Source organism: Danio aesculapii, chromosome 19, assembly GCF_903798145.1.
Source record: "Danio aesculapii chromosome 19, fDanAes4.1, whole genome shotgun sequence".
Taxonomy (NCBI): domain Eukaryota; kingdom Metazoa; phylum Chordata; class Actinopteri; order Cypriniformes; family Danionidae; genus Danio; species Danio aesculapii.
Genome location: NC_079453.1, coordinates 12903848 through 13180250, shown reverse-complemented (window position 1 = coordinate 13180250; position 276403 = coordinate 12903848). Strand labels below are relative to the sequence as shown.

Here is a 276403-nt window from a genome sequence, read left to right as displayed (position 1 = left end):
TTTGAGCTTTCTATAAAAGCGCATGACATTATTTAGATTTTATTTCTATAACCCTAAAGACACATATTTCTATAACCCTACATGTTTTTAAAAATGTTTTATATTATATTTTAACTGTTTATATTAAAAAAGTCAAATTAATCTTGTGCATGTCAGTGTACAAATTCAAAGCTATTTAGTCCTCCCTTTGATGTGTATGGATTAGTTCTGTTTTGTTGGTACTGACTACATCATCCTTTGACTAAGTGATTATTTTTTCTTCAGTAGAACATTAGAGAAAACTAAAAGCTAAAACTGTGGTCTTCAGTCAATAGTTACCATGTTACCATTTGAGTAAATAAAAAAAAGGACAATTAAACATGCTCAGGACTTTTTATAATTATGTAGGGTTTCTGGCACATGCTGAACATTTTGCATCAATTTTGTTATATTATCTGGAAAAGCAAGTAGTATTATTAATTTTTGCAGGGTTTTTTCTCTTAAAAAATTTACATTTTTGAATATAAACTTGCTAAACACCATTTACTTCCATTATATGGTTGGACATACGCAGTATTTCTGTCATGACAACTCTTTTGATTCAGTATGGTAATAAATATGTATATGGCAATGTTGATGTGTTTGGTCTTAATGGAATAGATCTGCTACGATGCTGCTGCTTTAAATATTATGGCAGAGCAAGTACTGAGACCTGCTACTGCCAGCATATTCACACACATACTGCTTGAGAATAATACACACTGCTGCTGCGAACATAATAAATATGTAACCCCCATAGCAGATCTAAACACAGGGGGAGCTGGGGTGGAGGAGGGTCTCTGCTGCACATGCTAGCGTAAAACAACACTGAGCATTAAAAATGTTGAAGAGCAAGTTCATTGGCTGCTGAAGCAACAATAACCACCAATCCCCTGTGCCATGTACAATAGTTAATGACATATGAGCAGATAAGGTGACCTATCAACCTGTGCGCACATAACGTTTTATGACGGAACTTTGTATTTAAATATATTTACTTTTATTTTTGTGATCTGAAATAGAAGGAAGGGTTCACCAGAGTGAACAAATGACAACTCCATGTTCATTTTTGAGTCAACTAAACCTGTAACACAGTATCTTAACCAAATAGCCTAATTGAATTTGAAGTGCATTGAAAATGACAGAGCTTGGTGGAGGAAAACACGACGTCATGTTGCAGAGGAAGTGAAAAGTCAAACAGAAAGAAAGAAAGGGCGACAAGTGGAAATGGAAACGTCATTCTGAGTGTATGGGAGTGGGAGGCTGAAGGCTTTTCAGGTTTCAAAGAACAAAGTGTTTATAGTGCACTGTCTGTGTGTGTGTGTTGGACAGTTCTCAGGTCAGTTTGCAGATGATATGCTGAAGGCCTATTCTGAGTTCTGCAGTCGCCATATGAAGGCTGTCAAACTCTACAAAGAGCTGCTGGCCAGAGACAAGAGACTTCAGCTCTTTATACGGGTAAGAACAAGACGGTGTCCTGCGTGTGTTTGTTTGTTTGCGTAAGCGGATCAGGTGTCGTCTGTGTGTTTCAAGTGGGAGGACAGAGTGGCATCGGGTGAGAAATGATGGTGGGTGGTGCATTAATGGAATAAATGCCTGCGAACCCTTATAAATGGGTGAATCATCAGATGTACAGGTATCATCATGACTGTGCTCGGCTCTCATTTTCATTTTAGTTCATAATAGCTGAAGCATAATAGCATTTAGGGCTGACAAAAACCAGTGAAATGTCACGAATAAAGAACAGTACTAATATGCTATTGAATGCACTTCTTGAAATGTTCAGTATTGATCAGTGAGGGTGAGGATCATATTTTGATCAGGATCAAGGTTTGTTTCACAATTTACTAGTCAAATTGCAGTGACATTTTAAAGATTAACATGTTTATTATGCATGCAATGGAAGTAAACTTCTGTCCAGTACTGTAAATGGCAGTTTTTAAGATCATGGCAAGTTCCATGTATTTCAAAATAAAAACCTTTTCACTCCATTATAATAAATGTTATGATGGGTGTTGGATATCTAGTATTTTATCAGATATGTAGCATGAATGTATTATCTTCATGTTTTTAAAATTTGGCCTCAATTTAGCATTTATTTGGCTTTTATTTTATTTTATTTTATGTTATTTTTTATTTTATTTTATTTTATTTTATTTTATTTTATTTTATTTTATTTTATTTTATTTTATTTTATTTATTTTATTTTATTTTATTTTATTTTATTTTATTTTATTTTATTTTATTTTATTTTATTTTATTTTATTTTATTTTATTACAATCAGAGGCTATTAAGACAAGTAAAACAAATAATGGCCAAAATTATCAATTATATTATTGTGCGTATTATCTAGTAAAGTCCAAACAGGTGCCATATAAAACATATGCTGAATAAGTTGGCGGTCCATTCCACTGTGGCGACCCCTGAAATAAAGGGACTAAGCTGAAAAGAAAATGAATGAATTAATGATCTAGTAAAATATTTCATAATACATTTTTATTTTTTACTACAGTGCTGAGCATAATTGAGTACACCCCATTTTGAAAATGAATATTTTTATCAATTTCTCAGTGAATTTAGACAATGTATTTTGGTATTTAAACAAAACAGATTTATTAAACAGATATATTTATTAAAGTAATATTTTAGTCACCGAGCATATTTAGAAATTGAAAGATTTAATACAATTTAATTCAAGCAAAATATTTTTAAAAATTGCAACCTACAGAATTTCAACTATAGTTTTCCATTTTTTTTTCTTTTAATTTTTCCCCCTTTTTTACATTATTCAATATTTTTCTATAACATAAATTTAGGTGTACTAGTTTTTGGACCGTTATTGTGAGTTATTTTGTTAGACAAGTTCCAGATTTGGCTTCTGTACTGACTAATCTAATTTATATGCACAAATATGATATTGTATAGCTTCCTATTAAAAATATTAATTTAAAAGATAGATTTGTGAGGGTTGTATTCATATATGCTTAGCACTGTATTTTTAAGACAGGTTAAAAAAATAATGGCCAAAATTATCATTATTGTCATTATTATGTTATTGTACATATTATATAGTAAAATTGTTCATAATAAGTTTTTTAATACCAGTACTATAATAAATTGTAAAATAAATAAATAAATAAATTATATCTATTCCTAGAGCTGGCCGGCCATCTAAGCTGAGTGATCGGGGAAGAAGGGTCTTAGTCAGGGAGGTAATTAATAACCCGATGGTCACTTTGTCTGAGCTCCAGCGTTCTGTGGAGAGGAGAACCTTACAGAAGGATAACCATCTGTGCAGCAATCCACTATACCATCAAGCCTGTATGGTAGAGTGGCCAGATGGAAGTCACTCCCTGCCTGGAATTTGCCAAAAGGCATCTGAAGGACTCTCAGACCATAAGAAGCAAAATTCTCTGATCTGATGAGACTAAAACTGAACTCTTTCTAGTGAATGCCAGGCTTTACGTTTGGAGAAAACCAGGCACCACTCATTACCAGGCTAATACCGTCCCTACAGTGAAGCATGGTGGTGGCAGCATCATGCTGTGGGGATGTTTTTCAGCAGCAGGAACTGGAAGACTAGTCAGGATAGAGGGAAAGATGAATACAGCAATGTACAGAGACATCATTTATCACCAAAATATTCATGGAATGGCTTCACAACAACTCAGTGAATGTCCTTGAGTGGCTCAGCCAGAGCCCAGAACTAAATCCTATTGAGCATTTCTGAAGAGATCTGAAAATGGGTGTACAGGTCGCTTCCTATCCAACCTGATAGAGCTTGAGAGGTACTGCAAAAAGGAATGGGCAAAAATTCCCAAAGACAGGTGTACCAAGCTTGTGGAATCATATTCAAAAAGACTTGAGGCTGTAATTGCTGCCAAAAGTGCATCAAGTACTGAGCAAAAGCTGTAACATAAAAAAAAATGTGGAAAAAGTGAAGCGCTTCGAATACTTTCCGGATGCACTGTATTATCTAGTAAAATTGTTCATAATATTTTTTTTTTATACCAGTACTATATTAAAATGTGTATCTATGTACTTAATTTATTTATGTTTTTTTTAGCTTACATTCAGATGCTATTTTTATGACACTTAAAAAAAGTATAATTACCAAAATGATCAATTATAATATTGTACATATTATGTAGTAAAATTGTTTTTAATAAATTTTTTAATACCGGTACAAAATTAAAATGTGTATATATGTATATATGTATTTATATATATGTGTGTGTGTGTGTGTCTGTGTGTTTTTTATTTTGTAACTCAGTTTTTGCAATCAGAGGCTTTTTTATGGAAAGATCAAACCCTTTCTCGTTGTCTCCATCTCTGTTTAGAGGGTGAGTCGGGGGCCCTTACTGCGCCGTCATGGCTTTCAGGAGTGTATACTACTGGTCACTCAGCGCATCACAAAATACCCTGTCCTGCTGCAGCGAATCCATGACAACACCAAAGGTGAGACTCAGATGTTTAATTGACGCCAGTGTCAATATTAGCTGTATTTAAACAGCTGCTCATGTCTGCCCTTCTCCTCTGTTTATGCAGTTCTGTGACATTCAAATCCTTAAACAAAATTTATGAAGGATGTAGTGTGTATACAGTTAAAGGCAAAATTATTATCCTTTTTTCAACAATTTTTTTAACATATTTTAAATATAATAATTTTAAAATGTACTAGTTTCTTTTGTTTTTGCCATGATAACAGTACATAATAGTTGTCTAGTTATTTTGCAATTTATTAGTATTCAGCTTAAAGTGCAATTTAAAGGCTTAACCTGTTTAATTAGGTGAACTAGGCTAAGTTAGAGTAATTAGACAAGTCGTTTTGTATGTAAAACTATTAAAAATTATCACTAAAACTATTTAAACTAATTAGACAGTTCATATATTTACTATATTACAGGGTTCATAAGGTCCTGGAAAATCTGGAAGAGTCATGGAACTTTGTCAAGGCATTTTCCAGGCCTGGAAAAGTTTTAGAAATAAACAAATAAACCCAAAATGTTTTGGAGAAGTCATGGAAATATGTTTAGCAAATATCTGTGTAATTACATATTTGAGATGATAATGTTGGGTAACTTTTGAATTTTATTTTAAATTTGACCAGTTCGTCTCTTCACATTGCGTTCTCTGTATGCAGTAAAAAGCAACTTGCAGTTTTAACTTCACCTGTCTTTCACTCGCATTCATCATAATTCAAGCTCCATTTTGAGTGTTGTTTCCAAAAATAATCTCTAACTATAGGGGTACGATACTGAAGGTGCTAAAAGCTAATTTGTACTATTTTATCTTATGAAGTCTTAAAAAACATGTCAACATTTCTAAAAAAAAAATTTTTAATTTACACCAACAGCAAGACACTTTTTAAATCTATTTTACAGATATATAAACATAAATTATATAAATTGTCACGTATTTTTTATATGCTGTAATAAATTTGAATGTGTATTTTTTTTTTTTTACCACATGTACGTGTACATTACATGAAACATTAAGTCATCAATATGTTCCTGAAAGCTTTGGAAAAGTCCTGGAATTTTAGTAGTTAATACAGGGTGTCCGCGGGGTCTTAAAAAATATTAAAAGTTGATAAATCAGTTCTAAGAAAATTAAGGCTCTTAAAAGGTATTAAAAAGTCTTAATCGCGTTTTTACAAGGTCTTACATTTTGTTCTAGCGTTATCCAAAGTGTTTGACTACAAAAAAGCATAAATATATTTATTTTCCTCCTAATATTAGCAACGGCATGCTCAATCCAATCAATTGGTTCGGGCCGGGGTGCATCCAACCAAGCTCCTCCGTCCGGGTGATGTCACGTAATTTGTGACAAACACAGGAAGGTGATGTGACGCTCTCCACATCATAAATCATCTCCAAATCATAAAGTGAAACAGACTGCAAAATGGGAAAATGTAAGTTTGCGTACTCCTAGATGGCGAAAGACGAGTTTAAACAGTGGCTTAAGCCTGTGGCTGCAAACAACCGCTTAATTTAGTCTTTCAAGCTTTGTTTCTTCCGTGCTTATCTGAGTTCTGCTGCATGGTGGTGCTCTATTGCTTTATTTAACTAGTTTATTAACAACTGTTTATTAGGTTAAAGGTTTGATGCTGATTAGAACTTGAAGTGGAGATGAGGTATTTAAATATTTTGAGAAGGTCTTTAAAAAGTCTTAAAAAGGTATTGAAATTACCTTTAGGATTCTTGCATATACCCAGGGCTTAATTAACATGCCAGATCTGGAACCTCTGAAATCTGATCCAGCACCTCATTTTACCAGTCCCCCTCCTCCACCATCCGCTGTTCACTTTTATCTGCGACAACACCAACACCAACATCAACTCCCCCCACCAACAATTTTTAACAGTTATTTATGTAAAACTATTAAAAATCTAAAAAACTATTAAAGCTATAAAAATGATTGCAACCAAACAAAAAAAAGACTTTCACCAGAAGAAAAAATATAATAGGAAATACTGTGAAATTGTTCTTGCTGTATTATGTCATTAGGGAATAGTTGAAATAATTCAAATTTCACAGGAAGGCTAATAATTTTGCCTAAAACTCAATTTTTTAAATATTAAATATTTGTTTGTTTGTTTAAAATTATTTAGAATTTTTTTATATAATTATTGAATTGGAATAGCCCCTTAAGATGAACCATCTTATTATTTACTGAATATGTTTTATTTAGGTTAAAGAAGTACATTTAAAAAAAAATAATTGTCCAGTATAATAAATGAACAAATCAAACGACAAACAAACTTATAAATGCCCCTTTCCAGCACATAATAGTGACATCACGTTTTAGATTTTAATCATAAAATTGCCTGCTAATGGATTGTAATTTTTTTCTGTGCTTGATTATTGATTGTAATGATGCAGACAATCTGGAGGAAGCTGCAGGCCTGTCTCAGGCTCTGGCTTGTCTCCGGGAGCTGCTGTGTTCGGTGGATCAGCAGGTTTTGGAGCTGGAGAGGACGCAGCGGCTGCAGGAAATCCGCTCTCGAGTGGATCCGCGTGCAGAGGCCAAACTTCGCTCGGGAGCTCTGTTTCGACCGGCTGAACTGCTCCGCAGGCAGCTCATACATGAAGGCACTCTGCTCTGGAAAACACCCAGCTCTCGACTCAAAGGTACTGAAGATAGCTGTACTGTAAATAGGGACGTATGATGCGATAAGTGTCTGTGTTAAGGCTGAGACACACCAGGCCAAAGGTAGCATCAGATCGTCAGTGAGTGTCTGCCTGGCTACACTGTAAAAAGCAATTAGTTGACTTTACTTAAAAAAAGAGAGTAAACTCGTTGCCTTATAACTATTAAGTAACCAAAGTATGTGCATAATTATAAAAGTTAAGTCAATGGGTTTACTCAACTTAAAATCAACTTGATGCTTTTAAGGCAACGGGTTTACTCACTTTTTAAAGTAATGTAACTGATCACTTTTTAAAGTGTAGTTTGGTTAGGCTCATGTTAGAGGGAGTTTGTACAACCTGCATAGGCCATCAGTGTTCTGATTGGCTGTTCAGCTACGAACCAGAGTGTGGGAACAAAAACTAAAGTGATAAAATTAAGCAGCTGACGCAATTTAAGAGGTAACACAAAGAAGCTTTTCTTAAAAGTGCTGTATGTGCATTTTTGATTCTTCTAAAGCATAAAAATAGCAGAATATGTTTGCAGATGCTGCATTTAAGAAACATGCTAAGTGAACATACTTGTTTATCTAAAAAACAATGATAGTCAGTTATTCTCCTTTAAAAAATGTGCATTCTGGTTGGAATGTCTGTCTTGGTTTTGGTCTGTGTAACTCTGCCCACTGCCAGTTTATCCAATTATATTTCAGCATCTTGGGTTGCCAGGGTGGAAACAAACAGTGTATTTCATTTCAGCCATAAAGGATGCCTCAATGTATTCGGGCACAGCCAAGTGAAGTTTCAAATAATCACTAATTTCGAGAGGAGCACATGATATGATCGACTACAGCTGATCCTTATCGCTAATCATCAGCTAACCTATCAGATAATTCCAAAATTACTATAAATATCCTGTCTAAACTTCATTCCCAATTTTCGTTTTTGGAAAACCCCCCTTCTATCCTTCCCGTCTCCCTCCTCCTCAATTCTATGATCAGGCGACATGGCGGCTCAGTGGCTGACACTGCTGCCTCGCAGCGGGAGGGCCAATGGTTCAAATTCTAATTGAGCCAGTCGGTACACTCTGCGTGGAGTTTGCATTTTCTCCCCATGTTTGCGTGGGTTTTCCCCGGGTACTCCAGTTTCCTCCCACAGTCTAAAAGCATGTACATAAGCGAATTGTAAGTCACAAGCACTTACTGCATTCATACTGAATCAATTAGAACCACCATATTTACCAAAGTATAGTTTCACAAACTAACTCGGGGCTCTCGAGAAATACCTGATCTCATATCCCTCTCAATGCTCATTGACCAGGCAGGAACCTTGGGCTCTATCTCCGAGCTCAGGGTTCTGTCCCGGGAGAGCATGCCAAACCTAATCATAGTTGAGCATTATCTAAGTGTGAACTCTTGAAAAATGCTTAATTCGCATCACCCAGTGAAAATGTACCTATGTTCTCGCATTTACATTGACGTTGCTTGTATGTAATCTGCTCACGTGAATGTCTTCACTTTTGGCTTGATCCTGTTGTTGTCATCAATCTGGCAATCTGAGTGCGCGTCAATTTTAGGAAAAAAAAACATTCGATGTTTTAAATCCTTTAAATATTTGCAATCTATCTAGATTTTCAGATAAATTTGCACGAGCGAATCCCTTTGTAGTGAGGGCAAAGAAACGTGAAAATGGTACATAAATGCTGCTTTGTTTATGGGTTGTTTGTGTGCTGCACTAGTTCTGGTTCTAGCTCTAGTTCTCGAATGACAACTCACACACTGCCACCTGCAGGTATGGAAAGATGCACTCTTTCACGCAGACACAGATCATATATTTTCCTCGGTTTTTATCACTGCTAGTTCTTGACCTTGTTTTGGGGTGTTCCGAGCTTTAAAGGGAGAAACAAGGTGTGTCCCAAATCGCATACTTATGCACATTCTGTGCCATGTAGTATAAATAGTGTAAGTAGTGCGTTCACACTTAAAACTCTAAAAAGAATTCGTGCACTTTAAATACACAGATGATGCACTTGTTCAACCGGTAAAATGAAGTATGGAATGATGGACACTTCACGTGGAATGGTGTGGAGCTATCAGGCACTCATGTTGGATAACTTTATTTATTTTTAATTATGAAAGCAAAATTCTCCAATGTGAGTGATTATAGCACCTCCCGATGATGAATGCGGATATACTTGTAGCATGTATTATTTGGTAGTTTGGTCATTTATTTTGCTAATTTGGCAACCGTCAAACATCATCTGGGAAACGGTTTGAATTTCCGCTCAGTAAAAAAAAATTTTTAGTTTTAGTTTTAGTTTTTAGTTTAGTTGTAGTCTATTTGGGACTACACTACATACATATACTATGCTGTTGTGTGTGTAAGTGCATTGTGCATTAGTGTATAGTGTGCCATTTGGGACTCAGCTTACTGAATAACTGTTGTATTAACTGCCATGTCATTATGTTTTTGGGTAATGTAATGCACTACATTTCCCCGTCTGTTTCTGTTGTAGATGTTCAAGTTCTGTTGATGACTGATATTCTAGTATTCTTGCAAGAGAAAGATCAGCGGTTCATCTTTGCCAGTTTGGTAAGTTATTATATAGTAAACTCCACATTAGTGTTTAGGGTTTTCATTGTATGACACCTTGAACTGTGTAGATTTATAAAGAAGTATGTTCTGTTAAATTTTTTTTGTAAATGACGTGTCAAGCGAAGAAACTTTTATTTCTGTAGCACTCTATACAATACAAATAGTATCAATGCAGCTTTACCAACAAAACAGGCAATAATGGAAAATCACAACTTTTTTTTATGCACGTAGTCTACTTATTCTAAGTGAATGTTTTTCATTAGGCATGTAGTTACAGTTGAAGTCAGAATTATTAGCCAACCCCATCCCCCACCACCCCACCCCCTGTTTTTTTTCTTTTTTAAATATTTCACAAATGATGTTTTAACAGAGCAAGGAAATTTTCACAGTATGTCTGATACTATTTTTTCTTCTGGCGAAAGCCTTATTTGTTTTATTTTGGCTAGAATAAAAGCGTTTTTTAAATTTTTTTAAGTTAACCTAACTTCAACCTAGTTAACCTAATTAACCTAGTTAAGCCTTTAAATGTCACTTTAAGTTGTATAGAAGTGTCTTGAAAAATATCTAGTCAAATATTATTAACTGTCATCATGGCAAAGATAAAATAAATCAGTTATTAGAAATGAATTATTATAATTATTATGTTAAGAAATGTGTTCCTCTCTCCATTAAACAGAAATTGAGGAAAAAAATAAACAGGGGGGCTAATAATTCAGGGGGCTAATAATTCTGACTTCAACTGTAGCTTGAATATATACCATGTAGCCTAAATTAATCAGCCTAAATTAAAGTTTACTAAAAGCTAAAAGTGTTTTCACAGGCAAATTTATCCACAACAAAATTTTTTACATAATTAAATTCATTTGTTTAGCCCAGACCTGGTCAATTTACAGCCCGCGGGCCACATGAGGCTTGCTGGACTTCTTTGATCGGCCCGCGTGAAGTTTTTGTTTAATTTAAATTCAACCGCAAACAGGGCCTTGCAATGCGCAGGTCTGATATTGTGAGTCAACAAAAAGGGACTTTCACATATAGCGTCTTTTGTGCGCTCAGTTTCATTATTTCAAATGGAGACCCGCCTGTTTAGCCAGCAAATAGGAAGGGATGCACATTCGTAATGTCGTGCTCACGTTTTCCTGGCACTGTAAAAATTTAAAACATTTCAGAGTGCCACGAGCTAACCACGAGTCTTGTGATAGGAACCAACCAGGCAGCTTTACACTTTGTATGCAGTTACACAGTAATAAAGGTATACTTTATTAACCATTTAACAAATCCAGATACAGATCCTCTCTCAGGCCCTGTTTACACTAATACGTTTCAGTTTTAATACGCATAAGTTTTGCTACGGTTGCGCCATCCCCAGAGCGTTTTGGAAACGCTGAAGAGGCCGTTTTCATTCTAAATCGCTGCTGCTCCATCTTAGTGTGAATGGGGAAAACGGAGACATCTGAAAATGGAGGCAGGGCTGCAGACGTTCACCTATCTAATTGGGGCTTTTACTCAATATTAGTAGCCTACACACAGTTAAGTCCTGCATCCTCTCCTTGTAAGGTCAGAGTTCAAGTTTGATATGGAAAACAAGCTCCCGAGTGTGTACTTTATAAAGTCATTCACATCACCCTGGCTATGCTGTTTCAGTATCTTAACAATAAAATGAAAACATGATGTGAGGATCTGCCTATTTTCATTTTGATATTAGCAACTTAACAGACATCAAAAATGTTGAGGCGTAGTGAAGCTGCATAATATGACCGTCATCTTCATGCATATTTATAACAAAATGGAGCCTATAACATTACTGCCTCCTTTCATTTTCAGTGAAAATACAAAACACACCCTCTCTTTCATTGAATATCAGTTTTAATAATAAACAATGACCATTATAAAAGTATAACACACAATAAGTGTATACAATAGAGAAAATAAATGCAAGCAATCAGTCAGATGTGCAGAATCGGTGTCTGAGGTTATATTAATTAGGATATTAGCCTAACTTATCTTTGCGCTCAGCCAAAACACGTTGCCTGAGAACAAGTAATAGATTCAAAAGACCAAAGTCAGGTAAAATGTCGTTAGATAGAGACAGCAAGATGAATTAAATATCACGTTTAACTAATATAGTGAGATTAGATCCTTGATGTACAGTCCGACGTGCACATTTCTCATATGGGTATGTGCTCAAAGCTCGCTGCAGTGCATGCCAGAGTGTGTGTGTGTGGCCATGTGATGTGCGTTTTCACCGTTTTAATGTAGACAAAGGGTTGTTCAGAAACGAACGTGGTACGTTTTTATTCCAAAACGCAGTTTTTACTAAAACGTACTAGTGTAAACGGGGCCTTAGTGATGATCATTACATCACATATCCACCTCACATTCAATATGACTGCAGTGCACTTGTTCAGCCCAACACAGGCTAGAATTCTCTCACTGAACATAAAAAATATAAATGAATGAATGAATGCATGAATGAATAAATACAGTTTACTTAAGGTGAAGCAATCAAACAAACAACCCTGCGGCATTTATATGAAGTTAATATTGTGATGCTGGTCTTTAAATTACTTTTTGTGTAAAATTGATTATTTTTTAAACTTTAGAGTTTTTATCAATGTTTATTGAAAAGTTTCACAGAATTTTTTTTTTTTGACTGATTAATTAATTAAACTGGGGTGGTTTAAATTAAAACCGCCTCAGAGTCTAATGTGGCCCCTTGGAAAAATGAATTGCCCACCCCTGGTTTAGCCACTCCAATGGCAAACTTCTTCCTCACACTGTTTCTTCAGGACAGTAAGTCCCCCATATTGTTAGAAATACTGGTATAATCATATGGAATAATAGTATGATAATAAAAATATAAATCCAGCTTTAGAGGAGCAGGTCAATCATCTGGCCTGGATACGCACCAGATCCAAATAACTATGAGCGTAAATATGCTACTCTTCGCTGGTGATGACCCCTGACATGACCTGCGCTGAATTTTGGAATTTCTGGATTTGAATTGTGGAATATTGAATTTGATGTTGATCTTGAAGACTTTATTTTTACAAACTGGATATCTGCAGTCTATGAATTCAGAACAAAAAAGTTTGCAAATACGTCTATAGAAATTTGACTTTAAAACTTCAATTGTCCTAAATATTAGATTCAAAGTCAAATCAAGAAATTCAAATAAAAAAAATTAAAGGCATATAATATTCAGTTTCCAGTGGGGCTCCGGCCTTTGTAGAGCCTTGGCCTCTTCAACCACTCCCCTCCAGCCTTCCCGATCCAATGTTCGATTTCTCCAAACACGCACTTCTAGGAAAATAAAAAAGGAAATGTAGATCTTCTTCGATGTCCTCTAACCACCTCTTCCATGACCTTCCAGGACGTCTCCTTCCTTTCTGCTTAAGCTTGTACACTTTCTTAACAGCTCTGTGCTTGAGTAATCTCTCCAAGTGGCCCAGCAATCTTAACCGGTTCTCCTCTTTATTTCTGCACCCAAGCTTGGCTCACCATACAGTACTGCCACTTCTGCATTACTCTTTATCCATTCATTTTGGTCACAAACTGGTCCATAGATCCTCCTCAAGATCTTTCTCTCCATTGAGAAGCAGTTCATCCCAAGCTGTTAATACCTATGTTCTGCTGGCATACATCACCACTGGTTACAATACTGTATGGTATAGCCTCTTTTTGCCTACTCGGCTCAGCAAACAGGATTTAATGAGGTGCTGCATGCTGAAATATGCTTTGTTTCCCACCTTCAACCTCTCTTTTATTTCTTTACTGGTCTTGTTGCTGTCTGTCAGCAACGATCCTAGATATTTGAAGTTGGTGACATGCTCTAAAGAGTACGGTCCTACCTGCAGGGGTTCCGTCGATGTGCTCTGAGATCTAGACATAAGCATATACTTTGTCTTGCCAGTATTCACATGCAGGCCTGCCCGGTGTGATTCCCTTTCTAGCTGTAGGAAGCATTCCTTCAGCTCTCTTTCTCTCTTTCTGAGTATGTCATCCGCATAAGCCAAGTACTGCACTGTCCTTTTGTACAATGTACCTCCTGGGTTCACATCTACATGTCTAACCATTCCCTCTTGAGTACTAGTATAAACAGGGTACAGGAAAGTCCGTCACCTTGCCTTAGACCCCTTTTGATTTCAAAGCCCTGCGATGGTATCTTAAAAAATTTGAGATCTGAACAAGTACCAGCAGTCTACATTATTGTCAGCTTTTTAAGCTTCATAAATTTGGCATATTTTAAGCGCCATAAACTTTGGGATATGGAAGAGACAGTCAGAATAGCATAAGCATAGATATTATTATTCTTACAGTGTTGTTTCCGGACATGTCCTCAGTTTTAGTTTCCCCAAGTATTGCATCTTAACAATCCCTAAAGGGGTTTGAAGTTTCTGAATGCATTTGTGTGTTATCAGTTTGCTAATGCACACAGATGGTGAATTTGTTCTGTTTGTGTCTGCTCATCGTGTGTGTAGGATAAGTCTGCTGTGGTGTCACTGCAGAGTCTCTTGGTTCGAGATATAGCCAATCAGGAGCGAGGACTGTTTCTAATCAGCAGTGAGTCCAGCCCACCTGAGATGTACGAGCTCTACGCGGCGAGCAAAGACGACAGAAACACCTGGCTTCGCCTCATACAGCAGACCATCAGCAGGTACAAACACATCTTTGTCTTTGCAGTGGAATTTCGAAAATGCATTTTATTTTTATTATTAGGATATTAAGCAGAAATATTTTGAAGGGATTTGTCATTCTGCTGGATTCATGACTTGCCAAGTAGCCTGTGTTTATTTTAAAACTCACCTAAAACTAATCTGGAGTTTATTCCTTTTTGGTCTTCAAATAGGACGATCCTCAATACAATGAGCCCTCTTAAATATACAGGAATCAAAATATAAAAGATCCATTTAACTCAGCATGAAATTATATTTATTCTTCATATTTCAGTATTATTAATTATAATTAATAATTTATTTAATTATTTGTTATTTTAAGTATTTATTTTGTTAATAATAATAATAATAATAATGATATAGCGTATAATAATTAATAATAATGTTATTATTATCATTATTCATACTGCTACTACATACTGTATTTAATTGTTAGTAATAAAAATATATTTATATATTTTTTAAATTAGTATTATAAGTATTATTAAAAAAAAATACTATTATCTATTTATTATAAAAGTTATATTTAATCTGCATGAAAAAATACAATTTATTCTTCATCATTATCATTATTATTATTAATACTGAATAATTTATTTACTTAGTTATTTTATGCATTTATTTAATACTAATATATATTGTTAAATATAAACATAATAATAATGTATTTTTAATATTATTATCTATTTATTCATTCATTCATTTTATTTTCAGCTTAGTCCCTTTATTAATCTGGGGTCGCCACAGCGGAATGAACCGCCAATTTATCCAGCATATGTTTTACGCAGCGGATTCCCTTCCAGCTGCAACCCATCACTGGGAAATTATCTTTATTTATTATAAAGATATAATATATCTTTTTTATTACATAACTTTTTGCCATACAAATAACTAGAATTAGCATAATTTTTTCTGTTATTGTACCAAAAAAAGTCATTTAAATAATTTAATGTTAAAAGTGTGGACTCTATCATATAGATGAATTCAGATATAGAGGCATTGACTAAACAGCACCTGGATCAAATTGTCATTTCTGATGGTCATTCTCCTTTATCCCCATTGTTTTGTATCACAGCTGTCCGTCAAGAGAAGAATTCCCTCTTATAGAAACAGAAGACAAGGCTCTTCTGCGAAGACTCAAAGGTTTGCTTTAAACACTAACACACACACACATTCACACTTATGACAAACCTTTTTTATTCCGATTGTTTTTCTTTTCTCAGATGATGAGTCACTTCAGTGGGTTAACCATTGACAGATTGAAAGAAGCAGAAAATTGTTTTAAAATGCTCAAAGGAGCTCTTTCACACATTTATCACTAGACATTTTCTCAACAATCGAACAAGATTTCTTGCTGGAATTAATATTAATACATATAAAAACACTTTTTGGTCAAGGAAATACTTTCGTATATAGTGCTTTTACATCTGCAGCAAACCATCGAAACAGCAAAGCCCCTTGATAATTCAAAAACATCCCTTTAGAATTAGTATTTGAATTATTTCCTTGCATGTAGTGTTTTGTAATGTCTTAGGAACGGTTCACACACAAAACGTTTTTCCAATGTGCTACTTTTTTATTGTTTTTCCATGTAAACACGTGCTTGAAGGTTGTGTGTGAACATATAGTTAGAGTGAAATCGAAAAAATTGCCGAAATGATGGAGTTTTAAACCAAATCTGCCTACAGCAAAGTTCTTTTTGAGTTCGTTTCAGCAGGCTCACCGAAGCGAACTTTTTGGGGGAGTTCGTAATAATACATTTTAGTCACTATGGATAAAAGAAAGTGATGAATTAATGCCACACAGGTATTAGAGGCACTAAATGACATGATGGTGGGTTGATATCATGAGTAAGGGGTGTGTTATGGGTCAACATAAAGATGATAACTACAAATAATCATTCATTGCTTCTAAACACATTACATTGTGGTGTATTACAGTGAAATAATGTGTTTTGGTCACATCAAAGTCATAGGCATGGGCAAAATTGACCCACTGGTGGTTTGGACTACAAATAATCTCTAAATTATTCTAAACACATTACATTGTGGTATATTACTTTGAAATAATATGTTTTTTGGTCATATCGAGGTTATATGCATGGGTAAATTTGACCCACAGATGATTTTGACTACAAATGATCATTCAATGACTCTAACTGGTGGTTTGGACTACAAATAATCTCTAAATTATTCTAAACACATTACATTGTGGTATATTACTTTGAAATAATATGTTTTTTGGTCATATCGAGGTTATATGCATGGGTAAATTTGACCCACAGATGATTTTGACTACAAATGATCATTCAATGACTCTAACTGGTGGTTTGGACTACAAATAATCTCTAAATTATTCTAAACACATTACATTGTGGTATATTACAGTGAAATAATGTGTTTTGGGGCATATCAAAGTCATATGCATGGATAAATTTGACCCACTGAATATATATTAGTTGTCAAAATCTCCAATGACTCTAAATACTTTACATCGTAGTATTGAAATAATATGTTTTTTGGTCATATCGAGGTTATATGCATGGGTAAATTTGACCCAATGGTGGTTTTGACTACAAATAATAATTTAATAGTTCTAAACACATTACATTGTGGTATATTACAGTGAAATAATATGTTTTGGGTCAAATCGAGGTCATAGGCATGGGTAAATTTGGCCCACTGGAAGTTTTGATTACTAATAATTATTCAATCATTCTAAAAACATTACATTGTGGTATATCACAGTGAAATAATATGTTTTGGTCATATCGAGGTCATATGCATGGGTAAATTTGATTAAGTGATGGTTTTGACTACTAATAATCATTCAGTGGTTCTAAACACATTACATTTGGTATATTGCATTAAAATAAAGTTGTTTTTTTGGTCATAGCGAGGTAATATGCATGGGTAAATTTGAGCCACTGGTGGTTTTGACTCAAAATAATCATTCAATGACTATAAACACGTTACATCGTAGTATTTTACAGTGAAATAATGTTTTATCATATCAAGGTCAAATGCATAGGTAAATTTGACCCACTGGTGGTTTTAACAACAAATGATCATTCAATGACTCTAAACATATTAAATTGTGGTATATTAGAGTAAAATAATATGTTTTTGGTCATATCGAGGTCATAGGCATTCATAAATTTGACCCACTGGTGGTTTTAGGTACAGAATGACCCATGGTTGATGCTGTGTTTCAGCTGATATCCAGCAGAAGGACAGTGAGGTGCTGGAGCTGCTGCAGGAGCGGGTCACTCTATTCTCAGACCTGGCGGAGGTCATGGGGGGCTATGAGGTCATGCTGCCAGCCTGCTCCAGAAACCTGTTCAGAGCCGAGTCTCCTCAGGCTCCGCGAGGAGAACAGCTGCTCACACATGCCATAACAGAGGGTGAGACACAATGATGTTACTTTAGTGGCTTTTGATTGACAAAAACAAAGAAGGTTCTATTTACAGTTTCAGTTTTTGTCATGTGGGGTGATTTTGAAGATTTTTTATAGATTTTGTTGGTGTCAGTAAAAAGTTTAGACATCCAAATTGAAGCATTGACGTTTCCAATCTATCAATCAACTAATCAATCAATTAATCTCTAAATAATAAACACATCTGAGCATTTAATAAATCCAAAATGCAAAAATGTAAGACTTATTGTGATTTAAGTAAAAAAATACATAAATTTACGAATTATTTGTTATATTTTATAACTGTATTTTATGTTTATGTAAAGTAAAATTTGTTTCGAAATATTACAGTTTTTTGTCATAAAAAGATTCAGATTTTAAATAAAAGCTATGTGATTTTAACATCTTAGCAATTAATACATTTGTGCAGCATCTGATTAAATGACATTACATTACATTAGTGGAAAACAGAAATACTTAAAAATATATTGTAGACAGCATTTTGGCTACATTTTGTATTTTTAGCCTATTTAGCTCACATAGAGTTATAAATTTGTGAAGCATATTTTGAAAATATGTTTTTTAAAGGCGGTTCATTCTTGTAATGTGAGGGATGCTGACAATGAAGTAGATGATCCAAATGCAGGTTTATTATGAACTGGTCAGGCAGGCAATAGTCAACAGGGTCAAACAGCTACATGCAGGCAAATCCAGAAGAGTGGTCAAATAACAGGCGAATGGTCAGTACAGGCGGCAAGCAGCGTAAACAAACAGAACAAAGCAAGGGTCAAACACGGCAAGGCCAGGCAAAGGAAATGCATTGTAATGTTCATACTACAGTATAACAAGACTTAGCAATAGGTGTGTGTCTGTACTGCTTTTAAAGTCCATGTAATCAGTTCTGAACAGCTTCAGCTGTGTGTGGATGTGGAACAGGTGTGAGTGTGTAGTGCATGACAGAATTGTAGTCTATATTGAAAGATTATGTGCATTTTAGTTCAGTTGCATTTACATTTGAATAAACTCTGATGTGATATGATGGGGTGATCTGAGCCTCAGCCCCCACAAACTGATAGGTGTGAATTAAATGACTCTTTTACGATAGGTGTGACCCTTTCACAATCTCAATAGGTATAAGCAAAACAACAACTGAAACATCCGATAAGAGGGTCCTGCTAAGCCTCGTAAACACAGAATGGTTTGTTTGATGCTAGTATAAAGTACAGTCTCACAGACAGTATTTTGGGTTTAGTTACTTGAAGACAGATGAGTTAACATCACTGCTGAGGAACTGCACTATTCATTGTCTTCAATAAAGTCTTCTCCCCATAAGAACTTTGGTCAGCTTACTTATTTATGTATTAGAGTCATCTAATACATTAGCAAGCCACCCAAGAATGGTTGAGCCAAATACAGCAAAATCTTACAATAAGTTGACAGATTTGTAGTCCTGAGTGAAAGTGAACGATTCCTAGCGATCTACAAGCCTGGATCGCTGGTGGTTGTGACAAATCTGCTGTGGCGACCACTGACAAATAATGGATTAAGCCGTAGGAAAATTAATGAATGAATGAAAGTTTTATAAAATAATACTTCATAAAGAAATCTTCTTAGTTTAATAAAAGTTAGTTTATTAATCCGTTAAAATTTTTTATATCCCAATAAGCTTCTGGGCGACATGGTGGCTCAGTGGTTAGCACTGTCGCCTCACAGCAAGAAGGTCACTGGTTTGAGTCCTGGCTGGGTCAGTTGGCATTTCTGTGTGGAGTTTGCATGTTCTCACTGTGCTGGTGTAGGTTTCCTCCGGGTGCTCTGGTTTCCCCCACAGTCCAAAGACATGCGCTATTGGTGAATTGAATAAGCTAAATTGGTCGTAGTGTATGAGTGTAAATGAGTGTGTATGGATGTTTCCCAGTGCTGGGTTGCAGCTGGAAGGGCATCTGCTGTGTAAAACATATGCTGGATAAGTTGTCGATTCATTCCGCTGTGGCGACCCCTGATGAATAAAGGGACTAAGCTGAATGAATGAATTCAGATATCCAAATAAGCATCTGAATAAATGATATAGCAAATCTTAAAATCTTAAAAATATATCCTCAAATAATAAAAATTGGCAAAATGTAGCAGTTATGTAGTTTTTTTTTTATTCTTAGAGATTACAAATGTTACAATATTCTATTTAAAAACTACTTGCTGCAAAAAGCAACTATTTTGTACTATTTTTTTGTATTTTAGAAAGTTCAAGATCATTTTTGGCTAAATCTTCTGAGCTGGTGTTCAGATCTTTAATAATGTCTTGTAAAATGTCATGATGTACTTTTCTGTGTGTGTGTCTGCAGTGGACAGATTGACTGAGCTGTTATTAGGATCCGGTTTAGAGGTTCCTCTGCCCTGCAATTCCAACGGCCATCACAACCCCCCCGGATCGCTAGTAATCAGTCTGTATCAAGATCACAAGACACTATATGCAAATTAATGTGCCTTTAGTGTGTCTGATTGGCTAAATAATACCTATTAATCTAACCGTTGTGCTTTTCTCAATCTTCCAGATGGACAAGAAGTATTGGTTAATGGATCTCAGGAGAACCAAGCTGCTCAGGTACACAAAACCATCTAGAAAACACATGCTAACTATTTTAATCAATGCTAGTTATCACGCTTCTCTGACATCCATATCCGCCCCCGTCAAATACACTTCATAAAATGTAATAATTATGCACATAGTAAGATGGTTTGATGCTATTACTGAGTTTATGTAATCCTGAAAAAAAAAACATTAGTCATTTTTCGAGCTCATCTGAAACTCACAGGTTTCCATAGCAACCTGAATCTACCAAAAACTCTCCATCACGACTAGCCACTGGTGTTTCAATGCTGCACTTATTTTGCTTTTCCATCAACACATAGCTAGAGAGTGCTTTTCAATGTGCGCTGACAAGGGAAAGCTATTTGAATGATTTTTGCTGGTTTAGAATTAGAAATATTTGAATAATCTCCAAAAAACTGTTTATCTACAGGACGGGAATGGGAATCAAATGGAGGACAAGACGCCAAGTGAGGTACTGACAAAGCAGGAATGTGCTGATTAAATCTCAGGGCTGATAACGATGACACACTATTTTACAGCTTGCACAAGTGTCATTTAAAGGAACTCTCCTCTTTTTTGGAAATAAGCTCATTTTACAAGTCCCCTAGAGGTAAACAGTTGACTCTTTGTTTAATCCATTCAGTCGATCTCCAGGACTAACAGGAGCACTTTTAGCTTATTAATCTGATTAAATAATTTATGCTAAGCTAAGATAAACATTCTCCCGCCAGACCCTGTGATCGGCTGAATGGATTAATAAATGGTAAAACTCAACTGTTTAAAGGAACACTCAACTTAAAAAAATAGGCTCATTTTGCAACTCCACTAGTTAAACGGTTTAGTTTTACCATTTTTGAATCCATTCAGTCGATCTCCAGGACTAACAGGAGCACTTTTAGCTTAGCTTAGCTTAGCGTAAATGATTGAATCAGATTAGACCATTAGCATCTCACTCCAAATTTTCAAAACTATGTTTAGATAATTTTTACTATTTAATGCTTGACTTTTCTCTAGGTACATTGTGTACTAAAACAGATGGAAAAAAAATCTGATGTATGAAACACTGCGTACGCAGAATCCCACGCATATTCTCTTTGTACATCCGAATTAACGTGAAACTGAGCGCACGTGCACGAGCGCAAAACCTCTACATGCCTCTTCCTCCTAATAAATATGGTAATGACTCTACTTTGGCAAAACCAAACAAAAAAGGAATGGCTAAAGCAAGCAAGCAAGAAGAGAAACTTCAAAGAATGTGAATTGGAGGTGCTTCTATCGGAGGTAGACCAAAGAAAAGTAATAACAAAAGAAAAAAAAATTGAGTGGGAGAGTTTAGCTGACGCGGTTAACGCAGTGGGGTCTGAACATCGCACTGTGAGTGAATTGAGAGAAATGGTCCGATGTAAGAGGAGGTTAAGAGGAGAACAGCGGCGCACCGTCAAAGTTTGGACCGAACAGGTGGGGGAACAGGGGATGCTGAACTAACACCCTTTGAGGAGAGAGTTGCCTCAATTGTGGGCGACACTTTACTGTCTGGAGTAGTATCCGTGTCTGTGGGAGACACAGATGTATTAGTGGAACACTCTGTTAGGGCGGTATAGCAGCACTCCTCTGCTCTTATCAGGGCAGCGCCACCGGCATTTCAGCTGCCCAATCGCCCGCTGACCGAGTGTGAGAGTGGGCATCATTGTATCTGCGCTCTTGGTCAGTTTGTGGGTTGTTGAGGGGGGTTAACAGCCACGTCTTTAATGGATAACCACGGTCTCCTGATATGCAGTTGAATAATTACGCTCAATAAAATAAAATAAAAAAACTTAGCTGGAATAATCAACAACAATATGTATTTATAAAGCACATTTAAAAACAACCAAGGTTGACCAAAGTGCTGTACATAGGAGTGCTAAAGACAGAGAAGCAGAATATAAAAAAACATTTAACAAATAAGAGAAATAAAACAGTTATCAAGGAGTATTAAAAGCAAGAGAAGATAGATAGGTCTTTAAAATAGACTTAAACACAGAAATGGAGGGGGAAAGTCTAATAATATCTTTAAATACAACACTCACCAAGAAGCCACCCATCGTGCACCCTGCCACCTTGGAGCCTCGAATGTCCTCTAATAAACCCAACACTGCCATTGCCATAGACTAAGGGTGGTGTGCATTTTCGAATGCTTTTATATGTTCTAAATCACATAATTTGTAAAAAAAAATTAAATACAAAAATTCACCCATTTTATCAATTATAAATTAATGTTTTTCACGTGTTGGTGCCATACTTTGTAGTGTGCAATTTAACATAATTGCCTCTAGGAGTCGTCAATGGAAATAAAACAAACACACACAAGAAATACAAGTACGCCAGACATGAAGTTGGCATGGACCAACGCACATTCTCACATTCATTTCATTGTGACTAAATCAAAACGTGAGCGTGAAATCTGGCGTACGCAAAGTTTTTGTGCGTACGCAGCGTTGATACATGAGGCCCCAGGTGATCAGCTGAATGGATTAATAAATGGTAAAACTCAGCTGTTTAAAGGAACACTCAACTTTTAAAAAGGACTCCTTTTGCAACTCCCCTAGTTAAATAGTCCTGTCTGGCGGGAGCACTTTTAGCTTAGCTTAGCATAGATCATTGAATTGGATTAGACCATTAGCATCTACCTCAAAAATGGCCAAAGATTTTCAATAATTGTCCTGTTTAAAGTTTCACTCCTCTGTAGTTACATTGTGTACGTAATAATGTAACTTAAAGTGTTGGTGCAAGTGTAGAACGTAGTGCTGGGGACTATTTTGACTCTTTGTAGTTACATCGTGTACTTATAATGTAACTTAAAGTGTTGGTGCAAGTGTAGAACATGGTGCTGGGGACTAATTTGACTCTTTGTAGTTACATTGTGTACGTAATAATGTAACTTAAAGTGTTGGTGCAAGTGTAGAACATGGTGCTGGGGACTATTTTGACTCTTTGTAGTTACATTGTGTACGTAATAATGTAACTTAAAGTGTTGGTGCAAGTGTAGAACATGGTGCTGGGGACTATTTTGACTCTTTGTAGTTACATTGTGTATGTAATAATGTAACTTAAAGTGTTGGTGCAAGTGTAGAACATGGTGCTGGGGACTATTTTGACTCTTTGTAGTTACATTGTGTACGTATAATGTAACTTAAAGTGTTGGTGCAAGTGTAGAACATGGTGCTGGGGACTATTTTGGCTCTTTGTAGTTACATTGTGTATACTTATAATGTAACTTAAAGTGTCGGTGCAAGTGTAGAACATGGTGCTGGGGACTATTTTTTGTGTTGCGTAATATCATTGCACCTGCGAAAGCCATAGAGTAACAAAGCTCCTTGAATATTAAGCCAGGATGATAGTTACTAGCCATATTATGCAAAAACATAGCAACATTTCATTTTCTTCCACAATATTAAAAAGTCGAGTTTAACCATTATTGAATAATCAATAATCATAATAATAAAGTACCATGGCTGCAGCAAGCACAATGATGTTATGCAGCACTGTTACCTAGCTGAGGACTTTTTCAGGCACTGTTTAATAAAATTCTGCATTTGCAAATATTAGTTTTCCAAATAATGCATAACAACGCTTCTTTCATCGTCATACCGAATGTTTCATCATCATTACACACCTATCCTAAATATGTTAAGTTGCAGTCATGTGATTGGCTGATTAGACATTCACCTAAACAAACAGTGGCCAGTGAGATTATGTATGCACTGCTTTGTGATGCGTCTGAATGTCTTGTGTTTCAGGAGGTGTCTCAGAGGCTGGTGAATCTCAGTGCTCAGTTACACGCACTTCAGGTATGAAAAATACACGTCAAATCAAAACACGCTGCAAAATCAACTGTGAAAATCACTAAAATGGCTAAAACAAAACCCACTTTTCTAGGGTGTGGTGATACGACAGGACACCATCTTAGAGCTCTGTCTACGAGAGAGCCCCGTCTCCCAGGCCCCCTCAGGGGTTCGTACTGTACGCTCTCTGTCCCGGGATGGAGCCAGTGACATGGGCTCAGTAGGTGAACTGGCCCTGCTTCAGCGGCAGCACAGCCTCCTGCAGGAGGAGCTGGTGCGCCTCAGAGGAGCCGACGGCAAACTCAGGGACAGCGAGAGAGCCAGAGCTCATCTGGAGAAACAGCTCAGGGACATGAAGACCAATAGCGCCGCTCTAGGGGATCGAGCTGGTACTGCAGGCTCACAGGTCAGTTTTAGACCCTTTTTTTCATTGTGTATTTTGGTTATATCATTCTTTCATGCATGCAAATCTACATTTTTGTCATGGAGTGTACAGAAGGGTGACTTTTTTTCAAGTGATAGGCAAGCACTATCACATATTTTTTTATTATAACGTGGAAACAATTTGAAATACTTCAGCAATTTAGTCATACAGACATGAGTAAGAGGCCATTCACACAGAATGCATCCTTGCGCCTACAAGATGCAGCACTCAAAAAGTGCCTTAACTACCATCTTGAAATCAAATAAAATACCAACTTGCTACCAACAATTGCCTCGCCTCTGAGTTCTTTTGATTGGTTAATTCTTTGAAACTGACACTGATGAGTAACAATAAGTATAAATGTTTACATGGTATGTTAAAAGTGCGGCGTTCATGTGCATGGCAACATAAAAAACGCAAGATGTGAACGTAACGGTCATATTCATGCATTAAACGTGTGTTTACATAGAAAAACAATGAAAATGTAACACATTGGAATGATAAAAAACGTTCTGAGTGAAAATTCAATTAATTGCTCAGCCCTGTGGTTTATTAAACTATTTCATAAACACTTATCTGTGCATGATTGCATGATGAGCAAAATTATGTTTGCTGGTTGTTCAAAATGTACTTTAAAACGAGCCTAAACAACACAATTCTCTAGATTTGGGGGCATCATTGTTTTATGTTCAATTCACTTAAATTTGTTACATTAACTCAATTGATTTGTGTTGGGACTACATGAATAAATTGTGCAGAACTTGGCATTTTTACAGTCACTTTGTCCACATTTTTATGTTACAGCCTTATTCCAAAATGGATTAAATTCATTTATTTCCTCAAAATTCTTCACACATATACTCCATAATGACCATGTGAAAAAAGAGTTTTTGAAATTGTTGCAAATGTATTAAAAATAAAAACCTGAAAAATCACATGTACAGTATTCACAGCCTTTGCTCAATACTTTGTTGATGCAGCAATTACAGCCTCAAGTCTTTTAGAATATGATTTTACCTTATTTCTGGATTAAATTTTTTCTTTTCTCAACAATGCAATATTAACCATGGTGCAAATTGTAGTCAGGTGTAGCTTATTCTGAAGAATCTGAAAATAAAAATAGCTTCTCCTCCCTGTTGCACCAACATCACTTCTCTGAAAACATGTTGACTGGAACAAGGGAAAGATCAACCTATCCAACCCAGGCTCATTCTGAAAACGTACCTTTACAGATGTTTCTGGAAACCGTAGATTACGTCCCGGCGGCATGTTTTTCTTCAGTTCTTGTTTTCGTGAATCCACAAAGGCCGCTGTGTACGCTTTTTGAGATCTCAAATTTCCCTGGCGAGTGGCATTCGCGCCTGCTGTTCTTACGTAAACCCACCAGAGGCCACTGTTGACTGACTTTTTGACAGACTTTTTGACTGACTGAGCGAACGATCGACTGACCCACTTTTCCTAAACCCAACCAATTTTATCAATTGACTCGCCCACTCACTTCGCTAAACTCAAACAACACGTTTTAAAAGCAATCCAAAACAATTAAATCTCCCACCTGATTTTTACCACGTTTTCAGATTTTACCACATTCTCAATCTGTTATTTACTTGTTTATTTTTTGGATTCTATTTTTGTCTCACCTGCTTTCTGGAACCGCTCTTTACCAGACTCGAACCCTGTCGTCATGGTTAACTCTTCTCTGCATCCCAAGCCCACCGACATACATGGTGCGCTAACGGGACAAACTGGTTGCAGCCGGAATGCCGTCCATATGGAGATTCCAAGTCATTCTGACGTTCTGTGCTACCTCCTCAGAAATTGCTACGGGTAGCTCAAACAGGAGTAGCACATATTGTCAGCTTCAAATGTCTATCGGAATGAACTACTACTCTGTCACTTTTGCACTTAGAAAGGACTTTTTGATAAATTTGCAATCAGCATCTAATCAATGCCCTTTACAGATGCCATGTGGTGTTCAGAGTGCAGGAGCTCCCTATTTTAATTCACTTCTTATTTCATTTGCTCTCCTCAAGGCTCCGTCAAATCGCAGAGAAAGCGATACCGACCCCAACACTGACACGCCACTGGCCAGCCAGGAATCCATGGACCAATCGGATGGCCTGCAGGAGTGCAGTGATGTGGAAGTGGATGTAATTTCTGATGATGATGATGATGATGACGAAGTGGATTCAAGGGTTTCTCCCCGTTCAGAAAGTCCCAGAGGTCGGTGTTTTAAGAGACAGAAATACATGAGACGGACCATTTTTTGGTATCTGTATCAAATAATTAAATTTAAAAGTAATTTATATACATAGAAAGTGGATTTTAAAATAGGCATCCACCTAAAATAATCATTAAAATAATGTAAACATTTTTATTTGAGTAAGTATTGTTTAAGTAGTCTTTTAGTAGGTAATGTTCCATCATCATTCAGTGTAATATACACTCACCGGCCCTTTTATTAGATACACCTTACTAGTACCGGGTTGGACCCTCTTTTGCTTTCAGAATTGCCTTAATTCATTGTGGCATAAATTCAACAAGGTACTGGAAATGTTCCTCAGAGATTTTGGTCCATATTGTCATGATGGTATCACGTAGAAAGGTGGTTTAAGTGACTTTGAACATGATTTGCTGATTTACTGGCATTTTCACACACAACCATCTCTAGGGTTTACAGAGAAAGGTCAGAAAAAGAGAAAATACCCTGTGAGCGGCAGTTCTGTTGGCGCAAATGCCTTGTTAATGCCAGAGGTCAGAGGAGAATGGCCAGACAGTAACTCAAATAACTACTCGTTACAACTGAGGTATGCAGAAGAGCAACGTGTCAACGTCACAGCCTACTTGAGTATTGTTGCTGACCATGTACATCCCTTTATGGCCACAGTGTACCCATCGTCTGATGGCTACTTCCAGCAGTATAACGCGCCATGTCATAAAGCACGAATAATCTCAGACTGGTTTTTTAAACATGGTGATAAGTTCACTGTCCTCAAATGGCCTCCAAAGTCACCAGATGTCAATCCAATAGAGCATCTTTATGATGTGGTTGAACCAGAGATTCGCATCATGGATGTGCAGCCGACAAACAACTGCATGATGCTGTCATGTCAATACGGACCAAAATCTCGGAGAAATATTTCCAGTACCTTGTTGAATCAATGCCATAAAGGATTAAGGCAATTCTGAAGGCCAGTACTAGTAAGGTGTACCTAATAAAGTGGCCGGTGATGGTATTACGTAAATAAAATACCATTATTTAATTTTATTTTATCACAAAAAAAAAAATATCTGTGCAATGATATATAAAAATAGATATATTTGTGAAAACTCCATATGCATGAGAGAGTCTTCACCCAGAACACTGTAAACTTTGGCCCTGGTGTAACACTAATATCAGCCTACACACATGCGATTATGCAACCAATGTGCACAGCACAGATACGCGATGAATTTAGCACATTACACCTTCCACACACACCCACACACGAAGCTACACAAACTTACTGTACAGACACACACTAAATGCTGTCAGACAGGAGAATTTCCTTGGAGTTGATGTAAATAAGTACATTTATGTGTATTATATTTGTGTAGGCATGTGGATAATAGCTGGATAAAGTCAGTCAATTGAGGGTGCCATTTACATTGAACATTGTGTGCCTTGTGTGCATACATCTATACACACAGAAGGCGTGACTTTTACAGCACCTTTAGATGATATAATGGGCGTCTTTAGGTGTGTTCAAAATAGTATATCATCATACTGCATGTCAAAGTGTTTAGCTTTGTGTGTTCAGTATTTTCAAAGTACAATTGAAATCAGAATTATTAAACCCCCTTTGAATTTTTTTCTATTTAAAATATTTCCCAAATGATGTTTAACAGAGCAAGGACATTTTCACAGTATGTCTGATAATATTTTTTCTTCTGGAGAAAGTCTTATTTGTTTTATTTTGTCTAGAATAAAAGCAGTTTTTAATTTTTTAAAAGCCATTTTAAGGTCAAAATTATTAGCCCCTTTAAGCTCTATATTTTTCTCGATAGTCGACAGAACAAACAATCGTTATACAATAACTTGCCTAATTACCCTAACCTGTCTAGTTAACCTAATTAACCTAGTTAAGCCTTTAAATGTCACTTTAAGCTGTATAGAAGTGTCTTGAAAAATATCTAGTCAAATATTATTTACTGTCATCATGGCAAAGATAAAATAAATCAGTTATTAGAAATGAGTTATTAAAAATATTATGTTTTGAAATGTGTTGAAAAAATCTTCTCTCCGTTAAACAGAAATTGAGCAAAAAATAAACGGGGGCTAATAATTCTGACTTTCACTTTAAATGAATACATTAATTCAACAAAATATTGGCTACACAAATTCCAGTACACAAGAATGAGTTTGGTGTGTACATGTGAAGATTTTGTATATTTTGTGGTACAATAGAGGCATTTACACATAAAAAAATCAGATAATGATTTAAACTATATAGAGAGATCAATTATTTTCACATTACTGTAATATTAAAGGCTACAGTTAATGGCAGATCTCAGACTTGTTTAATTTAATTCTAATTGTTTTTAGATATTATAGTAAAAATAACAACATTAGAAGTTTTCACATTATTGTTCGACAAGATCCTGGTATCATCTTAGGATTTAAGAATCAATATGAAAATTGAAAATAATAATTTTATGAAATTTATTAAATACATTTTTTTAAATCAAGTTCCACACATGCAGTGGTTAAAATGACCCTCTATGTGTTCAATAAGTTTATTTAAAAGTTAAGTTCTGGTTATCAATCTGTATTCAAATCAAAATGATGTATTATGTTCAGGGCTTGACATTAACACCTGCCAACCCGCCAAATGCTGGTAGATTTCAACTGTGGCAGGTTGGACAGCCACCTCCACTAGCCACTTTGGCCGGTTAAAAATAATTTTTAAATAGCCAGTGCTGGCTCATCACTAAAGATTAGAACTTTAGTTTAAGACCGTTTGTCAATAAGCGTGCAAATGCGATCAGCACGACTGATAACTGTTTGTGCGAGCAAAGAAAGCAGGTGAATAACGAAAGAGAGGATGATCAGGTGATCGTTGAGACAGGCTCTCCTCACTCACTGACAAAGGCTTCAGTGTCTCGCGCACAGCTGATGCGATGTGCACGAGTGCTTAAAAGCTCCCGCGTCCTTTGTATGAAGCAACCGTGCCTGGAAACACAACTGATGCGATCGTTTCTCTTTAAAATAGACTGAAAAAAATCGGTACCCACAGTCCTGCTGCTTTCAAGAGCTTCAGAATTTTTTTAAGCAAAAGCATTTGCCGCTTTCGCTTTAACTATTCTTTGAACAGATTATTAATGGGCCTAACGTTAACTCTGTGCGCATGACCATGCTTTCTTTAATACCGCACACAGTGTTTTTCACCTGCTTTCTTTTACTTATAGTTATTTTTGTTAATATGTTTTAATTATCATCCTTTACAATAACATTGCTGTAATAGGAGATGAAATCCTCATTTATGCTTAGTTAAGTGATGATCTGGAACCTTTAGACTGGACAAATTATTAGATACATGACAATAATTGTTTTAAATGTCTATTGTTTTTTTAAGAACATTTTTGTTGAATAAAAATTGGTATGTTTACAGCTATATTTAGCTTTTTTGACATATTATTTAAGTTTTGTGCCAAGGAAATAATTAGTTTGGTGTGGCTAGAGAAAAAAAAAACATTGGTAAATCCTTAGTATTGAGCTCTGAAAAGTCATGTGAAATAAAAACTAATTGCAACATGACACTATAAAGCCACAACCCATTTGCTCATGTTCATTGAGCTAGCTCATACACAACACACACACAAAAAATGAAATGAATGAGAAGGCATGTGAACATAACACAACGTGATTCAAGCAATGGATTTGCAACAGAGAAACTAGGGGTTTTGGGAAACACTCACCACTACATCGTTCTTTTACCAAATGATGCATCGTACTATGATAGTTCAGCCGCGAGTTACGTCGTTGTTTAGGAAACGCACCCCAGAGTAGCTGTAGCCATATTAGTTTGTGCCTGAATCAGACAGAAAATGAAGAGCACACAGCTGAACCTCACTCCTGCTTTCTGACAAGTGTCTTTCATATAAATTCACCCCTTTAAAGTGATATATTGTCTGGGTTTGTGTTGTATATTACGCAAAACAAATCTTGTAATAAACTGCCAGTACATTTTTCTAACATTTTACAGACTTCTCTATATATTATTTCTTTTACAATATATTATTTCAAACTACTAAAATGTCAATAAAAGTCACTTTGTTAAACTCTAGAGTTGAATTTTCAACATCAAAAGTCGACGGAGCAGAGATCAACATCCCATAATGCAATTCACAACTGTAAATAAACAGAAAACACCTGTGAATCACAAAATATGGAAACTATTAATAACTAATAATTTTACAATGTAAATATAAATGACCTAATCAAGAATTAATGGTCGAATTCATTTCCAAACATGATTTTTACATTCTTTCTTTTTTTTTGACAGATCTGCAGGACATTCCTGAAGAGAGTGAAACGGCTACAGACCCCCGAGACCGTGACGCCTCACACTGCTAATATTTTCATTTTATTTAATAATTTTTGTTGTTGTTTTTATCAACCCAAGACTGGCCTGGAACAGACTATATAGACTCATGAGCAGGTCTTCCTCCCGAACAGGGAAGAGTCTTATTATTTTATGAATATTCATTTCATTATACAGTATTTAGTCATATCCAGTCATTTTGCTTAGAGCTTCTGTGTGGCCATTTAAGACCTTCATCTCCTTGGAATCCAGTCATCCTCCAGTATGGATTAATGCGAATGTGCCAAAGCATGGAGACGGAGTCAAGCAAATAATGGGACTTGATAGCAGCATGAAGCGGTTGTCTTAAAATGACCTAAATCAACCAAAAATACGGCATCCAGCTCAAAGGTACCGGCAGAAATTATTCCCATTTTATTTGTACTGTATGTTAGATACTCAGTAGGGTTTAGTGTACCGATTTGACACATGCTGGAGCACGCAAGAGCAGAATAGAGCTTTTTTGTCATTGTTATTGTGTTATTTTAAAAGTGAAATGTTTGTGAGAGGTCATTTTAAAAAGTCTTTTTAATTTATTTATTTTCCTTTATTTTGACATTCAGGCATGTTAGAGTTAGAAAGAAGCCATAATTACAGAATATACCAACGTTTGGGACCAAAACTACTGGCTCTTTAACTACTATATGACTATTTTTGAAGGATTTATATTGCACCTCATAGCAATATATAGAAATATATTTACATCCAGAGCAAATAACTTAATAAACCCAGGAAGGTTATTATGATAATGAGTATTATAATAATATTCTGAATGGTTCCTCAGCCCACAGTGTGTGTGTGTGTTAACGTGGACCTATTATTATTATTTTGTAAATATAGGATTTATTGACTGAAATAAATCACGTCACCAAAATCTGCCAGTAACGCCAAACGACATTGGACGTGTCTTACTACACTTTTGCTTGTTTTTGACTTTCTTTAAGAATGTTTTACTTGACTTTGTGCCAAACTCTGCTTGGCTGAATATCGCTGAGATATAAATATTATGCTTTCATTTTCGTTAGTTCAACATTTCAGGAAGCTTATAGGAGTTATTTGTAGGATGAGATTCTACACATTTTGAAGTAACTACAAGGTAACGCAGGATTTACCGAAGTCGCGAGAAATGTTTATATGGAAAAGGACTGAAACACTGGGGAAATGTTCATGCTGTGTTTCAGATATATTGCAGTGGATATAGAATACTGTGGAAGAATTAAATCTGCTGATATACAACATCATCTGTTTCTTTCATTTTTATTTTGTACTTGAAATTCATTCGTATTTATGTTTTTGATGTCGTGGGAAAACATACAGTGGAGATTTCGGAAATAATCTAATCTCCATTGTTCAAAATCTGAAGGGATTTTTTTAGTTAAAATGAAAATGTATTCATTCGATATTTCTTCAACATGTTTATCAAAAAGCTAAAGTTCTGGTTATCAGACTATCAAATTTTATGTTACATTACCCAATACAGCACTGTTTTAATAACAATATCAATAACAGTCAGCACACTAGTATGATTTCTGAAAGACTAATGCTGTACATTTGGCTTTGTCATTGCTGGAATAAATGACACAAAAAAAAACTTAATTGGACATTTCACTGCTTTAAGTTCTTAATTGGATATTGTATTATTTAAATACAGCATACACTTTTTTCTGAATTCTGTTTTACAATATAGACAGTACTCAACCTTAAAGAAGACATACAGTCTTATGCAAAAATGTGAGCACCCCTCTGTGGCTGCATAACAATGTGCTCTTCTTTATAAGAGAATATCGCAGTGAAATGCTATTCAGTTTTTAGAGAAAGCTAGATAATGTCATGTTTTTTTTTTGTCAGAAATATGCAGTGTAGCAGTATTGAGATGTGTGAAATTAAATTGAAACTGAAAAATAGGCAATGCAATTTTGTGTGGATTTCAAACCCTGAAGTCACTTAATACTGATTGAGTACAACACAAAATTGATTTGAGTGATATTTAAGATAGCTGATTGAAAGTTGTGCTTTTCCTTATTGTAAACCTAAAAGTAGCAGCATGGAAAATAATTAACAAGAAAGTAGCAACCTCAAAAGAACTTCCTAATGACCTAAAAACTAGGATCATTCATCAACATGACTTAGAAGAAGGATGCAAAAAGCTAGCATAAAGGCTTAAAGTCTCTATCTCCACAATCAGAAATATAGTAAGAAAATGGAAGGCAACAGGAACAGTTCTTGTGAAGGCAAGATGTGCTAGACCAAGAAAAATGACTCAAAAGCAAAGCAAAGAATGTTTGGAATGGTCACAGACAAACCACAGACCACCTCCAAAGAGCTCCAGGAACATCTTGCTGCTAATATTGTCATTGTAGATCGTGTCACAATCCAGCGCACTCTTCACAAAGAACAGCTCAATGGAAGGTGACGCAGAAAGCCTTTTCTGCATTCTGCCAAGGAGAAGAGTTCTGCCAACGTTTGAGGTATGCAAAAGAAAAAAATACTGTGGGCAGATGCCACAAACATAGAAGCTTTTCATGATGGAAAAAGAACACAGCAATCCAGGAGAAGAACCTGCTCCCTACTGTAAAATATGGTTGAGGGTCTATCATGCTGTGCGGATGTGTGGCAAGCACAGGTACTAGAAACCTTGTCAGAGTTAAAGGTTGCATGGTTCCACCAAGAATCAGCAGATTCTGAAGAACATTGTTCAGGAATCAGTCAAGAGCTACTCCAGGGTTGGATGTTTCAGCAGGACAGATAGTTCCAGATCTACCAAGGAATTCATGCTCAGACACGATACAATCTAGAATGGCCATCCCAGCTCCCAGACTTAAACTTCATTGAAAATCTATGGGTTGATTTAAAAAAAAAGGCTGTTCATGCTCACCACCCATCAGACCTGACTGAACTGGAGACGTTGTGCAAGGAAGAATGGCCCAAAATGCCTTCAGCAAGAATTCAGGGACTTATCCTTGGCTATAAGAAGCGTCTACAGACTGTTACTTCAGCAAAAGGTGGCTGAACAAAAGATTGATATCATTATTCTCCTGGGGTGCCCAAACCTTTGCACATGTCTGTTTTTGTTAAGACTTAAATTGAATTGCATTTGTTAATTAAATACATGTTTTGTCAGAACTGAAATGTTGCTTTTTCCCCAGGGTATAAAATATAACCAAATGAATCTGCTGATTTGGACAGCCAGCAGCCTTTTGCACAAGACTATATTTAGCAAAAATCACTTTTATAAGGGGTTTAAACACAGTTGTGTGACAATAGTGTGTGAATTCAGCCAGCCTGTAATGAATTGTCATAAATCATGTCAATCTAATCTCCATCGTTTAAAATTTTAAAAGATTTTAGTTGTGGCTATGTGGTTCTAGAAGAACAGGATTTAAATTTAGGGTTTCTTTTTTTAAATCATGTTTTTAGATTGTACTATTTCACAACCATTGCTATGTTCAGGTTATTTTTCAGCTTCAATTTGTTCCTCATCAACTGATGTCAAATGCAGTCACCAGACTGTGTGCTAATACATCAGGATAATATGAAATATTGGCTTTAAAATGAGCTCCTCAATGACTGGCTGTTAAAAAGTAGTGGACAGAAAAGCTAAACTAATATTAAGCTATCAAATATGAGGTAGAGAACATTTCACAGCCAGTAAATGCCTCGGATCTTTTTTCAAAATCAGTAAATTATCCATTGTTGTTCCCATTGTGGCTATTCAAGCTGAAACCATTTTAATATTATGTTCTTATTTGAATATATGATCACACTTTATTTTGATGGTCTTTTTGATGAATTTAAGTTACATTGCATCTACAGTTGAAGTCAGAATTATTAGCCCCCTGACTTATTATCCACCCTTGTTTATTTTTTTCCCCAATTTCTGTTTAATGGAGAGAATTCAGAGAGAATCAGACATACTGTGAAAATTTCCTTTCTCTGTTAAACAACATTTGGGAAATATAAAAAAATAAAATAAATTCAAAGGGGGCTAATAATTCTGGCTTCAACTGTACATGCCAACTAACTCCCATTATTTCTAAATAGACTGTTAGGTTGGGGTTAGGGTTAGTGTAAGTTGACATGTACTTGCAAAGTTTCTTATAGTCAGTTAAATATCTGTTGAAGGAGCAGTATGAGCAGATTTTAAGCAGACAGTCTACTAATACTCAAATGGACCATCAAAATAAAGTGTTACAGAATATATTGGTTTCATATTATATTAATATATAAGCACAACAACACCCTTTTTATCCATACATTCGAGTCCATGTAAGTTCATTTGAGTCAGTAAAAATCTGAACATTTTAGTCAATCAAATTTGATATTTTGCTTCAAGTGGCAACCATGGAAAACTGTTCTTTTACTTCTGTTTGGACAACTTTGAACTTTGAAATTCATATTTTAAGTTTTAGTAAATCGCCATGTATTTCATATATCACAATGTTACACAATACATAATAAAACTTCCACCACTAAACCTAACTTAACTGTTTTAAAACTATACAAATTCTACATAGACAAAATGTAAAATATTAGCCCCACTAATATTTTGTAAAAACAAAATGTAAAAACATAGCCCCACTATGCCTATATTATACTTGGACTAAAAAAAAGAAGAAATAAATCAGTACAAGCCAATGAACTTTGCTCAAACGAAAGTTGAAACTGATAATATCAATTAAAACTAATAATATCAGTGATAATAATAACGAAACTTCAATGCATAAGTGCATTTGCATATCAAGATCCATCTGCATCCAGATCTTGGTCCCTGTCTAGCAGATAATCCATAAAACAATGTCAGCCAAGAGACGAGTATTAATATCCTGATGGCACAAGCAGCACAGCTGGCATTCAAATACACACACACACACACACGCACGCACACACACACGCACACACACACACACACACACACACACACACACACACACACACACACACACGCGCACGCGCGCGCGCGCACACACACACACACACAGAGACACACACATGCTGCTTCATGTCACTCATGTCCTATGTCCAAAACCAAAAGAGTGTGTTGGAAGATATTAGACAAAAGTAAAAAATGATAAATTGTCTATCTCTGAATTGCACTGCAATAGCTGTTTTCATTTTTACATGAATAATTATGCAATACATTTTAAATTCTAAATGTATCTTAAGCATTTATGTATGTGCATAATACAAAATAAAGATTCTTCTTTTCTGAATTGCATTGAATGACAAGCTGGTCTATGCGCAGGCGGGTTGCGAGGTTTACATTTGTTCTTAAACAATGATTTTTAACCTTACCGCAGCCCCAGACTCAAAATAGTCTGTCACTAGAACCCGACACCAGCATTGTCTCTTTACCTCAGCAGGCACTCTCAGTGGAGCTCACAGTTTCAGACACACACCAATGACTGCTAATTATTATTAGTCCAATTTGCTTTCATAATGACATTATGTATTCCATATTTCATGTTTTTTCATACTGATCCACGACTGCATTTTATATTAATAGGAAGGTTCGGGATTAAATAAAAGAATATAAAGGTGTAAAGATAAATAATATGTCAATACTGTTTGATATTATATTGTTTTCATTGTTATACTGTACTTTCATTGATATACAGTGCATCCGGAAAGTATTCATAGCGCTTCACTTTTTCCACATTTCTTTATGTTACAGCCTTATTCCAAAATGCATTAACTTAATTTATTTCCTCAGAATTCTACACACAATACCCCATAATGACCATGTGAAAAAAAGATTTTTTGAAATTGTTGCAAATTTATTACAAATAAAAAACCTGAAAAATCACATGTACATAAGTATTCACAGCCTTTGCCGTGAAGCTCTAAATTGAGCTCAGCTACATTCTGTTTCCACTGATCACTCTTGAGATGTTTCAGCAGCTTAATTGGAGTTCACCTGTGTTAATTCAGTTGATTGGACATAATTTGAAAAGGCATACACCTGTCTATATTAGACCCCAGGGTTGACATTGCATGTTAAAGCACAAACCAAGCATGAAGACAAAGGAATTGTCTGTACACCTCCGAGACAGGATTGTCTCGAGGCACAAGGCTGAGGAAGGTTACAGATAAATTTCTGCTGCTCTGAAAGTTCCAATGAGCACAGTGGCCTCCATCATCTGTAAGTGGAAGATGTTTGGAACCACCAGGACTCTTCCTAGAGCTGGCTGGCCATCTAAGCTGAGTGATCGGGGGAGATGGGCCTTAGTCAGGGAGGTGATCAATAACCCGATGGTCACACTGTCTGAGCTCCAGCGTACTTCTGTTGAGAGAGGAGAACCTTACAGAAGGACAACCATCTGTGCAGCAATCCACCAATCAGGCCTGTATGGTAGAGTGGCCAGACGGAAACCACTCCCCGCCTGGAATTTGCCAAAAGGCATCCAAAGGACTTTCAGACCATAAGAAGCAAAATTCTCTGATCTGATGAGACTAAAATTTAACTCTTTGGAGTGAATGCCAGGCGTTACGTTTGGAGAAAACCAGGCACTGCTCATCATCAGACTAATACCAAACCAAGCACACCACCAAAATATCAATGGAGTGGCTTCACAACAACTCCTGAATGTCCTTGTGTGGCCCAGCCAGAGCCCAGACCAAACTCCTATTGAACATCTCTGGAGAGATCTGAAAATGGCTGTACACCGTCGCTTCCCATCCAACCTGATAGAGCTTGAGAGGTACTGCAAAGAGGAATGGGTAAAAAATTCCCAAAGACAGGTGTGCCAAGCTTGTGGCATCATATTCAAAAAGACTTGAGGCTGTAATTGCTGCCAAAGGTGCATCAACAAAGCATTGAGCAAAGGCTGTGAATACTTCTGTACATGTGATATTTCAGGTTTTTTATTTTTAATAAATTTGCAATAATTTCAAAAACTCTTTTTTCACATTGTCATTATGGGGTATTGTGAGTAGAATTTTGAATAAATAAATGAATTTAATCCATTTTAAAATAAGGCTGTAACATAAAAAAATGTGGAAAAAGTAAAACGCTATGAATACTTTCCCGGAAAATGATGCCACAAGCTTGGTACACCTGTCTTTAGGAATTTTTGCCCATTCCTCTTCAGATCTTTCCAGAGATGTTCAATAGGATTTAGATCTGGGCTCTGGCTGGGTCACCTAGTTGTTGTGAAGCCACTCCATTAATATTTTGGTGGTGTGCTTTTTGTGTCATTGTCCTGCTGGAAGATGAACCGTCACCCCAGTCTGGGGTCAAGAGCACTCTGAAGCAGGTTTTCATTCAGGATGTTCAACAATTTAAAAAAAAATTCTTTTACATTGTCATTATGGGGTATTTTGTGTAGAATTTTGGGAAAATAAATGAATTTTATCCATTTTTGGAATAAGGCTGTAACATAAAAATGTGGAAAAAGTGAATCGACATGAATACTTTCCGGATGCACTGTAGCATTAATCAAAACAACAATTCCCATAAAATGTTCATTCATCCAATTAAAAAAAAAATAGAGTAATGGTTTCACATCTAAATTTGATCACTTGAGCCAATGAAAAATAAATCATTTGCCTTAAACAATATTTTTAGGTCCATGAAAGTACAAAGCATACTGAGTTTCTGTTAAATACACATGCACTGGCCTGTGTAAGTAACCTTAAAATTCTACATTGGTCAAAACAAGTATTTCTTTGTTGAGCTCTTAATCAAAAACATTTATATTTAACTATGTTTTGAACTTTTGTATTCAAGAAATATTTATTACTTGAAAAATAAAACAATATTTATCTGAAATAAAAGATACATTTTTAATTAGATGAAGTACTTCTTAGATTTTTTTCAGTGTACTCTATGTACATTGACACTGGCCAGTTTTATATATATTTTTTGTTTGTTAGTTTTTTGTTTGTTTTGTTTTACCACTTTAACATAATTTACTTATTTCTTAAGTTTTTTTATTATTTACATTTTATTTAAACAAATGTTATAGATTATGCTAATTCTAAATTTTGCATAATCATAATACAAAAAGATCCTTTTGTGACTACTCTAAAAAGACAGTAAAGAGTGAAACCACAGTAAAAATGCGTAAACAAACAATTAAAAAAACAAACATAATATAGAATAAAAGAATAAAATAGAATTAAACAGAGTTAAGTAAGTTCTAAGATCAACATTTAAACCATTTGCATATCCTTTTAGTCTGAGCTACTTAAAAAATTAGGAATTTATCAACTGATTCCGCAAAAAAGGGCAAATAAAGTTTCAGACATTATTTATAATATTACTATAATATTATCATAATATTATATTTATAATTCATTATATCATTCATTTTCTTTTTGGCTTATTCCCTCTACTAATCAGGGGTCGCCACAGTGGAAATATATGATAAATGTAGGATGCCATTATGTGCTCACAATAGATATGAGTTTTGTTTCATGTATTCATGGATGTGGTTGGAAAATCATTAAATGTGAAGATATTGGTGATTTTGTGCCTCTATGTGAATACATTTTATTACTGAAAACTCTTACAAGTACAATAAGCCATTTGTTCTGTGAATAAAAATAGATACTGGGAGATAAATCATCTAGATGGCAGTGTTTTTGTGAATGTGCTGCATATACAGAAGCCCTGGTGGCAATACGGCCACATAAAGTGCCTTGTTAAGCGCGGTCAGGCAAGATAATGATAGAACTGTGTCTCACATTAGGAAAAAAAGGCTGTAAAGTGATCATTGTGGCGACTGACGAGCCATAAAGGGAGCAGTGCAGCTGAGGATGCTAGAAATGTAACACACACAACCACATACACACACACACACACACACACACACCTGTGCCTGTCACAAATACAGTGGCTTTGTCTTATTATAGCCAAACCTCCGCTATGTCCATTGGTGTCCATTCTTTCAGCCTTTGTTATGTCATGGTCTAGTAATAGAAAAGAAGCAAAAAAATCAAGACATGTGAATGAATATAAACTTTAGAGCAGTTTGGAGTGAACTTTTAAGCATATTAAATGCTGTTGCTACAGTTAAATTGAAAGTCCTAAAGCTAAACACTGAATCCGTCATACCTCAAAAATATTGATGCAGTTGTGTTTGTAGTTTGTGGAAGCCATTTCTGCCTTATACGAGCAAAACATTAGCACAAAACAGTCGAAATTGTAACCTAAGACTTAAAATTTCTAATAAATTACGACTTACTAGTCTTAACTTTAAAGTTAAATCATGACACAAAAGACAAAATTAAAAGGAAATTAAAATTGACTTTAAAAGTCATGTATTATTATCACGAGATAAAAAAGTGATGACAAAGATTTACAATTACGCTGTTATTAGCGGTCATCAAATATAAAAGTAATTGAGATGTCAATCAATTCAAACTGGGCGGAGCTACACTGTTCACAGATACCAAACTGAATTCCAGCACGATGCTTTCTTTCGACGGTCAAAGAGTGTGAGGTAAGAAGTAAATAACTAACTATTTTAAAAACTGACACCTTTTTAACGATATAAATGTAAAACTCATGTACTAATATGATGATGTACTTTTTTGTCATATTTCACCCTTTGAGCTGAAAATTGAATCATTTACGTACGTGCTTTAGGTAATCCATATCTCAATGCAATAAACACATAATGCGTATTTGACTTTTATGAGTATACAACTGTTACATTCTTGATTTTACTACAAAAACATTAAAAATTCACCTTCCAAAAATAGGTTCTCCCAAATTTCAGTAGGCTGCATGATTACAGCTTTGCCACAACGTCACCAAACCAAACAGGACTTGTGACTGTATTAGGTGAGTTATAATGGGAAAGTGGGTGTGGCTTATTCGATAATGGGCAGGGCGTGATGCCCCCAGATATAAATGACCTCTCACTATCCCTTACTGGGTCTGGTCTCTCTTCACTTTACTCCCTCTCCCTGCACATTCCCCTCTTGACCAGCTCCTGTTCCTAGACCACGAGTCCTCACCTACTGCACTGACACTTTCTGCTTCTCGGACCGTGAGCCCTACTCACCAACGCCAAGATGGAGGCCGTCAAGAAGAAGATGATGATGCTGAAGCTGGATAAGGAGAATGCTCTGGACCAGGCTGAGCAGGCAGAGACTGACAGAAAAGCAGCAGAGGAGAGAAGCAAACAGGTGAGGGCGAGGTGGGAAGGTCAATGGTTGTTATAACAAAAATTAAAACTCTTGAATATATTGTTATGCGATTTGGTTATATATAACTCATGACATATAATTTAGTGTGTTTAGCTTTTTGTGTGTGTGTGTAAAATTAATTATAATATTAGTAATTCCTATAATAAAGGGATAGTTCACAGTTCACTCAAAAATGAAAATGTACTCAACCTCAAGGGGTTCTAAACCTTTATGAGGTTAACGCAAAAGAAGATATTTTGAAGAAAGTTGAAAACCTGTAAAGATCAGCTTCCATATGAACAACAGATATTATGGAAGTCAATGGTTACAGGATTCCAATTCCAACATTTTTCAAAATATCTTCTTTTGTGTTCACGAAAAGAAAGAAACTCGTAAAAGTATGAAACAATAAAAGTAAATGATGACCGGATTTTCATTTGGGGTTGAACTGTCCTTTTATTTCCACTTCAAAATATGCAAATTTGTAATTATTAAGTGTGTTCTTCTGACTTTTTGTCGCATTATTTCTTTTGTACAAAATGTAATTGTCTTAAAATGGAGAAAATGTGAAAATGGAAAAGTAAAAAATAAGCAAGAAAGAAATGACAAAATTATTTTTTAATGGATGAATTCATTACATCAATATTAATAAAGTTAACAATTGATAATAAATCAATAAAATTAACAAACTCAAGTTTGTGAAGTGAAGATAGAAAGGTCAGTAGTCAAACTGATGTAAATTGAGTATTTTTTATTGCAATGCAAAGGTCTAAAGAATGTTTTTTGATTGGGGCAAATATTTAAAGGTATAGTTCACCCAGAACCAAAACTTTGGCATAATTTACTCACCTTTCACTTATCACAAAACAAGTTTCTTCTTTCCGTTGATAAAAAAAACATATTTTGAAAAATGTTGGAAACCAGTAACTACTGACTTCCGTAGTATTTTCGTAAATGCTTCAGGGTTCATACGGTCATGGAAAACCTGGAAAAGTCATGGAATTTTGACATGGCATTTTCCAGGCCTGGAAAAGTAAAAAAAAAACTGAAAAACCCACAATGTTTTGGAGAAGTCAGAGATATTACATTTACATTTAGCTGACATTTTTGTTAGCTTAAGCTGCGATCACACTAGAGCTTGTGCTTACAAAGTTCTGTCATACAGCGCAGCGAAAAGCGGAGGGGTTAAAAAATATGATTAGACATTAATAAAAGTGAGCGATTGCTCCATATTTTAAATTTCTCATTTTAAATTATCTTCTATTGGTCTCACACAATCACCTGATGTGATTTCGCAGATGAATATCAAACTGGAACCTTCGAATGCAGTGTAATGCAAAACACGTGCTTGCGTTTCTGGTCTGCCGCATTCGCATGCCTATGAATGGAAGTCTATGGAGTGAAAAGTGCAGTGTGATCGCGTCTTTATAATAGAAGTAGTTTTATCTACTATTACTAGTTTAACAAACTATTAAGATTATCTAAATTAGTCTGGCAAATATATGTATATTTTAATGGAGGTTCGTTGTTTTTACTTCTTTTCTTTCCTTGGCCAAAAACATGCTCTCACATTAGTGCTGTATAAGCATCATTTATTTTACATAGATATAAAAATAAATTGAAACTTTTGCAAGTTTTATGATATGCTGTAATAAATTCAAACGTTTCTTATGATTTACAACACATATGTAGACATTTCATGAAACATTTGGTCATGAAAATTGACTTGAAAGTTTTTGTAGTAAAAATGTGTATGAACCCTGATGCTAATTGGTTGCTAACATTCTTCAAAATATCTTCTTTTGTGTTCAACAGAAGAAAAAAAAACCTTATAAAGATTTGAAACCACTTGAGGGAGAGTAAATAGTGAGCAAATGTAAATTTTTTAGGTCAACTTACCCTTTAATTATTTGAGATTATTTTACTAAAAACCCATATTGTTTAATCTATAATATACATTTTCTGGGGTGGATATGCCCATTGAAACAAACAGACAGTCACTTTAAGCATCATAAGCCAACAAAGTTTAATTCTGGACCGAAATAGATCTTAATATAAGGTAAAGTTGAGCAAAATCCACAAACTGAGACATTATAAATCTATATATTTAATATAATCTACATTATATAATCTATACATTTATATACTGTATACATTATATAAATCAATTCAGAAAATAATGCACCTAACTAATAGCAACAACTGCCTAAAGACCCCTACTGGAAAAACAACACCAACTGCCAAGCGGTGTGAAATCTTAGATACTTATCCAAACATTAAGTAGCAGTTGCAAGGCTGTGATCTGCCACTTGAAGAATGCAGGGCAGATAAACAGAGTCTTAGCAAGAGATGGAGAAGGGGCTTGTGGGTAATTCTGAGGATGTGTGAAAGGTTTGAGGTGCCTCTGAAGGTTTTCACATTTGGACATTTCTCATCTCAATTCATCACAAGGAAAAAAGGTGGGCAGAAATACACTGGAAAGTGTCTCTTTGTGTCAATTTGAGCTAGAGGTGATGGGTGTGTGTGCATTTGTGAAAATGTATTGTAGTGGGTGATTTTATACCCATAATACTTCACTCCCCCTCTCTTTCAATCACAACCACTGTCATATATCCTCTCTTTCCTCTCCCAGCATGAGGACGAGCTGATTCAGATGCAGAAGAAGCTAAAGGGAACTGAAGATGAGTTGGATAAATACTCAGAGGCCCTGAAGGACGCCCAGGAGAAACTGGAGATATCTGAGAAGAAGGCTGCGGATGTGAGTGATTGACGATCTCAAAGCACAAATCACACACACACAAATACAACTCTTTAAACTTTATCCCAGGATTCTTGTTGGCTCCGCCCCTTCATTCCTCTCATTCTCTCCATTCACTCCTTCACAGCTGACACTGCCGTTATACCCCCCCACTTTTGACTGCGATGACAGCAAGCCAAACTAACTAACCTTTAAATATGCTCATGTTGTCGTCTAAAAGGCCTCAATGCATTTCAATCTTTAGCAGCATAAGTGTAGTCCAATTATTAGCATAAATAGATGCCTATATATAACTACTATGTAAAAAATGCTCTTCCACACAATTCAAACACAAATTGATTTCAAATTTAAGTAGACTGAACATAAAACAATTAAGTTGTTCCCCAAAAACTGAAGGATTGTGTTGATTCAGCTCTTTAAATAAGTAGTTTGAACAAGCAGCAAAAATTGTTTTCTTGAGTGTAACAAACATATGTTATTGCACATATAAGCATATATTTTCAATCATATATATTTTATAAATACATTTTTTTAGAATACTACTGACCAAACACATAATATGTGTCTTTAATTACACAATGTCATACGAACAACCAGTCACTAGCAATTCAACCCAGGTAGCAAAGAATTCTGGCCCAGATTTGGCATAAATCTGGCATAGCAGGTATTCATCCTGCACTGGCATACAGCATGTGAGCCAAACATGGCCCTGGTTTGGCAGAGGTGGCAAAGTCTTTAAGGCCAGATGTAAATTGTAGCATTTGGCCCAGAGGTTAATTATTAATATGTGGGCCATGTAAGTTTGGCTTATCTTGACCCACATTTAAAATACATTTTTATTAATTAAAAAATAATAATAATTCAACCAATCAGGTCACTTCGAGAAAAATCACGCCCATAGCATGCCTAAAGCGCAATGATTCATGGGTTTATCAATTTCATTGCAGTCGTGACACACCAACATATCTGGCCCAGTTCAGGCTCATTTATGGGTTATTAACTTGGCTGAGACCTGGCCCAGTAATTGTCTATGTTTGGCCCTTGTCTGGAAGCCAGACTTGGTCCAGTCATGTACCATATTTTACTGCAAAGTAGGGGCCAAGCAAAAGCTGATTGTGTGGGCCATAGCTGGGCCAGAGATATTTTGCTATGTGGGAATGATCACAGTGGTTTGTGTTTGACAATTCAAGAATCAACACATTACAATAATTCGTTCTGGAACCATAACTATATGCTACACTGGTTGTACAATATGTTAAGCAATCAGCCAGTCAGTAACAATTTAAGTCAGTGTAAGTTTAGTTGTGTATGTTTGATTCACTAAAATGGAGTCGTTCATTCAGAATCCTACTACACTGCATGTTATCAGTTGCATAAAATGTGCCGAATAAAAATAACTATTATTTCAGGAATTGAAATATACTTGTTGTATGTTTTTGCTTTGTACAGTAGATTCAGTCACAATGTTTTAGCACTACTAAATTATAATTTTTAATTTAAATATTTTGAATGCAAACACTGAAATCTGAGGCTGCATCTGAAATTGCCTACTACTCGAGTAGGAACTACATTTGAATTTACTGCATGACTGTTAGAAAAGTACGTTCTATATAGTAGGACTGGAACTCACCATTAGTCATCATCACATAACCTACCCACATCAGTTGCGTCACTTCATTATGGGATAGCGTAGCGTCCATCAGATGCGGACTTCAGAATCTCGCCGAAAGTAGTAGGTCATCCAGGTACTTTTCATATACTGTTTTTCGAATACTATGACTTCGGACATACTATTCGGCTCGCATTCTGTTTTACCATACCATATAGGCTCGAACCAGAGATCTTCTTGCTGTGAGGTCACCATGTCGCACCCAATTTAAATTGTTATTTAAATTTTTATTGAATTTATGTTATCTGGCCTCACTTTTCAAGACAAGTGCTCAATTGATTGTCAGAGTAATTCTTTCACAAACAGACTACCCTGAAAGTGCTGCGTGTTGTTGATTTGCCCAAAAAATATGCGACTTATACATATGACTTGGACTATACACTTACTGCATTTTGTTGATTTACCCAAAAAATTCAACAACAAAAAAAAAATCCTTGTGAGTAATTTACAGTGAGAATTCAATTTCACCACTCAAACATTTTTGGATTGCGCTGTACATTAATGCGTATTGATTAAATATAGTTTGAAAGGCTGTAACTCACAAGAGGTTGCAAAAAGCGTGGGCGATTTTGTGCGCGTGCACATGCTTGCAGGACTCTGTGAGAAAATTGCTACCTTGAGACTGCTGATGTAGAAGCAGGGCTGTAAATCAGTATTTGTGAGAGGAACGCAGCGGTCGCAAGAAAAGAACATTCCAGACATGAACAGACACTTGCTTGAAGTTTAAACCTTTACATGAGTCTTGAATTTCTTAGATAGTCACGTTTGGGGTGTTTTAAAAAAAACAATAGCCTTTAACTTTTTCCGTTTTTTCCTCATGGATTCATTTCAAATCACTTCATTGTTAAATGCCATTGTGTAACTGGACTCTCTCTTTGACATGCTAAATTAAGACTGTGCATCACAGTCACCCCGTTACAAAAAGTATTTCTATCCATTGCATGTCATTGTCCTTTTGTTCTGGGTCTGGATATAGTAGGCACACCTGTTGTCATAAAGTTCGTCCTTCGTGTCGTTCATGGAGTGAATACCACAGGCTTTAAAGGGTGTGTGTGTGTTCTACATTGTCTAGAACGAAATTAGAACATAGTACATAAAACATAAATGACTTAAACTGGCCAGGCTGGGTTTAGAGAGGTTCTAGACAGCTTTCAGATAGAAAACCCAATTTGCTGACCATCTACAGTTGAAGTCAGAATTATTAGCCCCCCTGAATTATTAGCCCCCCTGTTTATTTTTTTACCAATTTCTGTTTAACGGAGAGGAGATTTCTTCAACACATTTCTAAAAATAATAGTTTTAATAACTCATTTCTAACAACTGATTTATTTTATCTTTGCCATGATGATATTTTTAAAGACACTTCTATACAGCTTAAGGAGACACTTAAAGGCTTAACTAGGTTAATTAGGTTTACTAGGCAGGTTAGGGTAATTAGGCAAGTTATTGTGTATTAATGGTTTGTTCTGTAGACTATCGAAAAAAAATTGCTTAAAAGGCCTAATAATTTTGACCTTAAAATTCATTAAAAAAAATTTAAAACTGCTTTTATTCTAGCTGAAATAAAATAAATAAGACTTTCTCCAGAAGAAATAATGTTATCAGACTTACTGTGAAAATTTCCTTGTTCTGTTAACGTCATTTGGGAAATATTTTAAAAAGAAAAAAAATTCAAAGGGGGTTTAATAATTCTGACTTCAACTGTAAATCAGTTGATTTGGTAGACCATGAAACCATCTGCTTGGCCTTAAAAGGATAGTTCACATAAAACTGAAAATTACCTCATCGTTTATTCTCCTTTATACTGTTTTACATGAGTTATAAGTTTATTTCTTCTGTTGATCACAAATAAAGATATATTAAAAAAACTGGCACACATAAACTTCCATAGATAAAATTGCTATGGAAGTCAATGGCACCTGGCATTCTTCAAAAAAATCTTCTATCATGTTCAACAGAAGAAAGAAACTCAAATATAAGAGTAAATTATAGCAGAATTTAAATTATTTTTTGGTGAACTAATCCTATTAAAAGGTTTTTTTTATGTTAGTACCTTTTGAGACACTCTATAAAGTTGTAATGTGAGCAGGATTTATTGTTTTGAATCTGGCAACCCCTATTCAAACAAGCAACATGAGAACAGTAGCTCTAAACAGAGGGTGAGTGTGGGTTGCCTTCATCACAGCTGTCGCTTCGTAATCTATTTTCACCCCAACCTTGAGTCAAAACTTCACCAGTAACATAATACTCATAACAGTAACAAAAAAGCAGTAAACCCAACTGGATTTAGTGCTAATTTGGGCTCCAATTAGTCATTCATCGTCATGCAGTGTGAGCTTGACAGACAGGCCGACCAGACACAGTGATCCGGTTTAAATCTGAGGGTGGATCCTTTAAATAGAGCTCTGAGCAGAGCAGACTGACAGTGTTGAGAACAGTAATGGTGAAAACGTGAAAGGTCAGTGAAAAGCTTTCTGTGAAAAATATAACTGAAAAAGGAAGAATGCTGTCATAGTTCTTGGGGTCTTTTAAAACTTAATTAAGTCCTTCTTCAGCTGCTGTGGGAGGGTCAGAGGGTCTTATCATGTTGGTTTAAGTCAGCAAGTGTTTATGTGAGTGTGTCTTGGAGGTCAGAGTGTAAAACCATGCGTCTTGTCACCTATAGCCTGTAATGTCAACGGATCACTCAAGATATAACCTGCAGTTTCCGAACAGCCAATATGAACAGATGCTTATGGACATCTCTGCACTCGCTGTCACATGTAACTCGTTAAATGCACCAAATTCAAATTAATAAGTAAATGAAACTACACTTGTTTTTAACATGTCATTTTATTTATTTATTTTTATTTTTTTATTTATTCATTTATTTTCATGTCCATGTTCAATTACCCTAACCTGCCTAATTAATAGAAAATAGATCAGTTATTAGAAATGAGTTATTAAGACTATTATGTTTAAAAATGTGTTGAAACAAATCTTCTCTCCCTTAAACAGAAATTGGGGGGAAAAAATAAACAGGGGGGCTAATAATTCAGGGGGGCTAATAATTCTGCCTTCAGCTGTATATATATATATATATATATATATATATATATATATATATATATATATATATATATATATATATATATTAGACAAATATTAACATATTAACATTAACTTTGCCTAACTGAGAATTTTCAAGTTTCATAATTTGTCTATATATGTGTATATTTATTGCAATTTAAATAATAATAACAAAGTTTAATGTCAGGTAAAAATAAATATATTAAAAATTAATTATGGCTGGCACATCGTCACCAGCAGATTTGGCAAAATGTGGCTTTGTACTTTTGTTATTTTTATTAACATTATTTTACATTTGTAACAAAAATGATAAATACAAACATTTAGAAATATTTTCCTCAAAATATTAAGCAGAAAAGGGGGATATAATAAGTGGCATATTAGAATGCCTTTAAAAAGATCTTGTGACACTGAAGACACTTGAAAATTCATCTTTACCCTCACAAGAACAGGTTTTTTGTTATTGAGTTATTGTAAATATCACAACATTACTGTTCTCTAATACTGTACTGTTAAATATCAAACATAAGAGATGTGCTAAAAACAAAAAAGAAAAAGCGTAAAAAAGAGACTTATTTTAAAAGGTGAAATCTCCTGAAAGGGTATATATGAGAAGGGCTTCACCACAACTACAGTCATGACAGTAAAGTTTCTCTAGATCTTCTGGCGCCCTCGTCTGGTGAGATGGTGACAGTAGGTGATAACGGGCCTCGCCAAAGTTATCTATGAAGTTTGCAACATGTTCCAGACCAGTGAAGGGAGGCAGGAAGGGTGAGACAGGAAATGATGATGCAACATGATTTTCACAGTGCTCGACTGTAGCCAGATGATTCAGGATCAGTCAGCATTCCTTTACCTTTAACATTGATTTTAATGCTAAACCACTGAGCTCTGTCAATAGTAAAAACCTTACAAAATCAGCATGTGAAAAGCATACCCTTAGGCCAACTGTGTACAGATACCATGAAGACGGCACATTCTACAGCACAGATAGCGTAACAGAAGTCTTGTTCGGGCCTGTGAGTTCAGCTTGTGCTCTGGATTCTTTTTTTATGACGTCGATGTAAAATCTATAATGAAGTTTCTCAAAAGTCTTCAGTCACAATGTTAGAATTATCGTTTAAAATAAAATTAACTTGAAACTAAAAATAATTCTATTAGTTATTACCTCAGGATAACATTTTTATTATATATGTACAGTTGAAGTCAGAATTATTAGCCCCCCTGAATATTTTCCCCAATTTTTGTTTAACAGGGAGAAGATTTTTTTCAACACATTTCTAAGCATAATGTTTTTAATAACTAATTTCTAATAACTGATTTCTTTCATTTTTGCTTTGTTGACAGTACATAATATTTTACTAGATATTTTCAGTTATTAGATTAAAGTGACATTTAAAGGCTTAACTAGGTTAATAAGGTAAGTTAGGGTAATTAGGCAAGTCAGTGCCTAATATAACACAATCAGAATCGGATGGACAATCGGAAACAAAATATTGCTTAAAGGAGCTAATAATATTGATCTAAAAAATTTAAACTGCATGTATTCTAGCCAAAATAAAACAAATAAGACTTTCTCCAAAAGAAAAATCTAGTATAGGAAATACTGTAAAAAAAAAAAAAAAAGAAAGAAGAAAAGCCTATATATTTGAAAAGAAATAATTCACAGGAGGGCAAATAATTTTGACATCAAATGTATGTGTCCAAAAAAAAAAGAGAATTTCAAACTTTATTTTTTACATATATAAGGGATAGTTCGCCCCAAAACTATAAACTTAATCAACATGTAATCCTCATGTCTTTCCAAACCTTTCTGAGTTTCTTATTCATGTAAATATAAATTTAACATTACATTCAATTATTTTATATGCATAGATTTTATTTAAATAAAGCCAAAGTGTCTACTACTGAAAACAGTGTGCTTATTCTTACGTATAATGATACTAAATTTTATATTGATACTAAATATTAATATTAAATGTTATATTTTAAATTACCAAAAATGTAAAAACCGTTTTTTAAAAAGTTAAAAATTAAAAAAGACTTTCTTCAAAAGAAAAAAAAATTATAGGAAATACTGTAAAAAAAATTTTTTTTAAAAGCTTGCTCTGGAAACTTTTTGAAAAAAATCATTCACAGGAGGGCAAATTATTTTGACATCAACTGTATGTGTCCAGTAAAATATATGGAGAATTTTAAATTTTATTTTTTACATATAAAAGGATTGTTCACCCCAAAACTATAAACTTACTCACTGTTTACTCATCCTCCAGTCTTTCCAAACCTTACTGAATTTCCTATTCATGTTGAACACAAAAGAAGATATTTTAAAGAATGTTAAAGACTGCTACCCATTGACAACCATAGAAAGAAAAACCACTTTGTAATAGAATGTCTACACTGTAAAAAAAAAATCCTGGTTGCCTTAAATTTTTTAAGAGTCCACTGAACTTATATTATGTTAAACTGACTTGAAACAGCTAGCGTAGCTTATAAAATTAAGTCAGAACATGATTAACCTTGTTTAGTAAGTTACAATGACCTAAAAACATATACGCTGTCAGAACTAAATGATCATAGAATTTTTTTACAGTGTACCAGCATTTTTATAAAATACTCTCCTTCTTGAGTTTTCTTGAGTTCAACAGAAAAAAGAAACAGGTTTGTGACAAGTGAGGTGTGAGTAATCATGACAGAATTTTCAGTTTTGAGTGAACTATCCCTTTAAGTAAAGAAAAATCATTAGATCATAATTGCATTCATAACATTTTGTGATGTGTAAACTGTAAACATTTAGGTGCAATAATAATACATTGTTTAATCAAAGTATCGATTACCTCTAATTTTGGAGTCCACCTCAAAATAAAGTTACATTTAATTATTTTATATGCAGTACATAGAAATGTTAATTATTTGTTTTAAATAAAGCTAAAGTGTCTACTACTGAAAACAGCGTGCTTATTCTTACCTACTAAATATTATATTGACACTAAATACTAATACTAGTGTCACGGTGGCGCAGTGGGTAGCACAATCGCCTCACAGCAAGAAGGTCACTGGTTCGAGCCTCGGCTGGGTCAGTTATCATTTCTGTGTGGAGTTTGCATGTTCTCCCCATGTTTGCGTGGGTTTTCTCCGGATGCTCCAGTTTCCCCCACAGTCCAAAGATAAGCGCTATAAGTGAATTGGGTGAGCTAAATTGTCTGTAGTGTATGTGTGTGAATGAATGTGTATGGGTGTTTCCCAGTGATGGGTTGCAGCTGGAAGGGCAACCGCTGCGTAAAACATATGCTGGATAAATTGGTGATTCATTCCGCTGTGGCGACCGCAGATTAATAAAGGGACTAACTGAAAAGAAAATGAATGAATGAATATTAATACTAAATGTAATATTTTAAATGAGTAAAAATGTATTGCTAACAAACAGATAAAATCAAGTGCTTTTAAGATTTATGGCAAAGTTCAAAGATTTAAATTGACAGCTTAGTAGCATTTTGGGGCAATCTTTGGAGTTTTTTTTAAATATCTAAGAATGCCTGACGAGATTTAATTTATATAGTATAAAGTTTTAATATATAAGCTATTGTTACTAAATGACAATTTAGATATTGTCTTCCATAAATCATGATTTGAAATGTTTGTCATATTTTTTTGCTCAGAAATATGAAATTAAACAGGTCTAAATATATTTGTAGAAAGTTTAAAATATATATTACACATTCAAAATAAAACAAAAAGTGCTCAGGGGTAGCTTAAATAATGTGTCGCTGCTCTTTGGGTAAGGGATTCATCAGAATAAACAGCAAAAATCAGTCCAAGGCACTTGAAAAATTAAAAAGCCTTTATTCGCATGGCTAATCCTTAAAAACCTACATGTTTGCCTAAATGTGTAGGTTTTAAAGTATTAGCATGTAAATAAAGGCTTTTTAATATTTTTTCCACATTTTTCGAGTACCTTGGACTGATTTTTCTATATATTACACTTTGTTTGGATGCTTAAAACCACCTATATAGCTTTTAAAAATGTTTTGTATAAAAAAAATAAATAAATAATAGTATTAAATAATAGAAATTGACGGTTCATTCTGCTGTGGCGAGTATTACTAATAGTAAGTTCATTCATTTTCGGCTTAGTCCCTTTAATAATCTGGGGTCGCCTCAGCGGAATAAACCACAAATTTATCCAGCATATGTTTTACACAGCGCATGCCCTTCCAGCTGCAACCCATCACTGGGATACAACCATACACTCTTGTTCACACACATACACTACGGACAATTTAGCTTACCCAGTTCACCTATAGCACATGTCTTTGGAATTGTGGGGGAAACCAGAGCACTCAGAGGAAATCCACGCAAACACGGAGAGAACATGCAAACTCCATACAGAAATGCCAACTGACCCAGCCGAGGCTCAAACTAGCGACCTTCTTGCTGTGAGGCAATTGTGCGACCTATTTCGCCACCGCGACGCCCTAATAGTAAGTTATTAATACTATATTAGAATCCTAAATACGAATGTGCAAGCTAACAATTTATGAATCAATGTCAATCACTCATGTAGTCACCTCAGTGCTTCTGTCAGACACACTGACAAGTGAACATACATAGACTGTGGTTTTGCCATTAATCAGACTGCACAATAACAAGAATCAGCATTTGTTTACACAAGAGCACCAACACTGTGATGTCTTTCAATGGAATTACATGTAATGACAAGTAAAGGATTTCCAACACTCCTTATTCTCAATTACAGCCAGTCAGGATTTTATTCAGAGATTCTCAGCAGTTCTGAACAATTGCAAATGACTCGTTTCGACAAAATGTAATAATGAATTTGGTAACAATGAATCATCTTACTGAGTTAACTTTCATTGATAAAGCAGTTTGCTTTTTATTCATTTAAAGTGATAAAACACTTTTAGTATCTGAGTTGAATTAAAACCTGAATATAATAATTGTTTAAAAAATTATTTAAGTTGCACCCTAAAGGGCCCGGTCCCATCTGACAAGACAGATGACATCAGCATTATCACAAATTCACATTGATGTTGCACTGTACACAAAGATAAAAACACAAACACGCACTTTGAACCCCATTTTCAAAGGTTTTCTTCTTTGCAGATCACCAAAATGTTTTGTAATGGCCAAAATGCTTGAGTTTTGTCATTTTTAGTTGGAAACAGTATCATTTGAACGTATTCTTTTTATTTCATTTTAATTTAATAAGAACAAAACAGTCATGACAAATGTTCAAATCTGTCAAATTAAGTTATTTCGAGATCTATGTGATATGTGGGACCAAAAAAACAGTGTTATTTTGGGTATATTTTTGACAGTAGCCAAAATACATTGTATATTAAAATGATTGTATATTGTAAAGATTTTTTCTTTTATGACAAACAATCATCCGAATATTAAGTGATGTAGTAACATTTTGTAAATTTCCTACTGTAAGTAAATTAAAGCTTAATTTTTGTTTAGTAAAATAAATTACTAATTACTTAATTTGGACAACTTTAAAGGTTTTAAACTTTTTAACCTGATTTTTTTAACCCTCAGTTTTTACATTTTCAGTATTGTCATATGCTAACAAACAATACATCAATGGAAAGCTTTTTTTATTAAGCTTTCAGGTGGTGCATCACCTGCATCTCATTCATTTATTCATTCATTTTCAGCTTAGTCCCTTTATTAATCTAGGGTCGCCACAGCGGAATGAACCGCCAACTTATCCAGCATATGTTTTTACGCAGCGGATGCACTTCCAGCTGGAACCCAACACTAGGAAACATCCATACACACTCATTCACTACTGGCAATTTTAGCTTACCCAAATCACCTATAGCGCATGTCTTTGAACTTGTGGGAAAAACCGGAGCACCCGGAGGAAACCCACATGAAGATGGGGAGAACATGCAAACTTCACACAAAACGCTAACTGACCCAGCCGGGGCTCGAACCAGTGACCTCTTGTTGTGTTGCGATTGTGCTACCGACTGCACCACCGTGCTGTCCCATGCATCAATCTAATGTTTTTTTTATTATTATTAGTTGTATTGATCACTGGCTTTGTGGTCCAGGTTCAAATAAAAAATAAACAGAAGATAAAAGCATTTGTTAAATTTATCAGTATTCATTTTGTATCTTCCAAATAGGGGAGCGGGGCACAAAGTAACGCGGGGTAAAATGTAGATTAGATTAGATTAGATTAGATTAGATTAGATTAGATTAGATTCAACTTTATTGTCATTACACATGTACAAGTACAAGGCAACGAAATGCAGTTTCGGTCTAACCAGCAGTGCAATAGCAGCAAGTGCAGGATATAGGTATAAGTTATAAAGTGCAGTTATAGAAAAACTATGGTAATATTTACAGATGGATGTACTATGAACATTATATACAGGTTGTATTAGCTATGAACAGAGATTAACAATAAATGAATATATGTACAGGATGCTGTTAATAATCAGAAGTGTGCAGATAGATAAACATAATTACAAATGTTTATGTACAGTGGGTGTGTACATAATTACAAATGTCCATGTGCAGTGGGTATGTACAGTTCAAATAAATGAATCAGTGCAATGAATATGTGCAAACTTTAAATGTGCAAATGTAACACAGAGTTTTAAGGTATTTACTCAGGGTTAACCATGGCATGCTTCCAAGGTTTTCAACATAGTGTTGGCAGACGTCTTCCTGCCAATTATTGAAAAAATTGGATGAGAAACTGGAGAAACCATTTTTGCAGCATAAAGCATTTTTATTATACTCTATTTTATTTTATTTTTTTGGGAAAGTACGCAAGTAAAATCTTATATTGCCGTGATTACCGTCTTTTAGGCTAAAAGATGGAACCATTTTGAAAGATGTAAAAAACACACATTGACTAGCCAGTTTTGAGGAAAACACCGCACAGCGGGGTTAGTTGTAACAGGGTGTTACAAATAAGCCACAAACTGTTGGACACCAATTAAAGTAACACAATATATATTTTTTTATTTTAAGTATATCGTTGAGAATAGAGTTTATTTTATAATATATTTATAATATATATTATATTTTAATAGAAAAAAATATATTTTATTGCTAATAATGCAAACAAATCCAAATGTGTTTATCCAATAGATTAATAAATAAACATGATGCTGTAGGGCATCACGGTGGGTAGTGATGGTGGGTAAGTGGGTAGCATGATCACCTCACAGCAAGAAGGTCCCTGGTTTGAGCCTCGACTGGGTGCTTTGGCATTTCTGTGTGGCGTTCGCATGTACTCCCTGTGTTTCCTCCAGGTGCTCCGGTTTCCCTCACAATCCAAAAACATGCGGTATAAGTGAATTGGGTAAGCTAAATTGTCAGTAGTGTATGTGTGTAAATGAGTGTGTATGGATGTTTTCTAGTGAAGGTTGCAGCTGGAAGGGCATCCGCTGCGTAAAACATATGCTGGAAAAATTGGCGGTTCATTCCGCTGTGTCGACCCCAGATTAATAAAGGGACTAAGCTGAAAGAAAATGAATGGATGCACTATGTAGAATAAAAATTATTTAGTTAAGTACTGAGGAAATATACTATTTAAAGTAAACTGGATTTAAATTAAATTTGTGAAATCTGACTGTTTAAGCACGTTACAACTAACCCTCTGTCTGTTACAACTGGCCCTGCAGGTGGGGTAAATAGTAACATTTTTACTCCTGGCACTTTTAGCAATACTGCACAGAAACCATAGGTCCGGCAATCATACAACCAGTGCTCATTTGTAGGAGAGGCTTGTGTGTTGTTGGTAAAAATATTGGTTTGTCTAACCCCATTACTTTGTTCATTATTTGGCCAAAACCAAAACATGTTACTTTATGCCCCGCTCTCCCCTGTAGACAGCATTACAGTTAGAATCAGCCAGAGTAGAAAGTAAACTGAATGACAAAGGGCCCTATAAAAAGCATAATCTACCAAACGCATTTTTGTCTTGACTCTTGGAAGCCCCAGAAAGCTCAAACTCAATTCCCCCATTGGCTCAAAAGCCTCAACATCTTTCAAAATTCCTCACATCCTAATAATCACAATAGCCTGAACCGTTCCCATTGATCTACAAGCACATTCCTGGATCAGGGAGTGGCCTGGAATGCCAATGATTTATTTGCTCAGTGACGTCATCTACCTGGCCCAGGACACGTGTAAAACAAGGGGTGGCTATACAGGTGCAAAAACTGCTGACCGGAGATCATCCGTGAACCCGCACAGCTGGGACTTGACTGCGCGCCGCCGCTGATCCGGGATCAGTTACGCCTCATTGTCAGCCTTTAAACCGTTGGGGACAGGGTGGGGTAATCCGGAAGTGGGGCGAAAAAAAAAAGAGTTTAGGCAACTGAACAAATTGGGTGAAGAGAAAGCAAGGGGAGGGGAAGAAAGAAAGACTTCATGACATTAAAACTCATTCATTAATTCAAACGAGAAACCGAACGACGGCTACAACATCAAAACCCTCGCCGCGTATTAACTCGAGCAGAATTCAACTTTAAAATATATATACAGCTGGAGATAATACGTTTATTTTGTGTTATTTTTATTTAGAAAACACTATTATTTGTACTCTAAAGAAAACTGCAAAACGCATCGCAGTAGTGGTGAAAAAGCCGTGCGCGTGAAACATCTGATCCTCACGTTACTTCCACTCGCTCTGCGTTTGACTTGTTGGCGGGGCGTTGGTGCCTTGGACTTTTTTTTCCTCCTTCTCTTCTCTTCTTCGCGGCTCGGTCCACTACGCTGCTCGAGCGGAATCTGCTTTATTCGACCACACTACCCCTAAAGTAACACATTAAAATGGCCGGATCAAACAGCATCGATGCCGTTAAGAGAAAAATCAAAGTTTTACAACAGCAAGCAGATGAGGCAGAAGAAAGAGCCGAGATTTTGCAGAGACAGGTCGAGGAGGAGAAGCGTGCCAGGGAGCAGGTAAGTGTATTATTGTAGCGATAGCTTTTACGATATGTTAAATTGTCTCGTTTCTCAGTCGAATCGCTACTTTGTATCGCATATGCGTTTGTGCGGAGGTCGTGCGCTTTTACATTCACACCCAAACTCAACGCCCTATAGGATGAATTGTGTGTCTGTCTGTAAAGCTTCTTTCAATACCTAAAATAACACCGAGTATGCAATTAACTGTATGTGTGAAAAGGATATTCTCGTTTTAACCGCGAAGATGGGCCGGATAGGTGGTTATTGCAAAACCTACAAGCTAACGCGCACATTGGCTCATCTTCACTGAAGATTTTCAGCTGTACTCGCGTTTATAGTCCATAAGGCGAATGCAGAACCTCAAACGAGATGTGTTGGCGGATATACATACAAAAGACACGCGATGACATGACACTTTGAGCGCTTAGATGTGCTAACCTCAGATGGGTTTTAGCTCATCCTCTTAGTCTCACATTGTTTGCTGGATTTTTGCGGGTGAGGCCTAAAGGAAGTAGCTAAATAGTTTCCGCTGAATCACTCATATTTTGTTATTTCATACAAGTATCGTTAATTTGTGTACATCTACGTTTAAATGGTGCTTTTCGCGTCATTTGTGCCTTCTCATTCGCGCACATTAACATCTGGGTCATCAGGTGTTCGTCTCGGCACTTTGAGTTGTTCGCGAATGCCACTTGGGCTTTTAGCAGCCTATTTTAGCCTTTGGCAACTTTTGTGAGTTTTAATTGAATTAGACACAAGTCTTGGTATGATATTCTTTTCTTTAGGTCTCTTATCACTTAACCATGCCCTCCATCTCTTTGGTATTACGTGAGATGAACTCACCCCGCAGACTTTAGATTCCTCAGTCCTTATTAGGAGTGAAACTCCAGTGTTTGTTAGCGGTGTCGTCATATCCGGAAGCCGTGCATGAGCGCTGTTTCTCAGCTGAGCTGACGAGGCGAGGGACGCACCGCAGTTAACTTGCTGTTTCACTTCGGGAACACTTTGAAAAAAATGTTCAGGTCTCCGACAGATGATGTTACTCTTTAAACAATGTACATTACCAAAAAATCTTTACATTTGTAAAATATTAATAATAGGCTATGACTTTCCATCTGACTAAAATGCCCCTCCTTATTCAGCAATGTAATGAATGAAAGACAGGATCTCCAAGTAGCCTACCTCAGGAAAGTTATAGTAGCCTAGTTATTTCAGATATTGCACCTTATCAAATGAATGAAACTGATCAAATTGTGATTGCTCTTATCTTTTTTACAAATTGTGAAACATTCTAAAACTGAACTGTTTGAAGAAACTTGGCTACTTATTAACTAGATCTGGCTCAGAGACCCAAAGGGCCTGAGTACACTGGAATTGAAGAGCCTGTTCCCATGATATTTATGATTGTTGCTTTGTTGCTAGGGTGTTGCGAAAACTGCTTATCTGAAACAAAATAGTCTACAACCGAGGGCATGTTTACACAACACCATTTTTAGCTAGAGATTGAGAGCTCTTTGTGTGTTTTGAGTAGTCATTTGCACAACAGTGGCATTTGGGTGAGTGGGGGGTGAAAACTAACTTTTAAACTGATTTCATAGTACTTTTTTTTTTTTTTAAACCATTACCGTTATCTTTGTGTACATGTAAAAATGCAAATTACAACCAAAACTCAAATCACTGGCTACTACAGGACTGCAGAGTAGAATGTTTATGAGTGCAGGTGTGTAGTGGTTCTCATTTTTTTAAATTACACCATAAACTACTGATATATGAAGTAGGGCTGCAATTTATATTTTTTGAGCATCGATATCACAATATATGTATCCGCAATAGTCACATTGCAGGATTATTTTATTTATTATAGACTATAGAAAAACATATTATTTTTATTATTAATATTATTTTAAAATAATATATACATTGATGACCATGTTATTTTATGTTTGATTGTTAAATTTTTGTACTTTAATACATTGAGGTAAAGTTGGTTTTATATTCGCACATTCTGGCTTTTTCCTTAATATCACTTCAGAAATATATTATTTGCAAATTCTAAACAGTGAAATCATATTAGCAGCCAATGACTATCAAAGTACAGCATTGTTTACAGTCAATAAATTGTGCTAAAGTTGTTTTGAAGTCATACTTGCATGAGATTTCAGGCTTAATATTCAAAGAACCATGGTAAACGATATAAGAAGCGTGTCATAAGTTGTCCCTGAACGAATGTGCGAATATAAAACCAACTTTACCTTTACTGTCTCTAGAAAACCATAAAGCACTGTTTATTTAACTTTGCTGTGTTGTTTATATATGCTTGTAATTGTTTATTATTTATGCAAACACGGTGCATAAAAAAAGACTTGATTATTCAGATTTATCTACATTAATAAAATCTTTCCAAATAGAGCTATTCAATTAATCTGGTGAAATTATATTCACATTCAAATAAATATTGCAGAAAAACATATCGCAATCTTTTTCCAATATCATACAGCCTTAATATTAAGCAAAAAACTGTTTTTATTTATATTTTTAAAACAAAATGAATTGGAAAAATTGTTTCTATACAAAACCTCAGAAACGTGAAAGAACATTTTAGTTTCTAAAAAAAGTCAAGGTTTTAAAACCGCTTACATTTTCTGTTATACTGTTCCTAAGATACAGTGCTCAGCATAATTAAGTACACCCCATTTTGAAAATTAATATTTTTAGCCATTTCTTAGTGGGCAATGTATTTTGGTGCATTTAAACGAAACAGATTTATTAAATAGACTCATTTATTAAAATATTATTTTAGTCAGTAAACATATGTAGAAATTCAAAGAAAACAATTACATTCAAGCTAAATTTCAACAAAATTTGTAAATTTTTTTTGCTGCTTGATTTTTTTTATTTTTTTTTTATTAAATTTTTTTTAAATTTGTGTTTAAAATTTTTCTATAACATACATTTGGGTGTACTAGTTTTTGGACCGTTATCCTGAGTTATTTTGTTAGATAAGCTCCAGATTTGGCTTCAGTACTGACTAATCAAATGTATATGCACAAATAATATTGTATAGCATCTTATGAAAAATATGATTTTAAAAAGATAGATTTGTGAGGGGTGTACTTTATATATGCTGAGCACTGTAAAGGTAAGTTTTTTTTTTTTTTTGTTTTTTTTTAAATGTCTTTTAAAGAAATCTGTGTCTCTGAAACGCATGAAGACAGCAGAAGTCAATGATTTATTTGAACTATTTATCCTGAGATGTTTACTGTTCCAAAATATTATACATGTTTTATAAAAATAAAATATAGTGTGTTCAATGGAGGAAATTTTTTTTTGTTTTTGACCGACAATTAAAAACAACTAAATGTAGAGCAGTAATCACAATACCATGATACAGTGAAACCATGATATTTTTATCCAAGGTTATCATACCATCATATTCTTAAATCAGCCCATGCCTAGTAGTGTAAATGTACACCTAAAACAGATAATATTTAGATCCAGAGATTTCAGTTCCCTTTATCTCTGTGTTTCCAAGCTGAAGTCATGGCATACCATTTTTATGCCATATTAAGTTATAATTCATGTCTGTAGCTTAAAAAGGTGTGACAGTTTATCCAGTAATGTAGTCTGAAAGAAGGATTTGAGAAATCATTACCCTTAGTCAGAGCAATTTTAATAGTGCTGCCTTGCCAAAACGGTTTTAGTCATTGTGTACACTTACTCATCACATAATTATCTTTTGCAAACATGGTGGTGCCACTTTGAGCAGAAGCTCTCAAATGATTCCTCCACATGAGGGTTTTCCATTCTCTCATTGGTTCCAGTTTCAACACCAAGCCATCTTAGTTCCAGATGATCCCATTCTTTTTTTTTTTCTCATTCGCCTGTTTCTTATCTAAAATCACTTCACGCTGCCTGAGTGGCTCTTGAAGTTCATTGGAAAGGTCTATCTGTTCTGATCTCATGTTGTTTTTGTCATGTTTGTCTTGTAGGCTGAGGCTGAGGTGGCTTCTCTGAACAGGCGTATCCAGCTGGTTGAGGAAGAGTTGGATCGTGCTCAGGAGAGACTGGCCACAGCCCTGCAAAAGCTGGAGGAAGCTGAGAAGGCCGCAGATGAGAGTGAGAGGTATGCGACTCCGCATTCAGAGTGATGTTATTTCTACATTCACCCCCAGCCTAACTTGCCCTACTTCCTTTTAATTTGCGCTCTCTGTGGAATAGAGGGATGAAGGTGATTGAGAACAGGGCTCTGAAGGATGAGGAGAAGATGGAGCTGCAGGAGATCCAGCTTAAGGAGGCCAAGCACATTGCTGAGGAAGCTGACCGCAAATATGAGGAGGTAAGTTATCCAGTGGCATTTCAAAACTAAATAATGGAATACAAGCAGCGAATTAGCTTTTTTCATATGTAAGCATATATATATATATATATATATATATATATATATATATATATATATATATATATATATATATATATATATATATATATATATATATATATATATATATATATATATATATATATATATAATTTATTTATTTATTTAAATGAGTTATTTTAATTATATGGATAAATTATTAACTGATTTTAATGCTGATATTTATCACTTGTTCGTTTATTTGGGATTATATCTTCCATTACATGTTTTAAATGAATGTTAAAAATGAGTGCAGTATGGTACTAGCTAATTTATCGATGCTTTAAATTAGGGCTTCACAATATATAGTTTCAGCATCGATATGCAGTAGTCACATTGCAGCATATATGCAATGTTGAGTTTTTATTTATAATTTGCATGTGTTTTTGATGCCTGTGATAGTATAATGATTTTAAAAACATTCGGGAATACGAATTTTTACAATTTTTCTTAACTAAGACTTATTTTATTGAATTATTTTTATCATTCAGTTACTGTACTTAAATACTGTTAAACTCAGGAAACGATAAAATGCATGGAAATATTCACAACACACGCACATACAGAAATGTACTGCAAATAGCACAGACTATTGTATAAAATGTGTCGCGGGACCCCAAAATGTTTATAGATTGTTTATTAGATTTTATGAAGATGCAAATAGTTAACATTAATTCATCAATCTCTGACTAAACAATGCATGGAAATACAGAAATGCACTACAAATTGCACAGACAACAATGAAAATGTGTTGGGGGACCCCAGAAATTTTATAGGTTGTTTATTAGATTTTTGAAGAAGCACTCCCACTGCAGAATCATCCCAATCAATCTAACATTATAAATTCTTTCCAAATAGAGATATTAAGTCCTCTGGTGGAATTGTATTCTTAGCGCAAAATAAAAAAATATTGCAAACATATCGCAAAATAAAAAAAAGTTGCAACATATCGCAAAATAAAAAAAATATCGCAATGTATATTGCAAAATAAAAAAATATTGCAACATATATTTAAAAAAAAAAAAATATTGCAACATATATCGCAAATTAAAAATATTTAAAAATAAAAAATATCTTGACATCGCAAATGAAGAAAAAAAATCGCAAAATAAACATATTGCAACGTATATCGCGAAATAAAATAAATTTCTTGTATGCTTTTTCACCACGTATGTTGTATTATACAGTCAAAAAGTTTGCATTATAGCTAGTTAACTATTAAATTATTAGTTTGTTATATTGTTTGTTATAATGAGCATTCAGTTTAACTAAAACCCTGAAAAGACAATCCCATAAGTAGTCAATATTGATGTGTGTTACAGGTGGCGCGTAAGCTGGTGATCGTTGAGGGAGAGTTGGAGCGTACAGAGGAGAGAGCAGAGCTTGCAGAGAGGTTAATCCCAGATTCACTATCAAAATATACATGCACATAATCCTCAAACACTAGTACAGACCACACATACTGTCCTTTAGCTCATATTTGTTCTTAGCGTGTCCATTTAAAGCTCAAATTCATTGTTCTCCCTGCGTGAGAAAAATGCCCCATTTTGCATGACAATAGGAATGCTCTATCATAACCATAATCCCTCTTTGTGTGTGTGTGAGAGAGTGTATGTTTGTGTAAATGTGTGAGTGAGTGGTTCATTGGCTTGAATCCATCTTAAATTCATATGTCCCCTCCCTTCTCATTTGTGTTTGGGCATGTTTGACCTTTGACCTGACATACCTTCCCCTCCCCACTCAAACTAACAGCCATGTCAAGCAGATGGAAGAGGAGCTGAGAGCTCTTGACCAGACACTGAAGACTCTCCAGGCCTCAGAGGAGAAGGTATACTTGCTAGTTGCAAAATTCCATGTTTATATGTGGGATGTTTTATATGTGGCCGCTTGTATGTTTGTTGGAGACATCTGGGAGAATGTTGCTTTCTAGCTAGCTTGTGTACTTGAATGGAAGTGTGCAAGTGAAGATAGTCACAGAATACTGAAAGAAAAGAGCAGAAAAACAGGACTCCTCCCCTCCGGCACTGGTCATATTTAATCTGTGCTTCTACTTTTTTACCTGGTTCATCTCCTTTTCACCCAATCCTTTCATCTTTCCGCATTCCTTCCACTCCTCTAATCATCCACTTGCAGGTGTCGGTAAACCGCATGAGTAGCATTTACTTAAGTGGCATGATGTGCATGTTCATAACAAGCTTTGGTCGCTGTGCATTTTTTTGTGTCTCATCTACCCAAAGCCGAAGCGTATGTGTTCATCTTTCCACAACAAACTGCTTTCACTTTTAGAGTCACATTAGTTTGGCTTTCTTGACACACATTTCACAGAGTACAGCTCTTAGATATTCCCCATTTGTGAAAGCCAGTAAGCTACCAATCTCTTTGCAATGACACAATAACACACACAACAGTACATTTTAAAGGGATTGTCTATCCAAAAATGAAAATGTCATTTCAAACTCTTAGGTTTTTCTTTATTTCCTGTTAAACTCGTAACTTCTAAAGCAGACTTTCCAGTTTGTCATACTATATACAGTTGAAGTCAGAATTATTAGCCCCTTAGTTTTTTTCCCCAATTTCTGTTTAACAGATTTTTTTTTAGCATATTTCTAAACATAATAGTTTTAATAACTCATTTCTAATAACTGATTTATTTTATCTTTGCCAAGATGACAGTAAATTATATTTGACTAGATATTTTTCAAGACACATCTATACAGCTTAAAGTGACATTTAAAGGCTTAACTAGGTTAATTAGGTTAACTAGGCAAGTTATTGTATAATGATGGTTTGTTCTGTAGACTAGCTTAAAGGGGCTAATAATTTTGACCTTAAAATGGTTCATAAAAATTAAAAACTGCTTTTATTGTAGCTGAAAAAGAAAAAAAAATTCAAAAGGGGGCTAATAATTCTGACTTCAACTGTATGTGTACACTATATACTTTGTGAGGAACAGCATTTTAAGCAATGGTCCCAAACTCAATTCCTGGAGGACCACAGCTCTGCATAGTTTAGCTCCAACCACCTGACTCATCCTGAAAAATACCAACAAAATATATGTAAAAACACAGACATGCCTTCAATGTTTTAATTGGTTTATTATATCAAGGTACAAGAAACGATTTGTGCACACAAAACAAAATCATCCACTTAATTCAACATTTTCTTTGCCCCCGTGTCAGTATAGGGTGCTCAAAACATTTGAGCAATGAGCAGTGATGTATAACTTCTGGATGCTTGCGCTCAACTCCCTCTGTTTGAAACTAAGCACAGGCGCATCCAAAGTAATTTGCCAGAGGTTTGACACATGAATGTGACGTACTGTAATTAATTTTTTTAGGTGAACTACCCCTTTAAATGTTTTTTGTTATAAATAAGCATTACAATAAATACTATGCACACAAATAGTCATAATAACATATACTTGTGTTCAAAGGTTTGAAACGCATCATTTAAAAGCCTATTTTGTCTTTATTCCAATAAAAAAGTTTATAGTTAAAATGAAAACACTATCACTGGTTCCCTACAATGGAGCCTTTTCACATTTCCGGGTTTCTCAGTAGCGGAAGTCGTCATAGTGAAATTAAAGTAAATGAATTAGGTAAATGTAAAGTGCAGTAAATGGTAGAGTACAACAATTTTTATTTATCTTTTTTTTTTTTTACAATCCTATTTGCTGAAATAATAAAAGGAAAACTCCATGATAGTGTTATCAAGACTTTCAAAAAAAGGAAAAAAAATCGTGTGGGACTGATAACGGCAGACAGAAGAGACAACAATGACACTGTAGACGCTGTATTACAAATGCCTCGTAAAACTTTTTTTGTAGTTTAATGCAATGTAATAATACATGTATGAATAACTATAAATTGACATGGTTTTTAGTTCAAAATATTTTATACTTTCAATGATTTAAGATTAGGATGACTGTTAAACATGTCATAACAGTTTTGTGAAAAGGGCCTATAATGCACTTATGTTATATACTGTTCTGTTTAAAATAAAATCTTTCGTTAATCTAATAGGGATAAAGGGATGCAACGATTAACTGATTTCAAAATTAACCGTGCTTTTAATTCGTCATGGTTAATTAATCGTAAAGGCTTCTCAACACCGCTAGTTTGATGTTCTGAGCTTGTACGCCGAGGCGAATACCCATGCACAGTGGATTAACTATGGCTGAGGCTATTAACTAAAGGCAGTTCACATATTGCGTCTTTTATGCGCGCAAGTTTGTTATTTCCAATGGAGGCTTGCGCATGCTTTCCAGGCGCACCTTGTTGAAAGAACGCCACGAGCGCATCGCGAGTCATGTGACAAGAACTATATTCATAATTTATGGAATATACACATTTCTTCTCCAAAGAGAAAAAAAATGGAAAATGGACTCTTTGTCGCTAGCCTGTTATGAAGTGTTTAACGGTCTTCAGATGCTTAAATCCTTGACCGTTTTTAATATTTAGATTTAAAAAAAAAAAAAAAAAAAACATTTGAACATTTATATGCATTTATGTATGTAGTATATCATCATTGCTTCAAAAAAAAAAAAAAAAGATTACTCCCTTGTGAGCGGTGTTTCCAATGCAGTGTGTATGGGACAGGACGGTAAATATGAGGTTATTATCTCCTCTGGCTGCCGTCATCAGTCTCACACAATTTTTTTTTTTTCCTTTTTCGGAAAATCTTTATAACATTATCGTGGAGTTTTTCTTTTTTATTTAAGCAAATAAGATTGTAAAAAAAAAATTATTTGTTGTACTCTCTAATTTACTGTGCTTTAAGTTTTCCCAAATATGACGACTTCTGCTACTGAGAAACATGGAAAAGGGTATATGATAAATACCAAACAATTTTGTATTATAGTTGATCAAAAGTGCGCTTCAGACAGAGGTTCAGCAGCCTTTGACTGCATTTATTCTCTTCAAAACAGAAATACTTAGCAAATATGTAGCTTAGATTTATATTAGACACTTTGCACTTTAAAATATAATATAAAATTTTAAATATAAAATTTTTCTAAACTAGTAGTGTTTTGAAATGAATAAATGCATAATAAACGTGATGACTGTGAAACCATGATTACTTTTCAGACTATAATCGCACAATCACAATCTATAATCGTTGTATCCCTAATTGTGAATCATCGTTGGCATCTACAAATTTATTTTAACTAATAGTTTTTATTTATTTATTTAGATTTCTTAATTTTTAGACTTCTAATTATCTTCATCTCCTCATTTATATGTTTGAAATGACATGTGACTTCATAAACTACACTTTGAGTCCATTATCTCACACACTACGATCATTTAAGGCCTCTTATGTACTGTGCACATGTTTAACATCACCTCTATTACTCTGCCACTGCTGGCTTGTCTTCATGTCTTCCCTTTGCCCTGTGCCCCTTTCTTTTCTGCTTCCTTCAAATTCAAACCGGCTGCTCTGTATATAGCAAATGCGCTGAGCTGGAGGAGGAGCTGAAAAATGTCACCAACAATCTTAAGAGTTTGGAGGCCCAGGCTGAGAAGGTAGGGAAGTGTGTGTGTGTGCGCATTTCATTCTGCACGATCTATGACTGGTTGCAGTGTTTGAGTTTATTTTTTAACCCTCCAAGGAACTCTGATTTAATCCTCACAATTGTGCCTTGCAAATTGAATCCAATATAGGCTTCCTAATTGCCGAAGCAATGATCTAACTGGTCATGTGAGCATAACATGAGCGGCCTCATTTACAAGTGGCCTTTTGCCTGTTGTACAGCTATATATCATCATCCGTAACAAAAGGCCACGCATGTCGGACCACATTACACTGGTAGAATATTACGTCAAGAAAAAAAGCCACAGGGATGAAGTGAAGACCCCCTCTCATTGTCCATATCCATCTCAGCTTTAGATGTGCCTGAAGGTATGTTGCGTAATGAGTCAAGCATCGCCATTTTGGTCGCTTATAGAATCAAGCACAACCGGTCTTGGATGTCTTGACTAATGAAGCAGAAGAGATGCTAATGAAAGCTGTGTTGCATGACATCAACATATGAAAGAGAAACGCCCTTTATTTGCATGTCATTTGGCAGCATGCTTTTGTTTTTAGTGCTGTGGAATTTTAGGTGGAATCCCTTTATTGGATTCCATTTGTTTGCCTAATGAAATCTGTTGCTTATGGTTTGCATATCGTGAAGGGGGTTTAACTGTCTCAACACAGTGTGCAGGAAATAGTCTACAAAGTTTTGTTTTGATGCAGTAAATGTTAGTAGATTTATTGTAATATAAAAAAATAAGTAATTATATCATTAATTGAAGTTTTAAATTGGAATAATATTGAATGTTTTAAATGTATTTATTTCATGTATTACACTTTATTGTAATTTATTCTATATTATTAGTGTTATAATATATATATTATAATATATTTATTTTTATATACAGATTAAAAATATATTTAGAATATCGGTAGCATATTTTAACATATTTATATTCAATAAATACAATAGACCCTTTTCACATTTTCGTGTTTCTCAGTAGCAGAAGTCATCATAGTTGGGAACTTAAAGCACAGTGAATGGGAGAGTACAACAAATAATTTTTTACTATCTTATTTGCTCAAATAATGAAAGAAACTCCACAATGATGTTTTAAAGACTTTCAGAATAAAGAAAAAAATGTGAGACCTCATATAACCTCATATTTACTTTCAGCCCCATAGACGATGCATTAGAAATGCCTCGCACAAGTGGTTTTTGTAATTTGTATCAAAGATGATATAATAAATGCATATAAATGTTCATACGTTCAAAAAAATGTTAATACTAAACTTTCAAGGATTTAAGACTCTGACCGTAAAATGCGTCAAAACAGGCTTGTGAAAAGGGTCCATAATATGTATGTATGTATGTATGTATGTATGTATGTATGTATGTATGTATGTATATATGTAGCATATAATGTAAATTTTTTTCAATCTAAAGAAGTTTATTGTAGTTGTATTTTTACAAAATGGATATGCAATGCCTAACATGGATGAGTATAGCCCTTACAGATCTCTTATTAAAATTAATATTTTGTTAATTGATGCTATGCGTCATGATGTGTATATTAAGGCAAAAATGTAATCTCTAATTATTTTCCATATTGAACGATAACAATATATATTTCGATATAAGTTGTTAGTGCTTCCAGCTGTAAGAGTATCCCAACACTGCCTGAAGCCACAAAAATTAGAGGGTTCATTAAATGTCATAACATATATATTTTCGGCCGATAAATTTTCGGTGGCTGAAAATTTGCTTCTCTAATATCAACACATTTTTAGATTCCTATTGTTGCACATTTCTGCTGTGTGATTGGTTCTTAGATCAATATAGAGTAAAAAAAATCTTAGAACTTATCATTATTATTGTTGAATAAAATTTGAATAGAGGAAAAATCAAGAGAGAAATAAAAATATTGAATTTAGTTGATTTGGTTTTAACCTTGTAGTCTTATTATTATTATTATTGTTATTGCAATGGCTTATTTGAATGTAGTTTTGTTCCTTTCCTAAAGATGATAGTGGACCACATGTTTTACTGGAAAATAGATAAAATCATAAGTACACCGTTTGTATGTGTTTATACATGCAGTGTATCCGCAGGGTCTTAAAGTCTTTGTCTTAAATAAAAAACAAAATTTTAGGCCTTATAAAGTCTTAAATTGACTGAAATATTGTCTTGTAGGTCTTAAATTGTTTTAAACTGGTCTTAACTTTCCTTTATGTAAAGCTGCCCAATTGATCCAACACACATCTAATCACCAACAATGCATCTCTAAAACATTTAGCAAAACTATATTTTTAACTAATTTTTATAAAAGTCTATTGTGCATACAATTGTTTTTATTTTTTTTTTTAGTCTTATGTTGAAAAAAATTTATGTATGCAACCAGGGTCTGCTTGTTTTTACGTGTTGTTTAAAATATGTGGCTAATGACTAGAATGAATTTGAATTAGTTTTTTGATGGGGCAAGTAATTTTTTTTTTTTCTGATGGGCGATTAAAAAAAATTCTTAGTGTTTAGCCCTATACAAGTCTGAAATTTCATTGTTCATGGTCTTAAAGTCTTAAATTTGACTTTGTGAAACCTGCAGAAACCCTGATATATATACATATATATGTCAAAGTAGGGCTGTTTTTCCCTTTCTGTCATACCTGGTGTGTTTTGTTGATGTTGCTGCTGCATTCCTGCGCACATGTCCTGATCTGTTTAAAGCTTTGGCAGCTCACAGCACCGATGTCAGCCATCATGTCACAATCCTTGCTCAACAGCAGCAGGCTAGGACTCAACCAACCTGCATAGAAACTAGGAAAAGGGGGGGAAACATGCCACATGATGCCGAAGCAGAGACTTTTCGCCTTAAGAGCTGTTGTAGAAACATGTCGTGAAATTGCTAGTCTGTTTGAAGTGTTCCAAACTTACAGGGTGTGTGTATGTGTGCATGCTGAGTTGCGGGATTTCTCACAAGACCCCACCCCGATTCATATTGCTCCATTTGTTTTCCCTATAGTATTCCCAGAAGGAGGACAAGTATGAGGAAGAAATCAAGATCCTCACTGATAAGCTGAAGGAGGTGAGAGATATTAAATGGAGCATTACGCTCCATGTCAGGTGCTAGTCAGGATTTGAATCCTTTGCAAGAATTCTAGTACAGCTTTCCGTGCCTAATCCACACTACAAATAAATAGAATAGTTGTACTTTATTTTTGAGCACTAAATAACCTGTCCACCATCATTCAAAGAATTGGTAGTCTTGCCCTGAACTCTTGTCATTGCTTGTTACATTAGCTTTGTTGTCATCCACCTAGTTTAATGCGCATTTTGGAGTATAACATTAAAATTGCTTAATGGAAACACCAAGATGATCATAAACTTTGAAAATCTTTGAAGTTTTAATGTCTTAAAAAAAAAAAAACATTTTAGGTCTTAAATTCGCTGAAATAATAACTTGTAGGCCTTAAATACTTTTTAAAACGGGTTTAAATTTTTCTTAGTCCAAGTAAAGCTGCCCTATCAGGTTAACATCCATCGACTACTCGACATCTTTTATAGCAATTTCTCCAAATTAAATTCCCTGATCAGGGAACGAAAACTGAAAACAATGACACAATTCCTCATGATAATAACAGAGCAACAAATCACTTCACATGATGCATAATACTATTGGTCAATTTAGACCGAAAGCCAACAGATGTATATTTTTGATTATTTTTGTCATTGTCTCCATAATAAATATACTTTTAACAATGTTAAACTTATCATTAAGATAAAAATGTAAACAACTAGAGTTTTACTTGTTTTGACACATTAAAATTTGTCGTTAAGAAATGATTACTATTTATTTTTTTAAAATTTGTGGCAACTGACCGGGCCATTAGAAATAATCATTAGTGTTTGGCCTCGTATAAGTCTAAAATTTTATTCATAATGATCTTAAAAGGCTCTTTAAAAGTCTTAAATTTGACTTATGTAAACGTTTTGTCTGATAAGTAAATATGTGCGTAAACTAAAATGGAAGAAAATTAATTCCAGCATGCGCATCCAATAAATCATGTAATTTTGTATTAAGCCATCATGTCATAACAAAAATAGGCACAATTGGGAGGCGTTCATGGACAAACCAACAGACTGACCACATCTGAAATGTTGTTTTGGTCATTTTTAAAATCCCAATGTTTGTTGTTGTTGTTATTATTATTACCTCCAGAACTGTCTTGAGAATGTGCTCAAAGAGCATCTCACGTCTCTAAAAGCCACCGCATATTGATTGCATTTTGTCTTCTAAGGCGCAAATGATTCATTTATTTAAGGAAAAAATCCCTCCGTGGATTCCCCTACTGTAGCAATTTCCATTTTCTTTTCGATAAATAGTGCTAATTTATCACAAAATGTCTATTATTTTCTATTTAACTCACTGGATGGAACTGTTGCCTATTCACTAATATTTTAAGCAAATTTTAAGATTTGCGCATATATGTAATTTTCATATTTGGATTGAAATGTAGCTGCTAATTTGAATCGCACTGAAGGATGTTTTCAAGCCTAATTTTAAAATATTGAGATTACTTGATCATTAAAAGTTAATTTTAGCTTTTTTTTAATTTAACATCTGTATTATTTTTAGAAGAAATGAGAGATAGATGGACAGAATTAACAATAATATCTCCATTCCCTTCCAGGCTGAGACCCGTGCTGAGTTTGCTGAGAGGTCTGTGGCCAAACTGGAGAAAACCATTGATGATTTGGAAGGTATGATTATTTCCTCATTTTTAACTTAATTCCTTCTGTTAGCTGTAAAATGACCAGTCATGCTCTTTTCTTAGCTTTTGTTCCTCATGTCTACTATGGCATTCATAATCTGCATTTCCTTTTTTATACATTTACTTAATCTTTCCTTCATGCTCTTCCTCTTCTGACATTTTCTATCCTCCTGATTTCTCTCTGTGTGTGAACAGATGAGCTTTATGCTCAGAAACTCAAGTATAAGGCCATTAGTGAGGAGTTGGATCATGCTCTCAACGACATGACCTCTATGTAAATATAGGCCTGTGTGTGTGTGCATGCGTGTGTAAAACTCTGATTCTTATGGTTTGCTTTGCGACTGAGGTTTGCTGCAATGACAGATTTGGAGTCTCGTGACTGAAATTGGTTTGCTAACCTTGAGCTTCATAACCTCTGATCGTATACTTTTACCATATAGTATAAAGCTAAGCGGCAGGGAGTTAATCATTGACTGTAGATGTTTCAAACGGCCACTTTATTCCAGTGATGTCTTAACTTGGATGAATGAGATGCTAACTGGTATATGATTTTGAAGTAACTAATATGCTAACACTCATATTGCATTTCATCTTAATCGACAGATAAAGGGGATTTACCTTTTTATTTGAAGCTTGAACTGTGAAAAACTGGCTGAAGTTGTTTTTATTTGCATAAGTAATAGCAACAGTGGTAATATTGAACAGTAGTGTTATTCAAATGTGGGCAGGTATATGCTAATAGTTCTAAGAAGTGGAACAAGATACAGAAAATTCTGTTGTTTTATAGTACCAATGTTGGTAAAAATTTAGCCGTAATAGAAAAGTTATGAATGCATTAATCCTTACACATGAGTTTTAAATACTCCAGCTGACCCTCCTGCATGAGTGTTTTTTGTGACCGTTAATTGGAAATCATTGCATTCTAGTTCCAATGGCGACACGTCCAAGTTTATCATGTAACCCCCACTCCCAATATTTCATTAGCTAGATGGGATACAGCTGAACATACTCATGGCAATAGAGCATAGTTTTTGTGACCTTGTAAAACCAATAATATTTTTACATTACCCTGAGGGTTGGGTTTAGAGTTAAGGTAGTTGCTAATAAAATACAATTAATGCCTAATTTAATAAATAATATACTTCTCGTTAACTTCCGATCACAGCTGTATCCCTTCTAGCAACAACCGCAGGAGAGAAACGAAATGCTTTACGTCATGTTTATTCATAGTTTTCTTCCGAAATACATAAAGGAAATTATTCTGTTTGAAAGCACGGTTAAATTGTGATTCATAACAAGCGCTGCACACCTCTTTAGGTCAGATTTGAATTTTAGCAGTTGATGACGTGCGCTCTGAATGTTCTAATCACACTGGTGTGATTGTACGCTTCAGGGACCAGCCAAGGCTGATTAAACCGCTGTGATCTACGCGTTAGCTATGTATAAGTAATGATATATTTAGCATTTCTTTTAAAAATATGAAATGAGAAATTTTTAATAAAAGGACAAAACAAAAACATAAATAGATCCATTTTTTTCTGTTGCAATAGTATCATGTTATATCAAAATCCCATTTTCAGTCATACCTTTTAAAGAGTTTGTCACTCCTGAACACTATGCTTCTATAGTTGGCGGCTTGAAAAATACCACTTTTTATGTTTCTTTTTAAATTCAAAATATTAGTAATGTATATGAAAAAACAGTAAACAAGCAAGTAGCACCATAGTATCACACGAAGTAAAAACTTAACTTGACTTGGTGAGTGTCTTTGGTGTGTTCAACACATTCTGGCTTAAACACTTCTGGTTGTCTATTACGTTCACGTTCACAAACAAGCACAACCAGTACCACAAAATGGCTGGTGCCAGGACTTAAATAAGTCCTTAAATAGGACTTAAATAACTATTTATTCATTTATGTAAAAAGTACTGATTTGGTACCAAAGTAGATTTTTAAACCCTAGTTCTAACTTTGACCATGCCAAATTATAAATGTAAATGTTGTAAATTAGTTATTTATGTATAAAATATGCACTTGTTGGAATAAGAAAGAATGTCCTGTTGTAGATTTGAACATCTCTGTTTTAAATATGTCCCCTTTAAGCCTTACATTTGCATACTAAGGATTTAACCCATGAACTGGTCTTTTGAGTTTGTTTGAGAGCTGTGGCCTTCGTTTGATGCAAGTATTAACATTTGTTCTTAACAGCTACGCATGCTTGCCAAAAGTGCGACTTTCTTGTCATGAGGTGTTTACACTTGGTGTCTGTTGCAGATAAAGAGTTTCTGGACTGTTCTGTGGCTGACTGTGACTTCAAGAAATGCTTCCTCGTCTTCTCTGACTGTCCATATTTGTTGCTTATTTCTTCTCCGATCTTCTTTGTACACTTCCTGTTTTGTGTGTTTTTCCGTGTACTCATGTCTGTAGTGCCAGTTTCTTTATTCTGTTTCTGCTTCTGTTCTTTAGATATTCATTATCTGCCCCAACATCTTCCTCTTATCAGGATCTGTTATTCTTTTGTCCCTGCTTTTGCTCTTCAGTGACCTTTTGCTGTATTTTTCATGCCTTGCGTCCATGTTTATTGAAGGGAGGAGAAAGAAAAATGGCTCTGCTCTCTTTTGAATGTCTGCTTGTCTCTCTTTATTGCAATGGACTGGTGTTGGGCAACCAAGCATTTACCCATCTTCAATTGCACATGTATTATATCTCATGGTTGAAAGATAAAAGCCTTGAATAAATTCTCCGTCACTAATTGTTATTAATCATGAGTTGAGCTATGGCTAAGATTATTTCTGGTCCATAAGGCTACAGGCTTGAAGGTCTCAAATTAACCCCTTAACTGTTGTCCCCACTTTCAGAACATAGATGTGAAACTGACATGTTCAACAAAAATGATTGCCAATTTTCAATGGGTTTTGTGCATAGATTTAATATTGGCCATATTTTAAAGCAGACACTTAACAGATTCTACTAAAAAAGTAAAAAAAAAAAAAAAAAAGTTAAATTAATAATTAAGTAATACACATTAATAAATAAAGAATTATGTAAGGTAATATTTATTTTTGTTATTTATATATGCATCAATTTTTTTAAACCAAAATTAGCTTCGTTTTGGCCAGAAATGTAAAGCCTAATATTTGAACCTACATAAATTTAACATGTCCATATTATAAATAAATTAGCTTCCAGTAAGATTTAGTTTTGGCACAGAACCAAACATCACCATCAGATGCTATCTAGTTTCCATTGGTGACCATATAAGGGCACCTTTGTGTATGGTTATATTTCGGATGCAGCTAGATCGGATATGGTTGCGGCCGGAAGTTAACGAGATTTATATTATTAATAAAATTTCCAATTTATTGTATTTTATTAACATCTACCCCAACCCTAAACTCAACCAACACAGTAACGTAAAAACGGTAGTTATATAGAGTATTATTTATGCTATCTGTTAAATTACCCAATAAATTTTATTTTTTTTAACACCTACCCCAACCCTAAACCCAACTGTCACAATGCTGTAAAAATATTAATTATTGTTATATAAATATTGTTATATTGGTGGTATTTGATTTGAATTTAGGTTCTGGAAAAAATAATGGGGTATTGCATTGAGATACCAGGATGTGTGTTATAGTAACAAAAAACACTCTAACACAAGTTGAGACTATTTCTATTTTTTATATTTATTACAAGTTCAGACCATTGTTTTCTAAAAATATGTAACGTATTTTATCTAGCTATCTAATTCAAAGTATTAGTAATGTATAGAAAATGACGTTGAACCACAGTATCACAAGAAGGGAAAACTGGCTTTGGTTTATTCATCACATTTTGACTTCCAACACTTCTGGTTGTCTATTGCATTCACATTCACAAATGAGCACAACCAGTACCACAAAATGGCTGGTACCAGTTTTTAAATGTATTTATTTTTTATTATTTATCTATCAAACAGTCTTTTTGTGATGATTGCTGTAGCAAAGTAATGCTTTTCAACTCTGAGTATCTCTTTTGGTCCGTTGTAGCTGTTGCTATAAAAATCATGAGATGGTCATAAAATATGAAAATTAGAAGCTTTCAAGTGATGTATAGATTGTCATGATTGCTTTTAAACTATAATATTATGGTTTAAAATGCAAGTGCAAATGAACCTACAGGTTGCAGGGTGACCGTTAATGGCATTAGATACATTACTCTTCCTACATAACAAAAAACAGTGGTAAAATATGAATTCAGAATGGATTCAAAGTCTTAGACCCGTCCAGATAGATAGATGGATGGATAGATGTTTTGTTTTTCATGATTTGATTCATTTGCTATATTGCTATCAAGTACTGAACATAAGCACCATATTGGTGAGATATTGACAGTTGAGTGGTTAATGAGGAAAAAAGGCCTCAATCAGTTTTTTTTGTCATCATTTTGAAGCAAAGAGGATGAACGAATCTGGAATGCAGCTCAGGAAAAACGAGTAATCTCAAGAAGCAATTTGTTTAGTCATGCAATACACAACATCCTGTACTTGAATTAGTTCACCTGTTTTCAAGTGTTTTTTTTTTTTGTCGTTCATTCATCACGTGACAGCCCCATATTAAACTTATCAAATGCAGTCCTAGCAGAACAAGACCATTGCTGATTAGTTAATCTCTCGAGTCATTAGATACATTTGATCTTTTGTCACGTGACATACAAGCATTGTAAAGCTGCTGTCACACTGGACTTTTCTCCCCATAGACTTCCATTCATATGCACACAAATGCGTCAGACTGGAAACGCAAGCTCACACACCAGATTTATAAGCTTGAACGCTACGTTGCAAAGTTCAAGCTTGGTGAACTTTTGGCATCACGTGACCTCTCTGTACAGATATTTAAAATATGGACCAATCGCTTGTTTTTTTAAATGTCAAATCATCTTGTTTAATCTCGCCCCTTTTCACTGTGTCGTACAACAGAATTTCACATGCGCAAACTCTAGTGTGACCGTGGCATAATGGGTGCATAGTTATTATTCATATCATTTACCTTTACAGTTACGTGATGCAGTTTGAGTTTCAAATCGTCTTATTGTTTCTTATAGTTTACAAATGTATGTAGATTAAAACGTGATAGCTGAGCTAATCATACACAAAAGACCCTTGTTCTTTTCGCTTTCTTATAGCACTATTGTTCTCACTTGTTTTTAGTTTGATCAATATTCATGTTAGTTGTGGATGTGTTTTGGAAGCAACTCGTAACATTTTAATTCTGTTTTTGCAAATTGAACAGAATTACTCCAGTTTGTTTTTCATTGAACTAGAATCAAAGGTCAGAGACCGTAAAATGATCCCAACTTCCCATAATTAGTGCATTTTTGATGCTTGAATGTTTTATAAGAGATTGAAATCCATTTAAACTTCATTCAAAGCTACAGAATATAAGCAGTTAGTTGATTTGTTGAGATTTAATTTAGGTTTTTATTGACGTAGAACTCTTGATCGTTTGGGCAAAAGCTCAAAAATTTATGTATGAACAAACCTTGATTTTTCTGCCACAAAGAATGAACCTGTGTTTGTTTTGTGCATCAAACAAGCATGCTTGAGATTGTATGGCTACTAGGGTATCCGTGGTGTCTTAATGTCTTAAATTTCAAAATAAAAAAATTAGGCCTAAAGTCTTAAGTTCACTGAAATACTGTGTTGTAGGTCTTAAATTATTTTAAACAGATCTTAATTTTCCAATGTTCATGTAAAGCTACCCAATCAGACCAACACTCATCCATTCCATCTCAATAAAAATGTTGACAAGTTTATTAACTCCTATTTATTAACTCTATTTACCAACTCTATTTATATTTTTAAATATATGGTTTAAATATATTCCTTAAAATAACATTAGTTTTTAATAGTTTTAACTGGGCCATTAGGAAAAAAAAATCCTTAGCGTTTAGCCTTGTGTAAGTCTGAAATTTCATTCATAATGTTCTTAAATCTAGCCAGGGTTTCTACAGGTTTCATCAAGTCAAATGTAAGTGCTGAATGTTTTTGTGAATTGAAGTCTTCATCAAATCTGCTACTTGTATAAAGCAATCCACGCAGACTCAAAAAGATCTACCCTTAACCACTCAATTCATAGACATGCTTTTTTGTTTTTGGTCTCGTACCATGTAGACTTACGAGTCAGAGTTATGCGTGAACAGGCTTGAGTCTCAGATATATTTAAAAATCATATACATAAGTCATATGTCTTACTATAGAGAATTTTACTATGACATTCAATGATTGTCTTACTATGAATCCATTTGGAAATAAGTCAGATTTTAGGGCTGCACAATATATCGTTTCAGCATCAATATCACAATGTGCGATTCTGCAATAATCACATCTCCGCATTTGTAAAGTCATGTTGGGCATAACATGACCCAATCTAACGGGTTCTAACGGTGTGAAAGACTTTTATTTGAGTGTGTTTTTAAGGCCTGTGACTAAGATTTTAAGCTTATATAAACCATTTGGGCACAAGAAATTTTAACAAAGATGTAATGTTTAATTATTTATACAATGAAGACTATACAGAGTTTTTTTACGGTTGATATTTGCATTTTGAACCTCAATGCCGTTAGACTTCACAGAAAACCATGAAGCACTGTTGATTTCTTTATCTTCGTTCTAATGCTTTCATCTGTGAATTGTTACCATGTATATTTTTGTACAATTTTGTGTATCTTATGCAGATGCACTCGGAATCCTTTCCAAATAGAGTTACCCAAGCCATTTTGTGAAATTGTGTTCATATCGCAATATACATCACAGGAAAACAAAATATCGCAATGTCAGCTTTTACAAAATCCTGCAGCCCAGATACATGCACTTAATGGTGTTATTCATGTGAATGACCCAATTATCATAAATTCGCTTTCCTATCAATGGCTGCCCCAATTTTCTTTTTAATCAAAGTTGATCACAACAGTTGTGCCTGGATCAGGGGTTTATTATGGATTAAAGATGGTAGGGGGCCAGACAGATGAGTCTTCTTTAGGCTAAAAACATTGATTCTTGCTTTCCATACAAACATCGATCCTTTCTGTCTGTTTAGTTCAGTTTCACTTTTCCAAAACCAACACTTCCCATTTTAAAATGGCTTAACGTATGTATTCTTGCCAGTGTATAAAAAGCAACTGAACAGTGGTTTTGTTTTCGAAGGATGAATAAATGTTTAAGTTCTTTTTAAAGCTAAAAACTGCCCAATGGTCCTGTTGAAAGTTAGTTGTGGAAGAACAAGTAATTGTCTTTTTGTAAAGGTTTAATACATGGCCGCATGCCATTGAGTGAAATAAAAAGGCTCTCATTCAGCTGCAAGTTCTCCGAAAATTAGTTTACCGTCAAGTTATTTTTACCCCAGTGCTGCAGCAGAAGCAGAGCATCGACACAGCACTGTTGCGCAATGCTAACACTGCAGGATAAACCCCGGCATACTTCAGATGAATGTTATCTACAGAATCTTCCAGCATAAATCTGAGCACTTTCACAATTGCTTTTTAATAAACCTGAACTGGCAAGCAAATCTAATGATATATTAGATATATTAAATCTTATATATATATATATATATATATATATATATATATATATATATATATATATATATATATATATATATATATATATATATATATATATATATATATATATATATATATATAGAGGGAGAGAGAATTTGCAGAGACATTTTAACATGCTATGAGAATGTATTTACCATATGGTTTCAAAATGGTCTGTAATTAAAGTTCGCTTTTTAAGAAGACCATAGTAGTAGTTGTTAAATTGAGAACTTTTCTCTTAATCAGTCATTTTAATTGGTAATATTTCACAAAATAGTACTTTATTTGCTGTTGCTTGATGAACTTTAAGACTTCTCAAATAAACAAAACAAATTATAGTTATTTTAAACTATTTAACATCAGATCTGAAGCATTGTTTCCTGTATAATGATGTTGTCCTGTACAATTCAGTATAATGTGTTGATTTTAGAGTTTCTTTTTTTGTTTGAAAATCTCTTATTCACAGTCATTTTAATTTTTAATAATTTACTATATTACTGCTTTTGCTGTCACATGATGAACTTTTTGAAACTTTTCCCAAAACAAAATAAGTTATTTTAAACTTTTTAACATCAAGATCTGAAGCATTATGGAGTTTCCTGGTGTTATCCTGTACAATTCAGTATCACAGTTTGATTTTTATTTTTGGAAGTCTCTTCAGTCATTTTAATTGGTAATATATCACAATATTACTGTATTTGCTGTCATATGATGAACTTTTGAGACTTCACAAAAACATGGTCATTTCAAACTTTTTATTATCAGATATGAAGCATTGTCAAGTTTCCTGTATAATGATGTTATCCTGTACAATTCAGTATTACATGTTGATCACAAAAATGAAACAAAAAAAGTTATTTTAAACTTAAACATCAGATCTGAAGTATTATCGAGTTCCCTGATGTTATCTTGTACAGTTTAGTATTACAGCTTGATTTTAGAGCTTTTTAAAAAATATATAGATTTTTGGAAGTCTCTTTACAGTCATTTTAATTGGTAAGCAATATTGCTGCATTTGCTGTCGCATAATAAACTGAGTTCTCACAAAAACAAAACAAAAAATGTTAGTTATTTCAAACTTTTTAACATCAAGATCTGAAGCATTATTGAGTTTCCTCTGTAATGGTGTTATCCTGTACAACTTAGTATTACAATTTGATTTTTGGAAGTGTCTTCAGTCATTTTAATTGGTGATGTATCTAGGCCTATCACCAATATCTATATTTTGTTGTATGATGTATTGCATTAAAATATATCAGCTAAAATGTTGCTAAAATTGGTTTTTATATGCATGGGCGATATACTGTATGTTGCCTCACCAAAAAGGATTGAGATCATATCCATGTGTTGTGCGATACGTTGATTTATTGATTATTGTGACCGTCCTTAATATATCACAATATTACTGTATTTGCTGTCGCTTGATGAACTTCTCAGACTTCTTACAAAAACAAAACCAACAAAATGATTGTCGTTATTTCAAACTTTTTAACAAAAGATCAGATTGAGTTTTGTGTATAATGATGTTATCCTGTACAATTCAGTATCACGGATTAATTTTAGAGTTAAATTATTTTCCTCTCTCTCTTATTGCAGAGAAACTGAGAGATGCTAAAGAGGAGAACATCAAGATCCATGCCACTTTGGACCAGACCCTGAGCGAGCTCAATAGTTTCTAAAGAAGACCTGGAGCAGAAAAAAAGGCCTTTTCTTCCCTTCTTGAATCCCTCATCTCATTTGGTTTCTTTGTTTCTGCACATCTGATTCTCCCTTTTTTTTCTTCTCTTCCTCTGCTGGAGGATAAGCTCACCAAGCCAACCAGCAAAAATGTGGTGCCTCAATTTTTCCAAACTACTATCCCAAGTGATTTGAGAAATTATCTACTACGGTACTCCTCAAGAGTCAAATGTTGACCTCGGGGAGCCTTTTTTTGGTATTGCTCCATGATCAGAGCTTTACGATTTAGTGTTTTCCGCATATCAGCCCAAACTCTCAATGATAATTTTACTGGAGGCTGATTTTTGTAACATTTTGTGCCATAAAAGCCTTGTTGGCGGTCTATTGCTTGGCTTTAGATCATTCTCAAGCCATTTTTTCCTGTTGTTGATTTGACACAGGTTGTTTTTGCTGGTCTTGTTGGTGCCTGGTCCACTGCTGTCCTCTTCACACCTCTTCTTTTTTTTTTTCCATCCTGCACAAGTTTCTGCTGCTTAGTCGGCATCACCGGTTTTGGGACCAAAACCACATCATGTGGTCTGTAACAGTATGCACAACCATGCCGTGAGGACCAATTTGTTTTATTATTGTTATTATTATTAAAAGCCTTTGCTTCCATTCGGAGTTTGTTTTTTTGAGTAATATATGTATTCATTATTTGGGTCGAATCCCCTTGCTTTTTAACACAAATGTTTTGCAAACCACTATTTGAAATGCTGCACTGTTATGGGCTTATGGTGAGCAGATGAGGCCAAGTCATGGTTTCTTCATTAATATTTTTTTTTTCATTTGCTTTAAAGAGCCATATTCTACCCAGGGAAGAAAGGTTGAAGTTGTTTTTTTTGTTGTTTTTTTTTACCGCAAGTTCAAAGCAGTGGCACTGCCAGATTTAAAAGGTCCAAAAGCCGTGCAGATCTAAAATATGTATTATGAACACAGTAAATGGGAGCGAAATGTAACACTTAATAGTATACAAATTTAAGAAAAGGGGGTGAACACATAGTTTTAACTGGAAAAAGCCCACAATGATGTGTAATCACTTTGTTACTGTCTGTATCTTGTGTAATGATACCTAAATTCTTTTTTTTAAATAAAAACCATGATTTTTACTGTCATAGAACCACTGTGTTTTTGTGGATTTGAAGAAGAAATTGTGTAGTGTTTGGTCGTTTTTCAGAAAAAAAAACCTTTAATTTTAATACATACAAAGATTTAAAATTTAATTTTGAGTGTTACCATATTATTAAATAACACATACAGTTGAAATCAGAATTATTAATCCCCCTTTAAATTATTAATTTTTTATATTTCCCTAATCATGTTTAACAGAGCAAGGTAATTTTCACAGTATGTCTGATAATATTTTTTTCTTCAGAAGAAAGTCATCTTTGTTTTATTTCAGCTAGAATAAAAGCCGTTTTTAATTTTAAGCCATTTTAAGGTCAAAATTATTAGCCCCTCTAAGCTATATATTTTTTCGATAGTCTACAGAACAAACCATCCTTATACAATAACTTGCCTAATTACCCTAACCTGCCTAATTACCCTAACCTGCCTAATTAACCTAGTTAAGCCTTTAAATGTCACTTTAAGCTGTATAGAAGTGCCTTGAAAAATAGTAAAATATTTTATACTGTCATCATGGCAAAGATAAAATAAATCAGTTATTAGAAATGAGTTATTAAAAGTATTATAATTAGAAATGTGATGGAAAAAAATCTCTCTGTTAAACAAATTGGGGAAAAAAATAAATGGGGGCTAATAATTCTGACTTTAACTGTATACGATCCCAATGTACATAGATACTGTAGATTTATTTCAAATAACCCAATGAGGTGTGACAATAAAAAGGGTAAAATCACACAAAGATGAAAATTTACTTCTCCAATAATTCTAAACTTACGAATTTTTTCTTCTGTTGAACACAAAGCAAGATCTTCTGAATAACGTTTTAAAAAAGCAGCCATTGATATCCATAGTAGCAACAAAATTACTATGGTAGTCAATGGTTGTTTTTATCTTAGTGTTCTTCGAAATATCTGTGTTCAACAGAAGGATGAAACTCAAACAAGTTTTAAACAAGTGGAGGATGAGTAAATGATGGCAATTTACATTTGAGTGAACTATCTCTTTGACAATGAAGCTGCACAAATAGAGCATCAAATCAGCATGTAAGATCTGCATTATATTTTCTAATAAGATCACGCGACACTGAAGACCAGTGTTCGGGGTAATGCATTACAAATAATGGAAGTTAAGTAATCGGATTACTTTTTCCAAGTAACTAGTAAAGAATCACATTACTTTTTCATTTTACTTCATCTCATGACGTCTATGATGAATGTTATTTCCCAAAGCAGTTAAAAGTGTTGTTATAACAATATATCTTATTCATTTCAATGTTTTTTTTTTTTTTAATCTATGTCAATCTCGATAAACACTGATGCTTGCTGACAACTAGGCTACATTATTTAAGGGCATTCGTTATGATATTAATAGGATCATATATTTCCTTTCAGTCAATTTTAGTTTAATTCGTTTAATCTAGGCAAAACAGGCTTTTACAATGTATTAGAAACACTGAAGTGTTTCCAGAACACCTCGGAAGAATGAACTTGGTCGGAAGGCTGAGAGTACTCAGAAACTCGTTGTGTTAAAATAGCTTAAAACACCTTAATATTTTAAAAAAGGTAGTTAAAGTTTGCATAACAAATGATTGATCTTATCCACCTGAGATCCACCCATAAGTAAATACGCAGCCTATTTTTTGATTATCTGACCCATGGATTAAACGGCACCACCCGCTGAGATAACCGAGAAATTATGTGCTCATAATGCACAGTGTCACCCACGTAACGGAACTTGTTGTGAAGATCGGGGGAAAAATTAAACATGGTAGACCATCTGCGACAGTGTTGTGAGTCGTCGCAGACATTGTATCGGTTGTCGTGAACTATGCCACATTACACAAGAGGTCACGATGGCCATTTGTCGTTTACGACTCCCCACAACACCCTACATCAAGGAAATCGTGACAAAATTGTGTGATCTCACCAGGGCTTTAAATGCACAAAAAACTATTCAGTATTTCTTAAAATGAATACAAGTTTAAATGCGTAAACTATCATTTATATATCCCATTCTTCATGTAATCTAGAAATGCAGCTGAAAGGCTGTTTGAGGCTTAAATATGTTTACATTTTCCAAAAATACATGTTATTTTCTTTTTAAAATAATAGAAAATCAACCGCAAGCTCAGTCAAGATGAAAAGGTAACACAAATGTAATGTAATGTAACATTTATTTTAAAAGTATTTTCCCCCCACCAACACTGCTGAACAGTAGAAAGAAATCTGCTGTCGTCACAATACATTTTAATAAATATATGTAAAATTGGATAAATTTTACTGCTATTACCACTGATCTATATAGAGAACTATTCTCATTATCATTCTATATAGATCATTTGTTAATACTGATATTTTTAATCAGTGTGTTGTTGTCAAACATGGTGCAATTATACAGTAAGTATATATTTAAACTAGAGTTTTCCGTGAGTGACTACGGCGTTCTAGAACAGCGGGTCGTTCTCGGATTTCCACGGCCGCCCTTCTCCCGCTCGAAAGCGGTTTTTCCCCCCGAACAGACAAGGAAGTTTATGGTTGGCCTTCATCACCACAGCAACCGTGCAGGAATCTGGTTTTCTAACAGCTTCACACCAGGGAGGGAAATCGACTGGCTGCTTTCCACTAGAGGACAGTAAAGAACAATGAGCTTCAATATCAGCGGCGTGTTGAGGCCTCTAGTATGACACTTACTGTTCACAGCAGCCCACTCCAAACGGCTCGAAACACACACACTGGAAACATTCATCATTTATCCAGGCCTCCCCGATGTCGAAGACACGGCCGTTGTGTTCACAGCTGGCTGTGGGGGGAAACGGTGAGCGTTACAACTTTAGAACTAAGACATCGTTTGACCTACTTTCAGACTAGCTGTTAAGTATTGAAGTACACATGAAATCAAACTAACCATATTGGTTTCGTTAGGTCACATTGCTAATTTGGTGGTAAACAAACGTTTGCCCATATAATCTTTCATTTGAAATCTGAAAATGCGTTTCTTGTTTGTTTTCAGTTAAATTCAAATGACATCTACCTGAGGTGCTACTTCACGCCCCTCCTAATCCGCTTGTTAAGTCATAATGGAATACTGTTTCGGGGTGAATGGGCTGTATGCACAGCTAGAGTTTTAAAGCCGATGATAAACTTCCGGTGAAAGCTTAATGTGACTATTTTCAATTTCTCAAGGTTGTTTTTACAGCATTAATGTTGTAATGTAATTACAATACATTCAGTTACATGGAAGTATTCATTTAGTGGTTCTAGCGTAAAACAAGATGCAAGACCGTGGTAATCACTAGCGCCGTCAGTAGCAACAGGCTAGCACAGAAATTCCATTGAAAATACTGGGGTAAAATAAACTGTGATATATTAAAGACATGTCAGATCTGACACCCACTTCATATCGTATATCTAACAGGCAGTGAAGATCTCTGATTTTAAAAGAAATCAGATCTTAAACGTGACAATTTTGTGAGAAAAGCCGCCGGGCTCCCTCGCTGAAAATTAAGTCTGTGTGCATATAGCATTGAGAAAATATTTGTTTATGACCACTTTAATAATTGAAATTCACACAAAATCTAAATTTACAGCGTTTTTAATTTTAGTCTTAAAATGAAAAATCTGGTAATCTTTTTATTGGTAATCTTTAATCAAAATCTGACCATTTGCTTCCGCTCTGGAATAGCAGGTGTTCTCTAACAACGATGGTTTGAGGGTTTGGCTGAATTTAATTATGCTTAGCCCTCCAACTATTAGTTTGCTGAGAGTGAAAGATGAGAGAATGAGTGCAATCTCCACCCCTTAAAACCCCACCCCTACTTAATATTCACTTTCAATAAGAAATAAATTATCATACTGAATATAAAAGTCTCCAGTAACTTCCAGCAACTATATAGTATACTAAAATCAGTATGCGAGCCGAGTAGTATATCCAAATTTATAGAATTTGAAAAACAGTATACGAGACGTACCCAGATTACTTACTACTTCTGACGAGATTCTGAAGTGCGCATCATATGGACGCTATCACATAATGCCCCGCTAGAGAATTCATGAACGGAAGTGAAGCGACACAACTGAGGTGGGTGGGTATGTTACTGATTTCTGCATGAAAAACGTTAGGAAAAAATGGTTTTTTTCTACCCTTATTCTGATCTGAAATGGTCTGTTTTCAGGCAGGTCCTTTATGGCTTGTCAGTGAACGCCCATTGTTTTAATTGGCTGATTTCTTTGCATGGAAAGCATTATCAACAGCCTGCCCTGCACTTGCATTGACTTCCATTAATATGCATTCCATCATCTAGCTTGGTGAATTCTGACCTGTGAATTAGCGTCACGTGAATGCGTCAGACCAATTGAGGATGAACATGTAAACTCTCCATGCAGAAATGTAAGGAAATAGAGAAACCAATCTTTATTTGTTGAATCATCTTGTTTTATGCCACCCATTTTTCACACCACAGTCTATACAATGTTTGTTTGACAACATTATTCATATAAAAGGGCTATTTACACGATAAAGCTTTAATATTGTTTACAAATCTGCTGGCAGATCTATCGACACAAGTTTCTTTGCGGACTTTCTATCACACTGTGCCTCATTTATAAAACTAACTGCTCTTAAATGCCCTGAAGTATAAGAAATAAAAAAACATGGGATCCTGAATTCTCTACTACAGACATGCAAGCATTATTTAAAATTTCATAGCATGACCCCTTTAAAAATGTTTACTCATTGTTAAACATTTAACAAGTATGACTGCTGCAAACGTTTGTATCTTATAGTTATTATTTTTTGTAACCGTAGATTATCATGTTTGTCACTCAAAAAATGAAAAATACTGGCATAAACAATTATTCATTCATTCATTCATTTTCTTTTCGACTTAGTTCCTTCATTAATCTGGGGTCGCCACAGCGGAATGAACCGTCAACATATCCTGCATATGTTTTACGCAGCGGTTGTCCTTCCAGCTGCAACCCATCACTGGGAAACATCATACACACTCAATCACACACATACACTATGGACAATTTAGTCTACCCAATTCGTATAAACAATTATAGTTAATATAAAAATGTATGTCTGTAGCTATGTTTCCATCCAAGATGTAAAAGATGTAAACTTATGCGCAAAACTGGAATATTGCTTAAAACAACTGCGACTAAATCGCCACTTCCATCCAATAAGTTTAAGAGAGCAAAATCGTCACTTACCAATAAACTGGTGCCAAATATCAAAAGGAAAGTTGAAATTTGCTCCAGTAGGAAAAGCCAGTTTTTATAAGCGCATGCTAGATTTTATTCAGTAAATGAGTTTCCATCATAGTTTGTGTCTAAGTTATCTTATCGCATATCCTACCCATTTGTGCGCATATGTTTTTATGTGCATTTTTAACATTTATGCGCATCTTGGCATTTGCATTAAACATTTTTTATTCAAGATTCCAAAATGCACATGACATTAAATGGATGGAAACGGCTTATGGCACCTTTTGAAAGTAACTTGAAGCTTCAAATTAAGTTTGTATCAGTTACAACTCTATGCCAGTAGGTGGCGATATGTAACCGTTAAAACGTTATTTGTAATTTCTGATACCTAGACACAGATGAATCATCTTATGTGTTGTTGTTATAAAGCTTAATTCTCTCTGAGAACAGTTTTCCGATTTTACTTGTGCTGCTAACAAAAAGATTTTATATACATATGTATTAACTACGATTTACTACGCTGGGCGCAACAAACTTCAGAACTGTCAAATGGTTCCGCCTATATACCCAATTCAGACTTTATGCCGTATTTTTCTGACGACATAAACAAATTTGATATCAAGTTCTGTCTGTGACAAGCAGCTTGTTGCTTGCTGATCCGCGCATGCATGCAGGATAAAATCCTGATGGAGAACGTTTGAGCTGCTGGTGCTCTTCACCTAAACAGCAGTCTCTCCTCTCACAGCAACAGAAGTGAAGAAGCGCACTGACCTACAAAGATCATTTTCGTGCGCTCGAGACCACATATCTGCTAATTACTGATTAATGCGATCAGTTAAACGGCATAAAATATGATTTAAGTCAAGCTAAACTTTTTTGTTTCTTTCAAGTTATTCACCTTTGCTACATGAGGGAAAAAAATCTGCTAGCCTAGACATATCAATCATAATTGTGTTTAGGCAGAGAAAACATCATATTTTAGCAAATGCTTTACCAGAACAAGACAAAAATCAGAAAATAAGTATAAAACAATAATACAAAGCTATACATATAAAATATTGTTATATATCATTTAATAATTGCAAGTATCTGAGAATAATTTTACATTAGTGCAAATATTTCATTTTATAAAAATTATTTATTTTGAAACCATTTTAATTTTACAAATACACATTTCAGCATTATTACTAATCTGTGTGTGCATTTTCCTTAAAAACCCATTGAGTTGACTCACGATACCATTTATAATCGCAATTCCATATCGCAACACTGACCTCAGAAATCAATATGAACATTTTCCCAAATCATGCAGCCCTTGTAACATCCAATTACTTCACAACCACAGCTGTTGCTATGTAAATGCACATAATTTGAATGTATTATTAATATTATTTAACCAAAACAAATTGTGTATAAACAAACATTACACAAGTATTATTTGAAATATATATTTAAGAGAATTGTTCCGTCATTTGAACAGAAATCAACCAAAATTTGTTCAAAATTACGATTGATCCAGTTATGAGTCTTTTATTATAGAATTATTCAAATGATTTAAAATTAAATTTAAATATACAATAGAGTTAATTCGATTTGTTTTATATAGACTGTGTAAATTAAAACATTGTACAGTTTGTTTACAGAACTTCTGATATATAAAATATTTCAGTTGTCTATTCTTATTTATTTTCTAAGATCTGTGTGTGCTTGTACTTTAATGTTTATTATAGTTTACCTTTAGCATTGAAGTAGCATTCTCCACTGCTGGATACTCCGTGACAGAGCTGGAAGATGCTGACCGTGCAAAACACAGCTAGGAAAACGCTCATGTCGCTTGCCTGCATGTCTAGGATGGGGAAAAATTGCAAGGTTAAGTTAGCAATTTCACATTTATACACTTTTATTTAAATTACAGAATTTAGTTGCTGGCAAAATGTGTTAAAAATCACATAAATATTGCTCAGACACTGTAAGAAGTCTATAAAGGGTCGTTTTTAAAATTAGCCTAGATATAGTTTGTTGTATGTTATTTATTTCAAAATAAAATTTGATGTTTTTCTCAAATGATGAATAAAAGTAGTGTTTATTCCCAGTATAACTGGCATTTATAAATTTTTAATAGTATTATTAATCCCCATTAATGATAAAAAATAAAAAACAGCAACAAAATATCATCTAAAATTCCTATGAATTAATTCATTCTTGACTATGAAATTTCATCCATCTTTCTGTAACACTTGGTGTCATAATTATAATTTTTATAATATAATAATTATATATATATTTTTTACCATAGAAGCACTAATAAAAACCGTAAAACCAGTCTCAGCCAAAAATACAGTGTATGAGTAAAAGTATTCATTTTTGAAAAGCCAACATTCATTTGAGTATTAAGTAAAAACGATGTTTCATGAAGACATTTTGTAAATTTTCAACCATAAGTATATCATAACATAATTTTTGATTAGTAAAATGCACTGTTAAGATATTTATTTGGACAACAATAATGGAATACAAAGGCTATTCTCTCAATATTTAGACACATTTTAACCCTTAGATTACAGATTTTCAAATAATTGTAGCTCAAGGTTGTAAATAACAAATAATATAACACATATAATAATATAACAATAAAATAATATAATAATAATATTAAAAAAGTTGTATATCAGTGTTTCAAATATTGTCTTAAACAAACAACATTAATGTAAAGTTTATTCATCTTTCAGATGGTTTATAAATCTCAGTTTCAAACTAATGGATCCTTATCACTGGTCCAGGGTCACATATAATGCTCTTCATAACATCTTTTAAAAATTGACTAGCAATTTACCATTATATTATTGCATACATAAATTCCAATCAGATTCTTACCTTTGAAAATGTCCCCCCTTTCCGGTTTCAGTCCTCTGTCCTCTTCTGCGGTTGTGTCTTGTGGACGTGTGTTCATGTGTTGTCCAGGATGTTCTGCATTTATATACCTGCATCTCTTTCCCCTGATCTTCACCTCTCCCCCCACTGTCATTTATGTTTATCCTCACTCTATTCTTTCTTTCTTTCTGTGCACACAGAATGTTTTACTGCTGATAAGATGAGAGCCTAACAGCTTTAATTTATTTCTATGTGACACTGCTGTTCTTATTATAATAAAACATTGTTTCTATTTTGGCTTATGAAATAGTTGAAGAAAAAATGTTTCGTCCACTTTTGAAATTGTAATTCTTTTTCAAATATATCCCAAGTGATGTTTAACAGAGCAAGGACATTTTCAGAGTATTTCCTATAATATTTCTTGTTTAATCTTGTTTGTTTGAATTTGACTGGAATAAAATCAGCTTTACGTTAAAAATAAAAATAGTTTTTTTTTTTCAAATAGCTACAGAACAAATCAGATTACTTGCCTAATTAACCTAACTTGCCTAATGTTAAACTAATTAACCAAGTGAAGCCTTTAAATTGCACTTTAAGCTGAATACTACATTCAAAAATGACTTTTGCTGCTTGTTCAAACTACTTATTTAAAATGAGTTGAAACAACACAATTATTATTATTTTTTTGGAGGGACAACTTAATTTTTTAAGTTTAATCCGCTTAAAGTTAAATTGATTGATGTGTGTTGGAACAACGTGAAGGGATCGTATGGAACCCAGCATTTTTTACAGTCTGGTATCTTCCAAAATAACTAGAAAAATATTATATGCTGTCATCTTGGCAAAAACAAAAGAAATTAGATATTAGAAATTAGTTATTAAAACGATGATGTTTAATAATCTCTCTCCATCATTTAAACAGCACTTGGAAATAATTGAAAAACAATTACATTTTCACAAAAGGGCTAATAACCTTGACTTCAAGTGAGTGAGTGAGAGAGAGAGAGAGAGAGAGAGAGAGAGAGAGTGTATGAATATAAAGTTTTAGTTACAGTTTGTATAATTTTGTGTTATATTATGTTATATGGCAATACGATGGCAGAGTTGAGTAGCGATGTCGCCTCAAAGCAAGAAGGTCGAGCCCCAGCTGGGTCAGTTGGCATTTCCGTGTGGAGTTTGCATGTTCTCCCTGTGTTTGCTTGGGTTTCCTCCGGGCGCTCCGGTTTCCCCCACAGTCCAGAGATATGCGCTATAGGTGGATTGAATAGACAAAATTGTCCGTAGTTTATGTGTAAATGTCCTGGTCCTCCAGATTGGGGGTTGAGCATTGGGCTAACAACCCACCTCATAAAAAACTAGATGTTACAAACACCAATACAACTAAATATCAACTTCGATATAAATAGCCCTGTGCTGGGAGTAGGTATATGCTGTTATATACACAGCAGCTTACAGCTTAACTTTCACCTTAACTTTCTTATTTTAACTGTAATGTAATAACATGCACCCATTGTAAAGCTGCTTTGGAACAGTAATTATTGTAAAAAGCGCTATACAAATAAGCTTGAGTTTAATTGAATATAAAATGTAATAAACAGGCTTTAGTAGTTATTGATATTACATGTTTGTTCTAATATAGGATTTATTAGTATATGTAATATTGTTAATCAGGGTAGGGGTCTTAAAAAGTCTTAAAATATTTTGAATCTCAGAAGCTAAATTTTAGGCCTTAAAAAGTCTTAAATCTACTGAAATATTGTGTTGTAGGTCTTAAATCTTTTTTTAACAGGTCTTATTTTTCCTTCGTTCATGTATAGCTACCCAATCTGGCCAATAACACCCATACAATCACCAACAAGCCCAATCTCAATAAAACTTATTTACTTTATATTTAACTATAGCATTTAATTGCTTTCCTTACAGTAACACTTGTTTAAAAGTTCTCAATTTATTTACTGTTGAGGATACTAACCTGACTTTTATATTTTGTTATTATTAAATTAGTATTTTTGTATTATTAAATGTATGACATTATAATAATATTTTGGATAGGCCAATTGAAAATCTTTTCCAACTGGGGTATTCGAATGCCTGAATAATTCGTTTAGCCCTGTATAAGTCTAAAATGGTCATAATGGTCTTAAAAATGTCTTAAATTTAATTTGGTGAAACCTGCAGAAACCCGGGTTAATGAATGTAATATGTCTAAATTTGGGAGGAAAGCTCAGTCAAGCATATCTGTATTAATAGAGTTTATATTATATTATATTATATTATATTATATTATATTATATTATATTATATTATATTATATTTTTATAATATTAGATTATATTTTTATTATATTATATCGCCTCACAGCAAGAAAGTCGCTGGTTCGAGCCCCGGCTGTGTCAGTTGGCATTTCTGTGTGGAGTTTGTGGCTGGAAGGGCATCTGCTGCGTAAAACAGATGCTGGATAAGTTGGCAGTTCATTCCTCTGTGGTGACCTCAGATTATTAAAGGGACTAAGCCGAAAAGAAAATGAATTGTATTATATTATATTATATTCAGAAATATAAAAGCAAAAATAATATATGGTTTCAGAAACACTATTCAGAAACATTCCTAATAGAAGCTTTATTATTATATATTATCACATTTTCATAAATTGGCTACAGCAACTCACATTGCATATTTGTGGTGTACATGTCATATTCTTAATATAAGCTTACATCATTCTGTATTGTATTCCACAATCACTGGCGAAAAATTAAAGAATATATTGGATTAAGTAGTTCAAATCACACACACACGCACACACAGACGCACACATACAAAAACATGTTTTTATCTAATTGTAACAATAGAAGACAGATGTCTGCTTCTGCCTCATACATTACCTCATACTTTGCCTTTTAAGAGGTCAAAGGTCACATTGTAACTTTTTCGATTCTGATGATATTTGACTTGATCAGAGAGGTCATCCACCGGCCAGTCAGAATCATCAGGCCTGACGTCACAGATACAGTGTGTTTGTGTGTGTGTGTTAAACAGCGTCCGCACACACAGTGTTGTTTCTGCTTGCGCGCTGATAACGTGCCGATGTGTGTTCATACACAGTATTTGACGTCACCGACCGCTCTTGCAACCTCTGTCTGGGTAAATGTATTTTTTTGTCATGCATTAGTGATGGTGGTCACTCTTTCTGCATGTTTATTGTTGTTGAATTGTGATAAACTCATTAGTTCAGGGGATTCAAATTCAGCGGTGTGTAAAGAGATGTTTGTGAAGACAAGATTGTGTTTGCGCAATTGTCTTTTATTGTCTGCCTTGTCTCAATCTTTACAGCGCTGCTAATGCAAACACACCTGCTGCATACTGTTGTTGTGCACACACACACATTCACAATAACCACTAGTGCTACACACCTTTCTGCAAATTATAAACATGACATTTAATTTTAGTGTACACTCAGACTGAACAAAATTACATTTTTAATTGACTCGTTTTTATTAGTTCCTTTATTCTAGCATTAACTTAAAATGCTGATTGCTCAGTAGCTGTGTGTTTTTTACAAAACAGCTTCACCTTTTAAAATCTAACACTAAAGACAAAATTATTAGATAAAAAATACAAAAATATATTTGCCAAGAGCTATATTTTAATGGTATTTGCAAGTGCCATGTGATTACAAAATCAGTTCGTAAGCTTAAATGTTCCTGGAAAACAGTCACAATCATGTTGTTTGTAATGGAAATTAATTTACTCCAGCGTAAAGGTTTGATACTGCATCCAAATGAAATCTTACTGAGGTTAAATTGTGAAAAACTCAACTTGAAACACACTTATTTTTAGGTCTTTGAATTTATTCACAGAGTGAAAAAAACATGGTTGCCTTAAATTTGTAAGTATTGTTTAAATTTTTTTTAAAATAAAAGTTATTTAAGTTAAGCCTTTAGTTTAACTTATCTAGCATATGTTTTACGCAGGGGATGCCCTTCCAGCCACATCCCATCACGGGGAAGCACACATACACTCTCATTCACACACATACAATGCATCCGGAAAGTATTCATAGCGCTTCACTTTTTCCACTTTTTTTATGTTACAGCCTTATTCCAAAATAGATTAAATTGATTTATTTCCTCAAAATTCTACACACAAATTGTTGCAAATTTATTAAAAATAAAAACCCTGAAAAATCAGATCTACATAAGTATTCACAGCCTTTGCTCAATACTTTGTTGATGCACCTTTGGCAGCAATTACAGCCTCAAGTCTTATTGAATATGAAGCCACAAGCTTGGCACACCTATCTTTGGGAATTTTTGCCCATTCCTCTTTGCAGTACCTCTAAAGCTCTATCAGGTTCGATGGGAAGCGACGGTGTACAGCCATTTTCAGATCTCTCCAGAGACGTTCAATAGGATTTAGGTCTAGGCTCTGGCTGGGCCACTCAAGGACACTCACAGAGTAGTTGTGAAGCCACTCCATTGATATTTTGGTGATGTGCTTTGGGTCATTGTCCTGCTGGAAGATGAACCGTCACCCCAGGCTGAGGTCAAGAGACCTCTGAAGCAGGTTTTCATTCAGGATGTCTCTGTACATTGGTGCATTCATCTTTCCCTCTATCCTGACTAGTCTTCCAGTTCACAGATGCACAGATGGTTGTCCTTCTGTAAGGTTCTCCTCTCTCCACAGAAGTACGCTGGAGCTCAGACAGCGTGACCATCGGGTTATTGATCACCTCCCTGACTAAGGCCCATCTCCCCCGATCACTCAGCTTAGATGGCCAGCCAGCTCTAGAAAGAGTCCTGGTGGTTCCAAACATCTTCTACTTATGGATGATGGAGGCCACTGTGCTCATTAAAAGTTTTAGAGCAGCAGAAATTTATCTGTAACCTTCCCCAGCTTTGTGCAATCCTGTCTCGGAGGTCAACAGACAATTCCTTTGTCCTCATGCTTGGTTTGTGCTTTGACATGCACTGTCAACCCTGGGACCTTATATAGACAGGTGTATGCCTTTTCAAATCATGTCCAATCAGCTGAATTTACCACAGGTGAACTCCAATTAAGCTGCTGAAACATCTCAAGAATGATCAGTGGAAACAGAATGTACATGAGCTCAATTTAGAGCTTCACGACAAAGGCTGTGAATATTTATGTACATGTGATTTTTCAGGTTTTTTATTTGTAATAAATTTGCAACAATTTCAAAAAATCTTTTTTCACATGGTCATTATGGGGTATTATGTGTAGAATTTTGAGGACGTAAATGAATTTAATCCATTTTGGAATAAGGCTACGGACAATTTAGCTTATCCAATTCACCTATAACAATGTCTTTGGAATTTGGGGAATACCGGAGCACCTGGAGGAAACACATGCGAAGACCATGCAAAATCCACACAGAAATGGCAACTGACCCAGCCGGGCCCGAACCAGCGACCTTCTTGCTGTGAGGCAACAGCACTACCGACTGCGCCACCACGCTGCATGTAAAAACATATTGTCATGATTTATAGATCATACAATTTTGTACAGAGTAGTTTTAAATTGAAATTTGACACAATATACAAAATTTTTCATTTATTTGACAATTGAATTATTGTTTTATAAATGATATGCCAAATATCTTTGTTACTGACTTTGTTGTGCTTATGCTATTTCTACAATATGAAAAATAAAGGTATTTTGATAAGCTAATCAGGTTTCACCTTTATTAAGTTATACAAATTTTAACTTGATTTTTACATTTTTGCTTTATTGATGTAAGTTGAAATGATGAAAAACTAAACTATAATGACCTATAATACCTTAAAACAACTATAATAACTATAATAAACTATAACTTAATAAACTAAAATTTATTTGCATTAAACGTTTAAAAAATGAACATAGCAACAAATGTATTACAGTGTGATGGAAAAGCTGAATTTTTAGCATGGGTACTCAAGCGCAATGTGATCTTTTAGAAATTTTACTGATGTGGTGCTTTTTCATAAAATTCAATTAAAATGTTCAAAATGACAATTTATATGACATATTTTAATGACAAAATATTTCTTAACCAGCGCATTTTTAAATTGTGTATTGTATGGCATCAACAAATATGTACATTTTTGATGAAAGTGAATTTTTGCCTAGATTGGAAACATTATCATTTGAGAAATCAGCCAGGTCTTCTACATTTTTTCCAAAATCTTACATTTCCTCTTAACGTCACGTGCTCACATAAGTTTCAGTTTTATTTTTGCAGACGACAGCAACCACTGCCAGCTTAGGTAAGTGCTTTTTAAATCACATATTAAAAGTGAAAAATTACTTTCCAATTATGATATATTTTATATATTTAGCGATTTAATGATTCTGTGTTTCTGGATGATGTTAAAAATTGGAATGGTGATTCAGAAATGCTTGCCATTATTCAGTTCAGAACTAATACATTTTATTTTAATTCACAACAGCCTGTTCTTTTTTACAGGCTTATTTTAACAAACCTTTTCAATTATGTCTGAAGAAATTCCAAGCGAAGGGTAATGCTACATACACTTTCTACACCACTTATAAATGAAATCTTTTTTACTTTTTTCCCATCATAGTATCACATGCATGATCATTTGAATGGTTTGATTTTATGAATGTTACACCTACAAACTGTTCTTTCTGTCCCTGATTGTTTTTCTACAGTGTTAAAGTGAGAATCAGTCATTCACTGAATGAGGCTGAGATTAACCATGTGACCAACAGGAGACAATCAACTCTGGAGTGTCTTACAAGACATGGCATACAATGTAGTCTGGTAACATTTTTTTCAAATACACCTACACTAAATCTTTTACTACACAGCTCAATAGATACTTCAAGTCCCTTGCACATTTTGTAATCTAATTTTAGATTAGATTTATATTTAAATTCATATGTCCAGAATAAAGAATATTTAAAAAATGCAGACGATACATTATCATTAAATTTCATTAAAGCCGTTCATTATCAGCAGTGTTGGGGAGAGTTACTTTAGAAAGTAATGCATTACAATATTGAGTTACTCCCCAAAAGAGTAACTAGTAGCTTTACTTAGTTACTTTTTAAGGAAAGCAATGCATTACTTTTGAGTTACTTTTTCATACCTGCATGAGGATCTTATTCAGAACTTGCAGGGTTTTTTTTCTTTTTTTTTAATAGAGGAGCTCTGCATTTAATGACACATTGTATAAACTACACCTTCATTTACCTTTAAAAAAAGGAATTAGAAAAAAATAGAATAATGTTACCTTCTGAAAACTTCCTGACGCTATGCCGTATAGACAGTCCTATGCAAAAGTTTGGCCACCCCTGATAATTTTTAGTTCTGACGTAACATTTATTTAATCAGCAGATGCAATGCAATTTAAGTCTTAACTAAAACAGACAGGTACAAAAGTTTGGGCACCCCAACAAAATAAGGACATCAGTCTTTTGTAGAGCCACCTTTGCTGAAATAACAGCGTGTAAACCAGGGGTGTCCACACTCGGTCCCAGTGGCGGAGCTACAATTTTTTACATTGGGTGGCCAGGGGGTGGCCACTGCTATTTCAGGGGGTACACACACACACACACACACACACACACACACACAGAGAGAGATTCAAAGAGAACCACAGGTCAACAAGGAGATTGCAAAAGACCAGCTGCTTTAAACTGGACTGACTGAATATCTACTATAAAATATCTACTATTCAAAAATATACAGTAAAATGTAAAATACAGTAAAACACCCTAAATCTGTTGAAATGCCTCACTTTGCCGCTGGATATTATTGGGAGATTGCTGAATGCATCACCTTCCATTGAGCTGTTCTTTGTGAAGAGTGCGCTGGATTGTGACACGATCTACAATGACAATATTAGCAGCAAGATGTTCCTGGAGCTCTTTGGAGGTGGTCTGTGGTTTGTCTGTGACCATTCCAACCATTCTGCGCTTTGCCTTTGAGATATTTTTCTTGGTCTAGCACATCTTGCCTTCACAAGACATGTTCCTGTTGCCTTCCATTTTCTTACTATATTTTTGACTGTGGAGATAGAGACTTTAAACCTTTATGTTAGCTTTTTGCATCCTTCTTCTAATTGATGTTGATGAATTATCCTAGTTTTAGGTCATTGGGAAGTTCTTTTGAGGTTCCCATGTTGCTACTTTCAGGTTTACAATACGGAGAAGCACAACTATCAATCAGCTATCTTAAATATCCTTTTCCATGATTGGTTGCACCTGTGTTGGGAGTGTTAAGGTTCACTGAGTCACTCATATCAATTTTGTGTTGTACTCAATCATTATTAAGTGACTTCTGGTTTTGAAATCCACACAAACGAGAAGGTTACCAAACTTTTGCGAAGCCTATTCAGTTTCAATTTAATTTCACACATCTCAATACTGCTACACTGCATATTTCTGTCTGAAAATACATGACATTATCTAGCTTTCACTAGAAACCAAACAGAATTTCACTGCAATCATCTCTTATAAAGAGGAGCATATTATAATGCAGCCATAGATTTTTGCAAAAGACTACAGGTTAATGAAAGTTAAAAAAGCAACGTGTTTGCTTCTTTTGTATTATTGTCTTATTAGTTCAGTTAAATTACTGTCCATTGAGTATCAGTGACTATTCAATTTTCTTCCATATGTTCAAAATAATGAGAATACTTCCATCACAGAAATGTAAGGCTAAACCATCTTGGTTTTTGTCTGTTCCCACGGGGAGCTCATTTTCTCATTTAGTGGGATTCAACATGATTACACTAATTTTAATTCAACAAACTATTCTTTAAAAGTGTATTAATTAATCTAAAATGTAATTCAAGTTACATTTTTAAAAAAGTAACTCAAATATTATTACGTAATTTCATGAATGCGCTCCTTTACTCGTTACTTAGAAATGTAATATTACATAACTCGTGCTACCCCAACACTAATCATCAGCATATTAAATCCTTGACATTTTTAATATCTTGATTTTTTTTATGTATCCACATTTATAAAGCTATACTTTTTATATAAACTTGGTATCAAATTACAATTTTTTTTATTAATTATCGGTTGTGCAAGGAGCGACCAAACCCTAGCCCAAATCTTAACCCTAATGCATGGATAATAGGTGAGACAGAAAATCTAATGTTGAGCAAACAGGAATACAAAATATGTATTTGTGGTATTCTTCAGTTCACTGTGCTCTATGTTTACCCACCTATGATGACTTCCACTGCTGAGTAATCCAGAAATGTGAAAAGGGTCTAATGTCTTGCAAGAGAAGGTCAGACGGTTATACAGAAACGGAGGTCACTGCAGACTGTGACAATGAAGGGAGAGTTTTGTCTAATCTTCAAGGTTGCATTACAAAATGTACTTTTCCATTGAAGACAAGGAAATTACATCACCTCTCTCATGCTAGGGCCCCATCTTTATGGTCACATTTCACATAAGCGCAAACCAAAACCAAAATTTCGGTTTTGCAAGAACCCTTGTCAGTTAAACATTTTACTGCCACACCATATCCTAAGATAAAAAAGATTCTTACACAAAATTTCATAAGCATTTAAGGTTTAGATTGAGATTTTTCTCCACACTGCATAATTTTCTCATTTTAATGTATCATATTATCTTTATAAAAATATATATTTCTTTGTTACTTTGGAATTCAAACTGATTTTCACTCTGAACTGATATGAACCTGTCTGCATTACATAAAAATAGAATGACATAATGTTAGAGAGCAGCTTACGGAAATGTCTTGTTTGGAAAGGTTTCAGCAGGTCATCTTTTCTTTTGACTGAACTCTTTACAGAAGAGCAACTTAAAGGGTTACTTCACCCAAAATAAAATGAAAATTCTGTTATTAATAAAACCCTGAGACCTTTGATCATTTTGAGAAACACAAATGAAGTTATTTTAGAGCTCTCTCATCCTCAAGATGTACAAAAGGTCTTCACGGGCCAAAAAACAAAACAAAAAACAAGGCAATGACTGACGCATTAGTATTGACTTTATACTGTGATGCAGAAGTGCGCTAGTTTTTGCAATTGTTTTAGAACTGCAAATGGGCTGTATGCATAGCTAGTGTTTTTCAGCCAATGATAAACTTCCGGTGAAAGCTTAATGTGCGTATTTTCAATTTCATAAGGTTCCTTTTACAGCATCGATGTTGTATTGTAATTAAAATGTAGTCAGTTAAATAGACTTAAGCATTCATTTAGTTGTTCAAGCGTAAAACTAGATGAAAGACTGGAAACACTTGAGTAAAATAAACTGAATTTAATGCAGGGCTTCTGGTCCGATGTGAGACCCACGTCATTTTGTATATCTATCAGGCAGTGAAGATCGCTGATTTTTAAAGAAATCAGACCTTAAATGTGGCAGTTTTAAAAAGAAAAGAGAATTTACTGGAAGCGTGAGGCTGGAGGCTGGCTTACTGAAAATTAAGACTTCCTGTGCATATACCACATTCAGCTGCTCACGGAATAAATGACTAGGAATAAAAAACGGTCAAATTACTTGCTCTACAAACAAGTGCATTCCTTACTAAACTTAAAAAAGTAGAATATTTTCTTATATAATAAGAAAATAGCAGTTTGCAACATTAAGCAACATAAATAGCTGTTTTTAACATCTAAAAATGAATAGAAGTGAATGAGACCAGAAGTCTCAAGCCAAAAAGATTCCAATGGTTCAGCCGGCTCTTAGGTTAAGAATAAGGTCAATAGACTACATTCAAGTTTCATTAGCTGACCACTATTGAAAATGATACCAAGCTCAGCTTCTTGCAGCTGAGGTAATACGCTCATGTTTTAAAACACGCTAATTCCTGCTTATATCCCATCCTAATTTAGTTATAGTTGCAAGTTACAAAACTCATGCAAAGTGGGGTGTTCTCCAAGCCTGATCGACGTGAGTATTAAACACAGACCTGATATATTATATAATATATTGAAATCCTACTCGACTGACCATTTACATTAAAATATAGACTTGAACCTGCTCGAGTCAGCTGTAACCTCTAATTCAAAGTCCAAAAAAACAAAAAAAATGTCAAAACATATTCCAAGTGACTTCGTAGGTTCAATTGTAATCATAGGAAGCTTCAAGAACATTTTTGTGCAACAAAAAATAAAATTGGCTTATATGTAGTTTGATGATCAAAAGATGAACGGTCTCATGGGTTTGGAACGACATGAGGTTAAGTAATTAATAATAGAATTTTCATTTTTGGGAGAACTAACCCATTATTAAAGGTCCATTGAAATAAAACAATGTTTTTTTTAAATGTTAGTATCAGTATGTTAGTTTTAAGCATATCTATAAGCTAGTGCGCTTCAAATAAGTGACAAAATTTCCGTTTCAAGTGTTCACACTTAGCTGATGATTTATAATAGGCTTCTTTGGCATGCTGTCCGAGGAGAGAGCCCTGAGCTCAAGGAATCCGGCAACAGTGCTAACCACTGGGTTATGGGGGGAGGAGAAGGGGAGGAAGGGGGGTTTCTCCCAGATGAAGATGGTTGTGGAATGAAGACTGTGGTTGTTTATAGTGACTTAGGAATCATCTGATTGGGAGATCATGTATTAGCTAATGTAGGACCGGCTGTGGTCAAACATAAGCACATGATTCTCTCGAAATTAGTTTATAAATAAACTTCTCTTAGAAGATTTAAAAATGTAATAAACATCTAAAGCTTGCAGTTTGTCATTTCCACCTAAATGGATCAATGCTTTTTTCACATCACCTCATACTTCAGTTTCTCATCAAATCTTGACCAATTAAATGCTCGCTAATATCAGACATGCCCCACCCCCTTCAAGATGCTTCTCATTTCCTTTTCACTTGGTGCGCTTGAGCTCAACCACTTTCGCTGGCAGCGCTGTGAGAAAAACAAACCGCTATTGGCTGTTTCTTATAAGGGAAGGAGCTACTCTATGTCCTGTCCACTCATTGTGTCTCAGTTGAGATTACGTCAAACATTGAATACAAAAATGCACATTTAAAAGCACTTCATGGGATCTACATTTTCACAGGACCAGGTGCCCAACATCGCACTGCTGGGTTCAGGAGGAAGTGAAAGAGCAATGGTGAGTTTGCTGGAATCACTGTACGCTCTGGCTCAAACTGATCTGATGGACTGCATGATGTATCTTGCTGGAATCTCAGGATCGACCTGGTAAATGAACAAATACATTTAGATCATCCGATCCAGCTGAATTTAAACAAATGATGAACTTTTTCCCCCTTCATTAGGTGTATGGCATCGTTATACAAAGAACCTAATTGGTCCAAGAAGCTGGAAGTAGTGAAGGATGACATCATACAGAAACTTGTTGGCCCTGATGTCAGTTTGATGGACAAATATGTGGCCCTTAAAGAATACTACAGAGAGAAGGATAACTTCAGTCTGACTGAAGTCTGGGCTGTGCTGTTTATAAGCAAGATGGTCAAAGAGGTGAGATAAGTTCTACCGAATGTCATGTTCTTTGCGTAAATGAAGCATTATGTCATGAAATGAAGCTCTTGAAATGTATAGTTCACCCAAAAAATAAAAACTCACCATTTACTCACTCACAAGCGAATCTAAAGTTTTATTAATTTCTTTCTTATGGATTACACCGTTTGCACAAAGAGAAAGATTTACCAGATTTTTTCAGATACTTTGTGAAACTCATACCTGCAGATACAGTATACATGTTAAAAAACTGACTTTCCCCACGTCAAACAAAACTTCTACATACCTTTCTGAGATGTGGCCTTCATACAGTTTTACTCGCTCATTTGAAGCAAATGTCCATTAAGAAATGTTTCCGTTTTCATTTTGCATTCAAAAGAACGAAACATTTTTGTGGCCACAACACATTACGAAAATAAGCCTACGCCTAAAAAACAAAATCTGCAACATTTTTTTCCACAATTACATTTTCAAAAACTGTGACCCTGGCAACACTGGCTTATTGGATTCAACCCACTTTATTTTCCTCATCCTTTTCAAATCATTTGATACATAGTCACTCATATTTTAGTCATGTTTGTGATATCTATATATATATATATATATATATATATATATATATATATATATACATACTCACCAGCCACTTTATTAGGTAAACCTGTCCAACTGCTCGTTAGCGCAAATTTATAATCAGCCAATCACGGGGCAATATTGCTCTTGTGCTATAGCTGCTGACCATTGCATGTAACACACCTATTTGTTTGGAGAGCGCCTTCAGTAGGAATGTTTTAATTGTAGCATCATTCACCTGTATAAAAGTACAGCGCTCCTTATAGCCACTGTAAGTAATTTAACTGGTCTCGTTTGTTTACAGGCCCAGTGTGGTGATTATGAGAAAACAACTTTTTTTTTGTTATGTTGAGATGACAAGAAAATGAAGAACATTGTGTCTTAGGTGGAATAAAGCATCTTGCCTGCTCCTGATCTAGAGTCTATAGAAAAATGCAATATCTGTTTGGACTATGCTTGACAGCCTATGCAAGTATTTAAAGGGATAGTTCACTCGAAAAATGATTACTCTGCCTTTACTTGTTGCAAAACTTTATGACTTTCTTTCTGTTGAACACAAAAGAAGATGCTTCAAAAAATGCTGAATGTGTCATCATTGACACCCACTCTGTTTTACCTACTATGAAAGTAAATGGTGTTATTAAAAATATATTCTTTAATGTTCAACAGAAAAAAAGAAACTTATAAATATTTGAAACCACTTAAATAGTAAAAAGTGAGTAAATTAGCATTTTTGGGTGAACTACTCCTCTAAGAAAATGCTTTATTTTTCTACAGATAGACGAGAGTACTTTTACCAGTCGACATAGGAGCCAACACAGCAAAGATCCTTATCCAATCTACACTGTAATTGATTTGCAGAGCAAAGATGATAAACTAGATGCAGGTAATGTCACTGCTGTTATTAGCTGTATGATCTATGTCCAAAACTTAGAAAGCATTTTTTTTTCATAGATACGTTTCTTGAGATCACACCACATGAGACCGGCGTCTCCATCACTGGGGCTTTTGTGGATTCCTCCAGTTTTGGGAGTCAGTTTAAGCAAGGGGTTAAAATAAAAGAGCAGCCCGAGATGGACATGCTGTTCCTGCAAGGTGAGCTGAAATAATACACATAGTAGTTTTCTTTTAGAAATGTGAAATATATGTAGAGGCTACAGGTTTGAGTCCCAACTGGGTCAGTTGTCATTTCTGTGTGGAGGTTTCATGTTCTCCCCGTGTTGGCGTGAGTTTCCTTCGGGTGCTCCGGTTTCCCCCACAGTCCAAAGACATGCAGTATAGGTGAATTGAATAAACTAAATTGGCAGTTGTGTATGTGTGTGAAAGAGTGTTTCCCAGTGATGGGTTGCAGCTAAAAGGGCACAAAACAAATACTGGATAAGCTGGCGGTTCATTCCACTGATTAATAAAGGGACTAAGCCAAAAAGAAAATGAATAAATGAGAACAAATTTGTTCTTCCAGTTTGCGCTGGCCCTGCCTGCGTTTGTGTTGCCTGTGTAAAAATCAGCTGTAGTGCACATACTAAAACTGCCTTTTTCATCCAAACCCTTCCCGGTTTCGCCACTCGACACTCCTACCTAAAGCTGGACTTACCCACTTTCTTTAAACTAGAGGTGTGAAAACACCCTGCTGAGACGGGGGGTTCATGGCCCTTTAAGCTCAGGGCAGGGTTTAATAATTATATAATATAAAACATTTTTTATTTATTTATTGGTCTGCAGGTCTGTGTGGTAGTAGTCTTGCTGACCCTGTAAAAATATTGGAGGAACTGATATATATAATTAAACGTAAGTTCCCTTTATCCCTATCATTTCATTTCGAAAACAGTTTAATGCAAGTCATTGTAATTAATCATTATCCATCAATGTGATTTTGTAAAAGATTAATATGCAACCTTTTCCTCTTAGACTTATTTGGGTCAGAGTCTGAGATGATGGCGGACCTCTCGTCTTCAGAAACAAAACAAACAGACATTCAGTCCTTCAGTGCTCGACACCTGGACAGGGCTGGAAAACTGCTCTTGACTCTTGTCCAAGTGAATCTTCTGGTTTTAAAAAATGAAGATCCTTCGTCTCAGGTTAAAACCCTGAATGACTTACTGAGAGGTATCTATCATAATAAGCACAAGAGTAAAAACATTTGGTCAGAAAATGGGAATACAGGCTATATTTCTTTGATAAAACTCAATTTAAAATCTTGCTAACATCAGGATTTGCTCCATTTAGCGTGGTCATGCATTTGTGAATGACCATAGATATTTACATTAAATGTTGCCTACGCTGTTGTTGTCTATTGGAAGATATCTAGTATATATATCTATGGTGAACAACAGACAACCTTGAGAAATGAAAAGTTCCTCATGTTCTGCTACTGTGGTAAAGACTGTAGATAATAATACATGACCTGGTAAGCTTTCAGTGACATATATTAGAAATCCAGCGCAATATCTAATAATAGCATGTATTGCAGGAAAGCTGGATGAAGACAAATACAAGAAATTACTCACCAAGTCAAAAGAAATGAATAAGAAGACTGTTAAGGAATATACCGTATACGTATGCAACCTGCAGTCCTACTGGGATCCGACATGTGAGTTTTATCCTCAAAGTTAATGATTTGAGATGTAGGATGCAGATCAGGGATGTTTGTGAATCTTCTTAATTATTTTATACACTGATAACAATTGTAGTGATAATTGTATTCATAACAAATATTAATATCAATATTTTAGTATTAATATTGATATTTTAGCTTCTCGTGGGGCCTCAAATGATGTAGAAATAACAGATAAATAACTCCTTTTAAACTGGGCACCAGACAGCTTTCCACTGTCAAAATAATTTACAATAAAATATTGTTAATTAAAATATACAAATGTAAAAGAGTTTATTATCTGGCCAAATCTGACACAAGGAAGACGCAGTTGTAATAAATGTGTATTTATTAACAAAATAGTAAACAAGGTAACTAAATTACTAAATGTACAGAAAATTAAGTGCATAGGCGAGTGATGAAGGTGATTAAGTCAAGGTAAGGTCAACCTTATTCTACAATAACAAAGAACTAAGGAAGTTTTTGTTATTAATGAATATCAGTTATAAACATCTAATTAATTAGAATAGTTTATACTTAAACACACCATGCCAAGGTCTCATTTAGAGGGTTGGAAAGTGGAATATTTACATTTCTGCCATTAATGCTGTAGTTGGAAGAAGTTGGATCTTCTTGCAGGTCTTGAAGCATGGAACGAGCAGACTCCCTTGAGTTTTGAGAAGAAGAAATCTGTAGTTTCTGGAACATGCAGAACTGGAGTCTTCTGGAGGTAGTGGTTGTTGCTGCCATTAATGCAGTGGTTGGAAGAAGTTGGATCTTCTTGCAGACCTGGAAGCATGGAACGAGCAGACTTAGCTCCCTTGAGCTTTGAGATGAAGAAATCTGTAGATTCTGGAACACGTAGAACTGGAGATTTCTGGAGGTGGTGGGTCTGATGTCGGGGACACATCGACGTCTTTATCCTTGAACGTAGAGTTCCTGAAAATCTGGGACACGCAGATTTCTGGTGGTGGTAGTCTTGAAGCTATGGTTTCAGCTGCCTTCGAAAAAGCACTGTGGATCCAATTACCAAATCCTTGCTGGAACACGCAGCAAAAGTTCTGATACCACTCTCGACCACATTCCGTGTCAACCGCATACCATCACACATTTCTTTGTTACTACCACGCACTTAATTCTACCATGCATCTCTCTTTAAGAAAATGTTTTTAATACTTTCTCTGGAAGGCGTGATTGAAAAGGTGTCACCATTCAATTCCAGCATTGTGATTGGATGATCCTGTGAGTTGGTCACTGGGATGTGTCATCCATAGTATGACCGGCTTTTGCATAGTCATAGTCCACTGTTAACTATTATAATATTTAAGAGTCTTAAATATTTCCCTATGCATAATTCACTTTCCAAACCACATCTAATTTACCCAAACATTATTTGCAATATATAGAGTCTAAACATCACTATGTAATGTTGATCTTAACCCAAGCATTCATATATAAACATTAATAAGCAAAGTTTCATACAGTGGAGTATTTCAAGCAGTGCATATTAAATTTATACATGATCATTTGAATCTACAGGTATATGAAGTGAAATATTCCATTTGTGTCTCTTTTGTGAGATGGAGGTATTGTGATCCACGCGTCTCTCTGTGTCTGAGACGATGTAGAATGTTGATTGGATCAAGAAGCTGTTTTGCAATTTCTGGGCTCTTAACACCTTTGTCTTTCAGATAAACAAAAGACAGATGATCACTGTCTCAATTGCAATTTTCTGATAAGCTTAAGAAACGGGACAGAGTTTAGTGTTAACTCTGCAGCATTTGTTTATATTGGAAATTTATTTCCACAAGTTCCTGGTTTTACCGCTGATCACTACACAAGAAATGTTTGCTCTTAATTTAGGCAATGGGATCTGGAGTGTCATTGTTAAATGCACTGAGTTAGTTGCTTGCTGGGTCTGGGGAACAACATACAACTTTCTGCACAAAATGACAGGTAAGTAAATTTGTAATGGTAAAACATGAAAAGATAAAGTACTAGTCAAAATATTTAAGTAATGCTAAAGGGTGCATTTATTTGTGAGAATAAACAAAGCAACATCAAATATTGTAATTTAAAACAACAGTTTTTATCTTTTAATGTAATGCACACACACACACACATTTATCATCCTCAGAGAAGGAGGTTTCTAGAATCTGTAAACATGAACTGAGGCATTATGCTGATGGCGGGATCGTCATCAACTCACCTTTTTTACCAGTGCTGAGGAAGGAGAGGCACATTGACCTCATAATCTCCCACGATTTCAACGAGGACGACCCATTTGAGGTAAATGTAAAAAATGTTTTTTTTATTGTTATTATTATTAAAAGGCACCTATTTTATCCCTTTTTCAAGATTTAGGATAAATATTTTGTGTCTCCAGAATGTGTCTGTAAAGTTTCAGTTCAATACACCCAGATTATTTATTAAACCTTTTCAGTAATTTTTAGCTCTTAGCATCTTGTAGCTGCCACTGCGTCAGATAAACAGCACAGTGACAGACATGAAGGAAGCAGATGTCATGTAACGTTTGTGAGAAATGCTATAGTAGAAATGCTACAGTAAGAACTGTCCCAATGATTATTATTTGATGTATTTGTTGTGGAGTTAATTCAAGCCTTTCTGCCACGATGAGTCACACACAGTGTATGCGTTTAGCTTTGCACTGTTTTTTCATGGCAAATGTGACAGGATACGGGTTAATATCCACTGCTGTGTGTTAACATCAGTTATGTTAATGTACAAAATAAGCCTGATTTAACGTCCACAAACCAGGATTGAAGCGTCTTTTTTAAAATTGTACTGACACACGGCTGTGCTGATAAAGATGGTAAAATCGCTGTAATTCCTTACAAACATGCACTGTTTTAAAAATGTGTCAAACTTGTAAAACTCATTCTTGATCACATTTGATGATGATGATGATCACAGTGAACTGAACAGATCTCTCAATCCCAGTTGCTTTGTGCACATCCTGTCTTGTTGATTATGAATATATGCATTACTACCGAGACATGTTAATACGCAGCTGTCAATCAATTCGGTGGGCAGGGAAACCGCACTTCTACGTTGCCTTGAAATGGGAGAGATTTCGATCCTATTTTAACGTCTGGAAATAAAAAAGTGACTTATTGTCTTTATATTACTCCAATATGGCTGTGAACACACTATACCAACACACAGTTCTGTCCAAACAGCTTCAAAAAGAGGATTTTCATCATAGGTGCCCTTTAACCTGCATACTCAATGCTAAATATAATGCCTGCTCAGTTCACACACACATTCTCTATCAGAAATATTCTTTTTATTTCAGTCTCTCACAAAAACGGCTGAAATTTGCAAAAAGCTACACATTGATTTCCCTGAAGTCCCTGAGGAAATAAAAAAGGAAAAAGATTTTCCAAGGGACTTTTATGTGCTTGAAGGCTGCAATGCACCGACTGTAATACACATTCCTCTTTTCAACAGAGCCAACTGTGGTAGTAAAGGTAATGTCGTATTATTTATTTTTAAAGAATGGAGTAAAAATCTTAATGGTATCAAACATTAAACCTGGTAAACTACTATAAAATTATTTTCCTGTTCAGTAAATACACAAATGTGCTGTTCACCACATGATTTCTTGACTGTAATTTATTAGGAAAGATTGTATGTGTCATTATAATAGCTATGCGCTCTAGAAACCATGCTGGATTTTATATTAATGTTATGTAAAATACTGTTAAACCTTATGTTGGGTCAATTTAAATGACTTTTTAATCCAACGGTTTAATTTGTCTAAAAAAAAAAAAAAAACAACCCAGCGTTTTTGTAGTAGTCTTAGCTAGTTTTATGTTAAGAAGGCCGACCATGAAAGCTGACAAATGTCCTAAAATGTCTGTTTTTATAGCTGAAATGGAAAGGCTGAAGAGAAAATATAGCACCATCCAAGGGCCCTACTCCATTGAAAAGATTGATGAACTGTTGGAGAAAGCTGGACTGAACATCACAAATAACAAAGAGAATCTTCTGACGGTTATTCTGAACGTCATCAAACACAAGAAGTTGTAGATTTGTTTGCATTAGTCGATTCTCAGGTGTCACCAACATCATGGTGGAAATGTTTCTTGTCCATTAGATGGCGGCAAAGAACAAGTTGTAAGAATGAGAGCGATAAAGATTTAAAAACTTGAAGACAAAACATTTTGTGAATCAAAAATTATATGGGAAAACGAATCTTGCTGGTTGTTTTCTGGTCACATGCTGGTTACTAAGCTGGTCAAAACAGCCTAACTTAGTGTCAAAGCCTACCTAACCAACATATGCGGTTTTTAAGCACGGTTGTTTCATGTATCTCCAATTGTCCTGTGTGTCTTTTAATTATTATATAGTTTTTATTAAACACTGCCTCGCTGATAGATCATGCCTCATCATTTTCTTGCTGCAATCACTTGTGATAAAAATCTCCTGATAATAATGTGAATAAAGTTGTTTATTCAAGAATTTTCTTTTGGTGATTTCCCTTCTCAAATATTTACATGGACCATTATTTCCCTTTCAAACTTATCTCATACAGTAATTAAACTTTACCTTCATTTCTTTTTATGCAGAAACGTAAAACGGATGTTGATACAAGATGTTGTTTTATCTGAATTCAAACAAACTATTTGTTGCCTGTCACTATCCTGAGCAACTTTGGAAAAATACTGGTACATATTTATTAATGATATGAATCGCCATGGTGTGAACATAACTTTTAAATAAATTATTTTAGAACTCAATGAATCTGACTTTTATTTTATATCCAAAAACAGAAGTAGAACAACTTAGGTTTTATTTGACTTTAATTTGTATTCTCTAGCTGTCTTGATGTATTTACAATGTCTCCATTCTTAGGAAACTAAAATTAGGTCAAGTAACCTGAGATATGTTAACCAGTTAGTCCTGCTCTCAACCTCTGCCAGCAAAGGGTAAGTGCATTTAAGCATGATTTTAAAGGGACAGTTCACCTCAAAATAAAAATGTCCTCACCATTTACTAGTGATACTAAACCTTTTCGAATTTATTTGTTCAGTTGAACACAAAGAAAGATATACAGAAGAATGCTGGAGAAAAAGCAGCCATTGAAGTATATATTATTACACTATACACTCACCGACCACTTCATTAGGTACACCTTACTAGTACCGGGTTGGACCCCCTTTTGCCTTCAGAACTGCCTTAATCCTTCGTGGCACAGATTTAACAAGGTACTGGAAATATTCCTCAGAGATTTTTGGTCCATACTGACATGATAGCATCACACAGTTGATGCAGATTTGTCGGCCGCACATTCATGATGCAAATCTCTCGTTCCACCACATCCCAAAGATGCTCTATTAGATTGAGTTCTAGTGATTGTGGAGACCATTTGAATACAGTGAACTTATCATGTTTCAAAAACCAGTCTGAGATGATTCGTGCTTTATGACATGGCGCGTTATACTGCTGGAAGTAGCCATCAGAAGATGGGTACACTGTGGTCATAAAGGGACGATGGTCAGCAACAATACTCAGGTAGGCTGTGGCATTGACACGATGCTCAATTAGTACTAATGGACCCAAAGTGTGCTGAGAAAAATATCCCCCACACCATTACACCACCACCACCAGCCTGAACCGTTGATGCAAGGCAAAATGGATCGATGCTTTTACGTTGTTGATGCCAAATTCTGACCCTACCATTTGAATGTCACAGCAGAAATTGAGACTCATCAGACCACGCAATGTTTGTCCAATCTTCTATTGTCCAATTTTAGTGAGCCTTTAGTGTGCCTGTGCAAATTGTAGCCTCAGTTTCCTGTTCTAAGCTGACAGGAGTGGCACCCGGTGTGGTCTTCTGCTGCTGTAGCCCATCCGCCTCAAGGTTGGATATGTTGTGCATTCAGAGATGCTCTTCTGCATACCTCAGTTGTAACGAGTAGTTATTTGAGTTACTGTTGCCTTTCTATCAGCTCCAACCAGTCTGGCCATTCTCCTCTGACCATTTTCTGTAAACCCTAGAGATGGTTGTGCATGAAAATCCCAGTAGATCAGCAGTTTCTGAAATACTCAGACCAGCCTGTCTGGCACCAACAATTATGCCACGCTCAAAGTCCCTTAAATCACCTTTCTTCCCCATTCTGATGCTCAGTCTGAAATGCAGCAAATCGTCTTCACCATGTGTACATGCCGCAAGCTGCGGTCACACTTGACTTTTCTTCCCATAGACTTCCATTCATACGCACGCGAATGCGTCACACCGGAAACGCAAGGTCATGCGTCAAGTTTCGCATGTTGCTGCAGTGCAAAGTTCAAGCTTGGTGAACTCTGACCTGCGAAATCGCATCACTTGACTGCGTGAGACCAATCGAGGATCAAAACATGACCTCTCTGGACAGAAATTTAAAACATGGAGCAATCGCTCGCTTTTTTAAATGTCTAATCATCTGCCCCAACCGCCCCTTTTCACAGCGCCGCACGACAGAATTTCGCACACACAAAGCCCAGTGTGACCGCAGCTTAAATGCGTTGAGTTGCTGCCATGTGATTGGGTGATTATAAATTTGCGTTAACGAGCAGTTGGACAGGTGTACCTTATAAAGTGGCTGGTGAGTGTAGAAGTCAGTGTTGAGTTTTTTCAGGATTTTCTTTCAGCATTCCTTAGAATATCTTCATTTGTGTTCAACTAAAGAAAGAAACTCAAACATTTTTGAAACAAGTGGAGGATGAGTAAATTATGACATGAGTAAAAGAAATATAAAACTACAACTAAATAGGTTATTTGAATTCATTATAACACAAATCATAACATATCAAAATGTAGTTTACTGAAGTCTGAGGTAAATAGTAGCACAGCTTACATTTTAAATACCATACATATTGCTCTTTCTCCATTCAAATTTAAGTTTGAATTCTAATCCTTATGTTGAAACTCTTGCGAACTATCTTTTTTATCCCTGATTGATTTTCAACAGTGTAACAGTGAGAATTCATTGAATGAGGCTGAGCAACCGAAGATAAAGACCCAGCGTACATTGCAGCCCAGTAAGTGTATTTCAAACACTAGTTTTTAAGTCACATAAACTAAATTTTATTATTAATAACGTATATTTCTGTATGCATTTAATTGCTACATTGGAGTTTAAACGAAGCCCTTGCTTGAGAATTTCAGCCTGAATTTTAATAATTACATATACTGTATCACAGTTACATAATCTTTAAACTCTTATGATCATGAAAGCAAATACACAGAGCAGTGTTTGTTTTAAGGTAATGTCTTTCTTGGAATTGTTTGGACATGCAGACTTTTTTTACTGGGCTCAACTCTTTATAAAAGACACTTCATGTAGTTTCTTAATGTAATAACAAATAAATGTAAAAACCTGTGATATCAGTATTTTTCTGTTAATCAAAAGGATAGTTCACCCAAAACTGAAATTCTGTCTTCATTTACTCAACCTTTAAGTGTTGCAAATCTGTTTTTTTTTTTGTTTGTTTGTTTGTTTGTTTGTTTGTTTAATGCAAAAGCAGATATTTTTAAGTATATTGAAACCTGTAACCATTGGCTTCCCTAGTATTTGTTTTTTTTTTACTATGAAAGTCAGTGGTTTCATGTTTCTAACATTTTTCAGAATATCTGCTTTTGTGTTCAACAGAAATATGAAATATGTTAGAAATGACTTCCATAGTAGGAAAAACAATTACTAGGGAAGTCAATGGTTACTGGTTTTCAGCATTTTTCTAAATATCTGCTTTTGTGTTCAACAGAAGAAAGAATCTCAGATAGGTTTGTGACAAGTGAATGATGAGAAAAAGATGGCAGAATTTCCCGTTTTGGGTGAACTATGCCTTTAATTATGTAGTCATAAAGACAATGATACTTTATATATTTAATAATTTATAAATTAATATATTTAAGACCAATTTTCTAATCATGTTGTGCTGAATGTCCGAACAATTCCAAAAACCTTTTAAAAATATCTTTTTTAATAGATGTTGACAAGTGTTGAAAAAAATACATGATGATGGAATTTCTGGAATGAACACCAGAAATAATAAAGAGGAATTTGTGGCAGAACAAATGATTCAGAAAACAATCCACATCTGAAAACAGACGTTTCCTGCTCTTGTTCAACAAATGGCAGCAAAGAACAGGTGGGTAGAAGAGACTTTTTGAGAGTTGTAGTGAAGTTGCTATTATGACTTGAAGTTAGTAGTTAGCATTAAATATGTAAATAAATAAATAATTAGTTGTTTTTTTAAATATGTTGTGATATTCATGTTGAGAGTTCATCCAGCACCATTCCTTCCACTGCATCATATAATCCACTGAAAGCACACTATAAACCATACCAATTAGCAGTTTTCTATAGTTTTTGATACATTGGTTGTTGTTTTTTCCACATTTATTTATGCATTTAAATTGCATTATGGAACCTTAAAATGTTTGATGAACTGACCTTTGACATTTTACGAGATATCTGTACTGGTGTTGTAAATTATAACACAGAAATCTGATAATAAAACGGTCCTGTTATTTTATATACTTATAAATAGTCACCTGCCACTTTATTAGGTACACCTGTCCAACTGCTCGTTAACGCAAATTTCTAATCAGCCAATCACATGGCAGCAACTCAATGCATTTAGGCATGTAGACATGGTCAAGACGATCTGCTGCAGTTCAAACTGAGCATCAGAATGGGTAAGAAAGGTGATTTAAGTGACTTTGAACATGGCATGGTTGTTGGTGTTTCAGAAACTGCTGATTTACTGGAATTTTCACGCACAACCATCTCTAGGGTTAACAGAAAATGGTCTGAAATGAAAAAATATCCAGTGAGGGGCAGTTCTGTGGGCGCAAATGTCTTGTTGATGCCAGATGTCAAAGGAGAATGTTCTAGCTGATGGAAAGGCAACAGTAACTCAAATAACCACTCCTTATGACCGAGGTATGCAGAAGAGCAAATATGAATGCATAACATGTCAAAACTTAAGGTGAATGGACTACAGCAGCAGAAGACCACACCGGTTGTCACTCCTGTCAGCTAAGAACGGGAAACTGAGGCTACAATTCGCACAGGCTCACCAAAATTGGACAATAGAAGACTGGAAAAACGTTGCCTGGTCGGATGAGTCAGATGGTAGGGTCAGAAATTGGCGTTCAGAAGGACTTCCAGCAGGATAACTCGCCATGAAGGGAAAATTTCCAGTACCTTGTTGAATCTATGCCACAAAGGATTAAAGCAGTTGTGAAGGCAAAAGGGGTCCAACCCGGTACTAGTAAGGTGTACCTAATATGTGTGTGTTGAATTGTCCTCATCAAAAGTTGACAGCATATAAATAGAAAACATCTGTGAAACACAAAATACAGACACTGCTGATGAACATTTATTTTTACAGTCAAAATTTTTTAATAATATTCATAATACGTGAGAGTAAAAATTGGTGCATGAGAATCAATCAAAAACAAATCAGTTAAAATTGTGTGTTGTTGTTTTTTTTTTTTGTATATCGAGTTATTACATTGATTATAATCCATTATACAGACTTTAATAAGGACTACAATCAATTTAAAAACAAATGCAAAAAGTGAATAGATCTTTTTATTTTATTTCAATAATCTGATCATAGTACAGTATAGCAACATGTTTAAATAGAAAATATATTACTGTAAACAATACAGCATCCACTGAGCACAAAATCCCTTTTTTCCCTTCAAAAATCCCTATTCCAAAACATCCTGAACTACAAAACTGACTATTTTAAGGGACAATATTAAAATAGCTTGTTTTAATCCATCTCATACACCCACTTACTGTAATGTGTATTAAACTGATCTAATTTTAAAGTTTATGCAATATCTAACTTACATATAGAAAGCCAAAAAAATTATTTGCTAGTGCTGAGATACACGGCTCAACAAAGCCATCATCTTTAAGCGGTAAGTCACCTATGACACTGATTTGATCGGACTTCAGATTAGATCACATTTGAATGACATTTCAGTGAGGTAAAACGACGTCACAGGTGTGTTTATTTTTAGAACTCCTCTGATAGACGCTGTTTTAAATTCAAACGGTTGAATTCACCTCCGGTTATGCTTGAGCTGGAGTTGACAGCGGAGGGCAAATATCCCTGCAATAAAAGGAAAACATATTAAGATGAATTCAAACGCAGCTCTTGGTAATCAAATGTATTCATATCTGAAGAAAGAAAACTATTCAACTTACTTTAAGCTAGGTTCTTTCTCAAAGCTGTCTTTCTTCAGATGAGCGCAGACTGGACTTGTCTCCTGCATCTGCTTTTTAAGGCCATTTGTGGTTTCTTCCCATTTCGTTTTTTCACCAGCAAAATTACCTGAAACGCAGCAAATAGACAATCATAAACTGCCCTTTTCTTTGACAACTTTTCTCTTTTCATTATTCATTCATTAATTTTCCTTTGACATAGTCTCTTTTAGAAGTCACCACAGCAGATGCCCGTCCACCCGCAACCAAGTACTGGGAAACACCCATAAACACTCATTCAAACACATACACTCAAACACTACAGACAATCTTAGCTTATTCAGTTCTACTATACCGCATGTGTTTGGACTTGTGGGCGAAATCGGAGCACCCGGAGGAAACCCACACCAACACAGAACATGCAAACTCCACACAGAAATGCCAACTGACCCAGCCAAGGCTCGAACCAGCGACCTTCTTGCTGTGAGGCGATCATGCTACCCACTGCACCTCCCCGTCGCCCAAATGTGATTCTATGTCTCAAAATCTTCAGGTGGGTTTGTAGTTTATTTCATATTATTGCTGGGGTTTTCAGAGTGAACACATTTAAACATACCTTCAGTGTCTGTCTTGTCTTTCTCCACAGCTGCAATGTCATTATTCAGCCCTGCCTATTAAACACACAAGACAGAGGCAGATGGTTACCAATGAAAATAGAGATAACATTTTTATTAATAAGTTGCGTATCTTAAGCTAAAGCAGATACCAAAACTAAACATCTAAATTAAATACCACTCGAACCTCATGACCTGAAAAGATAGTTCACCCAATGATTTACATTCTGCACTTAATTTATTCACCTTCAGATCACACAAGAAAGATTTTAGTGGTCTTTGGTGATTCATATAATGCAATTCAATGGTTACCGGCACTTTAATAGTCAAAAGAACATATACAGGCAAAACTAAATTAAGATCTGTGCCACCACATACATTAAGATCTAATAAATGATCATTTATCAAACATTAAAGGGGTAGTTCACTCAAAAATGAAAATTTAATCATTTTTTACTCACCTCTCACATCACAAACTTGTTTGGGTTTCTTTTGTATGTAGAACACAAAAGAAGATATTTTGAAGAATGTTAAAAAACAGTAACATACATAGTAAGGAAAGTCAATAGTTACCGGTTTCACAACTTTTGTCAAAATACCTTCCTTTGTGTTCAACATAAAATAGAAACTCAAACTCTTTAAATTACAACATTATCTTTAATCTAGCGCCTTGGCGTATTGACAATGTAAGTTTCATTTTTCCTGCATATGTTTAAGTGCCAGTAGCTGCTCACCTGCATTTTCAGAATCACCATGGACCACAGTATCAGCTAAAAATAGTTTTGAAGAAGAAAAAATCTGTATACATTTTGGGAGGCCTAAAGGTGAGTAAATTATAGGCTTACCTTTTTGCCGAACCATCCCTTTTAGAGTTTATGTTTAAATTGGCTGATAATTATATGTACTTATAGTGCTGTTGTTACTACCAGTTTGGCAGGTGATCTGTTAGTTGTTAAACTTGCTCTAGAGCTTTGTGTCGATGCTCAGGCTTGCCAGGTCCGAGAAAAATTCACTGCCCACTGACAACTCAAATCACGCCAAGAAGAAATTAAATGTAGCCCATTTGGAGTCAATAGCTGGATTCTCACAAAGGGTTTACCAAATCTTGACTGATATTTTACTTGTGTCTACATTGTGTTAAATTACTGACTGACTTTCTGATATAGTTCTAAACTGATGGTTCACCCAAAGATTTACATTCTGCACTTCAGATCATTCACCTTCAGATCACACAAGAAAGATTTTAGTGGTCTTTGGGGATTCATATAATGCAATGAATGGTTACCTGCACTTTGATAGTCAAAAGTACATATACAGGCAAAACTAAATTAATATCTGTTCCACCACGTATATTGAAGTCTTATATGTGATCTATCATCAAACATTTAAGGGATAGTTCACTCAAAAATGAAAATGTAATCATTATTTACTCATCCTTCTGTTGAACTCAAAAGAAGATATTTTGAAGAATGTTAGAAAATGGTAACCATTGACTTCCATAGGGAAAACAAATATTACTGAAGTCAGTGGTTACTGGTTTCCAACATTTTCCATATTTGTGGTCAACAGAATAAAGAAACTCAAACAGGTTTGGGACGCCTGAAGGTAAGTAAATTATATGTTAACTTTTTCTAAATTTGCTAAATTTTCGGCCCAATAGCAACTCAAATCATGCACAAAAGTAATAAAATGTAGCCCATTTTGTCCAGAGTCAACTGCTGGATTCTTACAGAGGGTTTATCATATCTTCTCTGATATTTTACTTATGTTTACAGGGTGTTAAAGTACTGACTGACCTTTTGACATACTTCTAAAGGGATGGTTCACACAAAAAAGAAAACCCCGCCACCATTTACTCGTCCTTCACTTGTTTCAAACCAGTTTGAGTTCTATTGTTCTGTTGATCACAAAAGATATAATGAAGTACGTTGAAGGCTTGCAACCACTGACATATGTAGTATTTGTTTTTCCTATTATGAATGTCAATGATTAAAGGTTTCCAATGGTTTTTCAAAATATTTCCTTTGAGTTTAACAGAAATAAAAACTATTTCATTTTTGGGTGAACTGTCCCTTTAAGTACCTTTCTCAGATGTTGAATTAATGACGTTCTGCTCATTTAATATGTGACAGTCGATTTGATACTTCCTCATGCGCAGTGTTTTTTTTTTTTTTTTTTTTTTGGGGGGGGGGGGGGTGGGTCTATTAAGGTCTATTAAAAAACTATTAAGGTTTGATTTTGTATTTACTAGAAAGAAACAATTTTGTGACTTTTTTCATGCTACTATATTGTTCTACCGCTTCGAATGTTATCACTTGATTGAATGGGTGTTATTAGTGGTTATTAGCTGATAGATATGGGCCAGTAGGGGCCTTCAGCGTCTACTGGTAGGCTCAGAAGGCTGTTTTCATCTATCCATATGGCTAATAAGCTATACTAACGCCCGATTCACACGGGGCTTGAGCGTCAATGCTTGACCGAGGGCGTGTCTGAAGTAGGGGCTGACGTGATCATTATAGCAGTGTCAGCCAATGAAATTAGTCCGCAATCGACTGCTGTCTGAGCTGGTGTATTTGCATAAAGCGATCTGATTGGCTGACGCATCCGTTGGCACTTGAAAAGTTGGGAAATTCCTAACTTCTTCAGCAAGCAACGGCTGATGGATCCACAATGCTTGGCCATGCCTGACGTCACCCATTCAAAGTGAATGGGAAACGCTGACACCCCATGTGAATGGGGCGTAATAGAAAAGACTCCAGATCCAGATTTGTTTTTACATTACTGTGACAGTTGGGTTTAGGCTTGAGTTAATGGTAGACGTTAATAAAATACAATAAATAGGAAATTTTATATGTAAATTGACTTCTCATTGACTTCTAGCCACAGCTGTATGTGATCTATAGCTGATTAACCATGTGGATGGATGATCCACATATAGGCACAGAAAGTCCCTACTGGCCCATATCTATCAGCTGGTCACTGATAACGCCCATTTAATCTAGTGATAACATTCAAATTGGCTGATTTTTCAAAATAGCTAAATTGTGTGGGAAAAACACGACTCTGGCAACACTGATGCCAGATGAACATTGATGCCTCATTAGGCACTGAACTAGTGAGAATGGTTTGTTTTGTGTTTTCATGTCTTAAAGAGATAGTTCACCCAAAACTGAAAAGTCTGTCATCTCAACCTTTATTTGTCACATCTATTGATATCTTATTGTTATATTTTCCTGTTTTTTGTTTTTTACTGTTTTATTGTTTTTCGCCTTGTACGCGATTTGAGCTTGAGAAAAGCGCACTACAAATAAAATGTATTATTATTATTATTATATTTTATTATTATTATTATTATTATTATTATTATTATAAACCTGTTTTAGTTACTTTCTGAACACAAAAGAAGATATTTTGCAGAAAGCTGAAAACCTGTGACCACTGAAAACCAAGTATTGTGGAAGTCAATGGTTGCAGATTTCCAGCATTCTTCAAATGATCTACTTTTTTGTTTAACAGAGAAAAGAACAGTTTTGAAACAAATAAAGGTTATGTAAATGACCATTTTTTTGGTAAAACTTTATAATAACTATACACTATGAATCATTTATTAATCATTTGCAAATAGTTAATTCATTATCTGTTAAGCATAAATCTACATTAATAGATGTTAGTAAGCAGTTTAGAAATACAACTACAAGTGCTTTATTCTTGACTTATTAGTAGGCCCACATGGAATCTGCGCATGCAGAAATCTGCAGAGTTCCTCAGATTTGTTGCCCATCATTGAGTCTATTTATTTACATGTGTAAATGTGTGTAAATTTATATTTATTCCGTTTTTAAATTATTTTTAGTAATATTATTGACAAATATGAAAATGCTCATTTGATTTATTTACAATACAGTTTGTAAAGTAGTATTTTCTGTCTTTTAATAGATATTATACACTGTAAATCCCAACAGTCAACTTTATCAAATTAAATGAGTGTAGTTAACTCAAAATTGACTGAATGTTAATTCTTCTCATTTGAAAAGTTTTGAACTCAGTGTTAAAGGTAATGAGTTAATTAAATACCTCATTACTTCAACTTAAATGGAGTAAGTTCACAGTACTCATAACTCATGGTTTAGCAATCGGTTTTATCAAATGGTTTGAGTTGCGTTAACTTATTGGGTTTTACAGTATTCAGTTGGTTTGAGTTCTCTTCATTTATCGGGTTTTACTGTGCTCAAATTGCTTTGTTTACTCAAATGGATTAAGTTCACAGTACTCATTAGGATTAGTTTTTGAACTTAAATGGATTGGTTACAATTGGTTTTCTCAAACGGTTTGAGTTACCTTAACTTTTTGGGTTTTACAGTGTATGAGAGGCTTGCTTTGTTTACCAAATTAGTGGATCTAATTGGATTTGCATTGTAAACATGAAATAAAAGTTAAAAATATTCTTTTTTTTTCATATATTAGGATTTTGGTTACAATACTTCAAAAGTCATTGCACACAAATCTGCGGATTTTCTTCTAAATTTTGAGCAAAAATAGCAAAAAATGGCCGAATATTTTGTCTGGTCCTACTAGAAAGTCAGAAATAGAGCATTTGTATCTGCAGTTATAAACTGCTTACTAATGTTTATTAATGTATAGTTAATGCTTAACAAATAATGAAGTCACCATTTGCTAATGCTTAATAGATGATTCCTAGTGTGTAGTTATTATAAAGTGTTACCCTATTTATAAAACTTAGTTGAGTTTTTTTGGGGGGACAACTTAATTGCTTTATGTTCAATACGCTTAAATTTGTAGAAACTATCAAGTTACCTTAATCAATTTGTTTTTCTAGTATGGATTTTTTTACAGATTTTGAATGTTCATTATACTCACCACTAAATCCTTGCAGGCTTTAAGCTCTTTGTCCTTTTCCTCTTTAGGGGGGTTTAATTTCCCGACCTCGTCCTGAAGCTCCTTGATCTCTTTCTCAGTGTTGTCCAGCTCTTTCTGCGTGTGCTCAACTGCTAAACCGAAGTTTTGTACACCCATCACTGCTTCTCTAACTGCTGAATCTGAGAACTCCATTTCATTATTTAGTTTGTTTACCAGTTCTCTTTTATAGTGGATGTATCCCACTAAACCAACCGCCAGAGCTATTATTAAGAACAGAAGCATGCACCAGCATGACCTCCTCTCCATGGCTATGTGTACAGTATTTATGTCCAAAAGAGTTTTAAAAGTTTTGATTTTATTCTCAGATTTTCCTGTATTAATCTGGAAGGTTTTTAATGTTCTCTGTCTTTAGGCAACAGGGGTTGGTCTTGGTCTCTAAAAGAAAATGTGAACAGAGAAACAGGACAAGTAGTAATTAATTCATAGTCATCAAGATACGTTAAAAATGACAAATGATTAACAGATATAAAGAAATATTTTTAAAGCAACTCTGATAGTTGGTCATAAAAAGGAACTGAACCCTCAAGACCATTGTTCAAACCACAGTTCCTGGAGGGCCCTGCAGAATCTGCTTCAACACACTTACCTGTAGGATTCAAACAAATCTGAAGGACTTAATTATTTTGATCAGGTGTGTTTACACGGTAAAAATGCTGAGTTCCACACAATCGATTTGTGTTGGGACAAAATTAACCTATTAAGTGGACTTAATATTTATTAATTTTCCTTCTGCTTAGTCCCTTATTTATCAGGAGGCACCACAGTGGAATGAACCGGCAACTATTCTGGCATGTGTTTTACGCAACTTAGTACTGGAAAACACCCAAAAACTCTTGCATTCACACACACTCATACACTACGACCAATTTACTTTATAATTCACCTCTCGCGCATGTCTTTGGATTGTGGGTGAAACCGGAGTACCCGGAGGAAACCCACACGAACATGGGGAAAACATACAAACTCTACACAAAAATGCCAACTACTCCAACTGGGACTTAAACCAGTGACCTTCTTGCTGTGAGGTGGCAGAACATAATTTGTTAATTTAAGTCGATTGATCATAAAAGCTTTAAGTTGTTTAGTAAACACAGGGAGAACATGCAAACTCCAAACAGAAATGCCAACTGGTCAAACAGGGACCCGAACCAGCGACCTTCTTGCTGTGAGGCGACAGTGCTACCCACTGTGCCACCCTGTTACTTCTTAAATTTTACAAATTTAATTAGATTGAACATAAACAATTAAGTTGTCCCAAAAAAACACAAGGATTGTGTTGTTTCAGCTAATTTTAAATAAGTAGTTTGAATGAACAGCAAAGTGTCTTTGAGTGTAATTAAGGTTGAAACTGGTAAACTAGGATTGACAAAATACTCTTAAAATGCACTTAAAAAGATTTAAGCATTAAAAATGTTTCACATTCTGACTTTTTTGTTAAATTATCTATGAATTTATATACAGTTGAAGTCAGAATTATCAGTCCCCTGTGAACTTCTTTTTCTTTTTAAATATTTCCTAAATGATGTTTAACAGGGCAAGGAAATTTTCACAGTATGTCTGATAATATTTTTTCTTCTGGAGAAAGTCTTATTTGTTTTACTTCGACAAGAATAAAAGCAGATTTAAATTTTTTAAAATCCATTTTAAGGTCAATATTATTAGCCCCTTTAAGCTTTATTTTTTCCGATAGTCTACAGAATAAACCATCAATATACAATAACTTGCCTAATTACCCTAACCTACCTAATTAACCAAGTTAAGCCTTTAAATGTGACTTTAAGCTGTATAGAAGTGTCTTGAAAAATATCTAGTCAAATATTATTTACTGTCATCATGACAAACATAAAAGAAATCAGTTATTATAAATGAGTTATTAAAACTATTATGTTTATAAATGTGTTGAAAAAATCTTCTCTCCGTTAAACAAAAATTGGGGAAAAAATAAACAGGAGGACTAATAATTCAGGGGGGTTAATAATTCTGACTTCAACTGTATATATAAATATGACAATATCTGTAAAACATATTTTTGCTTTTTCCTCATATCTCACATACTTTTGAACATATTTTGTGTTCAATATGTATGCCTTTAAGATTTATATATATATATATATATATATATATATATATATATATATATATATATATATATATAAAGTTTATTCATGTAAAATGGATTTTTGTTTGACAGATTGTCAGAGTAATATATTTACTGGTGTTTTATACCAGCCTGATCTCACAAGGGAAACATAACTATTTTGTGTTTTGTCAGTTTAGTGGCTGATTCATACGAATTCCAGTTTTGTCTTACAAAATGTACGATTTTTAAAAGGAGCCGTGGCACCAACCCCCAACCCTAAACTCAATCATCATTGGGGGATGAGCTCGAAGGAACGAATTCGAGAAACGAATTCATACGAAATAGCCACTGAATCAAAAAGTTACAAATTGCCGTGAGATAGTGTTGTTTATACTGATAATTTAAGGAATTCCTTTTCTAAGATGAATGAATGAATGAATGAATGAGTGAATGAAGTAATAAATGAATGAATGATTGAATGAATGAATGAATGAATGAATGAATGAATGAATGAATGAATTCATTCATTCATTCATTCATTCATTCATTCATTTATTCATTCATTCAATCATTCATTCATTCGTTTGTTATATTTCTTAGGTCAAAACAAACCCAGAATGTGAAAATAGCTTTTAATTTTTGAATGGGTTATGAGGAGTAAAGAAAAAAACAATCAATTTACAGTCATAAGACATTTAAAGAATAGAAGGACATTTTAAAATATTTTAATAATTATAACTAGTCTCAATGAGGCAGGAAAGGGAGTAACTAAATGGTTTCAAACTTAGGTGAATCTTAGCCCGAATTTTACTTGTTTTAGCTGATTTCCAGCCTCACTAAACTTTACAAAGCTTGCCTAAAAGTGCCACAAACCCTGCTGAAACCAGCAAAAAACACCAGCAGTTTTTTACTCACACCTTGAGGCAAACATTTCATAAACGTTTGCATATAACATTAAATGCAAAACGTCCCGCTGTCCTGATGTGAGACTAACATTCTGTCATAAAATGGCTTAAACTAAACTGATAGTTACTAAATATGAGATAAAAACAGCACTACATACATTCTTTCAGAGTGAAATAAAAACCTTACCTTTGGCAATAGCCGTGCATCCAAACTGAAGAGGATTTTTGTTACTCTAAACAGCTAGTTAGTTGGGAGTGGACAGATATTAAAAGTGGAACACAATATCACTAACAAACTAGGAAAATACTCATCAGAAGAGACAAACAATATATACTTTTACCCTCTGTACATATTTCTTTCTCTTACACTAACATAATGCTTCCTAGTCCTGCTCAGTCACTCACGGTGACCAGTCTGACCAGTCTGACTAGAAATATTAGTTTCTAATTTTTATCTTCACAGCAAGGACAATTGATCCTTATAAAGTTGGTTTCTCATCTGCATCCCAAAAAACACAACAAAATATATCATTCTACTAGCCTGAATTTTGCACAAATGTATTCTTAGCCTTGAATTGTTTGAATTTATCAACATTAGCTGTTTGCAAAATCCTTATTCCTTCCTGGAACTGCACTGAGACCAGCTCTGGCTGTAAGGATATTAACATAATGTGTACTTCCAGATAAGTCTGACACAAACTGAGGATTATAACACTAGTTGGCACAGTGCCGTGTGCCACCTGTACTCTTTCTGTTGTTTTCCTTTAACAGCAGTTAAACAGCTCCTCCTCCATTTGAAGAAACGTTCACCTATACAGCAAATCTCAGCTCTGCCATCTACAGTCACAGTGAGATTTTCAGGTTAGTCTAGTCTGGTTTAAAACCACTCATTAGTGCTGTGAAATTACAGATGTAATGCATTTTTAGAAATACTCTTATACTGTAAAAAATATGTTGCTTACTTATATTTTTAAAGGGCACCTATGATGTAAATCATCATTTGTAAGCTGTTTGGACCGAACTGTGTGTAGGTTTAGTGTGTCCACAGTCACATCTGGGTGATGGAAACACAATGCATCTCTATTTTTAAATTTCCTGACGTTAAAATAGGATCCAAATCCCTCCCATTTTGAGGTCGAAAGCAACGTGGCGTGCAGTTTCCCCGCCCACTGAATTGATTGACAGCCACGTATTAACATGTAAAAGATCTGTTCAGCTCTCTGTGATCATCAACCATCATCAAATGGGATCAAGAATTAGTTTCACAAGTTTAAAACGTTTTTAAAACACTGCACGTTAATGAATTACAGAGATTTTACCGTCTTTTCTTTAACACCACAGCCGCATGTCAGTACAATTATAAAAGAAGATGCTTCAATCCTGGTTTGTGGACGTTAAATCAGTTTTATTTTGTATATTAACATAACAGATATCCATACAGCAGTGGATATTAATGTGTATCCTGTCACCCTGAGATTGAGGGACATTGACAGGCATGTGGGAACAGTATAGGCAGGAAGAACCCGCATTAAAGGCACAGGCCACCAAAACAGCTAGTGTTCAAAGCAGCAAAATCCAATATTCTAAGCGGTATAATAAATAATCTGATGGGTATTTTGAGCTGAAACTTCACACACACATTATGGAGACACAAAAAGATTTATATTAAATCTTGAAAAGGGGGTGAAATAGGTGCGCTTTAAGTTGAACCAATTTAACTTGAAAGTCGTTTTAACGTGCATCAATTAAACTGACTTAAAAAATCAAGTTAAAATTTGTTTAACTTAAAAAATAAGATGAAGCCTGATTAACTTTTAAAATTAAGTTAAAGTAACGTAAAAGCTGTCAAGGCTTTTTATTATGTAATTTTTACAGTGTAGAAATAAAGGTATAAAATCTGTAACTAGGATGGAACCTGTTCAAAAAAATAAAACTCAACAATCAACTTTATCAAATGAAATGAGTGTAGTTAACTCAAAATTTACTGAAAAATAATTCTACTCTTTTGAAAAGAGTTTTTAACTCTGTGTTGAAGGTAATGAGTTAATTAAATACCTCATTACTTCAACTTAAATGGAGTAGGTTCACAGTACTCATATAGATTAGTTTTGTAATGATTTGTAGCAATCAGTTTCCTCAAACAGTTTGAGTTGCCTTAACTTATTGAGATTAACAGTACTCAAGTAGTTTGAGTCCTCTTCATTTATTGGGTTTTATTGTACCCAAATTGCTTATTTGAATTAAGTTCACAGTACTCATTAGGATGAGTTTTTGAACTTAAATGGTTTGTTGCAATCGGTTTCCTCAAATCGTTAGAATTACCTTAACTTTTTAGGTTTTACAGTTTACAATAATACAAAAATTTTAAATACTTCAGGAAAAACAGGGGGGTTTCAGTAGCACGTAGTTATTAACTTTTACATTAACTCTTTCATTCCGCAATCATATAATATCTATATACAAGACAAGATTAGACAAGATAAGACAACCCAGTGATGTGGAGTTTTTGTGAAAGATTGTGGACAGATCTGATTATTTACAGACAGATCAGGGAGAATGTGCAGTGTTCTTGCTACCAATGTGTGTACATCCACAGAAAATAAAGTTTTTTAAAGACATCACTACTTGGAAGTGCGATGCAAGCAGTTCCATTTTTTATATTAGCTCACATTTGCATTTTGGTTTTATGGGGCTGACAGATTTTATGACTTATACTGCAAGCCGCCACCAGGGGGCGATCAAACTATTTTGGATTCACTTGTCAGGCGGTTTGGAGCGCAATTTATTTGGGAGGTACTTTGAAAAAAATGTTTGTTTTTGTTATTGCTTTTGGTGCCAGTAGGTCAGAACTTCCATAATCTTTAATTAATTAACTTTTAATTAATTCTGGAAAAATTATATTTGATATTATCAACCTTGACTTGATGTGTTATAGTGTGGTTAGCCAAATCCTGATTCCCCGACCTACACAATGTTTAGTCTGTTCCCATTGTTGAGGGCATCAGAAGATACTGTTCCATACATGAATGCGTTGGAGTTGCATTTCAATACAAAAACAGACCTTTTGTTGATTTGTAATTTGAAACGCATCACGTTCTTTATCCCTACACTGCCTGTAGATGTTATTTGTTACAACTTAAAGGTAAGAGCAGTAATCTGAACCACACCTTGTTTTTGGTTTTACTTATTATCACCTGCATTCAAAAGCAAAACCTTTTCTGATGGGTGTGTGTGATAGTCTCTGATTCTTTCATAAAAATACATTCCTGCATTCCTGTCTGTGAGAATGAACTTTGCCGTAAACTTGTGAAACTTGTTCTCTTTATGGTCACTTAGTCCTATCTATTTTAAGGATGTGATATCTAATAGTTTAATATCCTTATGTAGCCAATCGATAATGAGTATTTTTAGTAAACTATTTATTAATTTGCAGTAACAATCAAGCTGTTTCTAATAGGGTATAAGAGTTTTTCTGTTTTCTTTAAAAATCAGCGATCTCCACTGGCTGAGTGATATCCGATATAAAGTGGGTTTGAGATTGTACAAAAAACATTGCTCTAAATTACCTTTTTCCCTGCCATGTCATTAAAATATGAACATTTATTTTACCACAGTATATTCAATGGAGCTTCTGAGCTAGCCTGCCGATCCTGACGGGTGCGTGCGAGTAAACGGCTTTTTGTCTTATTTTATGCTTCAACAACTAAATGAATGCCAAAGTCTATTTAACTGATTGTATTTTAATTACATTACAACATCGATGCTGTAAAAGGAACTGTATAAAATGGAAAAAAGTCACAGTAACCGTTCACCGAAGGTTTATACGTATGGGAAGAAACACTAGCTCCGCATATACCCCATTACAGGTGACATACAGGTGAAATAAATAATGAAGTATAAAAATGTTCACCCATAGAGCATAAAATACATTTCGATGTATGAAATGCATGTGTGAGTTCATATTTTAAACTAACAAAAAAATTCTATTTTTGTTTAACCTAAAATAAATAGGTTGAACAAATATTGTTATTCAGCATTGAAATCAAATTATTTGAAGGTGAAAAATTTTAGTATCTGATGATCAGGGTAGTCTGTACCTAATTTGTGTTCTGGTAAACATACATGGTTTTTATGTTATGTCCAAAGGACAGTGTTAATTGTAAACAATGATATTTCAACCAAATAAGAAAGATTTGGACATCTACATCATGTTTAAACATGCTTAATGTCTTGGGTTTTCTTATGTAGCATCAGTTAGGGTTTAAAACTTTTTTAACAGTTGTGTTTGCATCCCTTAATCATCCTCAGAGTGAAAACATAAATCTCACCATCATATAATCTCTTCAGGAAAGGGTTCAAATCTGCAGAAAATACTGAAAAACTGAAAAATCTGCAGCACATGGAGGATTTTTCTGAAGAACAGAAGAAAATGAAACTGTTCAGAACAAGCAAGAGACTCTTCAACAACCATCACAAAGCAGAAAACACTCGTAACTCAGCAGGAAATAACACACAGGATTAAACAAAACCAAGGGTATGTAAACTTTTGCAGAGGGTTATTTTAATAAATATAAATATGTTTCTGTTTTGTGAACTATATGTAAAAAAGATTTTGTCAAATATTTTACTCAGGACAGTAATTAAACACATACATTTTGTATGATCTCTTTTATTTTGTTAAAATAATTCACATTATAACAGGTTCTTCAAGTGGCATGTAAACTTTCACAAATACACTGTTGACAATTCCATGTAGAATCTACACTAACTTACTGACAACAGTTTGCTAGTAACTTACTTTAAATAAATTACAGCTAAAATACTGCAAAACTATTTACATTTACAGTTCCATTTATCTTGCTGTATATGTATTTACAGAATGGTATGTATATTTTTACTGTAAAAATATACAGTAATTTTCACAGTGCAACTTTAAAATGTTGTAACACTGCATACCTGCATCAATATCACAGTTAAATACTGTGTAAGTTACAATAAATCCTTAGTAGGCTTTTTTCATTTTTTTCAGTATCTCATGTTTTTTGTTTGTTTTTTAGAGCAGCATTTATGAGCAAGCACTGTTCTGTAATATATGCGTTACTAGAGATACAGCTGATCTGTTAAGGATTTTCATTCAGGCTTTTATTTTGGTTTATGGAAAAAAAAAAGTTTCATGTATCTGATATCATTGATTCTATCATTATGTTTTTGATCTAACATTTATAAGGTGAGCCATATTCCCTCTCTGAGAACACTTTGTTCTTGCACTAGTTCATCAAGTTAGTGAACACACAGTTACTGATGTCATTTAAAAAAGGACTGAAAAATAGATCATTGTAAAATGTTGCTTGCATTCACCAGTGAAGCATAACATAGATTGTAAATCTGGTAATAACGCAGTAATATCACTAGTATATTAAATCATATATAATTAGGAGAAATATAAGTAGCCATGCAATATGTTTCTATATCAGCATAGGAACATAGTGGTGCTGTATTTTGCTGATCATATCACATGACTGTTCATGTGATATTGCAATTGCAAGTGTACAATACTTCAAAGGCACACATAAACTTTTTAAATAAGTATCTTTAAAAAAACTTGTTGTGAATTACTTCCTTCATAAATTATATATGTTTTATTTAGTGTAATTGAAAATATTTAAGTAATTGCAATTAAATAAATAATTTTGCTAAAATAGAATTTTAAGAACTTAGAGTTAGAATTTTTTACTTTGTTCTGAATATCTTAAAATGTTACTTTAACTGTAATTTATATATTTACTTATTTTTGTTTTATAGTTTTAAGCTGAAATCAAAATTATTAGCTCCTGAATTTTAACAGAGCAAGGCATATTTCACAGTATTACTTCATAAATTATATATGGTATATTTATTGTAATTAAAAATAGTTATTAAGTAATTGCAATTAAATAAATAATTATGCTTAGGTTGAAAACAATTTTTCTTTAAAAAAATATTTTAACTGTAATTTATATATATATATATATATATATATATATATATATATATATATATATATATATATATATATATATATATATATATATATATATATATATATATATATACATGTATGTACAGTTGAAGTCAAAATTATTAGCTCTCCTGAAATTAAGAGGGGAAGGCAATTTTCAAAGTATTTCTGATAATACTTTTTCTTCTGGAGAAAGTTTTATTTATTTTATTTCGGCTAGAATAAAAGCTTTTTTTTTTTGGATTGTCTACAGAACAAACCATCATTTTACAATGACTTTCCTAATTACCCTAATTTGTTAAGCCTTTAAATGTCACTTTAAGCTCAATACTAGTAACTTTGTAAATATCTAGTAAAATATTATGTACTGTCATCATGCGGCAAAGATAAAATAGATCTGTTATTAAAAATTTTTTTTAAAAAGTCTTCTCTCCATTAAACAGAAATTGGGGATTATTAATTCAGGAGGATTAAGAATTCTGACTTTAACTATCTATATATGTATATAATTATAATTTTTCATATATGCAAATGTCTAGCTAGCCTGTTATGATCCCTAAAGGACAGTAGTAGCTTCTTTTATCAGCTCTAAAATTATCTTATGTTGTGGTTTGAGTATCAGGAAGAATTTTACTCCATGTAACTCCATTAGTAAACTTAAATGAACTTCAGCATTTTCAAGTTCAAATATGGACACACTGTTGATAAGCACCACAAGATAATCTGACCTATTGAATCTATAAACATGGATGAAGTGTCATGGTCCATCACAGACAAAACACTGGCAGTCCAACTGGTCTCACAACACAGTTTTGCTCCAAAACACACAGACTCCAAACACTTATAATAGTTACAAGTCCCCCATAACACCATCTAGCAGGATTTTCTCTTGGGGCATCACACCTCTAAATTTTTTGATGAATCAAAGGAACTTTTCTAGTCATCTAAACTTACATCATTCAAACTGACAAAAATATTAAGTTAAACTTTGTATAAATTAAAAAAGTTAGACGTTAAGTTAAAGCAACATAAAAATATTTGTTGTCTTGCCTTTTTGTCATATTTTATTATATTATTCATGTACACTGTAAAAAACAACAAAGTTGATTCAACTTAAAATTTGAAGGCCACAAACGTCAGAACATTTTTGAGCTAACTCAACTTTCAACCCAATTACTGCTAGGAATGTCCAGATCCAATCACGTGATCAGAAATCGGGCCTGATCACTTGGTTTCAGACTCGATCGGAATAGGACATTACCTCTCGATCAGGACCTGAACATGTACTATGTATATATGTTCTCATTATTTTTAACACATCTATAGTTATGCGGTGGCACAGAGTTAGACCTCTTTCTTGACACAGAAACAGCAACAGGTGTGGCATGACATCACTTTGTTGCAGAGACGCTATTGGTTAAATGTCGGCAAAGTAGAACACGGAAGTAGCTTGAAGCGGAAAGTGTGAGTATGTCTGCGGTCCAGAGGTCTAATAAAGTTGATGACGACAACATTGCCATACCAAATGTAAACTTGAGATATGTACAGTTGGCATTGCCTGCCGGGTATTTTAAGTTGAGGTGCTATTTGTTTGTACATTTATTTTTTTTATATTTACTGTTGCACTAAATTCCAAAAGTGAAAAGTTTATGTTATTTATTACTTGATTGTTCAAGCTACCTAGTTGTTGAGTGTTAAAATAAGGTGAATTTAAAAAAAATTAGGAACATCCTGGATCTGCTTCTTTGCTCTTCTTTATTTTTTATGTATTATAGAAGTATCGAATCGAGATTCGGTATCGGTAGATACTCAAAATCAAATGACTCGGACTCGAGAGCAAAAAAAAAATGGATCGGGACATCCCTATATTCTGCACTTGACTTGATTTAAGTTGAGTAAACTCAAAAATGTCCTGAAGTTTGTTACCTTAAAATGTTAAGTTGTGTCAACTTTTTTTTTTACATTGTAGTTATATTGTTTGGTTATTTGTATGTGTATAAATTTATTACCCTCAGTTTGCTCAGTTCTTTTGACACTGTTTTATCTCATGCACTCTAAGGATTTTTTCTTTTCATGTCATTATATATATACAGGCACAGGCACATTGCAACTTTGCAATGAAATGTTTTCATAACATACAGTTCAAAAAATTTCTCTGAACCAGAATGCTAAAATTAGCCCAGTATTTTATGTTTTCCTCAATGCAGTTCCTCAGGCGTGACACATCACATTATTACCTGCAGAACTGGCATGGGAGTATTTCACTCATGCACTTGGCCAATCTATTTTAGTTAGATTAGAAAGTCTAAAAAAGCTTCTTGTCTTTCTGAGATAGCTTTGAAGATAGATAAGCAGGATCAGTGATCCATGAACCATGAGCTAGATACGCATTACTTGTCCATGAATTTGTATTAACGATATACTTTTTTGGGGGGTGGACGGACTTTCTGATAAGCTGAAATTAAAAGCTGAACTGTGAACATTTTAAAATTATTCATCAATTACTCATATCTTCCCTAAACACACTCTTTAAGTACGGGAAACATGATGAATCCTGATAAAATGTCAGATATGAAGTCAAAAAATCATACACCAGCCTGATTAGAGTGAGTGTTGTGCAAATGTTGGCAAAAAACAATAGCTAATGTCCTTTATGAAAGAAATATCAGCATTTTTGCAATATTAGTGAGTAATATTAGTGATAGGTCTTATCACTTTAGCCTGCCCCTCGTCTCCCCTTCCATCCCTTTAAATCTAGACACTGTCCTGCAGTTCATAAACTCCCATCAAACCTGAAGAAAGCGGAAAGATAGTTTCACTGCAGATAGTAACCCATCATGGCTTGGAAAAGCACACTTTTAAGTGCTTTAATTCTTCATCTATTATCACCAGGAGGTATGTGCCTTATTTAAAATCCTTTACCGCTTTTATTGTCTACTTTTTTTTGGAGCAAATCAAAAAAAGCATGTTAAGCATCTTCTAAATGAATTTGACTGGAAATATTTCTCTGAAAATGTCAAATATTCCCACTGAAACTGTATTTAAAGTAGAAATTATTTACTAATTTCAATTATTCATCTGTTTTTTTACATGATATGTATTTATTATGTGCCACGGTGGCTCATTGGTTAGCACTGTCGACTCACAGCAAGAAGGTCACTGGTTTGAGTCCCAACTGGCTCAGTTGACATTTCTGTGTGGAGTTTGCATATTCTCCCTGTGTTGGCTTGGGTTTCCTCCGGGTTTATCCCAAAGTCCAAAGATATGAGGTATAGGTGACTTGAATAAACTAAATTGTACATAGTTTATATGTGTGAATGAGTGTGTTTGGATGTTTCCCAGTACTGGGTTGCAGCATGGAAGGGCATCCGCTTTGTAAAACATATGCTGGATAAGTTGGCGGTTCATTCCGCTGTGGAATAAAGGGACTAAGCCGAAGGAAAATGAATGAATAATTGAATGTACACATGCAACAAAATTTCTCTGGATCAGCTTTGGTCCACACAATCAGGTTTTGCTTGGCCCACATGCTGCAGTGAATTATGGTACATGACTTGACCAAGTCTGGCTTCCAGACAAGGGCCAAACATGGACCATGTCTGGGTCAAGTCACAGCCAAGTTAATAACTCATAACTGGGTCTGAACTGGGCCAGACATGTTGGTGTTTCATGAAGCATTGCACTTTAGACACACAATGGGCCTGCTTTTTCTCAAACCGACCTGATTGGTAGAATATTTTTCTTTACTCAAAAATCATTTTAATGTATTTGAAATGTGGGTCAAGACAGGTGAAATTTACGTGGCCCACAAATAAATTTTTAACATCAGGGCCAACTACGGCATTTTACATCTGGCCCAAATCTTGTGTGCAGCCTTAAAGACCGTGCCACCTCTGCCAATCCCGGGCCATGTTTGGTCCACATGAATGCCTGCTGTGCCAGCTTTAAGCCAAATCTGGGCCAAAATTATTTGCTAGCTGGGTATTTATTATTATTGATATCTTGGTCTTTCTTTCATTAAGCCGGACAGAACATGGACCCTGATGTCCTGATGGATTCAATCTTTCCTCCAGCCAGACCTTCACTTTACAATCTCAACTCGCTCTGTCTTCATGGCAAAGGCCGCTTCAGATATACTGCTGAAAGCTTCCCTCCATCCAGTTTTGCTCATGCTCGTCGTGCTGGAAAGACGATAAACAGGCTCGAAGCTTGGTTCGGTCAGTGCTGCTATGAAGGTTTGGCCCACAAAAACGGACAGATGCTTTGCTGCGCTAAACAAGCAGTGAGTATTCATTAGTAACATAAACCAAACTTAAAGTGGTGGTCCACTACGATATCATATTTTAAACTTTAGTTGATGTGTAATGTAGCTGTGTGAACATAAACAACATCTCTGAATGTAAGGCGCTCAATGTTCTATGCAAAGGGAGACATTGGCTTACAGTGTTAGCTTAGCAAAGCCTACAGCGAACAAAGGGACTACAAAAAAAAATTCAGGCTAGTGAGATCATAAATGCTTCAGGTTATGCACATTCACCATGCGCATTCACTTCACGAAGGGGCCTGGCCAGAGTTGCTGTAATGCTGTAATGTAGCAGAGAAAGCTAAAATGCCATCCAAATGCTGCTGTTTCCACAAAGCTCGTTCTGTTTCTGTATTTGGGCTTCCAAAGGACGACACAAAGAGAGAAGAGCTTACAATTTAATTTTTATTATGTTCCAGAGAATTATAATAAAGGTATAGCAATTGACAGCTTCCAGAATCTCTCCCAGTTCAGAGCTGGATTTGGCTAAAAGCTCCTTAAAGAAGAAGCAGCTTCAACCATAATAGAAGCTGTGGATTGTGAGCCACAACCTGTAAGTATTATTAATTGTTAAAATTGATCTATTACATGCAGAGTGTATAGCTGTAACACGGGGAGTGACAGAGACAACTGAGGTTTAGGATCCACATGCAGGTTTATTCAAACTCAGGGAGGCAATGGTCAACACAGGTGCAAACAGATGTATGAAGGCAGTCCAGAATCGTAATCAGTCACAGGCGAGAGGTCGGTATACAGGTGGCAGACAAGGAGAAAGGGAAACCAGGCAAAGATCAAAACACGGAGGAACAAGACTAAGGAAACGCGTTGAATTGTCACTTTACAGTAAAACAAGACTCGGCAAAGGCAGGGAGTGTGTGTGTTGTTTAAATAGTGTGTGTAATCAGTCTCTGACAATCCTCAGCTGGTGCAAGTGTAATCAGTGAAAATGAGGAAGCATGTGTGTTTGTGGAACGGAGTGCATGTATGAAAATGTAGTCCATGAATGGCGAATTTGTAGTCCATAAGTTATTGTGAGGGTGAGTGCTTACCAGCAACCTCTGGTGGTTAGAGATCGCTGGTAATCATGACAATAGCGTTATCAATATGTTGTAGCAAGGACGTATACAAGGATGTAAACAGAAGTAAATGCTGTTTGGCACCACTAACAATTTAGCTACAAATTCATATTTTTCCGTTAAATTGCTGTAAACACCTATATTCACCAGTGCTGCAGTGTCTCTCTATGTAGAAGCTTTCCCTGCGTTATACATCTCAAATAACAAACTTGCGAAAGATATATGAACATTTCATACTACTTACACATGCTTATAACCTGAATATATGTGAAAGACACTTTATTTTAGAGAGCAGACATGCGGTTCAGTTGTGTCTTTTTCATTTTCTGTGTAATTCAGGCTCAAACTGCTACGGCTGACAGCTACTCTGACTGACAGTTTTTACATAGCATACACACAGCACGTGATAGAGGCGTGATGCTTTTTCTGGTGAATGGAGCCTATCCACGAATCACAACACATTATGTTAGCTGACCAATCAGAGCCTCTTGAGTGCAGTGTTTCTGAGGCACTAGGAAATATGACAGTCGTTTTCATGTTAGCTGAGTAGCTGTATATAATCAAAGTAAGATATATGAAAAAATAACGTGATTTTCTACAAATGAAGCATGAGAACACATTGCTTTGCATCTTATAAACACAACCAAGTCTTAAAAATACACTCTGGACCACCCCTTTAAATGTATCTGCTGAACAGATTTGTTTTTTACTCTCTTCTTTTGCAGTGGGAAACTGCCTTGTCTTATTTCTGCCTTGAGGAGTTCTCCACCAAGACCCTGGTCCATGAATGCTGTGAGAGGAAAGGAGGGGAAAGGTGGGACTGCTTTGAAAAAGAGGCTCCTAACCCTTATTACCAACCTCTACCTGGTTATATTGCACCCATAATACCACCTGACAGGTTTTTCACCTGGGATCCCAATGCCTGTTAAAGTCTGACTGATAACCTGAGCATTAGTTTAGTATCACTAGAGTCTGAATATATCATAAAATGTGAAAAATATGACTCTACACATCAGTATATTTGTCTTCACATGCATGCCATAGAAACATTTTCAAAATAAAATACCATTTGACCATTTCACTATCACTCTGTTTCTTTCCAAAGTGGCAAGAAATCATCAAATATTTTTTTTTCAGTGTCTACCGTTTGATTTCTCTTTTAGAGAAGAACCGTTGCTACTCATTATCTCATAAAAAGGAAAAGTATTTTTGCTGGGTAGATGTATTTGGAGGTGAAATGTCAGAAAAGAACTCATAATTTCATTTGGATCTTATTTTAATGTCAGGAAATTTAAAAAAGAGACTTGTTGGGTTTATATCACTCCAATATGACAGTGGACACACTATACACAGGGGCGGATTTAGTGATTTTGGGGCCCTAAGCAATTCCAGCCATGGGGCCAAAGTCCTGAAATACACCCTTTCTACTTTTATTTAATTTTTAATATTGCTGTTTTTTATATCACTAAATCACATTTTAAAATTGACATATTAAATTAATGCAATCTCTACATTTTAAGTAATTAATTTTCTTAAAATGAATTTACAACTAAAAATAATGAATATATGTATTTTAGACATGATTAGAATATAGAATATATTTGACTGCTGGACTGCTCCATGCTAGATATTTTATTTGGTAATATTATCATTATTACATAACAATACATTATAATAATAATATAATATTTGATTGTATACAAAATAATATTTAATTATGTTAAAATTGTATTTATTACTCTCACAAAAAAAATTTAAAAAATTATATATATATATATATATATATATATATATATATATATATATATATATATATATATATATATATATATATATATATATATATATATATATATATATATATATGGTAGAAAATGTTATGTAGTTTATTGGTAGAATTTATATTTCTAGATATTTACTGGGGGCCCCTAGATTTCCTGGGGCCCTAAGCGGCTGCTTACCTTGCTTATTGGTTAAATCCGCCCCTGACTATACATACACACAGTTCTGTTCATCATAGGTGCCCTTCAATGTATCTGTAACGAAAATATTTGCTATTTTAACAAGTTTACTGACAGAAATGTATCACAATGATATCTCTTTTGATTTCACTATGCATATTGTCTTTGTATTCTGTAAAATTAAATGCATTTGCCCAAAAGGCCTTTATAAATTTTTGAAGTGTTATTTATAACCCCCTCCCCTTAAATTCCATTGAGATTTGAGAGGAAAATACTGCCACTCATTGTAACTAGTTTTTTTTAGACACTTCACTGATTACAGATTTATGGAAGTTCCTGTAGGCCTATGTTAATTGATGAACATTTATTGTATTCTCAAATTGTTGTTGTTTGTGCATAATTACGTATTTAAATATTTATTGACTATTTTATGTATCTTATAAGTTCAAAACAAAGATTATGTACAGGTCCCTGGTTATTTACCACGCCAAACCTGACATTTTACGTTTATGGATAACCAAATATCTTCAAAGTATCAAAAAACGAATGAATGAAGCTGAATTCTGATGGTTTTGTGTCAGTCGAGCGCCCCCTGCACTGAGCAAGAGAGTTGGTGCTCGGCTACCGCGCCCAGCGGGACAGCGCAACAACGTCACTTCCGCTTGTTTTGGGAGGCTCGAGGAACGGAGGACGTTTCCGTGCGGTTCAGCGGGTTATTTACTTCGGACGAGCCCGCTAAAGTAACAATAGCAACAATTTCGAGCACCTTAAAGATTCCCGCGAGGCACCGAGACGTTCTGGGAACGGTAAAGTAAAGTTAAACGATACCGGTTTGGATTTCTGGAGAACAACGGAGTGAATAAGTTGAGGTAAGCACTCTCGTCTGCTGTTATTGTGAGGTTTTACTCGTTAAATCTCTAATATGCCAATATTTTTTGCATTTGAAGATAAAGAAGAGAAGGGAAGAAAAAAGAAGAAGGTAAACGCACGACAGCACAACAAACTAACTAGCACGATGAACAACGTTAGCACATACCAATGCATATTATTGCCATACTAAAATGAGTAAATGTTGTAATTGTCCCTTAGTTTAGTTCCTATTAGGTTTTAGGTTGACTAACACACTTTATTTGGACATGTTCGTTTCCCAGGGCTGTGGGGTAAAAACCACAAGTGAAAACAAAGCAGGACCATATGAAACTTCCGCCAGAAAATGGCTGCGCCGGCTGTAGTTTCCACGGATGGAGCAGACTCCAGTAAGAGCAGTTTATTTCCATTGACTGTTTATTAATGTGGATGAAGCAATTTTACTTGTGTCTAGATAATAAGACTTGGGGGTTCCTTACTGGAAAGATTGAGTAGGTAGATAACCCTATGAGGAAACAATCACCAATTGTTTATATACACATTTATCTTTGTGTTTGTGTGTGCATATTTTATTACTTTGTATTAGGGTTTTCACGATACCATAAATTCAGGCCACGGTACTATGCCAACTGAAGTATCATGATACCAAGTTGTATTAACTCAAATCTACGAAATAAAACTAATTGTCAGAAATACTTTATTTTATATGTCATAATTAGGCATGGGCCCGTATAAAATTCTGACGGTATGATAACCTTGGATAAAAATATCACGGTATTGTGTTTATTGCTCTAAAATATGTTGCTTTTAAATAACTGGGTAAAAAAAAACTTTTTTCCCCTTTGAAAACAATATATTTTATTTTTTGAAAGATTTTTAATGTTTTGGAGCAGTAAACACGTCAAGCTATATTCAAATGAATCATTGACTTGCTGTCTTCATTAGTTTCAAAAACACAATTTAAAATGGCATCTTTGGATTTTTTTTTTTTCTGCTGGAGATACTGTTATCCTAAAAAACAAACAAAATATGTAATAAAAAATCTTACACATACCTTAGAGGTTTTAAAACCTTGACTTTTCCGAACTGCAGTATACCTTCAAACGGTTATTGTCCTATGCCCTGTAGGTATATCTACTGGTGAAAAATCATATCTTAGTATTTTTAGGAGGAATGAGGATATACGATATATATCCTTTATTTTCCAATAAATGGTTACTTGAGAGTCAAAGCCTTTATTAAAACTTAATTAAGCAGTTTTTGAGCAAAATATAATTCAAACCTTCCCTGCTTTTATCATCACTATAATTATCATTCTTATATTGTTATTGAGTAGCTAACAGTGCGATATTAAAATAGAAAAAGAAATGTTTGGTAGACAAATGCATGTTTTTTTTTATTTAACTTTTTAAAAAAAGTTTTAATAATCGTTTAAACCACCAAACGTTTGTACACTAGGCACACACACAAAACAAATCACGTCTTCTAGTTAAGGGGCTAAAATAAGTAAATCAATTAAACAGAATAAACAAATACAATGATTAGAATATAATCGGAATTGAAGTCAATATGTAACAACAGACCAGAAGGCAGAGCTAAATGTGTTATAACGTAAATGTAACGAAGAGACCGTCGTGTAATACTGAACTCATAATCAGTGAATGAGGTGGTTTCACTTTCAAAATGTGGTATAAATTTGTCGCATTTTTGATTTTTTTTTATTCTTTTGAACACATTCAGGTGTTCTATGTTTGTTCTTGCTGTCAATTGCAGAAGAAACGATTGATAAATGATCAAAAGTGTGGTGCCACTTTACGATAAAAGGTTTCTGATAAACCGGTGTGACGTGCGTGCACGCAAGAGGGAGTCAGATTTGTTCCTTCATGTCGCGTGTAGTGATGGGTCGTTCTTGAACGGTTCGTTAATTTTTAACATGTTTTGTATGACTCACGGAGTGAATCATTCATTTGCGCATGCGCTCATTTGTGCAAGTGGAGCTCGCGTGCTACCTTGGAGTGGTCTGTTTCGCGCAGAATGCACACGTGTGGCCTCTAACCATATCGATATGAAAGATATTTGATAATACTGCATCGCGTTGGGGAATCATATTGATATACCCCCAGAACTCGATATACCACCCAGCCCTAATGCCTAGTCATAATACTTGAATTCAATTTAGAATTCCCTTATTATTGAGAATGTACAGATAGTGTTATTAAGAACATACAATCATTTGTACAGACTTTCTCTGATTTTTTTTTTGTATATACTGTGACTCTTTTGTTATTGCAATAATAATAAAATTAATTAATAAATAAATCTTTGGTCATGCCGTATGATCTGTCATAACTGCAGCAAACTACAACCCATATGCAGACAGTTAAAATAAACGTAAAATAAAGTGAACTATTGATTATTTGCCAGCACAAATGTGTGATTTTATTGATTTTTCCGTGTGCAACATTAACTATTGTAAAACAGTTAGTGACGATACTACCATTTGCAGACTACAATGGCACCTTCAGTATTTTATAGCCATACAAGTATCACATGCTAGTGAAGTACTGGTAAGTCGTGCAACCCTAGTTTGTATACACACACACCTCATTCAAAAATAATACATTTATTTTGCTTCATCAAAAAACAGTAATATATCATTGATTTTGTAATGATTTTCTGATTTTAATGGCTTAGTGCAAGATTTTAGCTTTTAGCAGTGTATATATAACATTTGTGTAGCAATATCAGGTATTAAAGGTGCTTATTATTTTGAGACCATTTTGAGGGATGTAAACAAAAACAATGCTCTGAACAGATTTCCTGTTTTACATTTTTAATTTCTATATCTTCCGAGAATCCAAAAGAGCCACATATTGATAAATAATGTTATGATTGCTGTTTTAACATTAAGTTAGGATTGAATTGCCTCTTCTTACAGTTATGAAATAGTTTGATAACAAGCAGGAAATGTTCATGGGCCAATGACATGACCACATTGAAATGGTCTGTAATTTATATTTGCAATATAGATCTAAAGTTTTTTTATTATTTAACTATTGTTGTTTTCATAGATGTCTGTGTGTTGAGGGTTATTCCAGCCAAGAGGTACATTCCTGTGTTTGCATATGATCTCTGATTTGAGTTTCATCGTTATAGGTTGTCTGTAGTAAACGTGACTGCTTGTCTTTGTTATTGAAAGTGTGGTGTCACTATACACTTAGCTGGTGTGATTGGGTTACAGTGTTTTCTTGGAAGAACAAAGGAATTGAAACCCAGGTGTCAATGCATGCTGCATGTTTGCACTCATAGTTGTGGTTAACGACTCAGTGTAAACTGCTTCTTTTACATCAACATTTGCAAAATTTTGCATCTTGTTTGTAGTGTAGTTTCACACAAAAGCGAAATATAGTGACTTTACATATAGTTTGAGGTTTTGTTCAATTGTAGAATATCAATGCATACTAGACAAAATATGAAACCTTGGAAATAACCTCATCTCGTGCTTCACATACCTGAAAAATTAGTTCTGCGTTCTTGTTTACTTCTTGGCAAGAATCGCATAAAACTCATACTCATAACTAGCTGTAAACAAAACAGAAGAATAAAAGGGCATCGTAGATTATAAAAAAGGATTTTCCTACTAATCCGCATGCATTTTATAAGTTTTGATGAACTGTTGACACTTTTATTCTATTTAATAGGTACTCCTGGAAATCGAAAGATGGCTTCTTCAGAGGTAATTATAGCCCTTTCTTTTGCCTTAGTAATAGTTTCACATTTGTGACCCACTTTTTTTGTACTCATAGCTGTTTTGCTAATCAGTGCAAGTCCTTTCACTTTTTCTATATAGTAAGTTGGCTCACTCTGCTATTCTACTCTCATCATTACTGTTATTTTGGTGTTTTATTTACTGAATTGGCAGATCTTTTGATTGAGATCTTTTAATGCCAGCTTTCACTATATTCTGCAGAGCTTAAGCAAACTTCAGTTACTAGCCCTGTTTCCATTGCCCTGTGTTAATGCGCAATTTGAAGTATTGCATCATCAATTGAATAATGGAAATGCCAAATTTTTTAAATAAAAATCCTATAATTGACAAAAAAAAGTTTTGCTTGAGGTGGTATTGGACTAAAAAGCGAGAAATTGGCAAAAAAGGTTCATGCAAAAGTAATCAATTCTATATGCATTGCAATATAAATTCCAAGCCGCTACTCATTTGAATTGAGAAAGTATTCATTTATGACCACTTTTTAGTCATGTCACACATTAAAGTGAGTTTTATATAAAATCATAGTGTTCACATCAGTCTCAGGACTTGCTGCATCACAAATACCAAAATTTTAACAATTTGTAAAAATAATCACTTTTTGGTCATCCGATATTAGGCATTGATATATATATATATCTATATATATATCTATATATATATATATATATTGTGATAGAGATTTTTGAAAGTAATACATTGCTTTGTAAACATTTATTATTACCATTTGATGAATCTCCCCATACAGTTTGATATAGCGATTGTACCTGGAAACCGCTTTGCGTGACGTCACACTTAACAAGCGGATTAGTTAGGTAACAGACCTTAATGGTTATGGTGTATTGGTGGTTTTCATCTGTTGTAGTAGCATACAATGGTAAGTTATGCGAGATGCTTGTGCAAGTAATTAAAATGCTCCAACTATTTTAAGTTGGTTTTATATGCGCACATTCGGACTTTCACCTCCTTAATATAATTTCAGAAAGGTATTCTTTGCAAATTCTAAATGGGGAAATTATATTAGCAGACAATGTCTATCATTGCACAACATTGTTCAGAGTAAGTTCATTTGAGTTAATGTTGTTTTGGGGCATACTCACACTAGGTACAGTTGCCTTGAACCGCGCCGAAGTGCGATTGCCCACCCTCCCCTCTTCCCCGACGGCCTGCACTCACACTGCATTTTGCCTTCCGAGCCAGAGCATGCTTGCATTATCTATGATGCAACTGTTCAGTTTAACAGACAGGGTTCGGATTGCCTAGTGTGAGTGCATTCATCATAGTTCCATGTGAATTCAGAACAGAAATTAAAAGTAGCAAGTAAACAACAAAGGGGCCATGTCATAACAGTACATCATTATGATAAATCTTTATTAGCCTTTTAAAATTCTGCTTTACTATTTTATTGAACACCAAAGTACAAATGTGTGAATATAAAACCAACTTTACCTCAATAATCACATGACTAATCAACTGTCTCCATTATGCTTGCCTTGTTTACTTTTGGTAACTCTGTTACCAATACTGCTGTCAGCCACTTACAACTTTTTGCATTACTCATTTGTAATATGCTTTGTATACAGCATGCTTTCTCAGTTGTAACTTTTTAAAACTTGAAAAAAATTAAAATAAGCTTTTAAAAATAAGATATTTTATAGACGTATGCCATGTATAGAATATTAGTATTTCTTAGAGTGCATTATATAATTTCATTATTTGGATGCAGCATATGTAGCATATTTTCTGAAAGATAAGTTAGCCCTAACTATAATTCACACTGTAAAAACATGCATTTCTGAGAAAAAGAAACTTTTAAGTTGTGTTGGTGTGTGAGTCACATTTTATAATACATTCAGAAATAAATGGTGAAACATTATACATGTGTAATTTGGAAACGATAAACTATGTGTGGAAAAATACATTATTCAGATACTCGCATCACTTAGATAGCACCAGTGTGCACTTGCTTGACATTAGCTATGTTTCCATCCTATTTTATGCACATGTTGGAGATGAAAAAATCTGTTGATGGAAACGGCAAGATGTGCATAAATAAAAAAAAATGCGCATAAAAAAACATATGAGCATAACTGAGTAGGATAAACTTTTTATTCGATAAGAAAAGATGCTAGTAAACTACAATGGAAACACTTTTACCAAACAAATTTTATTATGCGCATTAAAAAAAAACTCATGTGATTTTGTTATAAGAGATCATGTGATAATAAAAATGTGTGTAAATGAACAAAGCAGGCTGAGCACATTGTAAAACATCTGAAATGTTGTTTTGGTCATTCTAAAATGCCTTAACCATTTCAGTATTAGTGCTATTTTATTATTAATTACCTCCACAATCAAGAGCATCTTTGCTCCGCGTCTCACGCCTTCATACGCCACCAAGCGTTCACTGCATGTTGGCATTTGTCTTCTGAGGTGCAAGTCATTTGATAAATAAGGAAAAGATTCACACAGCTTCTCCTACCATAGCAAATTCAGTTTTTACTGTTGATATTTGGCGCCAGGTAATTAGGAAGTGTCGATTATGTTCTTTTTGTCTCGTTTGATGGACACACTGCCTTATTCGCACGTCTTTTATGCGAAATTCCAGTTTTGTGCATAAAGTTAATTCACATTTTTGGATGGCTATTAACAGAAATTTGTTATAAAAGTCGCAGTGTTTTGAATAATAAAAATGTATTTTCCAGAAAACAGTAGCATTTATTGTAAATTTTGCTTTGTCATCATGAATGGTTCAAACAATCTGGATTTTTTTTTTGTCTTAATGTCTGTTTTATTTACTGAGCGCTCATTTTTTTTAGGGTCTGAGTACCATGGGTTCATCCCAGACAAACAAAAAGACCTTGGGTCACCGAGGGATTGACCCAACTGGGGAGACCACATATAAAAAGGTGCGAGATATCTAACTTTTATAGAAATATAACATACACACATCTTTCAAAGCAGTAAATGTTTACAAATAGTAGTGTGTTATGGATAAGACCAGATCAAGAGTATCAGCAGTTCAACTTCCAGTCCTCAAACTGTCAAATCATTTGCAAACTGTTGCTTGTTCTGTTATCTGTTAGTTGATATTACATAGATATGATATGGCAGTTCATTGTGAGACAGGTCAGATTTTCTTTCTTACAATACTGTATGTGTTTACAACATTCAGCATCATTTATACGTCTGCAAACACCTCATTCATATAAAAATGAGACACATTATACTATGCCTTCTATTTATACAACTGCATCATATTTACAGTGCTATTTATGTTTTTTGTGGCACTGTAGATGATAAACCCAGTAAATGGTACATACAGATAAGACTAGCAGGTTTTTAGAGTTTTATTAGGTCACATGCATTGTTTAAATACCTACAAATACATTTGAATCAGAATGTTTCTAGCGTTGATGTTTACCTGGAGTAATCACAGAACTGGTTTCTTATTTCCTGTATTACACACGCTATCTTGTTTTTTTTACTCTGCTTATCGTGAACTCTTCAGACAACATCATCTGCTCTGAAAGGTGCCATTCAGCTAGGAATCACACACAGTGTGGGAAGCTTGAGCCAGAAGCCAGAAAGAGATGTGCTCATGCAAGACTTTGAAGTGGTAGAAAGCATCTTCTTTCCCAGGTACGTCCATTAGTGAGTAACCGTGAGTTAAAGGGATGTTTTGCTTCAGTAGTCAGGCACTGTCACATACCTAACTGTGTTTTGCTTTGTATTACTCGCAGTCAAGGAAGTAGCTCAACACCAGGTCATCACCATGGTGACTTCAAGTTTAAAACGTACGCTCCCATTGCATTCCGATACTTCAGAGAGATGTTCGGGATCCGACCTGATGACTACCTGGTAATTTTGTTTGCTCATTAAACACGGTTCTCACCATTTCCTGAAAGTATCCAGTATTTAAATAGTTGTGTATTTTAGGACTGGATTAGTCAAGGGATTTTTATAGGGCTGCAACTAACAATTATTTTAGTAATCGATTATTCTGTCGATTGTTTTTTTTTTTTTTCGATTAATTAATGAATCGAATTTAAAAAAAAAACAGGAAAGGCTTTAATTTCCAACACTTTACTCAAAAACAGAACTGCAATCTATAGTAAGTGCACAAACGAGTTGCTCTTTGAACATCCCTGAGCTGTTATAATAATAATAAAATAAAAAACTACGTAGTTTTGTCCTGCTTTCAATCCAAGTATTTAAACATTTTTTAAATCAAGATACATTCTAGACACATGAAATAGCATAAGAAATTATGTCTTGTTTTCAGAAAAAGACACCTCAAAATTAAGTGGTTCTTTGCCTAAAACAAGCAAAATTATTTGCCAATGGGGTAAGAAAAATAATCTTAATGAGATATAATCTCAAACTGAAGTTTTAAGCATCACTTAATTTTCTCATGCCATTTATAAACTTTATTTAAGATTTTTGACATATTTGGACTGGAAACGAGACAAAATTACTAGGTAAGAAAAGCTTTTTTGCAGTGTAGCTATACATGACAACAGAGAAAAAAACATGCAAAAAAAGGCGAGAGAATAAAAACGTGTCTTTAGTCTTGCAATGCATAGTAACTATACCACTTCTTTGTGTGTTTTTCAAACTCTAAATGTATTGTTTTACTAGAACTTGTGTGTATTTGCATGTCTAAAACATAAAATAAACATTAGGCGGTTAAAACGCTGCATAATTGTGATAATATGATACGTCTTTCTCTGGCTCCGTGCCAGCCAGCGCACCAAAGTTCAGTTTGAAATTTTCAGTTGCCGCTCTGAAGGTAAATGAGCTAATGCTAACTTGTCATGCTTGTCAAGCTGGATAACGAGTAAAAACACCAGCACCAGGGACTTTACGGTCCCCACTTTAAAACGGAACAAAAGTTGAATTCTGTAGTGATTTACCCTGCTGTTGGACTCCCGTCCTCCTCGTCCCTGTCTATAAAGCGCTAGAGATGGTGTTCACTCTGCCCCACGCTGAACTAAAGTGTATTTTTTATTTTTTTAGTAATCAATGTGTCGCAATTATGAAATTCGTTGCCAGCACTTTTAGTAATAGATTTTTAGCGATAAAATTGATTTGTTGTTGCAGCCCTACATTTTTATTTAAATGGAAATTATTGTAGCCTTTAGAATTAAATGTCACACTATTCTTAATCAAAGTAATTATTTTTAAAATGTGACTGGAAAAGCACATACAAGTAATGGAAATGTAATGTATTGTATTTTCCGCTAATTAAGTTACACATGACTATGTTAAGAGAGGAAAATTTGCATTGTAGGTCAAATTGGCTGCTGGTAGCCCTGAATAACTGAAAGCTTTACAAACATTTAATCATGTTTTAGTTGCCATCACTTAACGGATAATGTAATTAATTTAACAGGTTTAAGAACAGTAATGGAAAGAAAAATATGCATGTAAAGCAAACCAGTTATATCGGCTTTCACACAGCGTTTGTTATGAACATCAGGCATAAACTAATTTGTCTAAAGTGAAACTGAAATTACCATTGTGTGTAAAATGCTATAAAAATACTTTCATGTCTTTCGTTATGCACAAAAACAAATGTGATTTCCTTTGTTTTTGCTGTATTATATCAATTTCTCTGGAATACAATTGTCTGTACATTTCAGATGTCAAAAAATGTACAAATTTTCCAGAAAAAAATGCTGTGGTGTACTTCTGTTGTAAATTATTCACATACATTTACTCATATATTATTAACATGTGTATGTTCTTACTTGTGTGTGTGTGTGTGTGTGTGTGCGTGTGTGTGTGCGTGTGTGTGTGCGTGTGTGTGTGCGTGTGTGTGTGCGTGTGTGTGTGCGTGTGTGTGCGTGTGTGTGTGTGTGCGTGTGTGTGTGTGTGTGTTTTCTGCAGTACTCTCTTTGTAATGAACCCCTTATCGAGTTGTCTAACTCTGGAGCGAGCGGGTCTCTCTTCTACGTTTCTAGTGATGATGAGTTTATTATTAAGACGGTACAACACAAAGAAGCAGAATTCTTGCAAACACTCCTTCCAGGTTACTTCATGGTAAGTCAGGGTTTATACATCAACGTTGTTTTATTATTAATCGTTTTGTGGATTCCTACATATTTTTTACTCTTTATCTTTTAGAACCTGAACCAGAATATGCGCACACTGCTTCCCAAGTTCTATGGCCTCTACTGCGTTCAGGCTGATGGGAAGAATATTCGAATAGTGGTGATGAACAACCTGCTGCCACGCGCTGTACCCATGCACCTTAAATTTGACCTAAAAGGCTCCACATACAAGCGACGCGCTTCACCAAAAGAGAGGTCCAAGGGTGTGCCCACATATAAAGACCTAGACTTCATGCAGGACATGCCTGAGGGCATATTGCTGGAGAATGACCACTACACTGCCCTCAGCAGGACCATGCAGAGAGACTGTCGGGTAAGAGCAAAATGTTGAAATGGGCTATATGTACAGCTAGTGTTTTTCAGCCAATGATAAACATCCGGTGAAAGGTTTATGTGACTATTTTTAATTTCATATGGTTGCTTTTACGGCATTGATGTTGTAATGTATTGAAATACAATCAGTTCAATAGACTTAAGCATTCATTAAGTGGTTCAAGGGTAAAACGAGATGCACGACTAGAGCAGAATCTCAATTGAAAACACTGGGGTATAATACATTTCTATATCGTATATCAATCAGGCAGTGAAGATCACTGATTTTTAAAGAAATCAGATCTTAGACATGGCAATTTGGGCTGGCTGACTGAAAATTTAAAGTTTGTGTGCATATACCCCATTAAATGTATTAATAGGAAACATTATCCTTGAATCTGTTAGCTCACAAATGTTTTATCACTGAATATTTTGGGCGTTTAATTAATGCATCGGGCAACTTCATATTTATAAATCCCTTCTTTTAGAAATTGTTTGAGCCAGTTTTACATTTTGCATATGCTAAATCTTTTCCCTTATTTTTTTTATCTGTAGGTACTACAAAGCTTCAAGATCATGGACTACAGTCTTCTGGTGGGTATCCATATTTTGCACCGGGCAGGCGAAGAGACATCTACGGCAGTGCCTGATACCCAGAAAAAGGCACCAGGCCAGAAGCCCCTGTACTGTACTGCCATTGAGTCTATTCAAGGGGAGTCCAAGAGCAAGACTTCACCACAGCCCTACGAAAGGTTAGTTTTTTATTTTTATTTTTATTTAATATACAGTATTGTGCAGAAGTTTTAGGCCAACATAAAATCTGTTGGTTTACTGATGGTATAATGCAGTGGTCTCAAACTTATAGTTTACTCATAGTTTAGCTTCAACCACCTCCAACTCACACCATCTTGAACACCTTGATTAGTTAGATCAGCTGAGTTTGATTAGGGTTAGAGAAAAACTATGCACAGCTGCGGCCCTCCTGGAATCCAGTTTGAGAATTATGGTATAGTGGGTATATGACCTTTTACCACAAAACCAACCATAAGTGTAAATGTTTTTTTTGTAAATTTATTTTTAATTGCGATTTATACAAAGTAAATAAATTATCTTTCAGTTGATGTATGGTTTGTTAGGAAAGGAGTTAGGTTGGAGTTTGTATTATTTTGGTTTAATTGATTAAAACATGTGAAAGACCATGTTAGAGAAAGGCTGTTTGTCCTGGTTTGAGCTGCATTTCTAGCAGTGTTGTTAGCGATTATTTTCTGAATTAAGGAGTTGTAAATAGGCATGGGCCGATATAAGATTCTGACGGTATGATAACCTTAAATAAAATCATCACAGTATTGTGTTTATTGCTGTAAAATATGTTCCTTATAAATGTCTGGGTAAAAAACACAAACTTTTTCCCCTTTGAACATAATATATTTTATTTTAAGAAACATTGAAACAATATTTTAGAACAGTAAACATGCCAGGCTAAATAATTCAAATGAATCATTGACTTCTGCTGTCTTCATTAGTTTTTTAAAACACTAATTTCTTTACAATTAAAAATGTTTTTTGCATTTCTTTCCTGCAGGAGATACTGTTGTCCTAAAGAAACATTAATAAAAAAAATCTTACATGCATCATAGGAACGGTATAGCAGATAATTTTGGCGGTTTTAAAACCTTGACTTTTCCAATCCGCGGTATACCTTGAAAACGGTTATCGTCTCATGCCTAGTTGTGAATGTTGGAAAAGTATAAATGATTTTAATCAATTATGCTAATCTTTCAAGAAATGACTTCAGTGGTAATAGTTTTCATTTTTGGCATGATAATGATCTGCTAATTGCAGTTAAATCCTATTTGGAGAAAAAAAAATAGATGATGAAACACAGATAGCCATGAAATGGCCTCCACAGGGTCCAGACCTGAATATTATTGAAGGTGTATGAGATCCCCTGGACAAAAAAAAGAAAGATATGACATTCTAAACTTAACTCTGGTTTAGAGAATCAACTCTGAAAAGTGCTAAAAGAAGCCTAATATTACACAGCACATTATTTCAGAAAATGTCAGGACAACAAAGCAAGCTGTGCTTGGTGCCAAGTGAATCTACGTTAAACACATACTTTTGCTTGACGAGGAAATGTTGTGCTGTTGTTGTTTTTGTTAAAATTTCCTATATTTTCCGTTTGTTTTTAATAAAAAGGCTAATTGATCATATATTGTGCAAAATTGTTAATGCCAACAAAGCTGGACAAGTGCTTAGGACTTTAGCACAGTACTGTATTTTATTCCTGTGATGCAGATTATTTAGCAGGGTCCTAGGATCCTTTAGAAAATCTTTCACCATGCTTATTTGAAACATGAAACATAGTCATGAAAACAGTTGTGCTGACTAAAATTGTCACATTTTTCAAGTGTAAGGTGCCAAAAATTGGAAAGGTTCAATTCTAACTATTAATAAACCATTAACTTTTCCACTTTAGTTTAATAAAGTACTAATTTGCTGCTTAATAATAGTTAGTAAGGTAGTAGTGGTAGTAGTGGATAGTAGTGGTTTAGGTTTTGAGTGTGGTAAGGGATGTAGAATAAGTTCATACTTAAGAACTAATAAACAGCCAGTATCTTGATCATAGGCGAGTAATAATCCAGTTGTTAATAGTGGGAATTGACACTTAAAATGAAGTGTTACCAAAGGTTGCTTTTTTGGATTACTGTACAAGCATTGTGTTTTCTTCTGCTGTTACTATTACTTTTCACCTGCATATTATTTAATGCGCCATATTTGTTGTTTGCAGCATGGGAGGAATTCCAGCATTCAACTCAAAAGGAGAAAGATTTCTGGTTTTCATTGGCATCATTGATATACTTCAGTCCTATAGGTAAACTGCTTTTCCATATCTGTGTGCATTCTTCATTATGAATTAGGGATGCAATGAAATTCTGGATGCATCATTTGTTTTAACATTGTGTTTTTTAGGCTTGTAAAGAAGTTGGAGCACTCGTGGAAAGCTCTGCTGCATGATGGGGTATGTCGCTTTATATCAAACATTGAGCTAACTTTACAGATGCAGTTTGTGCATTCATTTTTTTCTCTCCTTTGTTTGATGTTTTCGTCTGCAGGACACTGTGTCTGTGCACCGGCCCAGTTTCTATGCAGATCGTTTCCAGAAATTTATGTGCAGCACAGTCTTCAGAAAATCGCAATGTGAGTCGGATTTGATCATCTTTGGCTAATGCATTTAAAGGTCTGAAAGTTCTGGATGTTTTCAAATCATTTTTATTCTGTTAGTGAAAACTTCTCCCTCAAAGAGAAGCCGCTTAGGACCCGTGTCTGCTGGGAAGAAGTCAAACATTGCAGTATCTGGACAATCACATCAACAATCCCTTCCTGTAGCAGCAGAACAAACCCAGCCGCAGATGTGGAGCAGTGAAGACCCTCAAGGAGACAGCGGTATGACGAGACTTGGAGAGATAAGAGGGATAAACAGGATAGCTGACAAGATAACAGCCAAAGTCTTTAAATGCTCGTCCAATATCATACTCTGGTGATAATAATGTCTACTAAATGCCTTAGATGTTAATCATTAGCCATGTTTCTATACCGGCTGAGGTTACTGAAACCTGCTGTTTGTTGTATGAATGGTATCCTTGGTGATGGAAAACCTGAAAAGTCAATGGTTTTAAATGGGGAACAAATAAATGTAGGCAGAATAAAATAGTTTATTGAGGAAAAAAGTTACTTTTAAAGCAAGACTAGGCAACTAAATGCTAATGTTGCTGCTAGTCAACACTAAAAACTCTAGTTGGTTATTTTTGTTGTTCCATATTAATTTGCTTTATAGGTTTATGAAGGCAATATTACAATTGTCATGTTAATGTTTTAATTAAAGTGCATACAGAGTGACTTGCTGAAAAACAGTCACTATATTACTATCCTAAAAAATAGACTATTCTCATTGTACATGAGTAGTAGTTGCTAGTATCGGTAAAGCTTTTCTTAAAGTTTTGCTGCCTGTCATGTGTACATGTACACTTTCATTTACAACAAAGCTTGTTCAAACACTGACGAGTTAAAATAACGAGTTTGTACTTCCTGGTCCTGTGCTGCACGTTGCATGTATATAACCTACTGGCATGTTTGATTAGATTATGTAAGGCTATTTTATCTGTCTACAAATACTTTTTTTTGACTGTCGACTAGTCAAAAAATGTATTTAAACTTTAATGAAATTAGATATCTAATTTAAAGATCATATTTATTATTTATTAGACTGCTGAAAATCAGAGATTCGTATAAAACATTAGGTTTCTGGCATTTGTCGTGGCAATTTCAAATAAAGAGACTCTTACTAATCAAGAGACAAAGCTTACGATGTTTACTTCCAAAAAAGATTTTATTCTTTGCAAAGAACAGGTCTGACAGTCATACAGGAATACCGGTTGCTGCAGAGTGCGACACACAGGCTAGCCAGATACCAGGTTTTATCTTCTTTCCTTTGCTTCAAGGCCCATTTTGACACGGTTCACATCCAGTTCTCTTTAGAGCATTTACTTTTAAGGGCTAGGATTCACACTTATTGAATGCAGATGCTTAAAAGCAGATGACCACCTTCCCAATGACCCTTTTTGTGATATTTGTTTTTGTATCATCTTTAGGAAAGCATATTTTTCTTTATATATGATGTTTCTAGTAAGAAAGAGAAGTTTTATAGAAATCAACGTTTTAGTAATAATTTAAATGAATTTTTCCACCACATTAAATACATTGTTTTAATCTTTGCTTCATTTAATTAATTCATTAACTTTATTGCATGTTGCCATTCAGGATTTGTTTTTCTATTTTCTTTTTTTCTAATCAAGAGGGTCTAAAGGGCATGGTCTAACTTGTATGCTTTCTTTGTTTTCAGTCATAATAGTGATTACATAATCAAAAATGTTGTGTATTTTAATAATCAAATGCCCTTGTGTGTTAACGGAGAGAATGAGCGCTGCAAATGTTTGCCCCCTAAAGCATTCACATAGACAATGTCAGCCTTGTTCTCAAACTTTAGGAATCAATAAGTTCTCTCAAAAAAGTTCTCTCTCTAAGGTTTTTACTTCTGAATCATCTGGCTAGCAGGCATAGAATAAGACCTTGAATGTTTACCTTGATTATCAGCTATGAGAAGCTTTTTGTTTCTTCAGTTAACCCTGTACATTTCTCCACCAACTCTTAATAAATCAGTATTGACTAACGTTATCAACTCTTTTCTTCTTTTCCTAGGTGTGCAAACCGCTCGTCCTGACCTGCTTCCTCAACAGGTTGCTGAAGATGATATCACAAGCAGCTCGGCTGATACCACCCTGTCAGCAACCTCTCTTGTTAACTCTCGACTCTCCACAAACACTCCAGTTCTCAGGTTTGTGACAGTTAGACAGTGATTAGATTAGTCTTTAAAGTTCTGCTACCATTACACTATAGTAATAATATTTACTGCATTCCATCACATACACTTGATGCACTCTCGCTCTTAATAAACGTGCATCATCTCTTGATGCAAGTTCTTGATTTTGGTTGTTTTTCCCCTCAGCCGCAGCAGTGTAGCTGGTCATTCATCAGAGGAAAGTTTGGACATGGAAGTCATTTCACTCAGCGAGATTGTTCCTCAGACAAGCACGTCAGAAGTAAGAGACATTTTGTCCTGGGCTGCAATCACTTTTAGTGTAGACTAAACAACATGGTTATCTTGGGGCCAGATTTACTAAATGTTTGCGTCAGTGCAAACTAGGGCTCTACAATATATACATGTATCATATTGAAGAAATAAGTCTTGTTTCATATCGTTCTTTCATCTATATCGTGGTGTTGGAAAAATGCATTGCTTACTGTAATACTTTTTCATCATTTGCATGACTGCAATTTTACACGCCTCCACAGGGATGCAGGTAGAAACCTGAATAACAGCATAGTGAAAAATTTGCATACTTAAAAGTGTGGTATGTGCATTTTGCATGTTTGTAGGGCCTGGAATTAAACATTTACCCAGAAGTTCTCAATCAAGTCAGAAAAACTATCGCATATTAATGAGTACATTTTTGAGAATATACCTTAAAATGTAAAAAAAAAAAAAAGTGATTTCCATATGATCTATATATAAAGGTACAATGTTGATGATATACATCATTATCAGGATATGAGATGACGTATATCATGATACATTTGTCATATCACTAGGGCCAGACAGAATCTGCGGACAATTTGTAATATTTCTGCGCAGAATTTTGTTAAAAATCTGCTGGTTTATACGAAATGATTTTGGGAGTATCATAACTAAAAACTTAATATAGGAATAATAAAATAATAACTATTAATTTAACTTTTAATTTAATGTTTAATATGCAAATCCAATTAAATCCACTTTATTTGGTAAACAAAGCAAGTGTCTCATATATCTACTAAAAGACAGAAAGTATTACTTTACAAATTGTATTGTAAATAAATCATATGCATATTTTCATATTGGTCAATAATATTACTGAAATTAATAAAAAACTGAATAACTGTAAATTTGCACACATTTACACAAGTAAATAAACAGAATTAATGACAAGCTAAAAATCTGAGGAAATCTGCAGAATTCTGCGCATACAGATTCCGTTTGGGCCTACATATCACTCTGAAAAACAGCTGTTGTGACATTATTTATCAATATGTGGACCTTTTAGGATTCACGGAAGCAATGGAAATAAAAAATGTAAAACAGGAAATGCGTTAGGACGATTGTTATTGTTTACATCCCTCAAAATGGTCTATATATTGATTACTGTTTAGACTGTATTATTAGACTAGTGGACTTAATTATATTTATTTGTAATTTATATTAATTAAATTAGTTTATTATGGTTTTTGGCATATGCATTTGTTGGAGTTTCCCTCACTCCATGTTTGACGTGGTATAGTATTTGCTGGACTAATGCAAATAACAGAGCACATTGTAGAGTCGGGTGAATTTTCTATTTGGAATAACAAAAATATTTTTCAAACGTAATGATTATCATTGGCTCAGTTGTTTGTGACCATACGCTTAATTACAATGTAGGTAGACTGTTGCATCTGTGCTGTTTAATTTGCACACTTTCAGAAGAAATGCCTGCACAATTTGCATTCTGATCTACACTTTTATGGGATTGTGGTCTCCTGCTAATTTGCCCTGTTTAGTAAACCTGGCCCTTGATATTTAAATTGAGTGTTTTTGAATGGTTTACAATTCTTGTTCTCAACTAGAGGGTTGCAAATCACACACACTTGCGTTAACATTTATTATAAAGTTGCTTTTTATGAATTTGCAGTGATCTTGTTCAGCTTGTCATATTAGTAGCATTCATAGCCTAAACAATATGCAAAATTATGTAAATATTTGTATGTATTTAGAAAGGGCAATCGTAAATATTTATGTGCCATTTTATTATAAAGTGACCCTTGTTATATTGTAATGTTTAATTCATTTATAATTTTTATATTTAAAATGTAAACATCAGATTCAAGTGTCTTCCTTTTTAAAGGACTTCTTTTCCCCATCTCCTTTGGAGGGAAAGCAGTTTTGTCTAGTGTTTATTCTTGACATTAACGTGAATAACTAAAACTTTTTTAAATGTTATCAAATAGTCATGAAAAAGATCTTGATGGGTTACTTGTCTTGTACTGACATGGAAAGCTTTCTCTCAGACACCGAGTACAGAGTATTACACCTGAATGCTTGTATAACCAGAGATTTATTTCAAATTATGTCAGCATTGGTCCGGCTAGTTGCTTTGGTGTGTTCCGAGTGTCAGTTCTCATCGGGATAACATCAGGGCTTGTTGGCTTGATTCAGCCATCTGTCATCAGCTATAGAAAGCGCTCTGACTGGTTATTCAGCGACAAGTCAGAAAGCAAGTCTGACGTAGTGAAGTGACATAGCATGTAAACAACTCAAGTCAAGAAGGAACACAGAAGCCAGCTCTCAAATATTTGCATACGATATGGATTATTAGATTATCAGACATATTTGCAGGATCTAAATTTAGCGGGAACGATCAGGTCGGGTAGAAAATAATTCTAAGCGGGCAGTGGGTGAAAAAAAGACTAAATAATAAACAGCGGGATCGGTCGGGTGCGGAAGAAAACCTGGCGGGAATAAAAAAATCAGTCCCGCACAGACCTCATGTGTACCTGCCTTTAAGGCCAGTTTATATACTTCTGTGTTGAGTGCACATGGTAGGTTACATACACTTTAATGTACCCTGATGTGCAACTCTCAAAAAAAAAAAATGCAATGACAGAGCACAAAATTTGTGATTGGCCGACTTGGTAGCAAGGACAGTGATGAAGGAGGTTAACAAGTGTCAAGTCCCACAGAGAAGCTCCAGATGGATACTTTTGTCTTGTTTGCTTTATGATTAAAGTTGTTGAACATTCCCTTGAGAGTAAATGAGATCTACTTCTACAGTAGCATTGCGCACATTTCTGGCTTAAACTCAAAACAACCTCAATAATACTCAACACCATGAAGTGTAAAGTCTACGCTGTTATTGCCAGAGCAGCACAGACAGAATGCAGATGTACAAATCCTCACAACAACGTGGTATTACAGCAATGCAGAAGTATAATTTGGGCTTAATGTGTTCTTTCTCTTTGCTGTTGCAGTGAAAGACTGTTGACGAACAGGTCAAAACAAAGCCCTCAAGGACCAAGATTTTCTCTCTTTTAAGGACATCAGAACAAGAAGAAAGTGGAAAAACAAGATGGAGTTGTGTAAGCACCAGGGGAAGTGAAACTGAAAGAATCTGGGATACAAAAGAGAGAAGTGCACATGTTCATAAAACTGTAAAGAAGAAAGATATTCCTCCCCTTTTTAATTCTTTTTTTGGATGTCAACACAACGGCATTCAATATTGCTGCTAAGAAATGAACCCAAAAAAAGTCGTACCTCAACAGTGTGAGATCACTGATGTCAAACAGGGACATAATATAACAGCAGTGCCATATATACAAGAGCCTCCAGAACAGACGTAAAGTCAAGTGAACTTTGCATCACATGACCAGGCTCTTGGAGAAGAGTAACTTGTGAGTTTTATTTGACCATACTTTTATTAGTCTGCTGCAGTCGTGTTCTTTAATTCTCCAGAGATAAAGAGAAATATTTTTGGTATATTTAAAAAAAAAAAAGGTTTTATGTAGTAAAGCGTGGTTATCGAGGGGGGAAAGTAGGATGGTTTAATCCAGACCAGGTTGCCTGAACAATCACGTATCAAGACACTTTTTCAAAGCTTTTATTGTGTAAAATAGGTTAGATTTGGTTTTAGAAATGGAGTTAAATGCAGTACTGAGGTGTTGTGTTGGGTTTTTAAACGTGCCTTAACTACATGAGTTATTTTGCCTTATTGCTTCTTTTATTGCGCATGATGCCTGCAAGTGGATTGTGCAGATTTCTGGGTTCTCCTAAGTCACAGGTGAACCTGGGGGGCCGCAGCTCTGCATAGTTTAGCTTTAACCCTAATGTAACACATATGACTAATTGAGTCCTTCAGGCTTGTTTGAAACCTCCAGATATGCTGCTGCGTCCCAATTCGCATACTTGCACTATGCCCTAAAAGTATGTACTTTTTTGTGAAGGAAAAATACATACTTTTGAGTGTGTAACAGAAGAGTTTGCAAGCTTTGGGACATAATACTTCCTCGTTAACAGATCGTTGTGTTGCTTAGTTATGAGCCCTGTCAATCATCCACATTTCTTTCATATTTAATTTCCTACCTTATTTTAGCTGCAGAATAATCTACCATTCACGAGTCTTTCATGCAGGGAAATCTCCTCAGGTCTTTGGATAATTATGCATTCAGATGTCCAAACACGTCTTTATGTAAGTTTAGTATTGTTGTTGCAGATAAAATAACACCGGAAACGTGGTTTAAATATTTTCCAGTTGGCTAGATATTCATTACCAGTAGGGTTGGGTCGATAGACATCATGATGCTGAGCCGGCATCGCGATCCTCCGCCCCACCCTTGCTGCAGCAGTAATCCGCTTGCGAAAAGTACATACGGCCCCGTTTACACTAATAAATCATAGTTTTAAAAATGCCATTTTAGAATGAAAGTGATCCACATCCACACTGGCGTTTTACCTAGCGTTTTTGAACAGATCTCTGTCCTAAAGCACATCACCTGACCACACAGACACTGATACTGTCATAGACTAGCATAGTCAGCTCCAGCCAGTCACAAAACCCAGAGAGCAGTGCACGTTGGACAGTTTATCAAGGATGTACCGATTAGGATGTATGATATTTAAATAATCTTGTCGCTATCTAACAACTCTTCAGTCTTTTGAATCTATCAGCTAACGTGTTACAGCATCAGTACACTGCTTCAATCTTTCGCTCTCACGTGTGTACTTAGTCTTTTTAGTGAAAACCTCAGACACTGTTGGTTGTGCAACTTTTTTAGCAACCAAGTTTGTCGATGCCATTATAACAACACAGATCACTCTGCCTATTCATGCCAGAGTTCTGCAGAAAGTGATCGACAGGTGGTAATTTGTTTGTAATTTATCTTTAATTATTTATTATTTGGTAATGGGTAAAACAAAGACCATGCGGTTCAGGTAGGCTACAAATAATACAGTAGGCTACAAATAATTAATTTATGAATGAATAAATCATTCATAAATAATTACTTCACCGGCCATCACGATGTTTCACGTTAGACGTCGTACGATGGCAAATTGGTTGACATCGCCCAACCCTAATTAACAGTCATAAAAACATCTTTACCGAAGCCTCCCTATTTGACAGTTGGTCTCGCACCTCCATTATGTTTGTAGTTTATTTACACTTTTCACTTACGTTTGTAGTTCTAATTGAATTCACATCCAACGTGCAATGTACTGTGGGCAATATCAGCAGTTAGAGTATGGATGCTTCTACACTTAAAATTTTGACCAGAAATGGTAAACAATCCGGGAATCTTTGGCGGACTCTTTTCAACATACTACGATTTGAGACATAATTCTATTTTCAAATACTGTTTTGGACCGATAGTATGTGAATTGGGATGCAGCAAGTGTGTTGAAGCAGGTATTAATTAACAGTTATACAAACATCTTTACCGAAGCAACCCTTTTTTGACAGTTGGTCTCGCATTATGTTTATATTTTACTTACACTTTTTGTTTGTAGTTCTAATCGAATTCACGCCCAATGCACAATGTACTGTGGGCAATATCAGCGGTTAGAGTATGGCGGGTTCTACACTTTGAATTTTTACTGCAATTAGTAAACCATCCGAGAATCTTTGGCTCTTTTCAACATTCTACAATTTGGGGCATACTAATTCTATTTTCAAATACTATTTAGGACGGATTGTATGCAAATTTGGACGAATATGCAAGCGTGTTGAAGCAGGGTTGAAACTAAACTGTGCAGAGCTGCGGCACTCCAGGAACTGGATTTTGACACTTTTGTCCTGAGTGGAAAGCAAATCATATCTCTCTGACTTCACAAACTTCATAAAACAATTGACACTCCAAGAAATTGTTTACTTTAGTATTCCTTACAAAAACAAATAAAGAAAAAGACCAACATTTTTAGCAGCGGTAGAAATATACCAAAAGTAAAAGACCAAATTCAGTATTTTGGTTTTTGAGACCTTTTATTATTTAAAACATTTTTGAAAATGGTCGTTTTTGGGGCACAATAAGACTTTCTACCTAGCAGACTAGCTACTGTAAACTAGCTACTGTAATGTCTTTAGCATCTTTTTATGAGATTAAGTTTACATAGACTGTAGCATAGGAACTTCTCTTAAGGCTCTGGGACTAAAACTAAAAGATAAATCCTTACCAAAACATTTTCCATCATTATTTTTGAATATGTGCATGCTAATCAGCCAGCTTGAATGTTGAGACTTTGGTGATGAAGATGCAACGATATATACGGTAGTTGAGTAAGGGAACATTGCTGGATCTTTTTCTGTGACCATTTTATAAACCTAAAAGAAACATTCCTGTAAAGTCGTATTTATTTGTATGTTTGCATGTAATTTATTTCTTTATCTCAACTTCCAAAGTGTCTGTATTGCAGGTTTTAATGCGAGACTGTGTATAAATTCTAACAGCTGGTGGCTTGTGTAAATTAGCTTGGGTGACGGTGAATGAGTTTTTATTTTTGAACTGTACACATGATCGGGGAGTCCTGTGCAATTGCTGTTTACTCTGAAAATGCTGCCTTCATCTCTGTTGTTTTATCAAACTGAGAACTGTCTTAAGTACTCTTCACTCCTACAAGGATATATTCATGTATTACTGCACTCTGTCAGAGGATATTAAGAGCTTTGGAGTGGAAAATATTGCAACATTTCATGCTGTATGCAAAAGAATGAAATAAACAACACTGAAAGAAAATGTATTAACTTACTGTGTTCAGTTTTACAACATTTTGTAATATACACTCACTGGCCACTTTATTAAGTACACCTTACTAGTACCGGGTTGGACCTCCTTTTGCCTTCAGAACTCTGGCAGAGATTCAACAAGGTACTTGAAATATTCCTTAGAGATTTTGGTCCATATTGACACGATAGCATCACACAATTGCTGCCGATTTGTCGGCTGCACATCCATGATGCGAATCTCCTGTTCCACCACATCCCAAATGTGCTCTATTGGATTGAGTTCTGATGACTGTGGAGGCCATTTGAGTACAGTGAACTCATTGTCATGCTCAAAAACAGTCTGAGATGATTCGCGGTTTATGACATGGTGTGTTATCCTGCTGTGTAGGATGTGGCGTTGACACGATGCTCAATTAGTACTTATGGGCCCAAAGTGTGCCAAGAATAATATCCCCCACACCATTACACCACCACCACCACCAAGCAACGTTTTTCCAATCTTCTATTGTGCAATTTTGGTGAGCCTGTGCGAATTGTAGCCTCCGTTTACTGTACTTAGCTGACAGGAAAATTCCAGTAGATCAGCAGTTTCTGAAATACTCAGACCAGCCCATCTGGTACCAACAACCATACCATGTTCAAAGTCCGTTAAATCACCTTTCTTCCTCATTCTAATGCTCTGTTTGAACTGCAGCAGATCACCTTGACCATGTCTACATGCCAAAAGGCATTGAGCTGCTGCCATGTGATTGGCTGATTAGACATTTGCATTAAGGAGCAGTTGAACAGATGTACCAAATAAAGTGTATTATTCAAGCATGGTAAATATTTTATGAATCAATCCAGACCTTAGTGTGGTTCAGATTTGTATGACTACTACTGTCCAATGAAAGAGATGTCTGGCAGAGTGAATGTTTTGGTCAATATTCACGTTCACTGTGAGGGAGAAAATGAATATACACCAGACACTTTCTTACAAACACTATGCAATTTTTTGTTTGCACACACAGGTGAGTGAGCTTTACAAAACAAACCTATAGAACATTTATTTAAATATAATATAATTAAACACTTCCTGTATTAAAACTGTAATTTGGTGCATGAATCATTTGTTTAGCCACAGTTTTACTATAATTGCGTATAAATACCATGGTTAAACGAATGAATGGATGGTTAACCGTGGTTGATTCATGACACTCAGAACAGTGGTTAGTGGGTTTGACAAACCACCTGTAGAACACACTTTCTACTGTATGCACTACTAGACACTCTTGTCAACACTCAATGTTTCTGGAAAATATGCAGTTTTTAGTGTGATTCATGCAGGTGAGTGGGCTTGACAAACCACATGTAGGAGACAAACTCTCCTCTTCATATGCACCAGACACTGTCTTACACTCCATGTTTCTGGACATGGATTTGTGCAATTTTAGTGTGCTTCATGCAGGTGAGTGGGCTTGGCAAACCATTTGTAGGACAGGGGTTCCCAAACTTTACAGCCCCAAAATAACAATGACAGTCACTCGTGACCCCCAATATTCTTAGAGGGGGGTTATAGATATATAATCCTTGTACACAACAGCACACACATACAAATAGGCCCAAGTCTATTCACCATTTAATTTTGGAGAACGCCACTCGGAGACCATCCTCCATGTTCAGTTGTGGCCTGTATTTATTTTTTATGTACGTGAGTGCTGTAAAGGTGTCAAAGTTTGACCTGGTGCCATAAAATCAATCTGCTGCATCTGACGCTTATGCTGTGTCTTTAATATAACATAATCACTCTAGTGGTCGCAAAAAATAAAAACATTTTATTTGCATGTTGTTTTTTTAATGTTTATTAACATGTTTACTGTGTTACTATTAACTACTGTTTTGTTTTTCAGTGGGATATGGATAAAATAGGGTCATTCTAATCGTTTGATAAAATTTATTTGATTTTTGGAAATCGCCAAGCAACTTCCCATCACCCTGTTTTCTGCTCCTTTTTATGACTAAAATTGTCACTTAGTGAACGCATTTGGTGGCACCTCATATGAAAATTATCCATTGTTTCATTGAAATGATTACTAAACATATTTTTTGGTGCATTAATTACTATTCGGATATCCAGTTTTACCATATGAAACTTTACATATAAATACCATTGTTAAACTAAGGTTTGTTTAGCAAAACCATGGTTGATTTGTTTAACATTTAACCACAGTAAGCATGTTTTTCTTACCTCACACTTAAAAGGTGTCTAGACCGACACTTAAATTTCAATTTGTTTCAGATATGTAAATTGTTTGGAAAAAAAAAAGATGTTTCTGTCTACATTCTTGTTCATTTAGTGTAAAAAAAAACAAAAAACAAAAGAGATGTGAATAATGATTGAGGTTGTTTGTCCCTAACAACATTTTCCCTGAAATTGAAACCTATAAAAGAATTTAGTTTCTGGTTACAATAACATTCTCTTGAGTCAGGTAAATCTACAATGATTAAACAGAGCACAGACACAGAAATGGTCCCTAAACTATAAGCACCCCTTAGTAAACTGTCTGATAGCCCCAGACTTAGTCTTTTAGAGATGTCATGAAAATACACTGGTATCTCAGACCCACATTTTTGGACTCACGACTCCAAAAATCTGATTCAGTTTATACTGTACATATTTGTGTGTGAAAAGATGCAATAAGTATGAATAAATATCATTTAATTACATGTAATTTACAAATGAATAAATAAAATAAATAAAAGTTTGAAACAACATGAGGAAGAAGTTGCTATTTAAATTTGTGGTGTATGGCAAACCATTTTAATAAACACTCACCAGCCACTGTATTAGGTACACCTTACTAGTACCCGGTTTGATCCCCTTTTGCTTTCAGAACTGCCTTAATCCTTTGTGACATAGATTCAACAAGATACTGGAAATATTCCTCAGAGATTTTGGTCCATATTGACATGACAGCATCACGCAGTTGATACAGGCTGCACATCCATGCTGTGAATCTCGTTCCACCACATCTCAAAGGTCCTCTACTGGAATGAGATCTGTTGTCTGTGGAGGCCATTTGAGTACAGTGAACTTATTGTCATGTTCAAGAAACCAGTCTGAGATGATTCGCGCTTTATGACAGGGTGGGTTATCCTGCTGGAAGTAGCCATCAGAAGTAGGATACGCTGTGGTCATAAAGGGATGGAAATAGTCAGCAACAATACTCGGGTAGGCTGTGGCTTTGACACGATGCTCGATTAGTACTAACGGGTCCAAAGTGTTCCAAGAAAATATCCCCCACACCATTACACCACCAGCCTGAACTGTTGATACAAGGCAGGATGGATCCATGCTTTCATGTTGTTGATGACAATTTTTGACCCTACCATTTGAATGTCGCTGCAGAAATCGAGACTCATCGGACCAGGCAACGTTTTTCCAATTTTCTATTGTCCAATTTTAGTCAGCCTGTGCAAATTGTAGCCTCAGGTTCCTGTTCTTAGCTGACAGTAGTGGCACCCAGTGTGGTCTTCTACAGTAGCTCATCCACCTCAAGGGTCGACATGTTGTGCGTTCAGAGATGCTCTTCTGCATACCTCGATTGTAAAGGGTGGTTTTTTGAGTTAATGGCTGGTGAGTGTAGTTTTCATGTAATCTATACAAACTTGTATATTTATGCTACTAATACTTTTTGTTTACATCCCAGAATCTCTTCTGTTAAGTACCCCTTAATTAGCTAATAGGTAGGCCTACTAGTGGTTAACATTTAGCTTCTAGTTAGACACCATTACTTCTTGATTAGATATTAGTACCTGTTCATTAAAGGGATAGTTAACACAAATATTTAAATTTGCTCACTTTTTACTCATCCTCAAGCGGTTCCAACACTTCATGAGTTTCTTCATGAGACATATTCAGAATAAAGCTGAAATCCTGACTTCCATAGTGGGGAAAAACAAAAAGCCTAATATGAAAGTCATTTACGTTTCCAGCTTTCTTCAGAATATTGTATTTAATTAAACTGAAGTACTAACATCATAAAGATTTAGGGGGAAAAGTGAGTAAATGATGACATAATTTTCATTTTGGGTGAATTATCCCAAATATTATACTTATTACATACAATTATTCATTATACTGGTACTTAATAGTAGTTGCTATTGTTAGTATGCTAGTTTAGTATGCATTAAACATTATAATAGGCTGTTTATTTCCCAGTGAATGATAGCTAGCTATTGTTTATAGAGCTAACTTAGTACCACAAACCATTTATTTATTAGACACATATTATTATTAATTAGTAACTTCATAGACAATTAAATAGATAGCTATTTAATTGCTATTAGGTTAACGTTACTCGTACTTGATATTTACAATTCAGTATACTGGTTCAGTATATTCGTTCAGTATATTTATACATCATGCACAAATCATGTATAATACTAAAACAATTAATTTAACTTATTTTAATTGTGTAAATTGTTCTTTAAAGGCTTGCCGTGCAAGAAATACAGTACATTAGGATCCTAACCTGATCCCCCACACCACATGTGGGCGCAAAACGTTTACAAAAACATCTCGACGCCACGCCCGGCAAGAGAAGAAGCGACGGGACTGTCGACCAATCCGCTGTCCTGTTACAAATGTCGTCAAAAATATTTTCATCTGTAAGCCAATCAGTGACGCTGTCACTTGAGGAACAGGACGATTTCCAAGATGGTGCTGGAAAGTACTATGGTCTGGTAAGAAATAAACAAACGCTCTATTTTAGATATATTTACGCTAAATGCATATTTTATACGCTCACCAATTATTGTGAAGACGTAGTGTTTTCGCTTTAGGGCACAATTGAGCCCTTAGTTCTGAACATAAAAGAGAATTGAGTTGTCAGTTTCTGGCTAGAATGACATTCTCCTGAGTCATTATTCATCTGTCAGATTAGCAATAAAAAACGAGCAAGTAACACACAAATACATTAACGACACTTAAACAATGATCACTTCTAATTACAACCAGTCTTGGAGCATCTTATTTAGTGCAATAGAGGTGTCTCAGTCCCTGAGTTGTTGGCTAAGCGCACTTAAAAGGTGTCTGGGTCGGCAACTTAATTGAGGTAAAGTTGGTTTTATATTCTTATATTAGTGCAGTGACAACTTGTGGCACGCTCAGTATGTTGTTTACTATATTACTTTGAAATACTAGGTCTGAAATTACATTCAATTTTAATTTGTCTGAATATTGATTTTTTCATAGTCATTGACTGCTAATATGATATCCCTATTTAGAATTTGCTTACTTTTCTGAAAGTATATTATTGAGGAGTAAGTCCAAATGTGTGAATATATAACCAAGCTTACCTGAATGGCAACCTACTGTGTTTACATATACAGATCTTTAAGCAGTTGTTGTCTAATACTGGGACCCAGTTCGTTTATTCTGGTTCTTATTTAATGGAAAACCCCCACGCTGCTTGTGTTTAACTCAGTTTATACTAATGCTCTCGCACTGAGGTAAAGTTGGTTTTGTATTTCCCAATTCAAACATTCTCCTTAAGGATACAATTTCAGAAAAGTATTATTTGCAAATCCTTAATAGGGAAATCATATTAGCAGCCAACGACTATGAAAATACAACGCTGTTCACAGTCAATTAAATAGTGCTAGTGTTGATTTGAATTCGTACTTGCATGCTAATTCAGACAGAATATTCAAAGTAGCGTAGGTAAACACTAGGGACTTTATAGATTTTGATTCACTTAATAATACCAATAATACATTGGCTCAAACACTTTCTCCACAATCAATTTTCTATGTGGAATGTTATCCCACAACAAACAACTGTAAAATTCTACATAAATGGAAATCTAGTTATTAAAGAATAAAGTTCAGTAACGGGGTGATATTAGTGAACCAGTTATTTGACAGTAATGGTAATTTATTTACTTACTTTGATTTTACTTTAAGATATACTCTGCCCATATCTAGAAAAGAATTTAAGATTGTTTGTAAGGCCATCTCCTCTGAGATTTGTATGCTTTTTAGAAATAATAATAATAATGTGTTGATTTCTGTATGTCTGCCTAGGCCAGATTCTACTTTTGTTGGATCTATTTGTTTCTCCACTAAAAATTGAATCATAAAATCACTTTTTTTAGATCTTGTCATCTCAAATCCCTTTTCTATTTCTTATTGGAACAACCTTTTTAATCATATTAAATGGTTGTATGTTTGATCAGTCCCCCAGAATTTTTTTTACAAATGAAATTAAAGAAATATCTTTTAAAATTATTCACAGATTTTATCCAGTTAAACAGTTTTTACAAAAATTCTAAATTCTCTTGGGAATTTCCCTTTGTTAAATCTTTCTGGTCTGATGTGAATTTTCTAATTGTCCAAAAGGTTTGTGGTCATTTTTCATATTATTTTGGGGTTTTATATTTAAAGAAAAACAATTCCCTACCTCAAGTTTTTCTGTAAACCTCATATTATGTATTGGAATTATTCTATACATAAATGTTATTTTTCTTAATGTGAACTCAATGTTTTTTAAACGAGAATTGAAACTGTACTTGAAAACCATTACAGAAACTCATAACAAGAAAGCAATTAAAACTTATAAAATGTGCTTTATTTAATATACTGCATTAATTTGTATAATTTTTTCATGTGCCCTTATTTATTTTTTTATTATTTTTATTGTTTATTTTTCTTTCTCATTGTCATTCTTTTGCTTTACCATTATATTTCTTTAAAATTGTCACATTTCGCTTGTTGCAAAAAAGTAAGATTTGTATTGTTTACTTATACATCTGTTTGAATTTCTATCAGTTGTAATTGCCTCTAGATATTGCAAAAAAAATAAATGTGTGAATATATATATATATATATATATATATATATATATATATATATATATATATATATATATATATATCAATCTTGCATACTTTCAGTGTTTTGTTTACATAACGTCTTGCTTTCGTTTTATTTTATTTTTTTTACAGTGTGGACAACAGTGAGTACATGAGGAATGGAGATTTCCTGCCCACCAGGTTACAGGCGCAGCAGGACGCCGTCAACATTGTCTGTCACTCAAAGACCCGCAGCAACCCAGAGAACAATGTGGGCCTAATCACAATGGCCAAGTAAGTGTGTGTTGTTGTTTTTCCTACATGTATAATCAGAAAGGTGATGTTTTATGTAATAACACACATTTTTTTTGTTTTTGTTCAGTAATTGTGAGGTCCTGACCACTTTAACACCAGACACTGGCCGCATCCTTTCAAAGCTCCATGCAGTTCAGCCTCTGGGAAAAATCTCTTTCTGCACCGGCATACGAGTGGCACATGTAAGTACATTTATAATAATTTATTTTAAATGTTTTGGTAATTTTTTAATTTAAACCAACTTTTTTCTAATTGAATCAGTTTTAACACTTAAGTTATTTGTGATGATAAAGGCTATTTTTCAGCATAACTAAAGTCTTAGTGTCACATGATCCTTCATAAATCTTTTTTTAATATGTTGATGTGATCTACATTTTCTTCTTGTTGTTGCCGTTATTATGACACCTTTCCATCACCGTCTCATTTGCACATGTGTGGTTTGAGAGACGACCCATACTGCAAGCTATGTGGTCAAAAGGGAACACTGGCACACATATTGTCAGGATGTAAAACATCTTTAACCCAGCGTCGATATAGGTGGCGACCTGACAAGGTGCTCCTGACCCTTGCTGCAATTGAGCAGGAGAGGCGCAGGAAGAAGCATGGTAGTACAGATAAGGAAACCATCAGCTTTATCAATGAGGGGGCTAGGCCCGTCGCAACTAGGGCAATAGCAAAGTCAAAAAAGATGTGGTTTACACAGCTCTTCATCCAGATATTAGCTGTTTCTCAATTCCAAGAATGCAGAGAACGGACTTGTGTTCTTGTGAAGACCAGGTGTCCTCGGAAAAACGAACTCGGGAGACCTCGAGAACACAGAACACGTCCTCTGAGAAATGAGATGCTGCGTTCTTCCTGATGGTCACATGACCTTCACGCATTTTAAATGGAAAATTATTTAAACATAACAGCATTCATACGATTTATTATTTTTCCCATTTTCAAAATATACACTATACATAAAAACATTATAAATATATAATATAAATAAAACAGATTTTAATACGAATTTCAGCAAACAAACACCATTAATGTGTTTATTCGTTTATTAAGATGCCCATGGTAATGTTTATAATCACCGTTTCATTTGGGGAAACTCTTGAGGTAAATAAGTTGTATTTCTGAACTTTAATAATAAATCTATATAAAATGCTGTCTTCCCACCTCCAATCGCAATGACTTCTGGTATCAAGAACACATCCGGGAAGTTTCACGCGTCCTCTGTTCTTGCGGTCTTGAGTATTGGAACTGAACTTTGGCAGCTGATGACGACGTTACACGAGAACACGAGGATGCAAGACCGCTGAAGAACGCATATTGAGAAACAGTCAACGTCTTGCGGTCAGATAAAGACTGTAAAATCATTTTAATTGAGCTGACTGTGCCATAGGAAGAGGGTTGTGAAGAGGCTTATGAGAGGAAGGCCTTAAAGTACACACCACTAATGTAAAAACAAAGGTTGGCAGGCATGGCTGTATCTTGTGGAGGTAGAGTGTAGTGGCTTTCCTGCAAAGTCAGTATGGCGACTAATGTCAGCTTTAGGAATGGAAGAAAAGAGCAAGAAACGTGCTGCTCGCAGGATGGGAGAAGCAGCAGAACGAGCTTTATGCTAGTTATGGAATAAAAGAGAGGAGGGAAGCTGAGTAGATGGGAAGTGGCTTGGTCACCACTGCCGACCCACCAGCTTGAGAGTGTTGTGGTAAGGGTCAAACACTCAGGGAAGGTTGGGAACCACCTGATGACATCTGCTTGTGGCAGGAAGCTATGGTTACATAGTGGCGTAACCAACGGAAGCACCAAAATAGGTGTGTCACAATGTTATTATTATTCTCAATGTTCAGAAGAGTTGTGTTAACTCAAAACTGCATTCAAAACGTTGGCGCAAAATACAACTAATTAAATATAAAGAAAATGTTTTAATTTAACCAAAATATATTGGTTTTGGTAACTATTTTATTTTTTCTTTGACAAATAAAAAGGCTGTTCTGTTCTATACTATTCATTAGTCAAAATTCTGGAAAGACTATGTACAATTGTATTAACAAAACTATACGTATTTACAGAATAAGTGTTTTATTGTAATTACAGGAAGCACAAAAACAAGATTCAGTGCTCAGCATAATTGAGTACACCCCATTTTGGAAATTAATATTTTTATCCATTTGTCAGTGAATCTAGGCAATGTATTTTGGTGCATTTAAACAAAACAGATATATTTATTAAAATAATATTTTTGTCACCAAACATATTTAGAAATTGAAAGATAATACAATTAAATTCAAGCAAAATATATATTAAAAAAATGACAACCTACTAAATTTCAACTAAACTTTTACATTTTTTCGCTTCTCTTGATTTTTCCACTTTTTTTTTTTTTTTTAAATTTGCGTTTAATATTTTTCTATAACATATAAATTTGGGTGTACTAGTTTATGGATCGTTATTTTGTTAGATAAGCTCCAGGTTTGGCTAATCTAATGTATATGCACAAATATAATATTGTATAGCTTCCTATTAAAAATATGTATTTAAAAGAGACATTTATGAGGGGTGTACTTATATATGCTGAGTACTGTATGTACTGTATTTGTTATGAGCATAAAAGCAGGTACCAATTAATAAACGAAAATGGGTAATTGACCACCAAATCAGCATATTGTTACTAAAAGATCATTTGACACTGAAGACTGGGGAAATGGCAGCTAAAATTCAGCCTTCTGATTGTAGTACAAAAAAATTGTGGTATTTTAATGCACTGACATTTACATTATTCTATGCCTGCATCTAGCTGGCACTGAAGCATAGACAAGGCAAGAACCACAAGATGAGGATTGTCGCTTTTGTGGGCAGCCCAGTCGAGGATAATGAAAAAGATGTACGTTGTTTTATTATATTATTATTCTGAAATGACACTTTTCAGCATTCTTTGTTAATCAAACTGGTAAACTAATTTCACAAACTCTATTCCAGCTGGTGAAGTTGGCAAAGAGGTTGAAAAAAGAAAAGGTCAACGTGGATATAATCAATTTTGGAGAAGAGGTGATTGGCATTGCTGACTTTTCTTATCTTTTAAGCTATTTTATATATGTATGTAGTGTGTGTATATATGTATATATGTGTGTGTGTACATACACACATATATACATATATATGCACAGCCACGCTACTCATTTTCACTTCTCTTGTTTGATCAATCTGTTCAGGAGATGAACACAGAGAAACTGACTGCATTTGTCAACACTCTCAATGGAAAAGAGGGCACAGGTTCTCATCTGGTCACTGTGCCTCCTGGGCCGAGTCTTGCTGATGCCCTGCTGTCTTCTCCTATTCTGGCTGGTGAAGGTGGCACCATGATCGGCCTGGGTGCAAGCGACTTTGAGTTTGGAGTGGACCCCAGTGCAGACCCAGAGCTGGCCTTGGTAAGATACAAATTTGATACAAACAATTATCTTTATTTAAGAGTATTAATTAGACCAAAATTATTTGTAGATTTTTTTCCTTTGATAATTAAACAATATTTAGCTTTTTTAGTATTGATATTTTAGCTGGTTTAGGTCTGTCATATAAAACAAATATGTAAATGAAATAAAATAACTCTAAAACTGCCAGTAGGTGGCGGCAAGTCTTTTCCTCAGCACTTGGTCCTATTCTTCAACTTAGTTTGGAACTGTTTTATTTGTGTAATAAAAAACAAACAGTGTGTCTAAAACGTAAACTTTCTTAATATTAACTTGTTTGTTTCATCTCATTTCCGATCATGCTTATGCAATGATAATGAATCTAGCACTCTTTTTTTAAAATGTAAAATATTTAATAAGGATTTTTTTGCTTCAGAACTAAGGGGATTTTTTCTGCTATTTAACAAACTTTATTAAGCAGTAATGGCTTTTGAGTGGACTGACATTGTATAATGTCAGCTTGTACATCAATACAACAATTGTAATTTTATCAGTATACATCTCTAACGAAACCATTTATGTTTATTTTTTTCTCATGTGAGCACTAAAACTCTGTGATTTTAACATGGTTCTATTGTTTGTGCATTCCTTCCATTATTACATTATTATGTTCCATCCACAGGCTCTTCGTGTATCTATGGAGGAACAAAGGCAAAGGCAGGAAGAGGAGGCTCGCAGGGCCGCCGTCCAATCAGCAGCTGAGGCTGGCATTCCCACCTCAGCCAGTGACGGTAAGGATACCTATGAATGTTTAAAATAGTGAACGTTGGAGCTCATAGAAGCTCCAGGCTGGTAATGGGAAGATTGCAGGTCTCAAGATCTAGCAAAATATCAGTGTTTGGTTATGCTGGTTAGCCTGACCCTTTTGGGAAATCCTGCAACTACACCATCTGGTACCAAAAAGCGTAATTCTCCATTTACAGCCTTTTTAAAAATATAATTTGATTTTACATCATAAATATGTTATAGTAAATAGTTGGCAAGATTTTAAAGCTCAATAGCTCAATTAATTAATAAATGTAATGTCAGTTTTAAGCTTGATAGTTGAATCCATTCATTGAACATGTACACAGACATCACCTATATACTATATAACTGCAGGTTAATTATGTTTATATATAATAACTTTAACTGTTAAAAGTTACTAGTTAAAGTTATTGGTAACTAATAAAGTTATGGCAACTGATAACCTTAACGTTTCCGAATTTGATTATAGTGCAATAATGTGCACCTTTTTAAAAGCTGCTTTGAAACTATAAATATTGTGAAAGCGCTATACAAATAAACTTGAGTTGAATCTTATTTTTGGCTTCAGAATCAGAGGAAGCTCTTTTGAAGATGTCTGGATCTCAGCCTGAGAGTGGTGTAGCTGCACTTCCAGACTTCAGCAGCATGACAGAGGAGGAGCAGATTGCATATGCCATGCAGATGTCCTTGGCAGGGGGAGGTTTGTCCATACAACTTGTTCAATGTGTAAAGCAAACCTGCATAGGTTGTGAAGTTGACACTATCTCTTTTATGTCAGAATTTGGAGAATCAATGGATACGGGAGCTCCAATGGACACTGCAGAATCTAAGGTAATTATTCTATCGTCTGTTGGCCTTTCACTTATCTTAGTGTACTATAATAAATATAATTATCAAAATATTTTTCTCATAAAGATGTTTTGCACTTGACAGAACATTGTTCCCTTTATGCTGACTTTTTTCCCTTACATTTTTCAACTACAGGAAGAGGATGATTATGATGTAATGCAAGACCCAGATTTCCTGCAAAGTGTCCTGGAGAATCTACCTGGAGTTGATCCCAACAATGAGGCCATCCGCAATGCAATGGGAGCCCTGGCCTCTCAGAGTGGTAACAAACCAGAGGGGAAAAAAGATGATGAGAAGAAGAAATAAATGTTACTGTTTTGTGACTGACGCTCAAGATATTTGACATGAAATAAGTCAAGAAGTGGCCAACAGAAGTCCTTTAAGATGCATATGGATTTGCTAAGATATTAACTAGCAGATTACTGCAATGTTGTGTGGTACCTCACAAATTCACACATGGCTTGCTTGCTTCCTCTTTTGCTCTGTTCACAATTGATTAAATATTTGATAAAACCATGCAAAAATTTATCCTATCAGTTTTTGCTTTTTTTCTGTGCCGTTAAACCATGACATCAGATAAAAATTTATATCCAGATATGTATTACCTTGGCTTGCAGGTTGTATGAGGCAATAATGAAAATACACATGAAAAATACGCTAGTATATTTTATTAAAAAAAAACTGATTTGAATGAAAAGTATATAATTTTCAAAGCAAACAGTTTTTTCTAGAAATATTCTAATGATCTTAAGATCTACACATTTGTACAATATACAGTATGTTTTGCCACATCCACATATTCATATATGACGTCTCAGAGTTAACCTATATTTAACCATCTTTTCTAACAGAATTTAGTTTTGGAGCATGTTGAAAACAAGAAATTGATTCTACAGGGGGAGAACTATCAGGATGTGTTGTTAAGCAGATTTGTGTATAGCAATATAAAGATATTGTACAGAACCACACCTATCACTGAAGGCACAATAGGAGATATCAAGAGGATAAAGGTGCAGTACAGACACAATTAAAGATAATCTAAGTAGTACAGTCAACTCTTTAAACCCAATGAACCTCAGGGTTGAAAGAGAATATAAGAGTCACTTTTTTTCATTATGTCAGTTGACCATTTTGCCAATAATGGTTTCAAAACCCCCCAAAATAGTCCTCTGGCAAAACATTAAAATGTAAAAATGTGGTAAAATGACTACTTGCCAGGATTATCAGTGTACATATGTATCGCCCAATGCATGAAGTATGTAATGTTCATAAAGGCTTAAGACGCTGGTTAGTTTTTCAGTACAGTCCGCACATTCAAAACTCTCCTCTGACCCTTGCTGAGCAAGTGTTCGTAACTCCATATCAACATTTCTTTTCACAAATGTAGATCTTGTCTGATACTTGCGGCCAGTATTATCTTGATCATCTGCTATCTCTTTTACGCTTTCATTTAAACTTGCATTGGTCGCTTCCTGGTCTGGTGTGGCCTGAGGTAGATGTGTGCTATCAGACTGAGAAGTGATTTCATTGTTTGGAAGTTCAGGACAGGAATTCAGGCTGGTTGTTTCCTCCTGATCTGGTGTGGCCTGAGGGAGAGGTGTACTGTCAGACTGAGAAGTGATTTCATTGTTTGGAGGTTCAGTATTCTGAGCGTCCAATGCCTCTACGTTTTTATCAGGGTCCAAATTAATGACCGGAGGCTGTACTTTGCGACTAGGGGGCACATAGAGCTTGTCTGGGTGGGTATAAAGATACAGGGTGTCATCATCAGGGATGCTGTCAAGATTGAGGTTTGATACATGATTCTTTCGAGTGGAGGGTGTAGTAGGTGATTTTGAGGTGGGTACTACTGCTGGACGGCCTAGTGTCTTTGCGTCTCTGGAATGGCAAATCTGATGAGCATAAAGCAAATCTCCTGTTGAGAAACTAGCTTTGCACTTCTTACATTTGTGAGGAAAACTGAGTGGCTTCAATGGAAGATCAGGAAGGGCTGGTCCGGGGTTTGTGTGTGTCCTCAAATGTTCCTTTAGGACTCTTGAATTTGTGAATGGGAGATTGCAAGAAAGACAAATGTGAGAGGTAGAACCATTGTGCAGGAGACTGTGCTTGATTAAGTTACTTAAATTACTGAAAGTCTTAGAACAGACATCGCATTTGAGACTTGTACGAAGGTTATGAGACTCACATTGGTGAGCATGTAAGCTTGCCTCCTCAGTGAAGGTTTTAGGACAGACTGTACAAACATACGGGCTATGCCCTGCATGATCAATCATATGCTCTTTAAATGAACCGAAGAAGCGGAACTGCAGATTGCACTGATTACAGGAGAAACTGCGGTTTTTCAGACGATGACGTCGCTGATGTAACCATAGTTTACTCCAGCTTTCAAAGAACTGTCCACAATGTGTGCAAGTATATCTGAAACCAGCAGCATGAGTTTGTAGATGAACACTCAAAGACTTGTATTGCTTGAATCGCTGTCCACAACTTGAACATTTATAATTCCAAAGACTTGGAGAGCTACTTCTGGAAGCAGAGATAACTTCACTAGGAGTTGGTAATTGGTTGCTTGGGAGTTTGATGGGTAACTGGATAGTAATAGCTTCAGGAAGTTTTGTAAGAACTTTGTTATTTGTTTGTACAGGTTCCGCAAGCCGTTCTGAGCTAGTCGGCATTTGAGAATTCTGCCGGGTTCCTGTACTTGGTAAACTTTTAGATGACAGTGAAACTCCTTGCGTGATTTCTGAGAGTGATGTACCACAAATCTTCTCCTCTCCACTTGACTGGCAACAAACCTTACAATGAACATTCATCTCTGAATCTGTCTCATAACACTGTCCACAAGAAAAGCAAATGTATGGGGGGGAGCTGGTGTGTGTTTGAAGATGAAGAGTGTATTGGCACCATTTCCTGAAAAGCTGTTTGCATATTTGGCACTTGAAGAACACTGGTGTGTTCACTTGACCATCAACTCCTTGACTTACAATGAAACCCTCGATGTTACTGTTTGCCTCGACATTCTTCCTTGCAATGCAGGTTTTGGATGCTTGGTGCATTCTAAGTGCAGACAGGTCACTGAATGCATGACCACAGTGAAAGCAAGAGAAAGGGGTCTCACCGGCATGGTTTTGAGAATGCTTTTTCAGGGCTTTAAGTTGATTAAAGCCTTTCCCACAAATCGAGCAAGCGTATGGTTTCACAGGCCAATGTGTTTTTTCATGAGCTGTGAGGCTTGATGGATTCCAGAAGTTCTTTCCACAGTCTTTACAAGACAAGGGCTTTTCCATTTCATGCGTCTGCATGTGAATCTCCAACTTGTCCTGGTTTACAAAGTTCTTCTTGCAAATAAGGCACCTGTAATTGTTTGCGGTCTCTGAAGACACATTTGATAAAGCATTTCTCTTGCTACTGAGGTCCTTCTGTGGTTCACTGTTTGTTTTTGATTCCTTAAGGTGGACTTTAAAATGGCATAGCAACTCTTTTTTCTGCATGAACCTACGATTACAGCAAGGACAAGGAAAAGAGGTATCTTGAGTATGTACATTATGGTGTGACTTTAGTTTTGACAGTTGAGCAAAGGTTTTTCCGCAGATCTTGCATTTGTAAGGTTTGTCACCTGTATGAATGCGCCGATGAACGGTGTATGCTGTAATATGTCGAAAAGAAATGCCACAGTATTTGCATGTGAGAGGTTTCTTCACAATTTCTGTTGACTTGGAATTTAATCTTTGATCAAGAGATGGCGCTTTAATTCTGTCTCTCTTCTGACCACGTTTTCTTCTTTTCACTTTATTTTCAATCTTTATATCTGCCAGCACACCTTCTTGTACAGTAGTTTTCTCACAGAGTTTCAGATTCTCTGCTACTCCAGGCATAGACAATGATGTTTTCCCTTCCCCTTTGAAAACTTCTATGGCATTTTGAGGAAAGGAAGGTTTGTTTGCTTTTTGTGACTCTTTGAATAATGCTTCGGATAACCTGCTGGATACTCTCAAGTTTCTTATTGGCTTTTCAAAGTTCTTCCCTTTTTTACGCGTAGGAGAAGGGCTGTTTTGTGACAAAGGATCAGTAGTACTCTGAGCGGAATCTGACGTGTCAATTCCCAATTGTTTGTTAACCCTAACACGGTTTTTCACCTCCACAACCTTTCCCATTTTAAGAAATTCAACATCTTTCTGAATCACTGAACTTTCTGCTGCATTGACAGATTTTTCTGTGCTGTCTTGACTTGAAGAAAATTCTGAAATCTCTACAGACGAAGAAATGTTATCTTCTAAATGTGCTACAAATATCATGTTTTTATTGTTTTTTTTGGGAGGCCTTCCTCGTTTTCGTGGCTTTTGTTCAACGTTGTGGTCTTCACAATCAGTAGTTTGCATGGGATTATAAAGAGTCTCTCCAAGTCTAGCTTGACACTCAGTGATGTCTGAAAACTCTGTACTCTTATTTAAAGAAGGTCTTCCTCGTTTTCGTGGCTTTTGTTCAACATTGCTTTGGTCTTCACAATCAGTCATATCCATGGGACTAGTAAGAGTCTCTCCGAGTCTTGCATTACACTCATTATTATCTGAAAACATTGTGATTTTATCTGAGAGGGGGTTTCCTTGTTTTTGTTCAACATTGTCTTGGTCTTTAACATCAGTAGTTTGCATAGAACTAAAAAGAGTTTCTCCAGGTCTTGTATGACTCTCAGTGATGTCTGCTATTCTGTCATCATCAGACATTTCCTCCTCTTTAACGTGAGTTAACAGGACTACCAACATCTTTTTCTTCTGACCAACTTTTTGACTCTTTGTCTTAGGAGTTTTTGCAGCATGGAGGACTGTAATTCTAGTCTCTTCCTCAACTGTATCATTTTGATCAACCACAGTGCCATCTTTTACAGGTTGCTGTGATACAACAGTCTTTTTTATATTTTCAGAGTCTACCTCTATTATGGCAGATGGCACATCTGAATGTTTTTCTTCTCTTTTGGCTGGCTCTAAGACAATACTTTGTTCAATTTCTTCTTTATTGAACAAATGTTTTCCTCTGGTTTTCTTTGCCTTCATCGGTGAGCTCTGAGGACTTGGTTCATTGGTGATGAAAACCGGATTTTCCTCATGACTTTCAGCCGTGTCATGTTCAATGTCTGTTTTTATGCAGGAGCTTCGTGTTAGATCTTTACCCAAAGACACCGGTGGATGTTCAGTATGGTCCTTATATGAAACATTTCTGAGTAATGTTCTCTTTTGAATACATTTGCTTGTCATGTCTTCTGACCTTGAGTTTGTAATATTAATTGACTCTGAATATTCTTTCTGCATTGTATCTGGTTTTCGAAGATTTCTGATTACATGAGGTTTGTGTTTAGTGGCCTTCATATCCTCTCTTTTTGCTATCCCTTTTGTCTTCTTTTGGTCAAGATCATCAGAATCATCAATCTCTGTGGCTGCCATGGAATCAAATGGAGGGATTTCTTGTATTGTTTGGATATCTTTAGGTGTCTGTTTATTTGGTGTCTGTTGGCTGACACCTGAATATTCAGATTCTTCAGCAGGTCCAGAATCAGCTGTAGAAATGTGTTTAGTAGGTTTACAGTTGTCATTGACTGTGTCAAATGTTTTTCTTGTTCTGAACCTTCTTTTATTTGGTTGCGCAATGCTGGAATCAGGTTCTGTCGATTTATTCAAAACACTTAGTTGAGGGGTTTGGTCTGCTGCAGGTAAATGTATGGCTTCATGATTAGTATGTGGCATTTTCTTTTTTGGTGACTTCCTCTGTGTCCTAAGGACAGCAGAAGACTCTGCTTCAGTTTCTGCAGTTGAAACAGGATCTGTTTGTTTTGGAGTGGCTGTAAAAGGCTCTATGTCCAAAGGAGTAGTTTCATTGTCATCTTTTTTAGTACCTTTCTTGACAGATCTTTTTCCTGTGACAGTCTTCATATCGGAAGTGAGTAGGTTTTCTTTAGAATTTGTTGGTAAGACAGTATCCTCTTGTGGGCAGACATTGGGTATTATTGTTGGCTTGATATCTACTCTTTTCCTTTGCCTTAATGTCATTAGGTTGTTCTGAATGTCTGAAGATTCAGTCTCTAAGATTAAAACAGGATCTATTCTAATTGTGGAGTCTAGTGAAGACTGTGTATTCAGTGGACTAGCTTCATGCTTATCCTTTTTGTCTTTAGAGACCTTGATAGTAGGGGTAACCTTCTGATGTATTTCAAAGTCCACTAAATCTGTGCCATGTTCTGAAAATGCACTGGACTCTAAACTAGAGATGGCCTCTTGGGTTACAGTTGGATTACTACCTTCTTTCACCAAGGTGTTTTTGCTGACCTTAGAATGTGATGTATAGTCCTCTTCTGGTTTATCAGAGCTTTTTACTTTTAAATGCAACTTCCTTCTTTTCTTCAGTTTCCTTTTAGAACCAGCTTTCCTGTTGACCCTAGCATTTGATTGCATTTTTTCCTGAGTGGCTTCAGAGCAGCTATGACCTTGTTTTTGTGAGGTCTCTGCTGGATCTGTCACTAGCTCAAGTTGTGACACTTCCAGTTGTGAATGACAAGATTTTCTTTTAGATGAAGGAGAGTTTGCATCATTTGTATTGTCCCCCTCTTTTAATGCAGAACTCTCTTGATCAGACAATGAATTGTTTGGATTAGCTCTTTCGCATCCAGTTGTGCCTGGTTTTACAGGGGTGTCTAATATATCAGATTCATACACAGGACAGTCCTCTTTTTTACTGTGCATTGGTTCAAATAATTGTTCAAGCTCAGTTCTTTTTCTTTTTCGTTTCTTATGCATTTGCAATGTTTTCTGCATGTTATTCTGAGAGGAGCAGTCTGTCCAGGATGTGGGAGAAGATGGAGCTGCCTTAATACTCTCAATTGGTGGAGGAATACTGCTTTCTGAAGTGACATTGTAAGAATTCTTTTCACTTTTTTCAGAGTTTTGCTCATTTTTTTCAAAAGGCAGAAGAATTGCACTTGGGCTTTCTTGGGTTTGTTTCTCCTGTACATGAATTTCACATTCATCTCTATCTTTTTCTGGAGTTGAGGTCAGTATCAGTGTAGTGTTCTTTGAATTGTTCTCTTGAAGACAAAGCTCATTTAGTTGTCTCTTTTCCCATTGCTCCACCCCAGAATCCTTACATTTAATATCTGTGTGATTTTTGTCAGATACAAAAGGTTGATCTTGAATCGTCTCAGTTCCTGAAGAAGAGTTATAAATTCCAATGGCAATTTTTGTTTCCACCTTTAGGTCTGGTTCAGCATTATTTGTTTTAATTGATACCTTTTCAACTCTTTCAGGCTCAGAGGGAGTACTTTCAGAGGTCCCGTGTTCCAAGTTTTCACATTTGGCCATAGCTGCATTTTGGCTGCTCACTGAGGCTATAACAGGTACATGATCATGAAATGTTTCAAGTTTACTTTCAAGGTATTGCGCTTTGGGCAGACATGTTGCAGTTTGTTTTATTACTGTACTCTTAGAGACCTCTAGATTGATAATGTCTGCCTTCTCATCTTGCACATCATGCTCTGAGGAATGATCATGTGATTCAACTGAAGTTTTTCCATCTGTGACCTTCTGAAGATCAAGATGATGTAGCCCATATACAGAAGCAGGTCTGTGAACAGATTCATTGTTTACTTTTGAATGGTTGAAGGAATTGTTTGTGTCTTCATTTTTTATAGGACTGACATCTTTGCAAGGCTTCTCACATTCTTCTGTTGCTCCATGGAGGGTGGGTTCAAAAGAGTGTGTGACCAAAGGAATTGTTTTGCTTTTTAAAAAACCACCCGATGAAGAAAAAGGAGAGTACAAACTGTTGTTAAATCCTGGTAATAAGCCTGACTCATATTCTCTGATTCCAGTCATTTCAAGTTCTTCTTTTTCCACAGATAATACAGCATCCAAAGAGACTGGCTTCTCATTATTCCCCTACAAATAAATTAAATACATAACAATAATTTAATTATTCATTCATATAAAATCGACAGTCAACATATTTTTTATATGAGAACCTACCATTTCCAAAACTCCTTTCTTTGGACTACTGCCATCAGATACCACTGGAAAAAAAGAATCAAGTTCTCCTTTTCCTCCTTGCCCCTTGATTAATCTGGCTTCTGCTATCTGGTTGTGGTCATTAATTGCAAATTTTGCCTCAGTATCAGGTCCTTTATATATAGGATTCAAGTCTATCATGGGGACACATACACCCATTGATAAAGTCTGTTCCATTTCCACTCCATTACTCATCTCTAGAGTGTCTTGGAGCACCGATGTCCAATTACAGTTTCCTTGGTCTATTTCTTGATCCTGTAAAAAACAAACATTATTGGGCTACACTGGAGAAACTATGTAAATGTAATAATCGATTTAGAGTATGTGCTGCAGAACTTGCATACCTTTTCTTGTGGCACATATTGGTCACATCTTAGAGGAAGCAAATGTTTGACACTGTCTGTTTTCTCCCCTGCTATATTATCATCCATCCTAGTTCCAGGTTTCAGACAATGGTTATCGAGAGAATATGGATATTCAACAGATGTTGTTGTTATTGATGGGGAATTTTCATGGTAATCTGGTAATAAAGCCTTAATTGCACCACTCATATAAGATGACAGGGGTTCTCCAGAAGCAGAGTCGTCTCCTAATAAATCATGACTCTACAATAAAATAAAATAAAGTTTTAGTTAATAAACAGTGAAGTGGAAGGATCCTTATGTTGTTGCTATTTAGTTTTACAATTGAAAACTATCTTAGGCAACATTTGGAGCCAGGTGATTTGAGTTAATTTTTCTCCTTAGTTCCTGTCACTTTATCATAATGTATAAAAATATAATTACTGAAACTTACCTCCTGATGTTCCCCTGCTGCATCATAGGGAACGCTACTGTTATGGCTTTTGTGTTCATTCCATAGTGGTGACTCGCCATCCATGGTACCCAAAATGGTTGATCTCAATTAAAATAATTTCATAAAATGCCTGTTTGGGGCTAAAAAAATTTGAATTTAAGTTACGAGATCATTTATAGGGACAGTTCATCACAAAATAAAAAATTGAAATTGTTTATGGAAACCATTGCTTTTCATGCATTTTGTCCCGTTACCATTAACTGTTTGGTTATCAACCATTTGCAGTTTGTGTTCAAACGAACAAAAAAACTCATACAGACTTTGGGACTAGCAAACGGTGTGTATATAATGACCGCTACCTGGAAGCGACTCACAAATAATGTATAATATAATTTATTTACACAATAAGTGCTAGAGTTTTGTTAAAACAATTAAAAGAAATTTTTAGACAACAAACGATGCAAAGCATGATATAAATAGCACTAAACAACCAAAACAAACATCGCAGATAGCATTTTATTTAGCATTTTCATTCCATTTCAATTAGTTATTATTTTCTACTGCGTTTACTAATTTATTATGTTTTGTCTTTTTTATAGGCAAAAGTATTGATTATACTGATGTCATTATATATTATATTTGTTAAACCAAAAATGATTGTATGCATCTATATATTTTATGTTAGAAAACAGAACTCCCTTTTTGAGATTTAAAAACTTAACATAGATGACCATCTAGACCAGGGGTGCCCGAACTCGGTACTGGAGGGCCGGTGCCCTGCAAAATTTTGTTCCAACCCCAATCAGACATGCCTGCACTAGCTAATCAAGCTCTTACTAGGCTTTCTAGAAACAACTTGCCTCAACACACCTGCAAGAATGAAGATAAAATCTGCAGAACACCGGCCCTCCAGGACTGAGTTTGGACACCCCTTATTTAGCCCGTTGAATAAAATTGTAACCCTGGACCACAAATCCAATAATAAGTGTCAATTTTGGGATATTTAATTTTATGGTTTGTTAAGATAGGATGGTATTTAGGTGAAATGCAACTATTTGAAAATTTGGAATTTGAATTTCTTGAAAAATCTTAATATAAAAAAACTTGTTTAAAGTTGTCCAGATTGAGTTCCTAACAATGTATATTACTCATAAATTATGTTTGATATATTATTTATATCATATTATCATAATATAATCATGTTAGCAGCCAATGACTATCAAAGTACAACACTGCTTACAGTCATTTAAATAGTGCTAATGTTGTTTTAAAGTCATACTTAAATGTGTTTTCAGACCAATTATTCTAATTAGTGTGGTAAACAATATTGGGACTGTTAAAATAAACGAATGTGCGAATATAAAACCAACTTTACCCAGCTTTATACTTAATATTCTAATGACTTTCATTACAATGTATTGTTGGCAATTCTTACAAATGACCAACATTTGGTTTTGTTGTACAGGGCCACGATCATTATCGTTCATTTACTTAATTCTAAAAGAAAATCCATGCTAATCTCAAATCTGAAACTGACATGCTGATTATAGTAAGACTTTGCTTCAAGCATTTTAATTTCGATCCATTTAAAATTAAATTGTTCTTGATCTACTTTACAAGGTTTGAACTTTAAAGTTCTTTCAGAGTAATGAAACTATTGTGCTCTTTCTCTCTCACTGAGACAGAAATTCATTCAGACCATGAGTGCATATGCATCCAACAAACAAACATAACATTTAAATAACCATTAAAACATTATTCGTTAAGAACATTATAATGTAAAGTTTAATGCACAGTGTGAGGGTGAATGTCTGCGCGTCATCAAACCATGCACTTTCAAAACAACAGGGGGGAGGATTCAGTGAGAGTTTGTTGTGCAGTCGACCATAAACGATACATAAAATCCATTTTACTACGTTACTAGTACACATATAATATTTAAATTGCAAATTTGGGTTTTGTTTAAATTTGTTTGTTGATTGGTTGCGCCTTTTAGCTATATGCTAACTCGCAAATTAAGCTTACTATAAAACCCATAAACGTACATGCAACACGAGTTATATGGACGCCCAGTTAAAACCTGGCCGTCACCTGCTCGATAAAAAGTATAAAGCAGTTTGGATAGACAATTGCTTAAATAATAATTAAAAAAAACCAAGGACTCTTCAAATCCCCGTTAAAAACAGTGGGCTCGTGCACTCACCGTTGCGGACGCGCGCTTGATCCCAGGCTTGCGTTCGGTCATTTACTTCATTTATGTATCATCGAAATGAGTCTTCCCGTTAATCTCCTAATGCTAATCCTGTACGGATATTCTTGTCGTGTAATTATTTGTCGCGTTTAATGCATCTGCATTTGTTCCTCGTGGTGGTCTGTTGTGGGGTCCTGGTGTATCCAAACACAACATCCGTGTTAGACCGGAAGACCGAGAGGTGTGTGTGGTGAGTGCGTGAGACTTCGCGGGATATCTGCGTTGCGCTGGAAGTGGATAAAAGTTAAATATTATTTTGGAAACACCCACACAATATATTGTAGGGGTTATATATGTGTGTCAGCGACAAACAACGATGCCTGATTAATTGAGTAGAATCGTCGTTTAAAAAAGCGAGTTAAATCGTTATTAGAATGTAATATTTGCTTACATTACATTTTTGCTAGCTTTTTTTTTTAAGAATATTCATGTTGAAAACTTCTTATGCAAAAATTTTCCCCCAAAAAGTTAAGCGAATGAGATTTCTAACCTAGCCTATAAACCATTTTAATGTGGCGATGTCACTGGCCCATGAACATTACCTGCTTGTGGTCAAACTATTTTGTCACTTTAACAAGAGGAAATGTCATCATATCTTAATGTTAAATCGGCGGTCATAACGTTATTTATCTATATGTGGACATTTTTTTTGGATTATTGGAAGCTATATGGAAATTAAAAATGTAATACAGGAAATAGGTTAGGACCATTGTTATTGTTTACATTCCTCAAAATGGTCTATAGATTCTGAATTCTGACCCACAAATTTAACAAACTGACTTGATAAATATAGACAATGACCCAACTCACTGACCCATATATATTACACATACCCAAATTACCCACATATCACCCATATAAATATTGTACAAGCATATTGATACACAGTGGTATATGCTGTTCTTTATTGAGCTTACATTGGCTACTGTCTGTAGCCGCATACATGTAGTTCTGTTGGTCAATTTCACATCACCTTTACATTTCCAATAGCTTTATTTCAGAAAGTCTTGAATGAGGTTATTCACTGGCATTAAAGGCTCTCCCAGACTGGCTCCATTTGCTTCTGGATTTGAGAGACGTAGGGCTCAAACCACTTTTGTACATCCTCTGCCTTTTGCTGAAGAGTGTTGTGCACATTCTCTTTGGTCTTCTCAATTTGATCTCTGAGCTCCTGCATTCGTGACTCCAGTCTCTCCTTTATTTCCTCAGCCTGGCTTCTCAGCGCTTCTCCCAGATTCACCAGCTTCTGTTGAGCACGCTCGTGCATTGACGTGAAGTAAGGCTCCAGACGATCCTTCACATCCTCCACGCTCTGAGAAGCACGGGACTGAACCTCCTCAAGGTATGTTGACATTTTCCTATAAATCAAATGAAGGACAAAATATTAGTTTGCATCAAAATATGTTTATATTTGTTTATGCTTATAAGTACAGTTGAAGACAGAATTATTAAACCCCCTGAATTATTAGCCCCCACCATTTATTTTTTTCCCCAATTTTCGTTTAATGGAAAGATTTCCTCAACACATTTCTAAACATAATAGTTTTAATAACTCATCTCTAATAACTGATTTATTTTATCTTTGCCATGATGACAGTAAATAATATTTTACTAGATATTTTTCAAGACACTGCTATACAGCTTAAAGTGACATTTAAAGGACTAACTAGTTTAATTAGGTTAACTAGGCAGGATAGGGTAATTAGGCAAGTTATTGTATATTGATGGTTTGTTCTGTGGACTATTGGAAAAAATAGGCAAATTTTTTTTACCTTAAAATGGCTTTTAAAAAAATTAAAACTGCTTTTATTCTAGCCAAAATAAAACAAATAAGACTTTCTCCAGAAGAAAAAATATTATTAGACATACTGTCAAAATTACCTTCACCTGTTAAACATAATTTGGGAAATATTTAAAAAAGACAAAAAATTCAAAGGTGGGCTAATAATTCTGATTTCAACTCTATATCCTTATATATATCCATATTTATACAACAGTTCTGTCTGGTTCCTGAATCTGCGATATTCTGCAAATAACAGCACTCATACAGCCCGTCATTGGTCCAGCCTCTTAACCCTTCACCCTTGTGTATTACTCTGCCCACATACAGCAACAAGCAGAGGACACTCTTCAGTTTGACAAATATTGCTGCTGTTGGACAGCATAATGTACTTTTGAGGTTGTTTAGTCGAAAATGTTGTTGTTAAGATTGCAACTGTGCAGTTTATTTATAAGGATAGTGCCTATTTTAAAATATGTATAATTTCTGAGAGAGCACGTCAGTGGCCATTATCCTGTCTTTGAGCAAAGATGGTTGATGATGTTCATCTACAAGATTGCAACAGAGACCGCATAAAAAGCCCTAAGAGAACCAGCGTAATCAACTACAGCTGATCAAGTCATTATAAATGACTTTCTAAGTCGATCTCTCTCCTTTGTATGTTGTAGTGCTGTATTTATACCACAGTAATATTGTGATCTCCCGATTGCAACAGAGAAATACTGGGAGATATCTCTGTAGACTAAAGGCATTTCATGTCGTTCAGCTTTATAATCTTAAAATGTGAGCAAAATCACCTGTTTTGTTATCACTTTAAATATTACGCTAGAGAATCATTTCACTAAAGTGACGTTAGTTAATGAGCAACGGTTTCTGCTGTTCTGACGGTTAGCTGCAGATGTGAAGAAATGGCGTGAGAAAGTAGTTCCTCTTACAAAAGAGTTTTGAGCAGTGGTGTAGTCTTAAAAAAAGGTGGTGTACTATTACCCACCCAACCCAAATTTTAAAAGTAGGCAAAGAAACAACAAAAGTCAGTGTTTCTTTGATTCATTAGCAAAATATATATAAATATAACATAAGGAAAGAAGGAAAACAAAGGAAAACAAATACTGTGTAAGTCAATGGTTACAGGTTTCCAGCTTTCTTCAAAATATTCTTTCTTCCTTTGTGTCCAACAGAATAAAATTAGACAAACCGGTTTGAAACAAGTAAAAGTTGAGTAAATGATGACAATTTAAATTTTTTTTGCGTGAAATATCAATTTAAAAAGGAAAAATATTTAAACAAATTTGTTAATTTTAAAGCGAGATTCTCATAATCTAATCCTATTTAATGATTTGTGCTTAGCTAATAGTGCCCCCCAGACCTGGAAATTGGCTGGGTATATTAAGCTGTGATAAAACCCAACTGTTTAACTCGAGGGGACTTTTAAAATAAAAAAAAAGCATTTGGTATATAGTGAAAGAGGACGTGAATACACATAAATTAGGCACATTTAATCAGCAAAACAAGTGAGTATACCGAGGGTATACACAATCATTGATTCTCAGAAGTTGTAATACCCAAACAGCTTGTTGAAAAAAGTAGGCATAGGAGTATATGTGCGTATAGGCCAGATTACACCACTGGTTTTGAGACTCTCCATGTTTGATATTCTTTTTAAAACACACGATTATGCCGTCAAACTGTTGTATAAACGCAATATCACACTTGTAGCAGTGTCATGTGTGTATGTATGTGTATATATATATATACATATATATATATATATATATATATATATATATATATATATATATATATATATATATATATATATATATATATATATATAGCAGTGGGCTGTATATAGTCACTCGACCTGCGGCACGCCTCCCACCAGTGCGGATATAGTCACATCGCACTGCTACTCGTGTGATAATGCTCATAAATTTATCCATTTTGGGGTGTTGATGTTTTTCAATACATCAACAATACAGTTCCTCATTTTTCCAACTAAACATCATATATTTTCCATTCCACAAAAATGAACTGTAAAAAAATGAAATGTAAAAAAACATTTATTTGCCATAGAATAGTTTTATCCATTAGAAGTCTCTTTACTGTTACATTCAAACAATTTATTGCATCCACGTGGAATTAAAGTAATTATTTCATCATCCTCCATGTGGAATTATGTTTATTTATGAAAGGATATGTATGTTTTATAGAAGTGGACCAAAAAACAAGCAACTTACTTGTTGATCTCCTGGATGTCCTTGTTAAACCGTTTCCTTAATTTCTTGGCGTAGGAGTTAGCCTTGTTCTTGAGCTCATCAGAGTTCTGCTCCACCATGGTCCGGAGCTCCTCGGTGTATTCAGTGACACGATCCTTCGCCTCCTCCATGTGTGTGCGGAGCTTTGTGACCAAAAGTTGCAGATCTTCGTTGAACTTCTGGGCTCTTTCCTGAGCGTAAGGGGCCAGTTTGGAGTGCAGGTCATCTCTGTACATTTGCAGCTCCATCATGCTGTCAGAGATCAGTGTGCTGCAAAGAATTTGAAAGCCATTTCAGTCGTCTTTCTTGACACTAGAATTCAATTTCCAATTTAGTTTTTCTGTTCTGTTGAGACGTTTCACAGCGTTTACTCACTCTAATTCTCTGCCGAGCTGAGTGGCCTTTATGTTGTCCCTCATTTCCTCAGCTCTAGTGGTCAGTTCAGAAACATGGTTCCAGAACTGATCCACAGCCTCTTCCCAGCGGCTTCTTGGCTCATCCTGAAACAGGAATCGCCCCTGGCAGCCTGCAAAGTCAGAATGGAGCACAAATATTCTTTAGTGTGTGGAATATTCACTGTAAATGCTGGGTTCCACACAATTCTTTCATGTTGTCCCAACACAAATCAATTAAGATATCGTAATTGTTTTGACAAATTTAAGTGGATTAAACAAAATAATTAAGTTGTCCCCAAAAAAATTGAGAATTTTGTTGTTTCAACTCATTTTATACGAACTATTTTCAACAAAAAGCAAAAGTAATTTTCAGAGTGTTTGTTAATGCATCTATAGCATCAAGTTCTCAAAGAAAACTGTCTAGACAGTCAATAAAACTGTTGCTTTAATCAGTGTAGTTCGAAGCATGCTCTGACAAAAATGCTAATATTTAAATTAATTGGTCCAAAAGAGAAATAAAATCTATATTAAAGTTTGCTAAATTAATTGTAAAGGTTAGAACAGGGAAGAAATAAAAGAAATTTGCGTTGTTGTTTATTTCTTACCTGAAATGACGGCGAGCGCAGCAATTACAGCCACAAACTTCATGATTGCTTTTGGACAGTACACCAGACAGATGGGCTCTGTAAGGAAGTCCTTTAGAGCGAGCTGTTATTTATACCGCTTGGATCGCAGTCGTTCTGATAGCCATGATGTGACTATGAACAGGTGAATTGGCAGCCTGCGTCCAAAGTTCTTCTGTTCAGACTCTTGTTTATCACAGGATTGCATTCCACGTTGGATGATTAAGGTTCCAAAAGGACAAGATGTGCTATAATTAAAAAATGTTCAGTTAATTAATGTGGCTCTTTGGTTGAGGTGACCTTGTCAGAGAGATAAGCACAGAATGAAAATGAAAAGGGAAGATAACAGATCAGCAGCAATGAAAGTGTTAATGTTAAAACTGTTTTATTGTCAATATATAATAAGACATTTGCTACCTTTATCTCTCTTCTGCTTTTTTAACACTTTCTATTTCATATTTAACTTATTTGTAGTTATTTCAAGGTAACTGTAATCATAAGTAAGTTCAGCAAACCTTTGAGTTTTGACCTTTTCTGAAGATGATTTTCTGTGTCCGATATTTAACTGCCAGATAAACATACGGGAAAATGTAGCTGTATTTCAAAGCAACAGGATAAAAGCACAAGTCAGCAAACTACTATCATCTCACTCAGGAGGGAATAGGTGTATTATCTTAAGCATTTTCTTCTTACATGAACACTTTGTGCAACAGTAGTGATAAACCAAATTTGACTCATGCACAATAGATTAAAATAACATGCTGTTCTGACAAAAAATATCTTTGTAATAGGCCGCTGCTGGAATCATAATTGTGTGAATGATTTAATAATTGAAAATTTATGACATTTATTTTATTTTGTTTATTATAGTTTTTTAGTAGTTTTATGAAACATAAAATGGTGCAACTATAAAAAGGACTTATGATATTTCACAGTTGTGAATACTATGTAGTGTGTGCATGTCTGTGTATGTACATACCAGGCAATCAGCAACTGATAATGTCTTAGGTATTCTGGGCCAACAAACTTTGATCAAGGCCATTTATATAAATTCTTATTACAGAGTGGTTAAAACTCTCACAAGATTCGAAGGCAACAAGCCTTCAAATTCAAAGACTAAACAAAATGTTTTGGCTGGAGATGTGTTGTTGTCAAAATGAAAGGATTTAAACACTTCACATTGTTTAGTCAGTCTAATGAATAAAGATTTTGACAGATTGGCTACCAACTCTATGATATTTGAGTATGATGGCTACTAACTCTGATATTTGTGTACGATGGCTATCGAATCTTTGATATTTGAGTATGATGGCTACCGACTCTATGATATTTTAGTATGATGGCTACTGACTCTTTGATATTTAAGTATGATGGCTACTGACTCTGACATTTGTGTACGATGACTATCGAATCAATGTTTGAGTATGATGGCTACCGACTCTATGATATTTTAGTATGATGGCTACTGACTCTGATATTTATGGACGATGGCTATCAAATCTATGATATTTGAGTATGATCTCTACCGACTCTATGATATTTTAGTATAATGGCTACTGACTCTGATATTTGTGGACGATGGCTATCGAATCTATGAAATTTGAGTATGATGGCTACCGACTCTATGATATTTTAGTATGATGGCTACTGACTCTTTGATATTTGAGTATGATGGCTACTGACTCTGATATTTGTGTACGATGACTATCGAATCAATGATATTTGAGTATGATGGCTACTGACGCTGTACGATGACTATCGAATCAATATTTGAGTATGATGGCTACTGACTTTGATATTTGTGTACGATGACTATCGAATCAATGATATTTGAGTATGATGGCTACTGACGCTGTACGATGACTATCGAATCAATATTTGAGTATGATGGCTACCGACTCTATGATATTTTGCGCTTAATGTTGTCCTTCCAAACACTATGCAAAAACCTATGTTATCTCTCGCTCTAATCACCATATATAGACCTCCAGGACCCTATGTCAATTTTCTAAAAGAGTTTTCTGATTTTATCTCTGACTTACTAGTTAAAACTGATAAAATACTAATTGTAGGAGACTTTAACATCCACATAGATGACGCTAACGACACATTAGGGCTCGCGTTTACGGACTTGCTGGTCTCACTAGGAATAAAGCAAAATGTTATTGGTCCAACTCATCGCCTAAAGCATACACTAGATCTAATTCTGTCTTATGGAATTGAGGTCACTAATGTAGACATTATACCACAAAGTGATGATATTACAGACCACTACCTCTTACTATATAAGCTGTGTTTACCTGAAATTAGCAGATCCGCTCCGATATATCGCCCTAGTAGAACTATTGTTCCGTCCACTAAAGATGAATTTATAAATAACTTACCTGATCTTTCTCTACTTCGAAATGCACCCGCAAACGCAAATGACCTTGATGTAGTAACCAGCAGTATGGATGCCATCTTTACTAGCACTCTAAATACTGTGGCACCCATCAAACTAAAAAAGGCTAGAGAGAATAAAACTACACCATGGTATAATAGTCATACCCGCGCTCTCAAAACAGCAGCCCGTGCCCTGGAACGTAAATGGAAAAAAACTAATTTAGAAGTCTTTCGAATTGCATACAAAGACAGTATGTCCAGCTATAGGAGGGCTTTAAAATCTGCCAGGGCTGAGCACCTCCGCAAACTGATAGAAAATAATCAAAACAATCCTAGATTCTTATTTAACACCATCGCTAAATTAACAAATAATCGGTCATCTTTGGAACAAAACGTTCCACCGCAAATTAGTAGTGATGACTTCATGAATTTTTTCAGTGATAAAATAGAAGGCTTTAGACAGAAAATAGGAGATATTAAACTTTCTGCACCGCCTTATACTTCAGATCCAGTAAACACGTCTCTGAATCTAAATAACCTACAGTGCTTTAAAATCATAAAACAGGAAGAGCTAGACAATATTATAAATAGCTCTAAATCAGCTACGTGTATATTGGACCCAATTCCAACAAAGTTACTGAAAGAATTGCTACCTGTTATAGGAGAACCTCTTCTTAACATTATCAACTCTTCTTTATCTTTAGGCCATGTCCCAAATCCTTACAAGTTAGCTGTTATTAAACCTATTATTAAGAAACCACAACTGGAACCCAGCAACTTAGCTAATTATAGGCCTATTTCAAACCTTCCATTTATATCTAAAATACTAGAAAAAGTTGTTTCTGCTCAATTATGCTCCTTTCTGCAGACCAACAATGTTTTTGAAGTGTTTCAGTCAGGTTTCAGAGCTCATCACAGTACAGAAACTGCATTAGTGAAAATAACCAACGATTTACTCTTAGCTGCTGACCAAGGGTGCATCTCGCTATTAGTTCTACTCGATCTTAGTGCGGCATTTGACACCATTGACCATGGTATCCTTATTAATCGCTTAAAGTCTACAGGTGTCCAGGGACATGCCCTACAATGGTTTAAGTCATACTTATCTGACCGTTACCAGTTTGTAAATATAAATGGACAGCCTTCACAAATCAGCCCAGTAAAATACGGGGTGCCTCAAGGATCAGTTTTAGGCCCTTTACTGTTTACAATATACATGCTACCCCTGGGAGACATTATTAGAAGACATGGGATCAGCTTTCACTGCTATGCAGATGATACTCAATTATATATTTCAACTAAACCTGACGAGACGTCTAATCTGTCCAAGCTAACTGAGTGTATTAAAGATGTTAAAGACTGGATGACCAACAATTATCTTCTCTTAAACTCAGACAAAACAGAATTATTACTTATTGGGCCTAAATACTGTACACAGCAGATCTCACAACTCGACCTACAATTAGAGGGATACAAAGTTAGCGTTAGCTCTACTATAAAAGATCTGGGTGTCATATTAGACAGCAATTTAACTTTTAAAAATCATATTTCCCATGTCACAAAAACTGCTTTCTTTCATCTGAGAAATATAGCTAAGTTACGAAGTATGCTATCCATCTCAGATGCAGAAAAGCTAGTCCATGCTTTTATGACTTCTAGGCTGGACTACTGTAATGCACTGTTTGCTGGCTGCCCAGCATCCTCTATTAACAAACTTCAATTAGTACAAAATGCAGCTGCCAGAGTTCTTACCAGGTCTAGAAAATTTGATCACATCACCCCAATTTTATCCTCCTTACACTGGCTGCCTGTTAAGTTTCGTATTGAATTTAAAATATTGCTTCTTACATATAAAGCTTTAAATAATCTAGCTCCTGTTTATCTAACCAATCTTCTGTCTCGCTACAATCCAACTCGCTCTTTAAGATCTCAAAACTCAGGGCTTCTGGTAGTACCTAGAATAGCAAAGTCGAGTAAAGGAGGTCGAGCCTTCTCATTTATAGCTCCTAAACTCTGGAATAGCCTTCCTGATAACGTCCGAGGCTCAGACACACCCTCCCAATTCAAAACTAGATTAAAGACCTATCTGTTCAGTAAAGCATACACTTAGTGCACCACTTAGGGGGCTTCCACACAGGTTATGCATCTTGCTGATATACACTGTGAACATCAGCTACGCTAATTATTTTCTTTATTCTCCATTTCCACCTGGGGATACTCTTCCCGAGGCCCCCAGACTATGCAGAGTCACTGATTCGATCCAAGACCAACGACGAGATGATCCCAAGGTTTCCATATCCTGGACCTGGCCGAATCCTGAACAACTACTGCGATGGTCATGGAGGAGTGGAGAACATGAGACTGATTCCTGTGACGCTCCAGAGACAGACGAGTCTTCGCTGAGGCCAGCTTCCAGCCTCCGCCACTGAGACTGCAGCTCTGCACAAGACGTTTGGCCAGCGGAGAAATTAAAATGGTCGTGCCCAACTGAGTCTGGTTTCTCTCAAGGTTTTTTTTCTTCACTTCCGCCTTTAGTGAAGTTTTTTTTTCCCTCTCCGCTGTCGCCACTGGCTTGCATGGTTCAGGATCTGTAGAGCTGCGCATCGATGGATTTGCTCTTCAGTGTTTGGACTCTCAGTAGTGATTATTAAACCACACTGAACTGAGCTAAACTGAACTGAACTTGAACACTACAAACTGAACTACACTGTTCCTATTTACTGTGACCTTTTATGTGAAGCTGCTTTGACACAATCTACATTGTATAAGCGCTATACAAATAAAGGTGAATTGAATTGAATTGAATTGAATTTTAGTATGATGGCTACTGACTGTGATATTTATGGACGATGGCTATCAAATCTATGATATTTGAGTATGATGGCTACCGACTCTATGATATTTCAGTATGATGGCTACTGACTCTGATATTTGTGGACGATGGCTATCGAATCTATGATATGTGAGCATGATGGCCACCGACTCTATGATATTTTACTTTGATGGCTACTGACTCACTTATATTTGTGTATGATGGTTAATGTCTCTGATATTTGTGTACGATGGCTACCGAATCTGTGATATTTGTGTACAATGGAGAATGACTTTATTTGTGTATAATGGCTACTGACTCTATGATATTTGAATACAATAACTACCAGCTATTTTATTTGTCTATAATGGCTACCAAATCTATGATATTTGCCTACAATGGCTACAAAATCTAGAATATTTGTGTACAATGGCTATCGAATCTTTGATATTTGAGTATGATGGCTACCGACTCTATGATATTTTAGTATGATGGCTACTGACTCTTTGATATTTAAGTATGATGGCTACTGACTCTGACATTTGTGTACGATGACTATCGAATCAATGTTTGAGTATGATGGCTACCGACTCTATGATATTTTAGTATAATGGCTACTGACTCTGATATTTATGGACGATGGCTATCAAATCTATGATATTTGAGTATGATGGCTACCGACTCTATGATATTTTAGTATAATGGCTACTGACTCTGATATTTGTGGACGATGGCTATCGAATCTATGAAATTTGAGTATGATGGCTACCGACTCTATGATATTTTAGTATGATGGCTACTGACTCTTTGATATTTGAGTATGATGGCTACTGACTCTGATATTTGTGTACGATGACTATCGAATCAATGATATTTGAGTATGATGGCTACTGACGCTGTACGATGACTATCGAATCAATATTTGAGTATGATGGCTACTGACTTTGATATTTGTGTACGATGACTATCGAATCAATGATATTTGAGTATGATGGCTACTGACGCTGTACGATGACTATCGAATCAATATTTGAGTATGATGGCTACCGACTCTATGATATTTTAGTATGATGGCTACTGACTGTGATATTAATGGACGATGGCTATCAAATCTATGATATTTGAGTATGATGGCTACCGACTCTATGATATTTCAGTATGATGGCTACTGACTCTGATATTTGTGGACGATGGCTATCGAATCTATGATATGTGAGCATGATGGCCACCGACTCTATGATATTTTACTTTGATGGCTACTGACTCACTTATATTTGTGTATGATGGTTAATGTCTCTGATATTTGTGTACGATGGCTACCGAATCTGTGATATTTGTGTACTATGGAGAATGACTTTATTTGTGTATAATGGCTACTGACTCTATGATATTTGAATACAATAACTACCAGCTATTTTATTTGTCTATAATGGCTACCAAATCTATGATATTTGCCTACAATGGCTACAAAATCTAGAATATTTGTGTACAATGGCTACCGACTCAATGATATTTGTCTACTATGGCCACCGAATCTAGAATAGTTGTGTACGATGGCTACCGGCTCTATGATATTTGTCTACAATGACTAATTTATGATTTTTGTTTACAATGGCTACTGACTCTATGATATTTAAATACAGTGACTACCAGCTATAATATTTGTCTATAATGGCTACCAAATCTATAATTTTTTTTCTACAATGTCTACCAAATCTAGAATATTTGTGTACAATGACTACCGCCTCTATGATATTTGTCTACTATGGCTACCGAATCTAGAATATTTGTGTATAATTGCTACCGACTCTGATATTTGTCTGCTATGGCTACCAAATCAAGAATATTTGTGTATGATGGCTATCTAGTTTTGATATTTTTCTACAATGGCTACTGACTCTATGATATTTGTCTACAAAGGCTACTGAATCTATGATATTTGTGTTCAATGGCTACCAACTCTATTTGTGTATAATGGCTACTGACTCTATGATATTTTTGTATAATGGCTACCAACTTGGATATTTGTCTACAATGGCTACTGAAACTTTGATATTTGTGTACGATGGCTACCGAATCTATTACATATATGTACAATGAATATCTGTGCACAATGACTACCGACTCTATGATATTTGTCTACAATGGCTACTGACTCTCTGATATTTAAGTATGATGGCTAACAACTCTCTGATATTTGTGTTTGATAGCTACTGACTCTGATATTTTAGCATGATGGCTACTGACTCTCTGATATTTGTGTATGATGGCTACTGACTCTCTGATATTTGTGAACAATGTCTACTGACTCTCTGATATTTGTCTACGATGGCTACTGAATCTTTGATATCTGTGCACAATGGCTACCGACTGTATGATATTTGTGTATGATGGATACCGACTCTATGATATATGTATATGATGGCTACCGGTACCAACTCTACGATATTTGTGTACAGTGGCTACTGACTTAGATTTTTTTGAAGCATTGGACTATTCAGTGTGAAGATATCAAATATGTTTTATTTTAATTGCTGATTTTGCTTTTATTTGCTTTGTAGCAAACAGGTATGTTTCTATGTTGTGTTGACTTAAAACACTGATAATGTGTGGTCATTAGATGTTTAGTGTTTAAAGCACAGTAATAATTTTTAAATTTGGCACATGAATGTTGCCTAGAGTTTGTTGTATAACTCCTTTACTCCAAAATGATTCTTTTTAGGAATTTCTGTCTCAGATTTCTGTCTAGTTTAGAACATAAACCTTTTGAAGACACTGAAATATTAAAAGACACTAAGGATCACAGTGCAAGTTTTAATACTGTCATTTTAATTGTGTATGATAATGTCATGTGATATGTCACTATACTCATTCATTCATTTTGCTTCGTCTTAGTCGCTTATTTATCAGGGGTCGCCACAGTGGAATGAACCGCCAATGTCACTATACTTCAATTTAATAATTCAATTTGATTGCTTATTCTTTTATGTATTCTAATATATACAGGTAAAAAGTAGTTTTTTTACATTAAAATACAGGTTATTTCATATTGATATTTTTGCAAAGTTTTTGAAGTATGAGGCAATTGCATTTTATATGCTTTCTTTATATATTGAATCACAATTGTAAATTTATTTTCCATAGTCATCAAAATTGCAGTTCTCTTATTACTGCTTTTGCTTTAAGTAATCATGCATTATGAGTCAAAGTAAAATCTTGATCACTTGATCACAGTAAAACTCATTGGAAAGACTTCCTTGGAAAGACTCATTGGAAAGACTACATTTCTTGAAATGTAATGATGATCTAATCTTAGATGAGGATAAAGAATTTGTGACAATGTTTTGCATTTATTTGGCAAAGAAAATGTATAGTGCTGCTGTAGTTCATTTCACAGCTATACATTCATTTAAAATGTGGAAAATTCTGCCCGCTACACTTTTACTATCTTTTATCTATCTGTCCCACTGACCTTTATGTCCCATTAACACTGTCTTCTCTATTCTCTTCATACCAACTTTTCAAAATGTCTTGTGATAATGGAGTGCTGAAGTTTGGTGTATGTAGTAATTCCATAACCCATAATATCAAACATAGTGCTTTCTCTTTTAATTCACAATTTTTTTTGGTAAAAATACACATAAGGGTCAAAAAAATATATTAAATCCAAAAATATCATAAATTACGCATATCCAAAAGTCTCTATAGAGTCTTTTACGATTGTTTATCCTTGGCAAAGGACTCCCAGAGGGCAGTCAGCTGGTCCTTCAGATCCTGAGCGAGCGGATCCAGTTTGGTCAGCTCTTCAGAATAGGGAGCCAGATTCTTCTGGAGCTCCTGACTTCTCTGGGCTAGCTGACTCTGAAAGCTCTGAGCCAATGGAGACATGCTCATCTGAAACTCCACAAAGTGGTGCTCCAGCTTCTGCTTCAGCTCCTCGCTCTGAGAACCCATTGCCATTAAACTTGTCTCCAGCTTTGCCTTCAGCTCGTCAGCCCGCTGGATCAGAGTAGACCTCATGGCTTCAGGGTTTAGGGCCTCTGCATACGGGACCACGTCCTTCTTCAGCCGCTCGATCTGCTCCTCAATGTCCACTTTGATTTCTTCAACGTAAGGCTTGAGCTGGGTCTGTGCTGAGGTAATTTCTAGCTCCAGATGCAGTTTCAGCTGATCTGCCTCCTGGGACAGTTTGGTGAGCAGTTCTTGGGTCAGAGGTGTGACCTGACTTTGAATGGCCAGGGTGTATTTGTTAATGGCATCTGTGCTTTTGGAGATCCTGTCACTGTGGAGAAATGGAGATGAATGATAGCCATTTTGTGATGTTATTTGCTATATGCTATACTATAAAAATTATTAGTTGAATTTATTTAAAATGCATGAGTAAACCTGTTGGTTTTAAACCAATTAGTTGACTTAAAAAAATTAAGTAAATATAAGTTTATTAAGATTATATAAAGTCAACTTGTCTCGTTTAAGGCAACGTGTTTACTCACTTTTTAAAGTAAAGTCAACTTGTCTCGTTTAAGGCAACTGGCGTATTCACTTTTTTAAGTAAAGTCATCTTGTCGCATTTAAGGCAACAGGTTTACTCACTTTTTTAAGTAAAGTCAACTGGATCTCATTTAACGCAAAGTGTTTTCTCACTTTTTTAAGTAAAGTCAACGGGCATACTCACTTTTTTTAAGTAAAGTCAACTTGTTGTGTTTAAGGCAATGAGCGTACTTACTTTTTTTTTTTTTAAGTAAAGTCAACTTGTCATGTTTAAAGCAAAGGGTTTACTCACTTTTTTAAAGTAAAGTCAACTTGCCTCGTTTAAGGCAATGGGTTTACTCACTTTTTTAAAGTAAAATCAACTTATCGTGTTTAAGGAAACGAGCGTACTTACTTTTTTTTAAAGTAAAGTCAACTTGTCGTGTTTAAGGCAATGGGTTTACTCACTTTTTTAAGTAAAGTCAACTTGTCTCGTTTAAGGCAACAGGTTTACTCACTTTTTTTTAAAGTGAAGTTAGTAATAACTTTTTTACAGTGTAGATGCTTACTTGATTTCTTGACCCAGCTCTGAGTTTCTGATCATCTGAAGTGTTTCCTCAGCTGTGAGGGTCGCTTGAGACACATAATTCCAGAATGCGTTTTTCACCAGGTCCATGCTGGGCATTGGTTGGTCCTGCCACATCATATTGGCATGACAGCCTAGTGGATTAATCAGAGTTACAATATAATAAGAAAACACATTATAAACTGATTTAAGGCGCTAGTTTGACCAATTTTTTACCAATAATTTATTCGCCCTCCTAATGCTTCATCTTCAAACACTTTGGTTTAAGTAGCAACTCTCACAATTAACTAGTGATAAAGGTATTTTTAACTATTAACTATAGATTTTGGCTGTTTTATTTTTGCACTCATAATAAAGCACATATTCTGGATAGACTTATTCTAGACCACACTGAACTGAACTAAACTGAACTTCACCTTTGAAAACTGGACTGACGCCATTTCAATTTACTAAAACTTCTATGTTAAGCACCTTTGACACAACTTACATTAATGAATTAATCTACATCCTTAATCCTACAAAATAGCTAACAACTATTAATAAGCAGCAAATGAGTAGTTTATTGAGGCAAAGTCACAGTTAATGGTATTTTAATAGTGAGAATTGTCAATTTAAATAATGTGCGACCACATTGTTCCCTCAACTCTTCAAAACAATCATAAAGAGACCAAAAAAATAAATCCATGTCATAAAAATGACATGGATGACAAACACATTTTATTTAGGCTTTTATGCACAAACCAACACGATACCAATGAGGTATTTTTGTATCACGTAGAACATTTGAGCTTTCCACAAAAACCATCACAGTTTTTGTGTGTGAAGCAGTCATGAATTTATTTTTATGTTTGCTGATCAGAGATTACTGTATGTGAATAAACCCAAAATTAAATCTGTTTTTCATATAAAGTTCTTGAATTTCTTCAGAAGACTTATTAATCGGCTCATTCATTCATATGGATTGAATTTTGAACCATTTGAATCATTTTATCTCTTATTTAAAATAATCTATCATTTTAAAAAACCTTTATTTGTTTTTCAAAGGCAAACACAAGTTTTTATGTGTTCGAAGCAACAATTTGAGTACACAATTTCAATAACTAACACCCAAGAGCATGTTTAACTTTCACTAAAACAAAACAACTAAATAACTTCATTTAGTAGTAAAATTCTGTGAATACTTACTAGAGAAAGCTGCGATGACAAATACTACAAGGACTTTCATGATTATTTGCTGGTTCTACAGGGGGAAAAAACATTGCTTAGCTTGCAATTAACTGAAACAAACTAGTATTTTATTGATGAATTCCTTACCTCCTCCTGTCCTCTTCTGTGTGTAAGAGTGAAGGTTTCTGCGCTGTATATAAATGGACGGCAAAACTCTGATAAAGGCAGTAAAGTCCAGAAAGTTTTGCCCTGCTGTCAGTTCTACAAGCCGTGTGACTCGTTCACAAATTATCTGTACTATAGTGAACTCAAATCTGATCTGAATTACAATCTTACAGACTTGCTGGAAGGCACTGAATAAGGTCACATGTGAGGACTGATATAATGCATATTAGCCTAATTTTCTGAAATGTTTCTTAAACTACAAACTACCGCCACTTCAAACTGTAATGTAGGTGAATTTCATTATATAGAGGATATATATATATATATATATATATATATATATATATATATATATATATATATATATATATATATATATATATATATATATATATATATATATATATATATATAGTTTTCAAAAATGAGTTCCAGATACATTATATTCATTATTTGGAAAGACTGTTTGGTTAACAAATTATCGGACAGTTCAGGAACTATAGCATATAGCATATAATTAAAGGGTTAATTTAATCCAAATGTCAAATTCTGACCTCATTTACTCGCCCTCTTTTCAAAGAAATTAGTTCATCTTCAGGGTGCAATTAAAAGATATTTTTAATGAAATATGAAAGGTTTTGGTCGCTCGTTTGAGAGTCTTCTTAACCAAAACTCTGATGCTTAAAAACACTGAAAGAGATAAAAAAAGAAACACACCACAAAAACAAAATAAAAACAAAACAAAGATGAAGCCTTTTAATCAAAGTTTTCTGAAGAAACAGACCTAACTAAACAGGCTTTTATTTACAGAAAGTTTCATGTGTTCCCACTATCACATTTCTTATTTGAATAAAAAATTTTTATTATCCCTTCAAACAAAAAAATGGTTAAGTTTTGATTTTACATGTATATTTACAGATTGTTTTATGTAAGGAAAAGTAAAATAATTTGACTTTATTTAAGAAGAACTTGAAATACCAATCAATCCCAAACATTCATTCAGACAGAATAATCAATAAATAGTATGATACACAGTATGATATGCAGTGTCAGAAAAATACAACTACCATGACCTTAAAATGAGTAAGAATATAAATTATGGAGTAAAATAAGAAGTAAAAACACAGACAATTTTAGATATAGAAGTCCAAGTTATAGCTATAATAAGACAGTCAGAATTATTAGCCCCGTTTTTTCCCCAATTTCTGTTTTTTCAACACATTTCTAAACATAATAGTTTTAATAACTTTATTACTAATAACTGATTTATTTTATCTTTGCCATGACGACAGTAAATAACATTTGACTAGATATTTTTCAAGACACTTCTATACAGCTTAAAGTGACATTTAAAGGTTTAACTGGTTAACTAGGCAGGTTAGGGTAATTAGGCAAGTTATTGTAGATTGATGTTTTTTTTCGGTAGACTATCGGAAAAAAATATAATAAAGGGGCTAATAATTTTGATCTTAAAATGGTTTTTAAAAAATGTAAATCTGCTTTTATTCTAGCCAAAATAAGACTTTCTCCAGAAGAAAAAAATATTATCAGACATACTGTGAATACTTTGCTCTGTTAAACATCATTTAGGAACTATTTAAAAAAGAAAAAAAAAATAATCAAGGGAGGCTAATAATTCTGACTTCATATATATATGTATATATATATATTAGATTAGTCAGTACTGAAGGCAAATCTGGAGCTTATCTAACAAAATAAGTTATGATAATGGTCCAAAATTAGTACACCCAAATTTATATGTAAGAGAAAAATTTTAAATACAAAATTTAAAAAGAGCAAAATTCAAGAGAAATTGTTGTTGTTTTTTTAATTCAGTTGAAATTTTCTAGTTTGCAATTTTTGCATGAATTTAAATGTATTATCTTTCAGTTTCTGAAGACGTTTGGTGACTAAAATATTACTTTAATAAATATATCTGTTTAATAAATCTGTTTTGTTTAAATGCAACAAAATGCATTGCATGCATGAATATAGATTCACTGAGAAAGGGATAAACATCATTTTCAAAATGGGGTGTACTCAATTATGTTGAGCACTACATATATCTTTTTTTATATATGTAATATATTAGTTCATATGTTGTACATCTACAGCATAATGCTCTCTACTTTATATAGCTTTTCAGGGAAGAGATAAATGTGGATACAAAACTGTCATAAATTATGTATATGTAGAAAAACTGAGCTTATATAAAATGAATAATAAAGCAGTTGGGGAAAATATGTAAAACTTTACAATACGGGACACGTATTAGCATAACAATAATGTATAATGCTTGTGCAGCATTTATTAATAGCTCAACATTTTTTAATGCATTAAAAAAATCTAAAGTTGTGCTTATTATCGTTAGTTAACATTTATTAACTTTCATTAACTAATGTTAACAAACATTAATAAACTCTTTAATTTGTTCATGTTAGTAAATATATTGATATTAACTGCCAAATAAGAATATTGGGGGATCTGCAGTTTCTTTTTTCATTGGTTTATGTGTCTCTGAGTTTTGTAACTGCATGTGAAACGTTGATGGGGTATAGGCTTGACTACTTAAGGGTTTACAGTTTGCAATGCTACATAGTATTTCAGCAATCTCTGCTATATCAGAGTAAAAGAGCAAACTTTGTTGTAGTTCTTTTTCAAAACTGATGCGTTTATGTGCTTAAACAAAGATGACATCAGCAGTTTATCAGTGAGGTAAAAGGTTACTTTAAGTAACTATTGTACTATTGTAAATCACTTGTCATCTTGTCTAGGTGTGAATCCAGTTCCACAAAACTGACATCGAGACTGTCTGAATGTGCACTTATCAATGAGGTCAAGAACACTGAGAACTGACCTCTGAGCTTCGGTCACAGTCAACCACCCGCATTCCACTGAAAAAACAGGTTAGTACGGCTGCATTCCAGCCCACACAACAACACTAGCTGCATTTAATAATTCGGATTTCAGAGGAAGACTCACGTTTGTTTTGTCACACTTTTATCAATTTAAATCTGTATACATTTCAATTGCATTATGTATTTTAAAGGCAAGGTTTTGGAGTCCTAAATCTCCACTACAGCATCCCTGACATACCAAACTTTTTTTTCATGTGTCTTTATATATAGGTTTTTTCCAGTTATATACAACACTATTCTACAAAGAAAGTAAACTTTTTTCTGGCTTTTCACAATATTTGCTGAATTGTGAAGTGATGAAAATAAAAACCTCAAATCCCCTTTGACTGTAAAAGTTGGAACAATAATTGTCAACCTGATTTCATTCAATCTTCAAACGTTTATGCTAAACGCATGCAAATTAGCACACATTTAATAAAACAATGCCTCGTGCGCAATTTCGCAACATTTTAGAAAAAGCTGTAATACAATAAATGTGTGAAATATCAACTGAAGTATGGTGATAACTATAGGTCTTAATGAGAGCACTTAGTATTTTCCATCAAATAAATTAATTGTAATTCTTGTAATATTAAATGTAACATTTTTCAATAAAATGATGACTCGGTAATCTCCATCTTTATCCATGCAGTTATGTAAAATGATATCTATTAGGTGCAGAGGTGCATTAGCATTTACACATGTTAATCTGCACGTATTTACGTAAAGTTGAAGGACTGATGAGTCAGGTATTAAGGAGGATCCTTCTGGACATTGACCTCTTCATTACAATGATTATCTGTGGTGAAAACTGCCTGATATCTGCTGGGAGAGAATGGGAGGTATAAGACATGATCTTTTGTTCATTCATTTTCCGGCTTAGACCCTTTATTCATCAGGGGTCACCCCAGCGGAATGAACCTATCAATAATGAACTTATCCAGCATATGTTTTATGCAGCGGATGCCCTTCCAGCTGCTACCCAGTACCGGGAAACATCCATACACACACACACACACACACTACGACCAATTTAGTTTATCAATTCACCTATTCACCTTATTCTTCGCATACAAGCGGGCGCAGCCATTTGAATGTTTTTGGCTCGAGACTTCCAGTCTCAATCACTTCCATTCATTTTTAGACGTTAAAAACAGCTCGTTCCCTCCATATCACCATTATGTGACGGGTGCAAAGTGACTGAAGACACGGCTTTCTGGATTTGTCCTTTGTTATATACATTTTGGTCAAGCGTATTTGATTTAAAGCTTATAGTAAATCTTTACCACCTGAGGCAAAACTTGCTATTTTCAGATATTCGCAACACATTTCTCATCTCTCAGATGGACTCCAGCAGTCTTTGTCTTTAGGTATGATTGTAGCTAAAAGGCTTGTGCTCTGGCATTGGAAGTCATATTTACCTCCTACATTTCAAATGTGGATTGCAGACATGATTTTGGTAATACAGATTAAAAGATTTCTGAGGACTTGTTCTATTGAAAAATGTATTTCTTGAATATCTGGATGAACAAACCAGCCACTCAACCTCTGTGGATTCTTCAGAGACAAAATTCACTTATTTTAACTGTTTAATTATTTATTTTTATTTCTTTATTCTATTTGCTGTTATCACCTTATGTTGTCATTATTATTTTGTTGATTGACTCATTGTATAGGATTTGTCCAGGACAGTGCAGAGTGTTGTGTGTGTATGTGTTTCTTTGTGAAAAAAAACAGCTCGTTATATTGCAAATTTATATTTTCTTATTATATTATTCTGCTTTGTCTGTATAGTCATGCAAACACTTTTTTGTAGAGCTAGTAGTTTGACCGTTTTCTGCCGTTTAGTATTCCTAGTCATTTCTCCCATAGGCGACTGAATCGGAAGTTCAAAAATAATCGCAAAAATGAGCACACTTCCGCATTGAAGAATAAGGTCAATAGCGCATGTCTTTGGACTGTGGGCGAAACCAGAGCACCCGGAGGAAACCCACACCAAAACATGGAGAACATGCAAACACCACACAGAAATGGCAACTGACCCAGCCAGGGCTTGAACAAGTCACCTTTTTTTTTGTGGGACCTACCAGGTTGTAGGAAAATAGTGTAGTAAAATTACTGATATAGAACTACAAATGTACTCAAGTGAAAGTACACATTTTTTAAAAACTACTCAGTAAATTACAATTCCTGAGAAAAACGACTCAATTACAGTAGTTTGAGCATTATTACTTTACACCACCAATTGTGCAGATGTCTAATTAGGGTGTATAAAATAAGTTGTAAACTTAACACATGGCATTATGCATAGACAATCTCAGCAACTCAGTTTAATAAATAAACAAGATGTATGGTTTGTAGTTGTATAGATGTTTTGTTTTAATAATAATTTATCCACAATTTTCAATACAGGCAATGCATACAATATTGTATCGATGTATGAACCTATATAAGTACAGAGATCCAGAAGTTATTTAAAAAAATAATTCAGACAAAAAAAAAATCCCTGATGATTATTGACTATAGGGAAGTGAAATAACCCTCAACCTCTTTATTAAAGACAAAATAAAATAACTTATATAAAAGAACTGATAACTAACACATACAATACATATATAAATCTGCTTTCCATTTTGTTGGATATCTTTTCAGTTCTCATAATGTATGGTGTATTTATGAGATATGTATATATATATATATTTGCATATTGTAATGATCATTGTTTTTGAAATAAAAAGCCTGAGGTCGCTTTGATACATAGAATTAACAATCAGTGCTTTCTTTTGCTTCATAGTTACTGATTTTGTTTTGAAGTGTGTCTGACTTTTACTGTTTGACCAGCAACCTTCACCACCTTCACCAGCATCTGGTGTGTGTGTGTGTAAACTGTAGAATTAAGCAAGAAATGAAGGCAGGTTTAACCAATGGTGATGCCAAAGCCACACTGGAACTTGTTTTTTCTGTGGTCCAGGAACGCACTGAGGGCCAGCGATAGAGGCAGAGGCAGAAGCTTCTTCTCCAGATTGGCTCCAATCACCCAGTTACTGTCTAAAGAACCTACAGACAGAGAGAAAGATCCTGTAATTCAGATGATAATCCGATGGAGTCCATTATGGGCGACAATTACCAGGTATGTCTTTTGAACAAAAATAATAATGATAATCATTTGTGGAGGATTTTTATTCAAATATCAGGCAATGGTCACTGGAATGACGAGATAATGACAGCTCTTTTACACCATGTAAACAGTCCAATAAATTGGTTGTCACTTTTTATTGCGTATTTAACAACTGAATTAACTAGAGAAAAACACAGGTAATGACAGGTAGTACAGGTCATTACAGGGTTGGTATATTCACTAGGGTTGGGAATCACTGGAGTGCCCACAACACCATACTATCAGTTTACTTTTGCCATGATACAATATTTTGTGATATATCCAATTTCCAAAGTAAAACTTGTTTAGTTTTAACCAAACAGAAAAGTTTATCACACTTCAAAATGGCATTGGCAACACTTTATTGAAAGGCTGTCATAAATGTACTTTCAGGGGTGCAAACTTGCCTGACAAGTTAAAAATGTGACTATTATTTTTACAGATCTACACTATTCACTTGAATGACCTAGACCTAGATAATAAAACAGATTTTATCTTTACACCATAGCATTAAAAAAAATCATAGCGATTTATTGATATGGCCCTCCATGTACCATTAATGCTCTATCGATGTTTTCCCTCACTCCTAGTATCTACAAATACTCTATGCAGTTTGTGCAATGCCAAACTGAAGAAATAGTTATTTCTGAAGTGTATTAGAGTTGTTTCTCTTCTGTATTTACAACAAATCAAATGGACTGGCATTTGTCCAAAGCAACTTACAATTGAGGAGAATGTTGCCAGATTTTGCTCGAAAAACAAAAGCAGCAAATTAGAACAAACCCATAATAAATTAAACCCAAACACTCTAAATAAACAAGCCACAAATCAAAATCCCAGAAGCCGAATCTGCCTATTGTATAAACTACAACTCAAATACGCCTAATAATAAGCATTGCTTATAAGCGGGCATGGCAACAGAATGAGAAACCTTTCAAACAACCAAAACTCAACACATTTGTTAACGTTGACCACAATTAATCTTTAGTTACTGTAATATTACTTGCTATGGTTACCTCTTGGGCTGCACGATATTGAAAAAATCTAACATTGCGATTTTTTTTATTTTTTATTTTTTTAATTTTGCGATAAATATTGCAATAAGAATACAATTTTGCTAAATGAATTATATAACCATTTGTAAAGAATTTATAACTTTAGATTGATTGGGATGATTCTGTATAGGAGTGCATAAAATATAAGAAAATCTACAAGCATAGATAAAGAAAAAGACACAAATTAAATAAACATCATCCTATTGTTTTCCAAGGAATTAAACTGTATTCAGGTATACAGTAATTGAGCAATCAAATGTAAAATAATACCACATAGTAGGGCTGCTCGATTATGGGAAAAATCATAATCACGATTATTTTGGTCATAATTGTAATCACGATTATTCAAAACGATTATCAGTTGAACTCAAAATTATTCGCCCTTCTGTGATTTTTTAAAATTTTTTATATATATATATATATATATATAAATATTTCCCAAATGATGTTTAACAGAGGAATTTTTCACAGTATTTCCTATAATATTTTTTCTTCTGGTGAAAGTCTTGTTTTATTTCGGCTAGAATAAAAGCAGCTTTAAATATTTTGAAACCTATTTTAATAGCTCAACATTATTAGCCCTGTTAAGCAATATATATATTTGATTGTCTGCAGAAGAAATTGCTGACAATTTTACAATGACTTGCCTAATTACACTAATTAAGCCTGTGCTTTAAGCATCTTCACTGTAAGAAAAAAAACTTCAGCTACAAAGTCCTTCAGTCAAGAGCAGTAAGTGATTTTCTCCTTTTGTTGATTGATTAATAATAAAAACAGGCGGCAGCAGGATCATTGCATGCTGTCACTTTAAGAATAGTGCGGCTCTGATATATGGTTTCTCTTTCACATGTCTTTTGATTCTCAACTTGTTTATTACACAAACGAGGCTTAATACGAATAATCACTAAACACCACACTCTGACACAAATGTGCATGTATTTGACCATTAAAGCGCTCACATTAAAGTGGCGTTAGATGTGTGTTCTCTGCTTGTCTCCGAGCCTGTCCGAGGCTAAGCACGGCGCGGACACACACAACTGCATGTGCTCTTTTGCGCTTTTAAAAATATGAATGATGCGTATCCCGTGCTGCAAAAGTTACATGCTTTTAGTCATTTTCATGTGGAACTGAGCTTTGCAGAGCAACAAATGTGTACAACTGAAAAGGGGGCGGTATATGATGGAATAATCGTTTATCTTGATTAATAGTTTTTCATAATTGTAGGAAGCCAAAATCGAAATCGAAACCGCATTTTCGATTGCACAGCTCTACCACATAGTCTTCGTTTTATAAACAATTTGTTAAATTAATCATTATTAATTAGTCAAAGTTACAAATGGTACAGTTTCATAGGCCTCAATGTTTTTAAAACCCTTACAGTCACAGGCCTCAAAAAACACATGCGAAATGATCAATTATAATCCAGACTCAACATTGCGTATACATGTGATGAGACTATTGCAAATGATCACATTGCGATATCGGTGCTGAAACGATATATTGTACAGCCCTAGTTCCCATTCTGTCATTCACCATCATTTAATGTAGAGAATGAACTGTCTAATCATATTTAAAGGCAGTTATCACACCTGAAACTTTGCAGTGTGGCACACTTTGTACACGATGATGTCATAATGCTGATCAATGTTTTTCTCAGGCCTCAAGACAGTCAAGCATTCTATTTGCAAGCAAAAATAGGTGTGTGTGAACTGTAAAATGTATCGAGGAGTATGTGTGACAATTTATAGTCACAATCTTAAAGAGCACATGTTTTGCTTTTCTGGATATTATTCTTAATGTAGCATGTAAATATGGCTGTTTGTGAATGTAAAGGATCTTCAAACTGCATAGCTTAATGTGATTGTTAAACTTAATTAATTAAAATATGAGCGCTTCACATTTGTCGACAAGAAAGACAAAACATGGTTATTACTAGTATTTTGCTTATACAATACACTGCATCTGGCATATAATAATTAAATATATAATTATAAATTAAAGACTGTTCAAAATATTACAAACAATATACAGCGTACTGCATTCAAATAAATCACTTTGGTTTTAAATGTATCATTGTTGCCATTCATCTGGAAAAGCCAAATCATTTGCTTCAAGCCCTGTTTGTTAAAAATAAGCTGTTGAATTCCTCATGAATCTTCAAATACGCTGATGATAGATGTTGATGAATGTGTTTGTATGTCCTAACCTTTAAAGACCAGGTTGGCTTTAGGGACATCCAGCTGATACCCAAACGTTACACTAGTGTCCTGCATGCGAGTGCTCGCTTCATACTCCACTCCAACCTGCAACTAACAGCAAAAAAAACAAAAACAAATGTCATGATGAAGCCATATAACATTTGTCATTCTGACTCGTTCAGCTGATGAACATTTACCTGATCGTTGGCTTTGTGGTAATAAGATGCATGAACTCCAGCTCCTCCTAGTGTCAATGTGGCGATGAAGTTGCTGCCTGTTTTTAAACACACATTTTCATTTGTAGTAGTTACAGCACTAATGGACAATTTTCACAAGACTTATGACGCGTTACACAGCCATCATAATCGTAAATCCTAAAAGTTTTTAATATTTTAAAATAAAAAAACGTACGAACATTTATAAGCATTTTTGAATGTATTATATCATCTTTGCATCAAATTACAAAAAACTAATTACGGCCTATGTTTCTAATGCAGCGTCTATAAGGCTGAGAGTAAATTTGACTTTATTCTCTCCTCTGGCTGTCTCACACTATTTTTTTCCCTTTTTCTGAAAGTCTTGACAACACCATTGTAGCATTTTTCTTTCATTATTTCAGCAAATAGGATTGTAAATAAATGATTTGTTGTACTCTCTGCTTCACTGCGCTCTAAGTTTATGATGACTTGTATGATGACTTCTGCTACTGAGAAATCTAGAAATGTGAAAAGGGTCTATATTGTTCAAAAACTTGACAATTATATTTGAAGCGTAACCATGCCAGCTCAGAAATAATACCTAGAAATTGTTTTTAAAAAAAAAATGTTCTGATGTCTAAATATTCTTTTTATTTTTTTTTATTACTATTACTTTATTACTATTTATTTTATTTATTACTATTCTTGCTATCACTTTACATGTACAATTTATGAAGAAAATGTAAGTGTTTTTTAAAATAAACATCTATTAATATTAGGTAATAATCATTTGAAAATGTATATGTTAATATTATTTATATAATATTATACTCAGCTAACATTAATTAACAGTAAATATATATGTACTTTTAATAACTAATGTTAACAAACATAATACTGCCACAAATATATTGTTCGTGGTTACTTAAAAGGATAGTTCACTCAAAATTCACTAATAACTCACAATTTACCATTATAGCAAAAAAAGAAAATACTATTGAAGTCAATGGTTACTGGTTTCAAACATTCTTCAAAATATCTTATTTTGTGTTCTAGTGGTTTAGAAACAAGTGAAAGAAGTAAAAGCTGACCGAACGTGTGTGAATGAGAGTGTGTGTGTGTTTCCCAGTGATGGGTTGCAGCTGGATGGGCATCCGCTGTGTAAAACATATGCTGGATAAGTTGGTGGTTCATTCCCCTATGGCGAGCCCAGATTAATAAAGGGACTAAGTCAAAAAGAAAATGAATAAATGTATGAGTAAATGAATGAAAAGCATGAAGGCCAATCGCCAACACTATTTAACCACTAACTGGCCCAAATCTAAAACGGTTTCAAACTACTGTGAGATTGTGTTGAAACAAACATTAATATTAAACTGTCATCTTTTTCTTTATGGCTGTTTTTGTGCACATTATATTTATTGATTCATTTTCCTTCGACTTAATCCAATTATTCATCATGGAATGCCACAGCGGAATGAACCGTCAACTTATCCGGCAATATTTTACAGAGCAGATGCCCTTCCACCTGCAACCCAGTACTGGGAAACACCCATACACTCTCACATGCACACACATGCACTATGGCCAATTTAGTTTATTCAATTCACCTATAGCGCATGTCTTTGGACTGTGGGGGAAACCGAAGCACCCGGAGGAAATCCACACGAACATGAGGAGACAGTGCTAACCACTGAGCCATCATGTCACCTGCACATTATATATTCTATATACTATATTTATTTCATAATTTAACGTTACACGGTTTAGTTTTGTTTCGCATGAATTATTCAACTTTTGAAAGTGGTTGTTGTTTCTTGGAATCAACACTGTAATAGAAGATGCAGCATTTAGTATTGTGCTATGACAATTTGATACTGTCACCTGCCATCATCTGCTGCTCTCTTCTAAGTGATTACCTGTATATCTGCCAGCCAGAGACATGACTGTGCCCTCCTCTCCTGGCCGTCGATGGTACACCAGCTCTCCTCCTAATGCCAACGATGAAGTCACAGACTGGAGATAATGAGCTACAACAATTCCTAATGGCGTCAGGACGAGAGGTGAGAAAAATAAGTTAGGAAAGTTAACTGAAGGCTAGATACTAGGGTTACTACAGGTTTCAAGTCAAATGTAAGACTTTAAGACCTTTTTAAGAGCATTATATGTGAAATCTAAAACTTATACAGGGCTAAACACTAAGGTTTTTTTTCTAATGGTCCTGTTTTACTTGCCCCATCCAAAAAAAAAATCTAATTGAGTTATTTCTTGGCCGTTAACACATGATTTTAAATTCTAGTTGTATACTTTTGTTTTCAACATAATCTTTTTAATTTCTTTTTTAATTGACAAGTTTAAAAAACTATAATAAACTAAATGTATGCATAACAAATCTGTCTAGGTCAGTGTCCCAACCAGGTAGCATTAAACATAACATTTTTGCTAAAATTTATATTGAGATGGATTGCTGAGGATCGGATGTCTGTTTGATTGGGTAACTTTACATGGACATAGAAAAATTAAGACCTGTTTAAAGTGATTTACTAACAACACAATATTTCAGTAAATCTACGGCTTTTAAAGACCCTGCGCCACTAAAATAACCCCCTAAAAATGTAGCACAAACAAACGTGGATGAAACTTGTGACAATTACCTGATCCCATCAACACATCTGGGTTTCCAAAAGTCACAGCAGCAGTAAAATCTTCTCCTTTCAGTTCAGTGTCTCCTTGCCAGTTCACAAATTTCTGCTGCTGAGTCTGATTGAGATGCATTATATTAATAGATAAAATCCACAAATATTTTACAGAATTACTGTATTTTCAGCATATCAATTTTGCAGCAACTTATATTACAAAACCCACATATAAATTAGGGCTGGGCGATTAATCGAAAAGTAATTGAAATCGCATTTAGGCCCTATAATCGATCAAATTTTTCCATTTACTTTCCCTACCGTGTGTGGAGTCACGTGACCCCACTCTGTATACACTTCTGCGTCGAGAGCAGCATATGGTGTGGCACAGCCTTCACGCAGTCGCATTCCCTTTTGCCGTGACTGATGCCGACGGTGACCTCTTAAAAAAATTTAACTATACGTCGCGACAACACATAGCGCAACCTCTGTGACTTGTCGGCTTGGTAGCAATGACGAGTGTGGACGGCACGGAGAGTGCAAAAATAAATAAATAAAAGAATCGTTCATTATTCGTAATTGAATTAAAGTGTTCCATTAATCGAGATTTTGATTTTAGGCCAAATCGCCCAGCCCTAATATAAATGCAATTAATATCAAGCATAACATGTGTGTATTTGTTTTAATCTAAATGTATCTAAGGTATATGATCATAATGTCTGTAAACATTATATTATACACAAGGTCAAAATATCTATCTTAACTCAAGTTAAAATGTGTGCATTTTCACATATAACCTTCTAGTGCTTAAGTATCCATGTACGTGGACAGCACATTTTAGCTCTTAAGTGGTTATTTAAAATACTTTGAATGTTTTATATGTTACAGACATACAGTGTCATCCTGCAACTGTTTTGCAGCATATGAAATGTCCCAAACACTATCTTTAACTGTTCAAAATGGGGAAAAAAATGTTTTTACTCTCTGATAGTCAAAGCAAGTTAAAAAAAAATTCTATGTTAAATATGCATTAAAAAAATCAGGAAAAAGTGTTTATGTAAATTCTGTCCATGAGTCCACATATATGGAGGTTTTAATAAGGTTTAAATAAGTATTAGGTTCTAATAAGCCCAAATAGCAAAGAGAAATAAAAAATGCATGTTAAAAAACACCTTGGACCTTAAGAGGATAAGCACCCACCTGGAAGGCGAATTTAGAGCGTACTCTGTCTGTGATCTGATGAATAATCTGTGCATTTAAGCTCCCTGTGTTGTCCATATCACCAACCATGACGGGAAAGGCCTGACAGCAAAATATAGACAAAATATATATTAGAGTAAATAACACAAATTCATTTTTTAAATGAAACTTTGTTCAAAATAAGTGTTTATTTTTGTAAATATGTCTACCTCTCCTGGTCCTGTTTGCTTGGTTCCCACATAAGTAGCTCCAAATCGGTAGCTGGAATCTGCTTGAGTGCTTAGCAACACTGTGTGGTTCACCTTTGAATTAAAACAAGATATGATTATGGTGATGCTAGGGAAAACTGACACAATTGTGAAGACTTGCTTCAACAGCACGGCCAAGGCATGTTTACTGGACTAACCTGGAAGTGATTGCTCAAGCCCTTGTTCACTGTTAGTCTGACACCCTCCATCTGCACTGGAAAAACCTCTGAGGGACAGACATTAGTTTGTTAAACATGTTAAAAATGTGTATTAAGCCTCGGCCAGATCACACAATATTTATTGTCAGTTACGAAAATCACTATGTCAGATTATGCGATTTATTTTTTTTCTTGATAAATTATTGTCTTGTCATGGCTAACAAATGTGCCAGACTACACGTTCCTTCGTGATCAGTCATCTTGTGACGTCTACGGCGAGCGTTCTTTCCCAAAGCAGTCACAAGTGTTGCCATAACAATATTTCTTATTTCAATTTTTTTATCCTATTTCAATCTTAATAAACACTGATGCTTACTGAAAACTACTAACTTCATTATTTAAGGGCATTCGTTACGACATGGATAGGATCAAACTTACGTTTCCTTTTTAATATCAAGAGATTTTCTTTGAAATGTAAATGTATATTTTCCTGCCAGGAATAAACTAATGACATATTAAAAAACTGGCAAATATATAACTGAGGTTTGTGATACAGTAATCACAGTGAAGCATTCATTAAATCCTTATTTTCCACAGAGTGAAACAATAGAGATGTCTGCATATTTGTGCCAGTCTGTCAGATAAAACTGCTTAAAACACCTTAATATTTTTACAAAAGGTAAAGTTTGCATAACTAATAATTGATCTTATCCACCCGAGACCCACCCATAAGTAAATATGCAGCCTATTTTTTGATTACCTGAACGGCGCATTAACGGCACCACCCGCTGAGGCGTCGCAGACTTGGTATCCTTTGTCGTGAACTATGTCCCATTACATGAGAAGAAACTATTGAATCTTGTCACAAAGCTCATTTGTTGTTTACGAATCCCCACGACACCCTACGTCAAGCAAATCGTGCCGAAATCTTGACAAATTCATGTGATCTGATCGGGGCTTTATGCCGAGTTCAGACTGCATGATTTTCAAAGTAGTCGTGTCACAGATGTTTTTACACTGCATGTCTATCTGGGCTAGCGTTTTGTCACTGCTTTGTTTACACTGCAAGATGGATCGGCGACAGGAGATTTCACACTGCGTGACTTTACAATAGGAAGATTCACCGACAACTTTGTCCAAACTATGTCTCACAACCAAACACACGTCGTATATCTTTTGTTATTAACTACATTACGAGAAAGAAGCCTTTAATGGGGTAGAAAATGTACATAATTGCTCACCTGGTTTTGATGGGAATTAACAATTTCTCAACGTTTTTTTCTTTTTCGACCTGGTTGTGGTATTGCTCACATGACACGTCAAACAGACACAGGTGCTCCTGCAAAATTTCTAGTTTTTCCTCCATTTCTTGGGTCCAAATAAACTGAATATGTGCACTTTTAACTTTTAACTGCAGGTGCCCATGCTAGTGGATGCTGCTCTCTCATTGGCTATAGGTAATCGCTGATGTTATTTTCAGTCAAAACTCATTTTACAAGGCATGATTTGAATCGCCGGCGACTCATCTGCAATTCTTTCAAAGCATTTCTTTGATAGTTCACACTGTGTGATTGCCCTCGCGTGCACGAGCACCGATTTGCCTGTGATTTCAGGCATTTGTCAGCGATTTCTCATAACCTGTCGGCGAGTCAAAATCGGAGCTGAAATCATGCAGTCTAAACTCGGCATTAGGCTCACTAAAGATGCATATGTAACACAAATAGACAAATTTAGAAATCATTTCTATTTTCATATATTTGTTTGTGCTTCGAATCAAATTTGGGAATTAGTCTCATAGTTGTTTGGTTTGTTTTTTTAATTATAATGGTTTTAAAAAAAAGAGTTTTAAAATTCCCTATGGAAAAATGGCTTTGTGAGTACTGTACTAAATCCAAGCTTTCCTAAGTGCTTGGATTCTTTCATGAATCCAAAATTATAGTATTTAAGCCGGCAAATTAATATTATAACAGTATTCATTATTGTACCATTTGATAACGTTTTCGATTTCGGCTTTTAATGATTATGAAAAACCATTACTCGAGATAAACGATTATTCCATCATATACCGTCCCCTTTCCAATTGTACACATTTGTTGCTCTGCAAAGCTCAGTTCCACATGAAAATGACTAAAACATGTATTGTATTGTAACTTTTGCAGCACAGGATGCGCAACATTTATTGATGTTCGAATCATTCATATTTTTAAAAGCATGAAAGAGCACATGCTGTTGTGTGTGTGTGTGTGTGCCGCGCTTAGCCTCGGACAGGCTCGGAGACGAGCAGAGCACACACATCTAACGCCATCTTAATGTGAGCGCTTTAATGGTCAAATACAGGGGCGTCGCTAGACCCAATTTACTGGGGCAAGTGCCCCAGTAAAAATTTCCAGTGCCCCAGTAAATGCATTGAGATATGATTAACTTCATATGCAAGTGTATTTATTAAGAGTGGTAATTCCGAAATAAAGACGTTATTCTCTATGTGCAACCAAACCAATGCTGGTGAAGGCAATGTAATCAAAAAGCAAGGGATGACGAGTCAGGGAGGTAAGACTAAATATACCTAATTCTCTGCCATGTGTCAAGTCTTTTTTATATTTTATTAAATTGTCTATAGAATTTCATTCAAATGAAATTAATATTCATGCAAAAGATTTCTTAAATGATCTTAGCATATCACTCTAGTTGTGTCTTAACATTGTTTTCCAGTTACATTTAAGATTTAGAATAATAATTGTATAATAACAAGAATACTTTTATTTATAATAAATATTCATATTTAAAATATATATATATATATATATATATATATATATATATATATATATATATATATATATATATATATATATATATATATATTTATTTTTTTTGAGAGCGCGGTGTTTTGTGATTTTTCATATTAACCCTCATTTGTGTAATAAACAAACAAGTTGAGAATCAAAAGACATGTGAACTATTCTTAAAGTGACAGCGTGCAATTTTTCTGCTGCCGCCAGTTTTTATCATTAATCAAACAACAAAAAGAGAAAAATCCCTCACTGCTCTTGACTGAAGGACTTTTGTAGCTAAAGTTTTTTTTACAGTGAAGTTGCTTAAAGCACAGTTTAAACATAATAGATTAAATAACTCATTTCTAATAACTGCTTTCTTTTATCTTTGCTATGATGACAGTACATTATATTTTACTATATATTTTTCAAGATACTAGTATTCAGCTTAAAGTGACAATTAAAGGCTTGATTAGTGTAATTAGGCAAGTTATTGTATAACAGTTATTTCTTCGATCAAACATATATATTACTTAAAGGGGCTAATAATATTGAGCTATTAAAATAGGTTTAAAAATATTTAAACCTGCTTTTATTATAGCCAAAATAAAACAAATAAGCCTTTCTCCAGAAGAAAAAATATTATAGCAAATACTGTGGAAAAATTCCTCTGTTAAAGATCATTTGGGAAATATTTATATATAAAAAAAATTCCATGAATGGCGAATGATTTTGACTTCAACTGAAAATCGTTTTGAATAATCGTGATTTCAATTATGACCAAAATAATCGTGATTATTATTTTTCCCATAATCGAGCAGCCCTCACAGTTATATACCTGATTAATCAGGTAATAAATATGTTTATAATCACTCCTTTAATAATGTTTACCTTTGCATTTGCGATGGCACTCTTCAAATCCTCCAGGGTTTGGAAGGGTAGGCTCGGTCTCCTGCTGCCCGGCCAAAGAGCTGGTAGGGGCAGGGACCGGTGAGACGGAGGGCATCGTGAATCCCGGAGGCACCGACACCAAACCTTGGGTACCTGGCCCTGGGGGAGGTGGGCTGGGGGCGCTGGCAGCCAACACACTGCCCATACTGACACAGGACAGAAATTACAGGACGAAAGACACGTTAAACTAATCGAAATAATAAACTATAATCAGCAGCTTGGGGAAGTTAGGCCAGTTGTTTTCATTTGTGGACGATTAACTGTTCGTGCTTGTTATGTTTAGGCATTAGTCATCCAATGTCTTATTTTATATTAAAAAATTAAGAAATACAATGGATTTGTAGATTTTAGACGATTAGAAGCTGCTGTTTCGGTAAGAATCCAGCTTAAAAAATACAAAATAAATGTAATGTTACTTCAGCTTACAGTTCATTGATAAATTAGCTCACAAGCTAAATGCCACAAGCTTTATGTAATTCGCCAGATATTACACATGTATGCAATACAAATGCCGTTTAGATTGAACAAATAAGAACCTTTCTAGTAGAGAAATCACTCGGAGATGTGCTAGATATTTGAGAAAAGCTCAATGACAATGAATGAATCAATGACAACTCACGTTGAGCTTCTCAGAGGACGGTTCTCCTGGTTACAGAACCACGTGTGTCCAACAATGTATTGTGAATAAAATGAATCATTCAGAGTCGAATCTTTTCAGCGAGTGTGTTCATTAAACCAGTCTGAACTATTCATTTACGAGTTGGAATAAATGACCGAATGAATGCCACTGGGCCGTTGAGAATCATTTAGCATCTTTACATAATATAATGCAAGTTTTACGTTTTAAGTTTGAGAAGAATTACTTAGTGAGAATTTGAATCAGTTCGTTCAGGTAATCTTTTCGAAAGAACCGATTCAAGTAAACGAGTCGGATTCATATGCCGTTCCTCCTACTCTCAGCTCGAAAGAACCGAAGCCGAATGGCTATTGGTCTGTTTTTCTGTCAGTCACTACGTCAAAATAAAGCGGGGTTGAAAGAAGTAGTAGAAGGACATTTGAGTGAAGGTCAAATAATAGACTTTGAAGGTCGCTTTGAATCCAACAAACCAAACTGTGCTCAGAATAGGTTTTAATCATTCAAACAGTTGAATTACATGAAATCAATAGTAACAACCCAGTACGAGGTAAAAGCTGGACAGTTGTATTTCACCAGAGTGCTGCAAATATTGGAAAAGGCAGTAGTAGTAGTCTATGTATCTGTATTTGACATATATAATTAAGACAACACTGTACAATAGTTTTCCATTTGTTAACTAGTCGTAAACATGAGAAAACATAATCTTTTTTGAGTTTATTAATGTTAATTTCAACATTAAAATAAAACTTTTGATTTTAGAAATGTAAATATATTTAATGACACTGATCTAACATGAACTAACAACGAGCAGTTATATTTTTGTTATATATTGATAAATGTTACAGATGTATGGCTGTTGTATTTTAAAGCATAAACTAACATTAACTAATGGACTTTATTGTAAAATGTGTATCTCATTAATAACAGCAGTGAGACTAATAGCGATACAGAGTAATGGATCCCCTTAACATTACTGTACATAACCACAGTAGGGCTGCACAATCTTATTCTGCAAATGCACTCTAGAAAAACATCCCAAAGAATATAAATGTACACTGTAAAACCCAAAAAGTTAGGATAACTCAAACCATTTGAGGAAACCGATTGCAACAAACCATTTAAGTTCAAAAACTAATTCAAATGAGTACTGTGAACTTAATCCATTTGAGTAAACAAAGCAATTTGAGCAGAGTAAAACCCAATAAATGAACAGAACTCAAACCAACTGAGTACTGTAAAACCCAATAAGTTAAGGCAACTCAAACCATTTGATGAAACCGATTGCAACAAACTATTTAAGTTCAAAAACTAATCTATATGAGTACTGTGAACTTGCTTCATTTAAGTTGAAGTAATGAGGTGTTTAATTAACTCATTATCTTCAACACTGAGTTCAAAACTCTTTTCAAATAAGTAGAATTAACTTTCAGTCAATATTGAGTTAACTACACTCATTTCATTTGATAAAGTTGACTGTTTTACAGTGCATTATTTATTTCCAGAGTTATACAAGTTATTTGGTGAAATATTGCAATATAAATCACAGAAAATAAAAATATCACAATATACGTTTTTCCAATATCATGCAGCCCTAAATCCCAGTCTATTAGTCATTGTAAAGAATAAAGAAAGAATAATAATAGATTATACTGAAATAATAAAAATGATGTCATGTTTCAGGAAATTTTAACAGTATTTCCTATAATATTTTTTGTCTTATTTCTTTTAGTTTGGCTGGAAGAAAGGCTGCTTTTTTAATATTTTCTTAAATTTTTATTTATTTAAGAAAATATTTTATTAAATTATGGACTTATTATTAGCCCCCTTAGCTGTTCTCGATTGGCTACAGAACAAACCACTGCTGTTTAATGACTTGCCTATGACCTAACTTGCCAAGTTGAATTTAATTCAATCCAATTCAATTCAAAATTGTACAGTAAGTCTAAATTGCACTTTAAGCTGAATATTAGGCAACAAAATATTATTATATATTAAAAAATATTATTAAAATATTATTTATAGTCATCATGGCAAAGACAAAATAAATGAGTTAATATAAATTAGTAATTAAAACTTTTATGTTTAAAAAATGTGTTGAAAAAAATCTTTCTGATAAACAATAAAAATTTCACAGGAGGGTTAATAAGATTGCCTTTAACTGCACATAAAAAATGTCAGCTAGTTTTTACTTAATATTTCCCATTTTCATTTACATTAAAAACAAAAAGAACTACAACTAAATTAAAATGAATAAAATCTATATTTAAAACTAATTATAAACCACATAAAAATCAATATATTAAAGTGAAATCACAAAAAACAAAGAACCTAATAATTTAGGAAGTCTGTCTAATAAAAATGAGTGCTGTGAAAAGATTAATCGCGATTCATCACATCCAAAATAAAAGTTTGTTTTGACCTAATATATGTGTGTGTTAAATATGATTAATATGTACAGTTGAAGCAGAATTATTAGCCCCCCTGATTATTTTTTCCCCCAGTTTCTGTTTAACAATTTTCTCAACACATTTCTGAACATAATAGTTTTAATCACTCATTTCTAATAACTGATTTATTTTATCTTTGCCATGATGACAGTACATAATATTTTACTAGATATTTTTCAAGACACTTCTATACAGCTTAAAGTGACATTTAAAGGCTTAACTAGGGTAATTAGGTTAACTAGGCAGGTTAAGGTAATTAGGCAAGTTATTGTATAATGATGGTTTGTTTTGTAGACTATTAAAAATAATATAGCTTAAAGGGGCTAATAATTTTGACCTTAAAATGTTTTTTAAAAAATGTAAAACTGCTTTTATTCTAGCCAAAATAAAACAAATAAGACTTTCTCCAGAAGAAAAAATATTATCACACATACTGTGAAAAATTCCTTGCTCTGTTAAACATCAATTGGGAAATATTTAAAAAGAAAAAAAAAATTCAAAGGTTGGCTAATAATTCTGACTTCAACTGGATATGTGATTCACACACATACATAGAAACAAAACTATACAAAACAATTGTGTAACACACAGATTTAAATGTAGATACAATTTGGATCATATACACACGTTTTATATCCAAATATAAATACATATTTTCTCAAATATAGGCATGCCTGTGTGTATACATACAAATCAAGTCACAATCATTCGCCCTCTTGTGAATTTTCTGTTCTTTTTTAAATATTTCCCAAATGATGTTTAACAGAGCAAGAATTTTTTCACAGTATTTTTATATAATTTCTTGAGAAAGTCTTATTTGATTTATTTCTACTAGAATAAAAGTAGTTTGTAATTTTTTTTAACCATTTTAGGGTCAAATTTATTAGCCCCCTTAAGCAATTTTTTTTATTGCCTGCAGAACAAACAATTGATATACAATAACTTGCCTAATTACCCCAACCTGCCTAGTAAACCTAATTAGCCTAGTTAAGCCTTTAAATATTACTTTAAGCTGAATGCTAGAATCTTGAATAATATCTAGTCAAATATTATTTATTGTCATCATGGCAAAGATAAAATAAATCCGTTCTTAGAAATGAGTTATTAAAATAATGATTTTATAATTGTTTTGTCCCTTGAATTAGTTTTTTTTTTGTACTAAAAATAATCACAAACACAACAACAAAAAGCACTGAGACAAAGATTCATTCATGAAAAACAGTGGAGTATTTATTATTGCATTTGACATTCAGTTCATCCAAATCTCTTCGAAAATATAGTTTAGAACAAATATCTTTGGTGTTATGAGATAAAAATAAAGATCAGCATGTTCTGAATCTAATTAGTTTAAAATCTCGTTTCAGCCTTTTAGTTTACTGCATTATGACATGAACTGGTAAGTACTTAAAGCTAAATGTACTTGTGCGCCGGACCAGTTCTTCAAGAAAAAAAGATGAGGTAACGTGTTAATATAAAAGCTCAAGTGTAGACAAGGGTATGAAAAGACACAATGGTGTAAAGCTTAGAACTGATAATCTCTGCTCCTCAAATAATCACACACACACACATTTCCATGTAAAATTAATTAAACATTTTAAAATTATGCTACAGTTTACATTTTAACTTTAAATGTAATGTTATTTTAGGCCACAAGCTGCACTGGACTAAAATGCCATCTTTTATGGGCCTATTTATGTATTTTTATTTTATTATTATTATATATAAAGCATGAAAATCTGTGCTGCTTTACTGACCAATATTGGTGCAATATTGATAATATCAGATGTACTAATATCATTGGAAAAAACGCTGCATTTTTAAATCAAACAATAGAAAGTAACTATGTATTTGCTTCCTTACGTTTAAACATTCGACTCTTTTTCATTTCGACTCAAACTAGAAAGAAATGACACAAAGTTCACAGTGCAAGTTGCTTTAAAAAGGAGATAGTTAGCAGTGCAAAAGCAGCTTGGACAGATAATATTGCATCACTACAGGCACAATGGTGGATGTTTAGACATTCAGTTTGGTCTGAACAGAACAGTGGTCATTGTGAATCTCTTAAAAACTATTCACTCTGATGTAAAACTGGACATGCTGTAGCCTCAGGGGTTCAGACTTTGGTATTGCGAGATCAACAATACATCCATATAGGAACAACCACCTGGAAAGGCAAAAGCCTCTTAAACATTGTTGCCATTTTTTCCAATAAAGTTGTTCTGATAAATAAAAAACTACAGTATTTTAAATTCAATTCAATTACTTATATATAAAATTTTATATATCTAGGCCAAAGGCATTCATTTTTACAGAATATGTACTAAAAAGACCCAATTCAGTACACATCCCAATAATGATGTCAGTTATAAACAAACGAAAAGATTCATCTATGATGGTAAAGTTATAGCTGGCCCACTCAGACTGACATCTGGTCCATCCAATCAAACGAGGCCTGAGACCCAGCTTCTATTGGTTAAACTTCAAATGACGTTTTAAAACCGAACTTCGACTTCTACCACTTGTGATCTTTTATGGTTTACTAAAGTTTGGTGAAGCTAATAACTAAAATGTGGCTACAGCTCTAGAAAAAATTAAGACGCCACTTTAATGGTATTTTTGGTACATTTCCAACATCCTTAAGCCGCCTTTCCACTGCACACGACAAATTAGACAGACCGGAAGTCTTTCATTTCCAATAGAGAGTAGTCTGGGAGTTCCAATCATCTCCCTATGCAGAAAATTAGGATCTGATTTAAGCTGCGGATCTGTTAAAATATTTGAAAATAAAAATTGTTAAAATATAACTCCTGCGACTAGATTATTTGCAACCAGCTAACTGGTTGTGATGTATTTCAGTGTTGTCCAAGCAGGTCCGTGCGCGCAAGATGAGAAATAGTAGTTTTTTTGTTATTATTTGAATCAGGAAAAAAAGTTTGTATTAAAAAACATTTCTATTCATAAATGAGCAATGCAAATATTATATTTTAATGTTGTCCCCACATTTCCTCCAAAAGTTTTACCGGTCTATGAGTTTCTAGTATTCATTCATTCAACCATGGTGAATGCACAGAGAATAAAGGCTTTTGCACTCCTTTATTTCGGACACTGCGAGAACAGCTTCTCTCCCATGATGCACAACAAAACTTGCAACTATGAAATATGTGCAACTGCCACAAGGGGGCGTAATCCGACAGTCGTGTCCAAATGTCGTGTGCAGCTGAAAGGCGGCTTGGCGTCACTGACACAGCACTCATGATTGTATTTTGAAAAATCATGTTGTTGTCAAATAAAACAGTTGTCATGCCAACATGCTACTTCAAACAGAAGCTCATAATGAGGAGTTCTTCTGATTGGTCCACTGCTTTGAAACTGACACTAGCTATGTTTCCATCCAAAAATGCTAATTAAATGTATGCGCAAAACTGGAATGTTGCATAAAAGACGTGCGAATAAAGCAGCGTTTCCATCCAATGAATCAAAGAGATCAAAATCGTCATTTTCTGATAAACTGGTGGCAAATATCAACAGTAAAAATGGAATTTGCTGCAGTCAGAGAAGCTGTGTCAATCTTTTTATTATTTAATAAATGACTCACGCCTCAGAAGACAAATGCCGACACGCAATGAACACGTGCTAGTGTTTGAAGGCGTGAGACACGGAGCACAGACACTCTTGATGGTTCTGGAGGTAATTAATAATAAAATAACACTAATACTGAAACGGTTAAGGCATTTTAGAATGACCAAAACAACACTTCAGATGTTTTACAGTGTGCTCAGCCTGCTGATTTGTCCATTCACACACATTTTTATCATCACATGATCTCTTATAACAAACTCACATGACTTTTTTAATGCACATACTGGAATTTGTTTGGTAAAAGTGTCTCCGTCGTAGTTTACACGCATCTTTTCTTATCGAATAAAAAGTATATCCTACTCAGTTATGCGCATATGTTTTTTACGCACATTTTTAAAATGTATGCGCATCTTTTCGTTTCTATCAATCGTTTTTTATGCGCATGTCCAAAATGCACATAAAAATAGGTGGATGAAAACGTAGCTAATGACTAGCAGTTTCCCACATTAGCCATTGACACAGCACTCAATGAATGTTTTAAATCAGGTTGCCATCAAATAAAACAGTTGTCATGCCAACTTGCATCTGGAAACATGCTGAGTTATTCTGATTGGTCCACTGCTTTGGAACTAACATTAATGAGCAGCACTGTAAAAGCTGAAAATCCTTTAAGTTGACATCTTAAAAACGCAGTGCTCATGTATGGAAAGCCAGAAAGTAAAAAAAAAAACGGGCAAACACAAGAACATGTTGTTTGCATGTAGAATATGCACATTGCATATTCTACGTGTAAACTACTCGCAAACAACATGGTTAAGGTGTGGTCAGACTGCACGTTTTGCCCCATTGACTTCCATTCATACACTGATGAATGTACCACACCGGAAACATAAGCTTGTTCGAGAAGTATCAGATTTCACTGCGCTCAAGAGTTCCAGCGATTCTTGGATGCATGAAATATTGCACATTATGGCAAGTTTTGCTTGCTACACAACTGAAAACGTGCTAGATATAATACAGTTTTTTATTCTGAATTGTAGTACTATAAAGTACTATGACATTTTTTAACTGGCGAATCACATGAGTCGTGGCTTTGGTCAACAGGGGGGGGATTGTGCTTCGAACATATTATGCTAACCGGTTAGCATTTAGGCAGATCACCTACTGCACTATTAACTGTCATTTATGTCCGTCAAGCATGTGTTTAAATAGAAAAACAATGGTAAAATAGTGCATTGGATTGGATATCCCATTCTGTGTGAATGACCTCTTAAACATATCATCTTTTGTGTCCAAATGAAGAAAGAACTGAAACGAGTTTGGGACAAGTGCAGGCTGTGTAAATGATGACAGAATTTTCATTTTTGGATGAACGATAGTATTTCCAAATTTGTCTCATATGCAATGTCAGTATCAGTGTGAAGTGTATACTGAATTGGGTCTATTTTTTATTAATTAGAATTAATAAGACACTTTTTTTGCTGCATAAAGTGCTTAAATGGATTGCAAATTCCCACGTCTTGCCAACTGTCAACTTATCTGAGTGTTTTTTTTTTCCTTTTTATTTTTATTTTGTTTGCGAGATGATCTAAATATTTGTGCCTTGAAAGAAATGTAAACCTGACAGAATTTCTAAAGATGTATTGCTCTCCAGATCTCTGTGCCAGTCACATGACTGAAAACTATGAACTGCTTCCAGGATTATTTTAAATAATTATCTGGTTTTGAACCTGTCGAAGTTATTTCGACTACTTTAAGTCCACTATTTCTTGGACTTTGCTCAACTTTCCCAAGCATAAAACTGTCTAAACAATGCTTGACTGCTTCTGATCAGCTGTTGGTTCCTCCAGCTTCAAGACTTCTCTGATTCGTTTCACACAAATATCAGCTGCTTCCTGGGTTTCTTTGGAGAGCTGTAATAGGCTCAGGAATCCATGAGGAAGATCTTCCACCACAGTGAGCGTCACTGGCTGGTTCATATTCCTCAGCTTTTTGGCAAACATGACTGAATCATCTAACAGGGCGTCCAATGCTGAGGCCTGAGGAGAAGAATCAAAGCATTAAAACAATAGTTTGGTCAAAGTGCAGATTCCCCGCAGGTTCACAATGCCTTACCACTATATGCACTGGGGGAAGCCCTTTGAGAAGACTGTCTGGAGCAAGAAGTGGAGAAACAAATGGGTTCTTCATAATCGGTGTGCAAGGCGTCTTTATATCCACCAGACAACTGGATCGCAGTGGCTCAAAGTTTTCTGGGTATTCTTTGACTTCTTGTGGTGCTTCCTCAGAATGTGGTTTAAAAGATGAAGGACCGTTTGATGAAGTGGTTGCAGAGGCTGTTGATGAGGATGATGGTGGTGCTTTTGGGTCTAGTAAAGTTTGAATCCAGTTTGTTGCTCCTTGGGCAAATTTACTCAGCATCTTTACTGTGTCTTGTCCCAGAGCAGCCAGGGTGTCCAACTGCTGAGCTGGCTGTACTGATCGACAGCTCAAACCTGATGATGGAAAGTGTGACCGAGACATAAAAAAAGCAATCATGAGGGTGCAGTAGATAGACATTTTAAAGCATCCCAAATGTGCTAATTTAAAGATTCTAATTTTGTTGGTTTACAACACTTTGAAAACCCTTTGATTGTCTCCTGATTTGCATATTCAATTCAATTCATCTTTATTTCTACAGCGCCTTCACAATGTAGATTGTGTCAAAGCAGCTTTTCAGAGTTGAAGTTCAGTTCAGTGTGGTTTAAATTTCACTGCTGAAAGTCCAAACACTGACAAGCAAATCCATCGATATCTGCATCAACACTTTCCTCATAGTGTGTGAAAAGTTTCGTTCAAGGATCCACTCACAGAGTCCTCTGTTCTGATTTGTCAGATGGGCTAGACGGTTGTGATAGTTTTTTACTTATGCTTGGTTCACACAGAATGTGACTAAGTATTCATAGGAGTAAATTTCTTACAAAGTCAATGCAAATTTCTAAAAATTATACGGTAGGGTATTGCATAGATGCACAAAAATTATATGGTAGGGTTTTGCATATTTGCAATACCCTACCATATAATTTTAGTTAAAAGGCTTCCTCAGCACTTATCTTCAAAGGGATTTATATATATATATATATATATATATATATATATATATATATATATATATATATATATATATATATATATATATATATATATATATATATATATACACACACACACACACACACAACAGTTTTGTCAGGCAATATGGCTGAATGTTACTGGTGGGGGGCACTAAAGCACTCGGCCTGCGGCCTCAAGCCAATGCACACCTCCCACCAGTGCCGAAATACAGCCACTGCTACTCATGTGATATTGCTCATATTGTCAGTTTTATTGTATCAATTTAAGCCCAAGTCCTCAAAAAGTATATAAAACTGTATTTGCTTTAAAAGGGCTAAAAACAGTGCATTCTTAACATGTTACTAACACAAATCAAACTCACCTTCATTTGTACAGTGTTTGAGGGTAAAGTTCTTTACATGCTACCAATGAAGGCTATAGCATTCAGCAACTTTGTTACAAAACGGTTTAGGTTTATATAGGAAGTCAGACTAAAATTACTGACAACTCGTTTCAGAGAGTTCAGAATCAGTTATTTGCTTTAGTAGACAATAACTCCATTTATCATAAATTTTTGATCTTTGCAGAGCAATGTTAAATTGCAGAGTTTTATCATTCTCAAAAAGTTGCATTACACACTGCATTAAAAACGAATATCTTTATATTAACAACTTTAGCATTTCAAATATAGTGCCTAATAACACTGTCACTACAAAGTTTTCGAATTGAATTTAAACAATGTTAGGAATTAACAAAAATAATATTACAAATAATGCTTAACCAAAAAAAGCAATTGATGAATTTTTGCTTTTCAAACTTTAAATTAAAGAGGTTTTGTGAAGCAGGTAGCCATGCATGACTACAGAGCATTCACAGCTCATTAGAATGCAAAATGCAGGATAAACGGATTACAACTGTATTCAGCGCCACTCCAAAGAGTCATAATATCTGTTTAAATGCATCTTATAATAGTTTAATGTGTATATTGTGAAATTTGCCACGTGCTTGTAATGAGGCAACAAACACATGTAGAGTATTAATGTTTAATATAGAGTAATGTAGAGTATGTAGAGTATGTGTTTAATGCACATTTATGCATCATGTCATATCACTTAGCTCTTATGTGGTTTTTCTTAAGTGAAAGGATGCCAATAAACTTAAAAAACTTATATGTTTATGCAGATGTTGTTATTAAATTCTGCCTGTGTTTTCATATACATTAAAACCGCAAAACACAAATTGAATTGCATTTCTGTCTGCTCCTTTTGTTGAGTATAAATATAATTTAGCGTATATTTCATCCACAACACTAAAGCAAACTTGGCTTAAAAACACTACCTGACAAAAGTCTTGTCGTTGATCGCAGTTGTAAGATCAACAAATAATAACTTGACCCAGGGGCGTCGCTAGACCCAATTCACTGGGGCACGTGCCCCAGTAAAAATCTCCAGTGCCCCAGTAAATGCATTGAGATATGATTTACTTCATATGCAAGTGTATTTATTAAGAGTGGTCATTCCGAAATAAAGACGTTATTCTCTAAATGCAACCGAACCAACGCTGGTGAAAGCAATGTGTTTAATCAAAAAGCAAACTGACGCATCTCCGCGTGTGCGCAAAGAACAGGCGCGCCTCTTGCACGCTGCCCTGAGAGTCCCGGTACTAAACATGCGCGCCAAAAAAGACGGCTACCTGCTTGTATACGTGCCGCTCATGCGTCGTAAAACCAGCATAACAGCTTTTTTTTGTGTTGCAAGTGGACAAAACTAAAGTTTAAACAATATGATGGTGATCTTACTAAGCATGCCTCCTGATAGATTTTTTTTTGCATGAAGCAAAAAGGAGGGATGACGAGTCAGGGAGGTAAGACTTAACAAACCTAATTATCTGCCATGTGTCAAGTCTACAACAGATAATCCTATAACATATCTTTTTTTTTTTTTTTTTGTATTTTATTGAATTGTCAATAGAATTTCATTAAAATGAAATTAATATTTATGCAAAAGTAATTTCTTAAATGATCTTAGCATCACTCCAGTTGTCTTAACATTGTTTTCCAGTTACATTTAAGATTATTTAGAAGAAGAATAATATGTATATAAGAATAATAATATGTATATAAAAATAATGTATAATAATAAGAATACTTTTATTTATAATTTATAATTATTTTAAAGATTATGACTGAGAATATGATTTTACCTCAGCGCTGCACTTTTCTCCTTCGCCCTCGCGCTGAGTTCGGGTGACTGAGTGTTGTGAAGTAGTTAAACTCTCCTCAGTTTAATTTCCAGTGTCAAACTGGCACAGGAATATCAGTATATTAATATAGGCTTTGCTAAAAGGCTGGTCAAATGTCTTTTTTTACAGAAGCTAACAGACGCGCATGCTGCGACCGGTGATGAATCAACAATGCAAATATTTTGACTTATTTAAAGTAGGCTATAGGCTATAGCATATAGTAATTTTGTGTAAAGACATTTATAAAAATATGTAGCTAATATATCACAGGGGTTTGTGTAGCAACAATTACGGGAGCATTAATTAAATCCTTTTTTTCCAGTGGAGCGAAACAAACACTGCACAGATAGCGGATGGAGACGCACAAAAATATATTAATTATATATATTTTCGTCGGAGGAAAAATATTCTTTGAACGAATTTTGTTTTGTACAATTTGTATCTTAGTTTTTGTGGGTCAGTTATTTACAAAATAAACAAGAATAACTAATAAACTGAAGAGAAACGATGTGCCTCAGGGTCCGCTATATGCCGCGGCCAAAACACAAACTGTCTGTTAAATACAATCGTAATATAAATAAAATAAAAGTGAAATATTCAGTTTCGAATATTGAATCTTTGTTAACTGTATGATCAAAAATAAAAGAGCAGCCTATATTATCAATCTTTATGACAAACATCCATTGATCGGTCAGTTTCGCTTTAATCAAAGCGTTTGAACTTTTTGATATTTTAGTCAAAGTGGTCTGCATAACCAATGATTGAACTTATCCACCTGCGACCCACCCATAATTAAACATCATATAGGCGAGCTGGCTTTTTGATTACCTGAACCGTGTATTAACGGCTGCACCAGCATAACCCGAGATCTGCATATTAATAGCAGCACCAGCAGATATAAGAGAGTTTGTTTCATAACAGCGTTTTATGCTTTATAAATATCCAATATTAAGAGAGTGACTCCATAAGGTACATAAACTGCACACACTTGATTATTACTTATGTGTAAAGTCATGGACGCATCTCACAGCGCAAAGCATAACTTATCCTTTAAATGTCCATGCTTAATATGTCATTGATGAGGTCTATCTATTGAAAGGGTTACAATATAGGCTATATATGCGCTACATAGCAGGGACGTTAAGGTTATAGGTAACCCTTTCAGTAGATAGGCCCTGAAGTTTATTTGTTATTATTGTTTATTTTGTAGATTACTGACGACAAAAACTAAGATACAAATTGTACAAAACGAAATGCGTTAATTGTAAAAAATATATGAATTGTATATTTTTGTGCGTCTCCATCCGCTACACAACTGTGTGTTTGTTTCGCTCCACAGGAAAAAAGGATAATGCTCCACTGTAACTGCTGCTACACAAACCCCTGTGATATATTGGCTAAATTTTTTATAAACTTCTTTACACAAAATTACTATATGCTATAGCCTATATCCTACTTTAAATAAGTCAAAATATATGCGATTGTTGACTCATCACCGTGGTCGCAGCTTGTGCGTCTGTTAGCTTCTGTAAAAAAGACATTTGACCAGCCTTTTAGCAAAGCCTATATTAATATACTGATATTCCTGTGCGATTTTATATATATAAAATCCCCCCTCCCCTCAAAAAAAAAAAAAAATAATAAAAAAAAAAAAAAAAATATATATATATATAATTTTTTTTTTTTTTTTTTATTATTTTTTTTTTGAGGGGAGGGGGAAGGGGGGGGGGGGGGGGGGGCACGTGCCCCAGTAGAGCTTTATGTCTAGCAACGCCCCTGACTTGACCTCTAGCTGATCATTTGGAAAAGTGGCAGAAGGCAGATGCTTCTGATGATCTGTTGAACTGCATCCCATTTATCACAAATACTGCAGAAGACCTATTGGAACCTGCATGGACCCAATATTCTTACTAAAATCAGTCAAGTTTGGTGAAGGAAAAATCATGGTTTGGGGTTACATTCAATATGAGGGCATGCGAGAGATCTACAAAGTGGATGGCAACATCAACAGCCTGAGGTATCAAGACATTTGTGCTACCCATTACATTACAAACCACAGGAGAGGGCAAATTCTTCAGCAGGATAGCGCTCCTTGTCATACTTCAGCCTCCACATCAAAGTTCCTTAAAGCAAAGAAGGTCAAGGTGCCCCAGGATTGGCCTGCCCAGTCACCAAACATGAACATTATTGAGCATGTCTGGGGTAAGATGAAGGAGGAGGCATTAAAGATGAATCCAAATGATCTTGTTGAACTCTGGGAGTCCAGCAAGAACACTTTTTGGCATTCCAGATGACTTTATTAATAAGTTATTTGAGTCATTGCAGAGATGTATGGATGCAGTCCTCCAAGTTCATGGGAGTTATACACAATATTAATTCTTTTTCCACTGCACCATGACTTTATATTCTATACTGGACATTATTTCTGTTAAGTGACAAGACTTTAGTCTAAGCAAAGTCAGACCTTACTGTCCTAATTAAATAATTAAAAATCAAGGAATGTTTTTTTTTTCATTTTGGTAAAATAATCATAATCTAGAGGCCTTTGCCTTTCATATAAGCCACTTCTGATACCAAATGACCAGCAAGAAGTTATTATTTTTGTTCCTAAAACTTGGATAGGTGACAAGAGTTTTGTCTATATCTCAAAATACACACGTCTACCCTTTCAGTTGAAAAGATTGTTAACAAAGAATCAACTTATTTTGTTAAAAAGTTTATATATATATATATATATATATATATAAGTTTATATATTATATATATATTGATATGTTAATTAAAACTGGACCATAATATATATGACTTCATTCACAATTAGTTTTAGACTTTTGTAGCCCATTTATGAGGAGCTCCTATCTTTTCTCACATAAAAAAGCAGTATCTTCTCATGAATATGTCAAATGATTTGAGACATTGTATTGTCTTGGGTAAAGCTGCTTTCACTAAAGTTGCAACTTTATTCCACAGTTTTTTACTTGGAGAATGTTGCGACTTTATATTTTTGCTGTTGTTTGTTACTGTAAAGCTGCTTTGAAACAATCTGCACCGTGACTCACCAGCATAGGCGTCGATACACTTGTAGAGCACACTCAAAGGCAGCAGAGGGTCGATTAAAGTGAGCAGTCTAGATGGTGAGGCGTCTGTTGTTAGTAGAGTCGCTGGATACGCCGCCACAATCCCATCAGGAACACGTACACCATGAGACATCGCCCTCATAGATACGGTTATACACAGGTTACCGCCTGCGCTGTCTCCCACCAAACAAACATGCTCTGCTGTCGAGCCTGTGAAGTAAAATGTACATTTCCTTTGTCATGTCCATATCTATTATTATGCTCACAACTAAAAGAACACATTTTGAAGTAGTTCTTTAAAGAGTCTTAAAGGGATATATTATCCTCAAAATATATACATAATATTTTTTAATTACTTAATAACTAAAAGTTCTAAATAATTACTCAATGTTAGTAGTTTCTATCTAGAAAGTGGTGTGATATACAAACCCAGCAGGTGGCAGTTCTTCAATGCCCAGCAGTAGGCGTAGAAACACTCCTCTAGAGCACGGGGGAACGGGGCCTCTGGAGCCAAAGAGTAATCCACTGACAGGATAGGCACATTCAGATCTTTAGACCAGCTCTTTAAATAATTCTACAACAGAGACAAAGGCCCTGTTAGCGCCTGGTATGATGCATATTGGTCAATGGGATCACATGTAGACAAAGAAGACTCATTACCATTTACACCTATCTGTGCCTTTTGTCGACTTTTCAACCACTTTCCTGATTTCTTTAATGGCTCGTTTCCACTGACTGGTACAGTACGGTACGGGTCGGTATGGGTTACCTTTATCAGGCCTGCGTTTCCACTACCAAGGGTAGCCTTTTGTTGGGCGTGGTGTATGACAGAAATTTTCAGTCGACATAATTTTCGCTCTAGAAAATGTCTACAGTAAAGCTGTACGGGTTGCTCACATATAATATGAGAAGCACTTCTCACAAATCAGATGCTTTATACACATAAATACTTCTGTGTAAATGTTTATTATTGACTTTTCTATCAACATGATTTGATTATAATTGCAGATCAAAGATAGTGCGAAATAGCCTACTGTAACGTCTGCAATCATATGAAATAACTAAATAAACGCAGCATATATGAACACATACAGACCCTTACAGTGTCCGATGTATTACCAACTACAGAAGAACTACTCACAACAGACATTTAGTCCTTATTTAGATTCAAAAACAACATGAAATATAGTCTACAGTCAGAGCAGACCTCTCATCTGTGTCTGTAATCTTCAGCAGCACATGTAGCCTCTGTTAGAGTCATTCCATCATTCTGAGTTCATAACAGTCCAAAAGGTGATGATAATAGTTAAACATGGCAGTTTGTTCACGTTTGCTGAAAAAACAATGTGCTCCTTTTTTTTTCTAGCTTCTCCTTTTTTTCTTCACGTGTCACTCTCGTGTTTGTCAGTTTTCTGACTGGATCGGGTTTCAAAAGCACAACAATAATCAAGGGCACGTTATTATCATGAGCTCAAGAAGTTTGTTATTTCAGATATAGACGCGCGACGAGTGCAAGCATCAAAGCAAAACCGCTCACGCTTCAGACTGGCTCGTAAAAAACTAAGGGGCACAGGGTAAATCTGCTCTTTTTTTTGGCTTTGTGGCTGTTGATCAAGACAACGATAAGGTTTGTTTGAGCCCGGATTGAACATGGCTCGTTATTATATGTATATGTAATTCCACTGTAATTTCTCGGCTTTGTATTTTAAACATGGCGGCTCTTTTGTTTTCATTATGGCTTGTTGCGCAAGCGAATGACGTATCTCTGTAAGGGTGCCAAAAAAGTGGTACAGTACGGTTTGGTTCGGTACGCCTTTTGACAGTGGAAACGGCTATAAAAGGGTACCAAACCGAACCGTACCATACCACTCAGTGGAAACGGGCCATAAAGGGACAGTTCACCCAAAGGTGATTTTTTTTATTCTGTTGAACACTGAAAACATGTGAACACTGATTTCCATAGTCGGAATACTAATACTATGGAAGTCAATGTTTTCAGCTCTTTTCAAATATATCTTCTTTTGTGTTCAACAGGAGAAATAAAGAAGTTTAGAACACGTAAAGGGCTAGTGAATAATCATTTTTGAGTGTACTATCGCTTTAAGGCACTCCGGGGTGCCAAAGTCCAATAGGGTAAACTGGCAGTGGGCAGGTTATAGAGGTCAAAACAAAAACAGACATTCTGACACAGAACACGCATATTTTTAAAGGAGAAATCTGGCATTGTTTTTTAGATAAACATGTACGCTAACTTCACTAATCTCAAGGTTCGGATCACACTACGGTTTTTGAGTCACGAATCCAACCATTTTTCGGATCAGCAAAAAAGGGAGCAAACAAATGTTATTTAATTTCCATTTAAACAAACATATTACTGCAAAAACCATTGGTGTTAACTTAACATAATTTTAACAATAATAAACATCAAGAGAAATGCTGAAAAAAAGGAAAATATTTAATATGAAAAATGATCTTTGCTACTGTTGCTGCTAATGCTAAATATAGAAATCGAACATCTTGTACAACATATCATACTTATTTTCAATTAATGATCCAACAATTCAGACATAAATCTTCATGTTTCATTATAGGTGGATCATTTTTGAAAACTTATTCAGTGACATAATTTTGATGGTTGTTTGTCGCCACCTGTTGGTTAAACAATGTAATTTCTACAACATTCACCAGCATTAAGTTCCATTAAACTGTGATTTTAATCTTTATCATAAACATCAGTGTTTATATCTGAACTGTAAACTATTCTCCCAGCACTTCTGTGTTATTTAATTGTTTGTAACTAACTGAAAAAGTGTAAACGCTGAATCTCTCTCAATGAAACGCATATTTCAATGCAGTGCTTCAAAGGATTAATAAACATATGCAAATCATTATCATTTATCATTTATGTTGCGCAAGTTTGATTTGAGATCACGATCTTTTAATGATTAATTATGCAGCTTTACACTGAATGCAATAATGCAGGAAAAACAGTGACAGAAAACACCTTTAAATAATAGCCTAAGAATGCATTTAGGTAGATCCCACCACAACTTTTTCTGTTATCATTATATTTTACAAGGAAGCCAAAATGCTTTCATACACGTGATTTGATTGACACAAGAGGCACAGTGCCATTGTTATAAATGTTGGGTTAAGCCACAAGTTTAAAAAATTATTAATCCGTGGGTTGTGATCCGTTACCTATCTTAAATATCTGTAAACGTAAGATTGTATTTTAAACCTCCAAAACAGTCAAAAACCTACATTTGGCACCTTAAAAAAATAGGTCATTAGGAAGACAGTATGCTATTCAAAAGTATTCGAGTGTTTACACTACCAAAGCAATCAGATTGAATGTATTTCCTATCTCTGGAAGTGACCGAAAGACCCCATTTACACCTGTGTTTAGCATTGACCAAATAGAAACATCTAGTGATCAACTTTATACAAGAAGATGACACTGCCACAGCCATACCTCATGTGATTTTGAAGTCTGTGCAACAAATCCTCCTCCATGGAAGTGTATGAGCAGGCATGGAGAAAGAGGAGCTGTCTGACGATTGAAACCCCCTGACAGGGAGAGTTGAGGACCCTCAGGACGAGAAAGTGCCAACAGTTCGGCACTGTCCTGGGAGAAGAGGTTAAACATGGAGGATGTTAAGCAAAGTTTTTAGCATTAAGGTTCCGTCATTATTCCAGCTTACACCTTGATGTCAAAACGACATTGAATTAACATTGACAAAAAATTATGTCAAAAATGCAAATCGATTTGAGGTCAAAATCTTGAAATCCATTTGAAATCCACACATTGATGCCATTTTGACATCTGAAAGCTTCAATTCCAAATTTACATTGGATTTTGTATACCTACAATCAAGGCTTGACATTAACACCTGTCAACCCGCCAAATGCGGGTAGATTTCAGCTGTGGTGGGTTAAACAGACACTCCCACTAGCCACTATGGCTGGTTGAAAATATTTTTAAAATTGTAGTTTTCTTAAAAGCAGGGTTCAACAATAAATTTGGCCAAATATGCGTACAAATGTGATCTTAGAATCGAGAGGCAGCGTGACTGACAAAAATAACTGTTTGCGCGAGCAAAAGAAAGCAGGTGAATACCGAATGAGAGGATGATCAGTCGCGCGCACAAGTGATGTGATGTGCGTGACTGTTAAAATGCGCTTGTGCTCCCGTTTTACTTGTGCAAAACAACCGTGCCTAGAGCAGCGGTTTTACACCTTTTAGGACATGCGCAAGTTTGGCCAATTTTACTCGCGCCCCCCCTCCAACGAGCCAAAACTATAATGCATGTGCAAACACCATTCACATATTACTTGCTGCGTTTAAAGTGCGTAACATTAATTACATTGAAATATAGATATATGGCTTGACTGATTTAGTGGGATGGCTGAGCTTGTTTCTGTGAGGACAACATGGTTTGAGTCCTGACTTGACTAACCGTAAATCATCTTCAACTGTCAGTAAGTGTCAGCTATAGCCTACTTGCTTTTGATGTACGTACATACAGAAAATGCTGCTTCGCAAACCAAGTTCACAGAGCCCTGACGGTGTGGTTGAAACATTGAGTTCGTTTACATGGACACCAATACTTTTTTAATATAGTTTTTTTCAATAGTTTTTAATACAATTAAGACAATACTTTGATTAAGAGTCACCATGTAAACCGCGATTTTTGATTACCTTAATCTGACTAAAGTCATAACTGAACTAAACAGAAATGGAATTAAGATGTGGAGTATGCATATATTAGTGGCATTATTGAAGTAAACAGTGCAATCAAACTATTACCGTCATGTAGGACTTTTCGCCATATTTCTGAGACAGTTCTAGTTGCAGCCCGCAGCTTGATGACGCAGTTTACCAGGTCTGCTACGTAGTTGACGATCGCCTACACCTCCCCCTACCCTAAACCCAACCATCACAGTAGCATGGGTGTTACCTTAGTGGGCGGTAGTTGAGGATCGCATACACCCTCCCCCTACCCTAAACCCAACCATCACAGTAGCATGGGTGTTACCTTAGTGGGCGGTAGTTGATGATCGCATACACCCTCCCCCTACCCTAAACCCAACCGTCACCGTAGCATGGGTGTTACCTTAGTGGGCGATAGTTGACAATCGCCTAAACCTCCCCCTAACCAAAACCCAACAGTCATAGTAGCATGGGTGTTACCTTAGTGGGCGATAGTTGACAATTGCCTATACCTCCCCCTACCCTAAACCCAACAGTCATAGTAGCATGGGCGCTATCTTCGTGGGCGGTACAAGGCCCATTACATAGTTGACGATCGCCTACACCCTCTCCTCCCCTAACCCCAACGTTCACAGTAGCATGAGCATTACCTTAGTGGGCGGTACAAGGTCTGCTTTGTAGTTGACGATCGCCTACACCACCCCTATTCTAAACCCAACCATCACAGTAGCAAGGTCTGCTACGTTGTTGACAATCACCTATGTCATCAAGCTGTGGGCTGCAGCGAGGATATCTTGATATTTCCTGACAAGATCCACACACGTGGCTGTTGGTAAAAGACCGCAGACACGCACATCGTGAAATGCGTAAGTTTTTTCCATTCCATTCGGTGAGCGTTATTAAATTCCATAACACGCTTCCACCAGTCCTTACTCCTTATTTGCGTCTAATACCCCTGTTTGTCACGGAGGCATGAATGAAAAGTTCATAAATTAAAGTCAAACTGCCAAACTGCAGTTAAGGTCACCCAAAACTCTTACATGAAAGCACTTCACATAAACACCTTAATTACAGGGTAGGCGCCAATGGTGTAGTGGTTAGTGCGTCGACACATGCACTCCGGTGCTCATGGCGACCCGAGTTCGATTCTCACCTCGCTGTCCTGTGCCGGTCCTTCCCCTCTCTCTGCTCCCCATGCTTTCCTGTCAACAATTTCTACTGTCCTGTCCATTAAAGGTGAAAACCCCGAAAAAAGAAGTATATAAAAAAAAAAAAAAACACCTTAATTACAGTTTATTATTATCTATTAAGGCAGTAGTCAGTAGAGTCTCCTAAGTTGGTGAAAGATCCAGACGGGCACTTTTTTGTCAGACGGCTCACCGGTTTTACTTTCATTCACCGTCATTCATTTTAAAAAGCACCTGGTCTATTTCATTTGTATGTTTTACTCGAACACATTAACTCTACCTGATAGTTAAATGTGGAGCTAACATTAATCAGATTCACTCTAGTGAACACATAAAAATCGTCATCTTAATTTACTCGAGTGCACGCCTCAATGTCCAGTGTCCAATGTCCTAGGGGGCGCGCCGTTGCAAAACCGCCCAATCTGGCAACACTGTAAATGTCTTGCTCTTAAAAGGCCCACAGTTTGAAAACATCTGGCCTAGAGGAAATGCAAGTGGTGCGATTGGTTCTTTTTGAAATAGCCTGGACAAAAAGCGATGATCGTGCACCCACAGTCCTGCTGCTTTCAATTTCAAGATTTAAAATATATATATATCCTTTTGTAAGCAGCAGCGTTTACTGCTTTCGTTTTAATTATTTTTTGAACAGATTAATAACAGGCCCAGCATTAACCTTGTGCACGTGATCATCCTTTCATTATCACACGCGGTGTGTTTTTATTACCTGCTTTCTTTTGCTTACAGTTATTTTTGTTAAAATCGTTTAAATCCTCTTTTTTTTCACAATAACTTTGTTTTTAATATGAGATTAACTCCCCATTTATGTGTAGTTAACTGGTGATCTGGGATCTTCAGCCAGGACAGATTATGCATATTTTAGATACATGACAATAATTCTTTTTTAAATGTCTTAATTTTTATATATATTTTTTAAGTTTTGTTGAATTTAAAAGTGCATGTATCCAGCTATATTTTGCTTGTTTTGACACATTTAAAATTTGTGGCTAACAAATAATTAATTATTTTTGGTGTGGTCAGAGATAAATTTGGTAAATCCTTAATTTTGAGCCCTGAAAAGTCATGTGAAATAAAAACTAATTGCAATGCGACAAAACCCATTTGCTCATGTACATTGAGCAAGCTCATACACAACACACATAAAAAGTGAAATGAATGAGGAGGCAAGTGGACATAACACAACATCTAAATCAAATTTAGCATGTCAAAGTCAAATTTATGCATATAAAATATATTTTCCCAACAGCAGAAGTGTGGCTAATGAAAATGGCGAGAGGCTAATAATGCTGGAAATCTACTTGCCACAGTGGCTGGTGATCAAAAAATAGGGGTGTCAAAATTAATTGTTTCTCCGGTGCACTGCGATACAGACTAGGACAATTCAGTATCCATTTAGTAATAATCAAAACCGGTTATTATGTACTGACGTCATTTATCTCATATGCGCAATGTTGCTGTAGCTTACTATGGTGAGGGAGTCGAGTGCGAGTATTTACAACGTTTCAATTACTTAAAAACGCAGAAACTTTACACAATTTCATTGCGTGTGTTCGCTGGATAGTCTTTCACTGACACTTACAGTAGAAGCCCCTAACGTATTTCACAGCAGTTGAAAAAATGAAAGTAAATTCCATTTCTCTCTCTCTCTCTCTCTCTCTCTCTCTCTCTCTCTCTCTCTCTGTGTGGCCCATTTGACTGGCTGCGTGACTTTTCCTCTCCTCTCGGCTGTTACAGCGATCCAGAATCCAGACACAAGCGTTTTCTCCACCATGTATATATATCATGGATCAGCTGTGATCGCTGCTGCAGTGTTGCCAGATGTAGCTGACTGATTCCAGCCCAAAAACTATCCAAAACCCTCTGAAATGCCTATCCAAAAACCACCCAATCTGGCAACACTGCTCCGCTGCAGTTTATCAGTGTCACTCATCGGTGAACAGTGCCTGTGAAGTAAAATATAAAAATGTGTATGGAAATCATCGACAATGCACCGAGATATAGAATTGAACCGAATCGATGGCATGATAATCGTAACCAAACCGAACCGTGAGACCAGTGTAGGTTCACACCTCTATTGAAAAAGTTAATGTCAAGCCCTGCCTACAAAGTATGTAAACAAAATCAAATTGACATCTAACACTAGCATCAAAACACATCAAAAATGTATATGATTTAGAAATGTTTTGGTTATTTTTGACATCAGTGTTAATTGATTTTTTTGACATGTTTTTTGATGTCATTGAGACATGAATGTGTCTGCTGTGTATAAAGCCCCAATATCAACACTGACAATGGAATTTTTAAATATCTTAATGTGTGTGTGTGTGTTTTATTTCCTGAAGTAGCAGTTTTGGATGTACACATTCACAACTGAAATCATCTGTATATATTTTTTTCTTTTTTATAAACCTCACAAACCTGTCCTTGTCGAAGAACGTGTGAGATCAAGCGCACATTGACCGGTCCAGGGCCCCAGTGTGCAACCGGAGGCTTCACAGCGACTGAGAGACTGGGGTCAGAGGCCAGAGGCAAACTCAGACTCTCAGCTGGAACAGTTAGTGTTACATTCACTTGCACCACACTGGAGGTAATCCTTGTCAAACCCTTAGAGAATAAAGGTAGAAAAAAGAAAAACAGTGATATCACAGAGTGATAATTCAATTCATCTTCGGTTTCAATAAACAATAAGCAATAAAAATTCAGGTGTGCATGAGGCTTGTGCACAGAATGAGCAGCAGCTGATTTACATTTAAAGGGGTGGTCCAGAGTGTATTTTTAAGGCTTTGTTGTGTTTTTAAGACGCAAAGCAATGTGTGCTCATGCTTCACTTGTAGAAAATCGCATTATTTTTTCATAGATCTCACTTTGATTATATACAGCTACTCAGCTAACATGAAAACGACTGTCATATTTCCTAGTTCCGCAGGAAGAGGGCGGTCTGATTGTTCAGCTAACATAATGTGCTATGATTCGCGGATTGCTACACGTCACCAGAAAGCGCCACACCTCTACTATCACATGCTTTGCCCCTGTTGCGTAAATACTGCCTGTCAGAGTAGCTGTTAGCCGCATCAATTTGAGCCTGAATCAGATAGAAAATGACACAGAGGACACAGCTGAATATCATGCCTGCTCTCTAAAATAAAATCTGACAAGAGTCTTTCACATATATTTAGGTTATAAGAATGTGCAAGTCTAGTATGAAACATTCACATATCTTTTACAAGTTATTTGAGATGTTGAATGCAGGGAAAGTGGCTGCATAGAGAGACACCGCAGCGCTGCTGAAGATTGTGGGTGTTCACAGCGATTTGGTGGATAAAAATTTCAGAAAGAGCTTTATTGCCAGGTATGTTCACACATACGAGGAATTTGTTTTCGTGACAGAGCTTCTACAGTGCAACAGAATTACAGAGACGGGACAAAAAAACAGATAATAAATATATTTTTAAAATAGAAGTATGTAGTGAATGCAAATATACAAACTGACAAGTGTATGTACAGGTATATTACTATATGCAACATTATATGTGCAGCTGTTATGTGCAAATTGGCATGTAGAGTGTGTTGTTAAATAAGTGTTTATGTGTATAAATGTATAAAATGTGTATAGCAAGTAGTGATTCCACAATTATTATCATCAAGTGTTCATGAGATGTATTGCCTGTTTCTGTGTCGGGCTGTTCTGGTGCGCAGTGCTCTGTAGCGTCGACCAGAAGGTAAAAGTTCAAAGAGGCAGTGTGCTGGGTGTGAGGGGTCCAGGGTGACCTTTTGCTCGCTCTGGATAAGTACAGTTCCTGGAGAGTAGGGAGAGTTGCATCAATGATTCGCTCAGCAGTCCGAACTATTCGATGTTGTCTTCAGAGGCCGGATTTGGTAGCTGAGCCAAATCAGTCAGTTATTGACGTGCAGATTCAATGATGGAAGTGTAGAACTGTTTCAGCAGCTCCTTTAGAAGGTTGAACTTCCTTGAATTTGAATTTGTAGCTATACTGTTAACGGTGCCAAACAGCATTTCCTGCTGTTTACATCCTTGTTTAAGTCCTTGCTACAACACACCATTAACGCTGGACACTATGCATGTAATAGATCAATTTTAACAAACAAAACACTTACAGGTTGTGACTCACAATCCACAGCTTCTTCTATTATAGATGAAGCTGCTCCTTTGAGGAGTATTTAGCCAAATCCAGCTCTGAACTGGGAGAGATTCTGGAAGCTGTCCTTTGTCAAATGCTAGCTATTTCTTTATTATAATTCTCTGGAACATAATTAAAATTAAATTGTAAGCTCTTCTCTCTTTGTGTTGTGTCCTTTGTAAGCCCAAATACAGAAACAGAACGAGCTCTGTGGAAATGCCAGCATTCGGATGGCATTTTAGCTTTCTCTGCTTTAAAATTTAAAGCACCTCGAGCCACAACCCTTCGCTGCGCAAGGTGAATGCGCCTAACCTGAAGGGTTTATCATCTCATTAACCCAGATTTATTTTTCTGTAGTCCCCAAACTTCGTTTGCTGTTGGCTTTGCTAAGCTAACTCTGTAAAAGCCAATGTCTCCCTTTGCATTGAACTTTGAGCGCCTTACATATGTTCACACAGCTACATTACACATCAACTAAAGTTTAAAATATGACATCGTAGTGGACCACCCCTTTAAAGACACACACAGAACAGCATGTATTTACTTGCACCTAAAAGACATTAACAGCATAGGACGATATGATAATAATCTGTTATTTAATATTTTGAGCTTAAACTTCACAGACACATTTTGATGACACCTGAGACTTTTACCATATCTTGTGAGCATAGAATGAGCATAGTCTTGTACTTACTGATAAAAGCTCTGTTTCTGTAATATTCCAAAAGGTTTTCCAAAACTGCATATCTAGATTTTGAGTGATGCGCTCAAACTCTGCCCCCCTCAGCTCAGGGTCCACCACATATTTGCCCGATGTAAAAAAGGAAAGAGCTGCGATGCCTGAAAATAAAGCAAACCTCTCAAATAAACTTGCTTTTAAAAAGCTGGAAGAGCAGTATTTTGTGGGAATAACATACATACAGTTGAAGTTAGAATTATTAGCCCCTGAATTATTAGCCCTCTGTTAATTTTTTACCCCAATTTCTGTTTAGCAGGGAGAAGATTTTTTTCAACACATTTCTAAACATAAAAGTTTTAATAACTCATTTCTAATAACTGATTTATTTTATCTTTTCCATGATGATATTTTACTATAATATGTAAAATATTATTTTACTATGAATATTTTTCGTGACACTTCTATACAGATTAAAGTGACATTTAAAGGCTTAATTATGTTAATTAGCTTAACTAGGCAGGTTAGGGTAATAAGGCAAGTTATTGTATAATGATGGTTTGTTCAGTAGAAAAAATTTGCCTAAAGGGGCTAATAATTATGACCTTAAAATGGTTCATAAAAAATTAAAAACTGCTTTTATTCTACCCAAAATAAAACAAGTAAGACTTTCTCCAGAAGAAAAAAATATTATCAGACATACTGTGAAAATTTCCTTGCTCTGTTAAACATCATTTGAGAAATACTTAAAAACGAAATTAAAAAAATTCAAAGGGGGGCTAATAATTTTGACTTCAACTGTATATGATAATATCAATAATTATGAGACTTGACGAGAAGTTTATAAAACTTCAATTAAGAATTAAAGACTTTAATTAATAAAAAATTATTAATGATTTGTTTTTTCTAATGGCCGGTGGAAAATATTTTTAGTTGCCACAATAAAATTCTAATTTAGCTATTTCTTAGCCACATATTTTAAATAATGTGTAAAAACAAGTAAACTCATGATATATACATATACATTTACAGCATTACTTTTCTTAAAAAAAAAAGACAATTTTTATAAATTATAATAAACTACTATAATAAACAGTGTGTCCAGGGGCCTGTTTCAGAAAAGAGGTTAAGTGAAAACTCAGAGTATTTTAACCCTAAAATGAGAGAAACTTTTAGGTAACTTACTCTGTGAACCTAACCTGGTCAAGAGCAGGTTTTATTCTCTAAACTCAGAGTTTCTGTCGGTCTCCTCCTATTTTTAAAAGACGAAGCGGTATTTCTCTCCTTAGCTTTCCGTTTCCACCCACCTATTTTAATGCTCATTTTGGATATGCGCATAAAAACGATTGATGGAAACGTCATGATGTACATAACTTTTGAAAATAGGCATAAAAAACATGCGCATAACTGAGTAGGATCAACTTTTTATTCGATAAGAAAAGATGCGCTTAAACTAAGATGGAAACACTTTTACTGAACAAATTCCAGCATGTGCATTAAAAAAAGGTTTGTTATAAGAGATAATGATGAAAATGTGTGTGAATAGACAAACCAGCAGGCTGAGCACACTGTAAAACATCTTAAATGTTGTTTTGGTCATTCTAAAACGCCTTAACCGTTTCAGTATTAATGTATATTATTAATTACCTCTAGAGCGTGTCAAGCGTTCTCCGTGTCTCATGGCTTCAAAGGCCACCGCGTGTTCATTGTGTGTCAGCATTGTATTCTGAGGCGCAAGTACATTTATTAAATAAAGAAAAGATTGACGCAGCTTCTTCTACCACAGTAAATTCTGTTTTTACTGTTGATATTTGGCGCCAGTTAATCAGGAAATGATGATTTTGTTCTTTTTGATTCATTGGATGGAAACGCTGCTAAATTCGCACATCTTTTATGCGTTATTCCAGTTTTGCACATAAATTTAATTAATATTTTTGGATGGAAACATAGCTATTGCCTACATTTCAGTCACACAAAGAACAAAGTCACAAGAATGGCTTGTCCTTTTTTAAATAATAATTAGCTTAAATTCGCTGACCTTCATGTACTTTAGCTAGATTAATGGGATTATTACTCATTCTAAAAACTAGTTTTTAGTTCTGCTTACATTCTAAATGTCATATCAACATCTATCACTTGATCAATAATAGATGCAGACACACAAGTGCACTAAATCTATTAAAACGGATCAACATGTATAAAAATGGGAACATGTGTTAAAAATTGTATAAACGCCACACATAACATTACTTATTTTATTATACTTAAATATTTAAATACTTTAAATGTAAAATTACACATTAACTTAAGCAGCTGTTTTCCCAGCTATGTCTCTGTTTCAATGATGCAGTGGTGTTGCTTTTTTTAAATATATGGTCATATTTGCTATAACTTTGCATGAGCACATCAAGTTCACCTGGTGAAAGAAATGCTGATGTCTTTTTTTTAGATGTTGCCATGGTCACACATAATATCTGCCCTCCATTGATAATGCCTTTTTATAGTCGCGGTGTGTGCGCTTAACTCTGAGTTGGTCTACTCAAAGTTGATTGACCCAACTCAGATCAGCTATTCTGAAACCAAAAACTCTGAGTTTTTAATCTCTCGGTAAATCAATTCAGAGTTCAAGTTTAAACTCCGAATTGGTTGAATCTCCTTATTGAAACAGGCCCCAGGTCAGCATCCTCAGATAACTTTAAATACATGGAAAACTTATAAACAAATGTTATTGTAAGGAAGATAATTAAACCAAATTGGTAAATAGAGTTAATAAATGTATCGTTTGTTAAACGTTTTATTTTGTTTCAGTTTTTTTAGATCTAGAATTGTTGGCTGGACTGATTGGTTAGCTTTACATGGACAAAAGAAACATTTATACCCATTTAAAATGATTTAAGACCAACAACACAAAAGCCTAAAATTATATATTTTAAATTTAAGTGATTTTAAGTCTTTTTAAGACCCTGTGGAGGAATTGGGCATTGAAATGCTTGTGTGGAGATTCAGACTTAGGCCCAATCCCAATTCTATTTTTTATCCCTACCCTTTCCCCTTGGCTCTTGAAACAGAGTGTGAAAGGGAGGGCTTCAAATTTTACCCCTAAAAAATGTGAAAGCACTCATATGAGATCGATGATGGTGACTACTGTAGTTATTCCAGTTGCATTATTTTTTGTTATTTATCTTCAGGAAATCACAGAAGGCAATAATATCACGTTATCATAACGATATAATGTGGCAATAAGCTCGTAACTGTGCTGTGCATTTACACAGTGGCCATATTCATCTATGTAAACACACAAAAACAACATTAACATTATAGCAGACACTGTAAAAAGGTCATTCCCAGCCATTACACTTTTTTGACAGGGTATTCGAGTGTCATCGAGTGACAGATGTGAAAGTATGTTGTGGGATTACTATACAGGAGTTATTATTATGGATTATAGATAGCTAAATTTAGCGTTTTTTATTTTAGCAATTATTTTAAAGCATGACGGTAAAACAGGAACGCCGTTATGAATGTATTAAAACATATGCTTGTTTAAAAAATTTGTAATGACAAAAAAATACCAATTTGTGCATCTCCTGATTTTGGTGTGCAGCTATCCTGCCGTTGTAGATGGTGTATTCTGGGAAATTTTCGTACCCCTTGGATTCAAAAGTTAACACTTGATGATGGATGATGGATTATAAAGCGCGAAAAGATAGTGATTGCTCTTAAGAGATAACTACTTACTAGGAGCATGTCTATGGTGCAGACTTGGATTAGTAAATTAACTTAAGTTGCATGTTTTTGGATGGTGGGAGTAAACCGGGGAAACCCACATGAGTACGGTGGGAGAAACGTGTAAACTCCGCACAGACACGTTGGCTGGCTTGGTAAGGACTGAAACCAGTGATGTTCTTGCTGTGAGGCAACAGTGCTAACCACTGGGCCAATGTGCCACCCATCTAGGAAAGGAGGAGGAGTAAGGGTGGACGGGGGATTCTTCAAAATGAAGATGGCTGTGATATGGAACTTGGGGCATTTATAGTAACTTAGGAATCGTCTGATTGGTAAATCATGAATTGGCTAATGCATGACCAGCTGTGTTCCATCATAAGCATGATCCTCTCGAAATTAGTTAAAATCACTTCACTTGTGGTCCTGAAAAATCTCCATTTTAAGGGCTACCAACCCTTAGCCCTACGCCTTCAAGTTAAAGAGAATTGGGACATCCCTATCCCTTCACGTGAACAAGGTTTTTTTGGGGGGGGAGGGGCTAAGGGGTAGAATTGGGATTGGGCCTTACATTGCAACAATGTCAGCAACAATACTCAGGTAGGCTGTGGCGTTGACAATGCTCAATTGGTACTAATGGTCCCAAAATGTGCCAAGAAAATATCCCCCACATCATTACACCACCACCACCATCCTGAACTGTTGATACAAAGCAGCATGGATCCATGCTTTCATGTTGTAAACGTCAAATTCTGACCCTCACAGAATCGAGACTCATCAGACCAGCAACGTTTCTCCAGTCTTTTATTGTGTAATTTTGGTGAGCCTGTGGTTTCCTACAGTAGGAATTACAGTTCCTACCTCAGTATTGTTGCCTTACATTGACAAAAACACAGATATTACAATAGAAAAACAGGACTGTAGAAATCTGTAAACTTGGCATATAACATTTAGACATAAATCCATGGCACTCCTATCTAAGTGATGTGCTATTTGCAAGCAAAACAAACACACAATAGTAAATACTTGGATAAGCCTCTCCAAGTCTGCACTTACCTAGCCCAGTCTGCTGTTTCTTGTAGTTTTCTCCAAAAGACACCATACTGATCACCACAGTCTGTAGAAAAGGCCTGAGAGAGGGAGAAAACTTGGAGAAGAGACAAAAAATACCTTTTAGTGATGTTAAAAAATACATTTAATAATGGGTGAACATTTGTTAAAAGATAAATATTCCGATGATTTCACCTGGAAGCCCAAGCAGCGGCCATAGAAACAGGCTTTGTGCATGGAGATGTATTCTTGCACAAACCTCTCGCTTAAACCTCCTTCCTCTTGTGAATAGAGCTGACCGTTGGGATTGTCATTGAGTAATATCTGTGCCAGGTAAAGTAATGCCCGCAGTTGGCACAGGGCACTACAGTACGCTTCCATTTCTGCCACATTATGGTCCATACGGAAAAATGCCCCAGTGCAGTTTGATGCAATGTAACGGGCCTTTTGGGTAATGTGGATAACACAGGAATGAACCACCTATCAAAAAAAGAGAAAACAGTCAATGATGACCTTTAGTGGATATTAAAGGGGTAGTGAATAAAAATTCTGTCATAATTTATTCTCTCATGACTTGTTTCAAACATGTTAGAAAGATACAAGGAAGATATTATGAAGAAAGCTGGACAACCTGTAACCATTGACCATATTCTTTTGTGTTCAACAGAACAAAAAAACTCAAACTGGTTTAGTAAATGATGGCAGAATTGTCAATGCATTTAATCAGCAAGGCAAAGTTGTATAAATTGCAGATATATATATATATATATATATATATATATATATATATATATATATATATATATATATATATATATATATATATATATATATATATATATATATATAGCCACCAATTTCTATTTAAAGGAAAGAAGAACACATTTCTAAACATAATATTTTTAATAACTCATTTCTAACAACTTATTTCTTTTATCTTTGTCATGATGACAGTACATAATATTTGACTAGATATTTTCCAGATGCTAGTATTTAGCTTAAAGTGCAATTTAAAAGCTTGACTATGTTAATTAGGGTAATTAGGCAGGTTTGGTTAATTAGGCAATAATTTTGATTTCAACTGTATTTACACTTACCGGCCACTTTATCAGCACTATATTTACACCTGTCCATCTGCTCGTTAATGCAAATTTCTAATCAGCCAATTACATGGCAGCAACTCAATGCATTTAGGCATGTAGACATGGTCAAGATGATCTACTGCAGTTTAAACAGCATCAGAATGGGGAAGAAAGGCGATTTAAGTGATTTCGAACATGGCATGGTTGTTGGTGCCAGACGGGCTGGTCTGAGTATTTCAGAAACTGCTGATCTACTGGGATTTCTCTAGGGTTTACAGAAAATGGTCTGAAAAAGAAAAAATATCCAGTGAGCGGCAGTTCTGAGGGTGCAAATGCCTTATTGATGCCAGAGGTCAGAGGAGAATGGCCAGACTGGTCGAGCTGATAGAAAGACAACAGTAACTTATAACCGAGGTATGCAGACGAGCTTCTCTGAATGCAAAACACGTCGAACATTGAAGCGAATGGGCTACAGCAGCAGAAGACCGGGTGCCACTCGTGTCAGCTAAGAACAGAAAACTAAGGCTACAATTTGCACAGGCTAACAAAAATTGGACAATAGAAGATTGGAAAAACGTTGAGTCAGAATTTGGCGTCAACAACATGAAAGCATGGATAAATGCTGTCTTGTATCAACGGTTCAGGCTGGTGATGGTGGTGTAATGGTGTGGGGGATATTTTCTTGGCACACTTTGGGCCCATTAGTACCAGTTGAGCATCGTGTCAACGCCACATCCTACCTGAGTATTGTTGCTGATCATGTCCATCCCTTTATGACCACAGTGTATCCATCTTCTGATGGCTACTTCCAGGAGGATAACGCGCCATGTCATAAAGCACGAATCATGGTTTCTTGAGCATGACAATGAGTTCACTGTACTCAAATGGCCTCCACAGTCACCAGATTTCAATCCAATAGAGCACCTTTAGGATGTGGTGGATTGTGAAATTCGCATCATGGATGTGCAGCCGACAAATCTGCATCAACTGTGTGATGCTATCATGTCAGTATGGACCAAAATCTCTGAGCAATATTTCCAGTACCTTGTTGAATCAATGCCACGAAAGATTAAGGCAGTTCTGAAAGCAAAAGGGGGTCCAACCCGGTACTAGTCAGGTGTACCTAATACAGTGGCCGGTGAAATATAGATATATAATTAAGCAGCACAACTTTTTGCTGTCAGCTTTAACAATAATGAGAAATGTTTCTTAAACACCAAAACTTGTATATTTGAATGATTTCTTAACATTTCTGACACCTACAACTAGAGAAATGGCTCTAAAATGTTTTTTTTTAAATAAAATTGTAATATATTCTATTTCTGTATTTATTTATTTATTTATTTATTTATCACATTTTTTGATCAGACAAAATACAATTTTGTTCCACAGCAGACATTCTTGAAATAAAATAATAACAATAATTTATAGTAGGTACCTCAACTAAATATTAAACAAAACTTAACAAAAGTTTAACAAATCACTAACATTTATAAAACCAACCACTAAATTACAGCCTCTCGCCAACTAAAAACTTTTACTGTTATTAAAAGATTTGCAACCACCAAATACTATTGTTACCTTCACTAGAGTCCGATATCCATTTCCTGGGGTCTGTGCATCCAAATCGAAATGATGATAGACGGTCATAAATCCAGTGATCAAAGGTTCAACAGCACGACCGTGTTCCTGAATCTGCTTCATGACTCCCAACAGACGCTCAGCGGCGTCAGCATGTGAAGAATTACTGGAGGATCCATTCAGAGTCGAAATAACATCCGAACAAATAGTCTGTAATCCTGCGAATACATGCTTATGGTCCATATCTGACAACCTGAGACAGCTGGAGATTTAAAAAATGATCAGATGAATGTAAACAGAGCAGGTAACAAAGAAACAAAACACAAACAATACAACAAAACCCTGTGACAGTCTCATGAATATAAACTATTGTTGTTCTAGAGAGAGAAAGCAGAGCCTGACCGGCCTGTGTCAGCGAATACAAAGGCTCAATGTTGGATCACATTGGCGTATTCCAGCAGAATCGAGTCCTTGCGTCATTAAAGTTCAAAAGAGAGACGATTTTCTGAACACTCTATATTCATAACACTTGTAAGTTATAGTCAGTGTTTTGATTATGACATAGAATTCAATGAAAAGCTTTTAAAAGTATCAGATTATCCTCGGCTATAATTACTGGAAATGGTGTTCCAGAACATGAGGAGAACATGAGGATCATGTCTGCCATGACTCTAGATCTCATGAGGCAAATAAAAGAGCTGCTTTAATGATTAGATACAGTCAGACTAATCGGTTATGAGTCATGACCAGTGGTGTATTAATTGAAACATTTTTTTTTGCCCGCGGAAATGCGGAAATTTGTAAAAGAAACAAGACTCCAACTCCGCTTCAGATTATACACTCAAAAAATAACTTCAACTTTTAGCTGCTCGATAAAACGTCTTATTTACAATTGATCTGAACCAACACAATTCTTAAGTTTTTTGGGGGACAACATAATTGTTTTCAATTAACTTAAAATTGAAAAAATTTAAAAGTTCAATCAACTTAAAATTGTAAAAACTATTTGTGTTAACTGATTTCTGTTGGGACAACATGAAGCAATTGTGTGGAACAGTGTACACTCAAAAAATAACTAACTTTTGCTGCTTGTTCAAACTACTTATTTAAAATGAGCTGAAACAACACAAGTCTTACGTTTTCTTTTGGGAAAACTTAACTGTTTTATGTTTAATCCACCTAAATTTGTAAAAAACAAAAAAAAAACAAACAAACTATTAAGTTAACTTAATCAATTTGTGTTGGAACAACATGGAGGAATTGTGTGGAATTTTTTTACAGTGTAGCAGAGATCTGAATTATTCACTTACAAACTGCAGCCACTGTTACAGACAAGCAGATCTCTTTACTCAGCAAACACTTCAACGGTCTGAGATTACCATTTACTTTCGCTCTTTTACACACACATCAGAGTGCGCTGGCGAAAAACAATCACATCTGATCAATAAATCAACAAAGGCACTTTCACACTTTGATGCCATCTCCGTTTAAGGGTTAGTATGGACATTGGGACATTATGTCACTTATAATGTAGTATATCAAGGCTATGCTATACTTTAGGTCTCCGCTATAATATCCGGATTTTGAGTAGGTGTTTAAATGGTCCTAGATGACTACTTTGATGAATAGATGTCCGGCATGCAAGATATAGTTAATATTACAGTTAGGTAAAGTATACTGAAACCATATGACTAAAATAGTTTTTGTTGCTCAGTTTTATTATTATTATTTTAATAAATATATATATAATTGTCATGATAGTTTGACAATTATTTTACACTTAGTGTAAATAATATGAACTAAATGTAATGCAAATAGATTTAAAATAATAAAAGAAAACATTTTGCAGCCATATTTTTACACAAATATTTTAACGTTTTATTACCACATTTTATTTTGTTTATCAGAAAAGTAAAAAATCAATTAAAAAAGCTAGAATTCAATAATAGGCTATATATTCAGTGAGGAAACACACACGCACACGCACACGCACGCACACGCACGCACACGCACACATATATATATATATATATATATATATATATATATATATATATATATATATATATATATATATATATATATATATACAACAGTTCTGTCTGGTTCTTAAATCTGATTGGCTGATAGCCTTATGATATTCTGCAATAACAGCCTCTTCACTCTTGTGTATTACTCCGTCCACATAGAGTGGCAGCAGATCAATAAACTCACTACAGTTTGACAAATATTGCAGCTGTTGGACAACATAAAGGCTTTTTTAGTGTATTGAGTGTGAGATGGGGCTCACATATCAGAAATGTATGTATTTTGTGTTGGCAATCTGTTTGTTTCCAATGAGTCTTCTGTTTTTGCTACTACAAACTAGTTCAGTAAACAGAAAGAAAGAAAAAATGCCCGCATGTGTTTAGTGTTTTTCCTTATCGCAAACACAACAGTAATCTGGTAGTGTTGGCGCTGCTTTGTTTTTTTGGAGTTAATTATTGTGATCTCCCGACTGCAACAGAGAAATACTGGGAAATCTCTGTAGACTGATGGCATTTTATGCCGTTCAGCCTTATAATCTTAAAATGTGAGCAAAATAACCTGTTTTGTCATCACTTTAGACATTACGCTAGAAAATCATTCAACTACTAGCTCTACAGTGACGTTGGTGAATTAGTATATATAAATATTATGAATTAGTATATATGCTGGGATCATGATAAAAGGTATTCTTTCATATTAAAACCACCTTTGGACTTAACCATTTGTAACATTCATTCATTTTCTTTTCGGCTTAGTCCCTTTATTAATCTTGGGTTGCCACAGCGGAATAAACCACCAACTTATCCAGCACATGTTTTACCAGCTTTGGGCTTGTGGGGGAAACCGGAGCACCCGAAGGAAACCCACGCCAACACGGGGAGAACATGCAAACTCCACACAGAAATGCCAACTGATCCAGCGGAGGCTCGATACAGCGACCTTCTTGCTGTGAGGTGACAGTGCTACCCACTGCACCACCACGCCGTCCCATTTGTAACAGTGACACACAAAATTTCAATTTTAGAAACAGTTTTTTTATTTTTGCGATGTCGCAGCTGAACAACAGCTTGAATTACCAAGACAATGATCACCTCAGGTACAGATTATGACCTTTTTTCCATGTTAAATGTGAACAGTGTGAGTTTGAATACCATTTAACATGACATTTATTGCCATACTGAAAACAGCAGAAGATCGTTTGTTTCCTATTTTTGAAAATTAATTAACTAGCAAATGGTTTGAAAATGAAAGTAGGTAACAACATCCGTCACTCATGTACTTTTAATGAGCTTACATTGGTTAATTGTGTATTAATTAGATTATAACCCCTACTGTTGAAAGTTCAGTGGCTGATATTTAGATGAATGGCTATAGCATTTAAATGTTTCTGTCGTGTTGAGTCACATCTAGTGTGCGCAGCCAAATTGCTTATCGCTGGAATCTTGTTGTGTCGTTTGTAGTTAGTAGAACATTGTGTTATTGTATAGCCTCCCATAGAGAATATTAATAAAAACTACATTAGTAAACGTAGGAATAGGAGTGCATTATTAAAATAACTATATAAAAATAACTTAAATAACACAATAAAGTCCACAAACAATTCTAATATATAAGAAGTATACATACATTTAAAAATAATTAAATATATGTACGTAGGGTGTCACAGTGGCGCAGTGGTTCAAGCCTCGGCTGGGTCAGTTGGCATTTCTGTGTGGAGTTTGAATGTTCTCCCCGTGTTGGCGTGGGTTTTTAAATAATAACCTATTAATAATTAATAACAACCTATAGACAAATAATAACAACAAATTGTTTAAATAACTAGTAATATTTATGTTACAATTGTAATAATTACAATATTAAGAGCAATAACAGACAAAGAATTATATACAGTTATTATATACAGACAAAATTATTGGACATATTAAATTGTAATTTTTTTCAAATATTTCCCTTATTTTTTAGCTAAATATTTATATAGTTTGCTTTAGTTTGCTAATTTAAACAAATACAAACCACTTTTCCATATTGGGGCTGCACAGTGGCGCAGTGGGTAGCACATTTGCCTCACAGCGAGAAAGTCGGTGGTTCAAGCCTCTGCTGGGTCAGTTGGCATTTCTCCCCGTGTTTTCGCATGGGATTCCCCCGGGTGCTCCGGTTTTCCGCACAGTACAAAAACATGTGGTATAGGTGAATTGGGTAGGCTAAATTGTCCGTAGTGTATGAGTGTGAATAAAAGTGTATGGATGTTTCCAAGTGATGCGTTGCAGCTGGAAGGGCATGCGCTGCGTAAAGCAAATGCTGGATAAATTGGCTGTCCACTGTGGCGCCCCAGATTAATAAAGGGACAAAGCCGAAAAGAAAATGAATGAATGAATGAATGTTCCATGTTGACTTGCCCAATTTACCCAATAATGAACCTAGTTAAGCCTTTAAAAGGCACTTTAAGCTGCATATGAAAGTATACTGAACAAAAGCTATTAAAATATTATGTACATCGCAAAGGCAAAATAAATTTGTTATTAATTATTAAAATGGCTGCTGAAAATGTATTTAAAAAAAAAACTTCATTAAACAGCACTTAGGAAATAATTAAAATTAATCAAATATTTTTAAAAAGAGCTTATCATTATGTCTTCAATCATATATATTTTATAATACTGCATCCCTGCCTTGAAATAATTAGTTTTTTATGGATTTCATTTTACGTACTATTAAATTTAATAATTTATTGTTGAAATTCTTTCCAAGATTTGTTTTGTGTCAGCATCAATTTACTTTAGCAGACATCACACACATTAACAATAGGCTATTCGAATATACAAATTACTTCCAGAGAGCAAATATTTCCCCTTAATGGATCAATTCTACCCAGCTCAGTGCTTAACAATAATGGTTATAGTGTGGTTTTCTTATAGTAGTCAAGTACAGTAGCCTACTACTGCTTACAGCATGTAATAGAAGAAGATCTGGCAACCCAAAGTGCACGTCGACGAGCTTGACAAACAGCTCCAGGGTGCGATAGGTTTGCTCATTAACTTTCAATGCGATGAAACAGATATCACGAAACCTTTTTGGTATGGTGGCCCGTCACTCACACATATAAATGACAAGGACTAAGACCACACTCCGTTCCAACTAACTTTTTACTTAGGCTGAGAGGATTGTTGAAGAGCGCTTACCTTTGCTTACCTGTCACTCACTGAACTCCGCCGCGCGTTCAAGATGCGCGTGAACTGCGAGAGATCGCTGACAGCATACCGAACAGCGCGCTTTTTCAGAGGGCTATCGACACTCGTACATTTTCTTAACTAAACACGACTTGACAGAGGATGTCTTGTGCTTTCGCTTGCTTGTGTATCCTCTTCCGTCCCTGTCAAAGTTTCGACTAACCCGCAGCATCATGGGTACACGAGTTCAGTTCAGAGTCCTGTCGACACATGCACGCGCGTGACGCGACTCTTCAAGCTTGTATAGATAGGTTAGTGTTTATCATATATAATACACAATGTAAAATCCAAAAAGTTAAGGTACTTCAGACCATTTGATGAAACCGATTGCAACAAACCATTTAAGTTCAAAAACTAATCCAAATGAGTACTGTGAACTTAATCAATTTGAGTAAACGAAGCAATTTGAACACAGTAAAACCCGATAAATGAAGAGAACTCAAACCAACTGAGTACTGTAAAACCTAACAAGGTTTTGCTTCAAGGATTGCTACAAACCATTTGAGTTGAAAAAAACTAATGTACTGTGAACTTACTCCATTTAAGTTTACTTAAGTTAACCCATTACCTTCAACACTGAGTCCAAACCTCTTTTCAAATGAGTAGAATTAACTTTCAGTAAATTCTGAGTTAACTACACTCATTTCATTTAATAAAGTTGACTTTTGGGTTTTACAGTGTAGTGTATTTGTATAGCATTGGTATAGATGAGTCTAATAATAATATTAAGTCTTTATATACTTGTTCACTGCTGCTCTTATAGTTGTGTAAATTGCTTCCTTGTCCTCATTTGTAAGTCGCTTTGGATAAAAGCGTCTGCTAAATGACTAAATGTAAATGTAAATATAGACTAAATCTGTGGTAACATTTTGTGGTAGGCTATCATGGGTCATATTAGTTTATTTTTCTTTAGAAGATGAATGCTTTACTGTTAATATTGTTTTTGTAAAGTGTTCAATAACATTAAGCTGTCAAAATGATATAAATGTAGGCTGTGTGATGTCATTTATTAATAACAACTTGTTGACTAAAGCAGTGTTCCTTGTATTTACATCCAAATCTTACATGTTTGATAAGTCCAAAATAAGCTTAATGTATGTCAAAGTAAAATATATTAAGTTACTTAGTAAAGTACTATAATATATGAATAAGTTAGTAAACTACTATACTTATAGTATTAGATTATTATTCTTATTCTTATTATAATAGCTATATTAATTTGTATGTATGTATATATGTACATACTACTCATAGCCAGCCTGGTGAAAAGGGTGGCTTTTTTCTGAAAAAGTAGACTTTTTTTACAGTTATTCTCCTTTTTATGTAATTATGAGGTTTAAATACTTCAGTTAGTAACATTTTAAGCACTATTTTTAGCTGGATTAGCTTGTTGGATGGTCATCAAAACCACAATTTTTGATGCACCAAAAATATTTTCTAAAGATTTAGAATCAAGAAACATTAAAAACTACAGTTGAAGTCAGAATTATTCGTTCCCCTTTGAATTCTTTTTCTATTTTCAATATTTCCCAAATGATGTTTAACAGAGCAAGGAATTTTTTACAGTATGTCTGATAATATTTTTTCTTCTGGAGAAAGTCTTATTTGTTTTATTTCAGCTAGAATAAAAGCCATTTTTAGTTTTTTTAAAAAACCATTTTAAGGTCAATATTATTAGCCCCTTTAAGCTATATTTTTTTCTGATAGTCTACAGAACAAACCATCATTATACAATAACTTGCCTAATTACCCTAACCTGCCTAACCTGATTAACCTAGTTAAGTCTTTAAATGTCACTTTAAGCTGTCTAGAAGTGTCTTGAAAAAAATCTAGTAAAATATGATGTACTTTCATCGTGGAAAAGATAAAATAAATCAGTTATGAGTTATTAAAACTATTATGTTTAGAAATGTGTTGAAAAAAACTTCTCACTGTTAAACAGAAATAAAAAAAAATAAACAGGGGGCTAATAATTCTGGAGGGCTAATAATTCTGACTTCAACTGTAAATATTTTTAAAATACTTTATTTATACTAATATAAATACTAATTTATTACATCATATCATTTGAAAACATAATTGTTGTTTATTGTCATTTATTCAGCTTTCCTCGGACAGAATTTGGCCATTTGAATAAAAAACATTTAAAACATAATATTAATAATGTAGAGCTTCACAATTTTTTCTAGCCTCTCTTGTAAAAAAGTAAATAAAAAAATTCATGGATAACAACAAAAGCCTAATTTATTAAAATTTACTTTAATATGGGCTGCTTTTGGTGCATTGCACCTTTTCATTTATCTTTTTTTCTTCATTTGATGATGGCATAGCAGTCAAAATAGGACAAATGAGCTCATTTATGGGGCAAGTTCTGGACCTTTGTCAGTGGGCGGTGGGTCTTTCAAACCACTCGAACCCCCCTGGCTACTGGACCAATAGAAGACATATATACAAATTTACAAATATATAACACATTTAGTATTTTTTTTGTACATAATTTAATAATATAATATAATGTAATATAAATAAATAGAAAATTAAAAATAAACTTCAAATAGTTTATAAAACGTTTTTCAAAGAAAGAGTTTTTTCTTCACCACATTGACTCAGGGTGGCAGTCAAGCCAAGAAATTTGACTCTATATTCAGCATGATACCCTCTGCTGGTCTAAAAAAGATTTTTTTAAATTTATTTTTTTATTGGAACGTTCTGCAAGAATACAGAGATATACAGAAAGTGTATAAATCCTATAACAAAAAAAATAGACAACAGAAAAAGAGAAGAAAAAAAAGATTAAGCCAGGGGTAATATGAATTACAAAGATCACTTTAAATCTATTTTAAAGCAAGGTCACAGTGATGTATAAAAAGTTACATAAAATACAGTCAGCTAAGTTGTAAGATTCACATAGTGTTATTGATTTTAAAGCTTTAACATTGCTGGAGGTAGAGATTGTATTCAAATAATATTTCAAATCTTTACAAAAAATAGGAAAAAGGGGTTTTACAGCAAATATTTGCATTTGTGTATAAAAATTTTTGCTAGTAAAATAAATAAATTGATTAGAAAATATTTATCTTTTACTTTATCAACATGATGAAAACAAATAAAACATCCTTGTATGACAAAGAAAAATTATCTAAAAGAGAGACACATATGAATAAACTAAATTCCTTCCAAAAAATCTTAACATGGGCACATTGCCAAAAAAAGTTGATCGACAGATTCATCTACTATTCCACAAAAGGATCAAAGGGATCCTTCTCGGGAAGCATGTTTTTAAATATAAACACTCACTGGATAAACTCGATGTAGCAATTTGAAGGAAACCTCTTTAACCTTATTTGTGATTAAACATTTGTTGGGTAAAGACCACACAATCTTCCAAGGAATGTCATGAAATAAATTATTCCAATGAAATATGACATGAGGAATAGAGGTTATTTCATTCTGAAAAAGATGCCGAATCTTACTATTTCTGAGAGAAGGCTTAAGCGTGAAACAATTTTTTCCATTCACTGCTTTACAAGCATTAATCAGTGAAGTAAAGGGAGAACAGATTTAAGAGAGTTTTTTAAGTGAAGTTTCATAAACTAATTTCGAGAGGAGCACGTGATATGATTGAGCACATCTGGCCACTTATCTGTAATCAGTAATAATCCAATCAGAGTGATCCTAGTTTACTATAAATGGATCATTTTCTCCCTAATGTTTTATCTTCGTTTGGAAGAATCCCCCCTTCCACCCCTTCTCTCCTCCTTTTCCTCCCTTTTCGAAAAGGGGGAGCTCTCGAGACCTACCTGATCTCGAGTCTCCTGATATGCTTATCGACCGGGCGGGAGCCCTGGGCTCAAATATCTCCGAGCTCAGGGTTCTCTCCCGGGACAGCATGCCAAATCAGCTTTATACGCGAAGCATATCTAAGTGGGAACTCATGAAAAGGGCAATAGCTCCACTGGGAATTACATCCATGACTATGGCAAACTCTCGTGGGGTTATCGGAATACAGTATTTAATTAAGAACTCAGAATAAGAAAGTAAATGACCATTATTGTTAAAAAGCTGAGAAACTAAGCAAATGTTGTTCTTAAACCAATTAGGAAAAATATATAGATTTATTTTTATAACAAATATCATGTTTATTCCAGATGTAATACCTATGGGGACTGAAGTTGTGTTTAAATATTAGATGCCATGCCAATAATACTTGTTTATGGAAATTGGATAATTTAATGGGAAGTTTAGAAATATTATAATTAAATATTAACAAAAAAGGGAGACCACCAAATATGGAGAAAATATACTTGGGAATCGCATTCCAAAGGGAATCAGGATCATTCAAAAAATTGCCTCAACCAATTTGTCTTGAACATATTATTTATAGAAGAAAGAAAAAAAGATCATTGATGAGCTTTTAACATCCATGGAGCCTTCCCATGACACTAAAGATGCAAAAATATATATATTTGAGTCAGAACAGGGATCCTTTTGAAGGCCTTCAGTTATAAAAGTAACAAGTAAACCAATGTTTATCCTGTAAATCCTTCCTTGCACTAGACAATAAATCAATAAAATATGATCTTATCTTCTTTTGTTTAATACCAGATCTTTTAAGAGGCTGTTATCTATTTTAGGATATCTTATAATATTTCATAACTCACAGTTCTCTATACACTTTTTAAATAGCAACATTAACAAGAGAGAAAAGACAATGAAGCAAGACAGGGCAATGAAGCAATCAATACCATGAAGTCTGACATTATTATGCAAATAATGCAGTCTTCAAATATATTTCCTGATACAGCAGAGGTAGAACAGAGCTTTTGTTAAGTTGTGATGTCTGGCCGTTATATACTTTAACATTTGATGCTCTGTACACTTACTGTGTCATTTACCATCTGTCACCAGCTCAAGCACTTTGTTTCCCTCATTACAGATGATGACTATATTAAGCATGTGCTGGAAACATACATGGCTTCCTAAATAGGGTCTGGCGGGTGCATTTTTGACTTAGCTTAGCACAGATAATTGAATCAGATTAGACCATTAGCTAAAAATAATAATAATAATGTTAAAGCTTTAATCTAAATTACATTGTGTACTAAGACTAATGGAATATGAAAGGTGGCTATTTTCTATGGAGCTAAAAATATGCCAAAACAATCTGAATTTTTATATGCCGTTAAAAAGTTTTGATTTGAATTCTTAATTTGAATTTCTTAATTTGAATTTGGATTTCTTAATTTGAATTTGGATTTCTTAATTTGAATTTGAATTTTTTTAATTAGAATTTCTCAATTTCAATTTAAATTTCTTAATTTCAATTTGAATTTCATAACTTGAAATGTAAGACAACTGAATTTTTCAAAGCAAAATTTTTAATAGACGCATTTTCAAATTTCAGATTTTTTGTGTTCTGAATTCACAGACTGCATATATCCAGTTTGTAAAAATACAGTTTCAAGTTTTCAAGATGAAGAAATTCAGAACATCAAATTCAATCCTAAAATTCAAAAAATCAAAACCAGAAATTCAGATCGTAAAGTTCAGATTCAGCAGAAAGTATGGGTGATCATTAGGGAAAGGTAGACGATCAAAAAAAGTCAAACTAAGAATCACTCGAATCAAATAGGTAAAAATAAATGTTTTTTTTAAATCTACGTATAGCCTAATTTAAAATTAAACTCATATGTATTTTAGCTTTAAGTATAGGGAAGGCTGCTTTCAGTTTCTGGTCACATAAAACTCATCAAGTGGCTTTCCCTGTCCACTATTTACAACAATATAGACTTTTAACACTTCTTATGTTGTTACCACTTGAAACAAATTCTTTCATTCATAATGAATCACTTAAATCATTTATAAATGAGCCGATTCGAACAAATCTGAATGAACAGTTCAGTGACAAAGAGAGAGATTTGGCGCCACCCATTGGACATTTTGGTTTCAATGTATTTTAGCCAAAAATAGTGTAATATTTTTAAATGTATGGAAAAATCAGATCATTTAAATGAATATAAATGTAAGATTAAATATGACATCTTAGATGTGAATAGATGATATTTAAAAGAGGCAGCATTTCAGTGCTGATAATGGGCTTTGGGCAAACATATCATAAAATACTACACTATATGCTATGCTGTACTATAGAATATAGTAATAAATAGCATATTGTAAAGTTTGATGAAGAAGTGTGTGCATGCAAATATGTCATTTACCACAGTTGTAAAATGCTGGGACAGTTTGCTTAATAAACACAGGATGTACAGCAACAGGGAAATATCTTTACAAATGAAAAGGAATTAAAGGAATAAAATATTACAAAATTATTATTTTCTACATAAATATAAAAACCACTGCTTTCGTGCCTTCTTCATCTCGGGGGGGCTTTTTTCAGTTTATTCATGACAATTTGCTTTTGTACAATGTTATTATTAGTAGTAGTATTATTTATCATATTTATATTTGTTTTAATAAAAACAAGCTTAGATTTGTCCACCTGTTGGGTTTTGGACCATATGGGGCATAAGAATAGTTTTTTTGACAACACTTCATTATTATTGTTTATTTATACATTTGCTGGAAATTAGAACTGAATTTAGAAATAGCTCTGAAACAAATCTTTGCGCTTAACAAACTAAATTAAATATATAGGCTAATGAATGCCTTCAGTGGAGTGCGTACAACACCGTTTCCGTGCTCCATGAAAATAAAGGAGTAAAGTAAACCGTAAAAGTAAAGTGAAGAGAGAGTAAAGAGGTTGAATGGAGGAGGATTATTCTTTATCCTTGTGCTGCAGATGGTCTGTTTAACTGCTTTCTCACTAGTGAAGCGTTTAGTTTTTCTGCTTACAAAGTCTGCATGTAAATAGCAAATGCACCATGGCATGATACAGCTGACTTTTAAAGGGAATGGGAGATGAGACTCTGATTGGTTTAATGCACATTATGCTCAAAACAGACCCATAACTCATTAAGAGAATAAGCACAACCCTGTTATACCATGCGCTGGGGCGCAAACTGCATTTTTCCTTCCTTAAAATAGCAAAAGTGGATTCAGACAATGCCATTAATGCTTTTGCGCCATACGCTTTAGACTCTGCACCTAGATTGTTAAAATAGAGCCCTTAATGTTGTACTACGCAGATAGTCTCATGTCACCATCAGTGTCCCAATGTGTAGTGAAATAAGCTTACCACTATCCTTACCAGTGCCTGAAGTCGTATACACCACCTACTGACCCACGACCTCGGGTGCTAGGATGAGTGACTGCATGTTAGGGCTTTGGATTGACTACTGGATTGTATTTCAATAGTGACATTTGTAATGAACCAAACTGAATCTGTTTTAATAGAACGAACTACAAATATCTGATATATCAAATATAATCTGAAATACTGGCTTTTTGTTTTCCTTCATCTATCTAAAACTGCTTTGACACAATTCACAATGTAAAAGCTTTCGAGGAATAAAGATGATCTTGACTTTGAGTTGGGAACCACTTTATAATAAGGTATGATTTCAAAAACAGCCCATGCCTAGAGGTTGCGGGTCAGTGATATTTTGTCAACATGAGGAGGACCAACAACACACTAGTCAGGTGCTGCTATTTTTGGCATATCTGTGTATAATACATTATAAGAAATCTATAGTTTTGTTTTTAATGTAACTGCGTCTTTATTTCCATCTGCACTATAAAATGTTTAATATACAACACAAACCCAGACAATATATCACTTTAAAGTATTAAAAATGTTTTTTCAAAGTTGAAAGTGGTTGAAAGAAAAATCAATGTCGCATTATGTAATTCAAAAGCATACATAAACAAAGAACAATAAAAAAAAAAAGTTTTGAGGCATGTAAAGCCCATTCACACAAAAGGTGAAATATGAAGTGAATAAACCTTAAGTATAAATGTATGCCTGTGCAATCATCTATACAAACTTTTATCAGTGTAATATGATATAATATGATAATATTTATCATCAAAACTAAGTCAATTTAAAAACAGAAGTGAGAGGAAACTCGTAAGCAACAAAACTAAGAAATAAGAGGACAACCAAACACAGGAAAACAATGAAAGTCTGTTTCTTTTGCAGGTGGAAAGTAGAATCAGATGCTGGAAGATAGCAGAGAGACTGGACAAAACAACAGGTATGTTTGCTGATGTGAAGTCAGGCAAGTGTCAACAGGAGCAGCTGCTGAGAGTGTGAAAGTGAAGTGTTTATGTTCGACTGCTGATATTCTGATCACTAGAAGTGACTGTGGGACTGTGTGCTGCTCTTTTAAACTTTCTACTGTTAGGAATTCTGTCAAAAATGTATTACAGTTTCCAAAAAATAAAAAATAAATAAGCAGGAGGATTGTTTTAGCATCGATAATAATAAGACACATTAGAATAGAGATTGAGGCAAATAACGTCCTGGAGGGTTGGTGTCCTGGAGAGTTTAGCTCCAACCCTAATCAAACACACCTGCCTGTAGCTTTCTAGTGATTTTGAAGACACTGATTAGCATGTTCAGGTGTGTTGTGATTAATAATGTAGCAAAACTCTGCAGGACACCAGTCTTTCAGGACCTAATTTGCCCATCCCTGCATTAGAAGGTTTGTGTGACACTGAAGACTGAAATATTCACTTATTATATCTCTGCACAGCCTGTAAATACTAAATAATTGTCATTTTAAATATCCACAGTATATGACACAGTATATATGTTAATAACACAGGTCAAAAAAGTAAGTTTAGAAGGTTGTACTGTATGTTGTTTAATGTTTACATTAATATGTTAGCTGAACAACAATGAAACATTATGTCACAGATTTTTCTTGACATTTTGCTTGACATTTGACATTTAATATTCTTTATGTTTATGAAATCATCCCTGTAAATTGAAGCTCATGTAGACATACACAGTATAAATACACTTCTCACAAATATTATATTTGTGCATATACCAGAGTTCATACGGTCATGGAAAACCTGGAAAGTCATGGAATTTTGACAAGGCATTTTCCATGTCTGGAAAAGTCATGGAAATTAGTTTAACAATGATCTAAATACTTGAATTAGGGCTGCACAATATTGAAAAAATCTGACATTATCATATTTAGTATTTCTGTGATGTATATTGCGATGTAAATACAATGTCACCATATTTAACAGGTTTATGTGGATTGATTGGAGGGATTTTGTAGGGGAGTGAATCTTGAATAACATAACAAGTAAATCACAAGCATAGATAAATAAAATATAGCAAAGACAAAAGTGAATTATAGTTTTCAGCTATTCACTATTCAGGTACAGATATTGAATAATCAACACTGCATAGTCTCCATTGTTCATTATTGAATCCTTATTAAAGTTACAAAAAATTACTTGTGGTCGGATGTTTTAAAATGTGAAGTATTGAAATGTTCACACAGTCACAGGCCCTAAATTCAAAGATTAAAATGTACTCACTTTTTACTCACACTTCACTTGTTTCAATAGTGTAGGAGTTATTAAATTATATTATTTTTGTGTTCTATTTAATAAAAGAATGTTTGAAACAAGTGAAGGGTGTAATGAAAATGGTAAGTAATTTTTGGGTGAACACTTTACAATAAGGTTCCTTAGTTAATGTCTTTACTAACATGAACTAATCATGAACAACACTTGTACAGAATTTATGAATCATAATTGAACATTTACTAATGTATTATTATTAACATCCAAGTCCATGCTCGTTAACATTAGATAATGCACCGTGAGTTAACTTGAACTAACAATGAACAACCGTATTTTCATTAACTAACGTTAACTAACATGAACAAATACTGTAGTAAATGAAATGTTCATTGTTTGTTCATGTTAGTAAATGCATTAATTAACATTAACTAATGCACCTTATTGTAAAGTGTGACCAACTATATCTTTAAAAATGCATGAAGATGATACACTTTTACTTCATTATGATTAAACTCTATATTAAACTATAATCCCAACATTGCATATCCTGCGATGTGACTTGCAGATGCACATATTTCCATTAGACAAGATTAGTTGTCTTTACTTTTTTCTGTCCATGGCCAAAAACATGCTCTCACATTGTTAGTGCTGTTTAAGCTTTATCAAAATAAATTTTACATAGGTATAAAAACAAATTTAAGTTTTTGCGTGTTTTATGATATGCTAATAAATTTGAATGTCATTGTTTTTCTCATTATTTACCATGTAAACATAGACATTACATGAATCAATAGGTCATGAAAATTTACTTGAAAGTTTTGGAAAAGTCATGTAATTTTGGTAGTAAAAATGTGTATGAATTCTGATAAACATTAGATTAGTCAGTACTGAAGCCAAATCTGGAGCTTATCTAACAAAAAACTTACGATAACGGTCCAAAAACTAGTACACCCAAATTTATGTGTTATAGAAAAATATTAAATACAACAAAAAAAAATTATAATAAATTTAGTTGAAATTTTGCAGGTTGTAATTTTATTTAACAAAATTTAGATTGAATTTAATTATATTATCTTTCAATTTCTAAATATGTTTGGTGACTAAAATATTATTTTAATAAATATATCTGTTTAATAAATCTGTTTTGTTTAAATGCACCAAAATACATTGCCTATATTCCCTGAGAAATTGATCAAAATATTAATTTTCAAAATGGGTAGTATTCAATTATGCTAAATAAGCACTGTTAGTTATTTATTCAGTTCTGATTACATTTATGTTTGATTTTTAAGATTTCTACAGTCAAACATTACTTCCAAGAAGTGGAGCGACGTCAGCTTTCACTCAACAAATTAACTACATTAGTGTGAATGTACACACAGTTCTATTATAACACTATTTTCAAAACATGCTGTATTTGGTAAACTTCACTGGTCTGATTCTTCCTCTCACGTCACAGGCTTGTGTGCAATTTCACCTGTAAGCTGAAACTATTAAAACATTTCCCTATCTTTACTAAAACACTCTTAGTCAGAGAGGTCAATGAGATCATATCTTTAGCTCAGTTCACATAAATTCAGAGATATCAATATGCAAATTACAATTGTATAATAGGATTTATGAAACATTGAAGAAGTTTGAAGTTTGTTTGATTTATTTTTGTTCTCTAAAATTATATATTCTTAGTTTCACTGGACTACTTTTTTTGCATAACATAACAAAAATCTTGTTTGTTAATATTTTCAGACATATACATTTTTAGACAACACAATACCAGCGTTTTTAGAAGAGTAATGAAGTACTTTAACCTTGATTTTCAATCACAACAAATAAAAGCATTTATTATTCTGGAAACACATTTCCTAAACAACAATGTAACTCAAGGCTGGATTCATGGATTGGGAAAGTGTTGCTCTGTCACTGATCCATCATTTGAACAACATTAGTTATAATTTAAAACATCCATAAAGAAATTCTAAACGAAGTGAAATAACTTTTTTAGAGAAAATATGCATTCAATCATTATTTTTGTACAAATTATATTGTTTTACACACACGCACACATTTAAAAAAAAAATCTATATTCGTTTTGGTAAGATTGTATATTAATTTTCCACATTTTTGAAACATAAGTAAACGGCAGATATACTGTAGGGTTTGTATTTCTTCAACAACCATTGACAATATTCCATATTCTATTCTAGTCTATTAAAATAAAACCACTTACAAAAGCTAACAAGTAGGCTAATATCGTATATAAGTCAGATACACGGTCATATTGTTATTACTCATTCATTCATTCATTCATTTTCCCTCTGCTTACTTTCTTATTTAACAGGGGTCACTACAGCAGAATGAACCATCTGCTAACTATTACGGCGTATGTTTTATGCATGTTTTGCCCTTTCAGCTGCAACCCAGTACTAGGAAACACTCATACACTTTCACATTCATACACTACTGCCAATTTAGTTCTTCCAATTCACTTATACCGCATGTCTTTGGACTGTGGGGGAAACCGAAGCACCCGGAGGTGAAATTATATTATATATAATTTGTCATTTTGAAGAAATGTTACTAGATTTTTATAAAATAAATACAATATAATTATGTTACTCAAGCCTATACTAACAAATACAGTAGCCTACATCTAGAGTAGTGATCTCTTAATCTGTTTTCCATTGCCCTACAAATAAACAAAGAGAAAAATATCATATGTCTTCCGCTCTAAATCACAGTAAATGCACACATTTACTCTGTAAAAGGCAGGATTTGTGCGCTGATGTATTTTTCTGAGAACAAACACTGAGGGAAATTTCTGTGAACGATTTCAAATCTCAGTGATTTCTTTCAAGTGTTTTCCCACGTCAAGTCCTAAAACAAGAAGTGCAACATTTAGTTGACTCGCATCAGTGTTTATAGCCTAAGATCAATGTTTGATTGCACCACTGATTGACTGAAAAGTAAAGCGCACATAAAGGGAGTGTTCTTGTGTAAATACAGGTCAGTACAGGTTCATGGTGTTCTGACCTTCCTCTTAATTAGCTGTTAAAAGCACTTTCCCGCTTCCTGAAGTCCTTCACTGCTAACAGTAAATATTAGCGAGCCACTCAGGAGGCTTGTTAATGGCCAAGCCCTCGTTCATGACACATGACCAGTTTCATGAGGCCTGTAAAGTCATAACTGTAGAGTATACTGTATATCTTCACCTTCAAACGTGGGGTGAATGACATACTGTACGCTCGGGATGCATAGAAGTTTGCAGGTACTGGAAGCAAACATGTCTAAAAGAGATAGATGGAACGAACTCTTCTGCACATTGTTTTATTGTTGCATTTAAGTTAGAAAAGAGAAAGAGGAAGTACAGTATTGGAGTACAGGAAAAGTCCCAGAATTCACTTCGGGTTAAAGATATATATTGTGCTTTCTGGGCATGACTAGGCTTTTTCAGTTTTACCCTACATGGATGCTTGATTCCACTAAAAAAACAATACAATTGTCCCACAATTCTGACTTTCCACCAATTCAGACCTCTCACATTAAATAAATGAATGTGAATGAAGAGATATCATTTTAATTGTGAGAGAAAAACTTACAATTACACAATTAGCTTTTGTTATTTAATGTAAAACATAAGAAAAAAATGTTAGAATTGTCAGATAAAAAGTCACAACTACTTCATTACAATTCGAAATAAAATCATTCTGACTGATGAATCCAAACACTGAGCAACTTTAAATAAGGAATGAGGGTTTTGTTGAGGATTTAATCTTCATGTGCACACTGAATGGATGTGCACATCAAGTTAGCACATCAAATTAGCCCCACTATTTTACGGGACAAGGCCACCTAAAATTTGCACTGCATATAATTCAAGTTGTAAAATGTCCTGTCCCACAAACAAAAGGCATCTGTGAATAAAAGTCTATGTTAACATTCGTGCACCATTTCACAGATAATGGAAGAAGTTTGAAGCGATGTATTATATACATCAACAACAGTTTGTTCTGTGTGTCATACTGTTCTTCCTAATATGAAATTTAATCGTAAACTTGAGTAATTTTAGAGAACTTGATGTTTCCTCATTCAAATAGAATACCCGAGCATGCTGCCCGTGAATCGTTTTAAAGATGGCCGCAGAGTAAAATGACTTTCCTTAAAGAGACTTTGTTTGTAACCCTGCACTAAACGCTAATGTAATTTAAATCAGCATATTTAGGAAGGACCTGATCTTTTTTAATATTGTATGAAGTAAATCTACAGGACTGGGCAGTCCTAGAAATGTGATCTGTGAAGTTTAACTCATCATCAATCCTAACTCCATTGTTCCCATCTGTCCTAGAAGGCGTAATGGCTGATGAACTAAGCAGAGGGGAGAGGTTTTGGGTTGGCTGAAATTACAAGCAGTTAAGATAGCCAGCAAGGAGTATTGTTTTACAAACCATCGTCAGATCAAGCTGGAATGAGAGGTATGAGGCTGGAATGTCATCAGCACAGCATTCATTCACTAATTTTCAGCCGCTTTTCCAGGGTCGGGTCACAAGGGTAGCAGTTTTAGGAGAGAATTCCAGACTTCCTTTTCCCCAGACACTTCCTCCAGCTCCTCCGAAGAGATCCTGAGGTGTTTCCAGGCCAGCCGAGAGACATAGTTCCTCCAGCGTGTCCTGGGTCTTCCCCGAGGCCTCCTCCCAGTGGGACATGCCTGGAACACCTCCCTAGGTAGGCATTCAGGAGGCATCTAAAACAGATGCCCGAGCCACCTCAGCTGACTTCTCTCGATGAAGAGGAGCAGCGTCTCACCTCCGTGCTCCTCCTGGGTGTCACAGGTCCTCACCCTATCCATAAGAGTGTGCCCTGCCACCCTTCGAAAGTCACTCATTTGGCCGCTTGTATCCGAGACCTTGTCCTTTCGGTCATGGCTCAAAGCTCATGGCCATAGGTGAGAGTAGGAACGTAGATTGACTGGTAAATCGAGAGCTTTGCCTTTCGGCTCAGCTCCTTCTTTACCACAGCGGATCGATACATCAACCGCATTACTGCTGCCGCTGCACCAATCCGCCTGTCAATCTCACGTTCCATCCTTCCCTCACTCGTGAACAACCCCAAGATACTTGAACTCCTTCACCTGGGGTAAGCACTTTCCTCCAACCTGGAAATGGCAAACCACCTTTTTCTGGTGAAGCACCATGGCCTCGGACTTGGAGGTGCTGATTCTCATCCCAGTTGCGTCACACTCTGCAGCAAACCGCCCCAGTGAATGCTGAAGGTCCATGTTCGATGAAGCCAACAGAACGATATCGTCTGCGAATAACAGAGATGAAATCCTGTGTTCCCTGATCCGGACCCCCTCCGGCCCAAGGCTGTGCCTTGAAATTCTGTCCATAAATATTATGAACAGTATTGGTGACAAGGGGCAGCCCTGTCGAAGTCCAACATGCACTGTCTGACTTATCAGCATAGCAGTGACATGAAAAGCCATGTTTATAAATGACAGATCCTAGTGATGGATCAGTTGAAGTCAGAATTATTAGCCCCCCTGTATATTTTTCCCCAATTCCCCAACACATTTCTAAACATAATAGTTTAATAACTAATAACTGATTATTTGTATCTTTACCGTGATGACAGTACATAGTATTTTACTAGATCATTTCAAGATACTAGTATTCAGCTTAAAGTGACATTTAAAGTTAGGGTAATTAGGCAAGTCATTGTATTACAGTGGTTTGTTCTGTAGACTATCTGAAAAAAAAATAGCTTAAGAGGGTTAATAATATTGACCTTAAAATGGTTTTAAAAAGACTTTCTTTAGAATATTATAGGAACTATTGTGAAAAAAAAGACCACAGATTTAATTTAGCAAAAGCTGGTCTAAAGTCCAGCGCAGAGTGCATAAGTTATGCACCTATGCAGGTTCAAATACTTATGAAAAAAAAGGATTAAAATGTTATTAAATTATAATTTTGTACATAAATATAAAAAACACTGCCTCCATGCCTTATTCATGTCTGGGGGGCTTTTTTCAGTTTATTCATGACGATTTGCATGATGTTAATATTATTAGCAATATTATTCATTATTTGCATATTTATATTTGTTTTAATAAAAACAAGTTTAGATTTGTCTACCTGTTGGGTTTTGGAGACGTGTGCATCACCATATGGGGCATAAGAATAGGACGTGTGTTTGGACATAACTCTTTGACCACACTTTGGTTTATTGTTCATTTATTCGTTTACTGAAAATTAGAACTAAATTTAGAAATATTTTTGAAACAAATCTGAACAAACGAAATTAAATATCTAGGTTAATGGATGTCTTTAGTGGAGTGTGTACAACACCGTTTCGTTATCCATGAAAGTAAAGAGTAAAAGTAAAGAGGCTGAATGGAGGAGGCTTTTGCACCATTTACTTTAGACTTTGTGCCTAGATCGTTAAAATAGAGTCCATAGTTTTGCAATTACCTTTAAATAAACTATTTATCTTATTCTGGTGGAAATAATCCTAAGAAAAGTCAAAAACATGAGAGTAAAAATATGCAAATATAATGCCAAAAAGTAAAAATGAGTAGGTTTACATGGACACCAACAATCCAATTTTAATACGATTAAGACAATACTCGAATTAAGATCATACCATGTAAACATCGATTTGTGATGACCTTAATAATCTGACTAAAGTAATAATCGAACTAAACAGAAATCGAATAAGACGTTGAGTATGCGGCAGTACACATATGTAAACACCGCAAACAAACTATTACCGTAGTGTAGGATTTTCGCCACATTTTGTGACAGGATAGTCTAAACACACACAGCTGTTTGACACTATTCTCTGCACCTACCGAGTCAGTGAAGGACCACAGACACCTGCATTGCGAAATGCAGAGTTTTTTTTCCCATACAGCATGTGGTATCAAATTCCATTAAAACTACACTCTTCCAGCAGTTCATACTCGCATCCAATATCTCGTTTGTCGCAGGGGGCATGCATGACATGTTCCTGAATGAAAGTGAAAGTGCCAAACTGCAGTCGACAAATTAAAAATGACACACCCGAAATTACAAGACACGCTGGAGGAAACGTGGATAGCGTGGTGACGCAATGACATTAATTAAATTATGTGCTATAACATGTAAAACGAGATCATGAAAAGAACATTCAAAAGCAACTCATGTAAACGCCTTAATCATATTATTGTCTTATTCAGATTAAGGCAAATAATTCGATTACTGATGTCCCTGTAAACGTAGTCAGTGTTGCAATTGTGAGATGTGACCTTGCAATAGTTTAAAAAAAACAGCTATTCAGTATCATACAAACTTGGCAGTCTGTCAAACAGAATGCAGTGCCACTTAATTATTTAATAAAATAATAACTCCATATTAAATAGAGCAACAACATAGATAATCTGTTTTATGACTTATGCAAACGCGTGCCAGTGATTGTTATGAAAATAAACAGTTTCCAAGAAAAAGGCATCACAAAATGGAAGAACGTTGCAAAAGTACAAACCAGAAATGATTTCACTGTTATGCTTTAAAACATCTTTATGCTTTCACTGCAAAAAATGTAATTAAATGAATGTTCTTTTTTTAATATAAGGAATTGTAATGTACACCACTTGTCCTCAAAGCCTCTGAACCACCATGGAACAGGGTGTTACTCAGCCGTATTGATCCTGTAAATGTTTCTACCTGTATGTCAAAGCAAAACACTTGAGCTGTTGCAGTTTCTCTTGGTCTTTGATTTTGAGGCGGAAAGATGATACTGCATTTTACTGCACCGCTTCATAGATTGTCATTATTTTCATGGCATTCTCAATTACTATTGTTCACGGACAAAGTAATTGCCGGAGCAGACTTTTTAAGAAACAGTATTATTATGTAGCATAAAATGTAGGTAAATATTAAGTTATGAAACTTAGTTTTATCAAATCCGTTCACTCTGGAGAAAATAATAGACCAAATATTGCATCTTTACAACATGGAATGACTAAATTAAAATGTCTGTCATTTAAAAAAGTTAAAGTATGTATTAAACTGTGTACGAGTCTTAACTAAAACACCATTTAGACAACAAACAATAATCTAATTTAATAATATTTAGTTAAAGAGATCAATATGTTAAGAACGTCTCTGTCTTTGGCCCAGAATTCGTCATTAAAAGGTCAGAAGACTAATTGAGGAAGAGTTTTTTTATATGACTCTCTGAGTCCTGTAAACACAGATGATGGGGGTGCTGGAGGCCATACAGAGCTCTTGGACGTATCTTCCGGTGTTATGAGGGAGCAGGGTGTGTTTCACTTCAAAAAACCCAAAACAAACCAGGTGCTACTTTCACATGGAAGTGAACTTGTTGCTTCTATTCAATGCATTCATACAAAATGTCTCAGTAATTACACTCAAAAACAAATTGTTTGCTGCTTGTTCAAACTACTTATTTAAAATGAGTTGAAAGAACACAATTATTAAGGTTTTTTGGGACAACTTAATTTTTTATGTTCAACTACTGAAATTTGTAAAAACAATTAGTTAATTTAATCAATTTGTGTTTGGAAAACATGAAGGAATTGCAACAAAGGCTCATTCTGAAAACGTAGCCCTATATACATTTCTGGAGATTTATGTAGCCAGAGGAACATATGGCTGCATTTAATCTTTAAAATGAATGCTATGGGGCGGTATGACGCTGTTCCTTTTCGTGCTTACCAGCTGACCGCTTACCTCTTTATGGACGGCTTTTTTTCTGCTGTTCCCAGTTTGTTTTGCCGCGGACGCCAGAGGATTTGAGACA

At 34.9% G+C, this 276403-nt stretch overlaps 13 protein-coding genes across 25 annotated transcripts in view; 6 read left to right on the top strand and 7 right to left on the bottom strand.

Annotated features, from left to right (window-relative positions):
• The window catches only part of arhgef1a (Rho guanine nucleotide exchange factor (GEF) 1a), a 132455-nt gene extending 99934 nt beyond the window's left edge, over positions 1-32521 (top strand). For all 3 annotated transcript variants that reach the window (XM_056479338.1, XM_056479339.1, XM_056479340.1), the window contains 14 exons: positions 1351-1476; positions 4360-4477; positions 6904-7152; positions 9662-9738; positions 14220-14395; positions 15490-15557; positions 17629-17817; positions 20168-20266; positions 20378-20427; positions 20846-20887; positions 24192-24242; positions 24331-24642; positions 26694-26883; positions 31206-32521. In XM_056479338.1, coding sequence (XP_056335313.1) covers positions 1351-1476; positions 4360-4477; positions 6904-7152; positions 9662-9738; positions 14220-14395; positions 15490-15557; positions 17629-17817; positions 20168-20266; positions 20378-20427; positions 20846-20887; positions 24192-24242; positions 24331-24642; positions 26694-26883; positions 31206-31276 — 1818 coding nt within the window. In that variant the 3' untranslated portion in view covers positions 31277-32521. The remainder of the gene's footprint in view (positions 1-1350; positions 1477-4359; positions 4478-6903; positions 7153-9661; positions 9739-14219; positions 14396-15489; positions 15558-17628; positions 17818-20167; positions 20267-20377; positions 20428-20845; positions 20888-24191; positions 24243-24330; positions 24643-26693; positions 26884-31205) is intronic.
• Positions 32522-41156: 8635 nt separating this feature from the next.
• On the top strand, positions 41157-82992 carry tpm3 (tropomyosin 3). 8 transcript variants are annotated; one of them, XM_056479524.1, is made up of 10 exons: positions 41157-41417; positions 44050-44175; positions 61861-61994; positions 62090-62207; positions 63611-63681; positions 64041-64116; positions 70823-70885; positions 72492-72561; positions 72768-72846; positions 74847-75334. In XM_056479524.1, exons 1-10 carry the CDS (start codon positions 41304-41306, stop codon positions 74848-74850), a joined length of 855 nt encoding a protein of 284 aa, XP_056335499.1. In that variant the 5' UTR covers positions 41157-41303; the 3' UTR covers positions 74851-75334. The 8 variants fall into 8 exon arrangements, with proteins under 8 accessions (XP_056335499.1, XP_056335498.1, XP_056335500.1 ...); XM_056479522.1 differs by lacking the exon at positions 64041-64116 and adding an exon at positions 67738-67813 and having other exon boundaries at positions 41158-41417; XM_056479523.1 differs by lacking the exons at positions 64041-64116; positions 72768-72846; positions 74847-75334 and adding exons at positions 67738-67813; positions 81753-82992.
• A 2244-nt stretch (positions 82993-85236) lies between these two features.
• msmp2 (microseminoprotein, prostate associated 2) lies at positions 85237-91190 on the bottom strand. The gene is made up of 4 exons (XM_056480390.1): positions 91082-91190; positions 89943-90053; positions 85691-85799; positions 85237-85621 (listed from the first exon to the last, which is right to left on the bottom strand). The coding sequence occupies exons 1-4, from the start codon at positions 91155-91157 to the stop codon at positions 85444-85446; spliced, it is 474 nt and encodes a 157-aa protein (XP_056336365.1). The 5' UTR covers positions 91158-91190; the 3' UTR covers positions 85237-85443.
• A 6114-nt stretch (positions 91191-97304) lies between these two features.
• LOC130246907 (cytosolic phospholipase A2 gamma) lies at positions 97305-111135 on the top strand. Its single transcript, XM_056480074.1, has 14 exons — positions 97305-97344; positions 97545-97596; positions 97751-97862; positions 103103-103245; positions 103323-103524; positions 104875-104983; positions 105052-105192; positions 105820-105885; positions 106006-106203; positions 106568-106687; positions 108554-108646; positions 108828-108979; positions 110007-110181; positions 110583-111135. Exons 2-14 carry the CDS (start codon positions 97571-97573, stop codon positions 110741-110743), a joined length of 1698 nt encoding a protein of 565 aa, XP_056336049.1. The 5' UTR covers positions 97305-97344; positions 97545-97570; the 3' UTR covers positions 110744-111135.
• A 5149-nt stretch (positions 111136-116284) lies between these two features.
• si:ch73-347e22.8 (uncharacterized) lies at positions 116285-126124 on the bottom strand. Its single transcript, XM_056479762.1, has 5 exons — positions 125647-126124; positions 122415-122849; positions 117539-117593; positions 116926-117052; positions 116285-116830 (listed from the first exon to the last, which is right to left on the bottom strand). The coding sequence occupies exons 2-5, from the start codon at positions 122718-122720 to the stop codon at positions 116791-116793; spliced, it is 528 nt and encodes a 175-aa protein (XP_056335737.1). The 5' UTR covers positions 122721-122849; positions 125647-126124; the 3' UTR covers positions 116285-116790.
• Positions 126125-134260: 8136 nt separating this feature from the next.
• Positions 134261-137880, top strand: ecm1a (extracellular matrix protein 1a). Its single transcript, XM_056479083.1, has 3 exons — positions 134261-134352; positions 135480-135739; positions 137562-137880. The coding sequence occupies exons 1-3, from the start codon at positions 134295-134297 to the stop codon at positions 137763-137765; spliced, it is 522 nt and encodes a 173-aa protein (XP_056335058.1). The 5' UTR covers positions 134261-134294; the 3' UTR covers positions 137766-137880.
• A 1590-nt stretch (positions 137881-139470) lies between these two features.
• On the top strand, positions 139471-162272 carry pip5k1aa (phosphatidylinositol-4-phosphate 5-kinase, type I, alpha, a). 2 transcript variants are annotated; one of them, XM_056479295.1, is made up of 17 exons: positions 139471-139666; positions 139745-139776; positions 139949-140053; positions 143366-143400; positions 146250-146339; positions 146942-147072; positions 147174-147291; positions 149323-149475; positions 149560-149859; positions 150414-150610; positions 152650-152733; positions 152832-152880; positions 152975-153059; positions 153144-153305; positions 155118-155253; positions 155425-155518; positions 158520-162272. In XM_056479295.1, the coding sequence occupies exons 3-17, from the start codon at positions 140011-140013 to the stop codon at positions 158520-158522; spliced, it is 1680 nt and encodes a 559-aa protein (XP_056335270.1). In that variant the 5' UTR covers positions 139471-139666; positions 139745-139776; positions 139949-140010; the 3' UTR covers positions 158523-162272. The 2 variants fall into 2 exon arrangements, with proteins under 2 accessions (XP_056335270.1, XP_056335271.1); XM_056479296.1 differs by lacking the exon at positions 139745-139776.
• Positions 162273-166912: 4640 nt separating this feature from the next.
• psmd4a (proteasome 26S subunit ubiquitin receptor, non-ATPase 4a) lies at positions 166913-174988 on the top strand. Its single transcript, XM_056480473.1, has 10 exons — positions 166913-166987; positions 169249-169389; positions 169478-169592; positions 172199-172285; positions 172381-172449; positions 172614-172829; positions 173491-173599; positions 174184-174315; positions 174394-174446; positions 174600-174988. Exons 1-10 carry the CDS (start codon positions 166962-166964, stop codon positions 174768-174770), a joined length of 1119 nt encoding a protein of 372 aa, XP_056336448.1. The 5' UTR covers positions 166913-166961; the 3' UTR covers positions 174771-174988.
• A 129-nt stretch (positions 174989-175117) lies between these two features.
• Positions 175118-186341, bottom strand: si:ch73-347e22.4 (uncharacterized). The gene is made up of 5 exons (XM_056479090.1): positions 185511-186341; positions 183308-183447; positions 182857-183117; positions 182474-182767; positions 175118-182386 (listed from the first exon to the last, which is right to left on the bottom strand). The coding sequence occupies exons 2-5, from the start codon at positions 183389-183391 to the stop codon at positions 175688-175690; spliced, it is 7338 nt and encodes a 2445-aa protein (XP_056335065.1). The 5' UTR covers positions 183392-183447; positions 185511-186341; the 3' UTR covers positions 175118-175687.
• Positions 186342-186441: 100 nt separating this feature from the next.
• Positions 186442-190703, bottom strand: apoea (apolipoprotein Ea). The gene is made up of 4 exons (XM_056479091.1): positions 190594-190703; positions 189969-190119; positions 189576-189863; positions 186442-186916 (listed from the first exon to the last, which is right to left on the bottom strand). Exons 1-4 carry the CDS (start codon positions 190634-190636, stop codon positions 186589-186591), a joined length of 810 nt encoding a protein of 269 aa, XP_056335066.1. The 5' UTR covers positions 190637-190703; the 3' UTR covers positions 186442-186588.
• An 8689-nt stretch (positions 190704-199392) lies between these two features.
• On the bottom strand, positions 199393-202225 carry apoa4a (apolipoprotein A-IV a). Its single transcript, XM_056480544.1, has 4 exons — positions 202176-202225; positions 202047-202101; positions 200845-200995; positions 199393-200087 (listed from the first exon to the last, which is right to left on the bottom strand). The coding sequence occupies exons 2-4, from the start codon at positions 202084-202086 to the stop codon at positions 199520-199522; spliced, it is 759 nt and encodes a 252-aa protein (XP_056336519.1). The 5' UTR covers positions 202087-202101; positions 202176-202225; the 3' UTR covers positions 199393-199519.
• Positions 202226-207449: 5224 nt separating this feature from the next.
• Positions 207450-220346, bottom strand: tomm40l (translocase of outer mitochondrial membrane 40 homolog, like). 2 transcript variants are annotated; one of them, XM_056479758.1, is made up of 10 exons: positions 220281-220346; positions 219602-219807; positions 215940-216007; positions 215743-215835; positions 215534-215635; positions 214352-214457; positions 213617-213739; positions 211698-211774; positions 211509-211611; positions 207450-208147 (listed from the first exon to the last, which is right to left on the bottom strand). In XM_056479758.1, the coding sequence occupies exons 2-10, from the start codon at positions 219804-219806 to the stop codon at positions 208008-208010; spliced, it is 1017 nt and encodes a 338-aa protein (XP_056335733.1). In that variant the 5' UTR covers position 219807; positions 220281-220346; the 3' UTR covers positions 207450-208007. The 2 variants fall into 2 exon arrangements, with proteins under 2 accessions (XP_056335733.1, XP_056335734.1); XM_056479759.1 differs by having other exon boundaries at positions 220198-220287.
• Positions 220347-223953: 3607 nt separating this feature from the next.
• On the bottom strand, positions 223954-258298 carry lipea (lipase, hormone-sensitive a). Of its 2 annotated transcripts, none has more exons than XM_056479614.1 (11): positions 258113-258298; positions 252906-253167; positions 250438-250722; positions 250249-250339; positions 245488-245633; positions 243073-243258; positions 238211-238363; positions 235165-235309; positions 234718-234945; positions 228440-228819; positions 223954-228363 (listed from the first exon to the last, which is right to left on the bottom strand). In XM_056479614.1, the coding sequence occupies exons 2-11, from the start codon at positions 253146-253148 to the stop codon at positions 228130-228132; spliced, it is 2091 nt and encodes a 696-aa protein (XP_056335589.1). In that variant the 5' UTR covers positions 253149-253167; positions 258113-258298; the 3' UTR covers positions 223954-228129. The 2 variants fall into 2 exon arrangements, with proteins under 2 accessions (XP_056335589.1, XP_056335590.1); XM_056479615.1 differs by having other exon boundaries at positions 258123-258298.
• Positions 258299-276403: the final 18105 nt, after the last annotated feature.

Excerpts from the sequence above, each read along its gene's own strand:
- tpm3 (XM_056479523.1), top strand. The coding sequence starts at position 41,304 with ATGGAGGCCGTCAAGAAGAAGATGATGATGCTGAAGCTGGATAAGGAG. Across the intron at positions 41,418-44,049 it reads CAGAGGAGAGAAGCAAACAG|CATGAGGACGAGCTGATTCA; the intron begins GTGAGGGCGAGG and ends TTCCTCTCCCAG. Across the intron at positions 62,208-63,610 it reads CTGACCGCAAATATGAGGAG|GTGGCGCGTAAGCTGGTGAT; the intron begins GTAAGTTATCCA and ends TGTGTGTTACAG.
- msmp2 (XM_056480390.1), bottom strand. The coding sequence starts at position 91,157 with ATGAACACACGTCCACAAGACACAACCGCAGAAGAGGACAGAGGACTG. Across the intron at positions 90,054-91,081 it reads AAGGGGGGACATTTTCAAAG|ACATGCAGGCAAGCGACATG; the intron begins GTAAGAATCTGA and ends TCCCCATCCTAG. Across the intron at positions 85,622-85,690 it reads GGAGTGGGCTGCTGTGAACA|TGGAAAGCAGCCAGTCGATT; the intron begins GTAAGTGTCATA and ends ACTGTCCTCTAG.
- LOC130246907 (XM_056480074.1), top strand. The coding sequence starts at position 97,571 with ATGTCTGAAGAAATTCCAAGCGAAGG. Across the intron at positions 103,525-104,874 it reads TAAGCAAGATGGTCAAAGAG|ATAGACGAGAGTACTTTTAC; the intron begins GTGAGATAAGTT and ends ATTTTTCTACAG. Across the intron at positions 108,980-110,006 it reads ACGAGGACGACCCATTTGAG|TCTCTCACAAAAACGGCTGA; the intron begins GTAAATGTAAAA and ends TTTTTATTTCAG.
- si:ch73-347e22.8 (XM_056479762.1), bottom strand. The coding sequence starts at position 122,720 with ATGGAGAGGAGGTCATGCTGGTGCATGCTTCTGTTCTTAATAATAGCT. Across the intron at positions 117,594-122,414 it reads AAGCCTGCAAGGATTTAGTG|GCAGGGCTGAATAATGACAT; the intron begins GTGAGTATAATG and ends TGTGTTTAATAG. Across the intron at positions 117,053-117,538 it reads AGACAAGACAGACACTGAAG|GTAATTTTGCTGGTGAAAAA; the intron begins GTATGTTTAAAT and ends GCTGCGTTTCAG.
- ecm1a (XM_056479083.1), top strand. The coding sequence starts at position 134,295 with ATGGCTTGGAAAAGCACACTTTTAAGTGCTTTAATTCTTCATCTATTA. Across the intron at positions 134,353-135,479 it reads TCATCTATTATCACCAGGAG|CCGGACAGAACATGGACCCT; the intron begins GTATGTGCCTTA and ends TCTTTCATTAAG. Across the intron at positions 135,740-137,561 it reads TTTGCTGCGCTAAACAAGCA|TGGGAAACTGCCTTGTCTTA; the intron begins GTGAGTATTCAT and ends CTTCTTTTGCAG.
- pip5k1aa (XM_056479296.1), top strand. The coding sequence starts at position 140,011 with ATGGCTGCGCCGGCTGTAGTTTCCACGGATGGAGCAGACTCCA. Across the intron at positions 147,073-147,173 it reads GAAAGCATCTTCTTTCCCAG|TCAAGGAAGTAGCTCAACAC; the intron begins GTACGTCCATTA and ends TATTACTCGCAG. Across the intron at positions 149,476-149,559 it reads TCCTTCCAGGTTACTTCATG|AACCTGAACCAGAATATGCG; the intron begins GTAAGTCAGGGT and ends TTTATCTTTTAG.
- psmd4a (XM_056480473.1), top strand. The coding sequence starts at position 166,962 with ATGGTGCTGGAAAGTACTATGGTCTG. Across the intron at positions 169,593-172,198 it reads CCGGCATACGAGTGGCACAT|CTGGCACTGAAGCATAGACA; the intron begins GTAAGTACATTT and ends GCCTGCATCTAG. Across the intron at positions 173,600-174,183 it reads TCCCACCTCAGCCAGTGACG|AATCAGAGGAAGCTCTTTTG; the intron begins GTAAGGATACCT and ends TTTTGGCTTCAG.
- si:ch73-347e22.4 (XM_056479090.1), bottom strand. The coding sequence starts at position 183,391 with ATGGATGGCGAGTCACCACTATGGAATGAACACAAAAGCCATAACAGT. Across the intron at positions 183,118-183,307 it reads CAGCAGGGGAACATCAGGAG|AGTCATGATTTATTAGGAGA; the intron begins GTAAGTTTCAGT and ends ATTTTATTGTAG. Across the intron at positions 182,387-182,473 it reads AGAAAGGAGTTTTGGAAATG|GGGAATAATGAGAAGCCAGT; the intron begins GTAGGTTCTCAT and ends ATTTATTTGTAG.
- apoea (XM_056479091.1), bottom strand. The coding sequence starts at position 190,636 with ATGAAGTTTGTGGCTGTAATTGCTGCGCTCGCCGTCATTTCAG. Across the intron at positions 190,120-190,593 it reads TGCGCTCGCCGTCATTTCAG|GCTGCCAGGGGCGATTCCTG; the intron begins GTAAGAAATAAA and ends CTGACTTTGCAG. Across the intron at positions 189,864-189,968 it reads CAGCTCGGCAGAGAATTAGA|CACACTGATCTCTGACAGCA; the intron begins GTGAGTAAACGC and ends AATTCTTTGCAG.
- apoa4a (XM_056480544.1), bottom strand. The coding sequence starts at position 202,086 with ATGAAAGTCCTTGTAGTATTTGTCATCGCAGCTTTCTCTA. Across the intron at positions 200,996-202,046 it reads TGTCATCGCAGCTTTCTCTA|GCTGTCATGCCAATATGATG; the intron begins GTAAGTATTCAC and ends TTAATCCACTAG. Across the intron at positions 200,088-200,844 it reads GAGCTGGGTCAAGAAATCAA|TGACAGGATCTCCAAAAGCA; the intron begins GTAAGCATCTAC and ends ATTTCTCCACAG.
- tomm40l (XM_056479758.1), bottom strand. The coding sequence starts at position 219,806 with ATGGGCAGTGTGTTGGCTGCCAGCGCCCCCAGCCCACCTCCCCCAGGG. Across the intron at positions 215,636-215,742 it reads AGCAAACAGGACCAGGAGAG|GCCTTTCCCGTCATGGTTGG; the intron begins GTAGACATATTT and ends TTTTGCTGTCAG. Across the intron at positions 214,458-215,533 it reads GCTCTAAATTCGCCTTCCAG|ACTCAGCAGCAGAAATTTGT; the intron begins GTGGGTGCTTAT and ends CATCTCAATCAG.
- lipea (XM_056479614.1), bottom strand. The coding sequence starts at position 253,148 with ATGGACCATAAGCATGTATTCGCAGGATTACAGACTATTTGTTCGGAT. Across the intron at positions 250,340-250,437 it reads GCCGCTGCTTGGGCTTCCAG|TTTTCTCCCTCTCTCAGGCC; the intron begins GTGAAATCATCG and ends CTCTTCTCCAAG. Across the intron at positions 228,820-234,717 it reads GTGTATCGACGCCTATGCTG|GTTTGAGCTGTCGATCAGTA; the intron begins GTGAGTCACGGT and ends TTCCATCATCAG.